General features: G+C 43.3%; 5 protein-coding genes across 10 annotated transcripts; 3 read left to right on the forward strand and 2 right to left on the reverse strand.

Annotated features, from left to right (window-relative positions):
- The first annotated feature begins 5,901 nt into the window (after window positions 1-5,901).
- Window positions 5,902-111,275, forward strand: MYRF (myelin regulatory factor). Of its 5 annotated transcripts, none has more exons than XM_069965698.1 (26): window positions 5,902-6,329; window positions 77,105-77,189; window positions 86,295-86,618; window positions 87,545-87,606; window positions 89,465-89,744; window positions 90,614-90,708; window positions 91,251-91,374; window positions 92,754-92,949; window positions 93,769-93,845; window positions 93,953-94,063; window positions 95,109-95,199; window positions 95,418-95,618; window positions 97,436-97,544; window positions 97,667-97,776; window positions 97,909-98,054; window positions 98,165-98,237; window positions 99,992-100,080; window positions 101,324-101,392; window positions 102,454-102,527; window positions 102,617-102,769; window positions 103,251-103,475; window positions 103,873-103,960; window positions 106,665-106,739; window positions 106,824-106,923; window positions 108,181-108,285; window positions 109,993-111,275. In XM_069965698.1, the coding sequence occupies exons 1-26, from the start codon at window positions 6,284-6,286 to the stop codon at window positions 110,074-110,076; spliced, it is 3,192 nt and encodes a 1,063-aa protein (XP_069821799.1). In that variant the 5' UTR covers window positions 5,902-6,283; the 3' UTR covers window positions 110,077-111,275. The 5 variants fall into 5 exon arrangements, with proteins under 5 accessions (XP_069821799.1, XP_069821800.1, XP_069821802.1 ...); XM_069965699.1 differs by having other exon boundaries at window positions 90,614-90,687; XM_069965701.1 differs by lacking the exon at window positions 86,295-86,618 and having other exon boundaries at window positions 5,903-6,329.
- On the reverse strand, window positions 111,237-119,245 carry TMEM258 (transmembrane protein 258). The gene is made up of 4 exons (XM_069965708.1): window positions 119,140-119,245; window positions 116,531-116,640; window positions 114,687-114,821; window positions 111,237-111,416 (listed from the first exon to the last, which is right to left on the reverse strand). Exons 1-3 carry the CDS (start codon window positions 119,140-119,142, stop codon window positions 114,695-114,697), a joined length of 240 nt encoding a protein of 79 aa, XP_069821809.1. The 5' UTR covers window positions 119,143-119,245; the 3' UTR covers window positions 111,237-111,416; window positions 114,687-114,694.
- Window positions 119,246-119,328: 83 nt separating this feature from the next.
- On the forward strand, window positions 119,329-127,526 carry FEN1 (flap structure-specific endonuclease 1). The gene is made up of 2 exons (XM_069965707.1): window positions 119,329-119,499; window positions 125,961-127,526. The coding sequence occupies exon 2, from the start codon at window positions 126,010-126,012 to the stop codon at window positions 127,156-127,158; it is 1,149 nt and encodes a 382-aa protein (XP_069821808.1). The 5' UTR covers window positions 119,329-119,499; window positions 125,961-126,009; the 3' UTR covers window positions 127,159-127,526.
- Window positions 127,527-132,000: 4,474 nt separating this feature from the next.
- On the reverse strand, window positions 132,001-147,129 carry FADS1 (fatty acid desaturase 1). 2 transcript variants are annotated; one of them, XM_069965706.1, is made up of 13 exons: window positions 147,012-147,129; window positions 146,617-146,861; window positions 141,886-141,996; window positions 141,602-141,799; window positions 139,211-139,312; window positions 138,352-138,480; window positions 137,990-138,050; window positions 137,827-137,903; window positions 136,877-136,974; window positions 134,804-134,900; window positions 133,704-133,783; window positions 133,503-133,628; window positions 132,001-132,317 (listed from the first exon to the last, which is right to left on the reverse strand). In XM_069965706.1, the coding sequence occupies exons 2-13, from the start codon at window positions 146,803-146,805 to the stop codon at window positions 132,266-132,268; spliced, it is 1,320 nt and encodes a 439-aa protein (XP_069821807.1). In that variant the 5' UTR covers window positions 146,806-146,861; window positions 147,012-147,129; the 3' UTR covers window positions 132,001-132,265. The 2 variants fall into 2 exon arrangements, with proteins under 2 accessions (XP_069821807.1, XP_069821806.1); XM_069965705.1 differs by having other exon boundaries at window positions 146,617-147,129.
- A 79,483-nt stretch (window positions 147,130-226,612) lies between these two features.
- On the forward strand, window positions 226,613-244,762 carry LOC138788136 (fatty acid desaturase 2-like). Its single transcript, XM_069965704.1, has 13 exons — window positions 226,613-226,704; window positions 228,053-228,333; window positions 235,038-235,148; window positions 238,390-238,587; window positions 239,050-239,151; window positions 239,712-239,837; window positions 240,032-240,092; window positions 240,490-240,566; window positions 241,852-241,949; window positions 242,735-242,831; window positions 242,921-243,000; window positions 243,296-243,421; window positions 244,632-244,762. Exons 2-13 carry the CDS (start codon window positions 228,121-228,123, stop codon window positions 244,681-244,683), a joined length of 1,341 nt encoding a protein of 446 aa, XP_069821805.1. The 5' UTR covers window positions 226,613-226,704; window positions 228,053-228,120; the 3' UTR covers window positions 244,684-244,762.
- Window positions 244,763-262,475: the final 17,713 nt, after the last annotated feature.

The raw sequence follows: 262,475 nt of genomic DNA on the forward strand, positions 1-262,475 counted from the left end.
TGTCTCAGACTGGCAAGAAGGACATACAATGCATTTTTTTTTTCATAGAAGTACCTTACTAATCTGAAGGGATATGGACAAAAGTGAATGATTCCAGTCCCTGTATTGCCCACAGAGACCAATTCTGCGGTAAATTTGCAGCAGGACTAAAAAAATTACACCAGCATTCTGTGTTTGTGACAATAACACTGCTTTCTAGCACTTTTTTTGTTTGTATATTTCCTTATAGGTTATCGCATGCGGAATGAACAAGCTGCTTGTTTACACAGTGATAAGTTCTTTCTTGGTACTGTATACTTCTATCATAATTCTAAGCATTGCACTAACCTAGAATTAAACAAGAATTTCCTAACTAGTGTTCCACCCACTGTTCATGGTTTCGGACCATCAATTGTGACCAGATCCATATTCCAGGGGGGCATAGCCTTTCCATCACATCAAGGCACAGTGTACATTAGCATATACAAGGGCTTGATGCTACATACCAACAGAATATTGTGTGCTGTGGGGTGTCCTGATGCAGGGCCCAAAAGAGAAGAGAAGCCAGAAAGGTAAGAGAAACAATATAAAGTGACCACCCGATTTGTTTCTCTTAATCTAGGGGTCTGAATTAATATTCAGTTCTAATCTGCTTCTGGATTAATTACATTTTTCTGTCATTGTTTGTACAGTTTCTGTCAATTGTGTTTTTTGCTTACAAATAGGAAATAAAGTACATTATACTTATAAGTAGGGATGGTCTGAACCCGCCGAGGTTCGGGTTCGGCTGAACCCGAACGCTCGGCATTGGATTACCGCTGTCTGCCCGCTCCGTGCAGCGGGCGGATACAGCGGGAGGACCGCCTGGAAAACTGGGATACAGCCTATGGCTATGGCTGTATCCCAGTTTTCCAGGCGTTCCTCCCACTGGATCCGCCCACTGCACGGAGCGGGCAGACAGTGGTAATCATTGCGGATGGTTCGGGTTCGTACGAACTCGGTTCGGACCATCCCTACTTATAAGTATGCACATCTTATTGTTATCCTTTTTTTTTTCTTTTTGAAAAAAATTAACTAGAAGGAATGATGGTCTCCATATATCTCAGACAGATATACTGAATGCAAATTTTCCGCTTAAAGTCGACATCATCCACCCTTGATGCAGTGTCCTACTGCGTGCCCTTCGGGACTGAAGGATCAGATATTCAGCCCTTGTGTCAATGTGAATTTCTGATAATATGCTTTTTTTTAACATTGTATTTTGGAAATCCTGTTGTGTTACACAATGTTGGACTGTTTGCAGATCCTAATTCACTTGTATCGGCCCCAAGCATAGTATTGGAAACATTCTAAATAGTGGGAAGGGCCTGAGTTGGCACAGACTCTCTCCCCAGAGAAAGGTGAGTTTAGTGGGGAGGGGGGCAGTGAGAAATGTGCAATCTTCTTCCTTCCATCAGTTAGGCCTCAGTGCTGGGATCTTTTGGGTTAATCAACTTCTGTGGAACCTACAGAAAGAGACAGAGACTGTGGGGAGAAGTTGCACATAAGCCCTATAACATACTAGCACTCTTCAGGACTTCAGACTGGGCTTAGAGATTTTGTGACTGGCAACCAACAAATTACCCGAAAACCTGCACTACACAGTAGGAATTGCAGCTGAGTTAGTGACTACTTCCTACATAGGGGGATTCTGCTTGGAACCAACCAGTGAGCATATCCTACCCTTTAGGGAGATAACAATGGGACTAGAGTTTTATCAGAGTGCTTGAGTAAAATATAGTGTTACTGAGACCCCAATTTCCTAACTCCTTTCCTTAAGCATTAGTCACTGACTATGTGCTACAGCCACATATTGGACTTTTGTAATTACTGCATCTTCATTTTATTGTAAAAGTTTCCCAAGCTGCAAAGTATAATAGACAATGTTATTTTATCATCCTACTGTATCTGTGTTTGGCGTATGTACTCCAGTAACACCAATGGCACCCCAGATTCCACCTGTTAAGGACCCTAACTGGGTGGTAAATTATCAAATAAACATATACAAAAGACAGCTACTAGGTGATGATGTCATCCCGTGGGTCACAGGAAGTCAGCTGACACATCGCAGACCACTTTCCCTATGACATCAAACACTGTAATTTTCTATGGGTCAGGCTGGTGATTGTATGACCCAGTTACGGTAATAAAATGCAACAGTGCTGGAATAAAACAAATGGTGGTGTAGGGCTAAGGATGGTGAGTTCTGTATATAAAGAGAGACTTTCTAATAATGGACATTATGGTATTTTAATCATTATCTGGACAATGAGGAACTTGACTTGTATAGTATAATTTTGCAATTAATAACACAATTTTTTATTAACCGGTGGCTGAAGAAGTTGGATGTATCCCCAAGGAGTCTTGGAAAACATGGATACAACCACCAGTATTCAAATTCGGAATGAACAGACTCGAGCATCCTTATGTTGCACTCTCTAATGATTACTTTTTGCTACACATGAACTGATGTCAATAGCATCTAACAGGAAATCCTAGTATATAATGCTGGCCAGTACAGAGTATGTGATGCAAGTATTGTTGTATTGGATTTTCACATGCCTGAACAGTTGCTCAGCCAGGAAATAAGCAGGACATAATGCAATCTACCTATTTACATGGTCTGGTGTTTCTGACTACCATGTATCTGTAGCCAAAAACATATCTGCATCATGCACCACTGTTAAAAAAAAAATGTCTACCATAGGGACAGACTTCATCCACCAGAACCAGGGTGCTGGTTGGAATTCCCCTCTGTGGCACCCGTCATGGGCAAATAGGCCATAAGCACAGGGGTTGTCTTTGTAAAACATTCCCCTTTGATATCTGGCATATGTGTCCATTTGAGGACAGATACAACCCAGTACATTTCTAAAGTAGCAAACACCTAATATGGTTGGGTCCCTCTAAAAAAGGTGCCATCAAGTGGCCATTGGACTAAGGGCCCTATTCCATCGGACGATTATCGTTCTGTTTATCGTTAAATCGTTCGAATCTAAACGATAATCGTTCGGTTGAAATGCAGTTAACGAGAAATCGTTGATCACTTTATAAGACCTGGACCTATTTTTATCGTTGCTCGTTCGCATATTGTTCGCATTGAATAAGATGTCATTAGGTCGTTCACAGTAGATACGAACGCAATAGCGAAGAAGAAACGATCGCAAATACGATCAAAAGTAACGATTATCGTTCCATGGAAATGAGTGAACGTTTTCAGGTCTTTCGCAATAGCGGTCGTTTGAGATCGTTAATCGTTAACGATTATGCGAACGATAATCGTCCGGTGGAATAGGGCCCTAATACAGTTTAAGCAAATATATGCTAGGACCCCACATTCATTTCTATAAACTTTGCTTGCCACAAACAGATCAGTGCATACAGTATGAGGCTATGTTCCAACTATGGGATTATACCATGAAATGACTGCATCTATTGATAATGACGGCTGCATATAATGTTCATGAACGTTATTTTCGACCATCGTTATCAATAGACTGACATTATTTTGTGCTAAAATCCTTTTGTGGAAACCTATCCTGTTTGTGTGGTTCTTTTTTTTTTTTTTTTATTATTACTTGCTGCAGGTATGCACTTCGGGTGCAAAGGGTAAAAATGTGAATAGTGACTGCAGCTCTTAAAGGGGAAATTCTTTTATTTTTTATTTAATTATTATTTATATATTTATTTTCAAATCAACTGGTACCAGAAAGTTGTATAGATTTGTAATAAAGTAAGTGGGCACCCTCTGAATGCTAGTCACCTAAGCAATTGCATCACGGGAGCTGAGAAGTATATGTTTTAGCCATGGGCCCAGTTATAGTGGCTGTGACATAAAGATGTATAGTATAATAAGCTATAGATGCCTAATAAGTGCCTCTCAATTCCTTACTAAGGGTTCTGAATTTGAACCCTACCCTTATTCACATTCTGGTCAGTATTCTGCATCAATATTTGTTAGCAAAAACCAGGAGCGGATCAAAAACACAGATGAGTTTCAAATCTTTCCATTATATAATTTTTTTATAGTATTGACAAGAATACTGCCATGTGAATGAGGCCTAAGGAAAACCTCTGCATGGCGTTCATATGTTCTCCTGTGTTTATGGAGGTTTCCTACTAGTATTCTGGTTCTTTCCACACTCTATTAAAACCAAACTGATAGGGTAATTGACTTACTATGAAACTGACTCTTGTTTGTAAAGAGAATTAGACTGTGATGCCCATCGGGAACAAGGATGGTAATCTCTGTGGAATATTATTCCACAATTGGAAGACAAAGGACTGTGATTGGAGACAAAAATGGGTAGAATAGTTTTTTATTACACAAATCAATTATCAGCCGTATTTGACAGATTAACAGCCATTAGGGTGCGTTTACACAGACAGATTTATCTGACAGATTTTGGAAGCCAAAGCCAGGAATGGATTTGAAAAGAGGAGAAATCTCAGTCATTCCTTTATGACCTCTTCTCTGTTTATAGTCTGCTCCTGGCTTTCGCCTCAAAAATCTGTCAGATGAATCTGTCTGTGTAAACGCACCATCAGGGGCGATAATTTGTGTAATAAAAGGCACAATGTCGGCTGATCGTTGTCCTTCAATGTCTTTCAACATGTTAAAAGACAAACCGCTAGGATAGCAACAGTCTGCTGCCGTCACTCTGTGTAATAGGAGCAGCAGCAGCAGACCGCCGCTATCCCCTATGGGTTACCCGGGCAATTTAAAGATCTCCAGGGAGCCCTCTCGCAGCTCCCCACAACCCCCACCCCTGCACTTACGCACTTGCTGTTGGTGCGTTTAATACTGTCGGCAGGGAACGAGGAGCAAGCAAGCGCTGACCTGGTTGGCCCCTGTAAGTAGGGCCTTGAAGTTAGTCAAATAGATACAGAGGATCCCCAGCCATACCCAATGCACGTTTCACCTGCAAATGGCTTCTTCTAGGGTTGGCTCCTTTATGCAGCTTTATGTGTGATGATGTGTAAATAGGAACTAGTGACATGAGGTTTTATACTCACTAGCTCACTGTTTTGGGTTATTACCCTATTCCTCCAGTATGACTCTGCTTATCATTGGATACAAGGCTTTTCCACCCTCTTTTAAGTGTATTTTTTCTGTTGTCACCAGGCTCCACTGCTATTTTACTACTAGATGCTGCCCCATAAGAAGTAGAATAGACATTGCCACTTGATCCTATGATTTTATTCAGGTTAAATATTTTAATACCATGAAGGAAGCTCTTAGATTTCTTTCTTTCTTTTTTTTCTCTTTTATAAATTTTTCAATTTCCCAACAATGGACAGTTAGCAACATGAGACAGTCTCCAAACAATAAGAGAGTAGATGTAGTATTATACGACACACACAATGAAAATTAACATGTCACATCGGTAGTTAAAAACAAGAGGAGGTGGAGTCCCACCATTAACCTCTACTGCTAGATTTAATTTAATTATTTGGTGTTACTGTTTTACTTGTACCACATTTTAGCCTTTTGTGTCTATTTCAAAATGACATGCCCCCCCCCCCAAAAAAAAAAAATTATCGAAGTTCAAACGTATCCAAAAACCTTTTTCTAAAGCCGACATGCAAAAATTCAGGCGAGCATGGTGGAAACATAGCTATTCTCTTTCGCACATCATCTTAATATATGATGAACATGCCTTGTGCCACTTTTTAGGAAGCAGAGTTTAGGCACAGATATTTTTATCTATCCCCCCAAGTGTTTTTGCTCCACATAAAGGACATTGCACAGTGCTTAAAAGATAAATACACATCTGCTTCACTACTATGTGAGGTTTGAGATATATCCCAGAGTATCCAGTAGGGGGAGGCAAAAACATCTTGTTGGAAGCATCCTCCCTGGGGAAGGAGCAGTAGGGAGACAAGTTACTATACTAACCCTGACACTGCCCAAAGAAACAAGAGAAGGAATAGTTCTCAAGGTCCCAGAGAAAGCAGAGTCATGCCGCATGTCTTGCTACTTTAACATAGACATTTACTAGAGTCTGTGTTAAAGACCAAAAGTCTGGAGTAAGGGGAGACGTCCTTCCCTAGAGGCAGAGGGTCCCAGCCCTGGGAGAAGTCACTGGACAGCTGAGGTCCCTGCACTGATCCTTCCCTAGTGAGGAGCAGAGAAGTGTCAGCAGCCTCACACCTTACTGAGAAGACCTGCTGCCTGGGACTGGGCAAGGCGAATAATCTGGAGCTTCATGGCAGCTTGGACTGTACACTCCTAGGACTGTGGGATAACCTCTAGGACAGAGCCATGGAAGTTGTAGATGAGACGGAGGCTTTACAACGCTTCTTTGAAGGTAAGGATGACACAGACCCCTGAAACTGTAGACTTAACCATGGGATGCTTAGTATTAAGGATGCTTACGCAGAATAAGTTTGGTGTCGTAGATATATATTCATAAGTTGTATCTCTTGCCTGACGTCCATCGATAATTGTAAGGAAATAAACAGTTTAATATGAATTCAATATCAGACCATGTGTCTGGTGGCAACATTCATGAACGATTATTGTTCACGTTGGTTTAAGCAAAGAATTGTAAAGGTAATGACCTACCGGAGTCACCAACTATCTTAATATTAAATTCATGAATTTATGAAATGCATCTGTGTTGATCGGAAATGATGGTCAATTCAAAAGCTAAATCACACCTGTGACCCGATTATGTCATTTGTCCTTGAAAATCGTATCTCTATAAGTCACATGGGCAGATATCAGAATTATGACATCCATTATTATGTTCTCAAAGGACAAGCACCACGACTCCCGTAATGACATGTATATCGTACCTAATTCTATTCCGCTTAATAGTCCAGAGGAATGCGAGGAACGACAAAAGTTATATGGCGTTGTTTTCATAGTTAAAAGATTATGATGGAAGTGGTGGCTCCCTTATAGTTATGATAACCTGGTTCAATATACTATTCTTATGTGTTTGTTATTTTAGCATGTAAGTTTTTTTTTACTATAGCTTTCCATTTTTTCTTACCTATGATATATACTTTTATACCGGTTTCATGGTTAGAAATTGCTGAATGTTTTTGTAATGAAACTTGTGAATTAGTAAAGGGTTAATCTAGAAAGAGCCACTTAGTTGACTAAGTTAGAAAAAAAAATGGCCACCGGTTCACAAGCGAAAATATTGTAGGGTCTCAGTCCCACCTTTGTTTTTCCAGTACGTAGATAAGGTCTTCCCTGACCGCCAGGTGGATTTGTGTTCAGTAACATATTGAAAAGTTTAATTTTACCAGTAGAAATAGGTACGAATTTAGTTGCAATGTTATATTTTTTGCTTATTAGAAAATTAATAAGTTTTTTTTAATTTTTTTTGCAAATAAAAAAATATCTTTTTTTTTTTTTTTTATTCAGTCTGTCATAATTAAATATGTTTCATGACAAATATTTGGGTGTAGAATCACTGTAACTTTGTAACGTACTTTACGGTCGGGCTAGTTATCATATTGCACACCGTCAGGAAAACATGGCTAAGTTTTTGTTGTCTTTTTTTTTTTTTTTTTGGACCAATTGAACCAGGAAGATTGAACAGCAGATACATAACATGACATCCAGCCACCTAAACAGATTCCATATCAAGCAATAGAACTGATATTCAGTTACAGAAGTCTGCCATGTGTGACTCTTTCCTTGAGTCAGTGCTAGACAAAAAAATAGTTCCAACATTTTGGGGGGTGGAAGGGGGTTCCCGTAAAAAGAATCAATAATTCCATAGAAAATAAATTATTTTGATTATTAGATAAGTAGTACTTAATCTATCTATCTATTTATTTTAATTTTAATAAACACTGTATGAAATTTTTAAGTGAGGTATAAACAAAGACTGAAAAAAAAAGTATTCCTTTTATTGTATATCACACTTTAAAGGGGATATATATATATATATATATATATATGTAATCTATCCACATAACACGTATTAAGCTCCACTTGCTGTAGTTGCTTCATCTACCTATTAGCGTATTGTAGCGTGCACTGTGCTCTATATATGTCATAGGGCATTCTGCAAGGTACATAATGCGCCATTTTGTACTAGTCACAGTATTGACTCATGGCCTTCATCATACATGGAGAATCTATAGATCTTTCGCAACAGGAAAATACCATTGTCTTCCCTTGAATGGGACTTTTGTTGCAGGATGATGTTTTAAAAGCACTACCTGATGGCTTATAATGGATTTATGTCAGTGCAAATAATTTTGACATATTTTTCTATGATAATAATTCTTTTATTTACAGTACATAGTTCCAACATATTTTCCGCAGCACTGCTCAGAAGTTGTTGCGTTCCAAATCGGCGTGTCTTGGAGTCTTGAGTACCTGGAAGAAACCCACATAAGCATAAGAAGAAGAACATATGTGTAGATGTTGTTCTTGGTGGGATTTGAACCTAGGACCCTAGAGCTATAAGGCACCAGTGCTAGCCATTGAAATAATTTAGAAAGAAAACTCCTTTAATTTCTTTAATCTGGTACTAATGGGACACAGTTTTGTGGATTACCAAATAATTGTAGGCAAATCTATGAAAAATTACTTATTTTGTAGAGAGATTTCCGCAACAGAAAAAGTCTCGGTACTCGGGCTATTGCCATAGAGCATGGATAGTGCATGTGCCGACCTGCCATTCCAGTCATCCAAGAGAGTTAGGTTGTCATACTCAAGATGACAGGATGTCCCAGAGGTTGGTTCCCCAATGATCAGACTCTTAGATTAGGGGAGGAGAACCACAAGAGAGACAGTCCCAAATGTAGTTGACATAAAATATGTAAATATCACTTTAATCTTCATCAATGGAGTGTAATATTGCTTTGTGTTATATGTTTTTTTTTTTAGATTCTGAGTTATCTAGGTTCTGAGAGCATCTAGTCTCAACATATCATCTATCAAAAAAATTAAACACCAATAAAAAATAAACATACTCATCTATCTTGCTAACAGTCCAGTGCTACAGCAACTGCTCTGGACTGCCTGGTTGAATACCCCCAGGCACTGTACTCACTGCAGGATACAAGCTAGATCCATAAGTCTTTCCTGATATGTTTTATGCTTCAGACCGTCCACCATTTTTGTATCTTTGGACTGTTTTATTTTATCAACATTTTGCAGCTGGATGCAGTATTCCAAATGTGGTCTCACTAGAACTCTATACAGCGGGATCACATTCTCCCTCCTACTGGTTATACCTCATTTTGAGGCATTTTAAAGGGGTTATCCAGTGCTACAAAAACATGGCCACTTTTCCCCCTACTGTTGTCTCCAGTTCAGGTGCGGTTTGCAGTTAGGCTCAATTTACTTCAATGGAACTAAGTTTCAAAACCCCACCCAAACTGGAGACAACAGTAGGGGGAAAGTGGCCATATTTTTGTAGCGCTGGATAACCCCTTTAAGACTACCTGTAAACCCTTCTCTTCTGAAGTCTTAGCTAACACAACTATATCCTTAGGCTACGCCGGGTACTAGGACCCCCACCGATCTGGAGAACAGAGGACAATTGTATGCCAGATAAATGGGGTGTACAGCATTGTGCTCATTCTTTATTGGCCTTCTGGGTATTTCTGTGCAATGAGCTCATGGTAGCTGTCAATGGTTATCTGTTCTCCATTTTGGTGTCGACCCCCACTGATCAGCAGATTACCCCCTTTTTGTTTTATAGTTGTAATAGACTCTGTATAAAAGCCTTATTGGAAGCATTATACAGTATATGGATCTGTAACATTGTCACTGTATATATTATTTGACCACTGTCTGGTGGTATTAAAGTGTTAGCCAGGAATGGACTATTAACAAAGAACAGGTAAAAAGGGAAAGACTGACATTTCTCCTCTTTTAAAAACAAATAAAAATAAAATCTGTCAGATAATCGGTTGGTATATTAAGACCCTTACTGTCAGGGTCTGAGTGCTGATAGACATACTGTATATAGACCAGAGAAGCACGTGGCTGTTTGCTTCACTCCCTGTCTCACCTGTCTGTCTGACTCATTTCATTATAAGCCTATGGGGCCCATTGCTGAGAAGAGAAGCATACAACTAGGTGCTTCTCCCTATATATGTAGAGCTTGTCAAGGCTCTCAGTGCCGAGACTCCCTCCAATGTAAACTTTTGATATCAATTTTTTTTAAGAATGTAACGTAAGAAAGACTATAAAGCTGTAGCCTAAGTATAACTATTTTTATATTATATTATAACTGTTTATGCTTTCTGTATGGTATGGTGACATTTACACTATATGACAGCATACCACATGGGAACCACCAAGATTGTAACACTATTCCTTGTATATTTGGGAAAGTGGATGAAAGAGTCACAACATGCCTCCTGTATACTCCACCTTCAGCTGAAAAGAATGGAGCTGGATTACCCAGATTTGCAATGGAACCCTTCCACCCAATTGCATTTGAGACTTGGCATCTGCTCAGGTTTGCCTGGTGCTGGTGCCCATCCTGCATATATAATACACTGTATTTTAGAGCAGTTGGTACGTAATGAGAATGTTCATTATTTGGTTAGTTGTTATCAATTACAGGCATTATTCCTTACGCTATTTGCATTGCTGGTCACTTTTACCATTGACATCAATGAAGCACATTATTATACTTAAAACCTTTATTTTACATTGTGTGAACATAGCCCAAGTCTGCAAACCCTTGCTATGCAGCAGTACCAGCTTTCTATATGAAATGATGCAGGTGCGTGTGTATGTGCAAGTGTGTGTGCGTGTATGCGTGTATGTCGATCAGCAAATTTCATTTGGAATGAAAGTGAAAGAACTTTGACATATTGAGATATTCAGTACAATGGAGTAACTTTGCTCTTTTCATATCTACGAGCTTCATAAAGAGGAAGTAAAGTTTTAAAATAGATAATGAAAATCTAAACTTGCATTTACATGAACCTATTTGCTCCACCATTTTCCACCGTAAGGGCCAGTTCACATTGAGCAAAAATGGCAGAGAGCTCCGCTGTGGAATCCCGCAGTGCTCAGTGTCCTGCATTGTCTGAATGGGAGGGCGCGAGCCTCTGATACCTCCCCTACCCATTTAAAGAATTGACTTGCGCGCACCCTCCCATTCAGACACTGCAGGACACTGAGCATGGCAGAATTCCGCCGTTTTTGCTCAGTGTGAACTGGCCGTAACTGGTGATAACCGGTAATATAGCAAATATATAGCTAATATCTGCATCATGTATAGGGTTGAGTAACGTAAAGAGGTTTTCTAACATTATGATTTATTATTATTAACGTTATTTAAATGTTTCCCACACAGAACCTGATCTACTACGAATCCAGTGTGTAAGCGCTGCCTAGTAACAAACATCTTAGGGTCGTATTGTACAAAACCATTATCGTACGTTACAGCTGATAATCAACATACATGCACAATGTCGGATGATTATTGTCTTTCAGCATGTTCTCAATACACAATGACGAGCGGCAGCAGCAGACCGCCGCTGTCTTCTATTGGCCCCCTGGACGATCTAAAGATCGTCTGGGCAGCCTCCCACCACTCCCCCGCTCAATGTCTGCACATGAATAGCACAGACAGCGAGGAGGAAGCGAGCGCTGAGCTCACAGGTCGGCACTCGCTTCCTCCTTAAGTTCAGTGGCAGTAAGGATCATCTGGCCCTTGGTGAAATTGATGTCAGATGGCCGATATCGTGAAATTGTCCTTCTCTTCCTATTAGGCCTTCCTAATCACAATCTAAGGAAATACATGTACGTCATTGCACAAGCACTTGGGAAGATCTCATGTGTTTCTGGCATTTTAGATGTTATTTGTGCTTGGAAGCTGCAGCTTTACCCTTACTGCTGCACCACTAAGGCACAATGCCATAAGCCTATCCATCAACCCTATTTATAAGATGCCTTCCTAATGGTAAACTAAGAATCTCTTTGCCCCCCAGAATTGCTGTGGGGGTACAAGGTTGAATCAGATGCCATACTTAATATACCAGAAAAAAAAACGTGCATATTCACTCTTTTTAGTGTACCACCATTCTGCCAGACCAGATGTAGGAAGTTTGGTATTGCTATTGGGGTTCATGGTGAAAGAGGACAAAGTTTTGGTTGGTCCTATCCACTTAATCCTTTACAGAACTCAGATAAAACTTTGCATTTATTCAGTTCTTCATAAAAAGTTACAGGCTGCAACGTTTCTGCCTCAAAGGACCTTTCTTAACCCAAACAAACACGTGGGTTCGGGTTTATTTACCCAGAAAGCCCCCATGGGGCCAACAACTTTGCCTCTTGTAACTTTTTCTGAAGAATTACCTAAATATTCCATAAATAAATCTGAAACTCTGGTGTCCCAGATTTCGCTCGGAAATATTCAGCCGTCAGCTAATGAAGGTGTATGGCCACCTTTACTTTACAAGTTTAAGTTTTTGACTAGGTGGAAGGCCACACTGAGATGAGCATGGAGGAATATAAGGTCCACAGGACAAACCTTATTTGATTAAACTCTCCAATCTGGTGGGAAGAAAATCATCAGTTCTAAATGAAAACTTACTGTACCTACTGTAATCCTTGCTGTATATTATATATAAAATAAATAAAAAAAAGATAAATGAAGACTAGTCACAGTTGATCCATGACTAGTAAGTTATGCAAACATTTTACAGTTAGTAGCGAGAGTTCATATGCTTTCTTTTTCACGAAGTAGTTTATGTAAATTCCCATCCTAGGGAGATTTTCCTATAAATGTAGAAGGGCTGTCAGAGTCTGACACAGTTCAGGTGTTCTCTGGGATATGAGGTCGGAGCGGCTGTGTTTGGGAATGCAGGTTGTTTGTGACTGTTTATAGTACCTGACTGGCCGCATCATATTGTTGGAGAGGTGCGAGGTGAGCTGGGATGACCCTTGGCTGGCATTTCAATAGAAACTGGGCCCTCTATAGGGGAAGAGTTACGGCAGTCTGCAAATATGTGGCATCCCCAGCTCTCAGCTAATTTATGAGATAAGAGGTTGTTAAAAAAAAATGGGTATTGGAAAAAATGTTTAGAGAAAAAGAGGAAAGTTGGGGGAGGTGTATGGCGTGGATATTCCAGGAGAGGCCATGTGTACAAAATGTAACCCCTTCATTCCATAGTCCGGCTCTAACACTAAAACTTCTTATCTTTTTCCTGCTATTTAAAAGTTTCCAAGTTTAAACACTATGAAATAACATGGAATCAGCACAGATTAATGAAAATCTCAGTGCCCGTCTGGGTATATAAACCATCTAAATCATAGGTTGTTTATAGAACAAAAGCTAGCGGGTATTTTAAAGGGGATTTGTCAGATTTGATGAAATTCTCTGAAGCCAAGAGATTTAAACTTTGGAGCATAAAAATATCTCCAAATTCCAACAATTCATGAAGGGTTCTGAAGTGATTTGGCCCCAAAAACAATGGCTGGAATTACTAGGGAACTTACAAAGTGGTACCTTCTAAGGAATCCCGGCCGGAGTGTATACGCATAGCAACACTCTGGCCGGGATCCCTAGTGGCATTTCCGCAAAAAAACTGACATGTCAGTTTTCTGCGGCCGCAGAAAACCCTGTCAGGGCACACAATGGAGCGTGCGGCTCCGGCCGCACGCTTCATTGTAAGCAGCGGGGAATTCGAATGCGGCTACACACGGATGCGCCTGCATCCAAATTCAGTGTCAGTAAGGATCATCCGGAACGGCCGATGTGTTACAATGTGGGAACATAGCCATAGGCTGTATCCATGTTTTCCTGGTCTGCCTAAGGCTGCATCCAACTTTTTTAACCAGTGGTAATCAAATGTTGCATGCTCGAGTTGCGCTCATTTCTAGTGTCCATCCATGGGTTAGGTTTATGGGAAACAAGCACATTCCCTTAACAACAACCATAACAAGACCCTGTTGAACCTTCTTTTTCTTATATGACCTGTGCTGCCTGCTGTCCGTAAGAAGTTTATCATGTAAGAAATAAAAAGATGACTTTCCTTTTAAGTTTTTTAATAGCAGCTGGATGACAATATTGGGAATTGGCAACTTACTCCATATGTTCCCACAATCTCGTGGAATCTTAGATAAGAGTAAGCAGTTGCTTTGAAGCCGCAGGTTTTCTCTTTGGCGGTTTTCATTGTACTGCAATCTGCTGCCTTAATGTTTGCTAAATAAGTTATTAAATTATAAGTGACCTGTACACCTTCCCCGCAGCTGCTCACAAATCCTCATCTTCTCGGAACTGGTGGAAAAATGGACATCACAGTCTCTCTTGCTTTGTACTTTCTTTTGTTCTTAGCCCACTTTGCAAGTTCTGTGTTTATAATGCCTGTTTAAAAGGTCATCTATGATTGATTGCCCTTTAAGAATAATGGTCCCTTTACACGGAGCGATTATCGTTCACATTTTGGCAATAATGACTGCATTTGAGCAATAATCGGCTTGTGTATACACTGTGTACGATCAAGCATCGAGCGATAAATCGTTCAGCGTGATCTTTCAACATGTTCTAAAATAGTCGTTGGTCGTTCGAAGAAAATTAGCAGATCGCTTTGTCTAAACAGACTTTCAACAAATCACCCTATGTGTGAGATGGGCTTAAGCAATCTTAAAACGATCGCAATAACACATTTTTCAAACGCTTTATCGTTCCATCTAAACACTGATCGTTATAAAAAACACATTGTTACTTCGAAATCGTTAATCGTTCGATTGCGCAAATTATCGCAACGTGTAAAGGGACTATAAGGGCCCTATTACATGGAGAGATAATTGGCCAATTGGCTCCGTGTATTAGAGACAACAATCAGCCGATGACAACGATCATCGGCTGATGGTCGATTTAGGCTTGGACCTAAAATTGGTGGGCGCCAACTGTGCATCACTATGTGTAATAGCGATTAGCGGCCGATGGTTGACGATTCCCCAAACTCCTGACACCTTACCTCTCACCACTCCCGGTCTTCTCTCCTGTGCTTCGCAGCTTCCCGATCCCGGTGGCAGCAGCATCTGAGCGGCCACCTGACACCACACAGGCTGCAGCAGAGCACCGGAGAGAAAATCGGAAGCGGGGTAATAGGTCCTGTAAATAGGTCCAGATTGGTGCTCGCTTACTAAAATATTACCTTCTTTGTAATAATTCTCAAAGGGTGCTCAGAGGATAGACAGATCATGATACAAGAAATTACTAGGTTCACAAGACTAAAGCTGGCCACACATATTAGATAGCAGTGGTCCAACTACTTGTTCATCTATCCTGCCTGATAACTCAACCAATTGTGCATGTGCTTTCAAAGAAGAGAGTCACTGGTGAAGGAGTATCTCCCCAAGAACAAAAGGATCAGGCAATTGAAATCTGACAGCCCGATCCTTCCTTTTATTGACATCAGAGAAGCTTGTTCAGCCAACACTTATCTTTTATATAGATAAAATGTATAGTAAGCTTGAGTAGGATGTCTGGTCTCATGATGCTGCACTATTCACAAGTTTCCTCTTATATTGAAGAATGTATAGACGTTTTCATTAAGATGCCGATAAGTATCATTTTCTATAAATACCCCTTGAATCAAAACAATGCATATAGATTTTATACTGTTTAAGCGGTTATATTGACTATGTAGTAAAGCATGAAGAAAATATTAACCGTTGTATAACACATAACAAAGACTCATATTTACAGTGTTGCCCCTCATTGTTCTCTACATAAAAGCTTATTGATTAAAGGGAGAAAGTGGCTAGTGCAATATCCCACTATGTATTACTTGTCTTTATTCATTGGTTGTTGGATGTAAAAGCTTTATGTTTTGTGCCTTATGTCATGCGTTTTACATTGTTTGCACTTTATTGTGTCTGTTGTTTTAGGCTATGTTCCCGCTCTGTAAGACATTGGCCGCTCCGTGACTCGACCGGATGATCTCTACTGCTGCTGCACACAATGGAGCGTGCGGCCGGAGCCGCACGCTCCATTGTGTGAACTAACAGGCTCCGGCCATGATTATTACGAAACTTATGCAGTGGGAACATGGCCGTACATGGTGTGCTATTGTTGCATTGTTAATATGTCCTTGTGCATTTTTATTTCAGTTTTGTGCATTTAAAGGCCAAAACTGCAAGCAGAAGGACTATGCACATACTTTGCCAGAAATGAAGGATTGGGAAAGACCTAAAAGGTAGCACCCCGGCTTCTGAGGGAAGAAATCTTGTTTGAACCAGAGAGGGAGAATAGTAAGAAGGCGTGTGGAGCAGCCCAGCTCTAGATTAGGTTTCTTGACTTTTGGGTACATTTTGAGCTATGTAATAGGATCCATTGGGTTTTGGGTTGGGCCTAGTCATCCACATAGCTGGGACAGCCACCCCTCAGATTAAGGATTGTAGAAAACATAAACAGTAAGTATGGCAAGTGCCAGAAACCCTGCCAGAAGCCAGTTGTTGTGAAACCTTTAGTGGAGAATATATTGTGGACTACTATTAGAACAGAAAAGTTGTTAGAGAAGAGAGAGGAACCTTTTTATCCACCACAGCAGGGATAGGGAACCCTCCAGATGTTGCAAAACTGCAATTCCTATTAGGCTGAAATAACCAGAGCTTTAGCTTTTAGATTTTTCCATTTTTTTTTTAGGTTTCCCATCCCTGCACTATGGCCAGGACTGGACTGGGACTGAAATTCTGCCCTAACATTGCAAAATACAGAGGCCCACTTGCTGTCTGGTTTATGTTAAAAGGGTACTCCAGCGAAAAATGTTTTCTTTCAAAGAAAGTGCTAGAGATTTGTAATCATCTTCTGTTTGAAAATATCAAGTCTTCCAGTACTTATCAGCTGCTGTATGTCCTGCAGCAAGTATTGTATTGTTTCCAGTCTGACAAAGGAACTGTCCAGCAGTAGCTTTTCCCCATAAAAACACAATACTGCTTTGAACAGTTCCTGTCCTCCTGCTCTCCACTTCCTGCAGGACATACAGAAACTGAAAGTACTGGAAGAATGGAAAATTTTACATAGAAATAAATAACAAATCTCTGGCACTTTCTAGCCCCAGTTGATTTTGAAAAAAAAAAAAAAAAAGTTTACTGAAGTACCCCTTTAAAGGGAAACTAAAGGATCCTACTTACAAACCTGCTGATATATACCTGTAACTATGGAGCTGGATCTTCTTCTGCCCAGTCCTGTCTGCACTTCACAGCCTTCTATAACCAGTGATTTACCAGGCTGTGAAGTGCAAGGAACATTGTGTAGAGAAAAAGGAGATTGGCCCACTCAGCACAGCAGCCTCTCTGGCATTTGCCCGAACTGCCAGGTGACTAGTCCGGCCCTGACTACAGCATATGTCTGCTTCAGTCACCTTCTTGATTACCACGAAAGATGGTTTAGAAAAACAAATGTAGAAACAAAGCAAAAAACTTTTCGTTTGGTGGGTTTACGTTTATCCGTTGATCTGACAGCATTTCACTCCGACCCATTGACAAAGCACTAAAGGGAAATGAATCTTTAAACTAATCCTATTCAGTGGAACAGTTCAAAGCTTCCGGCGCTTCAACTGGGATGCTAGATCGCTGGACAGGCCAGATAATGTCATCCAGCCTTGATGGGTAATGGAAAAGAGTATAGGAAAACTGATGCATCAGTTGTCATCAAAAGAAGGATGCCAGACCACCTGATATATGTAAACCTACCCTAAAAACACTAAGATCCACAGGGATCAAAATAATGTTGGACACCTCAATTACACAAAAATATATCCGTAATGAACAAAGCACAATAAAAATCATACAGACATTATAAACAATGAGAAGCAATACAAGACACCAGTAGGATGAGGGGACATGTATTGAATAACCAACGTTGCAATTACATATACATATGACACATGGCGGATGGAAGCCGGCAAAAATGAAGTAAATGACCCTTAGAATGAAAAAAATGATGTTATACAGGGAAGGGCAGGGAGCAAAGGAAGGTAATGGCTGAGAGTAATGAGTAACAGTAATCAATGTTATGGGGCTCGAAAGCCAAATACAGCCTCAAATGTATATAGCATCTCCCTTATTGCTCACCCTTCAGTGCTACCTAGCTGCCGGGCATCCCATATACCTATGTAAGAACCATGCTCAGTATACAGTATAAGGTTAAGTCACACAACGTAAATTTTATATTAATCACAGCCATTGTTGCTGATTTGCTGCAGTCAATAGAATCCCGGCTGGAGTGTTAACATATAGGGCGACATGTATCAACACAAAAAGGCGTACTTTTTTGCGGAAAGGGGCGATTTGCGAATTTGCCGAGGAGGGGGTGTGGAGGGGGCGGAACGGGAAGGGCCCCTTTCAGGTGGCGTAAGTTTTCGGCTGTGCGCACCGACGCACACGGGATTTATATAGAGGCAGTCCACCTCTACATAAATCTCCGTAGCGCCGGAGATGCGGGGACATTTATAAGTCCGGCGTAAAAAATGTCGGACTTAATAAATGTCCACAGCGAAAACAGACATGTCAGTTCACAGTATGGAAAGTGCTGCTCCGGCGGCACTTTCCATTGTGTGCTATGGTGAATTGGGATACGGATGCATATGGATGCGCCCGCATCCCAATATAGCACAAATGAAGTTCGTCCGGCCGGATAAGTCTCACTGACACTAGCCGTTCTGTGACACGGCCGGGTCACAGAATGGCTGGTGTCTTACGCTGTGTGAACCCGGCCTAACAATACATGTATTTGTATACCTGAGTCTGCCTAACTGTATCAACCAAAGCATGTGTCACGTAGCTTTATAAAGACATCATATGAACAAACAATACAATCACTTACTATGACATTAGCCATGTTTTTTTCACAATCTAAACCTTTTTTGTTTTTTAGCTAGCGCTCCTTTCTTGAAAATTAAGGGGGTGGTTCAAAAAAAAAATCTTTCAAATCAAGTGGTGCCAGAGACTTGTAGTTCACTTTTATTAAAAAATATTCTGGTACTTACCAGCTGCTGGATGTCCTGCAGGAAGTGGTATATTCTTTTCAGTCTTAGACAGTGCTCTCTGCTGACACCTCTGTCCATGTCAGGAACTGTCCAGGGCAGTAGCATAGAAAACCTCTCCTGCTCTCCAGACTGTAGACAATACACCACTTCCTGCAGGACATACAGCAGCTCAAAAGTACTGGGCTAAGTTGACCATAAAATTGTTGTTTATTGATCGTTGTATGTAGACATTGTTCATTCATCTACTGGGATCAGAAAAAGTAAACGATCGTAGTAGCGACCATAATTACGATTGAAACAATTATTATTCTCTGTGTTATGGTGGACGATTTCAGGTAGTTTCCAGAAGCGTTCCCAGAATCTGCGCAAACGTTGTCTTTGTCTAATAGAACCCTTAGTTGCTTTAGATTGCAGGCTAGACCTGTCTGAACTTCATCCAGCATTGGAGAATGCATTTAGCTCTTCCCAGTTAGACACACATTACACATACAAGACATGGCAGTGTTATGGGATTTATGCTATCTGCCATACGGCTCTATATCTTACTCCGCAGATGGCAGCTGTGATAAGATAACGGACATTTGTGTTTTGTGACTTGAGCCGAGCAAATGTCTTTCTGTTTGTTCATTTTATTGGATTTTCCTTGCTAGAAAAACAGAGCTCTATTTAAGTATATAGTAAAGCCATAATCTAACATTGTGGAATAACAGAGGTTGGGCTTTACAAGGCGTGCATGCTAGTAAAACTGTGATCTGTCGCTGCTGGCAGGTTAAAGGGAAACTAACGGCAGGATAGAAGCATCTCACCTGCTGTTATGTCCCCATAGCATCCTCAGGGCACTGATCCGTCCCTCCTAATAAATATTCATCCGGAGCTTTGCAGTGAGGAGTGCTGGAGTGACATCACCAGTGTCGGACTGGGGTATCTAGGGCCCACCAGAGGAAATAATCCTGGGGGCCCAGCAATGAAGAACAAGTTAGAAACAACATGTCAGTCAGTGTTTGTGCAGGTTCTAAAGCTGGTGGGCCAATCCGACACTGGACATCACTACAGAGGTCCACCACAATATTCATTAGGGAGGAGGGCTGGCCGGGGCGGATTGGTTCACTGAGGGTGAAGCTTACCTTCATCCTGCTGATCATTTCCCTTTAAGTGTTCAATAGGCCCTGAGATTGATGGGGTTGATGGGGCGGGCTGCAGAGATGTCCGCCCTGCTGCGTTTGTCTGCCATAAAAATACAGAGCAGGGATCCGCAGCAGATCTCGCTGCGAATTCGCAGCAAGAAATCTGCTTCGCATCTGTTACGTGTTAACGCACCCTAAGGCTGGGTTCACACTACGTATATTTCAGTCAGTATTGTGGTCCTCATATTGCAACCAAAACCAGGAGTGGATTGAAAACACAGAAAGGATCTGTTCACACAATGGTGAAATTGAGTGGATGGCCGTCATTTAATGGCAAATATTTGCTGTTATTTTAAAACAACGGCTGTTATATTGAAATAATGGCCGTTATTTACCGTTATATGGCGGCCATCCACTCAATTTCAACATTGTGTGAACAGGTCCTTTCTGTGTTTTTAATCCACTCCGTATATGCACACTGAGGAATAGGGGAGGAATTGAAGAGGAATCCGCTCTTAATTTCTGCTTGAAAATTATCCCGTAAAATATAAACAGAGCAATGTCCCATTGTGTTCAGTGTAATTTCTGCTCTGTTCTTCACACTGCAGAATTTCCAAGCAGAATTTTGTGCAGCAGATCCGCTTTCTGACCAAAGAATTGACATGTCAATTCTTTGGGCGGATTCTGCTAGAGGAATCTTATAGGGCCCTTGCACACTATGGAAATCATGTGGATAACTTGACATGGATTCCGTGCGTGCTTTTGCTTGATTCTCCGCCATTCCCATAGGCTCCATTCTATGCTTGGACAGATTGACATGGCACTTTAACACTTTGACATATCACGGAATCCGCGGCAAGTTATTCGCATGATTTCCTTAGGGCCCTTGCATACTAAGGAAATTGGATAACTCGCCACGGATTCTGTGTCTTGCCCACGCTCCCGCTTGAAGTTCTGTCGGTCCCATAGGCTCCATGGTCAGGCGGATTCCGTCGTCCGCCCAAAAGAGTGATATGTCAATTCAAAGTGTCAAAGTGCCATGTCAATCCGCCCAAGCAGAGAATGGAGCCTATGGGACTGGTCGAGAGTCAAGCAGGAGCGTGTGCAGAATCTGCATCAAGTTATCTGCATGATTTCCACAGTGTGCAAGGGCCCTTAGTGTGCAAAGGCTTATAGAAGTCAATGGGGGCTTAAAGGGGTTATCCAGCACTACAAAAACATGGCCACTTTCTTCCAGAAACAGCACCACTCTTGTCTCCAGCTTGGGCAGGGGTTTTGCTGCTTAGTTTCATTGAAGTGAATGGAGCTTAATTGCAAACTGCACCTGAACTAGAGACAAGAGTCTCTAAAAGAAAGTGGCCATGTTTTTGTAGCACTGGATAACCCCTTTAAATTGTCCTTGAATTCCACTCAAATTCTGCTTCAGAGCTAAATAGCCAAGGAATTTCAAGCAGAAACCTTTCCTCTTCAGTTCCTCACCTATTCCTCTGTCTGAACATACCCTAAGCGTGGAGATCCCAGTGGCGTAGTCCATTTTTACAATGTCTCCCGGTTCCCGCAATCAGTGCTGGTTTCTTTCTGGGCACTTTGGCCCGCTGTATGCACTGGAGGTGGCAATTTTATTAAGGTTTTTCTTTTCTTCTTTTTACTCGAGTGCTGGCACGGAGATCACATTGCCCGGTCCATTTTTCAAAATGTCTCCTGGTTCCCAAAATCGATGCCTTCCTTATGTGCACTTTAACCGACTCCATGCACTGGAGGTGGGCCTAGAGCCCCCAGTGTAATGATATCCCCTCCCCTCTGTGACACAGCCAGACTTTATCCTAATGGAGCCGCATTATCGAGGGGAGGGAATACCATTACACTGGGGAGGGGGGGCGAAAAGTGAGTCGAAGTGCACATGAAGACACACCAGCACCTATCGTGGGAACTGGGCATCATTTTGAAAAATGGCGCCACCGGGATCTCTGTGCCAGCACCGACCAGGGAGTATAAAAAAAATAAAAAAAAACACTAAAAAACTAGTACATTTGCTTTAACAAAACTAATGCACTAAGAGAGTGGAGAATGGTCTATATGAACCAGCTGAACCACCAGATTCCAGCTTTTCTTCTCAGAGGCCCTTTGGAAAATGAAATTTACAATCTAACCGGTTACTATAAGCAATTCCTTCACTTTTCCTTTGGCACATTACTTCCTATTTCCATTTCATCCATTCCATTATATTACAGAAAGTGTTTTTCATCTACTAGTCATCATTGCTACAATTGTTTTTTAATTCTTTATTTCCAGTTTCAAAAGAACAACTTATAAACATAGAACAAACTTACCCCCTAAAACATAGGGAATACAAAATCAATACTGTAAAAACAACAATACAAAGGCAATGATGGCCCCACTTTCCGCACTAGATTTTCTACCTAAGATTGTCTGTAACTAACAGGCCCTAGATATCCTATCCAGAGAGTTCTCCAGCTACAAATTGGGATCTCATCCAGTTTTTACATGTTTGGAGAAGGATCCTGTTGCTTAGTGCTCAGATAAGTAATAGCATTGACCTTGTGTAGCTTCTTCTCTACTATAGAAGGGGTGTAGCTATAACGCTTCCTTCACACATACAGTTTTTTGTGCATTGTTTGTTCAGCTTGTAAAAAAAAAAATCAATGATTTTTTTTTTATAACAGTATAGACCTTAAAAAACTGACTTCTTTTTTTTTTTTTTTGGGGGGGGGGGGGGGTCGAAATGTTCCTTCACTCTATTCTTGTGTTATTAAACAAGGTACCTCTAAATGGTAGACAACTCATGTAGCATGAAATCCATAAAGAGTGACTTTACCATGCGCAGTACAGTCATGATGAGTACTGTCTTAGTCACCAGATCATTCTTCTCTCTAACAGGTAAGATTGGTGCCAGTTGTGATACGGTTGCCAGCTGTAAATAGACTGTGCTGAGATTCCATTGCTCTGTAACATACTCCAGGTGTCTTTGTTTGATGTCAATGTCTAAGGAAATAGTGAGTGTATACAGAGCCATGATTGAAGACGCTGCTGACAGACTATTACTTTAAGGGTCTGGATGCCTTGCACATTCCTTTGTGTCATGGATGTCTCCTAGGATGTAAACATTGTTTTACATTATATTCACCGAAAAACTTTCTACAATTCAGAAGACATTTGATTTGTTTTATTTTCATGTTTTATGCAATTTTTTTTTTACCATTTATTAAGGTGCTTGCAGATAGTAAGATACATCCCTCTTTGTCTTTGTATGAAACTGTAAACCTTGCTATAAATTACATTGTGATTCTGCATAGCTTGTAATAAAAACTTTCAGCCCTTGCCAAATGTTCTGGGTTTCTTAAATCTCCTCTTTTCTGACAGCCAAAAACATGAATGTTTTATTGCTAGCCTGATGTCAGATGGGCTTCATGTGCCCTCCATAGGAAAATACTCTATACCCATGTCCACTCTTAAAGGAGAAGTCCAGCATTTTCTAAAAGCCGGCAGCCTGTGGGGAAGGGGTGAAATTGATTTCAGATATGCACCTACCTCTCCCCATGTCCGCAGTGAGCAGCTGGAGCGGCTATGTGACCCCCGCCGGAAGTCATTTTTCCCTGAGTTGTGATGACGTTACAACTTTAGGGAAAAGGCTGAAGGACTGGCCGCTCAGCCAATCATTGACTGGAGCAGCATTCCGCCCCAGTCACTGGCTGGCTGAGTGGCCAGTCCATCAGCCGGGTCATGGCGTGGACACCCTGGAGATCCTGGAGCCTAGCAGGGGTCCCACAGCAAGTTGTTACTTTAAATCAATGTCCCCCCCACCCCTTGAAGGCTGCTGGCTTTCAGAAAACGCCAGACTTCTCCTTTAATTTCTTCTTAAAGGAGATATCCATGTACACATGTAACAGAGTTAACAATTTGGTTTGTAAATGCATGTAGATAATTTGTTACACCTCTGCCTGTATATCTGTATACCTTTCCTCCTGATCTGATATTCGGCAACTGCATCTGTGGAGGCAACCTCCAAACAGCCATTTTGTATTCTGTTATATCATATTGTAACTAATGAGACCTGTGCCTCAAACTCCCTCAGAGTCACAAAAGCTTTCTAAGCGACCTGGATGCCCAATGTGCAGTTGTCTCACTCTGTGCCCAATGTCATAGGGCAGGAATGTTTGCCTGGACAACCCATTTGAACCCTGATCTGACTTTCTTTGCACACACATGACATATCATCAGTCAGGTCTAATAGGTTATCCGGCGGAGCATCCTCCAGCACTCTGATAGACCATTCCAGCCTTCTAACACCAAGGTGGAGATGTGCGGCCATGTGTTTTTAGTTTGACACTATTTTTTTATGGTCTTGTGACCATGTAAGAGGTTATATCCAGACGGTTAAATAATCCTCCTGCTGAATAATGGAAGGTCAAGCAATGATTTTCATATTTGCATTTGCAATGTTTGAGCAGCCAAAAGCAATGACATCAATATGTTTAATGTTCCGATCCAATCATCCTTATAATCCTGAGCTCCAGGGAAACTTTTTTCCTAGTGTAATGACCATGTACAGTACCCAGCCTTAAAGGGGCTGTCCAGACTTATAAAAACATGGCTACTTTATCCAGAAACAGCACCTTTCCTGTCCTCACCTTGGTTATGGTTTTGGAACTCTCTTCCATTGAAGTGAATGAAGCTTAATTGTAATACCCTACACAACCTGGGGCTAGAGGGGGTGCTGTTTTTTGCAAGAAAGTATCTGTGATTTGTCTAATCTGCATAACCCCTTTAGCGTTTGCATTCAGAGGTGCATAACTAGTTCTGCTAAGGAGTGGATAAAATCCAAGCAATGCTCTGTGAGCTTAACTCGCAATCAGACATTGGCGTGTGACTGGCTCATCCTGTTTTTTCCAACTATATACATTAGCTGGAACATGGAGAAATTATGCACTTGCGCCTGGTGTTGTTCCCAGTTGTAGTCTGTAAGCTCCAACGAACAGGTCTCTTATACACTTTGGGGGACATGTATCAACGGGCGTACAGGTTTTTTTTGGCGGAAAGTGCCGATTTGCGCATTATTTTATTCGCAAATGGCCGATTTGCGAATAAAATATTTGCAAATCTGCACTTTCCGCCAAAAGACATGCCGAAAACCTACTCCAGTCCTCAGCTGGCATAGGTTTTCGGCTGTGCCCACCAACGCGCACGGGATTTATGTAGAGGCAGTCCGCCTCTACATAAATCCCTGTAGCGCCGGAGATGCGGGGACATTTTTAAGTCCGGCGTAAAAAACGTCGGACTTAATAAATGTCCCCCTTTGTATTTTTATTTTATTTTTATTTATTCTAATTATTTAACTGTGTATTATGTAACCTCTGTACTGTAATAAATAAATATTATTAATAACAAATACATAGTATACAAATAAATAATATTAAAATACTATTAATAACAAATATTATTATTATTGTTATACAAATAAATAATATTAAACAAAGTGGACTACAGAATGCTACATTTAGACATTTGTTCTGCAGCTCCTCATATTATTATCTTACAGAGCATTGTCTAGACCCTATGACTGATAATTTTAGGTCCAAACCTAAACCAACGATCAGCCGATGATCACTGTCCTCGGCTGATTGTTGTCTCTACTACACGGAGCGATAATTGGCCCAATGCGGCTGAATATCGCTCTGTGTAATAGGGCCCTAGGCCTGATCTCAGTTCCCCACTGGTTCACCAATAGTGAAAAAATCTTTATTGGAGGAATGAGTAATGGACAACAAGTTTCAAGGCATATAGCCCTTCTGTCATATCACTCCTAGACTCCATGAGTAATATGACATATGAGTGATCATTCCTGATTTTGACCTCAGCTTGGTTCCTGGATGTAACTCTGCTTTGGTTTGTATCTTTGGCTGGTACCATTCTGGCCCACGATGCTCTGTCAACATTCTGAGACGTTCAAAAGCTAATAAAAAAATTAAATAAAAGGCATGGTAAAGACTCGAGTCATCTTCTTCAATAATCTATTCATCCATTGCCACATGTTTATCTCGGTTTCTTGCACTGATAGGAAAGTGTAAATTATGGGAAGACTTCAGGTCATTGCTCTGTATTCTTTGGCAGTGAACACAGTTGCTCGGGTCGCAGCTCTTTAGTTGGGCCCTGTTTTCATTTCACACATTCTTCAGCTTCTGGATGTAAAATTCATAGGATGGTGTCATCCGTGAGTATTTATCCAGAAATTACATGGAGCTTACTGCCCCTTGATAAGGCTGACAGTATAGGTCCTAAATATAGTATCATAAAAATATTAATAAAATATATAAAGGCAGCACAAGTTTTTTTCTACTGCTTTTCTTTTTCTTTTTTAAATTTTATATAAACTATATATGTAGAGATTTTCTTATACTTTTGGCCATATAGCCCCCCCAGTTATTTATCTCCCCTTTGAAGAGACCTTAAAGAAGAAGTTCACAAAAAATTATTATTGGCCCCCCGGTAGGCACTGGCTCATATACTCACCGCAGCTGATCGGTGTCCCACGGTGCTGTTCAAATCTGGCACGCGCTCACTTCAGCCTCTGCAGTGACTCGGAAGATTGAACGTCGGAAGTCACGCACTTCCATAGAGAATGCATTAAAGTGCGTGACAGAAGAGTCACAGCAGGGGCTGATGTGAGTGCGCGCCGGATTTGAACGGCGCCGCGGTACACCAATCAGCTGCGGTCAGTATACGTGCCAACACCTACCAGGGGGGGGCCAATAAAAAATTTTGTGAACTGCTTCTTTATTTTAAAATGTATCACATCTAGAATACTGCTGTTTTCCCTTGTTTTATTTTTTTTTTATTTATTCATTTTTTTTCACTTTGAGGCTATAAACAAGAATGTCCCCATTTCCTCAAAGCAAAGAGTGAAATAGTATTAGAAAATTGCATAACCTTTTATTGTACAAATATAACTAAAAACTAAAAGAAAAAAACCTTAAGATGTCCTTAACAAAGATGGTTTGTAGTGTTTATTTAATTTACATTTTGTAAGAAAATGCTATTTTTGGATTGCATTTTTTCCCTTTTTTTTCTGTTGCTAGTCATGTGATTCTTTAGTCATAAGGATTTTTATGAAGAATGTGAGGGAAATGTTACACTTCCCTTCCCAACAAAACACATTTGCCCATGCATTTCAAGGGTACGTTCACACATACCAGATCCGCAGCAGATTTCTTGCTGCATATTCGCAGCAAGACCTGCTGCGGATCCCTGCCCAGTAAACTCTATGGGCAGATAAACTTGCAGCAGGATGTACATCCAGCTGCGAGTTTGTCCGCAGACCGCCCCGTTAACCCTCCCCGGCCGCTGGAGCCTATACTTCACCTGGTCCCCGCTCCGACTTGCTTCAGGGCTCCCTGTGTCTTCACGTCCCGCTTAGCTAATCAGTCCGCTGCGGCGTGCAGTGCACTGATTAGCCGAACGAGACGTGCCAAAAACCCCCGAAGCAAGCCGAAGCGGGGACCAGGTGATGTATAGGCTCCAGCGGCCAGGGGGTTAACGCGGCGGGCTGCATCCTGCTGTCCATCCTGCTGCCAGTTTGTCTGCCCATAGAGTTTACTGGGCAGGGATCCAGAATACGCATCGAGAATTCCTCCGCGGATCCAGTACGTGTGAACGTGCCCTTAAAGGGAATTTGTCATCACAATGACTGTTTGTATAAATAATGTTTTATGTTAAACCCCCTTTTTTATAAGAATTTTTGGTGATTTTTTTTTCCAGTTTTCCATTTTTCTATCTATATTATAATAAAATCCTAAAATCTTGCAGTTTTCATTCTCACCAATTGGGCTAAAACTAAGGGTCCTATTCCACAGGCCGAGCAGGGCCCAATCAACGATGTAAACGAGCGCCGATGGAGGCGAGGGCTGCAGGGACATGCTTACCGATGTCCTTGCAGCCCTTGTTTCATACATTACCTGTCCAGGCGCAGGTCTTCTCTTTCTCCCGCTCCCGCGCGGCAGCATCAGCTTCGGAGCGGCCTGTCTGAACTGACAGACCGCTGAGCCAATCACTGGCCGTGGCGGTCCTGGCCAGTGATTGGCTGAGCGGTCTGACAGCTCAGACAGGCCGCTCCGAAGCTGATGCTGCCGCACGGGACCCAGAGAAGGAGAAGACCCATGATTTTAGGTTTGAACCTAAATGAACGATCAGCCGATGACATGATCATCAGCTGATCGTTCTCTCTCTTCCACAGAGCGATAATCGGCCAAATCGGGCCGATTCATCCGATTATCGCTCCGTAAAATAGGCCCCTAAGCTGTGACTTCTTGTTCTCTCTGTAGTGATAAGAGGAGGGGATTTGCACAGCATTGCAGCGACATGTGACACAAGCTAGAAAAGACAATAGCAGCTCCCTGTGGAATGACTTCTTCACAGGTCACAAAATGCGCTCAGTAATTTCACATTCATCTCAAGGGGACATAGACTATTGTCATCTACTGTATGTCCATGAGCAGCATTATGTCACTAAATACTGCTGTGGATCCTGTACGTGTGAACGCACCCTAAGGCTATGTTCACAATACGTAAAATAACGGTGGTTGTTTTCACCGGCTGGACTTTTGCGACCAAAACTACGGCCGTAGAATTACGATCGTACGGGCTAGTTGTGAAACTACGGCCGTTGTTTAATTTTGATTCCTAGCATGTTTAAAAACGGGATGAAACAGGTCATTTACTTTAAATATAGCGCCCAGCCCAAGAAACCACTCAGAAAATGTCTTACATCAAAATCAAGTTTAATTCGGCAGATATAAGTTTTACGTTCCCGGCCGCATTGAAATCCACGGCCGTTGTTGCAGTATTACCGGCTGGAAATAATTGACGTGTTCATTTTTCACGGGGCTGTATAAACAACGGCCGTTATCTGATACGTAGTGTGAATTAAGCGGCCGTAGTTACATTGCATTGCAGTCATTATAGGGAACCTCAAAACAATGGCCGTAGTTTTGCGGCGTGGACAACGGCCGTTATTTTACGTAGTGTGAACATAGCCTAAAGGTGCATTTACATGTACAGGATCCACAGCAGATCTGCAGCAGATTTGATGGTGCGTTCAGTCATTTAGATCGAATCTACTGTGAAAATCGGCAGCAATACAATGTGTGTGTGAAGCTACCCTAAAACAGCCCATTCAAAATGGCAACCCCCATAACAATGTACAAAAAGTGAAACAAAAAAATTACAGTCGAAAAATAGAAACAGGTTAAAATAAAAGAAGAAGTTTTAGTATCTGGCTCTATTCAGTAAATGAAAATCTAGGTGATACATTTCCTTTAAGCAGAAACCTATAGAGGTGTTTAGGTGAAAAACAAAGGTAAATCATGCTATGAAACAAAAAAGTGTTAGTGTGCCTTGTCTTTTTTGCAGCATTTTTCACATTACAAATCCTGAGATTAAAGGGATTATTTAATAACACAATCTATAAATTACACAATTTGTTATGGGAATAACACAACCAAACTGCAGGTACTAAACCGCTCTACTTTGAACAAGAGCTACAAAAAAAGCAGAAAAACATCAGGAAAAAAAGCTCTGTAAATCAAACCTATTGCCATCTTATCTGACCACTGGAACCCCAACTGATCAATAGAACAGAGGTGAAATGTTCCCAGGAATAAACAGAGCACTGACTGATTTCCTCTCCCTTTTTGGTTGTTGACTAACGAATTATTGAAAAGAATTGTTTCCATCTTTGTTATGTTTCAATGGGAAATATGTTTGCATTCAGGACACTGAAGTGTTAAAAGGAACAGGAGGAAAATGTATTTCCTAAATACATGGATTATATGGAAGAAAGGCACTAAGGGGGGCTACCAGTGCCATAGTTTTCTTCTACTGCAGTTTACTATACTATGGTCACCCAAGGCTTCTTTTTCGTGAAGGTTTTGGTCTGTCCCTAAGAAGCTTGTTTAAGAAGTTGTACTCTCGGTGTGAGCTGGTGACAGAAGGAACCTGGGCGTCCTGGTACAGCTGTAACACATGACTGCCCGTAATGTAATCCCCTCCCAAACCCAAATCCTCTCCCAGGAACAAGTGGCAGCAGCAGTAGCAGCACTACCCTCTGGAGGGGGCCTGCACTGGATGATAGAGCGGAGAGCAGGTGTGGGAGAGAGGTCAGACCCTGATGTGTAGGCCAGGATGCTTTGGATCAGAGCAGGTAACGGGGGTCACTGACCTTGTGGACAGGAATTTTTATAGGATTGTTTGTTTTCATTACTTTCTATGATCGATGTGTGTTGTTTTATAGGGCAGTGCCTCATGAACCGTTGCCCCTCATTGTGTTCATGCATGAGCAGCAGAGCAGACCTTGGATTTTACCAAAGTTTAAACTTTATGGACTTTAGTTTTCCTGCTGACTCCCAAATGACTATTTTTTGCATCCCTGTATCGTAGCATATGAACAAAATGTATTTGGCATAATTTAGAGGCTGCTTTGTTTGTGCGCTATGTCCTGTCCTATGGAAACCTACAGATAAGACGTCAAATTATTCGAGAGAATTGTGCCTAATGACACATTTACAGTAGTTCGACTACATCTATATGTGCAAATGTATGTATGTAACTTCTCCATGCACTATGGTTGTTTTTTTTATATGTTTGCAATATTATTAGGTTTTAGGTTACTGCAGTATGTGGTGTCAGTGAATTTGTCATTCATCTTTATTTTGTGCCTATTAATACTTTTTTTTAATATGCTTTATATCACAAAATGTAATCAATTCTGCTCTTCTACACTGACAACCTCAGCTCTTTCACATCTTCATGTACTGGGTGTTGTTCATATAAATATGCATATACATCTGTATTGTTTGCAATATATATATACATATATAGGATCACAGTGTTATAGCACACATCATACAGTCAATGGTACTAATAATAATAATAATTATTATTATTATTATTTGTACCATTGACTGTATGATGTGTGCTATAACACTGTGATACTGTAGTGTGTATTGAAAGGAATTTATTTTATATTGTTTCTTTGCCTATTGTGGCTTTAAGGTTATGACTTATGAATATTTTGCAGTATAATGTACGCGGTATTTATAACATTGTGATCCTATTAGATGGATTATGGCTTATGATTATTTAAAGGGGTAGTGCATAATGGAGTGAAACATTTAATGATATATCATTCAGACGTATTAAAAAAAAACAAAAAAAAAAAACAAACAAACATATTATCATTGCAACCTATGATTTGGGAAACCTTTCAGAACCAAAAGAATATTGCCCATGAAGAGAAGTAGTTGACCTGAATCAATAAATGAAAGCTTTGGAAATTTCAGTTCTTGGGATGAGTGACTGTTCCAGCTTTCTAATTACCACAGATGGATATGTCATAAAGTAGACTAAAGAAAAAAAATTATCTCTTTCTCTCTCGGATTCAAAAGAAATGGGAATATAAAACAAGGACTTCTCCAGCCTGTTGGCCTCCTCCCACTCCTGATTTATCATGATTTACGCTCCCTCATAGGTGTAAATCCTGATACAAATCTATACCCGCTGGAAGCAGGTGTAGATTTGTTGCGCAGAGCCTGGGTTGCGGGGTCGGCCAGGTTTACTAAGAAGAGTGCACCTCTTAGCAAATTGACCAGCTGGAAAAATGGGACAAGGTTTTATTTAAATCTGGCGTACAAGTATGCCAGTCTTGATAAATGTCCCCCCGTAGTGTGTGTTTCATAGAGGAGTATCTTATTTGGGGTTTGTGTGTAGAACATTTGTGGTCTATGTCTAGTGTAAGTGTTTGTGGGTATGTAGTAGTAATAACTGGGTTTATTAACTGAGAAACGTATGAAGATATTAATGTACACAGGTATTAGTTAAATAAGGATAAGTAGGTAAGTGATGGTATCCAGCACTCCAAAAAATGTGGTGCTCAGGTCTTCTATGTGGAGTTAAAAAATTTTTATATGCTTCTTAATATAAAACATGGCTACCGTTTCTGGAATCTGTGCACCTTCTTGCTTATGCACTCAGGCTACAAGCAAACACAGGGTGAGCTAACTACACACCTTTTTTTGCATATTAGCTAAATACTGCGGGGGAAATTTATCAAATATGGTGTAAAGTTAAAATTGCTTAGTTGCCCCTAGCAACCAATCAGATTCCACTTTTCATTCCTCACAGACTCTTTGGAAAATGAAATATGGAATCTGATTGGTTGCTAGGAACAACTGCGCCAGTTTCACTTTACACCATATTTGATAAATCACCCACTTTGAGTATATTTTAGGTACTCTAGTAGCTAAACATGTACCCCTATCCAATGGGATAAGTGACTCATTGGAAGGGGTCAGGCCTCTGGGACCCTACATGATCTCGAGTCACCCAACCATCCTGGCTGAATGGAGTGGCGGATTAGCTCAGGCACCAATAATCTTCTATTGAGCCACCGCTCTATCTGAGCTGTCTCTGGTAGCTTCATAATAAATAGTGCATGTGCAAACCCACTGCTCCATCTAGCCAGGAGGGTTGGGACCCCCCTCCCCCCATCAGATAGGTATTCCCTATACCATGGATAAAAAAAGAAAGAAGAAAAGGGCGCTTCCTAGTGCAATATTGTGATTCCACTCAATGCACTCACCTTATTTTGTTGTGCAACCAATATAGGCACAACACTATGTCACACATGTAGCGAATACCGCAGCTCAGCACAGGATCGTCCACACCACGTATGGAGTAACGTAAAGAGGGTAAAGCAGGATCCTTAAAGGACTTTAGGAGCCAAATGTGATCCACTAAAGTGCATGGCGCAGGTATAAACAAGGGTAGTCACTGGTAAAAAAAAAAACGCATTTGCGATTGCCAAAAATATAAAACTGCCCAACAGAATAATTGGCAGAAAACAAAAATAAATTTATTAAACGTAGCGACGTGTTTCGGCACTATAATCCATAAGTGCCTGGCTTGAGAAAGACACTTATCGATTTTAGTGCCGAAACGCATCGCTATGTTTAAGAAATTTATTTTTGTTTTCTGCCAATTATTCTGTTGGGCCGTTTTATATTTTTGGCAATCGCAAATGCGTTTTTTTTTTACCAGTGCCTACCCTTGTTTATACCTGCGCCATGCACTTTAGTGGATCCCATTTGGCTCCTAAAGCCCTTTAAGGATCCTGCTTTACCCTGTATACCATGGATAAAGCATAACCGTTTATTTAAGTAAAAGGTGGCAGATTTTAATATTGTGCTGTATTGTGGTCTGCATTGGGGTGTTATTTGGGCACTGTTGGTTGTAATGGCCACATTGCAGTATGATACCTTGCCCATAATCTGCACAGTTTATGACTTTTTGGGTGCCTAACATTTCTTAGATTAGCAGATATTCATCATATGTAGAGAGAAAGAATAAAGTTGTTGCTACTGGGTCACGCTTAACATTCTTCTACCATACCATCTTCAGACAAACAGGTAGGGAACCTGTTGTTAAAAATATGCTTCTGAACCCCTGCATCCCTGCTTCTGAAATCACTTATGTATGGCCAGCTTTAGAATAAAGTGTCTACCTATCTGTTGTGTAAATGTAAATTCTTGGTTGGCCATCTGGTAAATCTTTATAGTTTAAAGTTGACTGTTGTTTTATGTATCTTTTGACCTAATATGCCCTAGACTCTCAGTGGTAGAATATTGTATATATCATTGTGTGTTTTTTTTCCACTTTTTTTAAAATAAAATCTTATCTGTCATCAAAATCTGGTTTATAACATTGAACAAAGTAACAATGAGCCCAATAGTATTGCCATGAATTGCAGATCCTCAGTAGATAACTCTCCACTTTTGCTGATAGCCATCACTGTTTAGGAGATAAAGTAGCATAACAATATACTTTCCTCAAAGTACATGAAAACCTCAGGTTGCTGCATATAACACTTGTAGTGGGACATTGGTTAATGCTCCTTTTTAAATTTTCCAGAAGGGCAAAATGACCATTCTCCCAAGCTAGCGTCGTTCTCTGGGTTGACACCAGCTAGTTAGTTGGGCTTATATCCACATGTATATATCTATATATCCCATGTCCACATAGAAAAACAGACCCCCAAGGCCCCTGACTCAACATACAGTGGTGATACACCTAACACTTGGATGAGGTCACTGCCCGGTTTCTTCACCCAGATGTACCACCACTGTGCGTTATGTGACTTTTTATACACAAGGCTTAGGCTATGTTCACACACTATAAAATATTTTAAAAATACAGACGTAGTTCTGAGGTTAAAAAACGGCTGTATTTTTAATATAATAATGCGTTCTTAAAGTTGATGGGAAATTGGCCTGCGGCGCTCACACCATATAGAATAATGGCTGTAATGGATTTCCACCGTCCAAATAATGAACATGTTCCTTCTTTACCACCTGCTTTAGCAAGATACAGCTTTTATTTTTCATCTGTTCACACATAAGCCACAATTACGCAAGGCCTTTTTTAGGCTGTTTAATGGCCGTTTTTTTGGATGGTCGTTATTTTGCGCCCAAATAATGACCGTTACCTAAAAACCAAAGGGTGTTGTTCCACAAATAACGGCCGTCTTTTGGACACAAAATGGCGGTCAGCCAAAAAAAGGCCATTAAACAGCCAAACAAGACTTTGCGTGGTCTTGGCCATATAGTATAACGTACATGTAACGCGCTGATGAACACGCTGTCTTTTGGAACGGTACAGCCTACTAAACAATTCTAGATTTTATCTGTTGTTAATTCAAATTTTAAGGAAAAGTTTTATAAATACAGGGGTTAGCCTTGGATTTCACTGCATTTTCCCTAACAACAATGTTCTCACGCTGTACATCATAATAATTAATTCTGGCGTAGGTATTGTTAAACAAGACCATTCACGACGGAACGGATGTTGTTTGTACGTGGTGGGAATATGGCCTTTGGGGGTTTATGCTTTTTCTACATTTGCCTTCTAAGAGCAATAATGCTTTTGTTTTTCTATCTACAAAGTCACACGAGGACTCGTTATTTGCGGGGCCAGTTATACTTTGTATTTTACCATTAGATACAGTATGCTGAGAAAAAGAAAAAATGACCTGTGAAGTGGGAAAAAAAGAAGCAATTTTGCAAATGAGGTGGAGGGGTTCTGGTTTCGTAGACAAAGGTTCTCTTGATCGGTCAGGGTGTAAGTGTTGCCTGGGACATGTCCAACATTTATTTTTTTTTCTATTTTTTTTTTTAAGGACAGGCACACTTTATGTTGGACATACACATAGAACTTTGATCGTCTAGAATGTGGTTGGTGAATCATCAAAGGGATTTTTTTTGTATGAACGATCCAACCTTTAACATGCCTGACTAAACTGGCAGATCAAGGAAATGAAAAAAAAAACAGTGAGCATTCACAAAGTGGCAAGTAATTGGAGAATTTGGCAGCTCATGCCATACGTTTCTTTTTTTCAGTCAACCTAGGCCAAGAAAAATGCAACCTTGTGAATAATCTCTTTGCCCAACATGTATATTTTTCAAATCATTGTCAGGTGGAGTGTCCAGAAACACTTTGAGATTTTATCTAGTACGTGACCATTTACCAGGTATTACGTTTTATATACATTTTTTATGTACAAGAATGAGTTGAATTCAGTTTTATTGGGTCAGATTGCTATCCGTACACTACATGTGGTTATCTCCCCAGCCTTTATCTGAGCACAGTGCTATTTAGTGATCATATATCTACTGAAAGAGGAATGTGTCCTTGTAGAGATACTGAGGATAATAGGGGAAACACATGAATAATCAGTTTATGTCACTATTTCTTGAGTTTGATTTTACTCTGTTCTTTGAAGCAAATAGCCCCCCCCCCTTTCTCCCTCCCTGCCATACTTGCTAGAGGCTGCGCTTGATGAATCTCAGCAACGAGAGGCCAATGGACCCACGTTCTGTGCAATTGCATCATCATAATCATCGTGTGTGCACAGGTGCGCTGGGATGGGCCTCAAAAGCAGTGAGAGAGTATAGCCTAGAGGGGGCAGGTTCTGGTGTGTCATGTGAATTTGTATGGGTATAATGTACATTTTTTATTATCAGTGATTGGCTAGGGACACTCCGGGGGAGGGAGTAGGGTGGCTTTGGATGTGGCTGGGAAGGCGGGAGGGGTAGCAAGGTTGGGGGGGATTTTGGTCAGCCAGCGGCTCATAATGCTGTTAATACGGCCCTGAGCCTATATGAATATTTAGAATAATTTCTCGGGTATTCATGTTAATAAGCCTGAGATTATGAAATCAGAAACGTGTGATTCCCTACTTCAAGAAATAGCATCACTTCTTGTCCATGGATGTCATTGGTATTAGAGCTCATCCCCGTTCATTTTAATGGGGTTGAGCAGTAATAACGGATAAAGGCCACAGGCAAGAATGCAGCCCCACTTTTCTAGTCCTATTATACCCCTTTAGGGCTATTGTCCAGTCATTATGGATACCATTAATAGTACACAATGGGGGAGATTTATCAAATATGGTGTAAAGTGAAACTGGCTCAGTTGCCCCTAGCAACCATTTAGATTCCACCTTTCATTTTCTAAAGAGTCTGTGAGGAATGAAAGGTGGAATCTGATTGGTTGCTAGGGGCAACAGAGCCATTTTCACTTTACACCATGTTTGATAAATCTCCCACAATGTGTACATACACTATATTGTCATCTGCAGTGACTTTGTTCTTTAGCTACTGAACATCTGAAGTCTTTTTCTCCACTGCATTGTTAGATATATAGTTTTAGAGACGCAGCGCTGTTACTATATCAAGTTGTTGGCATCTGGGTTTCTTACAGAACTGAATAAAAACTATTTTTCCATTGTCTGTATGGTGGCAGTGGTCTTATCTGGAAAAGCTTTGATGCAATTGTGCTTTTATCACGTCTATGGCCTGACCTTTAATATTTGCTGGATTATTAGTCAATATTGATGCTGTTTCGATACAACTAGCGATTGTATGTATAGGTGACAATAGGAAAAGTCTCTTAGTTGTAACGCCAAGGGCATGATGAAATACGATACTTTCTTCCCTTTTTTTTTGCTATGTTGCGGAAATCATAGTGTATGCAAGGCGCTATCTACTGGGTAATACCTGCCTAGCTACCCGCGCACTTCCAGAACCCGCCTCGCCCTTGGACTTTGCACCCTGTTGATAACAGGAGCCCAGGGAGTATTACACAGTTGGAAAATTATTAACCACACTTGTTTTTACTGCCGTGGAGGGCTGTGCATGAGAACACGGAAAAATTGTGCGTCCCTGCCCCCGCCCCTTTGTAGGCATAGTGTCACAAGGATGTCGAGGATGCTGGGTATTCAACAGCCACATGTTTGACGCCTTTTTAATTCTTTTAAGTCATTAATAGCGCCACCTGCTGTTCAGTTCCATGCTCCTTATCCTATCCTAAGTATTGCGATGTGTAAATGTATTTGCCCCTCATGGGATTTCTTTTATTTGGTCTGATTTGTCACAGTAAAATATTGTAGATTGTTCTACTTATTTTAGTATAAAATAAAGAAAACACAAGAAAACACAAATGCAGCTTGTAAATACTTGTTCCATGTATTGAAGATTTATTCAAAACCTACATCACCTATGTAAATAAGTAATTGCCCTCTAAACCTGATAACTGGCTGTGCCAACCTTGACAGTGACAACTAAAAGTGGAATCAACATAGAGGAACTTTGATTGACTTTGCTGAATTGTTTTAGTTCGGCTACTATGGAGGCCACACTGCTATTTAAAGCAACTCTGTACCCATAAAATCCCCCCGCCCCCAAACCGTATAGCTGCCTTTAATGGGGTTATCCTGCAGTATAAAAACATGGCCACTTTCCCCCTACTCTTGTCTCCAGATTGGGTGGGGTTTGAAACTCAGTTCCATTAAAGTAAATGGAACTTAATTGCAAACCACACCTGACCTGGAGACAAGAGGGGGGCAAAAGTGGCCATGTTTTTGTACCACTGGATAACCCCTTTAATCCAAGATCTGTCCTGGGGTCCATTCGGCAGGTGATGCAATTATTGTCCTAAAAAACAACTTTTAAACTTGCAGCCCTGTGTCAAATTGGCATAGCCTCCCTTCTCCCTGCCCTTTTCACCATTAGGAATGCCACTGTGTCGGATTTCTCCTATTCATAACTTTTCTAAACACTGTGTCACTGTTACAACTTTCAAAATCTAAATCAACAGTAGATGTGAAATGAATCAAGTTTGCAATATACATTCATTTTTTTTGTTATCATGCTGTAAAACGAAGCTGAACTTACCAGAAATCCAGGTCCAGTCTCCTGAAGGCAGATTTTCTGACTTGTTCTGGTTAAAAATAAAAGACTAAACTCAGGAATTTTAAACAGTGCAGAGAGTTACGGCTCAATATGTTTGTCAATCACATGACTGCCTTCTCTCTGTGAGCGCTCAGATGGCCTTGCAAACACAGGACTTCCTGTTTTATGACTGTTTCCTGTTTTTTGAGAAAAAAAAAGTCAGAAAACTGGAAGTGCCGTGCTTTCCACGATAACTTGAAAATAAATAATGAATGTAAATTGCAAACTTGCTTTATATCACATCTACTGTTGATTTAGATTTTGAAAGTTATAACAACAGTGACACTTTAGGGCATATGTGCAGTGTTCAGACAACTAATAATTGGAGAAATCCTGCCTGGGGTGTTCCTAAAGATGAAGAGTGCGTGGAGGAGGAATAGAGAGTGGCGTTGCAGGCCTTGGGCACGCCAATTTGACACAGGGCTGCAAGTTTAAAAGTTGTTTTTAGGACAATAACTGCATCACCTGCCAAACTGACCTCGGGACAGATTTTGGATTAAAAGCAGCTATCCGACAGTACAAGCGCTTTGTGGATACAGAGTCGCTTTAAGGTCTCACCATAGCATCTGAATAGGATTCAAGTCAGGAATTTAACTTGGCCAGGACCAGCTTGGCTTGGGTGCTTTGAATCATTGTCCTGCTACATCAGGAGAACTTTTAGCTGTGGCTGTCCAGGTATGATGGAAATTGTAGTTTTGTAACAGTTGGAGGGCCCAAGGTTCCCTACATGAACTGTCATGAACTGTGACAAGTAGAAATTCTCCTTTAGAAGTTTCTCAAGGAGAGCTGAATGCATCGTTCTATGAATGACATGTCCTACAGAAGCAAAGCAGCTCCTTGCCATCACAATACCACTTAGGGACATCTGGATCTTTTTTTGGCAAGTGCAAGACAATTCTTCACATTGTTTTAGGTGAGCAATTTGCACCATGCAACTCCCTCAATAATGGCATTTTTGCCGAGCGTCTTTCTTATTGTGAAATCATGTATGTTGACCATAACTTAGGGTGTGTTTAGACAAAGAAATTTTTCTGTCAGATTTTTGAAGCCAAAGCCAGGAACAGACTATGAACAGAGAACAGGTCATAAAGAAAAGACTGAGATTTCTCCTCTTTTCAAATCCATTCCTGGCTTTGGCTTCAAAAATCTATAGATGCATTTCTTTAGATGTTTACCTTGGTTTTCATCAATGAGATCTAGAGGCCCTCATACAAACCTGCCATTTTTAGAGGGACCAGGTGATGTCAAGGAACAGAAGGGTTTAGGGAACATTTTGGAGGTGTCTAGTAGCAACTTGCTTCTCCTCTCCCCATTTGGAACACTTGCCCATACATTTATGAGTATGAGGATGTTGGGAGGGGTAGCTACTGTATTTAGCCAACAGCTATTAAAAATGTGTATGAGCACCTTATTTAAGACTTTGGCAGGCCAGTCACTCCTGGGAAGGTTCACCGCTGGCTCATGATTTCATTTGGAGATAATTGCTCTCACCATGGTTTGCTGGAGTCTCAGAGCCTTGGCTATGACTTTGTATCTCTGTATCTGAATCTCTTTAGAATATAGCATGATGATGATGAAACCTAGTATGGCTGATGGTGAACATGAACAGAATTTTCAATCAAATTAGGTTAACTTGTTTGTTAAAGGGAACCTGTCACCAAGAAATTACCATCTAATCTACAATATAGACATCATGTTATAGAATGAGAAGAACTGAGCAGAATGATATATATCTTGTACCTTGTAAATTGTTTATATCTTGTACCTTGTAAAGGAGTCCACTGAACAGTGTCACTCAATGATAGGGTCATTCAATGGACTCCTTAGTTATACTGAATCTTTTTCCATTAAGATTTATATCACTCTTTTCCAATCCTTCTGCTCTATAACACGATGCTGAGAGCTTAGGTAGCATTTCCATGGTGCCAGGCTCCCCTTTAAGTAGTTAAAGGGGTTATCCAGTGCTACAAAAACATGGCCACTTTTCCCCCTACTGTTGTCTCTAGTTCAGGTGCGGTTTGCAATTAAGCTCCATTTACTTCAATGGAACTGAGTTTCAAAACCCCACCCAAACTGGAGACAACAGTAGGGGGAAAGTGGCCATGTTTTTGTAGCGCTGGATAACCCCTTTAAGGGGGTAATTACTTTTTTCCATATGGCTAATTAGAGCTGAACAGTATTTTTCCTTGCATGATTTATGTCTAATATAGTATGATAATATATACAATAATCCAATAACACATTGTATCGTGACAACTATGCAAACATAGAGGAAACTGGGAAGGCGCTAAAATATTTTTTTCACAACACTACTTACATTTAAAAATGTTAGACGCTAATAAGCAGCAACACAGCTACCCATAGTTACCTTACTCCTTTTATAATACTGGTGTTTTCCTATGTAGTAAAGAGGCCTTGGGACCCCCTAGGGACACTGGAAGTTCTGCATCTTTATAGCTACACCGCTAACTAGAACCTAAGTAAATTGTAGGTAAAATTGGTAAATGGTGATACACTAATGGGAAATACATTGAGGAAATCTAACCTGCAGACTAATGATGTATATAGATTAAGGAATTCCCCAAAAGTACTGTAGTCTACTCCTCTGGTCTATTTTGTGGCATACCAATGAGAGTATGATTAGTTACATTCTCCAAGCCCTGGAGAATTAGAAGTCATTGATCAAACATCATTCTGGAAATTGTGCCAGTTAGGTTTATGGTGTGGGTATTCTTATATGACCCAGTATGAAAGAATTTGGGTGATATTGAACAAAAACTCTAAGCACACCAGCAAATCAGCAACAGGATGGTTGAAGTGAAAAACATTTCACATTAGTTGACTTAGCTCAATTGAATGTTGTGGCATTGTTTGAAGCAAGCCATTAATGCAAGTATAGGGAGAAGTCCAGCGATTTTTTTTTAATTTTTTTTATTAAAGTGTTGTATTGCCCCCCAAAAGTTATACAAATGACCAATATACACTTATTACGGGAAATGCACATAAAGTGCTTTTTTTTCCCTGCACTTACTACTGCATCAAGGCTTCACTTCCTGGATAAAATGGTGATGTCACGACCCGACTTCCAGAGCTGTGCGGGCAGTGGCTGCTGAGAGGATGATGGCAGGGGGACACTGAGGGACACAGGGCACTGGAGGGACACTGAGCATCCCTCTGCCATCATCCTCTCCAGCAGCCACAGCCCGCACAGCTCTGGGAGTCGGGTCGTGACATCACCATTTTATCCAGGAAGTGAAGCTGTCACGGCCGCGGCTGCGTCCCGTGTTCCGGGCCACCGCCGCGACCTCCTCCTGCCCCATGTCCCCGCCTCCTAGGGCGCGCGCGCGCGCCGGCTGTCTCAGATTTAAAGGGCCAGTCCGCCCTTAATTGGTTAATTGCATCTATCACTCCCTATAAATCCCAGCATGCCCTGTCCCTTGTGTTGGAGCCTCTACATGCTTCCCATAGCGTTTGGCCCAGCCCCCTGTTGTTCCTGTTTCCTATCCGCTACCTGGTCCCAAGTCCTTGTTCCTGATTGCTATCCGCTACCTGGTCCCAAGTCCTTGTTCCTGGTTCCTGCTCCCCTGTCACACCATTGCTCCTGTGTTCAGCCTGTCACCTGCGGTTACGCCTGCAGACCTCTGCCAGCACCATCTCCTGCCTACTGCTCCTGCCACGCCTCGCCTGCCGTCACTAGCAACCAAGCCAGGGGTAGCGACCTGGGGGTCGCCTGCCGCAGCAAGTCCATCCCGCCTTGCGGCAGGCTCTGGTGAAAACCAGCGGCCCCTTAGACTCCACTCCCTGGTGAGGTTAGTGCCATCGCTGGTGACGGTCCAGTGGATCCACTACTCCAGGCGTTACAGTAGGCTCCAACCCTGGATCCCGGCGAGGTGCCTGATATCCGTGACATAGCCCGAATGGTCGCCCAACAGGCGCAACAAATCCAGCAACAGTCGCAGCAGATCCAGCAACTCACTGCCGCCTTACAGCACTACAGCCCAGCGCACACCACCTCCTGCTGCTTTTTCTACACTTCGACTGGCTCTCCCAAGCAAATACGTTGTTGACTCCAAGTTGTGCAGAGGATTCCTGACTCAGTGCACCATGCATATTGAACTTTTAAGTAGTCAGTTTGCCACCGAGCGCTCTAAAGTGGCTTTCATCATCAGCCTATTGGAAGGAAGAGCTCTGGCCTGGGCCACACCACTGTGGGACCGTGATGATCCTGTGGCTGCTAATCTCCAAATTTTTCTGGCCGAGTTCCTGCCCGTGCCTCTTCAGCTGAAACTGCTCTCCTCAACCTCTCTCAAGGGAGCTCCTCTGTTGGTGACTACGCCATCCAGTTCCGCACCCTGGCGGCAGAATTAGACTGGAATGAGGCCGCTCTAATAGCCACCTTCAAGAGGGGTCTGTCCAGTCAGGTGAGAGACGTGCTTTCCGCCCGAGACCTACCTACCTCCCTGAACGAACTCATCCTACTGGCCACCAGGGTCGATACTCGTTTTTCTGAGAGGGAGGAGGAGGTCTGGCATGAACGGCGACTAGGCCTGTCCCGTCGCCATCACCAGCTGGCGCCGGTCTTCCAGTATCCTGACGTTCCGGAGTCCCAGTCGACTCCTGAGATTCCTATGCAGGTGGAACGGGCTCACCTGACGCCTGATGAAAGACTTCGTCGTCTGGAGCTGAATCTCTGCCTCTACTGCGGTGGTTCGGATCAATTTCGGCTGAGATGTCCCCAACGTCCTCAAGCGTCCGGGAAACTCCAGCACCTAGGTCCGGTGGGAGAGGTCTCCCTGAGTGTGAATGCCACCTCTCCAAGTTTGTCTGTGCCAGTTTCCATCCAGACACCCTCAGGACAAACTCACCAAACTACTGCCTTTCTCGATTCTGGGTCAGCAGGCAATTTTATTGCAGCTAGATTGGTCCAGAGATGGCGGCTACCCGTGACCCCACTAGCCAGACCCCTGACTATCTCCTCGGTCACGGGCGAGATTCTTACCGACCATGTGCACTACCAGACCGCACCTCTAGTCCTCCAGGTGGGCACTTCACATCAGGAAAAGATCTTCTACGTCCTGCCCCATTCTTCTTCCACCATCCTCCTGGGACTCCCTTGGCTGCAATTACATGCCCCTAAACTGGACTGGAGAACCGGGAAGATTCTCAGTTGGGGTCAGGACTGTTCCAACCAGTGTCTGAGGTCACCTCAGCCTAAGCGTTCTATGTTGTCACCCGAGCCCGCCAAGCCTTTGTCCGGCCTACCGGCAGAATACCAAGTTTTGCCTGATGCCGCCTTCTGCAGGCAAGAAAGAGGGGGAGGCCAAGGGGGGGGGGGTACTGTCACGGCCGCGGCGGCGTCCCGTGTTCCGGGCCACCGCCGCGACCTCCTCCTGCCCCATGCAGCCGCCGGCGTCCCTGTGCAGGGACCCGGCGCTGCTGCTAGTTCGGCCCCTGGGGGCGCCTCACCTCTCCTCCGCTCCTGTCTCCGTCTGTGCCGGCCGGCGCGCGCGTCCCCGCCTCCTAGGGCGCGCGCGCCGGCTGTCTCAGATTTAAAGGGCCAGTCCGCCCTTAATTGGTTAATTGCACCTATCACTCCCTATAAATCCCAGCATGCCCTGTCCCTTGTGTTGGAGCCTCTACATGCTTCCCATAGCGTTTGGCCCAGCCCCCTGTTGTTCCTGTTTCCTATCCGCTACCTGGTCCCAAGTCCTTGTTCCTGATTGCTATCCGCTACCTGGTCCCAAGTCCTTGTTCCTGGTTCCTGCTCCCCTGTCACACCATTGCTCCTGTGTTCAGCCTGTCACCTGCGGTTACGCCTGCAGACCTCTGCCAGCACCATCTCCTGCCTACTGCTCCTGCCACGCCTCGCCTGCCGTCACTAGCAACCAAGCCAGGGGTAGCGACCTGGGGGTCGCCTGCCGCAGCAAGTCCATCCCGCCTTGCGGCGGGCTCTGGTGAAAACCAGCGGCCCCTTAGACTCCGCTCCCTGGTGAGGTTAGTGCCATCGCTGGTGACGGTCCAGTGGATCCACTACTCCAGGCGTTACAGAAGCCTTGATGCAGTAGTAAGTGCAGGGGCAAAAAAGCACTTTATAAGCATTTCCCATAATAAGTGTATATTGGCGATTTGTATAACTTTTGCGGGGCAATACAATACTTTAATAAAAAATTTGGCCGGACTTCTCCTTTAACCAAAAATAAAGGATACATTTTGAGGGTACAGCAATTTTTTTTGGGTGTGTGTGCCCTCTAAATGTTTGGCTGAAAGGGATCATAAGGTCTCTGTACATGGAAAGAAAGACATTAAAACACAAAATCGATTTGTGTACCATGTATATTATTGGAGGATGTGTACTGTATATGAATACATTACAATTAGAGATGAACGACACGAGAATTGTGCTGGTGTATCGCTATGTGAAACGAATTCCACGCAATTATCAAATTTGATAACATGGCAACTGCGATGGTGGATGCACATGTTTAGGTACAGTACTGTCACTTGATGGGAGAACGGGATTATCCATAATCCCTTGCGGACGTCTAATCCCTGTAAGCCCCACTGTAATGTCAGCACCTTCCCCTCTATATAGTGTGGGCTACTTCCTGGAGGTGGCCAGTCGGCTGTGTGTGCAGAGGAGAGAAGGATCACAGCAAGCATTTAGGGCAAGGCAGGGAGAGAAATTGAGAGAGGAAGAGAAAGCAGCAGAGTCCATTGTTGGTGGTTGTCTGTGAGTGGGAGAGGTGGTAAGTGTGCATTTAAACCAGTCTGTGGTGCTGTTAAACCAGAGTGCATTCGAACCAGTCTGTGGGTGCTGTTAAGCCAGGGTCCATTCAAACCAGTCTGTGAGTGGAAGAGGTGTTCAGTGTCTACTCAAACCAGTCTATGAGTCCTGTTAGGCCAGTGTCCATTCAAAACAAGGCCGTGGGTGCTGTTAAGCCAGTGTCCATTCATAAATCGATGGGTGCTGTTAAGCCAGTGTGCATTCAAACCAGGCTGTGGGTGGAAGAGGTGGTCAATGTGCATTCAAACCAGTCTGTGGTTGCTGTTAAAGGTGAAGTTAAAGGGAGGAGGTGGCTGAACATAACTACATGCAACTACCTCCCTGACTCCAGTGCTAGGGTCCGCTGTCAGCCCCTCTGGTTCCCTGTCCCCCCGCCACTTCCTGCAATAAACCGGAACCCCGGTTGTGATGTGTCTTACCTGCTCAGCCAGTCAGTGGCCATAACAGGGTCCTGACAGTGTCCATTCAAACCAGTCTGTGGGTGCTGTGAAGCCAGTATCCATTCAAATCCAGTCTTTGGTTGTTGTGAAGTCAGAGTCCCTCTTAATTTATTTGGCTTCCTCTACCATCCAAGTGTGAATTCACACAAAAATAAGCAAGGTAACCTGCCTTTCAGCAAAGCATAGCTTCTGGTAGTAGCTTTAAAAGTTTGTTATATCACAGCTAGAGGACATCATCCTCCATGCTATATACCCTTCCTATAGCCTTATACCACTCAAGAAAATCTCACATAAGTACCATTTCACAAACCATTATGAGACATCTAACTACCATTGTGTTTTGTAAGAACCCCAAGAAAATTTATCAGCCAGTCACCGTGCGTGTCTGTAAAAAAAGGGCAGGAATGCTACTATTTCTTGTCACAAGTGCCTGTGAATAAAAAGCCCACGGCTTTGGTAAAAGGCACAGAAAGTGGACTGCTGAGAACTGGGGTAAAATCATTTTCTCTGATGAATCCCCTTTCCAATTGTTTGGGACATCTGGAAAACAGTTTATAAGGAGAAGACGAGGTCTTGTCTCATGCCAACTGTAAAGCATCCTGAAACCATTCATGTGTGGGGTTGCTTCTCAGCCAAGAGAATCGGCTCTCTCACAGTCTTGCCTAAAACACAGCCATGAATAAAGAATGGTACCAGAATGTCCTTCAAGAGCAACTTCTCCCAACCGTCCAAGAACAGTTTGGCGATCAACAATGCCTTTTCCAGCATGATGGAGCACCTTGCCATAAAGCAAAGGTGATAACTAGATGGCTCAGGGAACAAAACATAGAGATTTTGGGTCCATGGCCTGGAAACTCCCTAGATCTTAATCCCATTGAGCACTTGTGGTCAATCATCAAGAGACGGGTGGACAAACAAAAACCAAATTCTGACAAAATGCAAGCATTGATTGTGCAAGAATGGACTGCTATCAGTCAGGATTTGATCCAGAAGTTGATTGAGAGCATGCCAGGGAGAATTGCAGAGGTCCTGAAGAAGAAGGGTCAACATTGCAAATATTGACTTGCAGCATTAACTCATTCTAATTAGCTTTTTGTTACTAACAATATGATTGCAATTACATTTCTGTATGTGATAAAAACATCTGACAAACACACATAAAAACCAAGGCAGCAGATGAAAATATAATATTTGTGTAATTCTCAAAACTTTTGGCCATGACTGTAGTATCCATGAAGAGAAGCAGGGGGGTGAAGTCATTTAGACCGCAATCATTGCGGCTGACCAACATAGTACTTTTCTCAAATGGTACCAGAAATCGGTATGACATCATGCATCATCTTTCCATGGGTGACCTGAAAATTGCAGTGTGAACCTGCCAGAATGCGTCAAGAGGGGTTAGTAGACCGCTGGTCTCTGTTCGGCCGGTTTAATGTGTGGAGAGCCAAGTTCCACCTTGTTGCCACATTGCAGATGAGTCGATGTTCCTGAAGTTCACAATGGCGTTGGATGTGGCGAAGGCTGCGATGTGCCACATAGGAGTGGCTGAAGTGTGTGCAACTTTTCAGCAACATCTTCAGAAGTTCCTTGAGCCCTGGGAAGGATCCTTTGTATCAGCAAGTTCAGCATGTGAACCATGCAAGGAAAATGTGTTATCCCTCCCTGCTGCAGTACTGACACGTATTCCTCCTGTTATGTCACTACAGTGCCCACAGATGTTTTGTCCTTCGTCCTCATCCTTATTGGAGCAAAGCAGTTTCTGCCCAGTGTGGCTGCGTTCACCCAGGCTGCGCAAGTGCAGGACAGCCTGACAGCAGTGGGCTTGGCAGTACGCACTACTTGCCAGTAAATTAATATTAAATGTAATTAATTTAAATTGAATCTTATATTGGTGCCACTGAAATTAGGAGGGGATATAAAGCATTCCACACAAGGGGAGGTGAAAGGGTACTTGAAGAGAGATTGGAACGTGTTAAATGATTTATGGCTTCAGATCCACCAAAAATACACTTCTGTCTAGGGTGAAAACTGAATGATTGACTGACTGACATTTTTAAAATTTGACATTTTACAATTTTTGACACTGTCATAATAGCTGTTGAACAAAACATTAATCTGTAATAGTGCCACTATTGTAGCTACTGTACAATGGATTGGCTGTTTTATTAAGATTTGTTTGCATGCGATTCATGAATATTCGAGAATACAACTGAATATTTGCAAACCTGGTGAATCAAATTTTTTGTTCTGAAGGGAGTTACCACCAGTAACTAACTCTCATCTCTCCATTCAGGACACATGAACACTTGCTCACGCTAAGTGTGCAAAAATATGCAGGCATCGTGAGAGATAGATGTCTGCCAAACAGGGTTCTATGACCGGCCTTAGTGTTGGTAATCCATCCACCTCCCCCACCTTATTTACCTGTGATGCATTGTAGATATCACAAGGGTTTTCCTTGTCAGCAAAGTCAATGGGGCCTATTTGGTTTTCGAGAAGAAACTCCCTTATTGTGACATTTCTGGCTATTTATAGCAGGGATTTATAGATTCTCTTTTTTTCTTCATGTTGGAAGTTCCCAAAACATTAAAAAAAGTGAGGTCATGGCCCTGATCACACCACACTGTGAACCTTCTAGAACGCAGGATCAATGATCTTGGATATTTATTAGACTAATGATGAAACCATCAGCAGGCTCTAATAAATAAACTGTTTAAGAGTCAAAGCTGCCCAGCAAAACAGACAGACACAATATAAATAGCACATAAGAAATTGACTAAATCCAAGATACAATGCTTAAACAGTTTATGTAAAATTATGGAAAAATCTTTTAAAATTTATATGTCAACTAGAGAAAAGGCTGTTTTTTTTCCCAGTGTTCCACAGTATAAACGACCGTAGTTTTGTTTGTTTGTTTCTTCTTTATAACCACCTTTTTTCTCCCAGAAACGATACCACTTTTGTTAAATAAGCACTCCAGTCTTATGGAGGGCCATCTGCAGGGCCATCTGTTTCATCCCAGCTCTGCGGAATCCATACATTTTTTTTACTAGAGCTTCAGGTGACTTCTGATCACCACCAGATTTTAATAGCCGTCCTGTGCCTTTCAGATCTGCTATAAATGCCATGATGCACTAGCACAGTATCACATGGGTAGCTAAAGCAAGTACCATTGCTGCCTGTAATAGTCCATACCACTATATATCTCAGAAAAAGCTGAGAGACTGTATGTATACAGCCAATGAGGCTGAACTGTCATCAAGACCATTATAACGGTGTGACAGAAGCTCTAAATTCATATTTAGTCCATGTAGCTCTGCTGCCTGAGATGGTGACAACACTGAGAGCACAGAAACACATGTAATTTCCAAGGAGTCACCATAAGATGACATGACCCAACTAAAGGAAAGGTTTCCTGGAATTTGCAGATAGAAATTGAATTATGTTGGCTGACTAGCTACATAATAAATAAATCCAGGAGAGCTTCTTTTTTGGGATGTGTCTAGTATTCCAACTCATCCCTATTTAAATAAATGTGGCTAAGTGGACCAATTATTGCTGCATGTTAAAGGCATAGCTATTGGCTAATGAACAAACAAACATTTGATCAACGGCCGATCGCTGGGATCATGGTGCTTTAAAAGTCATTATTAGAGATGAGCTACTATTCGAACGAGTATTCGATCCCATTATAGTCTATGGGAAAAAAATTTGCGGCCACTTGGAAATCCAAATTCGACCACTTGGAGGTCACCAAGTCCCCCATGAAACCTCCCTAAACGATGCAAACACCTCCGGAATGACACTGGGACATTAGGGGGAGCATGCCTGGGTGCACCCAACACCCCAAAATCGCAGTATAATGCCACTCTCTGCAGTTGCGAGGGAAAAATATTTGCGAAGCTTTACGAACATTTATGGCAATGTTCACACATTTCGTTCATATTTCTTGCGCAGTGTTGCATACATGATTCCAATGTGCATCCGCAGAGCGTCATGTTATTCGCGCGTATCACGAGTAATGCTGTACGAACGTTACTGGAACAGTATGTATCACGTGCCTTTTTCTGGGCTTCTGAAACAGTATATATCAGGTGCCCTTACTGGTCTACTGAAACAGTATATATCAGGTGCCCTTAGTGGGCTACTGGAACAATATGTATAACGTACCCTTAGTGGTGTTAAACAGGGACACTATAAGTCACTTGTACACACAGGGTACTGGAATGAATACACCTGCTGATGCTGATGCTGCTGTTATATCATCTATTTCTTAGCACTGAGAAGTGCTTTGGATTCAGAGATGACTTTTTCGCTTGATCTTAGCCCTGAAAAGGACTTTTGGGTTCAGTAGTAATCCTGCCTAGCCAAAACCCTATTAAAACCTATCTCTCCCTGCTGCAAGATCTTTCCCTGGCTAGGTTGAAAGCTCATCTGCGGTCGAGAGGCGGGAGCAAAGTATTTGAGATTCGAGGTCATGTGGTTCAGCCATCCAATGAGGGTAGACGGCGTTTTCGAGCTGCGTGGGTGCTCCCAGGGTCCCTCACGGCCTCCCTGCTTGGTCATTGGATTAAAAAAAGCGCCAACTGCGATGGGAGGGCTTTCAAATGTATTAGCGTATTCGCCTCACTACTCGATTTAATTTGAATCTTTTGAATACTGCAATACTCGATCAAATACCTACTCGATCGAATCGTATTCGCTCATTTCTAGTCATTATATGTGGGCAGCAAATCTGCCTGTGTAAACGGGGATGCTGACAATGGAAGTGAACAGCCAACCAAATGATCCTGTAATGAGGCGACTGTTCGCTGCCTATAACAGGGTCATCTAAAGTGCCCTTTCTACATTTACATCTACATAGTTGTATCAGGCAGCTATTTGACCATGTGAAAGACTTTTTTTTATCATCTTGCCTAACCCCTTTAAATGAAATGCTGATGACACCTAATCAGTGTATATACTATTAATGTGTTTGTAGACTGGGAAGTCAAAAATTTTTTAATCAATTAGTGCCAGAAAGTTATACAGATTTGTAAATGACTTCTATTTAAACATCTCAAGCCTTCTAGTATTTATCAGCTGCTGTATGTTCGGCAGGAAGTGGTGTATTCTTTCCAGTGTGACATAGTGCTCTCTGCTGCTACCTCTCTACGTGATAGGAACTGTCCAAAGTAGTAAAAGTTTTTTTTATAGGGATTTGCTACTGCTCTGGACAGTTCCTCACACAGACAGTGGGGATAGCAAAGAGCACTGTATCAGACTGGAAAGAAAACACCACTTCCTGCAGGACATATAGAAGCTAATAAGTACTGGAAGACTTGAGATTTTTAAAATAGAAGTAATTTACAAATCTATATAACTTTCTGGCACCAGTTTATTTGAAAAAAATAAATATAAAAAAAAAATGCCAGAGGCCCCCTTTAATAGATTGGTCTCCACAGAAAGAAGGCGCCATAGTTCTTTCTTCTTTCTGTCCCTATTATATATTTTTACAAAAAAGCTTGTTCTATGAGTGATGTCTATTCACCTGAAGTCTACTTCCATTATAACCATTAATGGCAGTGAATAAGTTAAACATTTCTGTAGACATAAACATGAGCTGGGCTCCCATATATCTACATATGTTTATCCTTAGGGAGGATTAAGTCCCAGGTGAAATTCTTGTACATGCATTCACCTCATAGCACAATTCCCGTCAGAGGTTAAGAATATTTGTCATGTAACCCAACCTCCTGCTGTTGTAATACTGGAATGTTTTAGAAATGGTATGTTGTCTGTGGTTGTGAAAATGTTCTGCCACTACAAGTACCAGCATAAAGTTAGTTGAAGTATAATCGACAACTTAATGGGGTATTTCAGCTTCCCATTTTTTTAAATAATTGTTTTGGGGTGATAAACATAGAAAAGTAACCATACTCACCTGCCCCAATTCCTGCTGCAATTCCAACAGCTCCGTCCCTGATGCTCTCTGCTTTAGTTCTTGTGATAGGTTGTCCCCTCAGAAAATTATTTAACAGCTAAACAGTGACCACAGCAGTGACCCTCCTCAGCCTGTGAATGGATGACTGGGCAGTTCCTGTGGGTATAACCGTGAGACACTGGAAACCAACAGAACAACAGTGGTGGGGGATCAGGAGAAAGGTGAGTATTGTGGCTTTTTTTTTATTTCTTAAAGGAGAAGTCTGGCGTGGGGCAAAAAATAATTCTGGGCTGGGGGAATAAAAAAAAAAGAAGTTATATTCACTGTTGCCCACACATTGATGCGTTCTGCTCTTGGACCCCTGCAAGCTGTCTTCTTAGCTGCCCTCCAACTACGTCACAACCTGGCTGACAGAATCCCCCTAAGCCATTTAGTCACTGGGGTGGGACACTGCTGCAGTCACTGATTGACTGAGTGGGCTAAATCCCACCCGCTTGTGACGTAAATCTGGGTCCTGATGTACACGGAAACCGGGAGAAGAGGACACCCGGTGGGATACAGGAGCCGGTGATGTGTCTCAGCCCAGTCACGGGGTGAGGTTGGCATATTGTCTTTTTTAATTCCCCCCCCCCCCACCGGACTTCTCCTTTTAGTTTGTAGGGAGTGTGTCAAGGCCAGCAATTTTTTTCCCCACTGATTGCTGTAATTTAAGGAGAGTCAGCAGGACAAAAAACACATGAGTTGGTTGGTGGGTCCCACAGAAATCAATGGGTTTGACCAATACATATTTAATTTGTGTGGCCAGCTTAAAGGTGAGTTCACACATTCAGTTCAGATTTGTAGCAGTTTTTTCCTGGATGCCATGGATACACTTTTTTCAGAAACACATTTGCAATGTGTGTTATATTGGATGAAACCAAGTCAACGCAGTTGCCATTAATAATTCTGTGAACATATACAATGTTTCCATACAAAAGGTTCTATGAGAAGGTACAGTTACCGCCAGAACATATACTTTGTACCTTTAATAGACAATACAAATAAAGCCTATCACAGACATGGCCCTTATGTTCAAAAGTCAGGAGACTCTGGATTAGTGTGGAGGGATAGGATTTGGTTTATTGTATATAATTCCATAACCCTAATAATCCTAACCAGCCGTGGGAAGCAATGTTTAGTAGAAAAAATATAGATAAAACACTCCTGCCCACAGAAGCAAATTGATAAACTTTATCTTTGTAGTTGCTAACAAAAGCTACAGTGCGGACATTCTCCCTCGCTAGACTCCTACGAAGAAAAACAAATAGCATTTCATAGTTTATGAATATACTTTTGCAAATTTTACAGTGCTCCTAACTGGAACATATGGACCCCCTCGGACCTCAAGAACAGGGACACAATCTTTCTACAATAAGTAGGGCGCTCAATCGGCCTGCACGGCCACCGTTCCATTCATTCTCTGTGAGCCCACTCCATTCATTCTCTGTGTGACCACTCCATTCATTCTCTATGGGGCCCCCAAACAATTCTGAGTTCATCTTGACCTTGCCAGACGTATACAGGACTCTGTTGTTACCTGTTATCAGCCATAGTCACAGGATTGTATCCAGAGGATATATAAATATACGCTGTTCTTCTCTGTTGTTAACCATTTTTAGAACTTCCCAGGGTACTTTTAGGGGCATGACGAAATTTCAGACTATACACTGACTAGAAGAACTTCTAGTCACAGGAGGTTTATATGGACTGACTGTGGGTTGAATGACCAAAGCTACTGTGATCTGAATGTTCTTTGATGCTGTTAGTTCAGGTGATCAGGCCACAGGATTTGTGGCCATCATACGGGCACAGAATTGTCTGTATTATTATTGTGGTATCAGCTTCTGTCTGGAATTGGATCAGGTGAAAATCAGGTAACAATAAAACTGCCAATATTATTTATCATCAGGCTCTGCCACAGACTTTTATTACTCCATTCCCTATCAGTTTAGCTATTACATGTACAGTCAAATAAAATAAACAGTGTATAACTGCCGGAGTATATAGGGCGACTAGCATTTTTCTATAAACACAAAAAGCAGGGAATGGATTGGCCTCCTGGGAACAAATCCAATGAACACACAAAAAGACAGACTGACCCTTCATACTTGGGCAACGGTAGGTCATTTTTCTAATCTTATTCATATATTCACTAATTCACTCCAAACTTTTTTTAACATTTTCATGAGAGCATATGCTTTGGAACTTGCCAACCTTTCTATTGAAGGTTTTCACCTAATTCCCTCTTGATCTTGTCCTAAGTTGAACCTAAGCTTGAATATTATATCTTATGATTATTTTGCCGTCTACTTTTGAATAGGCCTCACTTTTCAGCAGTACCGCACTTGTCAGAGATTTTAGTGATGTTTGTCAACAGGGTCCCCAGCTCGAACCTCTGCCTACAGTGCCTTCTTTCATGGCCCACTAAATAGACGCTGTCATTTTTTTGAAAACCGATGATAATGGCACATTATGGTCCCATACTAAGAGGCTTCTCATTGGCTTGGGCACATTTCACAAACAAGCCTCAGTGTTGTCTCTTCTGCTGAACACACTGCGGACTGACCAAGCAATTCACTGTTACAGGTCTGTGCCAACCCACACAGCTGGATTGGGATGTGGGGCCAGGTGGTAGTACAGCAGATGCAGAGCAGTTTAAAGATCCCAATGTGCACAGTGTTAGAAGGAAGATAACCCATGCAATAGGTTTTAGCTCCAGTCTTCAACAAAAGTAGCAGTGTGTAAACTACAGGTATATTTTAGTAGTACATGTATAATTGAATGCTATAGGAGTTTTTAAATTTTTTTTACATTACCCAATCACAGGGATCACGGTGGCGCGGTCCTTTTTTCAAAACACCGCCCAGTTCCTGCACTTTGTGCCGTTCTTTTCCCTCGCAAACCTGGCTCTTATAACTCGGGGTGGGCCCAGTACCCCTCAAAGTGACGACATCCCCTTTCCTCTGTGACGCCACTCCATCAGAATCAATCAAGGAGTGTCACAGAAGGGAGAGAATATCGTCACACTGGGGGTGCCAGGCCCATCCCCAGTTCATAAAACCAGGTCAGTGCATCAGAAAACAACAGCACCAAGCACTGGAAATGGGAGGCGTTTTGAAAAAGGTCCGAGCCACCATGATCTCTGCACCGGTGTCGATCGGGTAATGTAAAAAAAAAAAAAAGTGACATCCCTGATGGTACATCTGCTTTAAGTTAAAACTGGTCATCCACATATCTAATGTATATTATAGGCTTAGGTCCAAAATTTTGATCATTAGGTCATGGCTACATGGCAATAAAGTGCCATTTCACCAATATACTGCGTCATGGTACCCCAGATGCGCTGTTGGACTTGAGTAACTTGGACCTAATTTGCATATACTATAGGTGATTACATGTTCACTGGATCAGGTGGCATATAAGGCTAGGGCTACCAACTCCAACATTTGCAGCAGTATTGCATACTGGGCTACATTCTGAAAATTTGTCAGTAACCTAGAAAAATGGTACCTGTTATCTGTAATTAATGTTATCTTGTTATCTGTAACTAAACTAAATGTAGGACCTGATACAAAACATTCTACGTACCATGCAAAAGGGAAGTGGCATAATGCTGTTATCTGTGGAAAGAAAATAGTAACTATTACTATAACCAGTGTGTAATTCAAATATTCATACTTACAGGACAAAGCTTCACATCTGGGATGTAGGATATGAGAACTTCTTCATAGTTATCGGCACATTACACAAGCTGTCCCCATTCTGCTGGGGCTATGGGGAACATAACAAACATATATACTTACTAGAGATGAGCGAACCTGGAGCATGCTCGAGTCCATCCGAACCTGAACGTTCGGCATTTGATTAGCGGTGGCTGCTGAAGTTGGATAAAGCCCTAAGGCTATGTGGAAAACATGGATATAGTAATTGGCTGTATCCATGTTTTCCAGACAACCTTAGAGCTTTATCCAAGTTCAGCAGCCCCAGCTAATCAAATACCGATTGTTCAGGTTCGGATGGACCCGGTTCGCTCATCTCTAATACTTACCTATCCCGCTATGCTGCCTTTTCCAGTGCGCCCGTTGTCTCCTCTTCCAAACTTCTGCTGATGTGCCATGCGGACAGGGAAGGACCGCTCGGCATATTTATTCATAGTATACTAAACATAATTATACAAATACAAATAATTGTTACTTAAAATAATTAAAAAATTGAAATGAATCCATCCGTATGTTATAACTTGTATAGTGGGAGGCAGGGTCTCCATCTTCCATGGGTACTGTTGATTGTTCAGTAGTGGATCATAATTTAGAATACATTTTTCTTGAGTAAGGGTTTGTAAGATGTTGTGCTTTATGTTTACACCTTTGGAGGAGAAGCCTTTTTGCCAGATGATGTGTCATCATTCACCAGTATGTGCAGGGAAACAATCAGTGAGGCACATAGCATACAATGTCAGCAGAAACTCTCTTAGACATGTTAATGGGAAGAAAAGATGAGGTGTTTATAAGATGGAGCGATATGTAGTGTCTGTTTACAGAAGACGTCTGTTCCAGCTGTAACTCCACATTCCAAGATGGTATGCCGCTAGAGAAAATGTACCCTGGTGGTACCCTATATAACATGACATCACCAAAGTGTCTAATCGGACTCACATTACTGCCCACGCACAGCAATACCGTGGGACAGACTGCTAAATTTACTTTTTTAGATGGCTGAGCTAATTGTTTTGCTTCTGCTTTCGCCCATACGAAGTACAATAGAAAAAGGCTGATATCATGCTATCAGTTATAATTGGACCAGCTTTTTTCCACCCTGTAATGGTAACTAGATGCCAACCTCTCCGTCAGATGTAAATCTGGCCTGCACCCAAATTAAGGTTCTTTAAGAGGAAGCGATTTGTAACGACTAACGATAAACAATTGCAAACAAGATTGTTTATCGTTAACCTGAAATTGCTCACCATATTTCACAGAACGATAGTCGTTAGTTACGATAATTACTATGATCGTTACTACGATCATTTATTTAATCTAATCCCAGCAAAACAATGAACAATGTGCAATTACACTGAACGGTTAGTGAACAAATGCGGAACTTGAGTGAAAGAATGTGGAATTACAGCAAACGATTAGCAAACAATTAACAATGAAATTAGGTTCAGATCTAAATCAATGATCAATGACATCCGAATGATTTTTCAATCGTTGCCTGCAATGACACAGAACGATTTAAATTCAAATGATATAACGATTTTTCGCACGAAAATCGTCCCGTGTAATAGGGCCCTTACCCTTGGTTTGAAAACAGAAAGGGATCATGTGGGGGGAGATGTAACAACACTATATTAACAGAAACCTCTCAGCTTTTTTCTTAAACGGATGTAACATAAGGTACATTGCTTTAAGATTTTTACATGGACAGGCGCCGGCATGGGGATGTGCCACAGTCCTTTTTTTGAACCGCAGCCTGGTAACCACACACGTAGCTGGTCTATTCCTGGGAACCAGCCTGACCTGAAGCACTGGCAGCCGCCCGCCCCCAGTGTGACGATCTCCCCTCCCTCTGTGACGCTGTTCCATTAGAATCAATGGGGCCACGTCACAGAAGGAGGGGTTTCGTCACTCTGGGATCAGCAGGCCCGCCTCCAGTGCTTCAGGCCAGGCCAGTGCCCGGGAATAGACCGGTGCTGTGTGAGGTAACCGGGCTGCAGTTCAAAAAACAGACGGCGGCACCAGCATCCCCACGCCAGTGCCTGTCTGTTCATGTAAAATACTTAAAGCAATGTACCTGATGGTACATTCGCTTTAAAGATGTACTAATTTACAAAGGATGATAAATAGAAGAAACAGAAAGGTATAGGAACCCCAGAAAGCATTGTATTAAAGAGGTTGGCCATGATAAATTTCCAATCCTGCCAGAGCTGAGGGGGACCATAATGTATACTTACTGTACCTGTCCCGATTCCCACAGCCAGATCTTGGACCGCTCGTTCTCCACCAGTGTCAGTGTTTTGGAAACATCAAATTACGTCCTGGCTCCTCCAGAAATGGCCGGCCAGCATAGACAGTATATAATCTATGCTGACTGGCCATTTCCAGAGGGAGCGAAACATCACAGGATGTTTCCAAAATGGGCAGTCTGAGATCCGGCAGCGGCGGGGAAGCAGAACAGGTAAATATACATTACTAACATATCCACCGCAGCCCTGGCAGGATCCGCAATTATCAAATTATCCCGGACAACCCCTTTTAAGAACCACCATGAAGGCTGAGTTTCACGGTAGAATAAACTATGGTTGTATGCCCAGTCTCTCTGGTTAAAATATGTTCAATCTCAATTATAATGGAACCAGAAAAATGTAAACATGTACTGTATACCTGTTTTTTCTATAATAAAACTTGTAGAGAAGCAGTCAAACCATGTGCATTTTCTTATCTAATAGGCAATGTGCAGCCAACCACTGGAAAGGGCCACACAAATCTTTCAGTGATCATTCATCTGGCCAAGCCGCATGACTAGTAAAGGCTCTGAAAACAAGTGCTGGATGGGGTCATCTAATACAGCCCTTAGAATATCTTGGGGGTAACAGAAAAATTGCCCTAGATCTTTGGCTTCTTGTATGGTGTTCTACCCTTGATGTTGCTGATGTATACACCCTTTGCAAAAGCCTGTGCTCTAAGTAAAAGTGGTGATGAAGTTATAGTTTTGCCACTAGATGTCGTTAGTATGTATATTGAATGCTTAAGTATTGCACAGCTGTAGTACTCAAGGGGTTATTGTTGTTAGTGATTTGTGCACCAATGAAAGCTCTTTCCTCTTATCTACCTATCTCTTTTCTCCTTCCTTCTCTGCACTCTCTTCTCACCCACTCACAGCAGGTATTACATACCCTGTAGAAGGTAGTCACATGGGGAGAGGAAGTGTAGTGACACACGTAGTGTAGTCTGAGGTGTGGTAATGAACAGATGCACATGGGAAGTATGGACACTCTTTTCTTGAAAGCAGCACTTCCACACACTATGCAGTGCTAGACACTCTCAGGGAGGTCAGGTCAGGGATCATCCTAGCCCACGCCGTGAACAAGTCTAAAGGTGCAGGACAGTATCCTGAAGAAAGAGGAGCTGATCCGGATAGAGCAAAGTTGCTAGAAGCGTACGTACTCTATATCGCAACGCGGGTGTAACCAGGAAACCTTGGCCACTCTGCTCAACCCAGGTTACAAGGTCTGGGGCTTGTGTCACCCTCTAGGACAGGTCACCCGACACTGGGGGAAAAGGTCGAAACACGGGCACAAGTATTCTCTCTACTTTCAAGTATTCTACTTCTACTTCTAAAGTTCCGACAGAGCACCGCACTACATTGGGTTGGGGCTCTCTAGACATCCTCCTCTCAACTCCTCTGCACTTACTCTACTTCTCAGCACGCAACCAAGCCAGCAAGGCTGTTCTACCTCTACTCGCTGTTCTACCTAAGTCTTGTCAGTCAAGTCCAAAGTATATTGTAAAGTCAGAAGTCCATTGTATATAACTATATCAAGTATTTCTAAAGTAAAAGAGAGTTTATTTATGGTAACTGGATTCAGTGATTATTGCCTAAGCAACTACACAGTAATAGCACCTTCCTTGGGTCATCTCCGCTTTCTGTGGGTGGCGGTACCGATAGTCCGGGTGGGTCACAACTCCACTCCGGACCACCATGATAAGCTCCCAAGGGACCCGCTCACAGCCTGGCAGCTCACCAACCACAGGGGAAAGGGTATAACCAGTCTCCCTAAAATGAAAGCAGGGGTGCCACCATACCTGTGTGCCCAACCGGCACTGGAGTCTCGACAACCTAACATCTGGCTATATCCCGACCAACCACTACTGCAGTGGAGTCACAGCTCACCATCTAGCAAGTGACCGGTTGAGCCAGTCACACTGCGGCTACATCACACTTGCAGTAAACACTGGGAAGCACAGCTTATTATTTGGATATTACCTTGTTCTTTGTAAAGGACAACCTATATTGCATAAACCTGTTTTCCTTCCAATTAACCTTCCTGAATGACGTGCTGCGAGAGGGGAGTTATCCCTCGGGGTTTCTCTGTGTGCTGGGGTCTTAGAGGACTGGTGCGGGGGTTATGTGCTTGGTGGCGGCCTGAGGTATGTATATCTCTTGTCTGTGAGCAACTGGTCTTTGTTAGCAGCAGATAATAAAGAGGCTAATTACGCTGGAATGCTAAGTGTGTGTGAGCGGGTACATGTGCCCTTGACTCCAAGAAATATATGTATATCGGTGGCCGAAAAGGATATAATCCTGAAAACTGAAAAATGGGTCAAAGAGTTTTTTAGGAGAACTGAGAAGTATTGAGCCCATAATATTTGTTAAGAGTTGTTGGTACTATTGGAAGTCCTGTGGGGAACTCGCTGTGGTATGGGACAGCAGTACTGACACATTGTACTTAATATGGGCTATACCTGGGTGCCCCATTCTTACTGCCTTCTGCATGGTAATATAAATCTGGGGGAACCAACTGGAAATGTGAAAATCTCATCAAAATACAGTGGTACCTCAGTTCTCAAGCTGCTCAGTTTTTACAAGGAAAGTTTGTTTTGGTTTTCAAACTCTTGCTTAGTTCTCACTGTGGTATTCGAACGAAAATTTACCTGGAATAGGGATGGTCCGAACCTGCCGAGGTTCGGGTTCATATAACCTGAACCCTCGGTAACGATTCCCGCTGTCTGCCCGCTCCGTGGAGCGGGCGGATACAGCGGGAGGAACGCCTGGAAAACTGGGATACAGCCTAATGCTATGGCTGTATCCCAGTTTTCCAGGCGGTCTTCCCGCTGGATCCGCCCGCTCCACGGAGTGGGCAGACAGCGGGAATCATTACCGAGGGCTCAGGTTCGTATGAACCCGAACCGAACTCGGTTCGGACCATCCCTAACCTGGAAGTAACGTTCAGAATTAAAACTTTGCTTGATGTTTGAACGTTTTTGCAAGCGTGGATGGTGGGTTGTACTGGGTGAGTTTAGTACTGGTGAGGCTTCACAGTACAGTACTGTATAAGACTGCTGGAGAGCATATACATTACAGTAGTAGTACAGTCAGTGCACCATCATCTCCCATCCTGTACTGTATAAGACTGCTGGATTGCATATATGTGGTATCCTACCTCGGGTGTTACTGTCATATACACCGTTCGTAAAAGTCTGTACTTATTGTACTTAAGTGGTGATGAAGGTAGTACTAAAGTTTTTCCACTAGATGCCGCTGTGTTAGATATGTGTATTTGGAAGCTCTGTTCACTCACTCACAGCACATGTTAGTTACGCTGAGGAAGGACGTCACATGGGTGGAGGAAATGAAAAGGTCTTTCGTGTTGGACATTGTAGAGGAAGGACGCAAGCTAGACAGCTCTCTACAGTGGTCCTCTCTGGGCCCTGGCCCTCTGCCAGGTCCCCTACTTAAGTCAGTCTTAGCTAGAACTTCGTATGGGTAGGAAGCAAGACAGGACGCAGCTAACAGTTTTTTTTGTCAGCAACTTTATGCAGTGTTAAACCCCTCTTAGGAGAGTACATGTCAGAGACAACCTAAACCCATGCCGTGGATGGTTCGGCCAAATTAAGTGGGCATAAGGTGGTGTGAAGACTATCAGTTCAATACACGGACACAAGTATTCTTCTTCTTCTTCTAAGTATTCTTCTATCTCGTCCACCAACATCCCGGCAGAGCACAGTACTACTTGGGTTGAGAATCTTGCAATATCCTCCTCTCTGCTACTCTGTATCACTCAGTACACCACTTAGTCGGCACGACTGTATCCTACACTACATCCCTACTGCATATTCGGTTGCTGTATTGCTAAGTATTTGTCTGGAACTATTGTCAAGTGTAATATCAAGTGCTTTATCAAGAGAAACATCGTAATCGTGTAACCTTGCCTCAAACACGTATTTTCTTAGTAAAACAAGCTTATTTAAGTTAAAGAGACTCTGCGATCTTTCACTTTCCACCGACACAGTGTATAACACAACCTTGGGACACTTGCCCTTTCTGTGGGTGGCAGTTCCAATAGTCCGGGAGGGTTACTACACCGCTCTGGCCATCTGTGATCACACTATCCCAAGGGACCCCGTAGCAACCTGGCAGGACACTGACCACAGGTAAAAAAGATACAACCGGCCTTGTAAAATAAAAACAGGAGTGCCATCACACCTGTGTGCCTACTCAGCACTGGCCTCACGAAGTAACACCTCAAGGTTCGGCTGTATCTCGACCATCCACCACCGGAATGGAGTCACACTTCACCACTTAGCAAGTGACCGGCACTGCTCAGTTCTCAAACTGCCTTCCTGAACCAATTAAGTTCGAGAACCGAGGTACCAATATATTTTTTAATAATAATTCTTGATTTATATAGCGACAACTGATTCCACAGCATTTTACATAGGTGAATTTAGTTTGGGAGCCATAAAGCTATATGTAGACATACATATACATACAAACTCCTTGCAGATGTTGTCCTTGGTGGAATTTGAGCCCAGGACCCCCAGTGCTGCAACAGTGCCAACCACTGAGCCATCATGCTGCCCAATTTACTTATGTTTTTTTTTTTTCTTTTTATGCTCCTCCAAATGAGAGTAACTATTTTAACCTGCATGGGGTAGAAATGTATAGGAGGCTCTAAATGTCTAAGAAAAAAAATCCATTTAGCTCCGTAGATGTAAAATACTTACCTTTTCATTCTACTCTAGTTTTGCGATGCCGTTGTCTGGGCCCCTGCCGCATATTCTTTACTAAGGCTGCATACTGACATGCCCAACAGTACTTGTAACCATAGGTAGCCAATAAGTGACCAAGGCGATGACATGTTATTCATACTAAAATTACCACTTTGGCCAGTGTGTGGTAGTTTCATTAATACTGACCTCCCCACTATTGGGCACCGTTTGTGTACATACAAAATAACATAATAAAATGATTGTGTGCATTCTGTGAAAATGTGATTTTGTGAGAAAACAAGTGATTCTGTGATGACAAATGTAAATTATGTGGCCACTAAAAGAATTCTGTGATAACAAAATGATTTCTGTCATGACTCAATGTATTTGATCACCGAACACAACACTGCTATGCTATGAGAACAGAAAGGCTAAAGGTCATGATACTGACTTGTGGGAAGAAATAGTAACCACATTTGATAACTACATATCTAATAGACTTATTATGCCAAAATGGGAATCTCTAGCAATATCTTATGATATGGATCCATTTGGCGTGTGCATAAGCTGGGTTTAGGGTGACAGCAGGACATGTGCTGCTCTTCTTCTAAAGGACATTACTGCAGAGTCTGGGGAAAATCGACATCAGGGAATCTTTGCCTTCCTGGCTCGGATACCTCCCCCCTCGAGGCTAGGGGCTTACTTAGTGTTTGGATAAAAATCTCTCTGTACCTCCTTAAAATTTCTGGTCTCAAGTGTCTGAACCAATGGGCACAAAGAGCAACATAAACATATTAAGTGAAGGGGGAGTAAGGGATGAGATTAGAGAAGGGGTTGGGGGTGGGTTTGGGGGACAGGGCGACGCTGGAATGTGCAGATGTGGCATTTTTAGGCAGAATGTCATAATGTGCTGAACATATCCATGGGAACACTGTGCCAGCCAGCAACACTCAGACAGCACACTGGCCAATATAAGATGTGCTGTATCATGGCTGGAGACATTGCACAAAGATGCTGATTAAAGATGGGCAAACCTTGTGCACGCTCCGGTTCCTTCATTTATCCTCTATAGGACTCACAGTGATAGTTGAGTACAGCACCAGTGACCACTGCTCACTTCAAACAGAGGACATATGACAGGCTTTATTAATAATAATAATAATAATAATAATAATAATTAATAATTTTTATTTATATAGCGCCAACAGATTCTGCAGCACTTTACAATTCTGGGCGTACATACATAGACAAATATCAGACATTCCAGAGATATACATATAGTTATCCGTACACAAGGAATGAGGGCCCTGCTCGCATGCATGAGCTTACATACTATTAGGCTATGTTCACACTACCCAACACAAAACCCAAAAAAACTATTACGGATGCAAGACCAGTATATATAAATTTACTTTATTGTTTACATATCAGAAAGTGAAATTATTTAAAAAAAGATACATCACATGGGGGCTAGAGCTAATACAAATCCCCATAAAAACGGTGGATTGACAAGGTTCTTACATATAGAATATAACATCACAGAGCAAATGGCAATAGAAAATGATGAACCTATATATGTACTGGGCACTGGGCTGGTACAGCATGCAATAAATAAATATAACTCACAGTGAGTATACAGAAATAAATAAATACCATCCTCCTATAATAAAACATTACCCATACGTGTCCTTAGTTCATATATCCACCTCACCGTACACCCGACGCACGTTTCGCTTGTTGCTTTATCGAGGGTGATGACCCTGGTAATGTTTTATTATAGGAGGATGGTATTTATTTATTTCTGTATACTCACTGTGAGTTATATTTATTTATTGCATGCTGTACCAGCCCAGTGCCCAGTACATATATAGGTTCATCATTTTCTATTGCCATTTGCTCTGTGATGTTATATTCTATATGTAAGAACCTTGTCAATCCACCGTTTTTATGGGGATTTGTATTAGCTCTAGCCCCCATGTGATGTATCTTTTTTTAAATAATTTCACTTTCTGATATGTAAACAATAAAGTAAATTTATATATACTGGTCTTGCATCCGTAATTGTTTTTTTGGGTTTTGTGTTGGACAGTGTTGGGTGCGCATAGACCGCACTATTTGAGCCTTATGTAGGATTATATGTTCACACTACGTATATGTCCGGCCGCATATTTTCACGGCTGGACATATACATGTTAAACTCCGGCCAGGGATTTGCGCAAGTTGCGGCCGGCTACGTACAGACCGCGAACTTACGCCCGTAGTCTACTTACGATTCCCGAGCGCCCTACGTAGCGATCTGACAGCGGTCTTTTACTTGGAAATCTTCGCCTAGCCCCGGACACCCCACAGAACCTTTTGGATCGGCAAAGAAAAGTGGGAAAATGAAGAAATCACCACTATGTACGGGACCGCATGTTACGCTACGGGCGTAAGTTACAGCATGGTCTGGTTAATTTTTTTCGGCACCGCGTATGATCCTGGTTTAAGTTCGTACGTAGTGTAAACTGTGCAGCCGTACATCGTATACTTTCCATTGTACGCAAACTACGTAAATCTCCGGCCGCTTATTCACGGAACGCGCTACGGCCGGAAACTTACGTAGTGTGAACAAAGCCTTAGGCTGTATAAGCTGACCAGTCATGGCTGCCACTGGGCCCTTCAGAAAGCTTTGGGCTGCCGGGACAATGGACTGTCTCCCCACAATCTCATCGCAGGGAGACGATCCAACCCCTCTACCACCAATGAAGTGCGGTACTACTCTTTAAATGTTAGTCTTAACAGGGTCCTGCGACCAATTTTGCTTTGGGGCTCGGGAGGTTTAAATGGGCACTGTCAGAAAAAATTACTTTTGTCACTGCTGACACCCGCTCTGATCAAAAGATATAGCTGGGGAAAAATCACAGCATTGTGATCCACTCCCCAGCTCAAAATGTCAAACTTTCCAATAGACTTCCATTTAGAATATGGATGGACTGCGCTGTTGGCTACTGCAACAATCTTTCCCTGGCTACATCTTCTCATCACAGTGGGTTTCAGCAGGGAGATTTGCTCTGATCAATAACTTTTGACATGTCTGATGACATGTCAAAAGTTATTTTTAGTGACAGGTATGCTTTAAGTTCGGATTTCTCTCAAACAAGTAACATTTTCCTCTGTCAGATTGTTACAGCTGGTCGGCTGTATCATTGTTTTCTGGGAAGCAAGAACATGTGGCCATCGTTTAATTTTATTGTGCATTTAGACTGGACATCTATTGCTATGATTGTTTTGGCAGTTGATACATAACTATTATAACTATGATACAAAATTGTAATTGGGCCATCATTGCAATATACCGTTATTACAAAGCGCAATAAATCAGGATAGCCATTGTCTTATTTAGGTCATGTCTCTACAACAAGGAAAAACCGTTGTAAATCCATGACAATTCTGACCATAATAATCAACCCTAGTGATACATTGATGTAGTCATGATGCAAGTTGTGATAATGCTGAGATTATACCATGATGCCATGGAGTCATATCTTTACAATACGGATGGGGAACCTTCGGCCCTCCAGCTGTTGCAAAACTACAATTTCCATTATGCCTGGACAGCCAAATGCTGAGATTATACCATGATGCCATGGAGTCATACCTTTAGAATATGGCTGTTGCAAAACTACAATTCCCATTAGCTTTGGCTGTCCAGGCATGATGGGAATTGTAGTTTTGCAACAGCTGGAGGGCTGAAGGTTTCCCATCCCTGCTTTAGAAGGTTATGACATTTGGATCAGACCTTATCTGCGACAAGTAAAGGACCATTTATCATCCCTCAGATTTTATTTCATAAAAAGTTAACCCCATCAGATGGACACTATGTGGTGGTTTCAGCTTCTGGAAACGTACGTTCTAGAACATTTGATTCAATGTTATCTTGAATTGTAAATCTCATTCCTATAGAATGTTTCATTTTTGTTAGAAGTCTACTTCTTGTCTGATGTATCACTCCTTGGGAACAAAAGAATCCTAAAAATCCTTGTCAGGAGAGGCTGGAGCCTCCTTCTCACCACTACTCCTCAGCTCATTAAAATGCTTGACCCTGCTCCCCTCTCGCATTCACACATCTGCTTCTTGTTAGGGGGTTCCAGGGTGGGATGAATTGCGTCTAAGGGGTGACTGCATGGGGATTACTCATGATGAGGAGATATGGGAATGCTGTAGCTTGGAGGGCACAGGTGACCGTCTGCTTGGTACTCTCTGGTCTGCATGGTGTTATATACTGTAGAAAGGGAGGCTGGACAGAGGACACAGAAAGGGTCACCATGGACAGTTAATAAAGAATAATGGAGTATTGCAATTGGGGGATATATATGATGACCAGGTCTGCACATCTGGCATGTCTGTAAGGTTGGTGAAAAGGACCAGATGCCATGCCTCATTGCAATAATATGCTGGGTGGGTTAATAAAATCGCTTTGTTTTTCCTAGCCCTGTAAATAGCTGGCAGCCCATAAAGAGCTCTGAAAGATTGTGTACATGGAGTGGAAGGCTGACAGTAAAGAGAACCAGACCTGCCCGATCGGGGAAACAGATGATGAGCGGAGAGCTGGCAGACAGGCCCTACTAACTCACGGACAGCCCTTCCCTGGCAGACAGTGTGGACAACCTTACCTCATTTCAATGCACAAGGGATAGGAGCAGTGTTGTTTTTCTCTTGCTAGAGGGAACCTGTTATGTTGGAGTCTGCAGGTAATATCTTATAGAGCAGGAGGAGCTGAGCAGAGTGATATATAGTTTTCTGGGAAACCTTCCAGGATAACTTATCATTTCTTCATGTAAATCTCTGCTTTTCTAGGCCAAGTATTCAAGTGGGCAGTCTTACTCAGTGATTGACAGCTCTCTATATCAGACCTGGACTATGTACGGACCACGGGCCACATACGGCCCGCTAACCATTTCTTCCCGGCTCTTGTCCCCTTTCAGGATCCCTAGAAGCTGTGGCCGCGCAGCCACTGTTATGTTTGGCGCGCTCACTGCAGGATGACCGGGCTGAACATAAGGAGGAGACTAGAGCAGTGTATACAGCAGGGGGCAGTGTATACAGCAGGGGGAAATATTACTGTGGGTGGAGACTGTATACAGCAGGGGCCATTATTATTGTGAGTGGGGGCTGTATACAGCAGTGGGCATTATTACTGTGGGTGGGGGGCTGTATACAGCAAGAGGCATTATTACTGTGGGTGGGGGCTGTATACAACAGGGGGCATTATTACTGTGGGTGGGGGGCTGTATACAGCAGTGGGCATTATTACTGTGGGTGGGGGCTGTATACAGCAGTGGGCATTATTACTGTGGGTGGGGGGCTGTATACAGCATGGGGCAATATTACTGTGGGTGGGGGGCTGTATATAGCATGGGGCAATATTACTGTTGGGGCTGTACAAAACAGGGAGCATTATTGCTGTGGGTGGGGGACTGTACACAACAGGGGATCATCATTACTATGGGTGGGGGGGTGCATAACAGGGGGCATTATTACTATATGGGGGCAAAGCAGGGGACATTATTACTATATGGGGGTCATAAAAGGGGATATTATTACTATATGGGGGGTCCTACATCCTACGAGGGCAACCCACATACTTATTCATTTTACTGTGCATGACACCAAACAGCAGAATTACTACTGTATGGGACTCTATAGGTAGGAAAAAGGGAAGGAAGTTAAAGGAAAAGTGCAAAGCCAGATGGAGAGGAAAAAGGAAAGTGATGCCTCAGCTCAAAGGAGACGTCACCTGTGAGTCTGCTCCATACTCTGACCATACATGTTAGATTAAAGTTGGCCAAATCTGCTAATTCCAGCAGGATCGGCTGACCATGAAGTGTCTATGGCAGCCTCCCAACATTGCCCATATGGCAGATGTCAGAGCAGAGAGTGGTTGAGCATTTTGGATTTCATCAGCCTTATTCTTTTGTTCTTGGAGAGATAAGTGACAGCCAACCTCTCCCTATTTAGGAAAAATGAACCAATGAAGTCAAGTGCTCCCGTGTATAAAGAGAATATATATCGGGAATATATCGGGAATAATAGCTGTCAGCCAATGTTCAGCCATCAGCTATTTAAAAATGTATGACCTGATTTTTTACCCTTTTTGGAATGTAAAGGGTTATTCCGTGTTTCAGCAGGTAATGGTTAATCACTGCATAATGAATAGTAAGGACATTTTATACTCCATATATTAGTTCTTCACAGTTTCCAAGATCTCGGGTGGTAGCTAATGCAAAGAGACCTTCATTTTTTACTTTTAATGTGTCCTGACCATGTGATTGACACACGCACAAATGAACTTGCGTGGCCCAGATGAACGGCTGTGTCACACAACGGCCGCTGTTTGTGCCATGGCCTAAATCTGCAAAATTTCAGAAATCAGATTTCCCTGTGGTTATATTATATGTGGTTATTGTACAAAATTTAAAATTTCCCTCTGCCTCCATCTTGCTTGTGAGACGAGACCTTGACCTTCTTGCTGATTCTATGCTACTTGGTTTGCTAGTGTTGCAGCAATAAACAAAGAGGGGACCCTGAGGGCTCCCATAACTCATATTAAGGGAATAGGGGTAGCCTGAGATGGGACTGCTACTATTAGACTTCATTTGAGCTACATGGGATGCCTCTGTCATGTCTATACCTATACATCTGTAATAACCTAGTTATCAATTTTAGTATAAAATAAAAAATAAAAAAAAAAACTTGCTCTGTAGCCATGCAGGGCAGTTTGGGGCCAGTCTGGGCCAGTCTTGGTGGTCCTACTAAGTCAAGTTATCTTGTTAGTCCTGCTGTGCGACCTGATCTTGGTTGTCCCCCAATGTGACCTAATCCTGGTGGTCCTGTAATATGACTCTCTCTGTCTGTGGCTTCTATAGCTTGCTCTAAAGTTTTTGTTTTTCTCCTAATCCCCTGGCTGAGTCCCGTGACCATCAAGCGATGTATTAGCCTCTAATCATGTAAAGCTGGCTTTAGGTGAGAGGGAAGGCTGCGTCTGGTGATGTGCATAGTCCCCACATTCCTCACAAACAAATCTCCGAACAAGTATCACGGACGGGAATTTGCAGACAACTTCCACCTGCCATGTATAAGGCACAGCATAGTCTGATATGGGGAACAACTGGGGAACATATTGCAGAAGGCCCTACAAGTAAAGCTTTTAGTTATCTTTTCTTGGTCCACTGTGTGGACTGCGGCATTTTTTTTTTATAATCCTGGGGTAAGGGAACCTCTTTAAAGAGGGTTTCTATTACTTCCCATTTTTTGTCATAATCTTAAAGGGGTTAGGCTGGGTTCACATTGCGTTTTTGCAATCCGTGTTTTTATTTTTATTTTTTTAATAAAAAAACGGATGCATTTGTGTGCATCCTTTTTGATCCGTTTTTCCATTGTAAAAAAGACGGATCAAAACAGATCAGTTTTTTTAACGGACACAGAAAAAATGAGATTGACTAGGTTTTTGTGTATGTTTAAAAACTGATTCGTTTTGATCCTTTTTTTATTAGAAATCAGTGGAAAAACAGTTCAAAACAGATGCACACAAATGTGTAAGCTGATGCATGCGAGCTGGGACCTCACTCCTCATGTATGGATAATTATATGTATCTCTGTAATGTCTATTTTTTTGTCTATGTATGTACCCCAGCATTGTAAAGTGCTGTGGAATCTATTGGCGCTATATAAATAAAAATTATTAAGTGCATCTGTATTTGAAAAAAAAAAAAAAAAAATAGCAAAAATGCAGTGGGAATCCAGCCTTATCCAGCAAAAAATCTTTTTCTTTCAAATCAACTGATTTCAGAAAGTTAGGTTTGTAATTTACTTCTATTTAAAAAATGTCTTATTTTCCCATACCTATCAGCTGCTGTATGTCATGCAAGAAATGTTTTCTTTTTAGTGTGACAGTGTTCTCTGCTGCCACCTCTATTTGAGACAGGAAAGGTTTTCTATGGAAATTTGCTGCTGCTCTAGACAGTTCCTGTCTCGGACGAGAGCTCCACTTCATTACAATGGGTTCATGCTACTCCAGTAAAGGATAATATGCTGAAGTTTTCCAGCATTATAAGAAAATATAGCTTTCAGAAACAGTGCCACCTCTGTCCATGGGTTGTGTCTGGTATTGTTAGTCAACTCTATTAGAGTGAGTATCAATAGACATAAGATAGTTGACTGACTAAAAGTACAATTCTTCAGATTGATAACCATTTCTATTAAAGGGAACCTGTCACCCCCCGTACCGGGGTGACAGGCTCCCGACCCCCCGTTAGAGACCCCTATACTTACCTCATCCCGCCGGGTCCCGCTTCTGGATTCGGTCGGGTCCCGGAGATCTCAGCCGCTGCAGCCCGGCGCGCGCGCTGAGAGATGAGTCCAACGCTCATAGAGAATGACAGGAGAGTCCAGCGCTCCGTCATTCTCTATGAGCGTTGGACTCATCTGTCAGCACGCGCGCCGGGCTGCAGCGGCTGAGATCTCCGGGACCCGACCGAATCCAGAAGCGGGACCCGGCGGGATGAGGTAAGTATAGGGGTCTCTAACGGGGGGTCGGGAGCCTGTCACCCCGGTACGGGGGGTGACAGGTTCCCTTTAAAAGACTGATTTTTGGGTATAATGTTAATTTTTTTAGGCTGCGTGTGAATGCAGCCTTAGGCTTGGTTCACACACAGTATATTTCAGGCAGTATTTGGTCCTCATGTCAGGTCCTCATAGCAACCAAAACCAGGAGTGGATTAAAAACACAGAAATACTCTGTCCACATAATGTTGAAATTGAGTGGATGGCCATCATATAACGGTAAATAACTGCCATTATTTCAATACAACGGCCGTTGTTTTAAGATAACAGCTAATATTTGCCAATAAATGACGGCCATCCACTCAATTACAACACTATGTGAACAGAGTATTTCTGTGTTGTCAATCAACTCCTGGTTTTGGTTGCTATGAGGACCTGACATGAGGACCAAATACTGCCTGAAATATACTGTGTGTGAACCCAGCCTTAGATTGAAAGGGCCTTAAAGGACCAGAATTACTCCTGAATTGATACTCCACCATTATTCTAACACTCTAAGGCTATGTTCACACAACGTCAAAAAAAGAGAAAAGGCGGACCCTTTTTCTATTTAAAAAGAAGTCCGTTTTTGCTGTGACTTAACTGAATTCAGTGCAATGCATTGAAGCCAATGGGATGACGGACGTTATCTGCGCGAATGTCAAAATAACGATCATGTCAATTATTTTCGGACGTCTTTTGCAAACAGCGGACGTTTTCTTTTACGTTCACATACAGCTTTTCTTTTTTCATCATCCTTTCACCGTTTTTACTATTAAATTCAATGGACTTTTCAATTAAAGACACAGCCAAAGGCCAATTAGTAAACCCAAACTAGAATAATGTGCCAGCAGCTGTGATTGCACTGATGGGCGGCTAGACAGCTAAATGGCGTCCATCATTTTGGACTCAAAATGATGGACGTCATTTTAAACGTGGATTCTGCGGTGGATTTACTGTAGTTTCATTCTTCCTGACCCATATGGAAATGACACCCATGAACAACTGTAGGGGTTGAATACATATTGGAGCAACTTTGTTATTACTGTCTTACTAGCATTTGCAGAACTATACCTCTCACAGGTAAGGGCTGTCAGGGCATAATGGGAGTTGTAGTACTGTCACAGCTGGACAGACACTGGTTGGGGTACAATGCTTTAGAGCTATGTTTTGCGCCACACTCCATTTTCTAGACACTTTTTCTAAACTTTCTAGTTATTAGTAAAAAAGCACATGGCGTGTACTCTAACGTTTTGGTGCAAATTTACAAAGGCGTCTGGTGCATTTAGTGTGGTAAATCTCTCCCATTACTCTCTGTCAGACATCAGGGTCCTTATCATGGACTTATCACAGAAGGTGACTTTATATACATGAGCGATAACATGAACTTTGCCATAAACCTGTTAAACCTGTCGCAGTAATATTTATATGTGATAGGTACAGTATGTTATCATCACTTGTAGTCTACATAGCATGTGTTGCCGATCCATCATGCAATGCCCGGCAGGATGTCACAATGCATGTAGCTACATGGTGAAGCTGATCACCCCCTTTTGAAAGAAATCAAACTTCTCTCCAATGTAGTGGTTAATTTTTTAGAAAACCATATGTAGTAGTAAAGACGTGTGGTGTCCTACCACGGGTGTTACAGATATATACCCCCTTTTCAAAAGTCTGTACTTGTTGTACTGTTGTGGTGATGAAAAGTAGTACTAAAGTTTGCCACTAGATGTCACTATATTATATTATATTATATATGTATATGGAAGCTGCACAGCTGAAGGATTGTAAAGGGTTATTGTTTTCTGTGTGTCAAGGAGTCTAGCTTTCTACTTTCCTATCATCTCTCTACTTTATTCTTCTGTTGTACTCTTCACCCACTCACAGCGCATCTTACACGCTAAGGAGGAAGTAAGTCACACAGGAGACAGAAAGAGTGAGTCAGTCTTAGTCAGTACCCCGCAGGGGAAGGACGCAAGACAGCATGCCTCTCACAACTTCTTCACTAGTAACACTACATAGCACTATGCACTGTTAAACTCCTCTTAAGGGTGCCTTCACACCTACCGTATCGCAGCAGAAAATCCGCTGCGGATCCGCAGCAGATCCGCAGCAGATTTAACTAAATGAATGAACACAGCATCAAATCCGCACTTACAAATCTGCTGCGGATCCGCAGCGTATTTGACAGTGCGTATTTAATGTGTTCATTCATTCAGTTAAATCTGCTGCGGATCTGCTGCGGATCTGCTGCGGATCCGCAGCGGATTTTCTGCTGCGATACGGTAGGTGTGAAGGCACCCTAAGAGAGGATTAGCCAGAGACAACCTCAAGCCACGCTGTAGACAAGGAGAAATCACAGAGCAGGAGAGTATCCACAAAAGAGCCAAAGAGCAGCGCGGGTGTCAGCAGGGAACCCTCAGCATTCCACTCATTCTAGGTAACAAGGTCTGAGGCCTGTGTCACCCATTAGGAAGGTTCAGCCGAGTCTAGTGGGCATAAGGTGGTGTGAAGACTAATTCAAGAGTCAATACACAGGCACAGGTGTTCTTCTTCTTCTAAGTATTCTAACTCATCCTCCAACATCCCGGCAGAGCACAGTACTACATGTATTGAGACTCTCACAGCATACTCCTCTCTGCTATTCTGCTTCTTGTATCAGCACAACTCAACCAACGCAACTATATCCTACACTCCATTTCTACTACAGATCAGGTTGTTGTATTGTCAAGTATTTATTGGGAACTTTTGCCAAGTGTGCGCTCAAGTGCTTTATCCAGAAAAACCTTATATCTTTGACTCTGTATTACCTGCTGCACATTTGCAAATAGTAAACCGGCTTAACTCTACACAAAAGACTCTGTGATTATTTGCAACCCACCGACACAGCACACACCTGCACACACATATATGGATAACCCCGAGGATAGGCACCTATCTATAAATACATCAATGGAGGTCCCTGAAAACCCCTTTATGATGCGTTCACACCTACAGGATCTGCAGCTGATTTTCTGCAGCAGATTTCAGTTAAATAACTGAACACAGCATCAGATTTGATGCTGTGTTCAGTTATTTAACTGAAATTTGCTGCAGAAAATCAGCTGCAGATCCTGTAGGTGTGAACGCACCCTTAAGCAGCACTTCCTGCAGTGCTAGTTCCATTCAGTGTAAATTAAAATGAAAGGTGTATTCTGGATATCAGAGCTAGACCGGCGCTCTTTCTGGAATAAGAAGAATATTCTCTTTCGTCCTAGTGTACATATACCTCTATATTCACACCTCCTTGGCTATTAGCTCCTTCTTTGTCTTAAGGAGCTGGGACACTTTCCATTGCGCTTGTGTGGGAGGCAAACCATGTTCTCTGGAAATGGAGAGGTATCCAGGGTTGGCACACGCCCTGCAAGGATGTTAACATCCCACACACGGGAGGCAGATAAAACAGAGCACATTATATCAACAACCGAGAGAAAACACTAGAGAAGAGACTTGTTCATGAACAGCAATGGCATGTACCTAGGAGAAAAAAGCGTTAAGGGTTAAACATGATTATATGGGTTCTGTAAGTGCTTTGGTTCTTTGCCTGTGTGGTCTTTCGTTTGTGAGCAATCCCTGCACTATTGGGCAAGCATGACATATTAGATACGAGCCAAAAACATGAAGTGAGCAATAGTGTGTAAAAGGGAGTTTTCGTCTTTGCAGCTATTTTTGTATTGCTTTACTGCATTTAAAATGAAGCAGCTTTAAAAATAGTCTTGATTAAAAAGTATCCTACTGTGTTATGTCTACAGCCCCCATGTTAACTTACGTGTCTTCATGGTAATAGATACCAATAGTCTGGACACACATTTTACGTTTTTAGTCGCTTGCCATACTGTCATTTGTTTAAACTTTTGACTTGCTGTCTAGACATGCTTAAAGTTTAGATTGCACCAGGTCCAGAGATCAGCAGTGATTGTGAGTTATAAATGAAGAGCGCGGTAGTGTGCTTCACTCTTCATCTGGTCGCCCCATCCGACCCATTTGCTTCCTTATAGTCTCCGAGTCAGATTTTGCCACTGCCTGCTTATAACTAGCGATCAAATCAGGACTGAGACTGGGTGTGATCTAAACCTATGACAGTCCCTTTTCTCATCACTGGGTGCTCTGGAAGACTAGCCAGGGATAGAAGTGCTACCCAAATAGAAGATCTTGCTGTCACATATACTGTTATACCATCCATACTATTATACCATGTGCCCTAGTATGCTGACCACTTATACACCAATCACTATAACATTCAAACTACCTAATATTGTGCATGTTTCCCCTGTGATGTCAAAAGGTTCGGACCCACCAAGACATTGACCTCCGATGGTGTTTCATAGAATCAGGCACCAAGACGCTCAATCAGATTCAGATTTTGAATTCTTTGTCTTGTTCTTTAGACCAGTGCTTCTCAATTCCAGTCCTCAGGCCTCACCAACAGGTCATGTTTTGAAGATATCCCATACAAATGGGACAAATACGGATACCGTGAGAAAGCGCCAGACAGGCGTGAAACGTCGGTGGGGAGGGAGCGTCCTCTCTAGGTCCTGTGTAGCATGTGTTGGAATCAATAAAGGTGAAATTTTATGGTGAAGTGCCGCTGAACATTCTCTTCCTTTTCATCATATCCCATACAAAGATCACCTGTGCTAATACCTGATGCACTGAGTATAATTATATCACCTGTGAAATACTAAGGACATCCTCAGCACATGACCTGTTGTTGAGGCCGAGGACTGGAATTGAGAAGCACTGCTTTAGGCCATTCTGCTTTTTTAAATAAATGCCACTGCCGTTAGAGAGCGCTGATGCCATGAAGGGACACACTTCTGTACAGTCTTCTGTGGAATCAGACCAGACGGGGTAGCCATTGTTCCCCACTCATATCAGTCATTCTTGACTATTACCAATTTGCTGGTTTACTTACCTTCCTCCTCAGCGCTGTTCCAGTGCAGTTAGCCGTGCGCTCCACGATCCAGTAAGACCGTTAAGAGCACTGGGGCACCCAATAGGAGCACTGCCCGCCCCCGTAGCACTGACCCAGCCCACCTCTGGCTGGCCCAATCCATTTATTATCATTAGAAAGAGCTGGCCCAGCCAGGGGCAGGCAGTACTCCTAATGGTGCTCCAATGCCCCTAGCAGTGGTGATTATAATTTGTCTTAGGGTCCTATTCCACTAAGCGATTTTTCGACGATTAACAATAAACGATCTCAAACGACCTGAAATCGCTCACTCATTTACACGGAACGATGATCGTTACTTATTTTCGTTCTTGCGGTGGTCATGTCATCACTGCTGCATTCGTCCCTACTGTGAACGACCGAACAATTACACCGAAATTCTATCAAACGACCAACAATTTCTCGCTGGCCATTTAATCGCTGTCTGCTTTTACATGAAACGATTATCGTTCAATTACGGACCGTCTTACGATTTTTCGAACAATAATCGTCCCATGGAATAGGACCCGTACAATTAAGTTAACAGTCAGATAGGTGTGTACTGAATTGTAATATTGGGATTGAATATCAGGTGATGAGAGTGACTATAAAGTCAGGGGGTGTGAATGTTTTACAATGAGGTGTGTGTATGCCTAGTACATACCCCTGACTGTATCAAGCCCATCACCTAATATTCACCGCGGTTATAAAAAAGTTCATGCCTATCCAACTACTAACTGCTAGAAAAACTCCAAACCCACATATTTCGGGAACAGAAAGTGCATAGAAAGAAACTAAAAAGATGTGTAATAAGAGTGCACTCAGCTATTTAATGATAGTAACATCTTATTTTGTGGGGTTGACTACAGGTCCTCTTTTAAAGGGGTTATCCAGCGCTACAAAAACATGGCCACTTTCCCCCTACTGTTGTCTCCAGTTTGGGTCGGGTTTTGAAGCTCAGTTCCATTGAAGTAAATGGAGCTTGATTGCAAACCACACCTGACCTGGAGACAACAGTAGGGGGAAATGTGGCCATGTTTTTGTAGCGCTGGATAACCCCTTTAAGGGACACCTGAAAACATCTTAGAATGCCTCTAAGTGTCTTATTTTATTTTATTTTTTTTCATTTTTTTTTACCTAGTTGGATAGATGGACCTAAACACACAAGTCTAATTTGAGCCTAAGTGTATATTTCTTTCATATATTTTTGTTCTGTATTTCAGGACATGATATCAGTGGCGCTCTGGAACCATCAATTGACACAAGTATCCTAGAGGAATATATCAGTAAAGAGGATTCTTCAGAAATGTGAGTCTTAAATTTTTGCATAGTGATAAGTGCATGCTGCTTAATGTATAAAAAGAGCGGAAACCACTAACATACAAATAAATGAGTGCTAGCCCACAATGTGCAGCGCATGCTGCTTTATAGACAGACTGCCATAGGCTGCCATAAAGAGCACTTAGGTTCTATTGAAGCATTTATTGAGCAGAGTTCAATGTCCTGCCACGAATGAGCTAAAAAACCATATTGTAGGTTGTCGCCATTTTTAAAGGTCACTTGAGGACATCTATTTTTATCTTGTAGATGTGTTTAGTAATATCATAAAGTAATAAAGAGGCCTGTTAGCTGCACTAATAGACACTGGACACACGGCTGTGAGGCATTTCTTGGCATCTCTAGAACAATTGGCCGCCATAATAGTATCAAAATGTCCTATGGTAACCTTTATTAGTGCAGCGGTATACAAGGAGAATCGTCACCTTTGGAGCCACTAAAAAACTACATTGGGGAATTGGATGACTAGCAATACCTTAAATTGTCATTGTGAAATTCTTCCATTTAGAATTATAAATCATAGAGCAGCTGTTACAAAACTAAAACTCCCATCATGGCAGCCTTCATCTGTCAGGGCAGGACAATAATGTCATTGATAATAAAGTACTTTTGCAGCAGATGAAGAGTCACAGGTTGGGGAGCACTGTCAAAGAGCTATGCGGCTGATTCATTCCCAAGATTGGTAACATTGTTTATTGTTGGCAGAAAAAAAAAAAGAAAAAACTCATGGTCCATCTACTCTGCCCTTTTAGTATTTGTAGAGTAATATTTGGTTAGACTGGGTTCACACTATGTTTTTGCCATCCATTCTTTCAAAAAACTGATGGAAAGGCTGGGTTCACACTACATTTTTACAATCAGTTTTTTTTATTCTTTTTTTTGCAAAAAAGCGGATGAAAAACTGATGGGGAAAAAACGGATACATGTGTGTGCATAAAAAAAACTGATCCGTTTTGATCCTTTTTTTATAATGAAATTCAATGGAAAAACGGATCAGTTTTTTTTACGTACAGAAAGACATAGTCGACCTTATTTTTGTGTCCGTTTATGTTTCATAATGGAATTCAATGGAAAAACGGATCAAAACGGATGCACACACATGCCTGCGTTTTTTCCATCCATTTTTCATCAGGTTTTTTTGCAAAAAAACGGATTGCAAAAACATAGTGTGAACCCAGCCAAAAACTAATAAAAAAATATGGGTGCACTTGTCTGCATCCGTTTTTCTATTGACTTCCATTATTTAAAAAAGGGATCAAAACTCATCCGTTTTTTTAACATACACAAAAATAAGGTCAGGTAAATTTTTTGTGTATGTTAAAAAAACATACGGCTTTTTTTTTTTTTTTTAAATGGAAGTCAAAGGAAAAACTAATCAAAAAGGGTGCAGACAAATGCATCCGTTTTTCCATCCATTTTTTTCAAAAACGGATGAAAAAAACGGATTGCAAAAACATAGTGTGAACATCATTAGTAAATCTGAGAACTTAGAGGGAGATTTATCAAACATGGTGTAAAGTGAAACTGGCTCAGTTGCCCCAATCAGATTCTAGTTTTCATTCCTCACTGATTCTGATTGGTTGCTAGGGGCAACTGAGCCAGTTTGACTTTACACCATGTGTGATAAATCTCCCCCTTAGTTTCAAAAAGTTTGAATCTTCGGGCAGGTCCACCAGATATGTCTTTTGCGTCCCACCGCACATCCCTGGGAGAAGGTATTAAAAACTGTAGGATATGGAATAGAGCTGGGAATGTAGGACTTTTTGGAGAACAAGGTGATATTAAGATGGGATTCCCCCGATGTAATGTATGACTGTACCAAATCAGTGGGAGGAGAATTAAGTCACTATAGAAGGGAGATAAGGCCCTTCTATGCAGGTATTTTGCGGTGCTAAACAGGGCTGTGAAATCGGTAAGCCGCAGCTCCGACTCCAACTCCGACTCCTGAATTTTATCAGGCCCGACTCCGACTCCTGCTCCTTCATAAATGGCCAGTCATATACCAGGGGAGTTATTTATCAGACTGGCTCAGCAGCTTCTCCCTAATGTCCTACATGATGCTGGGGCGACTTCTGAGTGAATAAAGGAATACTGTATATAAAGCAGCTTCTCCTGTGTGTGCAGTGGATGCCGCTAGTCTCCAGCCTCCATGTCCTGAACTACTCACAACTAGACTAGATGGAGCAGGTGATCTTTTCCTGCTGACAATCTTCTATGTTTCTAACTAAATATTCACCATACACACAGAAACACTGCTAACAATGCCAGATACCTGTAATATAGAGGTCAGCCATAGTGATATACAGGGGGTCACACACAGTGATATAGAGAAGTCACACATAGTGATATAGAGAGGGGTCACACATAGTGATATAGAGAGAGGTCACACATAGTGATATACAGGGGGTCACACATAGTGATATACAGGGGGTCACACACAGTGATATAGAGAGGGGTCACACATAGTGATATAGAGAGGGGTCACACATAGTGATATAGAGAGGGGTCACACATAGTGATATAGGGGTCACATATAGTGATATAGATAGGGATCACACATAGTGATATAGGGGTCACACATAGTGATATAGAGAGGAGTCACACAGTGATATAGAAGGTCACTGTGGGGGCACGCAATAGCACACATGCACACACACACACACACACACACAGCCTGCTGCAGCAATAGCATACACACGCAGCCTGCTGCAGCCACAGCACACACACACAGCTTGCTGCAGCCATAGCACACACCACACACACACACACACACACAGCTTGCTGCGGCCATAGCACACACCACACACACACAGCCTGCTGCAGCCATAGTGCACACACACACACACAGCTTGCTGCAGCCATAACACACATACACACAGCTTGCTGCAGCCATAGCACAAACACACACACACACACAGCCTGCTGCAGCCATAGCATACACACACACACACACACAGCCTGCTGCAGTCATAGCACACACACACAGCCTGCTGCAGTCATAGCACACACACAGCCTGCTGCAGTCATAGTACACACACACACAGCCTGCTGCAGCCATAGCACACACACACACATGCACACAGCCTGCTGCAGCTATAGCATACACACACAGCCTACTGCAGTCATTGCACACACATAGCCTGCTGCAGCCATAGCACACACACACACAGCCTGCTGCAGCCATAGCACACACACACACACAGCCTGCTGCAGCCATAGCACACACACACATGCACACAGCCTGCTGCAGCTATAGCATACACACACAGCCTACTGCAGTCATTGCACACACACAGCCTGCTGCAGCCATAGCACACACACACAGCCTGCTGCAGCCATAGCACACACACACACAGCCTGCTGCAGCCATAGCACACACACACACACACAGCCTGCTGCAGCCATAGCACACACACAACCTACTGCAGCCATATAACACTGAAGAAAAACACACAATCTTCTCCCAGAGACAAAACACCACACTGAGGACAGAGGTTACTGCTACACTACTGTGTTTTCTTCTCCTCCTCTATATTACACAGGATATCTTCATATTACACTGCTGCTCATGTACAGTCATCCAGCATTCAGGAAGACAGCAGCACAGATCTCCCCCCACACAATGGACTCTTCCAGCTGAGAAACAAACTGCCAAATAGTGACCGACAACTTTCCCCCGACCACCCTTATGTAATAGGGCCAGTGTCCTATTATTGATATATCCTCAGACCACCCTTATGTAATAGGGCCAGTGTCCTATTATTGATATATCCTCAGACCACCCTTATGTAATAGGGCCAGTGTCCTATTAGAATGTTGCTCATAATATATATCTTCATGAGAAAAACTTGTACAATTTATATCAAAATTCAATTCTACATTTTTTAAAGATTTTTTTAAAGTCGGAGTCGGTACATTTTTTTCCGACTCCGACTCCAGCCAAAACTAGCTCCGACTCCGACTCTAGCCAAAACTAGCTCTGACTCCGACTCCACAGCCCTGGTGCTAAATTTATTAAAGGAATAGCTCGGCAAAAAAACAAAGTTTTAATAAGTGAGGTCTTATTCATCTAAATAATGAACAATAGAGGAATTTACTAGCTGCATGTCCTTTAGTATATTTGTTGTTTCTACCAAGAACAGGCAATACTACAAACCTGGCTATTTTTTACACCAATGTCCCTTTACAGGGGTAGTTCAGCAAAACAAAAATAATCTTTCAAATCAACTGGTGCCAGAAAAATCCAGAGATTTGTAATTTACTTCTATTAAAACAACCTCAAGACTTTCCAGTACTTATCAGCTGATGTATGCTCTGCAGGAAGCGGTATTCTTTCCAGTCTGAAGAACAGGAGAGTTTTTCTATGGTTAATACAGTCTTTGGCATCTTCTGGCAACAGTTGACTTAAAAGATTTTTTTGTTTTGCTGAACCACCCCTGTAAAGGGACATTGGTCTAAAAATCCCCTCATTGTTAATTGATCAGATGCATAAGACCTCACTCATGATAACTGTAGAAAACCCCTTGTTGTTGCCTCACAGCTTTCATTTCATATTGCAAAATGTAAAGAAGAGTTTATAATCTAATAGCAGCAGTACAGATTCATTGTTGTATACTGTACTATGGCCCTCTAGTGGTCAAAGTGGGTTGTACATGTTAGCAAACGTACAAAACCCATAGCCTATGGCCAAATGTGAACCACTGAGTTATAAATGACTCCCACAGAGCACCCAGATGCACTGTTTGTAGTTACATCCGCTGCATTACTTTTATCATACAATCTTCATAGGAAAGCATTGCTCCTTATTTTCATAGTAAAATCGGGTAGTTAATATAAGATATGTCCACCCATGTAATCAAAATGCAGATTTTATTTTTCTATTTCTATAGTCTTATCCTGTGCTTTGGGAGACATTTTGTAAGTCCGGAGTACTTGTGCGCCAGTCTTAAATAAGGCCCCGCCCCTAATTACCCAGCGGGACATTTGTGACATGCTTTATGCCTGATGTAAGCCATGATAAATTATGCGCAGAAGGCAACGCCTGCACCCCACCTTGCCGCACCCTCTGCCTTCCCATCAGGAGGGCGGGGCTTAGGGCTGGGGTAAGCCACTAAAAAGGCCTTCTCTGGGGCACATTTTTGACAAATATGTCTCTTTGTGTTTACAGCAACAACGATTTAACTAATAGTCTATGGAGACCAATAAAAGTTATTATAAAACTTAAAGGGGTAGTTCATCAAAAGGAAAATTCTTTCAAATCAACTGATCCCATCAATTCCATGTAATTTACTTCTATAAAAAAAAAATCTCACGTCTTCCAAAACTTATCAGCTGCTGTATGTCCTGCAGGAAGTGGTGTTCTCTTTTCAGTCTCTCTGCTGCCACCTCTGTCCATGACAGGAACTATCCAGAGCAGAAGCAAATCCCCATAGAAAACCTCTCCTGCTCTTCAGGCTGGAATGAATACAGCACTTCCTGCAGGACATACAGCTGATAAGTACTCAAAGACCTGAGATTTTTTGATAGAAGTAAATTACAAATCTCTGGCACTTTCTGGTACCAGTTGATTTAAATGATTTTTTTTTTTTTTAATGAACTAGCTGCTTAACTTTTATTCTTTATAACTTAGAAGGTGCATGAATACATTAAAACTTACAGTAAACATAGGGACTAGATTCTATTTTTGTAATGTGTATTACTCCATTCACAAGAGTAGAGGGATCACAGTTATTTTATTTGTAGCTCTCTAGATTTACAGTCTGTTTTTATCACAACAATGTTTCCAATTTTATTTAGCAACAGCGCTGATACCTCATAGAGTTAGGACCTTTGTGTTTACAGCTGCTATGCACACCTATGTGTCTCCATGGTAGCAGACTACAAATAAGTAGTCTGACTCTGAAGTCATACTCTTATGCTTTTGTCCTTTTGCAATTACTATTTCAGTAAGTGACTATGTGTAGAGAGAGATAGAAAGGGGCATAACGGCAAGGCCAGGCTAATCTAGTTGGACTGCAGTTATGAAAATGCTGTCTTATTTGATAGGGACAACTGCCATTTTGAGGACGGGTCGTTGTTGTTTTGGTCTTAATCATCTTGTTCTTGTGAAAATAAATCTTACAAATAAAATAAGTCTTGCTCTAATAGTTCTAGAGCAATGTTCTTCAACTCCTGTCACATGATGGAAGTTGTAGGTTTGCTAAAGCCATTAAAATGACTCAAGTCGCCTCAGTGAATCCAAGCAGCCATTATGCAAGATGTGGAAAGTTCACAAACTTGGGGCAGTCGATACAACAGCTGTGATTCATACTATGTTACCCTATTACACAGGACGATGATCGTTACTTGCGGACGTTCTTGCGCTCATCCTTTCCTGGCTGATAGACCAAGGAACGACCAAACAACATGTTATTACATCGAACAATTTTCGAATGATCAACGATGAAAATAGGTCTAGATTCTATCAAATAATCAAACGATTCTCGTTGGTCGTTTAATCATTGCCAGCTATTACACAAAAGTATTATTGTTATCGTTTAAATCTGAACGATCTAGCGATTTTTTAAACAGTTATCGTCCCGTGTAATACGGCCCTTTGTCCTGTGTGTCTTTGCAAGTTTGTATTGGCTTTGCACTGTATCATAGGATATCTCGCGCGCCTCCGCTCTCCACTTATCTCTGCTCAAAGAATTGACATGTCAGTTGTTTCAGCAGAGAGCGGAGGCGTGCGAGGCATCCCATTGAAACTGATAACAGGTGGGATTCAGAGCGGAGTCCGCAGGTGGGAGTTCCGCACAGAATTTCTGCCTGTTTTTTGCCTAACAAGGCCTCAACCTGCGAAAAATTCAATGTATCCTGGTGTTCTATTCTAGTCCATACAAGAACACTAAGACCTTTTAAGACTTTAGGTCAGACCTCATGCTGGGTCCTGAGTCTCCCATTGGAACCTAAAAGTGTTGCCAGCTATCTCCAGCATTAGAGAGTCATGACCCTGTTCTTCAGATTGCAGTAGGCCCCAGCGGTTGAACCGCCTCCCCCTATGATCAGACACTTATCCATGTTATAGGCTGGAATACCCCTTTAATAAAGCTTTTCAATTTAATTGATCTGCACTGCAGTAACCCAGCTCTACTACCACACAATGTATGGAGCTAGCTGCTGATTGGTGGAGTGTTGGGTATTGACATCCCACCGAAGAAAAAGTCCTGAAAAAAAAACCTTTAATTCCCTGAGAAGGTTCTCATGCCTCAGTGGATTCACTATTGAATTGATAGGCTGAGTGACTCATGAGGGTTTATAATCATTCCTCATAAAGCCTGTCTCCATTGTGCACAGTCATCTAGTGGTTTTTATTGAAAAATTTCTCCATGTACATAACTTATTGTTTGAAGTCAAGATATGAAACTATCCATCATGTTCATCAAGGCAGCTGTGAATGTGTAATATTATTTATGTCTTTTTCACTTTTGTATTGAATAAGTACATTTTACTATTGTTAACTCCTTAAGGAGGAATTTCTTTTGGTTCTTAAAGGGGTTGTCCACAATTTCTTTTCTTTTCTTTTTTTTCAGATCATCTGATCCCAGCAAGTGCCAGAGAATTGTAATTTACTTCTATTAAAAAAATCTCTTTCTTTCCAGTCTGACACAATGCTCTCTGCTGCCACCTCTGTCCATGTCAGGGACTGTACAGAGCAGTAGCAAATCTTCAATAGAAAACCTCTCCTGCCCTCCAGGCTGGAAAGAATACCTGCAGAATTTCCTGCAGGACATACAGCAGCTGATAAGTGCTGGAAGACTTGAGATTTTTTTAATAGAAGTAAATTACAAATCTTTCTGGCACCAATTGATTTAAAAGAAAAAAAATATGTGACCTACCCCTTTAAAGGGACTAAAGGAACACTGACAGTTGTTTTATGCTGCCCGAACCTCAGGCAGCATGAAACAGAGATAGGGTGCATTAACAAGACAAACTATGATTAACTCTGCTATTCCATCTGATATACAAAGAATACAAAAAATGAATGGAAAAATGAATACACTGTTAAGCTATGTTCACACAACGTAAAAACAGCGGCCGTAATTCATAACAATGGCCGTTGTTATGAAATACGGTCTTTGTTTTTACATTATGTGAACACAGCCATAGGGTTAGTTCACCAAAAAACTTTCTTTTTCTAATCCAATGGTGCCAGAAAGTGTCAGAGATTTGTAATTTACCTCCAGTAAATAATCTTGTCTTCCAATACTTATCAGCTGCTGGATGTCCTGCAGGAAGTGATGTATTCTTTCCAGTCTGGAGAGCAAGAGAGGTTTTCTATGGGCATTTACTATTGCTCTGGACAGTTCCTGTCACAGACAGAGGTATCAGCAGAGAGCACTGTGCCAGACTGTAGAGAATACACCACTTCCTACAGGACATACAGCAACTGATAAGTACTGAAAGACTTGAGGTTTTTTAATAGAAGTAAATTACAAATCTCTGCCAGGAGTTTATTTGAAAGAAAGATTTTTTGGTGAACTACCCCTTTAAGCATAAATAGGGGTGTCATCCATGGGCTGCGGTTCTTCAAATGTTAGGAGGTATAAAGATGTCATTGTCTACACGCAAGACCAACTGTGAATAAGAGAATTTATGTTGACCTCTATTAGTATATCTGTATTGTACCCATGCAGTAATAGGCTTTAAATGGGTACTCCAGCGGGGGGGGGGGCACTTTTTTGCGGGGAGGTGAGTGGACGTCTTTTCCCTCAGCCACTTCCTCCCCAGTTCCAGTGACGGGTCCCGCATCGCGGCGCTCAGGTGCCTGGTTCCCGGCCGTGACGTGACTTCTCAGGTCCGCTGAGACGTATCGTCTCGGGGCCGCATCAGACACCCAGAAGCGGCCGGAACACAGGCACCGGAGTGCCGCGATGCGGGACCCACCACAGCAAAAAAGTGCCCCCCCCCCCCCACTGGATTACCCCTTTACTACACTACATGTTATGTTCAGCCTATTCTGTTCTTCTGCTGATCACTAAGCGACATATATTGGTGCATGCATTTTCTGTATACTAAGACATATTTTCCTTGTAGTTGTTTCCCAGACATCCCCCCTTCCTCCAGCTATGCAAACCCTGGTCAGCCTTGCCCCTCCAGTGGAGTCCATGGACCTGGGGTAATTTCAAATATAGGCCATGGTGGACCAACCAACTCAGGTGGGGTCCTCCACATGGGTCAGCAAATGCCAGTGCGGCCTGGTATGAGTGGCACATGTGGGGGGCCTCCTTTCCAATCACACCTCAACTGCAATAACAGCAATGCCATGGTCAATTCCAAAGGATACCAAGGTCCTCCTATGTGCATGAGTGGACCAGAGCTACCCATCAAAGCAGAACCTAAAACCAGCTATGCAGCCGGGTGAGTAGTAACATGTACGAAGAGAAAGTGGAGGAATTATTGATACTGTGAATGAGCTGAGACCAACAAACATAGTATTTTGTGTAAAGATTAAGGAACTTGATTTTCATGTTTTTTTTTATATATATATATATATCTGGCTAGCTTTGGTGAAGAGGAGGAGGAGTAAAATTAACCTCTACTGTTTTTATTTTTTTTTTATGACTATTGTGCAGCAATATGCATAATAATTTTTTTTTCAAAATCACTTTGAGTCACAAAGTCATTTTGAGTTCAGTGCCGAAATAGGCTTCCAAGTGTCAATTATCCCCACGCCATAGAATTACATGGCGCTGGAGATGGAAACTATGGAGCTGGAAGCTCCGTCTCCTAATGCATAGTTATATTTTGCTGGGGGCGGGGAGAACAGGCATTCGAGAACCTATTGGCAGGGCTGGCTCCAGGTTGGCCACTGGTTTACTTTGGGAACCAGTCATGTTGAACATGTAGTCCGATCTATAGTATGTTATACAGTAGGAGAAGCTGAAAAGAATGATATATAATTTTGTAGGGAAAGAATCAACTAACTTGTCATTTGTTTATTTTGTTACCTGTTTATTCTGGGCTTAGGAGTCCAGTGGGCAGTGCTACTCAGTGATTGACAGCTGACTTAATATGCATCCTTATACATAGCATCCTGTTTAGTGCTAATAAGCCCGCCCACTAGACTCCTAGGGGCATCAAAATAATAATCACCAACCAAAATATTAACATTTTCTATAAATTTTCCATATTACCTTATAATATTATCTCAGACCCTGATAGCAGGATATAGAATAGTTTCCTTCTATTCAAAGCAGCCGTAAGGCTACATATTGTGATGTAGGAACATCTGAACAATTCATGAGATAACTGTAAAATATTTTCTTCATCTTCCTCCTCGTCAGCACTTTACCTGACTCTCCCCCAGACTCCGGATCAGAGGCGTACTCCCCCCAGCAGCTGAATGGTAAGTGCCTGTGCAGGATTTTCCCCTCCTTCATTATTGCTTTTATCCAGTTCGTGTTATCGGTCAAGGAAGAGAGAAGGTAAGAAAGTGTGTAAATATACCGGCTATACCACTGCGTGTGCAAATAGGGAAGGACTGAGAGTGTGGAGACTGTCCAGAGAAGGACGCTCTGATGAAGATCATGTGGAAAGTGATGTTTTCCGAGTGATGTCGAAGAGGAGAGAGAGAAAACTCCAAGATAGAGTTTGTGGAAAGTTAGTGCAAGGAGGTGTAAAGAGGTGAGCTGTGCAGGGGGAGGGGTGACTGTGAAAGTGATGACTGGGCTCTTAGGTGTGCAAATAAGAGAAATGCAAAGCTTACCAAGAAAGGCTAAAGGACACTCTAAGGAGAGGTTCACCTTGATTTACTTTTTGGGATTTTCCGTAACACCCTCATAGCCAAAAGGGGAGATACTTATATAGGGGTGGGCACGTGACTGATGAAGGTCAAGTGGTCTAAGTGGATTGGTGATAGGGAAACGAGAAGAGATGTCGTGCGACTGTCATAAGCTCTCTGTCCGTTCCATAACTGTGACAGGTGGGAGTGTTTCAGTGCAGGTGTCTCAAGGTGTAGAGCGCTGGACTTTAGCCTACAGAGTGACAGGTGACATTGTTTGGGTTGGTGTCTCTGCAGAGCTAGTCCACTGTGTGCAAACTTGGATCTTTGTTTATCAGAGCAAAGAAATGTCTGGAATTCCTTTCCTGCCCCTCCCTAATTTTATCAGGAGAAATGGACTGGCCCCACACACATTCCCTCTGTTTCCTAACTACCGCCGTAGTAATGTGCATTACTGTTACAGGCGATGGGGGTGTTTTCTGTTACGATCCTGTTACCAGGCTCAGGAGTCTTTGCCTTATGTCTTTCTTACATTTTGATTGGAACGTTAAAGTCTATAACTTACCCTGGATGGACTGTATGGCAGGAAGCCTCCATGGGAGACCTGGTGGGCATCACTGATTTCCTTTACTAGCAAGATATTGGATCTATTAAGACGCAGAAGAGGGCAGAGCTGCAGACTTACTAAGGGAAATAAAGTTATTGGTGACCACCAGCTCTCCGCTTTACTAACTAGCTCTCATAGGTGCAGACATTTATATGGGAAATCCACAGCCACTGACGGCACCAGAAAACTAGATATGATTTTTAAGTCCATTTATGTTGTTGACCTGTCATGGATTGGATTCATGTGTAACAGTTACCAAAAGCCAGATTGCTGAATATTGTTATTAAGTGTACTGAATTGTTATCAAGTATAACTTTTCTGTTGTTAAACATGTGTTGTCTATAGAAAAGTAAAATAATTATAATATTAAAATAAAAAAAAAATCAGAAGTGGACTTCTGGACTGTGATCAGGTAGATTGACCTTATAGTATTGCCTCTTTGTACTTTACCATATGCCATTATAGGACAGATGAAGTGGTGGAGAGACTTTTTCCTGTAGAAAGTGCTTGTGCCTCATTGCCAATTCAGTTTTTTTACTGCATCTACAATGCTATGTGCCTGTTACTTATAGTTCTCTCCCAGCACACTAAGGGGGAGATTTATCAAAGTGTGTAAAATTTAGACTGGTGCAAACTACCCACAGCAACCAATCACAGCTCAGCTTTCCTTTCAGCACTGCCTAAAGCTGAGCTGTGATTGGTTGCTTTGGGCAGTTTGCACCAGTCTAAATTTTACACCCTTTGATAAATCTCCCCCTAAGTGTTCTTCTACTAGCCACAATTAAACACATGCACCTCTTTTAGGCAAAGTGTTAATCCATTAGAATGAATATGTGCTGCGTTTTCTTGTTACTGATCTATCTCTGTATTATTTAGATCCTCACCTGCTTCGCACTATGACCCCAGAAAATATCTGTCACATCACCCCATCTTCTCGCCTGGAACACCCTCCACCTTCTCACCTTCAGGGCCCACCTCCTCCACATCCTGCACACCAACAGCACTATCCTAACATGCAACGAGATTTGTACCTGAAAGTGGAGTCCTTGATGCCCCAGTACCCCCCACTTGGACCTGGTATTCCTCCCACAGTCCTTCATCACACACAGCAATCTCAGATGCTTCAGCAACTTCTCCAGCAGCAGCATGGATCTGAGTATGTACCAATGGAGTCACTATGCCAGAAACAACATATGACCCCTTTTTATTTCCACATAATGACAATTTCCTTTAAGTACTTAAAGGTGAAATCCGTGGTGAGTGGCAGGACTGGCCCCATGATCAGTGATCTCTAGCGCTGACACGTCACAACCTGGCTGATGGATTGACTGCTCAGCCAGTCAATGACTGGGGCAGGACACCGCTCCAGTCACTGATTGGCTCAGTGACCAGTTCATTAGCCGGAACAGGCCTTTTCCCCCAAGTCTTGATGTCATGACAACTCCGGCGGGGAAAAATGCCTTCCACCACTCACTGCGCGCATGGGGAGAGCTAAATTAGTACTTGTAATCAATTTCCCCCCTGCCGGCTGCTGGATTTTATAAATTGATGGACCTCTCCTTTAAGTACTTTTACACTCCCTAAACTCCCTATTTTTTCAAACTGATAGCAAAGCATCTACCTCCAAATGTCTAATGACAATCTTTTCCTCTTGTGTCATCACATGAGGGTTTTAGAGACGACCAGACTCCCTATACAGAAGGCAAAGATGGTTTATTCTTGGAATTGTTGTTCTGATTTCAAAATACTATTTATAATACAGTAAACTCTAATACTGCTGACTGTATTACTTCCGGTGATCACACAACCCCGACTTATACAGTACCTCCCAATTTCCTGTATAAAGTGCATATACAAATATCATAATATGAACAGAGTCATCTCTGCTATGGCTCTGTTAACAGTAGAAGCCATGCTATTGTAAATGGAGTAAATCATAAAAATTGGTTTGGCGGTAGAGTCCCATGAAATATTTTAGGTTTTCTAATGGCCCTACTGAGTAACACACATTTTTCTTTATTTCAGGCTTCCCGTGCACCCTGCAAAGAAGAGGAAACACTCAGATTCTCCTAATCTGAGGGATCAAGTACCCAGTGGAGGCATGGTGAAACAGGAGCCGGGTACTGACACACTGACGTAGACTGCACACATATGTGTAGAGCAGACACATATAAGACAAGTCCTCTGATAATACACATTCGCATAGATGGCAGAGTAGTTGTATACACAAAGCCATAAAGTCTTATGCACATGCCAAGACCTGGGCATTGAATAGTGGCATAAACAAAGCATTATACATCAGAATAGCTGTGGGTCGATGTCCTCATGTATACCAGCGACCCTGCCCCAAAAACATGATGTGATACTATACTATGTATCTCTTGTGACCCACATTATTATATTGACTGAACACTGAATTTAAAAACTGAAAATAAATTTTTGCCCATTACATACTGTAGTAGTTGCATACAGTACCCATATTTCTTTGCCTAAACTTACTAATGCTTAGACACCTAACACAGATAACACCCACTAAGGATGTACATGTAACTACCATAGTAATGACATAACATTCAATAACAAGGGTGGCCACTTGGGGTTGGATTGGGGGTACGGCGCTACTCCTCATAGTAGAATTGACCATTTCTGTTTTTGGCTCTAGGTCTTATGCAAGATAATGACAGTCTGAATGGCTCCTACCTGGACCCTAACTATCAGTCTATAAAATGGCAGCCTCACCTACAGAATAAGTGGGTCACTTTGTACGACAGCAGCTACAAGGAACTGTAAGTATAACTGTACAGTCATGGCCAAAAGTTTTGAGAATGATACAAATATTAATTTTTACAAAGTCTACTGCTTCAGTTTTTAAAATGGCAATTTGCATATACTCCAGAATGTTATAAAAAGTGATCAGCCTAACAGCAATTACTTGCAAAGTCAAAATTTGCCTAGAAAATGAACTTTACCCCCCAAAAAACATTTCAACATCATTGTAGCCCTGCCTTAAAAGGACCAGCTAACATCGTTTTAGTGATTGCTCCATCAACACAGGTGTGGGTGTTGATGAGGACAGGGCTGGAGATCAAGAACTTCAAGGAGAGAGGTTCCATTGTTGCCAAAAAGGCTTCAGGGCGCCCAAGAAAGACCAGCAAGCACCAGGAATGTCTCTTAAAAGTGTTTCAGCTGCGGGATTGGGCTACCAGCAGTGCAGAGCTTGCTCAGGAATGGCAGCAGGCAGGTGTGAGTGCATCTGCACACACTGTGAGGCAGAGACTCTTGGAGCAAGGCCTGGTCTCAAGGAGGGCAGCAAAGAAGCCACTTCTCTCCAGAAAAAACATCAGGGACAGACTGATACTCTGCAAAAGTTATAGGGAGTAGAATGCTAAGAATTGGGGTAAAGTAATTTTCTCTGATGAATCCCATTTCCGATTGTTTGGGACATCTGGAAAACAGCTTATTCGGAGAAGACGAGGTGAGCGCTACCACCAGTCTTGTCTCATGCCAACTGTAAAGCATCCTGAAACCATGTATGGGGTTGCTTATCAGCCAAGGGAATCAGCTCCCTCACAATCTTGCCTAAAAACACAGCCATGAATAAAGAATGGTACCAGAATGTCCTCCAAGAGCAACTTCTCCCAACCGTCCAGGAGCAGTTTGGCGATCAACAATGCCTTTTCCAGCATGATGGAGCACCTTGCCATAAAGCAAAGGTAATAACTAAATGGCTCAGGTATCAAAACAAAACCAACAAATTCTGACAAAATGCAAGCTTTGATTGTGCAAGAATGGACTGCTATCAGTCAGGATTTGGTCCAGAAGCTGATTGAGAGCATGCCAGGGAGAATTGCAGAGGTCCTGAAGAAGAAGGGTCAACATTGCAAATATTGACCTGCTGCATTAACTCATTCTAACTGTCAATATAAGCTTTTGTTACTCATAATATGATTGCACTTATATTTCTGTATGTGATAAAAACATCTGACAAACACATAAAAACCAGAGGGCAGCAGATCATGTGAAAATATAATATTTGTGTCAAAACTTTTGGCCATGACTGTGCTGTATAATCATATATGTGTATACTTATATACAGTTCAGTATCTGTATGACAGCTATGTGCTGAGTGGGATAACTGTGTGGGTCATGGTCTTCTTTATTGCAGCCCAATGCCCACGTACAAGGTGGATGCAGACAAAGGGTTTAACTTTTCAGTGGGAGATGATGCTTTTGTGTGTCAAAAGAAAAACCATTTTCAAGTGACCGTATACATCGGCATGATCGGAGAGCCTAAATATGTGAAAACCCCAGAAGGCATCCTACCTATCGAGTGCTTCTACTTAAAACTAAATGGTGTGAAGGTGAGAACTATATGAAAAGGAAGTTATTACTTGAATTACGAATATTTTATTACAATGTTGGGGTAACTTCAACTCTTTTTATGGCCTTGGATATACATTCAGCTATGCCTTATAGGGCCAGTTACTATTTTTCACAGTGGCCTACCCTGATGAAGTGATCTGTGTGAAACATGTTGGGAGTGGGTGACTCTTTTTGTGGGACCTAATTGGTTCCCTTATAATATATATTATATATCCCTTATATTTTTTTTCTAAATATTTTCACTTCTCTTGCATAATTTACTTGTGTCCTATATGTGCTATCTTTATGATAAAATTATGTATACACTTTACATTCCAAAAGTGGGGTATTTTAGATATGCGTTTAATAAAGAAGGGCCCCTGATGGTGGAAACCCCTTCTATGATGTTCAAAACAAGGGTATAGATAGAGATGAGGGAATCTCGAGCATGCTTTGGTTCGTCCGAACCCGAATACTCTGCATTCGATCACTTATGACTCGTGACTTGGATGCATCCAACTTCTTCAGTCACCGATAATCAAATGCTGAGCCTTCTGCATCCCTAGCCTGCTCAACATTGGCTCACCTCTATAGACAAGATATATCTATCCATGTGACAAACTTATAAACAGCTGTGTAATGCCACATATTACTGTATTCTGTTTAGCCATGGCCTAACAGAGGCCACAGACGTAAGATAACACATTTATCAGCTGCAATTCTTCAATGTGGACTGAGGAAGGTGTCTGAAATGTATTCCTAATAGCCATATTAGTTTGTATAGCTCACACATGTATCTGTATCATTGCATCTTTTAGCTGGAGGCCATCAATCAAAGCATCAGTATTGAGCAATCGCAGTCTGATCGCAGTAAGCGCCCCTTTCATCCAGTCACGTAAGTAAAGAACAGGTTTATGATAAAGATGCAGAAATTAGAGGTGCAGAATGCGTAACCTGGACAATTCTAATAATGTGCATGTCCTCTGTCTCTGATCTTCTCAGGTTGTCTCTTCCTCCGGACCAGGTCACTAAAGTCACAGTTGGGAGACTCCATTTCAGCGAAACTACTGCAAACAACATGAGAAAAAAAGGAAAACCTAATCCAGACCAGAGGTTAGTCCAGATACACAGGCTTCAGTAACTTTATACACTCCTCAACATTGGAATTGCAAGACCAAGAAGGAGAAGTCAAGGAGTTATGGCCTGGATGGATAGACATGTTTATATATTTTGGAACATGAATAAAACATGTCCTTATATAATATATGGCAGCACATCCCTCTGCTTCTTTACTACTTTAGCTGCTGTGTGTGCCACCATATTGTGCCTCCATTGAACACCGTATCAGGGAGGAATTCTCCAAAGAAATGCTTGGAAAGAAGAATACTTTGATAATACAGTGGTGCCTTGGATTACGAGCATAATTCGTTCCGGGGCCGTGCTTGTAATCCAAATCCACTCTTAAACCAAAGCAAATTTTCCCATAAGAAATCACTGATATGCAGACAATTGGTTCCACACCCCCAAAATAATGATTTATTATTCTGAATAACATGTAAAACAGATGAAACAAACATTCAAAAACAGCTGAATATGTGATATTATAAGTTACTGTACAGTATTGGAGAGGATGGGAAACACAAGGGCGGACATAGACTGCAGGGAGCATGAAAGAATGAGCAGAGCAGATGTGGGCACTGTATAGCAGCACTCTCTGTCCGGGGAGAGAAGGGTTACAGCTATGGAGAAATTACCTCCACAGTCCTGTCCCCTGATGTAAGCCCCAGCCTGAAGTGGATCTACCATGATTTGGAAGGTGAAGTAAGACTTCCTGGGTCAGAGTACAGAGCTGTAGACCCCGCTATGCAGACCATGCCCCTCCTCCACTCGCGCTCCAACCCAGTACAGGGAGCTCTTAAACCAAAGCAATGCTCTTAAACCAAGTCACAATTTTGAAAAACTGTGAGCTCTTAAACCAAAACGCTCTTAAACCAAGTTACTCTTAAACCAAGGTACGACTGCACTTCACCCAGTGTAGCTAATCTCTGTATGTCTTTACATTAAACAAGAAAAAATAATTATAATTTTGTTATGATTGTTCCTCAATGTCACCATCCATCTTGTCCCATTCTGGATCTCAGTTCTGTGCTTTTTGCAGGTATTTCCTCTTAGTGGTGGCTCTGACAGTCCAGGCACAGAATCAAACATATTTTGTAGCAGCACATGGATCTGAACGCATCATTGTCCGTGTAAGTACACTAGGATAAGATACCATAAAACTACTTCAGTCTGACACCCAGTATTGTGGTGGTAGTGATAGCCCTGTTTAATATTGAATTATAATCCACATCTGGAAAGATTTAAACCAAATGTTTTAGAAAACATAACCTAGTAAAAAGTTCTTATAAATGTCCTATAGAATCCTGTTACATGGTTAGACTTCTGTTCTCATTGATCTCTTTTATAGGCCTCAAATCCTGGCCAGTTTGAGAGTGACAGTGAAGTGCTCTGGCAACGTGGTCAACTTCCAGATACTGTCTTTCATCATGGGCGAATTGGCATCAATACAGAACGGCCTGATGAAGCTTTGGTGGTTCATGGAAATGTCAAGATCATGGGTTCACTTTTGCATCCTTCTGACATAAGAGCCAAGGAGGACATTGAGGAGGTAAGATATAAAGAAATGATTTAGATCAGGGTTGAGAATACTGTGCTGCAGTGCATATGTATTAAAGTGCAGTCAGATTATAAGCGGAGGATATATTAAGGGGGTTTCTGGTTTAGAAACCCCATTTAGATAGCTTATTAGTCAGCTGAGTGAATTTCTCATTTCCCTGATCTGATAGCCAGAGCAAAGGGAACCTACAAAGAGCATGGGTGTAACAGTAAGGGGTGCACCAGGGCCTGGTAGTTGAGGAGGCCCTAACACACTTCTGAAAACACCAGTATTATAAATGGCACATGGTAGACCTTACAGATTTTGCATTGGAGCTCTCAATCTTTGGCTGTGGAGGACTCAGCATGTTTGTGCATGACATGGTAAATAGTCCATTGAGTACCATGTCATGTCCAAGTTCCCTTATCGTAGCCTAATGGAAATACCGCTATGTTCACTTACAAATTTAAAAATGTCTCCTATTATCTGTTATATCACAGACTGTCAAACTGCCTGTGGAAGTGACATGAGCCCAAGACCTGAACTTCATAAAATGGGCTTCTGTGGTCGAACAGCTGACAAATCTAAGAGCTTAACCCAAGATTTTAATTATTTTCTTATTCACAAAGAGAGTCTAGCTGAATAGTGGGGGAGCCCAAAAATAGCGCTCAATTTTTTTTGTCCATGTGAAGTGACCACCAGTGTGCATGCAGAGCCACCACCCCATTCATTTAGTAACGGGCTAAGCGGTGAACTCAGCAATGTTCATACGCACCATGGAGACTAAATAGAGCAGCAGCCAAGCCACTTAACTCACTCAGGCAACAATTAACCTGTGTTCTTGTCATTGTTATCCCTTGTTCAGTGGATAGGGGACAACTGGTAATCTTGGGACAACCCCTTTAAGACTAGTTCAGTATGGAGGAACTCAAAGTGACATGTGCGCATCCTTGACTGCAACTTTGTGAGCCGTACCTTCTCATTCACTCATCAGTCTGAGTCTGACCTCACAAATCTTTATTTTGGCTACATGGGCTCAAATTCCCAAGGCTGTTATAACCTCAAAAGGAGGCCCAACTCAGTATTGACCCCCCCATCGTTTCTGAATGGAATGGTTGTCCTCATACATTTGACCATATAGTAAACTTGTATACAGTATAAGACTATGTGCACACTGCGTATGTTTCCGGCCGTAGTGCGAACTGCGAATATACGCACGTAGTTTTGAGGTTGATGCGTTCCCTTGAAAGTATACGATATACGCCCGCACAATGCACACTACGTATGAGCTTACGCCCGAATCGTATACGGCGCCGTGAAAAATGAACAAGACCATTGTTTGAGGATGGAAATGTTGAAACTCACGGCCGTGGATTTCCATGCGGTCCCGTACGAAGTACTTATTTCAGCCAAATTGAACTTGATTTTTCGATCCAAAAGGTTCTGTGAGTTTTATTGGGCTGGGTGAAGATTTCCAAGTAAATGACCTGCCTCATGTCGATTTTTCCCACGCCCGTAGTTTCAGCCGCACATGTACGGTAGTATACAAAATGCGGCCGAACTCATACGCAGTGTGAACATAGCCTAATAGTATAATAATTTTTAATTAAAGTGGGTACGATTGAAACTCCATTGGCGCTGCCAGCACATAGAGTATATGGGCATGGGCAGCTATCTTAGTTAAGTATCTTAGTGAAGGACAAAAAATGATTACCCATTTGAATAGATGCATTGCTATGAAATTATCCTATATACTTGCAGATTAGTATGTGACTTATGTATAGACGTTCACACGTTTCCTGGCTGATAAATTGTGTCTCTAATCCCAGGTTGATACAACAGAGCAGTTAAAGCGGATTTCTCAGATGCGTCTTGTTCAGTATCATTATAAGCCTGAATTTGCCAGCACTGTAGGCCTGGACGACACCTCAGAAACAGGTATATTGAATAGATAAATACAGATAATCAAGTATTCAAAGAGTAAATTAGTCTCTCTGTATTGTCGTATGATTACTAGGCTGCCATGGATGGTATTTTGGTGTAATATATCTTTTCTTTAGGAGTCATTGCTCAAGAAGTTCAGGAGATTCTTCCCGAAGCAGTAAAAGAGACGGGGGATGTTGTGTGTGCCAATGGAGAAACTATAGAGAACTTCTTAGTCGTAAACAAGGTATTGTCCTTAATGTATGAATGCGCTAAATACTAATGTGGAGCAATAGGGCAACCAAAGCCAAGCCTAGCACGTCCCATCATCACTTTCACATGGAGGTTCAGTGATAGACTTCATTTATGCTCCCAACAGGAAAGGATATTTATGGAGAATGTTGGTGCCGTAAAAGAGCTCTGCAAACTGACAGACAACTTAGAGACCCGCATTGATGAACTGGAGCGGTGGAGTCGTAAGCTGGCCAAACTACGGAGACTTGACAGCATGAAAAGCACCAACAGGTTAACATTCAATCTTTTATTTTTATTTACAGTATTCTTTATGGCTTCTACAAATTGTATACTACTCTGTTTCCTTTGTTTTACCATCATTTTGTGTTTTCACCCCTTAGTCACACCGGCAGTCAGTTCAGTCGTGCAGGGAGTATCCCTTATAAGCAACGTCCTTCCAAAGTTGTGGGCAAGGTATGTTCTCGTATAGTGATCTATCTGTACAGGAGCTAAATGAGAGTGTTTAAACATTTTCCTGACAATCTATGAAATCCAATGGAATTTTTTAAACATAGCTTAGAAAGCTATGATACAGCTGCAATATATTGAAGAGTGTCAAGCAGTAACAAAATCACATTAGCTTTTTAAAAACTTCTACAAAAAGTGTAGGCTATTTCCCATTTTGCCATGGATGTTATATGAAAGATTTTTGAACTTGATACACTGTAGGGCTATGTTAGCACAACTTAATTTTTTTTAGTAAAAAACGGACGCTGATTGCAATGAAATCAATGCAATGCCGCCTGCTGTGTTCACACAGCGTTATGTTAATGCCTGTTCTTTAGAACAGGCATTAAATAATGTACCTGCCTATTATTTCAGGGGGCTGTTCAATAAACAGCATCTGGAAATAATAGCTGTTCACACAATGTAACGTGCGGCGGCGGACGCACATTGCATTGAAGTGAATGACTAATTGATTTGCGGGCACACCCGACGGTGCCCGCAAATGAAAGTGGTAGTGCGGCGGTAAAAAATTATTCCTAGAATAACACATATTACAAAGTTATACAACTTTGTAATGTATGTTATGTCTGTAAATGGCCCCCTTCCCCGTGTCCCACCACCCCCACCCGTGTACCCGGAAGTGTAGTGCATTATACATACCTGATCCGTGCCGACACGCGTCCGCCATCTTGTGCCAAACGTCATCTTCGGCCGGCCGGCCCGAACATCTTCGATCTTCCCGAGTGCCGGCCGCGTCATCAGCTGCTGATCGCGGACGCGTGTCGGCACGGATCAGGTATGTATAATGCACTACACTTTTGGGTACACGGGTGGGGGTGGTGGGACACGGGGAAGGGGGCCATTCACAGACATAACATACATTACAAAGTTGTATAACTTTGTAATGTGTGTTATTCTGTGAATAATTTTTTACCGCCGCACTACCCCTTTAATGTTAAAAAAAGAACGTTTCTTCAGCCGATACAGGGGTATTGGCCACAGGAATGTCCGGAATGCAGCCTGGAGGCCAGCGTTGCTATGAAACGGACGCTGTTAAACGCAGTGTGAACATAGTCTAAAAGCTTCCACAACACTTGGTATGCCCTTAACAGAGAGAGAAGCACCATCTACCATTGTTTGAAGAGGTTATCCAGGCTTAGAAAAATATGGCCACTTTCTTACAGCCATGGCCCCTCCCCTGTCCTTAAAGGGGTTATCCAGCGCTACAAAAACATGGCCACTTTCCCCCTACTGTTGTGTCCAGTTTGGGTGGGGTTTTGAAACTCAGTTCCATTGAAATAAATGGAGCTTAATTGCAAACTGCACCTGAACTGGAGACAACAGTAGGGGGAAAAGTGACCATGTTTTTGTAGCACTGGATAACCCCTTTAATTTGGTTGGGGATTTGCAGCTCAGTTCCATTGATGTGAATGGAGCTGAATTGTAATACCATACACAACCTGGGGTGGTGGTGCTGTTTTTGCAAGAAAATAGCCAAACTTTTAATAATTCTGGGTAACCCCTTTCATTAGAAATTCTGTGCATCTTTGTGTCAAATTTCTGGGAAACATAGTCTAAGGAGTTGGTTCACTGGATATACCAGATTTCTACTACATGCATAGTGATTTACATCTTACAAAGTTGCTAAGTATAAGTTTGTTGACTTTGTGTTAATCTTTGAATTATAATTCATATATATGTTATAATTTACTTTTTTGAAGACGGTTCCAGCCCCTTCTGACCAGAGCTGTGTCAGTCAACGTTTTCTTCAAGCCACCATCATTGCCCTAGTAATTATAATGGCTTTCAGGTATGTTGTCCAGAAAACGTACTGGATTCAGGTCTAACCTACATCATGTTACCAGTTATGTCCAAAAATAAACTTTCTTTGCCGGGAAGACATTTTAGCTTTGCACTATTTACCACTAAGTAATACATACAATGTCTGTCCTGCGGTTTAATCCTTAGTTCACGCTGCCAAGGAGCCATTTCTGCTGGTTGGGACCATTTTTCGCCCACCAAGTCTGCAGCCAAAATAGTTTAAAGGGGTTATCCAGCACTACAAAAACATGGCCACTTTCCCCCTACTGTTGTCTCCAATGGAACTGAGTTTCAAAACCCCACCCAAACTGAAGTAAATGGAGCTTAATTGCAAACTGCACCTGAACTGGAGACAACAGTAGGGGGAAAAGGGGCCATGTTTTTGTAGCGCTGGATAACCCCTTTAATCTCCATTTATATAAAAATGTTATTATTTACACGTGCATGGTGGTGTTAGGGTTTAGAGATACCAACCAAACAACTGTTAGTCTATCATATTAAAAATACAGTGCTATCTGCAGGCAACATGTTATAGTGGATGAAATGCTGAACAGATTGATATATTAGTCAGTTATTCAGGTAAGCTGCTTATTCCTGTCTAGAACTGTGTAGAACTGTGCATACTACTCAGACAATTACACTGTAGGACCACCCACTAATAGTACTATAAGCAGAGATTTACATGAATAATAGAGAACCCCCCCTTCTCTATAACACGAGGCCTGCTGATGCTGAACAGGTTGACAGGTTCCCTCTAAATCAGGGATGGGGAACCTTTGGCCCTCCAACTGTGGGAAAAAAAGACAATTCCTATCATGTCTGCATGATGGGAACTGTCGTATGGAAAAGCTAGAGGGCCTAAGGATTCCCATCCCTGTTAGGCCAATAAATTAATCCTGTAATGAACTCACTTACAGGTCAAGTAAAGGAAAATATCAGCCCCACTTCACAGAACATTTAGATACATTTCATAAATCAGTTCTTCAACTTCCATTGGAATAAGTTGCAATCTTTTTTTTTTTTTTTTTTACATGAACCTTCAGTGGTTTTCTGCCTAGTTGTAAGCCCTCTAGTGGTGACAATTGGAAAATCCTAGTACTATCTGACTACTCCAAGTCCCTTAGGATGTACAGAAGCAATAAATATACTAGACTAGATGCTAAAAATATTTGTATCATTGCAATCTTATTAGTACATTTGTATTAAGCAACCACATTTTTCTACTGTTGCAGTGTTATCTCCATGACAACTCTTTACGTGTTGAATTTGCGCAGTGAAGATGATATTCTAGACATGGATGGGTAAATATAATATTACTATCACTTTAAGAGTTGGCACTGTGAATTAGGCCAATTAGTAGAGTTTTTGAATGTTTTAGTTGCTTCTCTCCAGGCCCCCGTAAACATTACAGAAAGTCAGCTGAACCTACAAATTTAAGGAGGACCACCGACTATCCTATGTGTGTGGGATTTTGCAGTTCGTCCCCACGTGCTTCCGCCCGTCCCATAGACTCCATTCTATGGGTAGCGGATTCCACTACCCGCCAAAAGAATTGACATATCAATTCTTTGGGCGGACGATGGAACCTGCCTGAACATAGAATGGAGTCTATGGGACGGGCGGAACTTCAAGTGGGAGCGTGGTGACCAGCGGCAGAATCCCCAGAGTTATCCTCCACATTTACTGTGTGTGCATATACCCTAACTCTCATCTGACAGATCCAATAAGTGGCCTCCTGAGGTGTCTGGCTTCAGTTTGGGCTAGGTTCACACTGTGCTTTTGCTGATCGCTTAACGTATCCATTTTCTAGAAGAAAAAAAACCAAACGGTTCCAAAAACGCATGTGTATGCCATCCATAAGGATCTGTTTCCATTGACTTACATTATAAAAAAAAAAAAAGATTTTTTTTTTAATTTAGTGTACACAAAAAATGTGTATGTTAAAAGTAAACATTTAAAAAAGGAACCGTTAGACGAACAGCAAAGATGCAGTCCGCTGAAAAAATGGCACTATCACCATGGCGGTGGAGGAAAAGCTCTCGGCTGAAACCTATTGACCTTTCCATGGGACTGACTTTTCTACTTACTTTGCAGCTGCACTGTTGTATCCTGTGTAGCTCTGACTTCTTGTCTCTTCTCTTCTTGTCTTCTCTTGCTGTCTCCTATGCTTGCTCTCTGCTACTGGCAGTCCTCTCATCTCCTCTGGTACCTGCACTCTGACTTTACTCAGACAGATTCGGCTTACTCTCCCTTTTGCTCTCTGCACACGGTACGTCTCTTGCCTGCAAACCATCCCATTTGCTGGAATCAGGCTCCATTCATCCCTTTTTACATCTCTCATCTGTGTTTTTTGCTTTTATAGATCAAGTCAGAACTTTGACACCACACAGCTGAGGAGCTCTACCCTGCCTCCACTACAGGCTACAGAGAGCACAGGTGACCCAACGCACTCAAATATCTGGATTTGGTGCCGCCATTCCTTCTGTATTTGTCTGACAAACATCTGTGCATTTCCTCTTCTGCAGATTGGCTGCATAACCAGAATCCTTCCATTGTGATAGACCTCTGCTTGAATCCTCCATGCAAAGCCGCCTGTTGCTCTAGTCCTCATAGCTCCCCCACTTCTCCAGCGGTTACAATAGAGAAAACAGCTACTCGCATGGAAACTTCAATAACAGGTGGGATTAAACATGCTAAAAACATCCATATTACTACTGCTTGTATGCAGGGGTATATGTACCATACAGACAGACCTGTGTCCCTCCCTATGGGCACTGTGAATATTTATGCTGTACTTCTGTAGCTGTGGGGTGTAACATGCAGGCCCTATGGCACAATAGGAATATTCAAGAGAAACTTTTGACAAAGTGCAAGAATAAAGTACATTATACAGATAATACCTATGATAACATCACAGGAAATTAGTTATTCACCTTATAAAGTTACATCACATTTTACATTCTTGTCTAAATGATTGATTTTAGGGTGTATAGGACTAAAAAATAGTGCCACACTTGTCCTCAGGTTGTGTGTGGTATTACAACTTGGCTTAATTTACTTCAGTGGAACTCAGATGCAATACCACACACAAACTGAGGACAAGAGTGGCGCTGTTTCTTTTCCTGCTTAACCCCTTTAATATATAAACCTCCACCACAGACAACGCTTCAGCTACAACTATAAGAAAGGGTAAATCCAGGGTCCTGGACAAGAGTCGGAACCATCTCCAAACAGCAGCACGTCCTGTAAGTCCTCCACCTCCGTATACCCAGGGAAAAAACAAACACAGTCCTAACAGCCTACCAGGGCAGGACATCCGTGAGAGGCGCGGCGTGGAAGAAGAAACCATATCAACCACTGTCTCTGATGTTACCTATGGGAATGGTAAGTGATAGCAGAAGATTTACCATAAACGGAGCAGAAAAACATGTAAAAAAAAATATCCATACTGCCTTGTGTAAATTAGCTCACTGGTGTCAAACTTAGGCCCTACAGTTGTTATAAAACCACAATTCCCATCATGCCTGGACAGCCAAAGCTTGGAGGGAATTGTGGTTTTTCAACTCCTGTATAGATTTTAGCTTTGCTATTTTTGCTGTACACAACTTTGTTGGTTTTCCATAAAGAGCGCCACATCTGTCCAGCATCTGGTATTGCAACACATTCCTATTAGTTTCCAATTTAATGTTCTTGGTGATTAAAGTTCTTCAAACACATGCATGTATACATAGAATTTCTCCAGTTTTCTTAGGTGACTGAGATTATGTCATGTCTTTTGCAGGATCTCGTGCTTCTGTCTCTTCTGTTCGGCTCCTTGAGACTGATACACTAATCACAGATCGGCTATGTGCTTCCCAAGACACCTGCAGGTGATTCATGTGCTCTTGCATTTCAGGGTTCAATAAAGTTTTTGTAAGGCCAGATTCATACGTACTGGATCGCAGCAGATTTTACGCTGCGAATTTGCAACGAAATCTGCTGCGGATCCCTTGCCAGTTAGTTTCTATGAAAATACATACTCGCAGCAGGATTGACATTCCGCTGCGAGTACGTAAGTGACAACCCCCTGGCCGGAGCATACTGTACCTGCTCCACGATCTGGCTTGCTTCGGGGGTTTCCGGCTGGACGTCCCACTCAGCCAATCAGTTCACTGCCCCGTCGTAACGCACTGATTGGCTAAGCAGGTTGTCCAGACCCTGTGAGCCCCCGAAGCAAGCTGGAGCACCAAGCAGGTAATGTATGTAACAGGCTGCAGGGGTTAAGGGGGCTGTCACTTACATTGCAGCGAGATGTCAATCCTGCTGCGAGCATGTATTCTCATAGAAACAAACAGGCAAGGGATCCGCATCGGATTTCGCTGCAAATTTGCAGTGTGAAAGCCTGCCACCCCTGAAGATGGATCAAGGACGTTTTTCTTTGTCGGGCAAACGTCTGGCTCTATGACACTATATGTGAAGGACCCCCAACTCCCAAGCAACTCCCAACCAAAGAACACAGAATGAAGACACAACACATTGTAATCAGGTGTCAAATAGTTCAAATTTTATTTAAAATCACATGGCACTGTAAAAAACATCAGACCCCCGACTCACGAAGAGTCACCCTCCAGAACTCAGGCGAGGAAAAAACCCCTGTGGAGGAAACCTCTAGGTAGCCATGTTTGGAGAGTTGCCCCTCCCTTGGGCTTACAGGGTAATATGAGAGAAAGATCTGGCAGCCATGACTGTCACCTTATTAATTGCTGAGTGGAAGTATCTTTTCTCCCTTACAGATCCAGGTCTATCTTTTAAGAAGGTGGAGAGTTGATGAAGGGGTAGTCTAAAGAAGACAACCCCTTTTCCCCTGATAGAACCTCCAAATTACATCAAGGGTAGGGGAGAGTAAAGTAGTCAAAGCTCAAGGTCCTCTGGCGCATCCAAGATGGCACCGATCCAGGCAGCGCGGCTTTCTTTTATGGAACCTTCTTTATGACATAAGCGATTGTTCATAGTTCACGGTTGCTATGGTTACTATAGGTACCCACAGTGTAACCCTTTAGTGACTGGTGATGCACATTACAGAGGTCATTAAACACACCTGTGACCCAGCAGCTTATGGTTTGGGCACGAAGAACACAAAATAAAAAGCTCAGAGATTACACAGGTAGATGTGATATGCCTTAGACCTGCCCTGTAACCAGCACATACCTCCAACTTTTTTAATGGCCAAAGGGGGATACTTATGGTCACTACACTAACACAACCTGCACACGTCCCACAACAGTTCTGTAACTGTCAGTGACTGCACTACATACAGCATCTGTGGTTGTCATGGTGATGCTGCCACTATTAAATATGGCCACTTTGGCCTTTTGCAGGACCTTGTGCTGTTTAGATAGATAGATAGATAGATAGATAGATAGATAGATAGATAGATAGATAGATAGATAGATAAACAGCAGAAACTACTAACATCTAATGTAATTCCCGGGTACCTGCTGTAATTGCATCAGGTATCCTGGTGTTGTCAACTTAAATTAGTGGGTGAAACCTACAAGAGTAGCAGTCATGCTGACATTTAACCTGCAGCACATGTCATCTTGCACTGTGGGATTTGGTTGGTTTGCAGCACTATTCTGCTACTATGGATTACAGTGGGTTAGTTGCTGGCAAATCCAGTGTACCCAGACCAGTATTACCAATACAGCCACACAAAGACCACTGTGAATACCACCATTCTGTTACTGAGTAAAACCCTATACTATGCCAAGACTGGTATCCCCCTATTGTGATCATATATTGACAAATAGTAGCTCTGCAGGCCACACCATTGATGTGCGCTTATATCCAGTCACTCACAGGAGACATCTCATTTGATCACAGTCTTTCACTTTTCTTTTCCATCCAGTCCAGGCCAAGACTCTTCTCTGCAGAATCTGGCAAAAAACATATTACGTTCCTTGCTCCAGCACCCGCTATGGCATGAGGCCTCCTCTGTGCCCCTATATAGTAATTAGGTCTCCTCAGTGCATTCATGTAGTAGTAAAGACCTCACTGTGCCCCCACATGGAAGTTAGGCCCCCTGTGCATCCATATAGTAGATATGTCCCCCTGGGCCCTGGTTTTAAGCCCCACCAGTAAATAGCATAACCTAAGTTGGTTATCCTTGCCATGTAGACATCCACCCCGAATATAAAACAAATAAAGCATCCATACTCACCTGACCAGCATCTCCTCTACCTGTCTTTAAGCAGCCCTAGAGTAACCTCACTCAAGCTCCTAGTATATGCATAAATTCATAGAGCTCTATTCACCTGACAGAGGCAAAAAGGACTTTTTCTCTTGTGAAGAGAAAAGCAAAGAAAGCACTTCTTATACAGCTGGCAGGGAAAGGCATACACCGTGCAGTTTATGTTATCTTACAATGGCCATCAGAACCTTCAGTCATAGGTGTATGCTGATAAATCTTTATAATGTGCACTTCTGAAGGAAGCCTTAAGTGTTATGTGCACAGAGCCTAATAGTTATTTATGGTGCAGTTGTTTCATTAGAATTATGTGAAGTCCTATATAATATATCTTTTTGTCTTCACAGTGCAGGGAATTACACATATTTACTCCCACTGAAAAAGGACAGCTCCTTATCAGGCCATTTTACATTGGAGTTCAAGTGAGTGTCCTCAGCTCAGTCTCACAATGGTCGCCTTTTGTAGCTAATGATTGTATGAAGCTAATCCAACGTCTCTCTGTCTAGCTCCTCGTCTCCTGTGTCAGTAAATCTGTGTGAAACAAGACCTGGAAAAACCTGCGAGACATCTGTAACCAGTGGCTCTGAAAACCAGAGCTGCTCTAAGGTACAGGCCATCGATATCATGGTGCAATCCCCCCAGTGGATGCAGCACCTATACAAGTCATATGAAAACATGAACCCTGAAGCATCAAGCTAGGAATGGTATTCTGTGCAGTCTATGGCACCACTAGTGAAATACACAGGCAGATGAGGATGGAGGCAGGGGATTTGTTAGGTTAGGTCCATGTGATATGAAATGTACTCGACTGTTTAGCAATATATGGGTATAATATGTTTATTGAACACTTCTTCCCCATCTGTAGATATGTAGGACTCTGCGAAAATGAGCATATATGTTCAGATCCACAGGCATCTAAAGGGAGTCTTTCAGCACCTGGGCTGGCCTTGAGGTGCTGGCTGTGTAGTATTGGTAAGTGTCCCCTGTTGTGTCTGTTACCTTTGTTTTGGCCATTACTGCTGTAGATTTGTCACAATCTTGCCCAACACATTGTATCCAAGTTTCAAAGAGTAGTGGAGAGGTGTTTGTGCCGCACTTTGGCACGCCTCACCACTACTTCTTCCTCCGTTTGCATGCATACTTCTTTTGGCTCGGCCACCTTCTGGCGCGCATGCTGCCAAGGGCCACACACGGCAATTTCACAGTTTGTGCATGCGCCCTGGATCAGTTGGGTCCACATACTCCTGTGGCCGGAATTGTGCTTGCGCCATGTTGCGGAGGAGCGGTGCAGTCGGCATGCGCTCCCCTTGGCAGCAACAGCACATGCGTGCCAGAAGATGACATCAGAAGGAAGCAGGAGACCGGGCTGTAGGCAAACAAGAAGGAGGAAGTAGTGGTGAGGTGTGCCGAAGTACCACACAAACGCTTCTCTACTACTCCTTTTTGACACTTGGATCCAATGTGTTGGGCAAGATTGTGACGAATCTACAGCACCGATGGCCTAAACAAAGGTAACAGACACAACAGGAGACACTCACCAACACTACACCGCCAGCAACTCAGGGCCAGCCCAAGTGCTGACAGATTCTCTTTAAGGAATCCGCAGCAGATTTGATGCCGTGTTCAGTTATTTATATCAAATCTGCTGCAGATGCGCAGCAGAAAATCCGCTGCGATACAGTGTGTGTGAAGCTACCCTAAAGCAGAACCCAGTTAATAGATACGAGAGTCTACTTCTTCATAAGATGTAATTAAGCACACTGAAAGGAGATGGAGTAAGCCTCAAGCTTAGCGTCTATTACATGTCACTTCTAGTGTGCGGTTCTCCCATATGGTAACAGTGCAATCTTCTCTCTATACCAGGTGGCAGGAGTCTGTGCTACACCAGCCCCATCTACACATCACCTGTGGTCTCTACAATTGTTTCCCTCCCAGGATTTCTCATTCCACCTGCGGGTGTCTCCTCCAGTGAGTAATCCTCCGTCAGCATCCTTACCTCCTACAGCACATTCTGAAATTTTTGTGACCCTTTCACTTTGGTGTACTAAAAAAAAAAAAAAAAATCAAGGTTTTCCCTATCATTTTGCAATTAATACTAAATAAAAGACAAAGCTTTAGCTGTCCAGGCATGATGGGAATTGTATTGTGCAATAGGCTAAGGAACATTGCATTGCATAGACATACATTTGAATGTCCACCATATAATGCAGTTATAAAATGAAAAATGTCTGGCTATGACTTCCAGCAGCAACATCAGCTGTTGGTTGGGGCTTAGGAGAACAAGTTCTGAAGCAATCAGATGATCACTGCGGTTTCTTCTTTCCGATTACAGACCCCTGTAACACATTTTTGCAGCCTAGGCTTTTAGCAAAACCCATATTTTTAAGAGGTCTTTATATGCATATTCTTTCTCTTTAATATTATAATGAAAGGGCTTAAATGAGGTTATCCAGGCTTATAAAAAAAACATGGCTGCTTACTTACAGGAAAAGCAGCAATGTCCTCAGTTTGTGTGCGGCTTTGCAGCTTAGTTCTATTGAAGTAAATAGATTGCTATTGTAATACACATAACCGAAGTACAGGGGTGGTGCTGTTTGTGCTAAAAAGTAGCTGTAGTTTTCAAATTCTGGATAACCCTTTTAAAAAGATGTTTCACAAAACACAAATGACACTTTCCCCAGCTCTAACATCTGACACTAAGACACTGACCTTTTTAAATGGAACCTGTCATCCCCCATGCTGGGGCAGAGCCTGGCTGGCCCCCCCGCTAGAGACCCTTATACTAACCCCGGAGAACGAAGTCGCACTCCTGGAAACGCTGCCGAGATATCACTGTCGGAAGCCCAGCGCGCATGCATCAGAGATGAGTCCGATGCCCATAGCGAATGAATGGAGCCGTCATTCTCTATGGGCGTCAGACTCATCTCTGATGTGCGCGCGCCGGGCTTCCAGCGGTGATATCTCGGCAGTGGGAGCGGCTCCAGGAGCGGGACTTCGTTCTCCGGGGTTGGTAAAAGGGTCTCTAGCGGGGGGTCAGCCGTCTCTGCCCCGGCCGGGGGATGGCAGGCTCCCTTTAAATTAGTGTCCATTTAACCAGACCTTTCCCTCTTTATTGCAAGGTGAGATTCGTTTAAATTCCCTTTAAGGCCAGGTTCACACAACGTAAAAATAAGGGCAAAATACGGCTATATTGGGATAAATACAGCCTGAAATAATGATCATAATCTTTATTTCAGGCCGTATTTTGCCCTTATTTTTACGTTGTGTGAACAAGGCCTAAAGGAGTTTTCCCGCTTTGTAAATCTCTTAGTATAAGGGTTGCTTGACAATAATCTATCAAAGTATCACCCTTGCTAAAACCCCTAGCGATCACCTATATTCTGTAGGGACACCTGGTAGTAAATGTTCGGCTTTCCCACAGTGCCACAACAGGAGAAATAGCCCACTACACCATGTCTAATCAAATTATTGGGACTTCTGTGTAATGCCGGACAGGACAGGACCCAGAGTGACATATGCTGTTTTTAGCTCCTCTGCACGCTTTTCAAAAGTATCCTGAACACAGGATGCCCTCTATTAACTCAGAATTCCCTAACAGGGCACATGAGAGTTCATGTTTGAAACTAGACAACCCCTTTAAAAGGAGTATTAATTGACCATCTCTTTCTCCGATAGGCTGCATCAGGATGTTATGACATTAATGTGGACGCTTCAGAAGTTACAGACTATTATTTTAATTTTTACCGACTCTGCAATTGATATTCATCGATCAGCTGGAAAAACGCAAATTTTCTCCTTTTAATAGGACACTTTACGTGTCCTCCCTTGCCCCATCCTTCCCCAGACTGCAGGCAGCCACGGGGTAATCCCACCTGTCACTGGATGTGCAACACTGGACCAAACCAAGCAGCACTGGATCCTACTGGGACCAACTGGATATCAGATGGCACTCACACTGGAGACACAGGGAATTATCCCTAAGAAAGAAACATGGGATTTCTCTTGGTCAATGAAGAGGAACTAAATGGCTGAAGATGGGTACAGATTCTTCTCCATCCTAATGATATTCTGTATGTTTGATATAATGATTCTGTTACAACCCTTCCACCTATTCTTGACCATCCCAATACATAATCCAAGTTCCCTGGACAGCGTCAGTCCTGCAGTCCTGGTACCGTAGCATTCTGGACTGTTAGATGCTGCCACCAAGCTCAGGGCTGCAGAAGCCACTACAAGTTACTGAATACTGGAACAGGTTTTATGTTTTATTGTATTTTATGTGAATCTTTTTTTTTCCTTGTTTGTGTTTTGTATTTAATTCCCTAACCACAGAAGTGCACTTAATCTTAACATGGCAGTCTAGGACCAAAATCTCGCCCTTCAAAAGGGGCAGCAAGAACGCCTGATGGTGAGGAAGCACACCAAAGACTTTACAAGCACCCAGCGTGCCTCTGCTGTCCAAAGAGATGGAGCTGTGTCTTATAAGGACCCAAGAACTGGACACCCCACCCCAAAAAGAATTTTTTTTTTTTGCTCTTAATATTAAAATCCTGTAAATACTTTTTTTTCTTACAGTAATTAAGAAACAAATCACATGATAACATTTTAACCCTTTCATTACGCAGCATGTATTGCACCTGAAGTAGTGGAAGGGGTAAAATGAGATCTCTTGACCTATGAGCTCAAAGCATTTTTAATATTTTTTGGTTTTAAATGTCTGATTTGTATTTATATTTCCTTCCTACGACAGCACTGTTCTCCCCTTCCTCCACCCTATTCTATGGGTCTGAAAACGATAAAAAAAAAAATATCCTGTCTACGTATAAATACCACAATATAAATATAAGAATAATGCTTTGTACTCTGTCTAGTGGTGTATCACTGCAAAAACAATGAAAGAATGGGCAGACGCGTTAATGTATGTAATAATAAAGTGTTTTATTGTAACTGGCGAACAAGTCGCCATGAGAAGAATCTTCATTGCAGAAATGACAGTGCAACGACTGAGTGGACGCCGCCATCCACGGCCGATACTGGTCCCCAGACAGAGTGAAGTAAAAAGAAAAAAAAACACAAAACATGTATACTTCAGCTAGAATCTGTAAAGCAGAGAAAGAAAAAAAAATTTGTAGTAGCATAGGCATTGTTTACATTTTATACATATAGCATTCTGGTGTGGATCTATGTTTCTTAACACATTTTAGGAAAAGTTGTCTATAATGACAAATAGGTTGCAGCTTTCATTCAGTAACAGATAGAAGTCAATTTACTGCTACAATCATAATTACGTCGGCTTTATACCAGGAAAATTTATTCACTACACCTCCATAATGAAGTGGTTAGAGAGCCGTGCAGGGAGCTCACCCGAGGAAACCAGGGAGTAAACCAATGTCCAAAAGCAAAAAAAGGAGAAGTCCGGCCTTTCTAAAAATCTGGCTGGCAGAGGGGAATCTGATAACACGTACAACATTACCTCCCCCTGTGCCTGCGGTGTGTTGCAGGACCGGCTTCAAGACTCCCGACGCTGGCACGTCACAACCCATCTGTTGGGCTGTCTGCTCAGCTACTCAGTGACTGGGGTGGGATGCCGCTCCATCAGCCGGGACAGGCCTTTTCTCCCATAGTTGTGGCATCATCACAACTCGGAGGAAAAATGCCTTCCGGCAGGGGTCCTATGGCCGGTTGTGCCACTCACCGCAGGCATGGGGAGAGATAAATTCGTACATGTTATCACACTTCCCCTGCCCCTGATTTTCGAAACGACCAGACTTTAAATCTTCAAAATGTTCATAAATAAAGAATAGGATTTGTTGATTCAAGTGCTCGAACCCGCTTTGCTTTTAGAGATCATGTTTCATTTACTGGGTCTCTAAAGTGAGAGCTTGAGTTGTGGAAAATACATTTTATGTACCCTATTACATTTTAACAGGAGGCGGGGATGGGATGTAGGAATAAGCCCTTAGAGTGAGGGGTAAGCATTAGGAGTAATGTAACAAATATGTAAAATATTCTCATGTGAAGATGTTATGCCCAATCCATAGGATAGAGTACAAATGTGATCGGTAGGGCCCCGATAGCAGGGTTCCCCACTGTTTCCCATTCCTAGCAGTCAGGCCTTAAAGGAAATCAGTCTGATCCCTACCAGGTACACAGCTGCAGACAGGTGTGGCACTTCAGCTTTCAAGGAAAAATGCAACTTTATAACTCTGCAAATGGCCATCAGCAAAGACCAAGACAAACAAAAAAACAGAGAGTGTCTTATATAACATTTTGTTTCCAAAGATGCGCTATGTCCTATTTTCAGGGGATTATTTTTCTATGAGGAATGAAAAATTTTTTCATGAAGAATTTACAAAAAAAAAAAAAACCCCAAAACAACATTTATGATATACTGTACTTGTCATCATACACCAGACAACATCCTGGTGGCGGTGGGGGTCTTACTTTCGGCGGATGCCTTATCTTAAGCTATCCTATAAATCCTTCACTATGCCTTATTTTCGAAGGATGTCTTATTTTCAGGGAAACAGGGTAGCGTAGTGGCCAATTTCTGGTGGAAACTTTTTAACAGTTTATGCCAGGGCCATGGAGTCAGAAAAAAATGTACAAACACTCCATCTTTAAAAAAAAAAAGTCTTTCAAAATTTCATTATTGAACTTTTAGGAATTTTTTTGAAATGTTCTTCATTAATATAGTTTATGTTCTATCAATCTTAGGACATTATTTATAACAACCAGAAATATATACACACTTTCTCACATAGATTTAGTTTCCTCCATATATTAGTAATAAAGCATTGGCCCTATTAGATAAGGGTGGGGGGGGGGGGGGGGGGGGGGAGTTGGCAGTCTCGATTTGGCAATTTGTTGCTGAATTGGAAGAGTCCATTGTGTGTGGGGAGATCTGTGCTGATCTCTTCCTGCATGCTGGATGATTGTATATGAGCAGCAGTGTATGGTGAATAGTTAGTTAGTAGTGAGTTGTTCAGGACATGGAGGCTGGAGACTAGCTGCATCCACTGCACAAACACAGCAGAATCTACTTTATATCTTTACTTAATCACTCAGAAGTCGCCCCAGGATCATGCAGGACATTAGGAAGAAACTTCTGAGCCAGATCTACTTCAGGGCCAGTTCACATGGAGTAAAAAGTGCAGAATTCCACGATGGAATTTTCCGCTGTGGAATCCCACCAGCCTCAGTGTCATACAGGCTGTCTATGGAAGGGATTGTGTGCCTCTTCTCTCAGCGCCGCTCCGCTTACAGAATTGACATGGCGCACAAGCCCTTTCCATAGATAGCCTGTATGACACTGAGGCTGGCGGGATTTCATCTCTTTTGTTCCATGTGAACTGGCCCTTACACCAGTGTGATAAATAACTCCCCTGGTGTCAGGGTCGGAGCCTGATACAATTCAGGAGTCAGTGCTGCAACTTACTGACTCCAGAGCTCTGGTTTATGCCACAATCACCTCAGCACCACATAACTTTCTCCTGTGGTGCTATTACCTTTCTCGCCGGCATCCACGGTGTCTGGGTCGTCCAACCCCGCTAGACGTCCATTAGTCTAAATCCTTTTTAATTGTCGACACACTAGCCCGGCGCCCATCCTGTGTCAAGGCGTCATGCTGTGACAATTTGGGGGCTGACTGAGTGTCCGTTCCCTGTGACGTGGGTTTGGCAGTCACATGATCTGCAGATTGCGCCAATAGAAGCTGGGCAAGCTGTAGAATATGTGACCGCCAACACCCAGGTCACAGACAGGTGCAGAGCTGGGGTCTGACATAACAGGGGACAGAAGCTTGGCCAGCCCCCAAATCGTTACAGCTTGACACGTTGGCCCAAGATGGCTGCCAGGCCAAAAAGATTTGGACTAATGGACTTCCGTCAGGGGGCCGGATGACCTGGACACCATAAATGCCAACAAGAAAGGTAATAAAACCACATGACAAAATAATATAACCTTGTCATGTGACGCTAGATTTTTTTTAAAAAAAATCAGCGCTGCACCACTTTAAATGAAATTAGTACCATTAAAGTGAATGGAAGCTGAGCTCCAGTAACCTGGTGCCACTAGTACACAATCACACAGTACAATGTAGCACAGATTTTAGTTATAAGCAGCTAACAGAACAAGCCAGTTAACTGGTAGGCAATTGGTGTACTGGCACTTACATTAGATGTATGGAGCATGTTATCTATCAGCTACATGGCTAAAATATAAGTTGGGGATTGGGGAGAAAACTGGAAGATTAGAGAGAGCCTGATCCAAACTAACAAAGTTATGAACACATCATCAAACAGAAGTAATGTCACCACGACAAAAGTGAAAGTAATAATTGATGCAATGGGCAATACTCTTCTACTTACCATCAAGGTCACACATAGATCCCGACCCACAAGAGAAGAAACAAAACTCCAAATCCCATGAAGAGGGAGGCTACCAGTGATATAAGGAGCTCCTTGTATACGTCTCTTGTGTATTTTGTGGATGTCACCTCATAGCTTTAGCAAGCCATTAAGGAAAAATAGACATGGGAAACAATTATGAATACACTATCATGTGTATATGAAGAAAGATTATGCAAAATAGCTCTCACACCTCTTAGGCAAACAGGTGTCCCTTCAAGTCAAGTCTCACTCTATCTAGGAGTCTAGAACACTAAGGGCCACATGTATCATCCTGCGAACGGATGATTTTCGGCGGAAAGTGCAGATTTGCGTATTTTTTTATACGCAAATGGCCGATTTGCGAATCAAATATTCGCAAATCGGCACTTTCCGCCGAGTACGCCAGGGGGGCGGAACGGGGGCGTGTAGTGGGCGGAACGGAGGGCGCGGACTCAGAGTCCGCGCGATTTACCATCCGTTCCGCCCAAATATATGCCGAAAACCTACTCCAGTCCTCAGCTGGCGAAGGTTTTCGGCGGTGCGCACCGGCGCACGTGATTTATGTAGAGGCAGTCTGCCTCTACATAAATCTCCGTAGCACCGAAGCTGCGGGGGCATTTTTAAGTCCGGCGTAAAAAACGCCGGACTTAATAAATGCCCCCCTAACTGTGGATCTAAGCCAAGCCAAACAATCTCTCCAAAGGAAAGACTTCCCATCTGCAGACAGAGCAGGGTGTTGGCTGGCTAATCAGAGACCTATCAACACGGGTCCAAGGGATACCAATTCTACCAGGAGAGTCTATCACAAAGACATGAGGAGACTTTAGGCCGCACGGAACACGGACATGGAAGGCCATTAATTGACTCTCCCCCGCCCGGGAAGCATCGGTGATAAGATGCTGGGAGAGGGGGAACTGTACATATATGCCCCGTGCTGTAATGAATCAGTCACACTGCGCTGTCATTACAGCGTGGCGCATATTTGTACTGTTCCCCGCTCCCAGCATCTTATCACAGATGCTGCCCGGGTGGTGGAGAGTCAGTTACAGGCCTTCCACGTCCTTGTTCCGTGTGGAACACGGAATGTGTGAATGTGGCCTTACGGGCCATTGCTGCACACTGCAAATTATGAGGAACTCAAGTACTTCTGATTATCCTGTAGTTTGTTGGATGGCAGCTTTTGCTTTCACCTATATCCATGCAAGGTTATTGGGAGTGATAAACAACATGGCACACCTATAGGTGACTGCATAGGGGTATGGGTTTGGCTGTATGTGCTTCCCAATGCATATGTATGCAGCACTAACTTGATGTGAAAAGGGCCTTACAGTACACTACTATAGATGACATGCTGCTCTAATGGTTATATCTGCTCAATACCTAAGCTGCCCATAACCAACGTCTATAGCTGTACTATAGGTACACTATAATAAAATAAACAGGCGTGCAAGGTTTCCCACTTTCATAAAATGTATTGTACATTCACAGTAGAAGGGTTTACCCCTAATAGGAAGACAACATTCTCTCAATAGGAGATATGCAATCAGTGTCTGAAGCATGGTTATCATACCACTGGCAGGCAACAACTGTCCCTCTATATACCCTTTGTGTATGAACAGCTTTCTAAGCATCTCCCTGAACCAGTACCTCTGTTTTAGGGTATGTTCACACGGAGTAAAACAGGCGGTTTTCAGTGTTCCATAGCCTGTCTATGGGAGAGACCCACCACGGAATTCCACCATTTTAGCTTAGTGTGAATTGAATTTTAGCATTAGCGACCATTATTATCTTTCCTGCAGTATATGTTCTCATTTGAAGGATACACAAAGAACCAAGCTGTAAAAAACATGCCGATTGCCAGGAGCACAACGGTGAGGTGTGGAAACACTGCCGGATTGACCGGGCTGGTATATCTGCTCATTGCTTCCAGCTCCTGTGGATAAAAAAAAAAAAAGAGAGAGGCTTGTGAGGAGATCAAGAAAACAAGACTGCACCTAGAGCAAAAGTCATCAAAACCCACTGTTACTCACAGAGGTATAACAAGTGCTACCGACAAGCAGGCATGAAATACCATAGGCAAAATTACTGTTACATCTTTTGTTCCTGAAAAGTTTCCAGCGAGCAGGGGAGGGGTAGGATAAACATATAGGAGGAGATTTATCAAACATGGTGTAAAGTAAAACTGTGAGGAACTGTGAGAAATGAGAGGTGGAATCTGATTGGTTGCTAGGGGCAACTGGGCCAGTTTCACTTTATACCATGTTTGATAAATCTCCCCCACAGTCTCTAATAAATCCTTTCAGATACAATTATCTCCTAATTTACTTTGTTATTTTCGCTGACTGAATAGGAAATTTTGAAATATAACTTTTTTTTATGTTTTAATAAAAAACTGTGTTTCACACACACAAAAATAAAATAATAATAATAATAAATGACAAAAAGAAAACCAACCTATATCACTATATGAAGTTTAGTTACACGTAATATAATGATATAGGTTGGTTTTCTTTTTGTCATTTATTTATTTTTTTGTATGTGGAACACAATTTTTATTAAAAAATAAAATAAAAAAGTTATTTTTTTAAAATTTCCTGTTTAGTCAGTGAAAATAGACATATAGGGGTAGATTTATAAAAGGGTGTAAATATACACCTGGTGTAAACTGCCGACAGCAACCAATCACAGCTCCTCTTGTATTTTACCAGAGCTGAAAGCTGAGCTGTGATTGGTTGCTGTGGGCAGTTTACACCAGGTGTATATTTACCCCTTTTTTAAATCTCCCCCATTGTCTTCCAGAAGTCGAAAAGGAATAAAGCAGCTTCTCTAAAAGAATGCAATTGGGGAGGAGGTATCCTTAATCCCAGTATAATATTGGCAGTTCTGTGCTAGCAAAGACTTCAGAAGAGAAGTACTTAGGGATAGTAATTTTTTTTTTTTTTTGACATTTTAACCCCCAAGGGGTTATCCAGCGCTACGACTCCATGGCCACCTTCTTTTAGAGACAGCACCGCTCTTGTTTACACTTTGGATATGATTTTATAACTCATTTTTTTGTAGTCACCAGCGCATCCAGACAGTAGTGAAAAAAACTAATCATATGCTGGGCTGTATAGCTAGAGGTATAATCAGTAGGAAGAGGGAGATTGTGATCCCGCTGTATAGAGCTCTGGTGAGACCACATCTGGAATACTGTGTCCAGTTCTGGAGACCTCACCTACAAAAGGACATTGATAAAAGAGGGTGTGAGGCATAAAACTATCAGGAAAGACTTAAAGGGGTTATCCAGAGCAGAAGAGACCCTACCTGTACTGCTAACCGCCGCTCTACTTCCTCCCCCGAAACTGTTCAATGTTATTGATATAACAGCAATATCGGGCAGCTACTGTACATCATGTGAGGGCATGGTTTCACACACACACACACACAACACCCACAACACACTCCCAACCCCTTCTTAAAGGGGTTCTTCAGCACTACAAAAACTTTCCCCCTACTGTTGTCTCCAGTTCAGGAGTGGTTTGCAATTAAGCTCCATTTACTTCAATGGAACTGAGTTTCAAACCCCACCCAACCTGGAGACAAGAGTGGTGCCAATGTGGCCATGTTTTTATAGCGCTGGATAACCCCTTTAACTGCAGAAGTTATCAGCAGAGATGGTCAGAGGGAATGCCGGAGAAAATATTACTCTACTGAAAGAGTAGTAGATGCTTGGAACAAACTTCCAGCAGATGTGGTTGGTAAATTTTCAATAATAGAATGTAAACCTGCCTGGGATAAACTAAAACTAATAGGGCAGACTAGATGGACCAAGTGGTCTTTTTCTGACCACCTTCTATGTTTCTATTTCAGATATTTGCCAAGAATAGAGAGGGTACCCCAAACCCCCAAACACAATAACTGCACGGGCCATAATCCCTTGTATCCCTTGCCCAGTAACTTTGCCGCACTGACCGCACTTTGGCGCTCATTTTCTAGGTGACAGATTCAATGTAAGTGATCAGCAGCGGTTGCCAATTGTTGGACACCACTAATAATCTGATGCCCCTTAGTAGCGGGCGATGTGAGGGGAGAGATGACTGCACAATTCTACACAATGATAAATCCCTGATCTGCGGGGGTTTAACCACTGGGACCCCCACCAACCCTCAGCATTAGCTGCTGTGCTCCAATGCTAAAGGTAGAGAGTCAAATAGCTGCTAAACACATCATTGTGCAGCGATCTCACTAGAAGAAACCGCACAGTGTGAACATAGCTTAAGGCAGCAGCATCCCTGTAGAATGAATACAAGGTCTGCGACATTGTACATTAGAATTGCGCAGTCACATAGTCACCCAGAGCTTATATAGTACATAAGCATATACTATTCTTAGATAACAGCCCAACCTAATACAACAACAGCCGGGAATCCCGCGACACACTTATTCTCACCATCTTATCGGTGACAGCGCTCCCGGTTCCGCCACGTCTCTTACAATCAAAACGGGGTCAAAGGACACCGCTAGGAACTCTGGGAGCGGAAACAAGTCACCTCAAGAACACGTGATACCATAAGCCAATAGAGGAAGCCTATGCGTCGAACTGCATGTCATTTTGCCAACCACAATATGGCCACTGAGACGCTCAGCCGTCTGTACTGTGACGTTGCATTCTACCTTCCAATCAGAACGCGGCTTTGCTCGGGTCGTCCAATCAGAACAGCCGTTGTCCCCAGGTGCTGGAAGGTTTGGTACGCGTCAGAACGGCGGGAATTTGATGTCACAGTAGCCCGCGAAAACCTGGAGGAGGCTGGTAAGTGTGAGCGCCGTGAGGGGAGTGATGATAACGGTGTATTACGGCTGCACAGGCTCTGAGACATGTATTGTGTAGGTGTAGAAGACTGTGCTGTGATCAGTCATGGCTGCTGCTGCTGTGTATAAAGGTGCAGGGGCTATGGACTATTCATAAGGGGCCATAGAGCTGCTGCAGACCGCATAGAGGCGCCCACCATCTCTTACAAAACAATACAATACTGCTGAAGGCGGCACAATAGGCTGACGTCATCACAGCGTCATATTTTGTGATTATTATAACACTAATTTTGGTGCTACTCAATTTTTGCTCAAACACCCGAATTTGTGAAGCCCCTTGGACGCCATCTTCAGGATAGGCCGCCTTCTGTCAGGTGCAGCAGATGGAGACAAACCTGCGAGGGGGCACCATTTACTGTAGGCGCAAACTTCTAAATAGACTCTAGTAAATAAAGCAGATTCACATACCCTGTTTCCACGAAAACAAGACAGCGTCTTATACTAATTTATGCTCCCAAATATGCACTGTGGGGGAGATTTATTAAACATGGTGTAAAGTGAAACTGGCTCAATTACCCCTAGCAACCAATCAGATTCCACCTTTCATTTTCCAAAGAGTCTGTGAGGAATGAAAAGTGGAATCTGATTGGTTGCTAGGGGAAACTGAGCCAGGTTCACTTAAGGCCCCGTTCCCACTGAGCAAAGCTAGCGGAATTCCGCGACGGAATTGTCCGCCGCGGAATGCCGTTAGCCTCCCGCTCATAATGGGACTCTATGGGAGGCGCGCGCTCCTGCCCTGTCCGCGCTGAAGAATGAACATGTTCATTCTTCAGCGCGTATAGAGCAGCAGCGCGCGCCTCCCATAGAGTCCCATTATGAGCGGGAGGCTAACGGCATTCCGCGGCGGACAATTCCGTCGCGGAATTCCGCTAGCTTTGCTCAGTGGGAACGGGGCCTTACACCATGTTGGATAAATATCCCCTATGTCTTATTTTCAGGGGATGTCTTATTTTTCCATGAGGAAGAATCAACACTTATTGTTGAACAAGAATTGAGAACCAACCAACCACCTCCCCCATACCTCCCCCCCACTCCCCTTATCGGCAGGGGTCTTTCGGGGGATGCCTTGTTTTCCATTATCCTGTAAACCATGCATTATGCCTCATTTTCTGGAAAACAGGGTTGCCCGTCTGCTGTCAGCCTCTGCCATTATGCCAGGCTTGTGTCGATGCTTCTGATGTATCAATGTCTGTGACAATTTAGTAAATCCAGGAGCGTGGTGTAAGAATACACTGGGGAACTCCTACAGGTGGAGCAGATGTCATAAGCGCTGCCAATGATACATTGTCCTATGAGGGAATCGAGACAAGCCGCCTTCCCTTATAGGCCATCAGCCACAATGTAACTGCTTAAGGCCCTATTCCACGGAACAATTATCGTCCGTATTTGGCCGATAATCGTCCTGTGGAACAGAAGGCAACAATCAGCTGACATCGTTCATGTCAGCTGATCGTTGCGTTGTTTGTCTTTCAAACATGTTGAAATACTAACGACTGTAATAGCAGCCGTCGCTCTGTAGAATAGGAGCCGCGGCAGCAGACCCCCTCTATCCTCCCCCCCTACATAAAGGTCCATTTACACAGAAAGATTATCTGACAGATTATCTGCCAAAGATTTGAAGCCAAAGCCAGAAACAGACTATAAACAGACATCAGGTCATAAAGGAAAGCCTGAGATTTCTCCTCTTTTCTCTCCTCTTCAAATCCATTCCTGGCTTTGGCTTCGGCTTCAAATCTTTGGCAGATAATCTGTCAGATAATCTTTCTGTGTAAATTGACCCGACTTACACAACAGGTATCATTGTGTTTGTGACCATCCATAATATACAAATATATAGTATAAAGTACAATATATACATAGCAGCCTACATATATATATATATATATATATATATATATATATATATATATATATATATATATATATACACCTTTTGCAGCATGGTGAACACTAAATAACAGCTGACCTTGTTGCTAAAAAGAGAAAAAAAAAAGTGGCAATAAAATTTATCAAACGGTGGCTTCTGCCAGATGAATGGTACCAATAAAAATTTACAGCTCATTCAGCAAAAAAACAAAACAAATCTTGATCTGAAGTTAATTGTGGGGTGTAGGAGACACTTATGGGTATACCTTTTAGGAGATTATTCACATTTGCAGAAAAGGAAAATCAAAAAACCTGAGGAATATTACCTACTTATTTAAGTAACCAGGGAGGAGACCACCAGGTTCCCACCTAGCTTCATAGTGTAGCAGCACGTATCTAAACCATATACATATAGAAGAAGATAGTATAGGCCGCTCTTGTATGCTTGAAATCACTTGTTGATTTTAAAGGAGAATTCCAGGGTCTGTTCAAAAAAAAACAATTACCAAATAAACAAGGGATCCTGTCTACCTTTTGTATAGTAACAGTTTGAGCCCATAATCGCCACTCTCTGACCCCCACATCACCTGTTCTGATTATCACCTGGTCTCTCCTAACTTCCTGTCTAAGCTCCCACCTCCTCTTCCTTGTTGCTGTTCCTCTGTCACACCTACTGTACACTCCCCTCTCCTCTTTATCCCACCCATATTCTTCCTCTTAGCCTATATCCCTGCCCCCTGCATCCCCTGTCCAGTGTCTGCTGGGCTGCCAGGCTATCTCCCCCTGCACCACCCCCTCCTTACTTTATCATCAGTGAACAGACAGAGGTGTCTCAGTGCCTGCATAAGCCGGTCACACTTTATCCTCCTCACCTCCCACCCCTGTTCTTACACCTCAATGCAAATCTCTGTTTTTGAATGTACTGGGCATTGCCAAACTCAAAGAGGAGCTGTTGCTAGCACTGGTGTATATACATATATACTTCTACTTGTACTAGCAACAGCTCCTCTTTGAGTTTGGCAATGCCCAGTACATTCAAAAACAGAGATTTGCATTGAGGTGTAAGGCTGGCACACTGACAGCAGCAGCAGCAGCAGGGAGATCAGTGCTGGGGTCTGTTGTCAGTGTTCTCCTCAGCTATATACACGGAATAGAACCCCAGGATCAGTGTACACTGACAGCAGCAGCAGGGAGATCAGTGCTGGGGTCTGTTCTCAGTGTTCTCCTCAGCTATATACACTGAATAGAACCCCAGGATCAGTGTACACTGACAGCAGCAGCAGGGAGATCAGTGCTGGGGTCTGTACTCAGTATCATCCTCAGCTATATACACTGAATAGAACCCCAGGATCAGTGTACACTGACAGCAGCAGCAGGGAGATCAGTGCTGGGGTCTGTACTCAGTATCATCCTCAGCTATATACACTGAATAGAACCCCAGGATCAGTGTACACTGACAGCAGCAGCAGGGAGATCAGTGCTGGGGTCTGTACTCAGTATCATCCTCAGCTATATACACTGAATAGAACCCCAGGATCAGTGTACACTGACAGCAGCAGCAGGGAGATCAGTGCTGGGGTCTGTACTCAGTATCATCCTCAGCTATATACACTGAATAGAACCCCAGGATCAGTGTACACTGACAGCAGCAGCAGGGAGATCAGTGCTGGGGTCTGTACTCAGTATCATCCTCAGCTATATACACTGAATAGAACCCCAGGATCAGTGTACACTGACAGCAGCAGCAGGACACCTCCCAGCTTCAGTATTTATTATCAGTCCACACTGCTGCAGGTTGTTCTATTCAGTGTATATAGCTGAGGATGATACTGAGTACAGACCCCAGCACTGATCTCCCTGCTGCTGCTGTCAGTGTACACTGATCCTGGGGTTCTATTCAGTGTATATAGCTGAGGATGATACTGAGTACAGACCCCAGCACTGATCTCCCTGCTGCTGCTGCTGTCAGTGTACACTGATCCTGAGGTTCTATTCCGTGTATATAGCTGAGGATGATACTGAGTACAGACCCCAGCACTGATCTCCCTGCTGCTGCTGTCAGTGTACACTGATCCTGGGGTTCTATTCCGTGTATATAGCTGAGGAGAACACTGAGAACAGACCCCAGCACTGATCTCCCTGCTGCTGCTGTCAGTGTACACTGTTGTAGGTTCCTGTAGGGGGGGGGATGGGAAGAGCATTGCCGACCTCAGCTCACTCTAGCCCACCATAATAAAAACGCTGCTCCTGGCTGGGTACAGAGCGGTCACATGGTTTCCAGAGCTGTTTTCTCTGCCCTGAGAACCATGTCACCAGAAATGGGAGGTCCAGGAAGGAGGAAGTGCTGATTGGCTGGCCAGCATAAGCATGAGGCTGGGGGGCGTGCTGATTGGCTGGCCTGCATGTGTATGAGCTGGGAGGCGTGCTGATTGGCTGGCCTGCATGTGTATGAGCTGGGAGGCGTGCCAAGGCTCAGAGGCGTGCTGACTGCTCAGAGGAACGCCTCAGGAACGTCACGACCCAGCAGGGGACCAGGGACTCGTCGTGACGTAGGCAAGAAAAGAGGAAGAATGCAACTTCCGGTGGCTGGAGGCAGCAGGAAAAATCTGGTAAGGGGATATAATCAGTAATGAGTGTACATTGAGAAGTTATATAACTTCTTATGTGGGGAGGGGATAGGGAAAAAAGTTTTTCGCCGGACTTCTCCTTTAATACGCCAAAGGAGGCAAAAACATAGACAGGAGAGAAGATAGAATAACAAACTAATAACTATTTTGCATCTTACGGCACCTTCTCTATCTTTCTGTGTAAAAGGTTGACAGAATCGCTAATGGCTTGTTGTATATAGCTGTCCATACCTTAAATGAATTACGTTTGTGCATGGCACGTGCACAGCCAACATCCTGCCACAAAAGTTGGTGTTTCTGTGTAGATAGATCAGTTTCTTTGTCTCCTATCAGTTCCCTTCAGGCAGCTCCCGCACGACTCGCCTCCCTACCAAGCTCTGCCTTTTCTGCTTAAATCTATGTTTCTCTGTACAGGGTACTGCTAAATATATAATTTCTACCAGTGCAGTAAGTCCATACAATAATTACCTTCAGAGTTCTACAACTACCCTGACAGGCACATCAGAATCCTGTCTGTGTCCTATGACATAAAACCAAAAGGCTTTCTATCTATGTGTCAAGCTATAAGAGCTGACAGGGAGAAACATATAGCAAGGAGACAGGCTGAAGTTGCATCACATAGGATTACATAGAGAGACTAGTTTTATTGAGAGAGCAATGACATTCATTTTACTTTGCCTCCTCTGCCAATGCAAAAACTGAAGCATTCTGGGAAATGTAGGTGCTACTCAGTGAGCCATATTAGAGGGGAAGAAGGAGTCATGAAAGCAGACAACACATGCATGCCACATCAGCTAAAATTACTATACACAAGGCATACTAAACAGGCTGTGCCGCACTATATGAGCAGAAAAAATGAATGCTTATATGTACCCTAAAGGTTTCCATTAAAAAATGACTTGTTCTGTAAAAAGAAATATTATTGCTCATTGAATACAGTGATATGTAAAAAAAAAAATAAGTTATACGCAAAATACACCTATTGTGCTGGTGAAAAGAAGCACCGATTTTTTTTTTTTTTTTTTTTTGGCTGCCTGCAATGTGAATTAAAAAAAACAGGGGGCGCTATCACAATTATGTAAGTGCAATATCTACTGTAGACGAGCATTGTACTTAGTTGTCTGGGAAAACCCTTAAATTTTGCATATTGCCCCCGTGGCATGAAGCAACAAATCAAACAAGGGATATTTTTAATAAGACCAATTTAAAGGACAACTCCGGCGAATTTTTTTTAGCTTATTTAACACACATTACAAAGTTATATAACTTTGTAATGTGGTTAAATGCCCGGTCTAGCCCCCTTCCCCCACTTTTGGACCCCCGACCCCCCCGGAAGTTAAAGAATGTATACATTACCTATGACGGTAGTCACGGTCCTCTTCTTCTGGGCGGCATCTGGTGACAACGACGTCAGAGCCGGGGGGCGGTCCGGGTCTTCTTCCTCCTCGGCGTCTTCATGGAGAGTGAATGGGACGGAAAAGGCTGCTGGTGCACATGCGCACCAGCAGCCTTTTCATTGGCTGGAGCGCATCACATGGCTTCCAGCTTGCTCAGCCCTGATTGGCTGAGGTTGCTGGAAGCCATGTGATGCGCTCCAGCCAATGAAAAGGCTGCCGGTGCGCAAGCGCACTGGCAGCCTTTTCCATCCCCAGGACCCGGAAGTCAGAAACATCGCTGGACGGCGGTGACGGTGAGGCGGACGGCGGGCGAATGGAGTGGCGATCATCACCGGAGGGATGGTGAGTATGGTGTCTGTGTGTGTCTGTGTTTTTTTTTTTTTGGGGGGGGGGGGGGTCCCGCCGGAGTTGTCCTTTAAAGGATAATGTAATTTATATGATGAAATAAATATTGTATAAATTATGCATACTCTAGGTCCACTTTTAATAAACATTCTCTTCCTGTATTTTAGGTTGACATATTACAAAGTTTATAGACATTCATTGCATAACAACTCTGCAATGGGAATTCAAGGACTAGCCAAGCTGATCGCTGATGTGGCACCCGGAGCCATAAAAGAGAATGACATAAAGAGTTACTTTGGGCGTAAAGTGGCAGTGGACGCTTCTATGTGTATCTACCAGTTTCTTATAGCTGTGCGTCAGGATGGTAACATGCTTCAGAATGAGGAAGGTGAAACCACCAGTCACTTAATGGGCATGTTCTATCGTACAATCCGTATGGTGGAGCATGGCATCAAGCCTGTGTATGTTTTTGATGGGAAGCCACCACAGCTGAAGTCGGGTGAACTGGCGAAGCGCAGTGAAAGGAGGGCAGAAGCAGAGAAGTTGCTAGAGGCAGCACAGGAAGCAGGTGAAGTTGAGAACATTGAGAAATTCAATAAAAGGCTTGTGAAGGTGACAAAACAACACAATGAAGAGTGCAAAAAACTGCTCACATTGATGGGTATCCCCTACGTTGATGCACCTTGTGAGGCCGAGGCCACATGTGCTGCTTTGGTTAAAGCTGGGAAAGTGTATGCTGCCGCCACTGAAGATATGGATGCGTTGACTTTTGGCACTCCTCTACTGCTGCGTCACCTCACTGCTAGTGAGGCCAAAAAGCTGCCAATCCAGGAGTTTCATCTTAGCCGAGCTCTACAGGATATAGGAATCACACAAGAACAGTTTATTGACCTCTGTATACTGCTGGGCAGTGACTACTGTGAGACCATTCGTGGTATTGGTCCAAAGAGGGCTATTGAACTCATTCGACAGCATAAAACGATAGAAGAGATAATGGATAACATCGACCTTAAGAAATACCCTGTGCCTGAGAACTGGCTGCACAAAGAAGCTCGCCAGCTCTTCATAGAGCCTGAAGTGATTGATGCGAATAACACAGAACTGAAGTGGGTCGACCCAGATGAGGAGGGTCTGGTTGCCTTTATGTGTGGGGAAAAGCAATTCAGTGAAGACCGTATACGTAATGGAGCCAAGAAGCTGGCTAAGAACCGTCATGGCAGTACGCAGGGCCGACTAGATGACTTTTTCAAGGTCACTGGATCCGTCAGCTCCACCAAGAGGAAGGAGGTTGATGTTAAAGGATCGGCCAAGAAAAAGGCAAAAACAGCAGGCACCCCATCTGGGAAGTTTAAGAGGGGCAAGTAAAGAGAGTTATAGGACGGTACAGATATGGGGATGGGCTGTTTCTGTAGTATGTGTGTAAAAGACTTTTATATGTTCTGTCTATTCAAATAAAGAGGAAAATATTATGTAAGCTTGTGAATGTTTTCTGTTACCAGAGAGGTTTGTAAGAGTATTCTATGTAACAGGATTATGGGCTGCCCTCCTTTAGTGAAGACATTTGAAATTATTTCTTACAGCGCTTGTTTCGTTTTCTGTTCCAGGGTAGTTCAGAGATAGCAGTGTTTTAGTTATGAATGCTACTATGTTTATTAACACACTCCACTTATAAACATCTTAAGGTGTGCAGGGTGTACATTTAAGCTTTTAATAAACTATGAAAAATGACTGCCTTTACGAGTTTGATAGTTTCATTTACTTGCGGCCTGTATTCTCCATTTACATCAGTATGAAGTAGAGTAGGAGGGGAATAGAATTGTGGCAGCCCTTTACTTCCTCCATGCTGGTGTCTGCTTCAAAAGCAGATAAATACAAAGCTAAAATAACTTATGTCTTAAGCAAACCAGAGAATTGCAAGCTGTATGTCTGTTGAGAAAACTTGATGATAAAATACAGCAGCATCAGCAACATTTAACTGCAGCTCCACTGTAACATGGAAAACAATATATGATGACAAGAATGAATGTCCTCCAGAATAAATAGAGCACACTTGCATGTTCAGGCAGTGCATAGTTCCATCCTTTTCAAAAATTATCAAGTGCAGAACTGGACACAGTATAGCGCATAATGGTAGATATATATTTTTCATATAAAGTATTGTAAGGATTTGTTTTATTAGAGAAACCTTTCAGAGTGGGTTTATGAAATGAGGTGGAAAGGGGCTGTTGTATCTGGTAGCCCCCCCCCCATCTATGGAGGAGGTGCCAAATGTAAATCTTCTCTGCCCCTGCTCACAGTGACCTGGAGTCTACACACTGCCTGTCACCATGGCCTGCCCCCACATAGAGCATTCTGCAGCCATTGCTGTTTTATTTCCTGAACACAGCTCCAATTCTGGACAATTGTCTTCTGACCATAAATAGTTTTATACAGTGTCCACATTGTTTTTTCAATCTTTTTTCATTTTATTTATTTTTTATTAAAACCAAGAATGAATGTAAAAAGTCTTATGTCTTTCATACATGTGCTTCATTTATCAGTTGGCTTTAAAACTACATTTTAAAAAAAATTGGGAACTGGAACATGCCCTTAAAGGGAACCTGTCATCACTTCATGCAGCCTGAACCACGAGTAATTGGGGTGGTGATAGATTTCAGCCTGTTTGGGTAGAGAGAGAACTATCAAACAAAAGCAGGCTAATGCCATTGGGAATGAACCTGATTATCCACGATTCAGACAGCATGAAAGTTATAAAAGATTCCCTTTAAAGGGGTAGTGCGACGTTTAACATTTATTCACTAAATAAACACATTACAAAGTTATACAACTTTGTAATGTGTGTTTATTTAAGTAAATGGCCCCCTTCCCCGTGTTCCCTCCACCCCGGAAGTGTGGTGCATTATACTCAAGCAATCTCTGTTGACCCCGACAGCCATCTTGGGTCGAACACGTCGTCTTCAGGAGGCCAGACGGACCACTCCAGCTGTCCCTCATGCGGGCCCCCCTCTGCCGCGATTGGCTGAGTATAATGCACCACACATCCGGGGTGGGGGGAACATGGGGAAGGGGGACATTTACTTAAATAACACACTTAAATAACACATTACAAAGTTGTATAACTTTGTAATGTGTGTTATTTAGTGAATAAATGTTAAACGCGGCACTACCCCTTTAATATGGGATAAATTTGGGGTGTAGTTTCTTTTCTTGGCACATGATGGTTGGAGGTGTTCTTGTACAGATATTCCACTTTGATCCACATGTATGAATCCTTACATCACTGACTGCCATGGTCCAGGATGAAAACAACTAAATCTCAAGACCGAAATGCGCTGCATGCAACAATGTTAAATAATCTAGCAGCCTTTATTACATCAATGTAGAAGTGAAAATACATCTAAGAATACAATCTTTAGAATCAACCAACAATTTATATTAAATTAATAAATTCTGTGCACAAAGTTGTCACTTCCAACCCCCATAAAACCCCAATAAAATCTGGAAAAATACCAACAATATACTTTGGATCAATTTTCATAACAGAAACAGCATTACAGTGTAAAACCTTGTTGGTATAAAACTGGAAATACTAGTAAAATAAGAGATGATTAGCGGCATCAAGTTTGTACCAGAAGGCATTTGGTGAAAGTGTTTGTTGCGGCAAATTCTAGACGATTATATATTGTAACAATGAACAATCATGGCTGTCACTATATTACAAAAAAATCCCACGTGATGAATTTTGGAGTCTGTTACCATCTGATCACCATTATAGCCTGATATGGTGTCAATAGCAAGGAGCTGAGCTGCAATACCAGATACAGACTCTGGATGAGACAGTGGTACTGTTACCAAGGAGGGAAATATATATCTTTATTTTAAATCTTGGACAATCCTTTTTACAGTGTCACTGCCGTTTAAATTTTTTTTTATTTGCAGAAATCAATAGTCCAGGCGATTTTAAGAAACTTTGTAATTGGGTTTATTAGCCGAAAAATGCATTTTTATCACGAAAAAGCAGTTTGAAACCCCCCCGTATTCATAGTTGTCTATGGGGAGGGGAGGGGTGGAGGGAGATGGGACAGCAAAACAGGACAACAAAGAGTTAATTTACAGCTACATCACCGGCTAACTCCTCTGAAGTCAGCACTGACCTCTCTGACCACTGATGTAAAAGAGTCAAGATTTCCTGATAATGAGCAGTGAATGAGAGAGAGGAGGGGGGGTGGACCTGGGGAATGTCTTTTTGAATGCAGATAATGGCATATTTGCCTAATAAACCCAATTACAAAGTTTCTTAAAATCGCCTGTACTATTGATTTCTGCAACAACAAAAAATACGACAGTGACACTTTAAGTTGAACAGGCTGGTTGTTACCGAACAACTATTTTCTGTGGCTTCCTTTAGCCATGGTCCTAGTATTACTGGTGTAGTCAACAGAAACCAGCAACTTCAGTGGACCTTAGGGCAGATTGCTACTAAACATGATGCCTAGTTCAGGATTTTTTTTTTTACAGATTTTGTATTAGAGCCTTGGGGCTGTGTTCCCCTTCAAACAAGTCATTGACCAGGTTTGTTTTCTAGAATGATGTAAAATGGCATTCCACGTGGTGGCAGTACAAATTCCTGCAGCTTATTGTACGTGTATGACTTATAATAATTCATTTCCTTAAGCTTCTGTGGCATTTTTATCCAGGTTGGTTTAGGATGCAATACTACACTACACCACCAGGTGTCAGGATCATCACTGCAGGAAAAAAAAAAATTAAAATCAACTTCTTAAAGCGACTCTGTACCTGCAATCTGACACCCCAAACCATTTGTACCTTCGGATAGCTGCTTTTAATCCAAGATCTGTCCTGGGGTCCGTTCGGCAGGTGATGCAGTTATTGTCATAAAAACAACTTTTAATCCTGCAGCGCTGTGTCTAACGGCCGGGGCTTACATTTGTATATGCATTAGGCTGGCACACCCTCTCTGTCCTTCCTCCCCACCCTCCTTATCATTAGGAATGATCCAGGCAGATTGCTTCCTATTCCCCACTTGTGTGTATAATGAACATGGGCTGGATCGTTAATACACCTGTGCAAAGCTCAAACAGCAGAAAATGTTCCTGGATCATTCCTAATGATGAGGAGGGTGGGGAGGAAAGACAGAGAGGTGGTGCCAGCCTAATGCATATACAAATGTAAGCCCCGGCCGTTAGACACAGCGCTGCCGGATTGAAAGATGTTTTTATGACAATAACTGCATCCCCTGCTAAACGGACCCCAGGACAGATCTTGGATTAAAAGCAGCTATCTGAAGGTACAAGTGATTTGGGTACAGAGTCGCTTTAAGGTGCTTACTGGTAGGTTCCATCTCCACATGCATGTGCTTGGACACGCAGTGTTGCTGAAACTCCTGGAAACATGGTGCGGCCATTGGAGAATGCAAGAGGACGTGGCTTGAAATGCATGTACAGTATGTGGAAGTACGGCGTTATAATTGCACACTGTTTCCTTGCTGTAACTATAAAGGTTTTATCTGTTTATACTCGGCTATAAATCGTCCAGCCAGTGGTCAAGGAAATATTTGCAACTAATCCACCATGTGACCATCAGGTGCAGTTTTGCTGGAGTTGAGGAAGCTGTTGGCCATCCGTAAGCAGTGGCAGTTCCAGCAAGTAGGCCACACTGCCTGGTTCACATAAGCTTACCAAGTAAGAAAGCAATATAGGATCCCTGAAAATACCAATATAAAGGAGACACCCAGATATGTAAAATCCTTATCATACTGGTCTGTTGCTATAAGTCTCACTACTTCCAGTACTCAGGGGCCACATAGGGTAGGCTCTGAGTGTGCAGAAGCTAGGTGGCCGCAAATTTATTAATTGATGGTCAAGACATTTTACAAGCTATTTTTTTTTATCCCAAGAGGACAATTTAGTTCTTGATCACCAAAAGCTGAAACTCTCAAGACAGCGTGCGTTAATATTCATGTACACACAAGATCTGGTGTATAATGCCTCCATATGGCACAGTCTGCTTCTCAGGAAGAATACCTCCATAACACAGTCTGTGAAGAAGCATTCATGAACGTACAGAACAGGACCACGGATTTCTACACACACAGCTATGTGAATGAAGCCTTCCTAAGCTTTAGGGGATTTATAGTAGGAATGTGTTAGCTCCACTATAATCACCACACACCATTATAAAACACACTGCTTTCATTGTTACTTTTATAGCCAAAGTGAAACAAATGCAGGATACAAAATAGTTAGTATCTGGGGTAAAATGCATTCAGTTGTCTTTGCTTTGATGAACTGAAATTTCAGCATCAGTCCTGAAGGGTTTACAAAGAGCCGCTCCATCACACTGAGGAGCCGACACTGGAGGAATGTTCACAAAATATCCAGTCTCAATTCTACTTTTATCTCCTGTAGATTGACCGAGTAAATCCGGCAGTATTCAACAGGGGGCGCTCTCCTTACTTGTGTAGATACGCATCCAGCCAGAGTTCACCGGACTCTTGTAGAGAGCTGCAGAGAACAGAATGACCATAAATACTACAGAGAGATCCTTGACAATAAGATGATAACAAGGTGTCCATAGTCTGGTATCCCCCGGGTTTAGCTATAACCTGACAAAGTGTTCAAATTCCCTGCAGCGCCACCACAGGAGAAATATAGCATTACACAGTGTCCATTTAAGCTAATGTATGGTCTGTGTTAAGCAGGACAGGTCAGGTCCTCTAGAGCAAGAGACACTCTTGGTGCCTTCTCTCTACTTCTCTTATCTCAGAATTCCCTAATAGGATGTATGAAAGTAGGTTTTATAAACTGGAATAACCCTTTAGGCCATGTTCACATGGGGTATTAACATCGGCTATTGTTAAACTACAAGATACAGTGTGTGAACCTGGCCCTAGAGGAGATTTCCCACCAAAAACACTCTTCACCAATCCCACATGAATGGGGTCTTATGTCGCCCAACAAAGTAGGGTATCCCTAGGTTGAACCTTATTAACTATGTTACTATGATTGAATAAAGCTAAGGATGGACACGCACTACACCGTTCAACATTATGGGCCTGATCCAGATAAACAAGCACAGCCCCCTTGCTGTCATTGTCAGGCTCATAAAGGTACATGTCCAACAGCCACCCCCAGGGCGACATAGGACATGATCAGTGGGCGATCTCAGTGGTGTGACCCCCACCAATCAGACACTTATCACTGAGATGAGTGAATCACTTTGTTCCATCCCCTTCCTGCCGCTCCACCCTAGGTGCTGGGGAAAAGCTGGATCTAATCCTGGGAAACTGGGAGAAGCTTCCCAGAATTAGATCCAGCTTTTCCCCGGCATCCTAGGAGGAGCAGAGCAACGCTGACAGGCAGGCGGCTTGATGAGCGGAGCGCAGATCAAACAAAGTGATTCGCTTTGTTTACATCTGCGATTAGCTCATCTCTACTCATCACCTATCCATGTCCTGTGGAAGACGAGTGAGAGTTGTATGTTAGTAATATAATAGTAATTTTAGGACAAAGAATTGTCTAGTTCACAGGTGTCAAACTCAGGCCCTCCAGCTGTTACAAAACTACAATTCCCATCAAGCCCGGACAGCCAAAGCTAAAGCTGATGGGAGTTGTAGTTTTGCAACAGCTTGAGGGCCTAAGTTTGACACCCCTGGTCTAGTTAGTAGAAACCCCCACAAAGCCACTTACTGGACTATGTCAGCAAAGGCGGTAAACAGTGGTTTGGACTGGTATTCAATGCCATACTTCTTGCAGAGGGATCGGACTATAGGAGCAATCTTTGCGTAGTTATGCCTGGGCATTGTGGGAAATAAACTGGAGAAAGAAAATGATTGTGAAATATTAGGGTGACCATAGCCTTTTCTTTTTATTAGCTTTTTATTTACTCACTGATGCTCGATCTGGAAATTGAGATGTCCGCTAAACCAGTCATTGAAAAAAGACTTGTCCACGTTACAAGTGGCCTGCAGCTATGAGAGACAGAAAAACGGAGATGTGTGAATGCACAATAATAGATAGGATAGGATAGGATACAGTTCAGGATATAGTCCAAAGACTATGGGGGATATTTATCAAACATGGTGCAGTGGCGTAGCTACCATAGAGGCAGGGTAGGCAGTTGCAATGGGGCCCGTGCAGGAGGGGGGCCCAGGGGAGAAGGTAAAAGCATGCCCTTCTGCTTAACCCTTTGTGTACTGCAGTGTGTAAGTGACCCAGTGTTTACTTACATGCTGTAACACAAAAAATGTGCAGTGCTTTGTGTTGTACGTAGGGGAGGGGGGGGCCCTTAAAATTTTTTGCTATGGGGCCCCTATGAATCTTAGCTACGCCCCTGACATGGTGTAAAGTGAAACTGGCTCTGTTGCCCCTAGCAACCAATCAGATTCCACCTTTCATTTTCCAAAGAGTCTGTGAGGAATGAAAACTTGAATCTGATAGGTTGCTAGGGGCAACTGAGAGTTTTACTTTACATGTTTGATGAATCTACCCCCATGTACGCCATGCTTCTTCCATAGAAAGAAAGCAGTTCTCAAACCACATTTTTCAAGTTAGCTTCACCTTGAGTCAGTGTCACCGTCAATATAAAAAACTTTGGTCATGTCAGAGAGATGTCAAAAATTTTGATCGGGCCTGGACTGTTCAAAACTTTTGTTTTCTGTGACACTTTAAAACATGACTGGGAGTGTATGCCAAGCCAGAGAGCTTTCCAGAACCTTTGGTACCATAGGTGATGCTGTAATCCTGTGGTTTACGGGATGTCAGCGACACAGGACAGATTGACATCCTATTTACACAGGGAAGCATGTTATTTGTAAATATTTATATTTTTTATTTGCTAATATGTATTTTAATATGTATCGATGAAAGTAAGCTGGGATGATACTGTATAAGTATTGATGGTAAGTTAGCATTATATGCAGGAGGTCAAATAAAAATATAAAATATTGGAATTGGTTTAAAGTGGTAGTAAATTACATAGAAATGATTACCTGCGTAGACAGCCAATCTTTGTTGTCATCATAGTCTATATGCATTGGTATATGGTTCATTTGTGTCACCCAAACAAACCAGTTACTCTCAATGAATCTAAAACAAAGCAAGATCGAGGGTCATATAAACATCACTCATAAACTAATACTCTTTAACGTTTCATCCTCCAACCACAGAAACTGAAAGCTTTAGGCAAGGAGCACACACAGTAAAATAAAAGGGAAATGCAACTCATTTGAGTGAACATAAAACAATGTGTGAAAAGATTAAAAAAAATTTTGTAGTTTGCAAAAGCAGGTGGTAAATAATAAGCATGTTCATTATTTGGACAGTCGTGATCAATTACGGCTGTTATTTCAGATGGTGTGTGAATTGCTGTCCATTTTCCCATTGACTTCAATGCAACTCATTATTATATTGAAAATACAGCCTTATTATTGCTATTATTTTACCTCTATCTTACAGTGTGGGAACATAGTGTGATAAGTAACATGAGAGCATGTTATAAAAGTGGGTAAATTCTTTGGAATGCACAAAGGTTCTTTACACATTTTTTTAGACCTATCACTGGGCCCTGTCTGATCTCTAGAACTGGAAGGAGAGTCTCCTGTCAGAACAGAGCAGCGGGACATGCGTGCATTTATTCTCTATAGCAGTGATTTTCAACCTTTTTTGAGCCGCGGCACACTTTTTATACTTAAAAATCCCGGGGCACACCACCAACCAAAATGGCACAAAATAACACTAAAACAGTACATATTATACATATAGTTGATAATATAGATTCTAAATGTATTTATACTCACTCTGGGCCTGTTTTCTTCTCCCACCTGTGCTTCTCTCCTGTGCTTCTCTCCACCATACTTCTACCCCCTGCTTCTCTCCTGTGCTTCTCTCCACCATACTTCTCTCCCCCCTGCTTTTGTCCACAATACTTCTCCCCCCTACTTCTCTCCTGTGCTTCTCTCCACCATACTTCTCCCCCCTTCTTCTCTCCTGTGCTTCTCTCCCCCATGCTTCTCTCCTGTGCTTCTCTCCACCATACTTCTCTCCCCCCTGCTTCTGTCCACCATACTTCTCCCCCCTACTTCTCTCCTGTGCTTCTCTCCACCATACTTCTCCCCCCTGCTTCTCTCCTGTGCTTCCCTCCCCCATGCTTCTCTCTGTGCTTCTCTCCACCATACTTCTTTCCCCCCTGCTTCTCTCCACCAAACTTCTCTCCCCCCTGCTTCTCTCCGCTGTTTCTCTCCCCCATCCCCATGTTTTCTCCCCCCTGTTTCTCCCCCATCCCCATGTTTCTCTCCCTGTCTCTCCCCCCGTTTCTCCCCCATGCTTCTCTCCCCCATCTCCATGTTTCTCTCCCCCATCCCCAGGTTTCTCTCCCCCATTGTTTTCTCCTGTTTCTCTTCCCCATCCCCAGGTTTCTCTCCCCCCCTTCCTCCTCACCTCCTCCAAGATGGTCGCCGCTACTGTTCGCCTCACCTACTGGCCGCCCGTAGGGCCTGGACGTGCTCCTTCAATCAGCGGGGGCCGTAGCGCACACGTTGATTGGATGCGTGCATCACGGCCCGCCGCAGCGCACCACACTCCCGGTCTCTGCTAATTGGATAGGAGGAGCACGTCCGGGCGCTACAGGCGGCCAGTAGGTGAGGTGGACAGCAGCAGCAGGGCGATCTGCAGGGGCACCATAGTTTGGGGAACTTTCCCCGCGGCACACCCGACCATGTGTTGCGGCACACTGGTTGAAAATCACTGCTCTATAGGGACTGGGGACATGGTGGGGTGACAAACATGTGTCAAGAGATTCAGGTCCTCGTTCTCAGGATTGGTCGGGGTCCCAGGAGATAAACCTCCACAATTAGCTTGTTATTCCCCTATCCTATAGTTTGGGTATAACAAGTTAAAATGGGAATACCCCTATATATCTGATATTGGTGATCATAGATTTCTAGAATCTCAAGTATTAGTTCAATGCTGAATATGGCAGAAATGTAAAGATGTAGCAAATCTTGAACCGTATATAGATTTAATAAACAGGAACCTAAGAACCAAGTCTTCCAGTGAACACTTACCTGACTAACATGAAGAGACTGATGGTGCCACCAATTCCAATCAGAGGAATGTATGTCATGCCAAATCTTATATAGAATGAGATCATCCAGGCCAGATCCTGAGGAAGAAATGGAAACAGAGAAATTCTCTAGTTGCTTTTTGGGAAGTAATTAACTTTGTTTCTCCCTAAAACATTTTCCATGATGGCAAGGCAAGATGGCCACCTATTAACAGGACACCTTAGAAACCTCCAGTGATGTCACTGCCCAGGAAACACCTGATGAAGAAATGGCAGGATCTCCTCTTCTCCTCCCCCTCCTTCCTACCGAGCAATGATACTGCAGACAACCACAGGAAGACTAGTTTCCCTGGAGAAACTCTTACGATGTAATTGTCCATATATGAACAGTTACATCATTGGAATTTCCCCAAGATTCTGCCAGGGAGTGGGCATTTATGCCACTGTATACTTATACAGTGGGATCAGGGCCGGCCCACAGCACCTCTTGGGGCCCAGAGAGGAAGAGGGGCCCGGTATTCTAATGTTCAGCCCTCTCACTGTAGTGCTGGATGAGTGCTAAACATCAGAAGAAACAGTAGACGGAGCAGGACCTGCAGAGAGAGAGAGAGAAAAGGGTGAAGGACCTGATCACATGACCTGAAGGTCCTCTACCCTACATTGTGGAAAGCAGCCTGACAGAGAGCTGTAAGTGCTGTGTGAGTGTGTCAGTGTCAATAATGTGTGTGTGTTTGTGTATGTAAGTGGGGTGTCAAGTGATTGTGTACAGTGTGTGGATGAGGGGCCCACTAAGGCTCTGCTCCCCGAGGGCTCACAAAAACCTAGAGCCAGCCCTGAGTGGGATACGCTAGAAGTCCTCCTAACATATATATCTACAGTGGAATACATGGCTGTAACCAGCTGATGGCAAACTCAGTCACAAAACATCTACTAACTACAATTAAAACCTACCGCCCACTGCTTGCGTTGTACCACAAAGTAGAAGATATACCACTGGAAATAAAGTGGAATAAGTGCTGGAGGACCAACTAAAGAAGAAACAAATGATAGTGTAACAAATCAGGGTCTGGACTGTAACGTCCACATCTTCAGGTCCAAAGAATCAGATACTCACTCAGGAAGAAATACTTGTGCTGGTGGTTGTATGGCATGTATTTCTTCTTTTTAACTCCAAGCTGTAAAAAATTGACAGAGAGGATTGTTATGTGTTAATAAAAGACCAAGATAATCTGGATTACTGTCACAGTACTGCGACATCTGGCATACAATTCAGGGCTGGAACAGGAATAGTGGTAACAATCCCTTTGTCTGCTGAGTGAATGGAGCGCCTTATCAGATACTTATCAAATATCCGTGGATAGGGGAAAAGTATAAAAATTATTAGGATAACCCCTTTAAGAAACGGATAGGCAAGTTCTGAACAGTGATCCTATTATTTTCAGTAAATATGGAGGGGACCATAAAATGTGTACTCACTTCTACCGATAGCTTCTTGCCCAGTGCAAATAAAAGAGGGTGCATGTTAATATCAGGGTCTTTACGGAAGCAGTTGGGTTTGGCATGATGCTGGAAGTGTAAGTGATTCCACCAGCTGGCAGGAGCGCCCTAAGTGTAAAAGGATGGGACATAAAAGTTATAAAACACCACCTTCATCTTAAAAAAAATGGTTGTAATAAAGTCAAATCTTAATAAACTTGTACGCAGGATTCAGTGGGACTGAGCATCCAGTCAAAGAGGGATGCCAGTATATACTGTAGTGTGCTGTCAGTTCAGTTCAAGGTTATTCTTGCATATTCATGTTTATTCTGCAGGACTCACAGTGGTCTACTGCACATATACATGCAGAACATAGGCCAAAATGAATCACTAGTTGACTACATACAGGCCACTATACTCAATGAACCCTCTAGATCAGTGCTTCTCAAACTGTGAGGTGGGCCTAACCAGTGAGGTGCCCCCTAGTTGTTGATGAGGCCCAGCTAAGGAGCCCGTTTTTTACAAAACTAACTATGGTCTGCACAGTCCTCTAAAATCTCCATTTTAGCAACATTATTAATTGATTTTGTATTGCTTTATTAGTATATAGAGCTTGGGAGATGGATGAAAGGCAGCCCTAGCAGTATTTTCAGCTTTTAAATGGACTTTCACCACAGATGGTGAGGCCCGGCATCCTCTTAGTCAGTCTAGTGAGGCCCAGGCTTTGCCTTGGTCTGTTGGGTGAGGCTCCAGTAGAAATAGTTTGAGAAGCACTGCTCTACAGTACGCTGTAACATTTCTTTTTGACAAGATTTCAAGTTGTATCAAGTCACAATATGAACAGCCTCTTAGTTCTTACCTTTAGTTGTCCAATCACAAATTTATGCACCAGGTGATTCCATTTTGATTTACTGAAAACTGATAGGTGGCCAAAGTCATGCTGCAACCACCCAGCCTGTGCCTGCGACAAATGAAAAATAAAGGGCTATGAAGACTTGATTGGGTTGTGTTATGCTGGGTTCTCACATAGTGGGAAATTTATTAAGGGTTTCGCGCCTATTTTTAGGTGAATAATTGGGTTTTTCACCCATTTTTGGCCTTAGTTCTATTAATAAACCAGTATTCGACAGGCGAATATTTTTTAGATGCAACTTTTTTTTAATCTGCCTGTTTTGAGTATTTACCCAAAAGTTCACATAATCCGGTATTAGCGCCCAATTTATCATTTGCAACTTTTTAAAAAGTCGCACAAACAGGTTCAAGCCTATGTCTGGTCAGTACCAGGTAAATATAATTGCACAATTTTTGCGACTTTTTTTTTTAGACTTTTTATTTAGATGCATTCACTATGGCAGTGCTACATTTTAATAAATCAGTCACAAGATATTGGAACAAAATACACACCAATCACCATTAGAATAGTCACACACATTAGACTCCTTAATAAATGTGAGTTTTTAAATAATAGCAATTTACAAATCTGTATAATTTTCTGACACCAGTTGATTTAAAAAAAAGTTTTTTCTCTGGAGTACCCCTTTAACGACATGTGAGCGTACACTCCCTGCATTGATTGTTGTGCATGGCTCATTGCTGTAAGACAAGCCATGTGTCTCAGTCAATCAAAAACTGGGGAGGGGAGCAAGAGTGGGGCATCCTGTGACTACACACAGCCATTTTGATACCTGAGCTTGAATTATGATCTCAAAGCGACTCTGTACCCACAATCTGCCCCCCCCCTAAACTACTTGTACCTTTGGATATTTTTTTTCAATCCAAGATCTGTCCTGGGGTCTGTTCAGCAGGTGATGCAGTTATTGTCCTAAAAAACAACTTTTAAACTTGCAGCCCTGTGTCAAATTGGCGTGGCCTACAGTGTTTGTGCCCTAGACCTGCACCGCCTCTTCGTCCCTCCTCCCAACCCTCTTCACCATTAGACAAAAAAGAAGGAGACAGCGCTCCATGGCGAGGATCAACCAGATAAAACGAAGGAGAGGAAAAACAAGGTAACCCTCACCTGGTAAGGTTGTGCTAGCTAGGAGGCACAACACTCAGAAGCACATGTGAGACAGACCGCAGCCACTCCCGATATCCTCCAGGGATCAATAGATCAACGATTCCTCCAACCACAAACACACGGGTGTGAGGGCGCAGGTCCAACAAAAAAAATAAAAATAAATAAAACTAGAAAATATATATATAAAATTTATTAAAAGACTCAACGCGTTTTGGAACCGCTCCGGGTCCTTTCTCAAGAGTCATGGAGATAGAACTAACAAACAATCAATTTAACAAATGGACTATTTTTCTGTATAAATTGATTGTCTGTTAGTTTTATCTCCATGACTCTCGAGAAAGGAGCGGTTCCGAAACGCATTGAGTCTTTTAATAAATTTTATATTTTCTAATTTTATTTATTTTTATTTTTTTTGTTGGACCTGCGCCCTCACACCCATGTGTTTGTGGTTGGAGGAATCGTTGCTCTTCACCATTAGGAACGCCCCAGGCAGGATTTCTCCTAGTCATCACTTGTCTGAACACTGCACATGTGCTGGATAGTTAAGGCATCTGTGCAGTGTTTAGACAAGTGATGAGTAGAAGAAATTCCTAATGGTGATGAAGGCGGGGAGGAGGGACGGAAAGGCGGTGCAGGCCTAAGTCATAGACACTCTAGAACACACCAATTTGACACAGGGCTGCATGTTTTTTTTAGGACAATAACTGCATCACCTGCCAAATGGACCCCAGGAAAAATCTTGGATTAAAAGCAGCTATCCGAAGGTACAAGTGGTTTGGGGTGGGCAGATTGTGGGTACGCTTTAAAGGGGTTATCTAGGATTAGAAAAAAATCACAGCTACTTGGAGACACAACGCCACCCCTGTCCCAGGTTGTGTGTGGTATTGCAATTTAGCTCCATTCACTTCAATGGAACTGAGCATAAAATCACATCCAAACTCCTGAAAGGGGCTGTTTCTAGAAGAAAGCAGCCATGTTTTTTTAGGCCTGGACAATGCCTTTAAGCTGACAGATCCTCATTAAAAGGAGTTGCACATCTGCTCTGAGTTGCAGAAAATCAGCAGCAGATCCATAGTGTGTAAAGGTACACTTAATCTCTTAGGGACAAGGAATATCCTGTTTTTCTAATCTAATAAAACTGATTATATTAGATTACAGTAGGTCTACAGGGATATTCCCATCACAGACAAATCTTAGCTTACTGTGGGATGTATACTTGGTCTCAGCACCTACCTGGACTGTGCCAAGCAGCATAGCTGTGATAAGGAATGGAATAAGAGACGGCCCAAAATAACTAAGATTCAGCCAGGCGAGGGCATCTATTAGCAGGATGTGCAGGAGCACGCCAAAGAAAAATAATTTATTGGGTTTTAGGAGACCCATCTGCTCCACAGTGGAGCGCAGGGTGCGGAATTCATCCACTAGAGCAGCCTATAAGAGAGAGAAGAAATACAGCAATTATGGGTAAAGACGGACAAATTACAGGGCACGCACACTTTATCATGTGGTAGACTTACATTCTTGCTGGGCTCCACACAAGGCTGCCCGGGCGCCAGCTCCCCGATCAGAAGACACTTCATATGCTTCTGTACCAGCTCCTTATCAATGTGGAATGCAGTGAAGGGATCCTGGGTAGGAGACAGTCACTCAGATAAACAGAATACACAGATAAAACTCATCCACACTGTCTATTTTATTACCCATGTGGCATTTATTGCATTATTAAAGGGACAACGAACCTAAACTATATCTTACTTCCATTTGGATTCAATCTGTTGTTCACAGTTATCAGCCATTTCCGGCCCGACACATGGTGAATTTACTAATAGAAAGTATGGTGTAATGTCTGCCTCTATTAATGCTAATAAAAATAATAATAATTGTTTGTATAGCGCCAGCAGACTCAACATACTACTACTGTAGTCTATACTATACCACACTTATAACATTCATGCCTACTAGGGTATATTGTATATGGACATTATAGAGACCCCTCTATAAGACAGACGGGAGATCTGCTAACAGAGGGCTTATATGGCCCCCAACTATTATGTGTCATTCATAATACTAATACTGTATATGCTTATATAGGCACAAAGGTCTGTTGGACTGTTCCATTGCACTCCCTATAGCTATACTCCTGCCAGTGACAGTGGCACAGGAAGTCGCTACACTCCATATGTTTCCATATGTTCCCTTCACAAGCAATTCAATGTACCATGCAATACCGGTTTCTATTGCCAAGCTTAGTATAAAACATATATTCTTTATTCTGCCCTCAACGCGGTAAGACGTTTCCTCCCTAGTGGCATTCTTAGCCAGCACAGAAGAGGTTAACCTGTGCTGGATGTGTATGCTTGGTCACAGTAAGCAGGCCCCACCTCTGGGGATACAGAGGAGATGCTAGTGGCGGGAGGGAGTGGGCTGAGCAGACAGTGGAGCCACAGCGCTGCACCAATCCTGAGGCCGGATACTACAGCCACCTGACACTGTGCACAATGTAGCAGCCAGGCTCAGTAAGGACAGCAGGAAGAGGTTAATAGCAACTGCAGCCCGCAGTCACTGTACTCTGTGAACCCCCTACTACTTACTATTATTATTATAGGAAATACTGCATGTATGGCAAATGTGTGGAGAGATAGCTACACAGAATGACGCACAATACAGAGAATCATAAAAAAAAGTACTAATTTATATCTAAAAAGATTTAGGAAAACAACCGTGATGATCTAAAGCAGGGATAGGGAACCCTGGCTCTCCAGCTGTTGCAAAACTACAACTCCCATCATGCCTGGGCAGCCTAAGCTTTTCATGGGTGTCAAACTCAGGCCCTCCAGCTGTTACAAAACTATAAAGCTTTAGCTGCCCAGGCATGATGGGAGTTGTAGTTTTGTAACAGCTGGAGAGTCAAGGTTCCCTACCCCTGATCTAAAGTAAACATGATGTTAAATGACTGAAATCTCCACAGGTACATAGTCACATAGCACAGGACCACAGCACTGAGGTCATCACTGGATGAGTGGCCAGGAGCTACCAATCAGTTTTATTTCATTTTGTAAGTGCTGGTACTTAATCACAGCAGTGAGCTAGGTAGAAACTACAATTCCCATCATGCCTGGACAATCAAAGCTTTGCTTTGGCTGTCTAGGCATGATGGGAATTGTAGTTTTGCAACAGCTGGAGGGCCAAAGGTTCCCCATCCTATCTATCTATCTATCTATCCATCAGTTCTATGGAGCCTTTCTCAAGCATAAAGTAAGTGGGCATTGTCACAGCAAATTTGCATATACTTAAGTATAATACACATTACCTAATGATATGTAAATCTGCTGTGCCGTCACTATGCTATAAATGCACACGTGTATGCTCACTTACTTTATGCTTCAGAAGGTTCCACACTGGAGCAGAAACGTTTTACCTTGTAACGCTTATTAATGGAATAAACATTGTTTGATTCCACAAACTTCAGGAGGACTACAGGACGTTGTCTCCTCTAAATACTGAGAAGCTTGGTCTCCTCTCCAAACCTGTATACACCAAGTTTTTGTTATTCTCTGAGCGGTGCACTATCTATCTATCTATCTATCTATCTATCTATCTATCTATCTATCTATCTATCTATCTATCTATTATCTATCTCCTATCTATTATCTATCTATCTATCTGTTATCTATCTATTATCTATCTCCTATCTATTATCTATCTCCTATCTATCTATCTATCTATTTCCTATCTATCTATCTATCTATCTATCTATCTATCTTCTATCTATTTATCTATCTCCTATCTATCTATCTATCTATCTATCTATCTATCTATCTATCTATCTTCTATCTATTTATCTATCTCCTATCTATCTATCTATCTATCTATCTATCTAATCTATTTATCTATCTCCTATCTATCTATCTATCTATCTATCATCTATTTATCTATCTATCTATTATCTATCACCTACCTATCTATCTATCTATCTATCTATCTATCTATCTATCTATCTATCTTCTATCTATCTATTATCTTTCATCTATCTATCCATCTATCATCTATCTATCTATCTATCTATCTATCTATCTCCTATCTATCTATCTATCTATCTTCTATCTATCTATTATCTTTCATCTATCTATCCATCTATTATCTATCTATCTCTCTCCTATCTATCTATCTATCTATCTATCTATCTATCTATCTATCTATCCATCTATTATCTATCTATCTCTCTCCTATCTATCTATCTATCTATCTATCTATCTATCTATCTATCTATCTATCTATCTATCTATCTATCTTCTATCTATCTATTATCTTTCATCTATCTATCTATCTATCTATCTATCTATCTATCTATCTATCTATCTATCTCCTATCTATCTATCTATCTATCTATCACTATCATTCACCTATTAAAATATTATCTATTTCTCTCTCTATTATAGCTATTGCTATATTGTTTATTATTTATCTGTTTATCACTATATCATTTTGGATACAGAATTTCTTCTACCGTGTTTCCAAGAAAATAAGACAGTGTTTTATATTAATTTATGCTCCCAAAGATGCGCTATGTCTTATTTTCAGGGGATGTCTTATTTTCCCATGAAGAATTCACAAAAAAAGAACATTTATTATCACAAACCAGCATAACCAGACATGACCCGGTTGGCGGCGGGGGTCTTAGATTTGGGGGTGCCTTATTTTCAGGGGGTTGCCTTATTTTAAGCTCTCCTGTAAATCCTCTACTATGTCTTATTTTTGGGGAAGCAGGGTATGTGCTGTGTCTATTTATCTATCTCTTGCTCTCTACACATATTTCAACGCATCAATGCAAAAATTACAAAAAAAAAACAAACTCTAAGCAGGTAATTCAATAGCATTCTTTCCTCTAATGTAGCACAGGGGCCTTGAGCCTTGGGTGTGACTTCTGTAGCCCCTGCGGGTACATGACTACAAATACTGCATATCTACCAGAAAACAAGAAGAACGCTAATGTTGCCACCAGGCAGTTGTCTCTATGGTGACTCCTGTCAGGTCCATTATCTGGTGTGTCATATAAGCACATTGTTTCAGTTGGCCTCAGCTTCCTGACCTCATCGCACCATATTGTTCTAATCTACTGCATTATTTTTTTCAAGGTGACATAATCAGTCAGGAGATTTCAATAATACATGGTAAATATGCAGGTCCTCTGCTTAGAGTGCGCTTGCTGATCTAATAGCAGACACGTCGGGGACATATAAAGCTACAGATCTATTCATAGATGAGTGTGAATCACTCTATTAGATGCACTCTCCCCAATCCCCATTCTTGTCATTGGTGGGGGTCCCATCAGTTAAACTCCCACCATCAGATACTAACTACCTAACCTGTGGATAGGTGATAAATTATAATCCTGGGATAATTTCTTTAAGTTGGATGATACTGTTAGAATCCAACAATGGCCTAATGTGTATGGGCACAGCCTGATAGTCCCCTGCTATTAGAGACAACAATGTTAGATCCTCGGGGGTGTGACTTACCACTCATAGGCTCAAATGCTAATTCTGCAACAGGTCCCCTATCTTTTATTTGTCATCAATAATACTGGTGTCTTCTTATATGGCAGAGGGGCCTATGCCCTCCCTCAGGGCCAAGGTGCGACCACTACCTCTGCACCCTCTATAGCAGGGATGGGGAACCTTCCGCCCTCCAGCTGTGGCAAAACTTCAATTCCCATCATGCCTGGACAGATAAAGCTTTAGCTGTTCAGTCATGATGGGAATTGTAGTTTTGCAACAGCTGGAGGGAAGAATGTTTCCCATCCCTGCCCTATAGCTACAGCCCTGTCAATCCTATATTGGGTTTAGCAGCATGAGACATGTCTGACAGCCACCTACCCTCCTCTCCCTATGGCAAGGCAAATTCACCATAAACCAAGAAAGGGACATCAGAGCTGAGTGCATAGTGTGAATGAGGCCTTAAGACTGAAAAGTAGAAAGTCGTTTGATTTACATTGGAAATCGGGGACTTGATAAATGTAGGGCCCCCCGGACAGTTTCTATGGCACTGTTTCTTAACTTGTGGCTCTTTGGCTTGTATGCCCCGGCAGCAGAATCTGAGACCTTTGGCTGTCAAAGCATGATGGGAGTTGTAGTGTTCGCACCAGCTGGAGATTTGCATTGACATTGATCTACGGACATGTATAACATTTGAGAAAATGAATGTGTCAATCAGCTGAAGAATGGATAGGAGACTATGACAACACTTACGGTAGCATCTTGGCCGGCATAGTGGCTGATGACTCTGGATCCGCCAGGGTGTCTATAGCAGAACCTTGTGATGTCGTAGACTTTGCGGTTGATGACCAGCCATCGCTCCTCACGTGTGCTGCGCTTCTGGACGTCTTCCCAGGTATAGTAGTGGGGTTCCCCTCCAGGAGCCGGAGCTGTGTCAGCCATGACAGTCTCTAGGCACCTTTCCTACAATCTCTATGCACCTCTCCTATAATGGGACACTGTATAATAATCAGACTAAGCTACAGCTCATTCATAGTCTGTACACACATATACAGGTCACATGACAAGCTCCCTGACCCCCCCGTACACGTCACTGCATCCCCACAGCCTCTGAGCATCCGCCCCCACGCTCTAGGAGTCCCCCATACCGTATACAGCGCCGTATGCACGCCTCCACCTGCCGCTATAGCCCTCAGTGTCCGCCGCTCTCCCGTCCCACCGCCCGGCTAGAAAGCTCTGAGCTTCAGCACCAGCTGTTCTTGGACTGCGGACACATGACACGCCCATCCTGCCATCTATTGGTTCTGGCACTAGCCTATCAAACTCCCACTTTCCATTATGCCCTCCCCCTCTCTATGATTGGCTGGACCGTAGTGACTGTATCACCGCTTCCACCTATCCCCATACAAGTCATTCACTTTGAAGGACCCGCTTATTCATGAAAACCCGTTATATCAAATCTGTATAAATCAAACTTTATTAAAACGGGCAATTACAAGATATTACGTAATTGCGGCGACCAGCAGGTGGCAGTGTTACTTACTTAGCTGATGTTTAGAATAACGTGCTGTGGTGCAGCCGGTTCCAATGCAGGCTACACCTTATATCGGACGTCGAGGGGCGCTCCTGCCATGCCTCAGGCGGCGCCCCCTGCTGCTGGAAGGAGGGCTGCAGGGCCGGAGCCTACTTGGGGGGCTGACCGGGCTGCCGACTGGGGGATCTCCTGTAGGGGGAAGCAAGCTTATGGGGGGAGCAACTTGCAGGAGGGAAGCTTACGTGGGAGGGGAGAAGCTGCCCACTGGGGACATACCTACAGGTTGGATGCCTATATAAAGGGGGACTGCCTGCTGGGAGATTAACTACAGGGGAATTACCTGCTTGATGAGTATTACCATAAGGACTACCTACCTACAAGGGGTCACCTACAGGGGGTACTAACTACCAGGGGTTGCCTAACTACTATATGGAGGCTTAGGTGTGGTATAACTAATACCTGGAAGCAGGGCCGTTTCTTGCACCGGGCGGGCCGGGCAACGGCACGGGGCGCCGAGAGTTAGGGGGCGCTGGGGGCTCCCCCTGGACCTCACACAGCCTGGGTTGGATAGCGCACCACGCGCCCCCAGACCGTCGCCCGGCATCTCGCCCCCCCCGATCTGTCAGATGAGCGGCACGGGACGCTCATGTGAGCGACAATCCCGTCCGCAGCTGCCGCGACCGCGCTCATGTGACTTGTCCCGGCCTTCCCTGCGCCTCACCTACTGCCCGCACTCCTCCAATCAGCGCAGAGCGGGAGCGTGGGGCCGCTGCGGCCGGCCGTGGTGCACGCAGCCAATCAACGTGTTCGCCACGGCCAGCTGCAGCGGCCCCACGCTCCCGCTCTGCGCTGAGCGCGGTCGCGGCAGCTGCGGACGGGATCTGACAGACCGGGGGGGGGGGGGGGTGTCAGGGGTATAGTGTGTGGAGGGGAAGGGGCAGGGGTATAGTGTGCGGAGGGGGGGAGGGGTCAGGGGTATAGTGTGTGGAGGGGGGTCAGGGGGATTGTGTGTGGAGGAGGGGGGGTTAGGGGGTATAGTGTGTGGAGAAGGGGGGTCAGGGGGGATAGTGTGTGGGTCAGGGGGGATAGTGTGTGAAGGAGGGGGGTCAGGGGAGATAGTGTGTGGAAGAGGGGGGTCAGGGGGAATAGTGTGTGGAGGAGGGGGGGTCAGGGGGGATAGTGTGTGGAGGAGGGGGGTCAGGGGGGATAGTGTGTGGAAGAGGGGGGTCAGGGGGAATAGTGTGTGGAGGAGGGGGGGTCAGGGGGGATAGTGTGTGGAGGAGGGGGGTCAGGGGGGATAGTGTGTGGAGGAGGGGGGGTCAGGGGGGATAGTGTGTGGAGGAGGGGGGTCAGGGGAGATAGTGTGTGGAAGAGGGGGGTCAGGGGGAATAGTGTGTGGAGGAGGGGGGGTCAGGGGGGATAGTGTGTGGAGGAGGGGGGTCAGGGGGGATAGTGTGTGGAGGAGGGGGGGTCAGGGGGGATAGTGTGTGGAGGAGGGGGGTCAGGGGGCATAGTGTGTGGAGGAGGGGGGATAGTGTGTGGAGGAGGGGGGGTCAAGGGGGATAGTGTGTGGAGGAGGGGGGTCAGGGGGCATAGTGTGTGTGTGGGGGGGTTAGGTGTGTGTTGATAGTGTGTGTGTTGGGGGGGGGGGCGAATGGCGTAGTGTGTATGTGTGTGTGTGTGGGGGGGGGCGCTTTTATCAAGATTCGCCCTGTAGTCAAAATTACCTAGAAACTGCCCTGCCTGGAAGCTCAGAATGGGTCTAACTACTCAATGGGAGCACTGAGGGAGCCTAAATACTATGTGGGGGCACACAGGGGACCTGCTTACTATATGCACCCGAGCAGGGAACCTAAAATGTCTCTGGTAGATTCAGAAGAGAGAGTCAGGGCTTGGGCTGGATGGAAAAAAGAAAGGAAAGTGAGCGATAAGAGAACATGTTAGCTGTGAGGCACTGGTTATAATTCACTGTTTCAAATACCAGTCTGTAGGAGCATCTGTGTATACACAAACACACAACAACAACAAAACTATCACAGTTGCCAACAGTCCTGGTTTTGTTGGGACTTTCCCCATTTTGAGGAGACAGTTCTGGCGAAATAATGTCCCAGGAAGCCCTATATAGCACTATATATAGCTCATGAGCAGCCCCCTGAAAGAAAAAGATTTTCACTGGATAACCCCTTTAAAGGGAACCAATCAGCATGATCCCGTGCAGGAGACACAGCAGCCATGTCTGCAGCGGTACCTTCTATCCGTCTGTGACTAGTCACAGCTCTCGGCCTGTCAGTGCGCTGTGTGGGAAAGACTGAAAGGCAGAGAGACATGTTAGTCACCTTGCGTTTTTCATGGATATAAATATAATGCTGCAAACCCAGCTGGTATGGTAGGGGAGCTGTGCAGGAGGTGTTTTTGGTGCAGCTGGGAACTTTAAAGTGAATGTATTACTAGTACATCGCTTTTTAGTGTATAACATAAATAGACTGGTGGCGCAGGGATGCCTTTTTTTGAGGCAGGCCCTCTGGCCCCCAGTGTGATAGTCTCCCCTCTGTGATGCAATTCCATTAGAATCAATGGAGCTGCGTCTGGGGGGTGTATCATCACTGGCCGGTACTTGGTTATAGACCCGCGTCGTGCACAGGAACCGGCCAGCGGGTCAAAAAAGGACTTTGGCACCGGCATCCCCGCAACGGTGCCGATTTGGTCATGTAAAAAACAAAGATACTGTGTACTAGAGGTACATTCGCTTTAACTATAAGCACTCCTATTCAGCTCTTATAGTTACATTTTAACCATAAGCGCTCATTAGGAGTGCTTGTAGTTAAAAGGGATATTCTGCTCAGAATTAACTTTTAACATCTCCCCGGTGAACGATCCCACCTCCACTTTAGAGACAGTCTGTCTGGAAGTGGAGGCAGGATTGTTTTACTGGGGACTGGAGATGACGTTGGAGGACACTTGGGAAGTGCAGAGACGTAAGAATAGGCAGTTTGTTATGTTCTCTGCCTGGGCAGCAACAAATTAAAAGTTAATTCTGAGTAGAATACACCTTAAAGGGGTTGTCCGGCGATAAAAAATTATTCACAGAATAACACACATTACAAAGTTATACAACTTTGTAATGTATGTTATGTCTGTGAATGGCCCCCTTCCCCGTGTCCCACCACCCCCACCCGTGTACCCGGAAGTGTGGTGCGCTATACATTACCTGTCACGTGCCGACCACGGTCTCCGATCCTCAGCAGTGACGTCTTCTTCGGGAGGCCGGCGGATCTTCCCGAGTGCCAGCCGCCCTCTGCAGCGTCATCCGAAGCTCAGCCGCGATTGGCTAAGCATAACTGTGCTCAGCCAATCGCGGCTGAGCGGCTGATGACGCGGCCACGTCATCAGCTGCTCAGCCGCGATTGGCTGAGCACAGTTATGCTCAGCCAATCGCGGCTGAGCTTCGGATGACGCTGCAGAGGGTGGCCGGCACTCGGGAAGATCCGCCGGCCTCCCGAAGAAGACGTCACTGCTGAGGATCGGAGACCGTGGACGACACGAGATGCGGTGAGTATAATGCACCACACTTCCGGGTCTAGCGTGGGTGGGGGGAAACACGGGGAAGGGGGCCATTCACAGACATAACATACATTACAAAGTTGTATAACTTTGTAATGTGTGTTATTCTGTGAATAATTTTTTATCGCCGGACAACCCCTTTAAGGCTATGTTCACACTATGTATATGTCCGGCTGTAGTTCGTACGTGGCCAGACATGTGCGGCTGAAACTACGGCCGTGTTAAAAATAGACATGCGGGCGAATTGCGAACATACGCCCGTAGTATAGCTATGCTTCCTAGCTTGTTTCAAAGCGGTCTGAAGCAGGTCATTTACTTGGAAATCTTCGCCCAGCCCAGTAAACCTCACAGAACCTTTTAATATAAAAATCAAGTTTGATTTGGCTGAAATAAGTACTCCGTACGGGGCCGCGTTGAAATCCACGGCCGTGAGTTGGAACATTTCCGGCCTCAAACAATGGTCTGGTTCTTTTTTCACTGCGCCATATACGATCCGGCCGTAGGCTCATACATAGTGTGCATTGCGCGGCCGTATATCGTATACTTTCAAGCGCACGAATCAACCTCATAACTACGGTCATATATTCGCGGTTCGCACTACGGCCGGAAATATACGTAGTGTGAACATAGCCTAAAGCAGAGGACTGACAGAGCAAGTGACCATTGACTCCCAGCTCAGTCTACACAAATTGAGATAGAGTGCCTATGTACTTACAGCTAGTCAGAGGTCTCCCATTTCCCCCCTAGCCTGCACTTTAACGTGACGTGAATTGAATTAGTAGAGGGGTCCCAGTGATCAGACATGTATCCCCTATCCTGTGTATCCCATGCATAGGTAAAAGGTTTTGTTTCTGGAACCTACCTCTAATTTCCTTCCTGGAACAGATTGTTGACACATAATTCGGTTTTTGATTTAAAAAAAAAAAAGTTTTCCAGAAAGTTCCCTTTTCTGTGTAATTCACGTCTGATGTGTAGCGTCCTGTGTGCAGTTCTGTAACTGTAGGAGAAATGGTTTCTGAGTGATGCAAGGCCGGTGTTATTGGGTTTAACCCCTTAAGGACAGAGCCTGAAATGGCCTTAATGACAGAGACAAATTTTATGAATATGACCAGTGTCACTTTAGTCATTAATAACTTCGGGATGCTTTTACCTATCCGGCTGATTCTGAGATTGTTTTCTCGTGACATATTGTACTTTACATTTCTGGTAAATTGGAGTCGATACTCATAACAAATCTTTATGAAAAAAAACCAAATAAGGTGAAAAAATGCATTTTTCCAACTTTGAAACTTCTTTGCGTATACAGAAAGTGGTTATACCACATAAATTATATATTAAATAGCATTAGCAACATGTCTACTTTATGTTGGCGGCATTTATTAAACTATCTTTCATTTTTTTTAGACGATAGGAAGCTTAAAACATTAGCAGCAAATTTCCAAATTTTCAGTAAAATTTCAAAATCAGATATTTTTAGGGACCTGTTCAGGTTTAAAGTGTATTTGAGGGGCCTGTATGTTAGAAAGCCCCACAAAGCACCCCATTTCAGAAACTGCACCCCCCAAACTCTGCAAAAGCACATCCAGAAAGTGTTTAGACCCTTTAGGGGAGTCACAGAAATAAAAGCCAAGTGTGTAAGGAATTTGAAAATTTTAATTTTCTGTGCAGAGATTTTATTGTAATCCAATATTTTTCATAATTATAAACCTATTACCAGAGAAATGCACCCCAATAATTATTGCCCCGTTTCTGCAGTTTATAGAAATACCCCATATGTGGCCCTATTGCGCTAATTGACGCAACCACAAGCCTCAGATATAAGGGAGCGCCTAGTGAATTTCAACGCCTCCGTTATATTTGGTCATTTTTGACTGTACCACTTCAGGTTGGCAGAGGCTCTGGGGTGTCAAAACCTAAAAAACACCCCTAAAGGGACACCATTTAGAAAACTACACCCCTCAAGGAATGTAACAAGGGGTGCGGTGAGCATCTGGACCCCACAGGTGCTTCACAGATTTTCCGAACAATATGGCGTGAAAAAAGAAAAATTTATTTTTTACACTAAAACGTTGTTCTAGCCTTCAATTTTTCATTTTCTTAAAGGGATAAGAGGCAAAAAAAGACAAAAAATGTGTAGCGCAGTTTCTCCCGAGTACAGAAATACCCCACATGTGGCGATAGAGTGCCAAGGGGGCGCAGGACGAGCCTCCAAAGGGAAGGAGCGCCAATTGGCTTTTGGAAGCTGAATTTCACTGAAAAGGATTTCAAGGGCCATGTCGCATTTACAGAGCCCTCGTGCTGCCAAAACACTGGAAACCCCCCACAAGTGATTCCATTCTGGAAACTACACCCCTCAAGGAATCTAACAAGGGGTGCAGTGAGCATATGGACCCCACTGGTGACGGGCACAAATGTGGAACAATGTGACGTGAAAGGGAAAAATTTCATTTTTTCACTTTCATGGCACAAATGTGCCCGTCATCAAGGGGTCCATATCCTCACTGCACCCCTTGTTAGATTCCTTGAGGGGTGCAGTTTCCAGAATGGGGTCACTTGTGGGGGGTTTCCAGTGTTTTGGCAGCAGGAGGGCTCTGTAAATGTGACATGGCGTTCATCATCCATTCTAGCCAAATCCAACCTCCAAAATCCAAATGGCGCTCCTTCCCTTCGGAGGCTTGCCCTGCGCCCACATGGCGCTTTATGTCCACATGTGGGGTATTTACGGACTCGGGGGAAATTGCTCTACACATATTGTGTGTTTTTTTCTCTTTTAACCCCTTGTGAAAATGATAAATTCAAGGCTAAACCAACATTATAGTGTAAAAAATGTAATATTTCATTTTCACGCCACATTGTTCCACATTTGTGCCCGTCACCAGTGGGGTCAATATGCTCACTACACCCCTTGTTACATTCCCTGAGGGGTGTAGTTTCCATAATGGGGTCACTTGTGGGGGGTTTCAACTGTCTTGGCAACACAGAGGCCTTTTGAATGCAACATGGCCCCTCAAAATCCATTCCATCCAAATCCAGCCTTCAAAAACGAAATGGTGCTCGTTCCCTTCGGAGGCTTGCCCTGCACCCGCATGGCGCTTTATGTCCACATGTGGGGTATTTACGGACTCGGGGGAAATTGCGCTACACATTTAGTTTTTTTTCTCCTCTTTTAACCCCTTGTGAAAATGATATATTCAATGCTAAACCAACATTATAGTGTAAAAAATGTAATACTTCATTTTCACGCCACATTGTTCCACATTTGTGTCCGTCACCCGTGGGGTCCATATGCTCACTACACCCCTTGTTACATTCCTTGAGGGGTGCAGTTTCCATAATGGGGTCACTTGTGGGGGGTTTCAACTGTCTTGGCAACACAGGGGCCTTTTGAATGCAACATGGCCCCTCGAAATCCATTCCATCCAAATCCAGCCTTCAAAAACCAAATGGCGCTCCGTCCCTTCGGAGGCTTACCCTGCACCCGCATGGCGCTTTATGTCCACATGTGGGGTATTTCCAAACTCAGGGGAAATTGCTCTACACATTAAATGTTTTTTTTATCTTTTAACCCCTTGTGAAAATGAAAAAACATGACAAGATTAATGATTTAGAGTAAAAATTTTACAAAAATTACACTAAATGTTGGTCTAGCCTTGATTTTTTCCCATTTCCACAAGGGGTTAAAAAAGAAAATGAACACAAAACGTGTAGGGTAATTTCCCCTGAGTACGAAAATACCCCACATGTGGACATAATGTGCCATATGGGCACAGGGCAAGTCACCAAAGGGACAGAGCGCCATTTAGAGGCTGGAATGGAGGATGGAGGCCATGTCGCAATTACAAAGCTCCTGTGCTGCCAGGACAGTAGAAACCCCCGACAAGTGACCACATTCTGGGAACTACACCCCATAAGGAATCCAACAAGGGGTGCAGTGAGCATATGGACCCCACTGGTGACGGGCACTTACGTAGAACATGTGCCGAGAAAATAAAAAATACAATTTTTTTCATTTTCACGTCCCAAATGTGGCCGTCACCAGGGGGCCATATCCCCGCTGCCCCCCTTCTTAGATTCCTTATGGGGTGTAGTTTCCAGAATGGGGTCACTTGTGGGGGGTTTCTACTGTCCTGGCCGCACAGAGGCTTTGTCATTGCATCATGGCATCCTCTAATGGGAATGGCGGCCATACCTACTTAGCTGGGGAAAAGGGACAATTCTAATTTATTTGGGGGTATTAGGCCAATTATTAGTTTATAAGGTTGAAAATGACAGGTGTCCATCAAACTCAACCTGTGTTGATCCAGAGGAAGGCAAAAAAAAACCCTCGTAAGGCAGACGACAGTAGCCTCATCACAGGGGAAAAATTCCTTCCCGACTCCATAATGGCGATCAGAATAATCCCTGGATCAACGTGACCCCTGAAATAGGAATAAGGGACAGAATTTAGATAATGTAGAACCCCAATGACGTGTGGTGCACCTTGAAGCGATCCAGTATGCAGAGGCCGGGGTGATCAGGACAGGCGTCACACTGGAAAATGTTGTCCTTCCTGATCCCCCTGTTACACCACACTCTGCACTTCTTCTGGGGTCTCCCTTTCTCCAGTGTGGGGGACGTCACCTGGAAAATGTTGCCCGGGGGTGATACGGGGTCCTTCATATCCAGAAGCGCTGGGTCCGCTCCATGGCTGCTAAATATTAGGGCGCTATTACTACTTCTGATATGTTCGGATCGTGCCGCAAGCTACAGGGCAGCGAGAGACCAGAGGAGGGGGGTGCTGGTATAAACGTTATCCCCGTACAGGTGGTGACCTTTATCCAGCAGTGGGAAGATCAGTTCCCGGACGATCTTCCCACTAACTCCGAGGATGGGGGGGCATCTGGGGGCTGGATTCGGGTGTCCCTTCCTACATACACTCTAAGGGTACATGCACACTGCGGAATCGCGACAGATAACCCTTCGTGCATTCCACAGCTGGCACCCACCGGCGGACTGATGCAGGCGCGCGTCTCCACACGTGTCATAGACTCCATTCTATGCACGGGCGGATTCCGCTCTCCGTCCAACGTGTTCATTCTTTGGATGGACGATGGAATCCGCCCGTGCATAGAATGGAGTCTATGACACGGGTGGAAACACGCGCCCGCATCAGTCTGCCGGTGGGTGCCAGCTGTGGAATGCACAAAGGGTTATCCTCCTCCATTCCGCAGTGTGCACGTACCCGAAATCTGTAAGTGTACCCTAAGGTACGCTCACAGAGTTTGTAGAATTTCACTCCATACCGTCATCTCTTATTGGGACGGTACTGGCGGAAAAGATGTGTCTGGGGGGCAGCGTACGCTACACTACCCCCAGACACGTCACTGGAGGATGAGGATGATGAGGATGAATGGAGGAACGAAGGACCCCCCATTCATCCTCACTGGCTGTTTCTGTGTCGGAGGTAATAATAACGTATCCCTCTGACGCCGAAAACACCCAGGGGGCCATCTTTATACGGGGATTAGTATATGGGGTATGTAGTGGTGTAGTGTCAAACTTTATTCAATGTAGTGTGGTGTAATGTAGTGTTTTTTACGTGTTTTTTTACAGTAAGTATAAAAAAAAAACCTACGCCAACAAAGGAGTTGCTGATAAATGCCGCACTTATGTGCGGCACTTATAAGCAGACCGTGGCAGTAGAATATAGAAAAAAAACACCCTACGCCAAAAAGGAGGAGTTGCTGATTAGCAGCGCACTTTCGTGCGATGCTGATCAACACTCAGCGGCGATAGGGTGCGGAAAATAGAAAAAAAAAAATTTGAAAAAAAAAAAAAAAAAAATTCTGAACATCCCTGTAGCTGCTGATAAGTGTATTACACATATCAGCCGCTAGAGGGCAGCAGAGCGCAAAATACGGAAAGAGCCGACGCTGGAGCCGAAAATAGCCGAGAGAAGCCGAACGTGACGTCACGGAAGAAGCCGAAGACCCGAACGAAGACGAGGATGCCGCGAACCCGGAAGACGCCGATCAGGAGCCCGGGACAGGTGAGTAATGTACAAATACCTGCTCTGGACCCCTCGGCTGCCTAGCTGAGGGGTCCAGGGCAGGTATTTACTATATTGTGGGACTCTGATCGCCGTGCCACCGGCGATCGGGCCGGTGGCACGGCGATCACCATTACTTTTTACAGTAATGGCGGTCGGTGCCGTCCTCGGACAGCACCGACCGCCATTTTTTTTCCGGGTCATCGGGTCGCCGATGACCCGGAAAGGTTCCGATCGCCGCTATTGGCTGATCTGAATTGATCAGCCTATAGCGGCGATCGTAAGCACGGGGGGTGTTAACCACCCCCCGTGCCGTGAAGCTAAGATGGCCTGCTATGATTTATAGCAGGCCATCTTCCCCGACCGCTGTGTGTGAACACGCAGCGATCGGGGAAACATCGGGCGTAAATTTACGCCCTGATGCGCCAAGTACCAGGGCGCGAGGGCGTAAGTTTACGCCCGATGTCGTTAAGGGGTTAATAGTATGAGCTGGATATTAGATACATAGAATATAGCTACTCCTATATATAAGTATATAAGCCCATTTTCACACTCCTAAACTATAGTGGCATTTCAACAATCCCAGGAACAAAGCAATAGGCCAGGATGCTGTAATCAGAGTAATATTAAACTATGTCCTAGTCATTTCTTGTTTCCAGTGATAGGATGGTAAACTGCTTCTGATTATTCTGTAACCAAAATCTACTGAGGAAGTGGCCTTTAAGGCCTCGTTCACACAGTGTATTTTTTCATTAAACAACGTCCATTATTTAATCACTACGCAGCACTTTATTAGACTGCATGAAACGACGGCCGGAGTGTAAACACACTTTATACACTACAGCCATGGTTCTCTGCGGCCACACAAAATAATTGACAGGTCTATTTTGTGCGGCTGCTATTCAGTGAACAGCAGCCGCACAACACAGCCTGTGCACTATGGCTAATCAGAGTGCGGGCACACCCAAGTGTGCCCACATTCCAATTCAAGTAAAGTGATGTTCATCTGGGTTAACATCACACACATCGGCCGTTGTTTGATCCAGCCGGGTCAAACAATGGCTGATGTTCAGAGTGTGAATATGGCCTTAAAATGAAAACCCTGCTATTTTAACATAACAAAATAATACCACCATGCCCTGACCACATATTACCACCACCTAATGAGTAATACCATCATACTGTATATAAAACCCCATATGCACACCATTTAAACCTCCATACATTGAGAATATTACAGCACAGATACAGTACATCCAGTGACTTACAAGGGATGTCTTCTCTGATGGGAGTCTCCTGCTTTCGTTGTCTTTTCTTCCCATTTGGCCCAGATTGTCATGGTGTCAAGAATGGAATCTCACAGAGATGCAGCATGAACAAAGTGGGGGATCTAGTGATGGAGTAGTCAGTAAATTTGCAGGTCAGGCGCTACCAAAAAGCTTGTCCAAAAATCTGTTAAAAGACCTGCAACAGTGTCCCTGTCTCTATGTCACAACGTCAGCAAAGGAGCGAAAATGAAGGGGATAAGGGAGTGAAGCCTAGTGAAGTGATGTGTGTATTGAAGATAATAAAGGTTTACTTACTTCTCACGCTCCCTGGTGTCATCCCACCTGTTTCCGGCTCTCTGCAGCTGCCACTGGCACGTCTGAAAACATTTCTGAAGTGACAGGCCGATCAGCCAATCACCGGCCAAGATGGGACAGTGCCACGGCTAGTGATTGGCTGAGCAGCCTGTCACTTGAGAGATGTCTTCAGATGTGCCAGTGGCAGCTGTGGTGAGCAGGTAACAGGCAGGAGGACACCAGGAAGTGTGGAGAGGTAAGTATATAACTTCAGTATTTTCTTAACGCTTTCATTACCTGCCAACCATGCACCTACGGCTCTTAGTATTGGCCTCAGTGGTGAAAATTAAAACGGCAAGATTTTAGGATTATTTTATAAAAAATGAAAAATTTGCAAAAACATCGTCAAAAATTCTCTAAAAATATGTTTACCTAAAAACTTGATTTAAATTGTTCCTTTAAAAAATTTTCATTCTGCATAAACTGTTAAAATGTTCTTATTCATTTAAGAAATGTAGAAGACACCAGAATGTGTACTTACATGATTCGTATACTCTTCCCAATGAATCACCAGTATTTCTGTTATTCACTTTCTTTGGTATTTCATGAACTTGCTAACAAAGTAGATACCTCCCGGAGTGCTGGCATCATATTTTGTTTATGTAACTTTTAAGTTGTTTTGATTCTGTGTATCTTTTAAATTGTTTCCATTTTATACACAAGCGCACTACAGCGATGTATTCATACACAGGAGCAGATCTCTTTATAAATAAACCTTGTAGGCTGGGTTTCCCCTAAATTTGCTGGTACCGCCATACATGTGTGCCTGTATAATTCACACGTCTTAAAGGAGAAGTCTGGCAAAATTTTTTATTAAAGTATTGTATTGCTCCCCCAAAAGTTATACAAATCCCCAATATACACTTATTACAGGAAATGTACATAAAGTGCTTTTTTCCCTGTACTTACTACTGCATCAAGGCTTCACTTCCTGGATAAAATGTTGATGTCACAACTAGGCAGTGAATGGTGTTCTAGGAGGGCTGACCAAATCTGTCTTTTTTTCTGTGTTCCAGATGGGGGAGTGGCTGCCTCTACTTGGTCGTGCCATCCACCTGTCCCACCCAGGTGGTGTAATTACTTGTGCCGGTATAAGACAGATCTTGCATGCCCAGAGAATAGGCGTATTTCATGCCATGGAGAGGCCATAGTACAGTGTAGGGTCTGCCCCGGTATGAGGCCAGCTTATCATGGTGGGGTGGTTTACACTGTTTGCAAATGGTAACCAAGAGCCTCATTATTTTTGTGGGAATTTTTTTTAGCAGTTGGGGGGGCTGCTTTTAACTATTTTCTGTAGTGGGTCTGTATCTTGCAATTGCGGTGAGCTGTTGCATTTTTCTGTGTTTTTGTCTGTTTGCAACTTCAGCCATAGCAACATGCTACTGCTTAGTGTGAATGGTGTTCTAGAAGAGCTGACCAAATTTGTCTTTTTATTATATTTATTACGCCTCATTGTGCAGTCATTCAACTGAATATGACCACAGACCAGAGCCAACGAACCTCTGTTATCATTCATCTTTGTTTATCTTTACCCTATAATATTGTATGTTATATACTGTTATCGCTATTCATTAGGAAAATGTGCAAGTTTATTGTTAGCAATTACAAGTTGGCTGTAGTTCCCACGTAAAGCGTAACTATCATTTCAAAAAACCTCTGACGTGTCATAGTGGCATTCAGAAGTTTGTCTCAGCACCTGGACCCCCACCGATCGCTAGCACCCGGACCCCCACCAATACAAACTTCTGACATGCCACTATAACAGAAGTTTTTATAAATGATAGCTAAACTTTAGTAGCACAATGAGCCAGAGAGGGAAGATACCATGATCAAAGTAATATAGAACTATGGATAATGAACCCTTAAAACAGGGATGGGGAATTTTCGGCCCTCCAGCTGTTGTAAAACTACAATTCCCATCATGCCTGAGTGCCCAAAGCTTTGGCAGCTCAAGAATGATTGGAAATGTAGTTTTACAACAGCTAGAGGGCCGAAGGTTCCCCATCCCTGCCTTAAAAGGACAAATAGCATCTGCAGATTATATCATATTGTAATTAAAGGGGTATTCCAAGAAAAAATTAACTTGTCCCCTATCCAAAGTATAGTGCAAAAGTAAGAGAGCACAGAGTGTCCGACCTCAGTACCCCCCGGCGATCTCTGTATTGGCCCCTGGCTTCTGTGTTATGTATAGAGCCGCAGGTACGGCACGTGACCCGTGGCTCTATTCATTCCTATGAAGGTGCCGGAAAGGGCAAAGTAAGCAGTAAGAGCGCTGTACTGAGCTCTCTCTGGCACCTCCATAAGAATGAAAAGAGGTCTCGTACAGTACCCACAGCTCTATTCATAACACAGAAGCTGGGGGCCGAAACAGAGATTGTTAGGGGGTTCGGAGGTCAGACCCCATAATCTCTTCCTGTGGATAGGGGACAAGTTAATTTTTCTTGGAATACCCCTTTAATCTCCCAAAGGAAATCAGATCCTGTCCTGGTCCTTGGTTGTTTCCAGTGATAGAATGGTAAATTGCTGTAAATGCAGGTAAGAAGCTGCAAAATATTCCAGCCCCCTGCCCTAACCCATACTTGTTAACATTTCTAGATTTCGCCTGACTCTTTTGACTTTCCAGAACCCCTCTTGAACCTGAATCTGTTTGATATGACTTGTTAGTTACTGTTCCCACTGAAGGAAATTGATAAAGACCAACTCAAGTAATGCTTGAGGGGCCACTTATCAGCTGGTCGCAGGTAACTTCCAGAGATCCTGGAGTAAAAAGTGCTGTTTTTGTATATTTTATTCAGTCCTCTTATCAAAGGGTTCTCCACTTTGGTTAATCCCTACTTGACAATAAGCAGATCATAAAGTGTCTCTCACTGGTACCCCAGCAGTAAATTGTAATCTATAAGGTTGCTTGGTAGTAGGTGGCCAATTTCCTGAAGAAATGCAAACCTACTAAAAATACTAAATATTGTTGACTTCGGAATTTCGAGCCAATAGACTGGATCTTATCATTTTCCAAAACCTAAAAATGTATCTGTGACTGTAGTTAACAAATATCTCCAAACATCTGAAACAAAAATTGTAGGACACGATGACCACTTTAAAAAAAGTTCCTTCCTGTCAGAAGATATCTCTCCTCGGACCCCACAGGGACCCCCAGTGATCAGCTGTAATCTGTAGGGAAATCTGGTAGTATTACATTTTCTTGCAGCTCCCGCAGAGGAGAAATGAAGCATTACACAATGCAGAATCATATCAATGAGTTGTTTGTGTAATACTGGACAGGTTCTTCAGGGTGGCTGACACATGTTGTAGCCATTCTCCAATCTGACCAAGAAATGAGGATTTTGAAGAGGTCCAGCTATTGGGGTTCATAAATATGAGGTTTCTAAACTGAATAAGCCCTTTTAATTGGAGTATTAATTGCTCAAACTACTGAATCCACATCTGTGTCTGGGGCTCCTTTTGGCGACTCTTTCACAGAGTCCGTTCATTCTAAAAAAAGGGGCCAGATGATCTGTTGCACACCAAGGAATCCTGATAGATCCAATTGACTTTAATAAGGTCCATTGGGTTGCCATTTGATGTCCATTTGTTTAGAAGGATTTGAGCTGAAAAAAATAATTCTGCTTCTAGGTTGTTGTTTTTTTTGCTGTGGCCCAATAAAAAAACTCTGCAATGGAGCTCCCATGTAGATGGGATCTTTCTTATAAGTGAGCACTCCAATAAATGATGATACCACTATGCAAGCCATACAATACAGTATATCTTTCTATTGTGCCCATAATCTATCTATTGCAAAGGGTAGTACAAGCTATCATATCAGTCTCTTACACTTTAGTCATTGTGCCGTCATTCAGCTTAATATGACCATGGAGCAGAGCCAATGAACATGGAATGGACTCTGTTATCATACGTCTTTGTTTATCTTTACCATATAATATTGTATGCCATATACCTATATAGGCCTTTAATTACAAAAATACACAAGTTCTTGATAACAATAGTCTGATAAGCATCACATAGAACTAGGTATAGACTATTTCTCCACACTCATTTACCTCAGTAGTGTATGGTATTGATCAATTATATTGAGCGGGAGTGTAAGGAGAGAAGCGGCTGCAAGGCAGAATGTAGATGCAAGTCCAGTTGTCATGTTAGTATGTAGCTTTATGCTGCATCACACAACGCTGGGGGAATACCATAAGAAGGCAGCATGATGCCTCAGGGACCTGACAGTCCCTCTCGAATATTAAATATTTAAACAAAATATTTTTTTGTGGATTTTAACTGGTCTTCTGTTTTATTTATTTATTTTTTATCACATTTCTTTTTTTATATCACGTTCTAGAAGGCTGACAACAGGGTGCCCATCTAGTCTTACCTTAAAAAAAAAAAAAAAATATATATATATATATATATATATAATTTACATTTGTTCTAAGTATCTACTACTCATCTTGATCAAGGTTCCACTTTTCCTTCTTTTGCTATAGAGAATTAGTTCTTGAAGTCTCTCATGATTTTATGTTTCTATTTTTGTAGCCCACCTTTGGGCCTGTTCTATTTTATCACTATCCTTTTTAGGTGAGGTCTCTAGAACTGGATACAGTATTCCAGATGTGGTCCCACTAGAGCTGTATACAGCGTAATCGCAATCTCCCTTCTCCTACTAGTTATGCCTCTCAAAATACAGCCTAGCAATCCTTTAGCTTTCCCTACTGCCTAGTAACAACGTTCACTGCCTTTATCAGAAATCACTACCCCTAAGTCCTTCTCCTAAGAAGTCTTTGCTAACATAGAACTGGCAGTTGATGCTTGCGGGAATGCTGAGAGTTGTAATCACCTAGTTGTCACAGTCTGGGTCACAGTGGTCAAGTTGGCTGAGTGCTTTTAAGTGGACTCCCATACTCCTTGAACTAGTGCACTGGTGAGAGGTTTGCACTTAAAGGGACATGCTCATCTTAACTAATATAGTTATACGTGTAGGGTTTGTCAAGTTGTATATATTTATGCAAATACCTTCTCCTGATATGCCACTTGTTCCTTCCCATTATTGACAGATCATTCTCTAGGTTACCAACCACCGCTCTGCTCTAAAATCAGTGGTCTGGCTGGTATATATAGAAATGAATGGGTCCACATTCTGTCTGCATTTGCAGATCCACATATAGAATAAAGAGATATGTAAAAGAGGCCTTGGACAGGTGCAGGGAATAAAAACCTGCAAAGTAATAATGTTTTTAAACGTAGAAATGTTATTAGATTCCACTGAAATCAGCAGGTTCAGATGAAACGTTAAACTGAAAAAATGTCTCCAAAAACTTAATTGTGGAATCTGTTTCCTTGACTATAAGGCTATGTTCACACAACGTCAAAAAAAGAGAAAAGGCGCCTGCTTTTTCTATTTAAAAAGACGTCTGTTATTGCCGTGATTTAACTGACTGCAATACGCTGAAGTCGATGGAATGATGGACGTCCAATGCACACAGTGTATAAAATGACGGACGTAATCTGCGCGGACGTCAAAATAATGATCATTACAGTTATTTTCGGACGTCTTTTGCAAACAGCCGACGTTATCTTTTAGTTGTTCACATACAGTTTTTCTTTTTTCACCATCCTTTCTCTGTTTTTACTATTAAATTCAATGGGCTTTTCAGTTAAAGACACAGCCAAAGGGCGATCAGCCCACCTAAACTAGAATAATGTACCAGCAGCTGTTATTGCACTGAGGAGCGGCCAATCCTCAAAATAACGGACGTCATTGTGGACTCAAAATGACGGATGTCATTTTAAAAGTTATAAACGGACAAGAAAAAACGTTGTGGGAACCTAGCCGATTTGTTCAAAGTAAGGCTACTTTGTAATATTTGTATGCTGGGCAAACAAAGCTAACATACAGGTCTGTTATCTTCTGTCAGTAGGTATATAATGATAGTAGACGCCAGATAATGTCCTTTATCTAATCTGGAGGGGTGTTCGCCGCTCACACATCTTACAGTTGTCTGATTAACTCAGAAGGACACCTTGATAAGAATAGGGCAGGTACATAGAGAGAGGATCAGGTGAGGGGCGCCCTCTTAATCAGCCTACGTGTCAAAACAGACCCCATGTTATTGACCTACACGTTACAATCTGGCAATGACTTTTGAACTGTGTGATCTGTAAACATGCATAGTGTACAACAATGGCTACTGAATTCCATTCGTGCACAGCCCAAAGCCTGCTGCCAAAATGGAAAAACAACACCCGATCCAACAAATGGGGTAATTATCTGGCTCTGCCCCGGAGATCCCATCCCTGCAGCAAGAGAGCAGAGAGTGCCAGAGAAGAGGAGAGTAAGCTGTGTGGGAACAATGTGTCAGGTGAGGTGTTTTTTTTTTTTTTTTTGTGGGTTCAGAAATTTCGAATCAGGAAATACAGACGGACGGTTATAATATAAGTGACATAGATTTGGGAGCAGACCACTCAGCAGCACGGTCCTCTCCTGACTTGTTCTCACGATCAGTACAGATCAGAACACTCAGATCAGACCAATGAAAACTTTTCACACGTCTCTTTGACATGTCAAAAAAAATTTTTAAATGACAGTGACACTATAAATGACATCTTTTGCACTGGGGCCCAAGAACTGCCTTGTTCTGCCCGGTTTTACAACAGTCTGTGAATTATTTTAGTGAATTGGTGAACATCTTGATTATTCCAAGGATGGGCAGCCACGTATATATTCATGGGACATTTATCTCTGTTAGAGAATATAATGCATTTGCTATTTAGTATTCATAAAAAATGGTCTTGGGTCTGAATTTATTTTGGGGTCTGGTTTGAGGTCTAACAATATTTAGGTGTCTAAAGTCTGAAATAAATTCAGTTTTTAAAAAAAAATTGGAATCTTCACCCACTGTAATTGACTTCTGGCTATGAGATAACTAACAAGGCTACCATTTTCTTTAATAAAAAATTCTGGCGAGTCTCCACCACATGCCTCCACTAACTGTAATCTAATCCTATCTGTGAGGCACTGCCTCTTCTCTTTCTCAATACAATGGCACCTGTATTCTGCTAAGGGGTCTGTGGGCAAAATTCTTTATTAAAACTTTGAATTTTTACATTTTTTTATTCACTTTTTTATTTTCTATTTTATATTCTAAATGATAAAATAATCCTGAAATATTGCAGTTTTCATTTTGACCACTAAGCCTAAAACAAAGCTGACACTTCCTATTCTGTACAGATCCATTTCCAGCAGTGTCCTCCTTTCAGTCAAGTTTGCAGTGAAAAGTGACACCAGTATATAGATGAGACACCATTCACCATTTATATACAAAGCTCAGAACTCACCCTTCCCCTTTAGCCTTTGCCCCCCTCATCCCAGACTGTCACCCTGCACCCCTCCTCCCCCCCCCCCCCCACCTCATAATTGTCACCTGCACCGAACTGCAGTAGGAAGGCCATACAGCACAGAAAGTATACACCGTGTCTGTTTTGGGCAGTCATGAGCCCCCAGGAGCTAAGGACCTCGGACAACTGACCAAAATTGACATATTTTAATCTGCCACTGATTCTAGTGAATAGGGTCTGGTCCTGTCTGTCATGCCTATGTCCATAGGACTTGCTATAAAGCATATATCTAAATACTGTTAAAACACGCTCAGCCAAGATGGTCACCTTCATAATAATGAACAAAAATTAAATAAAAAAAAATCTTAAAATAGAAACTCATTAGAAAAAGAGAATATTTCTGTATCTGGCTCTAAAAAAGAGTAAAAATTATAGGTATATTTTCACTTTAAATTGTAAGTTCCCTGTAGCTCTCAATGTTACATAAGATATAAGACTATAAAATCGTAGAAACTGTACTTCAAGCCAACAGTGTCCTTATTGCATAATGGGACCGGATATCTAACCCTCATACAACCCTCTTCACACAATACATTTGTTGTGTTGTGTCTTCAGATCCATGGAAACAGCTTGCTATTCTGATGTCTGACTGCTCATTTTTTTATGCCAAAATAAGTCCAAATATTTAGAATTTTTTACAAACAGCTGCGAATGAGGAAGGAAAACCTGGAAGCAGCTTTGTAACTCTTTCCCATCCCTGAACTGTACTGAGAAGGCCTACTTGGAATTCCAGGGCAGGTTTGGGGAGTCAACATGAAGAAGGCTGTGGGGTGGCCCCTCTGCCATAAGGAAGTTGGGAGAGGTGACCCCGCTAGAAAGGTAGACGAACTTTTTAACTTCTGCCCGAGCACCTTTTTAAAATGCTGGCACATCTTCATAGGGCATACTTGGTTAGCACTTTTGGTTCACTTTATTTTTAAATTTTTTACAGTTTTTTTTTGTGTGGAGACTGGCTTTGTACAAGAATCAATTGAGCCGCATCACAGAGGGGTAAGGGTTTCCTCCCACTGGGGGTGGGCCGGCCCGCCTCTAGTGCTTCAGCCCCATGGACCACTGCAGCGGCTTCCCCGCACTGGCGCTGTTCTATTCATGTCAAAAACTTAAAGCAAATGTACTGCTGGTACATTCACTCTAAGGAGACAGGTACTAGGAATACTGCTTATGGGGGTTGGCTAAATGGATATTCTATCTACAGGGAGGTACCTGGCTACTGGGTGTATTACCTGTAAGGGTTGATCTCAGTGGTGGGAAATCAAGCTATAGGGGGTACCTTGCTACTGGGGAAACTGCCTACCTGGCTACTGGGGAAACTGGCTACCTGGCTACTGGGGATACTATCTACAGAAGGGGACCCGGGTAGTTGTAAAACTATCTATAGGAGGAATCTGGCTAATTTGAAAAATTACCTACAGGGTACCTTTCTAATTTAGTACACTACCTACAGAGGATCTTGCTAATGGATAAAATTATCTACAGGGCAACCTGGCTACTAGGACAAATAACATGTAGGAGACTTGACTAATGGGGAAAATTACATTTGAGGGTGACCTAATTCATTGTAGATAGGTGGGGGTTTGACTGCTGGGACCCCACCATGCTGAACATACTCTTTATTCATGGCCACCGTCAGCACCCGTTTAGCAAGTGCCTCAGCGCCTCAAGGGCCCCCCACCTCGGCACTTGCTTCCCCCGGAATGCAGTGCCACCGGACACCCATGCAGTGATGCCTGGGGTATGTTGCGATAAGCCCCATCCCTATACCGACATGCCCCGCCCCTGGCACCTACTGCGGGTGGAGGATTAGCCTGAGTACACAGTGCCTGAGGAGGAGAGAGGGGCTGTACAGCAGGAAGGATGGTAACTCATCACTGTCAGAAAAAATTAGTGAGGATAAATAATTATAACAAAAGTACCTGAGTATGATAGGATAGTGATCCTCTAGTTGAGCGGGATACCCGTGTGGAAAAGAGTCCATACACTGGTGCTGCAATCCAATCTGCTGTTTATTTTTAACAATACACTCGGTACACTTCAGCTCACAGGCTGATCCACACACCCAAGCGTCCACCTGGTGTCCTGCGGGACACCAGGTGGACGCTTGGGTGTGTGGATCAGCCTGTGAGCTGAAGTGTACCGAGTGTATTGTTAAAAATAAACAGCAGATTGGATTGCAGCACCAGTGTATGGACTCTTTTCCACACGGGTATCCCGCTCAACTAGAGGATCACTATCCTATCATACTCAGGTACTTTTGTTATAATTATTTATCCTCACTAATTTTTTCTGACAGTTGCATTGGAGGGTCAGTGGAGACCCATTAGTGAGTTATTTAGCCTGGAGGCTTTCTGTGCTATAATTTTCTATCTCGTATGGTAACTCATCACTGCCAGTTGGAGGTCACCCAGCTTCCCCAGCATCTTGTATAGTTGTCAGTATAATGGGGTCACGTAACTTCCCCAGCATCCTGTATAGTAAGTATAATGGTGTCACCCAGCTTTCCTAGCATCTTGTGTAGTGAGTATAATGGAGGTCACCCAGCTTTCCTAGCATCTTGTATAATGAAAGTCACTCAGCTTTCCTAGCATCTTGCATAGTAATCAGTAAAATGGGGTCACCCAGCTTTCCTTGTATCTTGTTTAGTAGTCATCATAATGGGGTCCCCCAGCTTTCCTAGCATCTTGTATAATTAAGGTCACCCAGCTTTCCTAGCATCTTGTTTAGTAGTAGGGGTCTGCTGAGAACCTCTAATAATGATGCCACATGATTTACTGTACAAAGGGGCTGGCTGAGGCTCTGTCACCCAAGGGCCCACAAAAGCCTGGAGCCGGCCCAGTGTCTTTATTTCACCAGGATTATCTACCAATAATTCTGTATCCGTAATGCATGAAGATGAAGCAGGAACAGTTTTCTGTCACTAGGTATGTCAGGTCATGTGGGTGGCTCTGTGAGTCACTGCAGAAGTGAAATGCTCCTACACATAATGAGAAGGATCCGGTTTATAAGTATATGTATATAACTTTTGGAAAAGAACAAGTTTTAATAGTTGCCAAATGCTCATGGAAAAACCAGACAGCTCAGGTCTTGCATAGCATTATTGTTTTTTTCCGGATCAGTAAAGGCTGCCTTGGAAATCCAAGCACTAGATAAGAAATTATTAGCATTTAGAGGGGGCGCTGCACGCCACTACAGCCTCTTATGTTACTTGTAATTCCTTATTCTGATAAGTCATAAAAGTAAATTAGGAGAAGGTCTGACCTCTGGGTTCCTCACTATGGTTGGGAATGAGGGGCCCGTAGTTCCCTTTTCAGCTGAATGACAGGACGGGCGTGCTCTGCTCTTCTTCCTAGACTCAAATGCAGATTGCTGGAAATAGCTAAGTGCATGAGTGAAAACATTTTTTTATATTTTTACTACATGCAGCTTATACTCCTTTACATTTATAAGAAAATTATATCTAAATAAAGCTATCTCTCTAAGATATATGACTTACTAATATAGTGTAATCATTATTAGCACTGGCTTCAACAGCTTTTGTGTGATTCTTGTCTGAAATAGAATATAGCAGAACTACAAAATGTGTATTTTCTACTCCTCCCTGGGCCCTCTATCTCTTTGTAGACAAAGCACCATCTTCTGAAGTCCAAGGCTGCATTGCTTTCCCTCAGCTGTTCACAGTCCTCCCACCCTGCCTACTCCCTTCCCCGAGCACTCTTGCCAGTTCTCCACCCAAAGCTGTTGCACCTCACAATAAAGTGAGGTTGCAGCACCTGCTGCATTATTAAGCACAACAAGGCAGCATGTTGTAATCACATATCACTCTCTCTAATGCTGCGTTTACACAAAGTGATAATTTGGCCAATAGGTCGTTTAACGATTTTGAAGCAACGATTTGGTTTTTATAAAGATCACCGTTTAGATGAATAAATCGTTCGAAAATTTGTAAGAAAAATCGTTATTGCGATTGTTTTTAACGTCGCTTAAGCCCATCTTTCACATAGGGTGAATCTTTGAAAGACTGTTTACACAAAGCGATCTGCGAATTTTTAGCGAACGGCGATTTGAGAACATGTTAAAAGATCAAAATGAACGATTTCTTGCTCATCGTTTGCTGTGTTTACACGGAATGATTGAAATATTGATTGAAAGTTATTGTGAGAATTTGAACAATAATCGTTCCATGTAAACGCAGCATTATACTGTGTTCACACATGGCGTTTTTTTTACATTTTTGGTGTGTTCTTACCATGATATTCCTGCTATTTACCCATGAAGTTAGGCAAAATTGCACCACAACATGCTGCCTTCTTGTTCTTGATGATGAAGCAGGTGCAGCAACCTCACTGATTGTGCAAAAGTCATTGACTTGTAGTACTAAGCGACTGCTCAACTAAAAAGTACAAACATGATACACAAAGAACGAAACACCCCACAAAAAATGGATGCTTGTTAGTTTTAGTACGGGGACAAACATTCTTGTGCAGCATGTTTATTTTTTTTATTTTTTTTTACCCAATGTACTCCTTTAAGTGTCTTGAGTGTGCTAAAGACATTTTAAAGGTGGTTGAGAAATTACCAGCAATTATGTGTCTCTCTTCTTAACTTATAACAGGGTTAAATCTGCTGTATCATGTTTTCTTTGGCCTAATACCACCACAGTTCACCCTCCATTGTTTTTTCTAGGGTCTTTGTTTAATGAAATTCTGGTCTTTGTTTTGTATAAAAAAAGAACCTGTTTTTTGCTCTGTATTAGTCTGGGGTTCTGGGTGCTTAGCATTCTGCTTTCTGTACTTATTAAGGCAGTCTGGTCTGGGGGCCTATATTTACAGAGACCAGGATTTGTATTTCTTCTAAGGTTTGGGGTCTGTATTTTTGGCATCTCTATTCTTTTAGCAGGGCTGGTATGTGGTCTGTAATTTGAGGGGTGTATTAATCTAGGCGCTCCGTATTTATTTTGAGGTATGATGCAGAGGGTCAAATACTATTGAACAAGGGATTGTCCTATATACATAGGCAGTGCATATTTTATATTAACAGAATCTCACTGATGTTCCTTTTCCAAAATAATGCATGAAGAACACAAAGGTGGGGATTTATGAAGACCAGCGTACTCGTACGCTAGTCTTAAATTAGGCCACGCCCCTTTTTATGGTCAAATACACTAAGAGGGGCAGGCCTCTTAGTGAATCCGGCTAGCCGTGCGCCCAAACCTGCACTCGGCATACCATATCCTGCTGTAGATGTAGATTTGGATCATAATTTACACCTTGCTGCGCCCCCCCCCCCCCCCTCCAGCCCCCCTGCCAGCCCATTGGGTGAGCAGGGAATACGGTAGGCGTACACCAGGGAGAAGGGGCAAATCTGTGCCTTTTCCCTGGCATACGCCTTGGGTGGAATTTTTAGAAATATCCCCCAAAGAGTATACACTACTAAGGCTGGGTTTAGATTCGTTCCATTTTTTTTTTAAATAATGGAAGTCAATAGAAAAACGGATCCAAGTGGATGACATACAATTGCATCCGTTTTTTGCATCCATTTTTTCCATAAAACGTATACAATAAATGTATTGCAAATACGCAGTGTGAACCCAGCCTGAGTGGTGTCTTTGGGTGCAACTGAAAAATAGTATATAAGTAGGGATGATTGAATTTACAGTAAGAATGAAGAAAAGCACGAGTGCCACGGACTTAAAACCTAGCAGCCTGACAGGCTCTTTGCTTCATTCCTACGGTACGAATTTGCTCATCCCTACACATAAGCACTCCACATTTCAGTGTGATAAGTTACATAAATGAACTCAGTGGTCTGTTCATTTGTTTCACTTGTCATACTTTAACATGGAGAGCTCATATTCCAGATACCTATCTTGGTTGGACTAATACGCACGCCCACCACACACCTTCTGCTATTTTATGCCCAGGTAGATCCACATAGCTTTGTCCTATTAACCAGGAGCAGAAATATGTATACTGTATACAGCTCAGGCTGTTTATATCTGGCTATTTACTTCTGGCCCAGACAAATCACAAGTACTTAACAGGAAATATTATTGCTCCAAGACCTTGGCTATAATCTCACTGTTAACAACCGAAGACCGAACAACCGAAGAGAAGTAAGTTCATCAATCCAAATTAAAATGACAGATGTAAACCCAGGGATGTAACTTGAGACTAGTGCAAAACCCATTCTATGTAGATGGGATGGGAACTATTGTTATACATGAATCTGGGATACCATTTACTAAAACGTCTGAGCTAAACATTACTCTATAACAGGCCTTAAGGTTATCCCCTTAAATAGTGCACTATGAGCCATCTAGTAGCCTCTGATGACCCAGACTTCCTTTTTGGGTTTCAGTAGACAGCTATAGTAATAATATATAAAAGACTGAAATAACTCTGCGGTCACTTTCCCCTCCTACAGTCTGTAGCAGCATGAGAACTGTAAAAAGGAAACTACTCATGGATGGGGTGTTATATGACTGCTCTATTCACATTCAGGCTTCACCTGCACTAATGAAAAAGCCTAAATGATATACAAACAAACATTTTGGAGTAAAAAAAATAAAATAAAATAAATGAGAAACAGCAGAATATGTGATATTATAAGTAACTGTATAGTAATGGAGAGGATGGGAAACACAAGGGCTGACAGAGACTGCAGGGAGCATAAAGCAATAAGAAGGGTATATGTGAGCACAGTATAGCAGCACTCTGTCCGAGAGAGGGGTTACAGCTATGGAGAGATTACCTCCACAGTCCTGTCCCCTGATAGAAGCCCCAGCCTGAAGTGGATCTGCTCTGATTTGGAAGGTGAGGGAGACCTTCTGGGTCAGAGTACAGTGCTGTACACCACACTATGCAGACCATGCCCCTCCACTCGCGCTCCTACCCAGTACAAGGAGCTCTTACACCAAAGTAACGCTCTTAAACCAAGTCACAATAATATATATATTTTTATATATATATATATATATATATATATATATATATATATATATATGTGTGTGTGTGTAATGTGTGTGTGTATGAGTATGTGTAAGAAAATGGTAAATAAAAAAACTAAATTTTTTGTTCCTTGATGGTGCGTTTACACAGGCAGATTTATCTGACAGATTTTTTAAGCCAAAGCTAAGATCAGACCAGAAACAGGGAACGGGTCATAAAGGAAAGACTGAGATTTCTCCTTTTTTCAAATCCATTCCTCGCTTTGGCTTCCAAAATCTGTCAGATAAATCTGCCTGTGTAAACGCACCATAAGTGAACATTGCTTGCTTTTCCAAAACATGGCTCTTCTTTAAGTGGTCTGTTATTTTCCTAATTTGTTTGTGTTTGTCATTTTTTTTTTTTTTTTTTTTTTTATGGGGGCAGCTATCTTTCCTGAACTGCTTTTCAGCAAGCCCCAAGGCATGCCCCTATCCAGAGGTCATTACAGGCTGAGCTGTAAACATCATTTATTCTCCTATAATGTTGTTATCTTTCACTGTAGGTCTCAGTCTAGCTTCAGGCCTAGTGGCTAGAGTTAAAACATAAACATAACATAAAATAACAACATAAAATTTGATCCAAACCAGAGGTGGACCTATCACTTGTGCAGCCTGTTCAGCTGCACAGGGGCCCAGGCCAATAGAGGGGCCCTCCAGGCTCAGACTCTAAAGTGTCAGCTCAGCATGGCACATCTATAGTGGGCCTCCCAGACGGTATCAGCACTCGGGAAGTCACTGGGTTCTGTGCCCGGCTAGGGCTGGTTCTTTTCTCTCCTCCTGCACGCTGCTGCTGACAGCCCCTCCCCCTCCTATACTCCACTGTCCAGCATACCTTGTGTGAGGAGGAGAGGAGAGAGAGCATGTGATGACCCATTTGTTCTATCCCCTATTAGCACTGATCTGGGATCTCTTCCTTACTCTGAGCTGTATATACTCCAATTCCCCACACAGCATTCAGTGTATAATGCACCCAGGACCCTCCAAGTACACCAGCTGCAAACACTACAACTCCCAGCATTTACTGCAGTCTGCAGCCCTCAGAATGTGCTGGGATTTGAAGTACAAATGAGTCGACAACTTAAGGGGTTGTTCCCTCAGAAACGACGACTCCCAGCATTCTCTGAGAGCTTCATAAGTGTAAGGCATTCTGAGAGTTGTAGTTATTGTTATTCCAGGAGCTGTGGTCACAGATACATCAGTCCAAGATGGGACCAGGTCAGCATGTCGCTTCTGATGGGTTCTTTATTTGGGTGCCCCCCATGATCAGTTCTATTGGTGGCCACAGGTACCCCAGTCCCACAATGGGGCCTGCACAGACTACAGTGGGCCCTGGCATCTGTGCTGTGCTTTTTTGCACAGGCGCCCTTTGCAGTCTGTGTCCGCCCCTGATCCAAACAATTAGTTCTTTTTCATGACACATTCCCTTTTGTTAGTCTTTTTTCTTTTAAGACTATATGACTTTGCTCAGTCCATTATAGTAAGTAAAGTACTGGGGACCAGGAAGATAAGGGGCCTGAACTGTCCAGTGGGCTACCAGTTTCTGCATAAGAGCCATGAAATTTTACTCCAAATTAAAAAGTCAAACCTTTACTTTACTTTACATATGTTGTAAATAGAAAGGCCCCAGGCAGTATTCTGTTGCCTTTCGCAGGAGTCACTGTGCTTGTGAAGAATTAACAGCCCTCCCCAGTTGCCCACTAAATGTATGCAATAGGGTACCATATGGAAGTTGATAGGTTTATTAGGGAATTCAGGGGTCCTAACAATTTGCCTGTATGCTTACATACAATATATCCTAGATTTTGCTGATGGTGGAAGACCATATATATATATATATATATATATATATATATATGTATGTGTATATATATATATATATGTATATATATGAGAGAGAGAGAGAGCAGTTCTGATCATTGTAAACTATGTCCCTATGCACCATAGATATATATTTTTAGTTTTTTTTACTGTTGTGTGTTTGTTATACAGCATCACTAAGTATTCATAAGAGTTAATACTGGATTTCATCTGCCAAAGCAGCTGCCTTATCTGGATTATGTTAGACGTGGATGAGACAACAGGCACAACCTGACACAGTGATTCACTGGTGATTACATGATATTCCACATAAAGTATTCAGGATTTTTGGACTAGTCTATGCTCTTGATTAAGAAATTTAAAGGGATTATCCAGCAAAAATATTTTTCTTTTAAATCAACTGATATCAGAAAGTTATATAGATTTGTAATTTACTTCTATTAAAAAATCCTAAGTCTTCCCATACTTATTAGCTTCTGTATGTCCTGCAGGAAATGTTTTATTTTCAATCTGTCACGGTGCTCTCTGCTGACATCTCTGGCCGAGACAGGAACTCGTACGCTTGACAAAGGAGGAGTGGTTCCTCTGAAATGTAGCGTGACTACACCAGCTACAGGCCTCTCCTTTACCACGGAGGTCTCAGCCTAAGAGACACTGGAAGACCAGGAGCGCCGATGCAAGGCGTGAAGACGGGACTCCCTTAAAAGTGTACGCACTCGGGGTGGTGTGAGTTTTTTGCACTGAAAAAGTTTTTGCTATATTTTTTGTTAAATCTGTGAATCATTAAGGAAAAGTAAAATGCAAAAGAAAACTAATGGACAGTGCTTGACCGTGTCTGATTTGTATATTTGTGTGATTGGTTAGGGAGTAAAGCGACTCCCAAGAAAGACACGTTACATCCCCTGTGCTAATTAGTCGGTGTTCATACTTGATACGAGACAGGAACTCTCCTGCAGTGCTGTACAGAGATTGTAGTCACTTATCTTGGTCTCTGTCCCCAGTGAAGCTTACAATGTTATGGAGAGTGTGATTAAATCAATGCAGACATTGGGGGACATATAAGCAGCTGTTATCCCAAGACTACAGCACTATAAAGCAACATAACTAACCTCTGTGCCCTCCATAGCATGGCTAAACTTTGTGCCCCCAACAACATGGCTAACCTCTGTGCCATCCACAACATGGCTAATCTCTGTGCCCTCCACAATATGGCTAATCTCTGTGCCCTCCACAATATGGCTAATCTCTGTGCCCTCCACAATATGGCTAACCTCTGTGCCCTCCACAACATGGCTAATCTCTGTGCCCTCCACAATATGGCTAACCTCTGTGCCCTTCGCAACATGGCTAACCTCTGTGCCCTTCACAACATGGCTAACCTCTGTGCCCTTCACAACATCAACATGGCTAATCTCTGTGCCCTCCACAATATGGCTAACCTCTGTGCCCTTCGCAACATGGCTAACCTCTGTGCCCTTCACAACATGGCTAACCTCTGTGCCCTTCACAACATGGCTAATCTCTGTGCCCCCCAGAACATATCAGCTCCTGCTCTCCTCCATGTCATGCTGCCCTTACTGCTGCAGTTTCTACTGGGCTCACATGTTAGTTAGATGTTAGGGGTGGGGCTAAAGAAATGTGCATACATAACCCCGCTCACCTAATGACTCCCTGTTCCCTCACTGGCAGGAACAGGAAATGGAAAGAGAACGTGACATCACAGGAAGTAGAGAAAACACAGTTCAGAGTGGTCATGTGACTGAGCCTGAGAACACAATAAGCATCTAATTAAAAAATAGAAGTGTATGTAGAATATACAGCACCCACGAAAGTCAATGCAATGTTGTTAGAGGGTGCGTGCACACTACGGAGTTCCCGTGTATAACCCGCGGCGGATCACGTCACTCGTACCCGCACACGGCGGCGCACATCTCCGCCCGTGACATAGACACTATTCTATGCACAGGCTGATTCCGCATTCCGCTGAAAGAAGTGACATGTCAATTCTTTCGGCGGAATGCCGAATCCGCCCGTGCATAAAATAGTGTCTATGGCACGGGCGGAGATGCGCGCCACCGCGTGTGGGTATGAGTGACGGAATCCGCTGCGAGTCATACAAGGGAACTTCGTAGTGTGCACGCACACTTATTGAAAAAAATCACGGACAACTTCATTAAACACAGAAGATCCTTTAGCCCATGTTATATTGAAGAATGCTATTGTGGAATCCAGTGATTGTCACCAGTACTGTACACCTGTCACTTCACAGGACTAACACGCAGAGTTTGTGCACATGCGGAGCTCATGTGGGTGACCAAAGCTGGGGCTCATACATGTCCAGTCCTTTTATACTGACAACTCAAAGCTGAGGGATCATATGGCAAACCATTGATCAGTGTTGTAGAGTCAAATAGAAGTGATGCCAGGAGAACTATGAATTATGTTATTAAATGTCTGCTCTGTTCATTGATTTTTACATCCCCAACAAAGACCGGTTTCACAACTTTACTTTGTTACTCTGATCATATTTCTCTTTCCTTTATGTAATTGTACGTTTATTTGACTATAATGCAAATTCATTATACAAGCATCTCATAGATCTGAATTCACGTGAAGTGGACTTTGATCATTAAAGGGGTAGTGCGGCATTTAACATTTATTCACTAAATAACACACATTACATAGTTATACACCCACCCCGGAAGTGTGGTGCATTATACTTACTCCATTGCTGTTGACCCCTGCCGCCATCTTGGGTCGACAACGTCATCTTCGGGAGGCCAGCCGTCTCTCATGCCGGCCCCCCTCTGCCGCATCATCAGCTGCTCAGCCATGATTGGTTGAGCACAGTTATGCTTCCCCCCTGTGCATACATTACCTGGTCTGCACTCCGGATTGTTCTCACAGTGTTTAGACGTCCCGATCTGCCAATCAGTGCCCTGCGCCAGGATGGCGCACTGATTGGCTGATTGCTGCTTACATACTTGCAGCAGGTTAACAATTGTAAACCCGCTGCAAATAGGTAATCCTATTGAAACTGACAGGAGTGGAATTGCAGTTTGCAGTCACTGCAAACTCGCAGCGTGATAGCCGATGCGATTCCGTTACGCGCCAAGCTACTCTTAAAAAATTGTAGCTTTGACCCCTGAATTACCCCCTTCACTGATAGCTGCTCCAGGCAGCCAGCACTAGTAAAAGCAGGTTTGCAGCCAACTGGGGAGTTGTGTGTGGAGGGAGAGTTAACTGATTAACCCCTTCTTTACTAATAGAGTGTTTTTTATTGATACAAAACACCTTACAAATTTGCTTTGATATGGATTCCAGGCAAGTTCCCGGAACGAATTATGTTTGTAATCCAAGGTTTCACTGTACTCCATTTCTCTTGCTGTGGCTACAACATTGAATATGTATAGTCCAAAAAAGCTTTCCATGGCAATCAGAGAAGAACGAGTTTCAGCAGCTCTATATTTTAATGGAATGGAGTACAGAGATCTTTGTGGTGATCTTTTTACTTCTAGGTCTGTAACCATGACAAGGGGGCATCCTCTACGTCAAGAAGAAAGAAGGTTTCACCACCAGCACAGACATGGATTTTTTACTGTATGAGCGGTAAGACTGTGGAACTCTCTGCCACATGATGTTGTCATGGCCGATTAATTTAATATGTTCAAGGGAGGCCTGGATGCTTTTCTAGAAAAATATAATATTATATTAGTTATGGGCATTAGATTTCCGGAGATACTTTGATCCAGGGATTATTCTGATTGCCATTGGAGTCGGGAAGGAATTTTCTCCCTGTGATGGGGCAATTGTTATCTGTCTCCTAAGGGTTTTTGCCTTCCCCTGTATTGAACCTGATGGACTCTTGTCTTCTTTTAACCTTATTAATGCAATTCTGTTAATAAGGTCTGCCTCTCCTATACGAGTAGATAAGTAGAACCTAGAAATGACAGGTAATAGTTGAGCAATCAGGAGCCTAGAAAGTCCCTGAGATTTTGCGAGGTTAGGAGAAAGGATCAAGCTTTTTATGCGACTACTTACTAAACAACAGATACCTAGAATTAACCTTCAATAAAGAAGACACTTAGTGGTGATATAAAGACTAGGACACTGATTCTTTATTAACTATAACATCCTAAAATAACCAAATTGCTCTATGTAAAACCATAAAAAGTATAACAATATAACCATAGTCTCCAGTTAAATATACATGCAATGACAATAAATGTGTCCAACATAACAATAACTGGCACAGTAAAAGGGAAGGGTGTGCTGGGCAGCCTCTTCTTCTCTTCTCCAGGGTTGCTCCAACAAACAGACAAAGATCGCTGGGTGCTCTTGAATTTTTGCCCCAACTCAAAGGTCACGTGACCTGGCAGAATACACCAAAAAACTGCCACCCCTATGAAGTCCTATATCCAAAAAAAGATTGTAATCCCATGTAGACCCATCCTAATGGACCCAGAGTTTTATCTATTTAAATTAAATTTAATTAAACAAATATGAACATGATATTTATAGAAGACCCACTACAGCACTGTGCAAATAGCAAATAAGGCAATTCAGACAGACCTCAATTATATATATATATTTCTAGTGAATAATGTACAGTGCCTGCCTAAGCTCATGTTACAAAACTTCTAAACATTAGAAATATTGTTACTTAGTGACATTGTAAGACTGAAAATCCAGTCCATCCAGTTCATATTATAATCATACAACATCGATCTGAAGAAATGCACAAGTGCCCTATGAGGCACAAGCCAGTTTTCTACTCCAGGCCCTTCTGTAAATTCCCCATAACAACTTTTTCTGGTAGAGAGTTCCATAATCTCACTGCAATTACAGTAAAGAATCCCCTTCTATAATAATGTAGAAATCTTTTCCTTTGGAGACAGTGGATGCTTTGGAGACAGTGGAGACAGTTCTGGCAAATGCCAGATGGGCCTGTACCTGTGGGCCACTCTTCTCTCAGTGAATCAAGTATTGTTCTTCTATTTTGTGCAATTCATGGCAAAAACTACACAGACTTATAAGCTGCTAGAAGCTGTAATGATGATATTAAAACTTCTTGAGCACTAGCTAGAGCTCAGCAGAGCCAATCAGCAACTAAAAGCATAAGGACCTTTGTATGAGAAAGAGGATGAGGTAATAAAGAGTTTGTATGGAAGCTTTGCAAATGGGAAACACCCAGTAGACCCACTACAGACATGAAAATAGTTAAAAGCAGCCCCCCCCCCAACTGCCAAAAAAACTTCCACGAAACTAATGAGGCTCTTGGTTACCATTTGAAAATGGTGTAAACCAACCCACCACGTGGCCTCATAAACGGGGCAGTCCTACACTGTACTATGCCCTCTCCATGGCATGAAATACGCCTATGCTCTGGGCATGCAAGATCTGTCTTATACCGGCACAAGTAATTACACCACCTGGGTGGAATAAGTGGAGTGCACGACCAAGTAGAGGCAGCCACTCCCCCATCTGGAACGCAGAAAAAAAAAGACAAATTTGGTCAGCTCTCCTAGAACACCATTCACACTAGGCAGGAGCACGTTGCTATGGCTGAAGTTGGGGTGGCTGCTTTTAACTATTTTCATGTCTGTACTGGGTCTGTATCTTGCCATTGCTGTGAGCTGTTGCATTTTTTTGTGTTTTTGTGTGTTTGCAACTTCAGCCATAGCAACGTGCTCCTGCCTAGTGTGAATGGTGTTCTAGGAGAGCTGACCAAATTTGTCTTTTTTTTTCTGCGTTCCAGATGGGGGAGTGGCTGCCTCTACTTGGAAGTGCACTCCACCTGTCCCACCCAGGTGGTGTAATTACTTGTGCCTGTATAAGACAGATCTTGCATGCCCAGAGCTTAGGCGTATTTCATGCCACGGAGAGGCCATAGTACGGTGTAGGACTGCCCCGTTTATGAGGCCACCGTAACGTGGTGGGGTAGTTTACACCATTTTCAAATGGTAACCAAGAGCCTCATTATTTTCGTGGAAGTTGTTTTGGCAGTTGGGGGGGGGGCTGCTTTTAACTATTTTAATGTCTGTAGTGGGTCTGTATCTTGCCATTGCGGTGAGCTGTTGCATTTTTTTGTGTTTTTGTGTGATTCTAAGTCAACATTTTAAGCCTCCATTCTATAAAAAATTAACAAATTCTATTGCAACATTCTATGTCAGAATGTAGGCTGCGTATGTTTACAGCCGTAGTGCGAACTGCGAATATACGCACGTAGTTTTGAGGTTGATGCGTTCACTTGAAAGTACGATATAGGCCCGCACAGTGCACACTACGTATGAGCTTACGGCCGGATCGTATACGGCACCGTGAAAAAAGAACAAGACCATTGTTTGAGGACGGAAATGTTGAAACTCACGGCCGTGGATTTCCTTGCGGTCCCGTACGAAGTACTTATTTCAGCCAAATTGAACTTGATTTTTCGATCCAAAAGGTTCTGTGTGGTTTACGGGGCTGGGCAAAGATTTCCAAGTAAATGACCTGCCTCAGATCGCTTCGAAACAAGCTAGGGAAGCATAACTGTACTACGGGCGTATGTTCGCGGTTTGTACGCATCCGGCCGCATGTCTATTTTTCCCACGCCCGTAGTTTCAGCCGCACATGTACGGCGGCGTACGAAATGCGGCCGGACTCGTACGCTGTGTGAACATAGCCTTAGAATGTTGACATACATTACCTGCTCGGCGTCGCGGCTGTGTGTGAGGCTCCTGGCTCCCCTCGCTCCCCATCAGCCAATCAGTGCTGCCGTGCACGGCTGATGAGGAGCGAGCAGAGCCTACTTAAAATGTTGACATTGAATGCTGGCTTACAATGTTGACATAACATTCAGATCCTACATTCTATGTCTACATTCTAAGCCTACATTCTATGTCAACATTCTTGTTTACATCAGCCGTCTCGGAAGGAAGGGGAGAGGAGGTAGAGAAGGAGCGAACAGCTCACACACTTTTTTTGTGTCTTTAGCAGAAAAGAGCAACTGTAAGGGTGCCTTCACACCTACCGGATCCACAGCGGATCTCACTTCTGCGGATTCAAAGCGAGAACCGCTGCGGATCTGGTACCATTCACCCCTATGATAGCACATATTATGTGCTTTAACCCCTCGCTGTCCGCAGCCCCGCCGCCGCATCCCCCAACCCCCACCGCATCCAGCAGCCCGCATCCCCTATCCCCGGCCACATCCTGCAGCCCACCACCGAGAGCATAAAGTACCTGCTCGGCGGCGTGGCTGCAGTGAGGCTCCCATCTCCGGTCCCGCTAATGAGCGGGACCGGAGCCGGGAGCCTCACTGCAGCCGCCCCGCCGAGCAGGTGTACGTTATGCTCTCGGCGGCGGGCTGCAGGATGCGGCCGGGGATGTGGGCTGCTGGATGCGGCGGGGGATGGGGGGATGCGGCCGGAGATGGGGGGATGCGGCCAGGATGCGGCCGAGGATGGGCTAATGCGGCGGCGGGGCTGCGGATATCGAGGGGTTAAAGCACATATTCACAGCGGGATGTTAATCCCGCTGCGAATATGTGCTATCATAGGGTTCAATGGTATCGGATCCGCAGCGGTTCTCGCTTCAAATCCGCAGAAGTGAGATCCGCTATGGATCCGGTAGGTGTGAAGGCACCCTTAAGGCGGGAAGGAGAATGAATAGATAATAACAAGTATGGAATGAATTTAGTCTCACCATGGGCAGCAACATTTGAAAATTTATGTTTGTTATAGTTATACTATTTAGTGTCATCTGCAAACATTTATATTTTACTATACAAGATCAATAATAAATGTATTAAAGAAAATAGGGCTAACAACTGACCCCTGCGGTACCCCACTAGTGACACTGACACCTCAAATACTGAAACCTATGTTACTCCACTAGTAATAATGGCCCATTAATAACTACCCCCAGAATGTACATTCTGTTGATTTTATAATACAATATTTTTAAAGAAATAAAGTTTAAGCGTGTATATTCCTTATTTTGTTACAAATAATTGATGTGTCACTGACACCAAAGCCATTAGTTTTACTGGAATAAAATGCACATTGGATAATCACTGGATAATCACTGGATAAAATACATTATTTAATACAGTGACGCTCATTTGTGCCCTTTTAAAACACCAGCTGCCCTTTCCGTACAGGATGACATGTGTGTAAGTAAGGCTGTATACAAGAAGTAAGATTTTATCCTTGTGCAAGACTTAATACCACCCCCAATACCAACATGTTTTTGACCTGTGAGTAGCAACTAGTAATAAACACAATAAAATCACTTTGTAAAGGAAATTATGAGTATTACATTCATGTTAGCTCACATTCTCATTCTTGTTTGCAGCAGGCTGTCTCCAACCGGGGAGGGGTTGGGTTTGTAGACTTAAGAAATACAATACCTATGGCAAGGTGCAGTAATGCCAAGATTTCTAATTGGATCTCTAGCACCAGAAATCTGGTGGCTCTGGGCAAAAGACCCATGGGGCTAGAAACACCACTATCTGCAAGAATGACTACTAGGCCACCATATTGTGGATAGACATGGTTCATGGGTACAGAGCTGAGCTTAAAGGGGTACTCCAGTGAAAAGCTTTTTCCCAGAAATTGAAATGTGGTGTCCCACCACAGGTGTTGCTATTGGTTACACCCTTCGTAAAAGCCTGTACTTTTAAGTGTAAGTGGTGATGTAGTAGTACCAAAGTTTCGCCACAAGATGTCGTTATTGCAAGTGTGTATACTCAGTTGTTGCACAGCTGTAGTACTTAAGGGGTTATTGCTTGTTTGTGTGTCACATGGATCTGTACGCCAATGAGAGTTCTTTCTTCTTCTCACCTATCATCTCTTTCTTTACTTCTCACATGCACGCTCCTCGCCCACTCACAGCGCACCTTACAGGGGCTGTAAGAAGGAAGTCATATGGGTAGAGGAAGTATATGGTCTTTTGTCATTTGACTCTGTAGAGGAAGGACACAAGCCAGAACGCTCTCTACAGCAGTCCAGTTGGGTCCTGGCTCCTGCCGGGTCCCCAGTCTAAGTTGTGCAGTCTAGACGTAGACCAGAGCTCATGCAGCTGAACACAGTTTCTTCTCAAGTAACCTCACTGAACACTATGCAGTGTTAAGCCTTCACAAGAGAGGACAAGTCAGGGATCATCTCAACCCACGCTGTGCACAAGGAGAGACACAGTGCAGGACAGTATCCATAGAAAGTAAAAGAACTGATCCGGATAGAGCAAAGTTGCTAGAAGCCTATGAACTCTATCTCGCAGTGCAGGTGTAAGCAGAAAACCCTCAGCATTCCGCTCATCCCAGGTAACAAGGTCTGGGGCTTGTGTCACCCTCCAGGATGGGTCTCTCGACACTGATGGGCAATAGGTGGTGCAAAGACCAAAGAGTCAAAACATAGGCACAAGTATTCTCTGTACTCTCAAGTATTCTTTTATTTCTACCTCCGAAGTTCCAGCAGAGCACAGTACTACATTGGATTGGGACTCTCTCGACATCCTCCTCTCTACTCCTCTGATCTTCTCTTCTACTTCTCATCACGCAACCCAGTCAGCACGACTGTACCACTCTCTCTACTCTCAGTACAGATCTTGATCCTAAAGGCAAAGCTGTGATATCTACTGCCTACCTCAAGTATCTTCAGAGTAAACCAGATTATATCTATGCTAAAGAGACTCTGTAAATTCCCCATTAAGCACCGACACAGTACACACACTCCTTGGGTCATCTCCCCTTTCTCTGGGTAGCAGGGCCAATAGTCCGGGTGGGTCACTACTCCACTCCGGACCACAGTGATAAGTACTTAATGGACCCCACAACAGGTATAGCCGGCCCCTAAAATAAAAGCTGGCGTGCCACAATACCTGTTTGCCCAATGGCCCAACATAACATCACTGGGCACGGCTATATCTCGGCCAACCACCACAGAAGTGGCGTCACACCTAACCATCTGGTAAGTGACCGGGCATACCTCCTCCTCACCGGGGGAGGTCACCCCAAAAACACATTACAAAGTTATATAACTTTGTAATATGCCTCAATCACCTATCTGCCCCCCTTCCCTATCCCCCCCCCCCCTCATATCCCCACCAGGAAGTGAAATAAACTCATTCTTATCTAATGGCTTTTCTGTGGGAGCCATTTTGTGACCATGACATCATCAACAGGGAGGCAGGTCTAAGCCCTGTTAGGCTAGCCTCTCTTTGTCAAATGTCTCTGGTTGCTCAGTTCTGATTGGTCGAGCAAGCTGTAAGCCATCTAACAGTTCTATAGAGTCAGTTAGACATCACAGGAGACAAAGTGCATCATGGGAAAGCCCAAACCAAGAAGTGAAGAAAAAATGAAGAAAACAACTGGAGCTTCAGGGACCTGCAAACAGCGGGAAATTCAAACGGAGATAGACTCAGGAGGGATGGTAAGTGGGAAAACTATGTTTATAATTGATTGATTGTTTTTTTATCTGTGCCGGAGTTGTCCTTAAAGCGACTCTGTAGCCACTGTGGAACCCCCCCAAACTACTTATACCTTGTTGTAGCTTAGGCGAAGTCCTTTCTGGTGGTATGTTTTGTGAAGCAGGTTAGGCTTTGATGAGGCAGAAAATCCAACTTTAGTAGCGGGGCTGCCGTGTCTAAGAGGCGGGGTCAAAGCGTTCGTGCCCTAGTGCAGCATCGCCTTTGTGGTGTTGCTGGTCGTCTCCCCCTGCCTCCCGTGCCGCTCCATGCCCGCCTTCACAGGGTTCCATGTAAATGCGCATGCAGTGTTTTTTTGAGCTCCGGCGCCGCTGTAGTGACATGGCCGGGTCCGCACCGCCTCCTTTGGCCGTCTTCCACGTCCTGTTTAGTGACGCTCTTGGCCCAGCCCCAGCTCGCATGCCTGTCAGCGGCCACCCAGCCCCATCGCATAACATGTTGGCGCACACTGCCTACATCATCTTGTAGATTTTTTGGGATCGGATCCTGCGCAGGCACACTGACGCGACCGGCTAGACTAGTTTGATAAAGCCGATCGCGTCAGTGCGCCTGCGCGGGATCCGATCGCAACAACTCTACAAGATGACGTAGGCAGTGTGCGCCAACATGTTATGCGATGGGGCAGGGTGGCCGCTGACAGGCATGCGAGCCGGGGCTGGGCCAAGAGCGTCACTAAACAAGGCGTGGAAGACGGCCAAAGGAGGTGGTGCGGACCCGGCCATGTCACCACAGCGGCGCCGGAGCTCAAAAAACGGCGCATGCGGATTTACATGGAACCCTGTGAAGGCGGGCAGGGGGGGCACGGGAGACAGGGGGAGACGACCAGCAACACCACAAAGGCGGCGCTGCACTAGGGCACGAACGCTTCGGCCCCGCCTCTTAGACACGGCAGCCCTGCTACTAAAGTTGGATTTTCTGCCTCATCAAAGCCTAACCTGCTTCACAAAACATACCACCAGAAAGGACTTCGCCTAAGCTACAACAAGGTATGTAGTTGGGATCATGCAAGGAGGCAGACAACGGTTTGCAGTGTCTTCAGAGGGCACAACCAGTCGCGCTGCCGTCGTTAATGCGGCCATGTAAATATATTGTTGTCGACCGCATATCCCCTGTTTACACAGGGAGATGTATGGACAATAGCGATATATTTTAGCAAGGCACAAAAGATGTGATCAGCTGCGGATTGGGTGTTTTCTAGCTCCTCGGCTGATCACTAGTTTCCCCTGTGGAGCCCTGCAGGTAAATCTAACACTTACATACTGCGGGGTCTGTTCACAGATAACAGCTGGTATCCCAACCAGAAGACACTTTGATTCCGGCAGTCTAATCTGATTTTGGCTACAAGTTCTGCAGACAACTATATTTTGCTCATTGTTATATTGGCCGTTTTAGGTAGCTCTGCATTACTTCCTGATACAACTTCAGTAAATGGACGCCGAGCATCCTGTTTTTTGATCAGGAAGTTTGTGGCTACAAAATATTTCCCAAAAGGGAATAACCATCCTTATTGATGTTGCCAAAAGTTTTTGATACAGTTAGTGAAGGAAACTCAACATTTACATCATGACGTTACCTCTTGTTACATAATGACTGCTAATAATCTGTTATAAAGCACCTAATATATATACAGTATTATGTCAAGTCAGTGGTTGTAATGTGCAATCTTCCCCAAAATCTCATTATTCTGGAAGGTTACTCCCTTTTCTTTAGATTGTCACATACTCACCTGTGTGGTTGGCACGGTACCTAAAGAGACTCCCCCTGCTGGTCATTACAGGATCTAGCAGAGATTTACAATATGTGTAATTAAGTTGCCATCAACCAATAAAATTAGCTTGAAATTTTCTGTTAAGCTATTAATTAACCTTTTAATGACTTGGTGGTATTTTGGTACCAAAGGCGTTAATAACATATTCACTTAATGACCTTTTAGTAAAATCCTGAATTCCTTCAGCGCACAGGATTTCTACAAGTCTTTTTAATTCCTCTTTTTGGCCTCCTATGTTCCCCAAATGAAGAGACCCTATTGTTTGAGTCCTGAAGCTCTGGCTTTGGTTATTAGGCAGCTTGCAAGCACTAAGGACATGGGGTCAGAGTCTGAACTGCTTGCTTATTTCTCATGCAAATAGACTTGGCATAGAAACAAAGTGTTACACAGCATGGAGTACGCAATGTTCCGCTTCTAGATCATGGTATTCAGGATACAATGCTATATACCAGGTCCAGAATATACTGCATCAGACCACAATACAGCATCTCGGAAGTTTTGCAGAAGAGAAATTCCTATTTGGCTGACCATACATATTCTATCACAGACAATGCTTCCCCAATCATAAAAGAGCTCCTATATTTCCCCTTATTGAAACAATTACAAATAGGACCCAAAAGAGTGAGGTTTGTCCAATTTTGGAGGCATTCTCTAATGTCCGATGATTTTAGACTTTCTTGATGGTAGGTGTGCTTCTATGGCTAGCTGACAGGTCAGGTCTAGCACTGACACCCGCCCCGCTGTCCCTGCCTAATTGTCTTGACTGCCCTAGGCGGCAGTGGACAACAGGCGACAGTCCCTAGCCTATGCAGGTGTGTGACACAAAACACCAACACAATTAAACACAAATAAACGTGATCAGAGGTCTGGCTCGGCAACTAGCGGTTTTTCTGGTCAAAATGCAATCCAACTGGAAGTCACAAGTCAAAGTCTGACTGGCGGTGCCAGCCGCCAGTCAGTTATACTAGATGCAGGGCAGCTGAGCCACTCAGGCGGGACGGCCCCAGACGCGGCAAGATCTAAGAACGCTGCCATGCGCCTAGCTACCAGCCTGGAAACTAGGGGTGCTGTCGGGGCATCTAAAGGGCAGGCCGCGCACTCTGGTGGTGACGGGAGCCTACCGTGCATCCTGCACCGTGACACTAGCTTAATAATAATAATAATGCTTTTATTTGTATAGCCCACACAGATTCCACAGCACTTTACATAGTGGGCTCACAATCTAAATTCACCTGTCTGTATGTTTTGGGTGTGGGAGGAAACCCACACAAACACAGAAAACATACAAACTCTTTGCAGATGTTGCCCTTGGTGGGATCTGAACCCAGGACCCCAGCACTGCAAGGCTACAGTGCTAACCACTGAGCCAAGTTGCAGGAAAACAAAGGTAACAGTTCAAAGATTTTTTTTTATCATTTCAGCCTGTGTCTCAGCCTGTAACAATCCAGCAATATTTCTATTTCTAAGAATGTGCAAGTCTCATTATAATTGAATAGCTGTTTTCTGCCAGACTGTATCACCCATTAATATCCCCTAAACCTCTGACATTTCCTGTTTTCTGCAGCTTGAGCTTTATCGCTGCTTTGCAGAGTCATTTTTTTTTATAACCAGATATTGAATGATTTGATGATTGTTCCACCAAAACCACTCAGGCTTACAGTCACTCTCCGGAGCAGAATCTTAATAATGTGTAGGTTTTCAACCTTTATCCCGCTCAAGGATGCTGTAGCTGGACGTCTGCTACTAGGCTGTACCACTTTACTTTCCAAGCAAGGTGCTGATGTAAGAAGAAGCTGCCCAAAAGACCAAAAAGGTTTGTTGGAGGATACAGAGGGGTCAGCCAAGTCTGAGACCAGGATTTATTCCTTTAACCCTTTTTTGGCCAATAAAAGCTATGGTCACTTTAAATATTTCTTTGTTTTTATTTTAAGTAGTATAAAAACATTTTTCCTATAGGTTTAATTAAAATCCCCCCTTATGATGCATTACCTACCAGACTATGTCAAAGCCAGGTGAATATAGGTGTTGTTTTTTTATATACTACAGAAGGAGGATGCCTACTGGGAGGGTAATTACCTAGGGAGGACTACCTACAGGAAAATGCCTGCATGGGGATATTACCTTCTGGAGGGCTAACTACAGGGAGGACTATCTATAGGGGGATATTACCTACTGGGAAGTCTACCTGCAAAGAAAGGCCAAACTACTACATGAAGGCAAAAATAAGATTAAAGTATATGTACCATTTCTCAAAAGGAAAAAAAATCACCAGGTAAGGGCCAGAGCGACTGGCGATACTGCCCATTTTTAAGCCGCTGCCTGGTTACCTCCATTGCTTTCTTGATCTGCAATTAGGCCCTCTGGGTGCACTGCTGGGGGGCCCAATACACCAATATTGGTGAACTGGAGGTGCTGGGTCTGCCTCCAGTGCACTGAGCGGACCTGATTGCAGATAGAGAAACTGATGGTGGGAACGGAACGCCGCCATGATCTATGTGCCAGCATTGACCCGGTGGTATAAAAAAAATTTCCTTTGGAGAACTGGTACATTAAATCTTTGTGGGGAGCTGCGCAGAGGTGGTTAACTACTTTTTGGTGGTCACAGAGGGGGATTATACATTATAGGGTAACAGATAGGGCCAAATATATGGGGCACAGGGGGGCTTTACTGATTGGTTCCCAAGAGGGGCCATAATACTATATGGGGGACCAATGGAATGTGCAGAGAAGAGTCATGGCTAGACCAGTTGGGAAAAAAAAAGGAAGTGAGCTATTTTGATCAGGGCAGATGTCACCTGTGAGTCACTAGATATAAGTCACTATCACCACATGTACGGTCTGCCACAAGTGCATGAAAAGTGCATAAGATATTAACCCATATGGATCAAGGAAAAGAAATTAACATAATAAAATAAGCAAGGGGAATAAACCTCATGTGGTTCAAGTAAAGATTTAAAGTGACGTGTATAAAGCTGGGTTCACACTGCGCTGCTCCATTGGAAGTTCCAGTTGTTTTCTGAGTTTTTGGATCTGAGTGCACAAAAATATATACTTTAAAAAAATATATACTTTATAATATATACTTTAGTAGTTGTTGTGCACTGAAACCCTGATAAAAAAGCAGACAAGAGAAAGAAACCTGACAGGTCTTACGGTATCCGTCTGCATCAGTTATAGTGTGTATTTTTCAAAGGACCATCTGCAGCTCGAACTCCAAACACCTTGTTACACTACTTATCCAACAATGCAGGAAGGATGTTTGTATATGGTTTTTAAAACAAAAAAAAAAATACTTATACAAGCTATAAAATGAAAAATGTTTATTTATTACCTAGAGACATACAACTATTTAATATAACTAAAATACATGAAAAAATCCCTTTAAATATTTTAAAGAAAATAGGAAATTATATTTTTGACTTGCAAACAGACCTGCAAAAGGTTGCACAGAGTTCAAACACTACCAAACAGGATGTGGGTGTTGTAATATTATGCATGAAGAAGAAAATTAGAGGCTTTTATATCAAAGGAAATGGTCTTAGTTCCAGCAGATTTAACTGCATATAAATAATATTTCAAGAGAACATAATATCAGATCCAGTACTGGAAAGTTACATGTGGCCTAAGGGCCATCAGCTAGAGGACAGCAAGTAGGAGAAACCACAACAGCTCAACACAGACTGGAAATTGTGTTTTTATTCCTTTATAATTTATTATTCTCTCAATTTCTCAGTTAGCTGACCCTATTAGTCACAACATTTTCCACATTACATTGCTTACAGTACTTGAGCCTTGACTTTTCAAGGGCGCTTGATGATGCCAACGTTAAGCGGAAGGATAAAAAAGAAGGCTATGTAATAGATTCTGATTCAGTACTGTAAGGGTGGATGTATGTATGGCGGTCAGCCGTAGGTTCTTTAGTGTAGTTGCACCCAATCAGTGAGGTGTCCCTAGATCTGGAGCCATGATCCATTTCAGCCTATGGAGTGATAAAGGCCGCAGATACAAAACAGCCAGCAACGTCCAGCGTTTCTATCTGGGTTGGCTCCCAAGAAAACCTAAGAGAAAATTTTTAAAAGTTTTAGAAACAAGTACACAATGCAGAAAAATCTGTTAACAGGTATTTTAACATATATTTATATCCCTGTGTAGAATGTTCCCTTCAGCCTCCACGTCTTGCCTACATCAAATACCCCCAGAGCTTTATGTAGGATGACGTCCTCGGCAGTTCATTATGTACAGGACAGTACCAGGTAAGAAGCAGCAGCATGGTCTAAACAGGTGGAGGGTCAGGGCAGGTGGCACAGATGCAGGTCAAACAGTCTGGGTTGGAAACAGGAAAGGCAATCGGTACAGAAAGAGTCAAAAAGTTAAGTGAAGCAGGCACAGGTATACATGGAAAAACAGATACAGGAACAACACCCTCAGGGAAGTCGGTAAAGCAGCTGTAAATAAGTGTTGGGGAATCAGTATAGGCAAGCAGGGGCGTAACTAGAAATGACAGGGCCCTTATAGCTAAATTTTGATTGTTATGTAGGGAAGCTCTGGGGTATTTAGTCACTCCTCTTCCCCTGCAGCAGCAGCTGTCAGTGTGCACCTCTCCACCCCTCCTCCTCTGTTCCGACATTGGAGGGGAGCAGCAAGAAGCTTGAGTTGGAGATGAGCATAGTGAGGAGATGAGGGAGGCAGGGGAGGGGGCTCTGCTTCACTACACAATTCTGCCATGTCTCTATATAGTAAGCTTGTGGTTATCCAGCTTACTGTATAGAACCAGTGACTGGGATCACAGGCAGGAGTATATAAAGTGGCTGGGCTCAGGGAACTTCTAAACTAGGAGACCAGCCCTACTGGGCCCCCTGACGCCATGGGCACCATAGCAGCCGCTATTGTTGCTACGGTGGTAGCTGGCAATGCAACGCATGCACACTGACACATTAAATCCAAGAAGGCAGACACATGAAGAAAAAATGATGAGGTGGCCAAAAGCATGGAGCACACGCTGGGAGGAGAGAAGATGCCGGCAGGTACCTGCCTGCATGAACTGGATGGAGAGCGCAACAGAAGAGGTGAGGAACAGGCAGGTAGCCAGCATCTGGAATGCGTTCTTTTGTAATTAAAATAAAGGTATAAGAGATTTGCATATCATTGCAATGTGCTTTTATATACAAAGGTAGGTAGAATGATATAGAACATATGTTTCCTATGGGAAATTTATCAAATAGCCTATAGGTTTTACCAATGGCCAAGCAATCCTGCCTTCACATGGCTGTTTGTCACCGCATGGGGGGGTATGTGCTTTCATCTGCAAATGTTGGAAGATAGCCTTATTTCTACACTTAGAAATTGTGATCATTTTGTAACCAAGATCAGTGGAGCCAGTTTCCCAATAATGCCACTAGTTCTGATTTTGGCAGTACAATCACAAGACCAAGGCCACAAAGCAAAAGTGGGTGTTTTATTGCTGGTAGCAATATTCTAGGGGCATTCCCTGGAGGGGGAGGGGGCTTTATTTTCCATTTTTTGACTTTTCAAAGGTTGGCAAATTTTGTTTCCATCGATCTGAAACAATCCAATCAACATAAAAGCAAATACTGTATGTTTTCTCCAAGCTATACATTAAAGCTTTAAAAAGCGAAACTTAAAGCACAACCTTATCTTCACTATTCCCAGTACCGACTGAAGATGCTACACGAGAGAGCAGTCGCAGTCGGCTGGCTGGTGAATCTCAGAGGCTCAGAGCACACAGCCATCGAGCCCCCCTGAGACCGTAACTAGAAGTAATTAGCAGCTCAAGGATAAACATGAGGGCAATGCTATTAGCAGGAGATGTAAAGTGTCTGCACTATAGCACTTTGTATGTATTAAATGAAAGGATCGTGGCACTGCAGCTAATATGGTGTAAATGCATAGTAAAGTTTGCTACCAGCACCCCTACCTCCCACAGTTCTCTTTTGAAACTCACCCCAAAAAAGCAACTGACCACCTTAAAAGGCTCATTTGCCAAATTTGAGAACATTTTGGGAACCCTCACGTAAAATATTTACATTGCTGTACCAAGGGTCCTAAGAACTAGCAGTTCCATGTTTGTGATTATATAAAACCAAAGTGTTTTGGAGTGTTGTGCCTCTTTTAGCACAAGTACCCCAGGTGAGTAAACACATTAGAGGGAGGTGTTTGTAGAGGAAGCATAGGTCTACATTGGTGTTAGATTACTTTATGTATTGGGCTGTTATTTAGTCACTATAAATTGGTATGAACACAGGTCAGTTTTATTGAGTTCTGTATATTATATTATAATATTGTATTTATATGGTGTTATTTAGACACCATACTGTACTGAGGCAGATCGACACTATAGTAAACCTTATGGGAGAATATTGAGAAGATACCAGTGATAACACAGGGAACCGGGCATGTTTGGTCAGTAACTTTTAATAAGCCAGCTGGGAGATGTTCATTATGTATTGTGTATACTTGTGGTACAAATAGCTGTAGTTCATGTCTAATGCAGTTTTTGTTATCTTATGGTTGTCTATGAGGAGCAGAAGGAGGGGAGCTTCAGTTGAGAGGAAATATCCTTTATATACTGGTTCGGCACTCCCACAGCCGTCACATGGGGCATAATACTGTATGAGAGCTGCATGTAGGGGTGTACTATTATATGACAGTTCACAGAGAGGCCTCATACAACATGGGGTGTAAAGGGGGCCATATATGATTTAGGGGCACAGAGTCGGGCCTACCCACTATATGAGGACACAGATGGACCAATACATATGTGCTGTTTGTAAAGAGATGAGCATGGTGCAAGAGTGAGAGATTTATAATACTAGATAGATTATATCTCCTTTCACAATACAAATCTCTACGGTCCTTGGTCAGTGCGTTTGCACACTGGGGGGTGCCAGGCCCAGGGTACATTTAATCCTCCCCTGATTGCGTGGCATGACAGATGTATAGCTAATATTGAATGCATGTATAACAAATACTATCCTAAGCAAAGTGGAGCCCACAAGATTCCAAAAATATACCTGATAAATATGTGTATATATATATATACATACATATATAATTTAAAAAAGATGCCCCTATGAACATTGGGAACCTACAAGCTATGATCTCAGATTATTTTGCTGTAAGAATCATGTATGTATAATAAATAACCTCATTTTAGAACGGAAATGATAGAAGTTATGATTGCACTAGGAAGAAATATTAGCTGCTTCTGTTAGATAAACTCAATTATGTCCGACATGGAAGGATGTATAAGATTTCAGAGCCAAACATTTTCTACAACTATTATCAAGATGTAATAATTTTCTGTAACAAATTTGTGAGCAAAGTCCCTATAAATACTCTGGTTACGATCCTCCAAATCAAACAGAATGCAAAAGATTGCAGCAACATTGTATCAACTATTGCCAAAGTTTTATCCCTAGAGAGATTCGGATACTCTTCTGAATGTATGAACGCTCCACATTATGTAAAGTTACTGTCCATCTATATTTAGGGCCTGGGCTATGTGGTAGACGTGCATGGAAATTCAAAAATATTGCTCAGTCCACCTTTCATTTGTTTTCTAAACTCAGTATGACAAAAAGTAAGAACTAAAGGAGTCAATAAGGTTGGTAAACCAGAGCTTGTTGCAGGGAAAGAACTGCAAAGCTTATTGTCAACTTTTGTGAAAACTGCCCTCCCTCTACTTGTGAGACCCACCTCACAGTAAGAGAAGCAATGCTCTACAACAACTGTATGAATATTTACTATTAAAAGAATTTTACCCCAATGAGGTATAATGCATTGTGCCCCTCTCTTTAATGAGGTATAATTTACTGTGCCAACAAAACACAGCAATCACTGAGCTCAGGGAGATCAGTGAAATAAATCCAATGAAGTACTCACTCAAGAGTCTCCGCTGATACATTGCCCTCAATAAATTTTAATATGCAAAAAAGGGGTTCATGGAGCCTCAGTTGCAAGTCTCAAAAGAGGGGAATAGCCAGATATCCCTACAGGAAAGGAAAACCTGTTGCCAAGGGGTGCTCCCCAGTGGGGAGATCACCAAACCACCTTGATACGTAGCCCCTTAAGTTCCAATTGGTTGGAACATAAATAGGGAAATACCAGGGTAACCCCTTGCATCAAAGTCTAACTCAGTTGCGAGTATTGCAACATGACAGGGGTTTACCAAAGCCAGGCATCCATCCACAGACAGTTGTTTCTGGGAGTTGCCCCTCATCAGTGTGGAGCAGGATTCTGTACACTGTAGAGCAGGAGTCTCCATTGATACACTGCCCCCTATAAATTTAAATATGCAAAAAAGGGGTCCACGGAGACTCATTTGTGTTTTGTTGGTCTACTTTTCACTGCCCCCGTTAACCAGAATCCTGCTTCACACTGATGAGGAGCAACACCCTGAAACAGCTGTCAGTGGATGGATGCCTGGCTTTGGTAAACCCTTGTCATATTGCAATACTCGCAATTGAGTTAGACTTTGACGCCACCCTAGTATTTCCCTTTTTATGTTCCAATAATCGCAACCGAGTGAGACTTAAGGGGCTACGTATCAGGGTGATCTCTCCACTCCCCTCTATATGTTCCTTAACCCTGGGTGTTTGGAATACTTTAGAATATACTGGAGAATATATGGTTTACTTTATAGCTTCCCACTGGCGGAATGTAGACTTTCAAGATCACAGCTTCTTGCTGGCAAAGCATTGATCAGCAGCATCAGTGTTTTGCACATAGAGTCTGCCTAAGGGAGTATCAGTATTCCTCCTCCATCTTTCAGGGAAAGTGATCTGGACCTCTGCAGCTTGACCCCATCAGTCAGTGACAGGTACTTATCCTGTCAATTACTTTCTTAAACGTAGAAATCACTACAGATTAAGGGGTTAATGACAGGAAGCTGTGTGATTGTGGTTATCTGTCATTATGCTCAGCTCCAGGGACAGTAATGTGTTCAGGGCTGCTCACATTGAAGCAGCCCTGCACACATTAAAACCACTTCACATCAGAAACGTATACTGTATATACATTTCTACTGCACAAGGCAACAGCAATAGGAATGTATATATAGATTGCTGAGTGCCCCCCTTAATAAGTTATAATCCACTGTGTCCCCTAATTACACTGTGCCCCCCATTGTGGTATAATGCACAGTGCCCCCTCTTTAGTTAGGCATAATGCAGGGTGCCCCCTTAACACCTTGTTCCCCCTGAGGAGGGGTGCGTACATCTGTAGGTATGTGAATTTATAATATTCTGCCACACACTATACCCTGTTAATATATAACATGCACTTCCCTGTGAATATATTACAGCTACATGTAAATTAATTATAATACACACTATACCTCCCTTAATAAAATATGATGCACAGTGCCCCATTTATACCCAGTGTCCTCCTTGATGAGGTATAATGCATTGTGCCCCCCCAATGAGATAAAAGGCACTATGCCACCTTAATACACTGTACCTCCTTTAATAAGGTATAATGCACTGTGTCCCTTTTGTTCTTGGAGGGATAAACCAGGGCTAGAGTAGCCTGACTGCAGCTTACCTGTCTATAGAGTGGTGCTTCTTATGCTGCGTTTATACGAAAACGATAATTGGCCCGATCGTACGATTAACAATGTCAGATTAACGATTTTTTTTTTTATAACGGTCAGCGTTTAGACAGTACGATATATTGTATGGAAATTCTTTTGCGATCGTTTTGCGATCGCTTAAGCCTATCTCACACATTGGTTAAATCGGCAAACCACTGTTTACACGGAACGATCTGTGAATTTTTTGTGAACGCTGAATGACGATTTTAGAACATGTTGCAAGATCAAAATGAACGATTTCTCATTCGTCGTTTGATCGTTTGCAGCGTTTACACGTACGATTATTGTTCGAATTCGATTGTTATCGTGCAAATTCGCACGATAATTGTCCTTGTAAATGCAGCATTAATTCCAGTCCTTAGGCCTCACCAACAGGTCATGTCTTGAGGATTTCCTTAGTATTTCACAGGTGATACAATTATACTCAGGTGCATCAGGTATTATCACAGGTGTTCTTTTATAGGGGATATCCTCAAAACATGACCTGTTGGTGGCCATGAGGACTGTAACAAGTCCTCTGAAACAAGTGAGAGACAGCTGAGGCCTTTGGGCTCCTGGAAAAGAAGACGGACAAGTACCATCAATGATATTAACAGCACCTGAGTAGTGGAAGTGTGGCAGCCCAGAGATTGAGAAGACTTGTACATTCAAACGACGAACAAGAAATCGTTCATTTTGATCTTTCAACTTGTTCCCAAATCGTCGTTCGTCGTTCACAAAAAATTCGCAGATTGTTCCGTGTAAACAGTCATTCGCCGATTTAATCAATGTGTGAGATAGGCTTAAGCGATCGCAAAACGATTTTCCGTACGATATAATGTACCGACTAAACGCTGATCGTTATGAAAAAAAATCGTTACTCCGACATCGTTAATCGTAGGATTGGGCCAATTATCGTTTCGTGTAAACGCACCTTAAGACAAATGAGAGACTTTGAGAATGTTCTTCTGGTGCTATAATCTGGCAGTGCACAGTAACATTACATCTCTGGCTCAAGGGTTAAAGCTGATATTGTGTGGTGCCTTAACCCCTGACAGACGCTAAGACTGTGATTAGAGACTTAACCACACAGAACCCCAAGCTTTCTGTTACCACTGGAGCTGTAATTCTACATATGCATTTAAGTAAGGACCTCCAAGAATGAGCTCATACACATGTATTGCAATTGACAAACTCAAAGTGCCTCTTGCAAGTAAAACACTTAAAGGGGTTGTCCGGCGATAAAAAATTATTCACAGAATAACACACATTACAAAGTTATACAACTTTGTAATGTATGTTATGTCTGTGAATGGCCCCCTTCCCCGTGTTTCCCCCCACCCACGCTAGACCCGGAAGTGTGGTGCATTATACTCACCGCATCTCGTGTTGTCCACGGTCTCCGATCCTCAGCAGTGACGTCTTCTTCGGGAGACCGGCGGATCTTCCCGAGTGCCGGCCGCCCTCTGTAGCGTCATCCGAAGCTCAGCCGCGATTGGCTGAGCATAACTGTGCTCAGCCAATCACGGCTGAGCAGCTGATGACGTGGCCGCGTCATCAGCCGCTCAGCCGCGATTGGCTGAGCACAGTTATGCTCAGCCAATCGCGGCTGAGCTTCGGATGACGCTGCAGAGGGCGGCCGGCACTCGGGAAGATCCGCCGGCCTCCCGAAGAAGACGTCACTGCTGAGGATCGGAGACCGTGGTTGGCACGTGACAGGTAATGTATAGCGCACCACACTTCCGGGTACACGGGTGGGGGTGGTGGGACACGGGGAAGGGGGCCATTCACAGACATAACATACATTACAAAGTTGTATAACTTTGTAATGTGTGTTATTCTGTGAATAATTTTTTATCGCCGGACAACCCCTTTAAGTTCTGCATTATAGCTGTGTCATTACACTAGTGAGGGCCTATTGCTACATACCAATAGCAATCTGAGTTCAGGGATGAAACTAGATAGCACATCCTCTTCTCCCTTCCAGAGGAATAATATTGGCAATCTTGTGGAACAGGGTGCTTATAATATACTATACATATAATTAACCCTGTCTGGTTTAGCTTTTTGTATGTTGCAATTAGATTTCCAGGAAAAACACTGGGATTTGCTATTTCATATGCATTGTTTCTTTATGTACATAGTAGTACTAGTGGTAAAAATATCATCAAGCTGAGCTTGAAATATTCTGAAGTAGATCTCAGTAACTAGAGCTGTCACATTTGCATAGTTGTACCACCGTGTGCGGGCAGCTCAATCCATTGTACACCTGTAGCTTTGTTAATATGCAGCACTGCTCCTGGCTACAGCTCTTATCCCCTTTCACCCAGTTGGCTCTGGTACTGTGCTTGTCAGAAGCTAGAGGGCGACGTGGCTAGCGGAGAAACAAAGAGTCGCTGATATAATGACCATGGGAAGTTAACCCACAGTTCTATGTAGCTGCACTGAGACTTTTTAAGGGATTTACACTGAATTCTTTGTCTTGTAGAACTCTGAGAAGAAAAATGAAGAATTGGCAATATCTATCCATCTATCTATCTTTTTAAAAATAGAATAAAACAGTAATAAAAGGGAAGTGGAAAACATTTCGGAACAATTTATTTAACCATTTCAGTTCACAATCCATTAGCTTATATATGTGCTAAAGGTCTCATAGGATGTCCCAATATCTCCTTTGAATTACCAGTGAATTAGAGTTTGGTATTTAGTATACACAACGAGAGTTCCATCACTGTAAATGCATTACATAGAAGAATAGGGAATGCATAGATAACAATTTTAATGCACTGGTGTTAAAGCAATTTGCTCGCCATAGATATTAACAGGCATATTACTAAGAAATAGAACCAATTTCTAATGTTTAATGCAATTTCATCTTTTGTTGGCTCCATTCACATTTCAGATGGCCTCAGCTATCATGTCTATCAATGAAGATAGCCATAAAAAGCTGAGAGGCGAAATGCTATGGCAGGGTCACAGTGGTTCTAGCAACATGCCCACAATGTCTGCGAGATGCCAACCAAGTCACACTGTGCCCAATTACAGGGCCAGAACATTGGAAATTAGTCCAAGTGGTTTCTGTTTGCAGCCTATAGATTTCTCTTAGGACAATGTACAGTCTCATAGACAGAATGGAAAGTTGCTGATAGACAGTTCTCCCTGCTGGACTTCTCTCTCTCTCTCTCTCTGACGTGCTGCCAAATTACATAATACAATGTTGTCATTGGACCTGTTCCCACTGGCAGCGGGAGCTTTGTGAAAGCTTTATCCATATACCCTGTAGTTGCCTGAAAGGACCTCAGCATACTAGAGGCTGGACTTTACAGCAGCCTGTATTCTGTAAATGGGTCATATTAGTATAAATCTGAAAAATCTGCAGGATGGCTATAAATAATCTGATTTCATTCCCCGTCATACATTTTATCATCAGAAATGCTCCAACAGCTAAAGGTCCTGTCGATATTTGCTGATTTTACATTAACAGAGTGCGGAGCTGCAGGGTTTCACATGAAGTCCATGCACTGGAGAGGATTTCTTCTACTTATCACTTTGAGAAGGGAGACGGGTGTCTGCAATGATCGGACTCTGCAGTTTCTATATAAAGTAAATCAATATCTCTAGATTAGTTTTATTGTTAATATAAACACCTTATCTTGCAGTTAAAGTTTCCTTTCAGCAAATCTAAAGCCAATGGTCAATAAACCAAGGCTAGCTCCATTTACACGTATTACCTGTGAGCTGATATGATACTCTGACCCCTCGCATGTTCTTAGAAAGTTTTATGGGTCAAACCCTTAAAGTGACAGTACACCTCTGCTTGGGACAACCTCCTCTTTTCAGCTTTCTACACTTTCCTGAGCACTGTTCCAGATCAAAGACGTATGTGTGCAATTCCTTATCCAAGTCACATAATGACGTGGCATGAAAACCATGGTGAACGCAGACTGTTTCCTCCTTTTGGTATGCTTAAGGGTGCCTTCACACGTACCGTATCGCTGCGTTTTTATCGCTGCGTTTTTTACATGCGCGTTTTGATTTTCACATGATTTTCATGTGAAAATCAAAACTCGCATGTAAAAATCGCACCAAAAACGCAGCAATAAAAACGCAGTGATACGGAACATGTGAAGCTACCCTTACTCTGCCCAGAATAGAGTTTGGAGCTGCTTTCAAATCATTCTTGGTGCACATTTTGGATGAACCTGTACCAGACTGCTGTTTATAGCCGATAAGTGGGTCACTGCATTCAGCTCGGACACTGAAGCTGCAGAATCCTTGTATTGTCTTATATTGTACCAGGAGAGGCCCAGCAGAAGGGCAAAGGAGGGGCCATAGCTCATTCAGACACTATTGATAGTATCGCACTATTAAGTTGCCAGGGGCTTACTAGCTAAATGGAATGATTCTCTTTGGAATTATGTGACTTCTGTGGTCATTCTTGCACTAAAAACATAAAAGATTTATTGCAGTTGCATCTGTTTTTCATAGCACATTTACATTGACTTTTACTGTTAACTGCTCTGAAATGCATATATCATGCAACCAGCTGCAGGTTTATGCTACATTATGACATGGGATTTATTTCTGCCAAGTAACTATGGGGGAGATACATAAAACTGAGCATGCAAAAGGCCTGGTGCAATTTGCACCAAAAACTGGTGTACATGACTTTTTCCACATTTCTGATCTGTGTAAGTTACCCTTATGTGGCATATGTTTGATCATAAATCATTACTGTCAGTTAGAAAAACTTTTGGCATGTCACAGAAGGGGGCACTTGGTCTGCACAATGTTTAGGTAGATGACAAACATCCATGTAAATTTCCCCGCATTGTCCAGAGCAATAAATTTTGCATGCATTGTTCCCATAGACCACTCTGTGACTTCTCCTCCACAGATAAGTGACATACACATGTTGGGCCTTCCACATAGACTAAGAGGAAATGAGATTCATCAGACCAGGCCACCTTCTTCCATTACCCCATGGTCTAGTTCACGCCCATTGTAGGTGCTTCAAGTGGAATCAGCATTGGTACCCTGAGTGGTGGGCACTACACAGCTTTATACACAGCAAGCTCCATTGCACTGTGTGACTGACACCTTTCTATTACAGCTTTATAGTTTTTGTGCGCAAGTAACATTCCTGTGAAATGTGACCAGATGAGCCAGCTTTCCTTAAGGCCCTATTACACAAAGCGATTATCCGTCACGACCGATAATTGCTTAGTGTTATAGAAGATAACAATCAGCCGACATGCATGATGTCGGCTGATCATTGTCTTTAAAAATGTTGAAACAATGAAGAGGATAGCAGCGATCTGCTGACGTCGCCCCGTGTAACAGGAGCGGCGGCAGCAGACCGCCGCTATCTTCTATGGGCTGCCCAGACAATCTAGCGATCACCTGGGCAGCTTCCTGCGGCCCCCCTAGCTTTTACCCGCTCGCTGCCGACGCCTGTAATAGCGCCGGTAGCAAGCGGGGAATAAGGAGCAAGCGAGCGCTCAACTGAATCGCCCCGTGTAATAGGGGCTTTACACATGCATAATTTAGCCCATGACCCTACTGATGGTTCACTGGTTGTCCTTTGGACATCCTCACCTCCATTGCATGTGATTCTTGTATAAGTCTTAGTTCGTTAAACTTGCTTATTATTCTTATTTCTTACAACACATCTAGTTCAAGAACTGGCTGTTCAGTTGCTGCCTATTGAGTCCCACCCATTGACAGGCATTATTTTCACAGAATAATCAATGTTTCTCAGCTTCCGTACCTGTGGTTTTAATGTTATGGCTACTTGGTGGATATGGCAGATAGTATTTATCAAAGTCATTTACACTCACTTTGTGTATTTGGAATCACTACCGAGCATCCGTCAGCAATAACGGCACAGTCTTTGGCTGTTTGCGCTCACCTGCCGTGGCAGGTGTTGAATAATTCACCCTTTGTTTCAGGAAGCACGTCTGCCAGCTAGCGATCATGCCAGTCCAAGGAATGACACCAGAAGAGTTGCACGGGTGAACTGCAATGAAGGCCAGCTGTCTGTACATCCAATTTCAAGTTCCAATCTGTGCCAAAAACTAAGAGGTGTGTCACCCCGTTCAGGGTTTTTTTTATGCAGCCTTTGAAGGCAAAGCCAGGTATGATTGTAGGAGAAGAAAGCAGCACTACTATTGTTCTCAGAAGCAAGGGCTCCGAAAGCATTGCTGACATCACATCCCTAAGTTTAGTGTGCTTATCAGAATAGCCATTGTCAGAAAAAAAGGGGGGGGGGAGTGTCTAGCTGGTTCGGAAAGGATACTTTAAAAGATCCTTTCCATTAACGGGGTTGGCCACTTTATAGTAAAATAGTTCAGTATACAGTATTTTGGTGTACTCACAGTATATAGTGACAGCAGCTCCCTGTGTACCTCATAGAGCTAATATCAGACTCTCCTCCCCCAGGCTGGGCTGTCCTGCTTTGTGGTGAGACTGCCTATAAGATAAGGCGACATGGAGGAGTATGTGACCATGCCCCACCCCCAGTGTCCTCCATGGGAACATACAGGATCAGTGGTGGACATTAAGGGGCGGGGCATGGTCACATGCTCCTCCATGTCGGCCATCTTATGGACAGACTCACCACAAAGCAGGACAGCACAGCCTGGAGGAGGGGAGTCTGATTTTAGCCCAATGAGGTATATATATACTGAACAATTTTACTATAAAGTGGCCAACCCTTATTAATGGACACCATATTAGCCTTTGCCAGCATTCACACCAATCTTATTGTCTTTGTCATGGATATAAATAGGGTATTGAAACATATACCACAGCATGCCCATGGCATAGCTATAGGCTTTAATATACCTCATGGACACTTCTTGTGACTAGGTCTGTATACTTTATTTCAGTGTATGTTTAACCTAAAGACGAGAAACAGGCTTTTTTATTACTTAAATAAAATTATGGCGAATAGTACAACAAAGATAGTCATAAGTCTATTTGGTCTAGTGAAGCCTATGACTACGCTGTGGGAACTTGCAAAATTGGTTTGGGTTTGACTACTGTTCCAGTGTACACACCTGAAGCATCTTCTCGTATATTCATTAATAGGAGTGAAAAAAAACAACAACGCTTGAGGCATAAGTATAAAGAGTATGGGGGAGATTAGATTAGATCAGATTCCACCTTTCATTTTCCACAGAGTCTGTGAGGAATAAAAAGTGGAATCTGATTGGTTGCTAGGGGCAACTGAGCCAGTCTCACTTTACACCATGTTTGATAAATCTCCCCAATAAGTATAAAATACTGTATGTCAATGCAGCCCAAGCCTAGGTTCAGCAGTACATCAAATGATTTTGACGCATACTGTGCACTGTGGCGTACTGCAGCGGTTGCCTAACATTTTAATAGCCCATATAAGCTAACTTAATGAGACTCAGTAGCACAGCAGACCATAGTTAAAGAGTCATTAAAAATAACTTTTGACATGTCATCAGGCATGTCAAAAGTTGTTGATTGCAACAGGTCTTACTGGTGAGACCCGCTGTGATCAGGAGATATAACCAGTGAGAGAGCACATCGGCCATGCCATCCACTTCCCGACAATGTAAGTCTAAGAAGCTATGTTGTTGGAATCAACTAGTGGCTGGGGAGTGGATCGCTCCGCTGCTACACCTCGGCTATATCTCCTGATCACAGCAGGTCTCAGCAGTAAGATCAACTGCGATCAGTAACTCTTTAGATGATCAACGACACGTCAAAAGTTACTTTAAGGACTTCCGGTTCCGGCGCTGACATGGGAGGACGTGCATAGGTGCTCTCCTGCGCCCATCGGCCCTCACCCGACCGACTGAGCTGCCAGAACCAGCAATTCGAGGTGCAAACTAGCAGGACACGGCGCCCTATATCTCCCGGGGGTTCCGTATGGATCGCTACGTCCTCCGCAGCAGCACTACAGCCCGACCCCAGGACACCGACGCAGACCTGCGGCCTGCAGCGTGGCCGACCCAGACCCCATCCCTGTCACAGCGTGTACCTACACCGGGACCTGGAGCCATGGCGGAGGAGATCTCTTCTCAGCGAGATCTGTTTGGGGGTGAGTCGCTGGAGCAGCAATGCCAGTCACTACCATCTGACTATTCTAGACTGGCCGCGGAGGTCTCCCTCAAGCTCGTGCCCGACATACGGCAGGCTGTTGAGACTGCCTTGCAGGCTGCACTTACAAAAATGCAGGCAGATATAATGGCCACTAATAGCAAGGTGGAGGCTGTGGAGAAAAAAGTGGGGAATGTAGTGGAGACACAAGGGAAAGTGGAGGACACTGTTAATGCACTGCGCAATGAAAATGTCCGCCTGTGGCAGAAGCTCGAAGACATCGAGAATCGCACGCGCCGCAATAACTTGCGCATTGTGGGCCTGGCAGATTCAGTCAAATCCTCGGAACTACAGTATATTTGTGAGAGGGAGCTCCCAGAAGCACTGGGATTGACGCACTGCTGCAGAGTGGAGCGGGCGCATCGGGTCGGTCCTGTGATGCAGCGCGATGGTAACCGAAGCCCACGGGGGGAGAACCCAGGGTCCCGCCAAGTAATATTTAAACTGCTGGATTATAACGATAAGCAGGAGATGTTGCGGGCATTCCGTAGGCGAAACACACAAATACGCATAAGAGGCTGCAGGATTTTGCTATTCGAGGACTACTCGGCGGATGTGGCCAGGCGCAGGCGCGCCTTTAGCAAATTATGCTCGGACCTCTACAGGCGCAAGATCCGATTTCAATTGCAGTACCCCGCGATACTCAAGATACAACTTGATGATGGCTCCACTGTCACGTGTCAGACGCCGGAGGAGGCGGAGCTGCTAGTCGCGGAGAGGCTTACGGATGATCGCAGACCGGCTTTGCATGATCGTGGTGGTCCCAGCTCTTCTGGAGTGCGAGACCAACGGGCCCGTTCCCCTCGTGACCGCGACCTGAATGAGAGAAAATGAGGAACTACATTGTTGCTTGCTCCCCCATCGGGTGCTTTACTGCCTCAGGGGTTGCTGCCGGGGGGGCTTGGGGAGGCATACCTACTGAAGCTGTCTCCACTGAGGGGGCTCTCCTCCTTATCGAGACTTTCGGCATTTCTCCGTGCTGTCGGGCAGTCAGCTGGACACGGGGTCATGGGGCGCCCTAAAGAGCATATTGGGTGGTTTATTTGGGACTGACCTGTTATCTCATGTTATGTTTTATTGCCCATAGTATGACTGGGTATCTGAGGGTTATACTGTATTGAGTTAGCATTGTAGTTGGGGGCCGATGGGTCCTCCCATGTTAGAAAAAAGGAGGTCAAGACCTTGGCGCTGAGGGCGTAGTTTGTGATCCTTCACCCCTCTACGCGCACTGGGGGTTGTTTTCAAGCTTGCATATTCTCGCTTGTTTCTTCTTCCTCCACTCCTTTCTCCTTCTTTATTTTCCTATTTTCATTTTTTTGATCCCTTCCCCTCCCCCCCTTTTCTTTCTCTTTTCCCCCCTCCCTCCTCCTTTTGTCCTTTCCCTTGTCGTGTTTCATTGTTTGCTGAGTGCTCGTCCTAGTCCAGAGCTCTTCCTACTCATTGTCTAATCTTATCATCTTTTGTCTCTGGTCCATAGTGTCATCAACCATGAAAGTAATTTCATGGAATGTGAAGGGACTCCGTTCACCTAATAAACGTATTCAGGTATTGAGACATTTGCGACGTCTACGTGCAGATATCGCTATGTTACAGGAGACACATCTGACGGGCGAAGATATGCTGCGTATGAGAAAATTGTGGGTGGGGAAAGTCTACGGATCTTCGGCGGTAAATGGTAAGGCAGGGGTACTTATTCTGCTTAGCAAACACTTTAGTGGTACCGTGACCTCTACCTCCCACGACGAGGAGGGTAGGTGGGTACAACTAACTGTGACGGTGGAGGGTATTGACTACAGTATCTTTAACCTCTATGGCCCTAATGGGGAGAATAAGTCCTTCTTCCGGAATATTCAAGCTGTAATTTGTGCTGATCCGGTGGCCAATAAAATTGTAGGGGGCGACTTGAACTCTGTACTAAATGTGAGGGAAGACAGGAAACACTCGACTGGTTCCCCGAGGGTAGCCCGCTCCACTGATCGTGTGCTGGAACCCTTTTTAGAGGCCCTAGATCTTCAGGATCCGTGGAGACTGCTACACCCGGCGGATCGGGAATTTTCGCATTACTCCCATGCCCATAAGGCATGGTCGAGGATTGACTACTTGTGTGTCTCTGGTACTATGGTAGATAAAGTAGAAGGGACAGAGATACATGATTTGGTGATCTCTGATCACTCTCCGATCTCCCTTGTAGTCCCCAGTACTTACAGACGGCACCAAGAATTTGTGTGGCGCTTTCCAAGCTACATGATTCGGGATGAAAAGTTTGTAGTGGCTCTAAAAGGCTGGTGGGCAGAGTTTCTGTCCAGTAATTCTGCACACTCTAGCGATGCGCCCCTGTACTGGGAGACTGCAAAGGCGGTTCTGAGGGGGCGTCTGATTGCATATATGTCTGTCATGAAAAAGCGTACCCTAGCGGAGTTCAAATCGGCCAGTGCTAAGCTCCGGGAGGCTTACTCGGCCTATCTCAGCGCACCTTCCCAGGCCCGCTGCGATGACTGGAAAATAGCGAGGTCTGCCTTTGATGTGTGGGCAGAACGCAAGGTAAAGGCTTCTGCCGACAGACTAAGGGCGGAGTATTTTCGCTTTGGTAATAAATCAGGCCGACTCAGTTTATCGCGGCGATGCGGGACACGTCGGGTCATATACAGAATGATCCTGATAAAATCATGAAAATATTGGAAAATTACTATACTGATCTGTACAAGGCACCCCAGGTGGTTTATGATGAGGGACGACAATTTCTTGATACTGTGACTTTGCCTTCCATCACCTCTGATCAGCGGGATGCCCTCAATGCAGATTTTTCAGAGGCAGAGGTGCAGTCAGCAATCAAGGCCCTGGCCAATAATAAGGCCCCGGGTCCAGACGGTTATACGGGGGAGTTTTATAAGACTCTCATAGAGGAGATAGTCCCTTCGCTGACGTCCTCCTTTAATCATATTCTCCATACGGGCTCTACCCCCATCCATGCCAACACTGCTCATATCAAGCTTCTCTTAAAACCTAGTAAAGACCCGTTACTGCCCTCATCCTACCGACCTATCTCTCTCATAAATCTTGACCTAAAGATTCCCTCTAAGATCATGGCTGACAGGCTCAGTGCTTTACTTCCTGATTTAATTACTAAGGCTCAGGTGGGCTTTGTGAAAGGGAGATCTGCGGTGTATAACATTAGAAAAGTGCTGACGATACTTGATAGGACACGGCACCATCCTCAGCCGGGAGAGACTCCAATTTTATTGGGGCTAGATGCAGAAAAAGCATTTGATAATGTACGGTGGGACTGGCTGGGGATGGTGCTAGATCATATCGGCATCACTGGGGATTTCCGCACCTTTCTGGGGGGCTTATATAGTGGCCCAAAAGCACGAATTGCACTGCCAGCTCATCTATCGCCCAGTTTCCCCTTGTGCAGGGGGACACGACAAGGCTGCCCCTTGTCGCCGCTGCTTTTTAATATAGCCTTGGAACCCCTTGCCAGACACCTCCTCCAATCTTCGCTCTACGAGGGTATCCGGGTGGGGAACTCCGTTACCAAACTTGCTTTATTCGCAGATGATGCTTTGTTGTTCATAGCTAAACCTCAGCTACATCTGCAGGGAGTTCTGGACTCTATTTCTCATTTTGGCACATTTTCTGGTTATAAGATTAACCCCTCGAAGAGCGAAGTGTTGGAGCTAGGGAGGAAATTGCCTGCTCGCTTCTGGTCCTCTGTGGGTCTATCGGGAAGTGTAAAGTGCCAGATTACTTATTTGGGCATCAAGATAGGGGCGGACCCACATTCCCTTTATCAGCTTAATTACCCACCGCTCTTTGACAAAATCTGCAATGAGTTGAAACGATGGTTCCACCTCCCCATCTCCTTTTTGGGGCGGTGTCACTTGATAAAAATGTTGAGTTTCTCCAAATTACTCTACCCTCTACAGACTATCCCTGTTCTTCTCAAACACAAAGATATTAAGAAACTCAACTCAGCGTTTACACACTATATCTGGGGAGGTAAACGTCCGCGTATTTCCCTCCAAAAACTAATGCTCTCTAAATTTGATGGGGGTATTGGTTTCCCGAACATACGGGGATACAATCTTGCATGTCTACTGCGACATGTCATGGACTGGTTCCATGACACCAGCTACCACACCATATTGCAGTTGGAAGCGGAGCTAGCGGCCCCGTGGGCATTGCAAGCCTGTTTACATACTAAGGTCTCCTCCCTACCGCCTCTACTCCGGCATTCCCTCATCATTAGAGGCACTGTGTTGGCATGGAGGGAGGTACGTAAGCTCTTTGGCCTACCCTTCTTGCTGTCCAGAAGAATGCAGCTCTGGAACCATCCTGAGTTCCCACAGGGGCAGGACAATGCTGTCTTCAGAGTATGGAAGGAAAAGGGCATTTTCACGGCTAGTCATCTGATGCATGACGGGGAGAAAAGGTGGCTTACAGCGTCTGAGCTTAAAGACAAGTTTGGCCTGGATGACCGTCATTTTCTGGCCATACATCAGGTGACTTCTTTTTGCAAAAAACGACTAGCTAACCTGAGGAATGAGCTTACCTCCAACGTTTTTGAGACTTTCTTGGGGGCTACCCCACGGCGGGTGACTCTCTCGGACACCTATAGGGCGCTTAATGATAGTTTTTTGACTGTCCGCAAACATGACATTTTTAATAAATGGACGGACAGACTAGGGGTGGAGAACCCTGGGGATAAAATTCTGGAGGGGTGGAACAAAGTTAGGAAACATGTGGTCAGCGAAATATGGCGGGAGACCTTCTTTAAAGTAATGCACCATGCCTACTTCGGCTTTAACTTACCAGCTAATCCTCTATATCCTGACAGGATCCTGAGTTGTCCTAAGTGTAACGTTCCGGCCACGGACTTTTGGCACAGCATGTGGTCCTGTTCATGTACGCAGATTTTCTGGCGAGAGGTGGTGACTTACATTTCCTCTCACTGGAAACTTAAACTTCCCCTTGACCCGACCGTCCTAATTTTCCAGTGTATTGACTCCGCTGTGGTGGAAGCCTGTGGTCTACAATCGGTGCCAGCACTAGTTCATGTTGTCCTACTGATCGCCAAACGTGTTTTACTGCGGGAATGGTTGAAGCCGGAGGCACCTACGGTGCCAATGCTTGTCGACGACCTGAAACTTTTTCTGGCATCAGATAGGTTAGAGGCAGAACGTAATACCGACAAGCACGCCAAAAAATTTTTTCACAAATGGAAGACTTTCATATTGACCCATTTCTCACAGCAGCAAATCTATTCGTTTGTTTACCCGTACAGATTCTCTACTTGGTATCTGAAGGCGGATATTAGTGGTACCCTGGGGAAGCTTAAACTGCCCTCGAGACGTGCAATTGTGGCGGAGGCTCCGGCCAGTTAGCTTGGCCGTCTGGTGGTGTCACTGTGTTCGGGGGAGATTGGCTCTGATGGGTTGGAGAATTAGTACTTCTGTGTTGTCCTCCCTATCCTTCCCTGTACCTTCTTCCTCTCCCCTTTTCATTCCCCCTATCCCCCCCCCCCCCCCCCCCCCCCTTCTCCTTTTTTTTTTTTTTCTCTTCTTTCTTCTTCTTTCTTTTCTCTTTGGAGCTGATATGATTGACGCTATGACGACTATAGTATCGGCCTGTTAACTTGTTGAGTTTTGTTTTTTCATTATAATCTTTCCGGGGCATCTCTACTAAAAAGAGAGCAGATGCCTGCCGGCTCTAAACCGCCGTTTACATTGGAATGGCGATTGTAAGATTCTATGCTATTGACCAACTACAAAACTAAAATTGAGCGCTGCGACGCTTAGATGGCTTTTGTAAACTGCTTGTCTGAGCTCTAATAAAAAGATATTTAAAAAAAAAAAAAAGTTACTTTAAATGAATGTATAGAGTACTAGGTGAATCTGCCACTGAAATAGTGACCACTGTAGTATACCATAGTGGGCACAGTCCTTGCCGCATGAGGACAGATACCTGTGGTATATTGGTATAGCACAGTGTGAACCTAGCTTATGCCGTTAATGCAAAATGACATACGCCATCAAAAGCAGCAAGCTCCTGCATCACATCATACGCCATAATGCTATGAAGGGGTGCTGTGAAGCGAGCTCAGGAGCTCCTGTCACTGTCCAATCAAAACCCTTTTCCTTGACTGCCAGAGGACTTTTACTTACCTCCGTGCAGTCTAATCTCCTTACCAGACAGTATAGTATCATATGTGTAGAAGGGAATCTTTATTTATTTATATAATATTTTTTTCTGATAACGTGAAAAAAAAATCTTCAGTCCTTGCATTTTTTTCTTCTTTTCATTTGCGCCGTTTCCCTTTAAGGGGTTAGCATTACCGATACAACAGTTTTTAGTAAAATAACTCATAACTTTTGTATTATTGTAACTGATAACAGGAAACTGGCAAGTAGTAAGATCTGTGAACTGAATAACTTAAGACTTTGCCAATATCACCATGACCTGAAGGTATACATAAAAGGGAAAAAAATGCTTAAATCTGAAGAGGAGCCTGGCAGCAGGTAGAATCCCAGCCACAAACACTGGATGGATAATAAATGTTAGATTGGTGTGGGTCTGACCACTGACACCCACAACAGTGGATAGAATGTGGGACCATCACTGGCTGTTTCTCTTGTTCCCATAGAGTGTGACTATAGTGAGGGCTCCCTTCAAACTCCTCCTTACTAGAGTTTGAGCTAATCATTTGCTATCCAGTGGTGATAAATGCCTGTGGCTTAAATACCCCTTTAAGCCACTTCAAGGGTTATAAAATATGGCCAAGTTCTCACTGAAATCAATGGGCTTTCTGTGTCATGTACAGACACCCCCTGTCTTTGCTGCTTTCAGCTCTTGCCAATAGACCAGAGGTAGTGAACTTTGGCTCCTCAGCTGTTGTGAAACTACAACTCCCACCATGCCTGGACAGCCAAAGTGTTAGCTTTGGCTGTCCAGGCATGATGGGAGTTGTAGTTTTACAACAGCTGGAGAGCCCAGGTTCTCTACCCCTGCAATAGACGATGGTCCTCAATGCTTGATCCCTTCTATTAACCCTATATGGAGCATTCCAGAATATAGAATACAGTGTACATCTGTATTCTGCTGATCTATATAGTAGCAGTGTGATATTTGCTCTATATTGGAAAGATATTGCTGTTCAGGCAGAGTGCCAGCAGTGAGTGATAAGAGAGCACAGAGTATCGTCAGTGAGTGATAAGAGACCACAGAGTGCGCAGAATGCCGGCAGTGAGTGATAAGAGTGTGCAGAGTGCCGGCAGTGAGTTATAAGAGAACACAGAGAGAGCAGAGTGCCGGCAGTGAGTGATAAGAGAGCACAGAGTGCGCAGAGTGTTGGCAGTGAGTGATAAGAGAGCGCAGAGTGCCGGCAGTGAGTGATAAGAGTGCGCAGAGTGTCGGCAGTGAGTGATAAGAGAGAGCAGACTGCCAGCAGTGAGTGATAAGAGAGCACAGAGTGCCGGCAGTGAATGATAAGACAGCACAGAGTGCTGACAGTGAGTGATAAGAGAGCACAGAGAACTGGCAGTGAGCGATTAGTGAGCATGGAGTGCGCAGAGTGCCGGCAGTGAGTGATAGGAGAGCACAAAGTACTGTCAGTGAATGATAAGAGAGCACAGAGTGCCGGCAGTGAGAGATAAGAGAGCACAGAGTGCTGTCAGTGAGTGATAAGAGAGCACAGAGTGCACAGAGTGCTGACAGTGAGTGATAAGAGAGCACAGAGAACATGCAGTGAGTGATAAGTGAGCATGAAGTGCGCAGAGTGTCGGCAGTGAGTGATAAGAGAGCACAGAGTACTGTCAGTGAGTGATAAGAGAGCACAGAGTGTCGGCAGTGAGAGATAAGAGAGCACAGAGTGTGCAGAGTGCCGGCAGTGAGTGATAAGAGAGCACAGAGTACTGTCAGTGAGTGATAAGAGAGCACAGAGTGTGCAGAGTGCTGACAGTGAGTGATAAGAGAGCACAGAGTGCGCAGACTGCCGTCAGTGAGTGATAAGAGAACACAGAGTACTGTCAGTGAGTGATAAGAGAACACAGAGTACTGTCAGTGAGTGATATAAAAGCACAGAGTGTGCAGAGTGTCGGCAGTGAGTGACAAGAGAGCACAGAGTGCGCAGAGTGCTGACAGTGAGTGATAAGAGAGCACAAAGAACTGGTAGTGAGCGATTAGTGAGCATGGAGTGCGCAGAGTGCCGGCAGTGAATGATAAGAGAGCACAGAGTACTGTCAGTGAGTGATAAGAGAGCACAGAGTGTCGGCAGTGAGAGATAAGAGAGCACAGAGTGTGCAGAGTGCCGGCAGTGAGTAATATGAGAGCACAGAGTACTGTCAGTGAGTGATAAGAGAGCACAGAGTGCTGACAGTGAGTGATAAGAGAGCACAGAGTGCTCAGAGTGCTGTCAGTGAGTGATAAAAGAGCACAAAGAACTGGCAGTGAGTGATTAGTGTGCATGGAGTGCGCAGAGTGGCGGCAGTGAGTGATAAGAGAGCACAGAGTACTGTCAGTGAGAGATAAGAGAGCAGAGAGTGTGCAGAGTGCCGGTAGTGAGTGATAAGAGAGCACAGAGTACTGTCAGTGAGTGATTAATGAGCATGGAGTGCGCAGAGTGCTGGCAGTAAGTGATAAGAGAGCACAGAGTGTGCAGAGTGCTGACAGTGAGTGATAAGAGAGCACAGAGAACTGGCAGTGAGTGATTAGTGAGCACGGAGTGCGCAGAGTGCTGACAGTGAGAGAAAGGAGAGCACAAAGAACTGGTAGTGAGCGATTAGTTAGCATGGAGTGCACAGAGTGCCGGCAGTGAGTGATAAGAGAGCACAGAGTACTGTCAGTGAGTGATAAGAGAGCACAGAGTGTCCTCAGTGAGAGATAAGAGAGCACAGAGTGTGCAGAGTGGCGGCAGTGAGTAATAAGAGAGCACAGAGTACTGTCAAGGAGTGATAAGAGAGCACAGAGTGCGCAGAGTACTGACAGAAAAGTGATAAGAGAGCACAGAGTGTGCAGAGTGCTGACAGTGAGTAATAAGAGAGCACAGAGTGCGAAGAGTGACGGCAGTGAGTGATAAGAGAGCACAGAGTACTGTCAGTGAGTGATAAGAGAGCACAGAGTGTCGGCAGTGAGAGATAAGAGAGCACAGAGTGTGCAGAGTGGCGGCAGTGAGTGAAAAGAGAGCACAGAGTACTGTCAGTGAGTGATAAGAGAGCACAGAGTGCGCAGAGTACTGACAGAAAAGTGATAAGAGAGCACAGAGTGAGCAGAGTGCTGACAGTGAGTGATAAGAGAGCACAGAGTGTGCAGAGTAACGGCAGTGAGTGATAAGAGAGCACAGAGTGTGCAGAGTGCTGACAGTGAGTGAAAAGAGAGCACAAAGAACTGGTAGTGAGCGATTAGTGAGCATGGAGTGCGCAGAGTGTCGGCAGTGAGTGATAAGAGAGCACAGAGTACTGTCAGTGAGTGATAAGAGAGCACAGAGTGTCGGCAGTGAGAGATAAGAGCACAGAGTACTGTCAGTGAGAAGAGAGCACAGAGTGCGCAGAGTACTGACAGAAAAGTGATAAGAGAGCACAGAGTGTGCAGAGTGCTGACCGTGAGTGATAAGAGAGCACAGAGTGCGCAGAGTGCTGACAGTGAGTGATAAGAGAGCACAGAGTGCTCAAAGTGCTGTCAGTGAGTGATAAGAGAGCACAGAGAACTGTCATTGAGTGATTAGTGTGCATGGAGTGCGCAGAGTGCCGGCAGTGAGTGATAAGAGAGCACAGAGTACTGTCAGTGAGAGATAAGAGAGCACAGAGTGTGCAGAGTGCCGGTAGTGAGTGATAAGAGAGCACAGAGTACTGTCAGTGAGTGATTAGTGAGCATGGAGTGCGCAGAGTGCTGGCAGTGAGTGATAAGAGAGCACAGAGTGTGCAGAGTGCCAGCAGTGAGTGATAAGAGAGCACAGAGAACTAGCAGTGAGTGATTAGTGAGCATGGAGTGATAAGAGAGCACAGATAGCGCAGAGTGTCGGCAGTGAGTGATAAGAGAGCACAGAGTGCGAAGAGTGGTGACAGTGAGTGATAAGAGAGCACAGAGTGCGAAGAGTGCTGACAGTGAGTGATTAGAGAGCACAGAGAACTGGCAGTGAGTGATTAGTGAGCATGGAGTGCGCAGGGTGCTGACAGTGAGTGACAGGAGAGCACAAAGAACTGGTAGTGAGCGATTAGTTAGCATGGAGTGCAAAGAGTGCCGGCAGTAAGTGATAAGAGAGCACAGAGTACTGTCAGTGAGTGATAAGAGAGCACAGAGTGCTGACAGTGAGTGATAAGAGAGCACAGAGTGCTCAGAGTGCTGACAGTGAGTGATAAGAGAGCACAGAGTGCTGTCAGTGAGTGATAAGAGAGCACAGAGAACTGGCAGTGAGTGATTAGTGAGCATGGAGTGCGCAGAGTGCTGACAGTGAGTGATAAGAGAGCACAGAGAGCGCAGAGTGCCGGCAGTGAGTGACAAGAGAGCACAGAGAGCGCAGAGTGCCGGCAGTGAGTGATAAGAGAGCACAGAGTACTGTCAGTGAGTGATAAGAGAGCACAGAGTGCCGGCAGTGAGAGATAAGAGAGCACAGAGTGTGCAGAGTGCCGACAGTGAGTGATAAGAGAGCACAGAGTGCTGGCAGTGAGTGATAAGAGAACACGGTGTGCGCAGAGTGCCAGCAGTGAGTGATAAGAGAGCACAGAGTGCCGGCAGTGAGTGATAAGAGAGCACAGAGTGCGCGGAGTGCTGACAGTGAGTAATAAGAGAGCACAGAGAACTGGCAGTGAGCGATTAGTGAGCATGGAGTGCGCAGAGTGCCGGCAGTGAGTGATAAGAGAGCACAGAGTACTGTCAGTGAGTGATAAGAGAGCACAGAATGCCGGCAGTGAGAGATAAGAGAGCACATAGTGTGCAGAGTGCCGGCAGTGAGTGATAAGAGAGCACAGAGTAGTCAGTGACTGATAAGAGAGCATAGAGTGCGCAGAGTTCTGACAGTGAGTGATAAGAGAGCACAGAGAACTGGCAGTGAGTGATTAGTGAGCATGGAGTGCGCAGAGTGCCGGCAGTGAGTGATAAGAGAGCACAGAGTACTGTCAGTGAGTGATAAGAGAGCACAGAGCGTACAGAGTGCCGGCAGTGAGTGATAAGAGAGCACAGAGTACTGTCAGTGAGTGATAAGAGAGCACAGAGTGTGCAGAGTGCTGACAGTGAGTGATAAGAGAGCACAGAGAACTGGCAGTGAGTGATTAGTGAGCATGGAGTGCGCAGAGTGCTGACAGTGAGTGACAGGAGAGCACAAAGAACTGGAAGTGAGCGATTAGTTAGCATGGAGTGCACAGAGTGCCGGCAGTGAGTGATAAGAGAGCACAGAGTACTGTCAGTGAGTGATAAGAGAGCACAGAGTGTCGGCAGTGAGAGATAAGAGAGCACAGAGTGTGCAGAGTGCCGGCAGTGAGTGATAAGAGAGCACAGAGTACTGTCAGTGAGAAGAGAGCACAGAGTGCGCAGAGTACTGACAGAAAAGTATTAAGAGAGCACAGAGTGTGCAGAGTGCTGACAGTGAGTGATAAGAGAGCACAGAGTGCGCAGAGTGCGGTCAGTGAGTGATAAGACAACACAGAGTACTGTCAGTGAGTGATATAAGAGCACAGAGTGTGCAGAGTAACGGCAGTGAGTGATAAGAGAGCACAGAGTGCGCAGAGTGCCGGCAGTGAGTGATAAGAGAGCACAGAGTACTGTCAGTGAGTGATAAGAAAGCACAGAGTGTCGGCAGTGAGAGATAAGAGAGCACAGAGTGCGCAGAGTGCCGGCAGTGAGTGATAAGACAACACAGAGTACTGTCAGTGAGTGATATAAGAGCACAGAGTGTGCAGAGTAACGGCAGTGAGTGATAAGAGAGCACAGAGTGTGCAGAGTGGCGGCAGTGAGTGAAAAGAGAGCACAGAGTACTGTCAGTGAGTGATAAGAGAGCACAGAGTGCGCAGAGTACTGACAGAAAAGTGATAAGAGAGCACAGAGTGAGCAGAGTGCTGACAGTGAGTGATAAGAGAGCACAGAGTGTGCAGAGTAACGGCAGTGAGTGATAAGAGAGCACAGAGTGTGCAGAGTGCTGACAGTGAGTGAAAAGAGAGCACAAAGAACTGGTAGTGAGCGATTAGTGAGCATGGAGTGCGCAGAGTGTCGGCAGTGAGTGATAAGAGAGCACAGAGTACTGTCAGTGAGTGATAAGAGAGCACAGAGTGTCGGCAGTGAGAGATAAGAGCACAGAGTACTGTCAGTGAGAAGAGAGCACAGAGTGCGCAGAGTAGTGACAGAAAAGTGATAAGAGAGCACAGAGTGTGCAGAGTGCTGACCGTGAGTGATAAGAGAGCACAGAGTGCGCAGAGTGCTGACAGTGAGTGATAAGAGAGCACAGAGTGCTCAAAGTGCTGTCAGTGAGTGATAAGAGAGCACAGAGAACTGTCATTGAGTGATTAGTGTGCATGGAGTGCGCAGAGTGCCGGCAGTGAGTGATAAGAGAGCACAGAGTACTGTCAGTGAGAGATAAGAGAGCACAGAGTGTGCAGAGTGCCGGTAGTGAGTGATAAGAGAGCACAGAGTACTGTCAGTGAGTGATTAGTGAGCATGGAGTGCGCAGAGTGCTGGCAGTGAGTGATAAGAGAGCACAGAGTGTGCAGAGTGCCAGCAGTGAGTGATAAGAGAGCACAGAGAACTAGCAGTGAGTGATTAGTGAGCATGGAGTGATAAGAGAGCACAGATAGCGCAGAGTGTCGGCAGTGAGTGATAAGAGAGCACAGAGTGCGAAGAGTGGTGACAGTGAGTGATAAGAGAGCACAGAGTGCGAAGAGTGCTGACAGTGAGTGATTAGAGAGCACAGAGAACTGGCAGTGAGTGATTAGTGAGCATGGAGTGCGCAGGGTGCTGACAGTGAGTGACAGGAGAGCACAAAGAACTGGTAGTGAGCGATTAGTTAGCATGGAGTGCAAAGAGTGCCGGCAGTAAGTGATAAGAGAGCACAGAGTACTGTCAGTGAGTGATAAGAGAGCACAGAGTGCTGACAGTGAGTGATAAGAGAGCACAGAGTGCTCAGAGTGCTGACAGTGAGTGATAAGAGAGCACAGAGTGCTGTCAGTGAGTGATAAGAGAGCACAGAGAACTGGCAGTGAGTGATTAGTGAGCATGGAGTGCGCAGAGTGCTGACAGTGAGTGATAAGAGAGCACAGAGAGCGCAGAGTGTCGGCAGTGAGTGACAAGAGAGCACAGAGAGCGCAGAGTGCCGGCAGTGAGTGATAAGAGAGCACAGAGTACTGTCAGTGAGTGATAAGAGAGCACAGAGTGCCGGCAGTGAGAGATAAGAGAGCACAGAGTGTGCAGAGTGCCGACAGTGAGTGATAAGAGAGCACAGAGTGCTGGCAGTGAGTGATAAGAGAACACGGTGTGCGCAGAGTGCCAGCAGTGAGTGATAAGAGAGCACAGAGTGCCGGCAGTGAGTGATAAGAGAGCACAGAGTGCGCGGAGTGCTGACAGTGAGTAATAAGAGAGCACAGAGAACTGGCAGTGAGCGATTAGTGAGCATGGAGTGCGCAGAGTGCCGGCAGTGAGTGATAAGAGAGCACAGAGTACTGTCAGTGAGTGATAAGAGAGCACAGAATGCCGGCAGTGAGAGATAAGAGAGCACATAGTGTGCAGAGTGCCGGCAGTGAGTGATAAGAGAGCACAGAGTAGTCAGTGACTGATAAGAGAGCATAGAGTGCTCAGAGTTCTGACAGTGAGTGATAAGAGAGCACAGAGAACTGGCAGTGAGTGATTAGTGAGCATGGAGTGCGCAGAGTGCCGGCAGTGAGTGATAAGAGAGCACAGAGTACTGTCAGTGAGTGATAAGAGAGCACAGAGCGTACAGAGTGTCGGCAGTGAGTGATAAGAGAGCACAGAGTACTGTCAGTGAGTGATAAGAGAGCACAGAGTGTGCAGAGTGCCGGCAGTGAGTGATAAGAGAGCACAGAGTACTGTCAGTGAGTGATAAGAGAGCACAGAGTGTGCAGAGTGCTGACAGTGAGTGATAAGAGAGCACAGAGTGCGAAGAGTGCTGACAGTGAGAGATAAGAGAGCACAGAGAACTGGCAGTGAGTGATTAGTGAGCATGGAGTGCGCAGAGTGCTGACAGTGAGTGACAGGAGAGCACAAAGAACTGGAAGTGAGCGATTAGTTAGCATGGAGTGCACAGAGTGCCGGCAGTGAGTGATAAGAGAGCACAGAGTACTGTCAGTGAGTGATAAGAGAGCACAGAGTGTCGGCAGTGAGAGATAAGAGAGCACAGAGTGTGCAGAGTGCCGGCAGTGAGTGATAAGAGAGCACAGAGTACTGTCAGTGAGAAGAGAGCACAGAGTGCGCAGAGTACTGACAGAAAAGTATTAAGAGAGCACAGAGTGTGCAGAGTGCTGACAGTGAGTGATAAGAGAGCACAGAGTGCGCAGAGTGCGGTCAGTGAGTGATAAGACAACACAGAGTACTGTCAGTGAGTGATATAAGAGCACAGAGTGTGCAGAGTAACGGCAGTGAGTGATAAGAGAGCACAGAGTGCGCAGAGTGCCGGCAGTGAGTGATAAGAGAGCACAGAGTACTGTCAGTGAGTGATAAGAAAGCACAGAGTGTCGGCAGTGAGAGATAAGAGAGCACAGAGTGCGCAGAGTGCCGGCAGTGAGTGATAAGACAACACAGAGTACTGTCAGTGAGTGATATAAGAGCACAGAGTGTGCAGAGTAACGGCAGTGAGTGATAAGAGAGCACAGAGTGTGCAGAGTGCCGGCAGTGAGTGATATGAGAGCACAGAGTACTGTCAGTGAGTGATAAGAGAGCGCAGAGTGCCGGCAGTGAGTGATAAGAGAGCACAGAGTGCTCAGAGTGCTGTCAGTGAGTGATAACAGAGCACAGAGAACTGGCAGTGGGTGATTAGTGTGCATGGAGTGCGCAGAGTGCCGGCAGTGAGTGATAAGAGAGCACAGAGTGTGCAGAGTGCCGGTAGTGAGTGATAAGAGAGCACAGAGTACTGTCAGTGAGTGATTAGTGAGCATGGAGTGCGCAGAGTGCTGGCAGTGAGTGATAAGAGAGCCCAGAGTGTGCAGAGTGCCAGCAGTGAGTGATATGAGAGCACAGAGTGTGCAGAGTGCCAGCAGTGAGTGATAAGAGAGCACAGAGAACTAGCAGTGAGTGATTAGTGAGCATGGAGTGATAAGAGAGCACAGAGTACTGTCAGTGAGTGATAAGAAAGCACAGAGTGTCGGCAGTGAGAGATAAGAGAGCACAGAGTGCGCAGAGTGCCGGCAGTGAGTGATAAGACAACACAGAGTACTGTCAGTGAGTGATATAAGAGCACAGAGTGTGCAGAGTAACGGCAGTGAGTGATAAGAGAGCACAGAGTGCGCAGAGTGCTGGCAGTGAGTGATAAGAGAGCCCAGAGTGTGCAGAGTGCCAGCAGTGAGTGATATGAGAGCACAGAGTGTGCAGAGTGCCAGCAGTGAGTGATAAGAGAGCACAGAGAACTAGCAGTGAGTGATTAGTGAGCATGGAGTGATAAGAGAGCACAGAGTACTGTCAGTGAGTGATAAGAAAGCACAGAGTGTCGGCAGTGAGAGATAAGAGAGCACAGAGTGCGCAGAGTGCCGGCAGTGAGTGATAAGACAACACAGAGTACTGTCAGTGAGTGATATAAGAGCACAGAGTGTGCAGAGTAACGGCAGTGAGTGATAAGAGAGCACAGAGTGTGCAGAGTGCCGGCAGTGAGTGATATGAGAGCACAGAGTACTGTCAGTGAGTGATAAGAGAGCGCAGAGTGCTGACAGTGAGTGATAAGAGAGCACAGAGTGCTCAGAGTGCTGTCAGTGAGTGATAACAGAGCACAGAGAACTGGCAGTGGGTGATTAGTGTGCATGGAGTGCGCAGAGTGCCGGCAGTGAGTGATAAGAGAGCACAGAGTGTGCAGAGTGCCGGTAGTGAGTGATAAGAGAGCACAGAGTACTGTCAGTGAGTGATTAGTGAGCATGGAGTGCGCAGAGTGCTGGCAGTGAGTGATAAGAGAGCCCAGAGTGTGCAGAGTGCCAGCAGTGAGTGATATGAGAGCACAGAGTGTGCAGAGTGCCAGCAGTGAGTGATAAGAGAGCACAGAGAACTAGCAGTGAGTGATTAGTGAGCATGGAGTGATAAGAGAGCACAGATAGCGCAGAGTGTCGGCAGTGAGTGATAAGAGAGCACAGAGTGTGAAGAGTGGTGACAGTGAGTGATAAGAGAGCACAGAGTGCGAAGAGTGCTGACAGTGAGTGATTAGAGAGCACAGAGAACTGGCAGTGAGTGATTAGTGAGCACGGAGTGCGCAGAGTGCTGACAGTGAGTGACAGGAGAGCACAAAGAACTGGTAGTGAGCGATTAGTTAGCATGGAGTGCACAGAGTGCCGGCAGTGAGTGATAAGAGAGCACAGAGTACTGTCAGTGAGTGATAAGAGAGCACAGAATGTCGGCAGTGAGTGATAAGAGAGAACAGAGTGCGCAGAGTGCTGACAGTGAGTGATAAGAGAGCACAGAGTACTGTCAGTGAGTGATAAGAGAGCACAGAGTGTGCAGAGTGCTGACAGTGAGTGATAAGAGAGCACAGAGTGCTCAGAGTGCTGACAGTGAGTGATAAGAGAGCACAGAGTGCTCAGAGTGCTGACAGTGAGTGATAAGAGAGCACACACAACTGGCAGTGAGTGATAAGTGAGCATGAAGTGCGCAGAGTGCCGGCAGTGAGTGATAAGAGAGCACAGAGTACTGTCAGTGAGAGATAAGAGAGCACAGAGTGCGCAGAGTGCTGACAGTGAGTGATAAGAGAGCACAGAGAACATGCAGTGAGTGATAAGTGAGCACAGAGTGCTGTCAGTGAGTGATAAGAGAGCACAGAGTGTGCAGAGTGCCGGCAGTGAGTGATAAGAGAGCACAGAGTACTGTCAGTGAGTGATTAGTGAGCATGGAGTGCGCAGAGTGCTGGCAGTAAGTGATAAGAGAGCACAGAGTGTGCAGAGTGTTGGCAGTGAGTGATAAGAGAGCACAGAGAACTGGCAGTGAGTGATTAGTGAGCATGGAGTGCGCAGAGTGCTGGCAGTGAGTGATAAGAGAGCACAGAGAGCGCAGAGTGCCGGCAGTGAGTGATAAGAGAGCACAGAGTGCCGGCAGTGAGTGATAAGAGAGCACAGAATACTGTCAGTGAGTGATAAGAGAGCACAGAGTGCCAGCAGTGAGAGATAAGAGAGCACAGAGTGTGCAGAGTGCCGGCAGTGAGTGATAAGAGTGCACAGAGTGCTGGCAGTGAGTGATAAGAGAGCACAGAGAACATGCAGTGAGTGATAAGTGAGCACAGAGTGCTGTCAGTGAGTGATAAGGGAGCACAGAGTGTGCAGAGTGCCGGCAGTGAGTGATAAGAGAGCACAGAGTACTGTCAGTGAGTGATTAGTGAGCATGGAGTGCGCAGAGTGCTGGCAGTAAGTGATAAGAGAGCACAAAGTGTGCAGAGTGTTGGCAGTGAGTGATAAGAGAGCACAGAGAACTGGCAGTGAGTGATTAGTGAGCATGGAGTGCGCAGAGTGCTGGCAGTGAGTGATAAGAGAGCACAGAGAGCGCAGAGTGCCGGCAGTGAGTGATAAGAGAGCACAGAGTACTGTCAGTGAGTGATAAGAGAGCACAGAGTACCGGCAATGAGAGATAAGAGAGCACAGAGTGTGCAGAGTGCCGGCAGTGAGTGATAAGAGTGCACAGAGTGCTGGCAGTGAGTGATAAGAGAACACGGTGTGCGCAGAGTTCCAGCAGTGAGTGATAAGAGAGCACAGAGTGACGGCAGTGAGTGATAAGAGAGCACAGAGTGCGCAGAGTGCTGACAGTGAGTGATAAGAGAGCACAGAGAACTGGCAGTGAGCGATTAGTGAGCATGGAGTGCGCAGAGTGCCGGCAGTGAGTGATAAGAGAGCACAGAGTACTGTCAGTGAGTGATAAGAGAGCACAGAGTGTGCAGAGTGCCGGCAGTGAGTGATAAGAGAGCACAGAGTACTGTCAGTGAGAGATAAGAGAGCACAGAGTGCACAGAGTGCTGACAGTGAGTGATAAGAGAGCACAGAGAACATGCAGTGAGTGATAAGTGAGCACAGAGTGCTGTCAGTGAGTGATAAGAGAGCACAGAGTGTGCAGAAGGCTGACAGCGAGTGATAAGAGAGCACAGAGTACTGTCAGTGAGTGATTAGTGAGCATGGAGTGCGCAGAGTGCTGGCAGTAAGTGATAAGAGAGCACAGAGTGTGCAGAGTGTTGGCAGTGAGTGATAAGAGAGCACAGAGAACTGGCAGTGAGTGATTAGTGAGCATGGAGTGCGCAGAGTGCTGGCAGTGAGTGATAAGAGAGCACAGAGAGCGCAGAGTGCCAGCAGTGAGTGATAAGAGAGCACAGAGTGCGCAGAGTGCCGGCAGTGAGTGATAAGAGAGCGCAGAGTACTGTCAGTGAGTGATAACAGAGCACAGAGTGCCGGCAGTGAGAGATAAGAGAGCACAGAGTGTGCAGAGTGCCGGCAGTGAGTGATAAGAGTGCACAGAGTGCTGGCAGTGAGTGATAAGAGAGCACAGAGAACATGCAGTGAGTGATAAGTGAGCACAGAGTGCTGTCAGTGAGTGATAAGAGAGCACAGAGTGTGCAGAGTGCCGGCAGTGAGTGATGAGAGCACAGAGTACTGTCAGTGAGTGATTAGTGAGCATGGAGTGCGCAGAGTGCTGGCAGTAAGTGATAAGAGAGCACAGAGTGTGCAGAGTGTTGGCAGTGAGTGATAAGAGAGCACAGAGAACTGGCAGTGAGTGATTAGTGAGCATGGAGTGCGCAGAGTGCTGGCAGTGAGTGATAAGAGAGCACAGAGAGCGCAGAGTGCCGGCAGTGAGTGATAAGAGAGCACAGAGTGCGCAGAGTGCCGGCAGTGAGTGATAAGAGAGCGCAGAGTACTGTCAGTGAGTGATAACAGAGCACAGAGTGCCGGCAGTGAGAGATAAGAGAGCACAGAGTGTGCAGAGTGCCGGCAGTGAGTGATAAGAGTGCACAGAGTGCTGGCAGTGAGTGATAAGAGAGCACAGAGAACATGCAGTGAGTGATAAGTGAGCACAGAGTGCTGTCAGTGAGTGATAAGAGAGCACAGAGTGTGCAGAGTGCCGGCAGTGAGTGATGAGAGCACAGAGTACTGTCAGTGAGTGATTAGTGAGCATGGAGTGCGCAGAGTGCTGGCAGTAAGTGATAAGAGAGCACAGAGTGTGCAGAGTGTTGGCAGTGAGTGATAAGAGAGTACAGAGAACTGGCAGTGAGTGATTAGTGAGCATGGAGTGCGCAAAGTGCTGGCAGTGAGTGATAAGAGAGCACAGAGAGCGCAGAGTGCCGGCAGTGAGTGATAAGAGAGCACAGAGTACTGTCAGTGAGTGATAAGAGAGCACAGAGTGCCGGCAGTGAGAGATAAGAGAGCACAGAGTGTGCAGAGTGCCGGCAGTGAGTGATAAGAGTGCACAGAGTGCTGGCAGTGAGTGATAAGAGAACACGGTGTGCGCAGAGTGCCAGCAGTGAGTGATAAGAGAGCACAGAGTGCCGGCAGTGAGTGATAAGAGAGCACAGAGTGCGCAGAGTGCTGATAGTGAGTGATAAGAGAGCACAGAGAACTGGCAGTGAGCGATTAGTGAGCATGGAGTGCGCAGAGTGCCGGCAGTGAGTGATAAGAGAGCACAGAATGCCGGCAGTGAGAGATAAGAGAGCACATAGTGTGCAGAGTGCCGGCAGTGAGTGATAAGAGAGCACAGAGTAGTCAGTGACTGATAAGAGAGCATAGAGTGCGCAGAGTGCTGACAGTGAGTGATAAGAGAGCACAGAGAACTGGCAGTGAGTGATTAGTGAGCATGGAGTGCGCAGAGTGCCGGCAGTGAGTGATAAGAGCGCACAGAGTACTGTCAGTGAGTGATAAGAGAGCACAGAGTGTGCAGAGTGCCAGCATTGAGTGATAAGAGAGCACAGAGTACTGTCAGTGAGTGATAAGAGAGCACAGAGTGTGCAGAGTGCCGGCAGTGAGTGATAAGAGAGCACAGAGTACTGTCAGTGAGTGATAAGAGAGCACAGAGTGCGCAGAGTGCTGGCAGTGAGTGATAAGAGAGCACAGAGTGTGCAGAGTGCCGGCAGTGAGTGATAAGAGAGCACAGAGTACTGCCAGTGAGTGATAAGAGAGCACAGAGTGTGCAGAGTGTCGGCAGTGAATGATAAGAGAGCACAGAGTACTGTCAGTGAGTGATAAGAGAGCACAGAGTGTGCAGAGTGCCGGCAGTGAGTGATAAGAGAGCACAGAGTGTGCAGAGTGCCGGCAGTGAGTGATAAGAGAGCACAGAGTACTGTCAGTAAGTGATAAGAGAGTACAGAGTGTGCAGAGTGCCGGCAGTGAGTGATAAGAGAGCACAGAGTACTGTCAGTGAGTGATAAGAGAGCACAGAGTGTGCAGAGTGCCGGCAGTGATTGATAAGAGAGCACAGAGTGTGCAGAGTGCCGGCAGTGAGTGATAAGAGAGCACAGAGTACTGTCAGTGAGTGATAAGAGAGCACAGAATGTGCAGAGTGCCGGCAGTGAGTGATAAGAGAGCACAGAGCGTGCAGAGTGCCGGCAGTGAGTGATAAGAGAGCACAGAGTGTGCAGAGTGCCGGCAGTGAGTGATAAGAGAGCACAGAGTACTGTCAGTGAGTGATAAGAGAGCACAGAGTGTGCAGAGTGTCGGCAGTGAGTGATAAGAGAGCACAGAGTACTGTCAGTGAGTGATAAGAGAGCACAGAGTACTGTCAGTGAGTGATAAGAGAGCACAGAGTGCGCAGAGTGCGGGCAGTGAGTGATAAGAGAGCACAGAGTGTGCAGAGTGCTGGCCGTGAGTGATAAGAGTGCACAGAGTACTGTCAGTGAGTGATAAGAGAGCACAGAGTGTGCAGAGTGCGGGCAGTGAGTGATAAGAGAGCACAGAGTGTGCAGAGTGCGGGCAGTGAGTGATAAGAGAGCACAGAGTGTGCAGAGTGCCGGCAGTGAGTGATAAGAGAGCACAGAGCGCGCCGAGTGCCGGCAGTGAGTGATAAGAGAGCACAGAGTGTGCAGAGTGCCGGCAGTGAGTGATAAGAGAGCACAGAGTGTGCAGAGTGCCGGCAGTGAGTGATAAGAGAGCACAGAGTACTGTCAGTGAGTGATAAGAGAGCACAGAGTGCGCCGAGTGCCAGCAGTGAGTGATAAGAGAGCACAGAGTGTGCAGAGTGCCGGCTGCGCCCTCCATTTGGACCGTTACAAAGTCACCGCATTCTATTGATACAAAATATTTGAATAAAGTTTCCAGTAAGAGTAAATAGAGTGGACGGTGCTCACGTGACTGACAGATCTCCAGCTCTCCTGACATAACCTGACAGCTCTGCCATCCCTGCAGCGCCCTCTGTCTGTCATATTACATTCCGCTTCTCCTTGCATCTCCATATGAAGCCATTATATTCCTAGAATAGTGCCCCCCCTCACCCCAATATCTCCTGAGCCTCTGTGACTAAGCCGCCCTCGCCGCTCTCCCCCCGCTCTCATGGTGCCGGGGGTGTTATCTGGCTCCCTCCCAGCTAGAAGGATAATTCCCTCACGTCCTCCAGCTTCGAAAGATCCAGCAGGGCCAATGACGAGGAGGCTGCCCCCGGTCCCCGTCCGCTGATTGGTCCTCTCTCTCTGCTGATTGCCCTGGAAACCCTAAACAGGGGAGAGGAGGGAGAGGAGGATGAGGAGGGAGAGGAGGATGCTTGGTGAGGAGGAGGAGGAGGGAGAGGTGGGGACTGCCTGCAGCCGGCTACATGTGGAGCTGCCGGCACTGAGAGAGCAGCAAGGAAGCCTCTGGGTGAGTGAGTAGTAGCAGCAGGTGGAGGGCAGGAGGGGGGGCAGAGGTGAGGGGTAATTAGCAGGGAGGGGAGTACATATGGGGGCCAGGGGCAAGGGAGATAATAATATACCCTCTATAATATATTGCTTACAAAGTCTGTAGACTATAACAGATATAAAGGATGGGAGGTATAGGTCCAGAACAGAGGTATACTGTAATATATAACTAATGCTGAGAATATAATAGAAAAGTATACTACTGTAATGTAATTCTGTACAGGACATAGGTGTATACAACATACTGCTGTAATACAGAGACTGTGATGTCACTGCACAATAGATAGTATAGGTGAAGTACCTGTAATGGAATACTATAGAGGGTATAGGTGTAATAGACATAGAAGGGATATGATGTCACTGTAATATGGATGATACACTGTATATGTAAGACATAGGATGGTATACAGTATATAAAGAGGATAGCCATCTGTAGCATAGTATACAGAGGATATGGCTGTAATATAGCGGGGATAGCTGCAGTACTGTGTGTGGGTGCTGGTGTAGGGTAATAGCCGGCAGTGCTGGGATATACAGGATATAGGTACAATATAGAGACTAAAGTTGTAATAGAGTGTAATAACTGCTGTAATACAGGCGCTGTGCACCATGGTGATAGAGATGTATGATATCGATGTATGATGCAGATGTATGATATAGATGTATCATATAGTTATAGATGTATGATGTAGATGTATGATATGATGTATGATGTAGATGTATGATATAGTTATAGATGTATGATGTAGATGTATAATATAGATGTATGATGCAGATGTATGATATAGATATATGTTATAGATGTATGATGTAGGTGTATGATGTAGATGTATGATATGATATATGATATAGATGAATGATGTAGATGTATGATATAGATATATGTTATAGATGTATGATGTAGGTGTATGATGTAGATGTATGATATGATATATGATATAGATGAATGATGTAGATGTATGATATGATATATGATATAGATGTATGATATGGTATATGATATAGATGTATGATGTAGATGTATGATATGGTATATGATGTAGATGTATGATGTAGATATAGATGTATGATGTAGATGTATGATGCAGATGTATGATATGATATATGATATGATATATGATATAGATGTATGATGTAGATGTATGATATGGTATATGATGTAGATGTATGATGTAGATATAGATGTATGATGTAGATGTATGATGTATAATATAGGTAGCCGATCTAGCAGGGGCAGGAGACACAATGAGTGGGCTAGCGACGTATGAGCCGCACTAGGAGGATCTCTGCTAATACTTCTCATCCGACAGAGAGAAGAGGAGGCGGAGGAGGAGGAGAGGGCAGGCTGGCACCCAGTGCCCCCCAGTAAGGATCTACCATGGGTAAGGGGGGACAGAATGGAGGAGAGGGCTGCAGCAATGGCTGTGTCAAGTCGGAGCCGCGCTACACCTGGGAGGAAGTGCAGAAACACAACACCAAGACGGACAAGTGGCTGGTGATAGACCGCAAGGTGTACAACATCACCAGCTGGGTGAGGCGGCACCCGGGGGGCATGCGGGTCATCGGGCACTACGCGGGAGAGGACGCCTCGGTGAGTGCCCAGCTGCCGGCAGCATGGGATGGGGGCATACCCACCGAGCTGCCAGTCTCATCTGTTATCTCTCTATATAACTGACTGTCGGTATTGCTATATTATATGTCCTCTATTATCTACCTTCTTATTCTTATTCTATATGGTATGTAATCTGTTTATATATCACATCCCTCTCCTTTCTATCTACTTATCTATTCATATGTATCTACCTTTTTATATCTATCTATCTATCTCCTATCTATCTATCTATCAATCTATCTATCTCCTATCTATCTATCTATCTATCTATCTATCTATCTATCTATCTATCTATCTCCTATCTATCTATCTATCTATCTATCTATCTACTATCTATCTATCTATCTATCTATCTATCTATCTTTCTATCTATTCTATCTGTCTATCTATCTATCTATCTATCTATCTATCTATCTATCTATTCTATCTATCTATCTATCTATCTCCTATCTATCTATCTATCTATCTATCTATCTATTCTATCTATCTATCTATCTCCTATCTATCTATCTATCTATCTATCTATCTATCTATCTATCTATCTCCTATCTATCTATCTATCTCCTATCTATCTATCTATCTATCTATCTATCTATCTATCTATCTATTATATCTGTCTATCTATCTATCTCTTATCTATCTATCTATATATCTATCTATCTATCTATCTATCTATCTCCTATCTATCTATCTATCTATCTATCTATCTATCTATCTATCTCCTATCTATCTATCTATCTATCTATCTATCTATCTATCTATCTATCTATCTCCTATCTATCTATCTATTATCTATCTATCTATCTTCTATCTATCTATCTATCTATCTATCTATCTATCTATCTCTTATCTATCTATCTATCTCCTATCTATCTATCTCCTATCTATCTATCTCCTATCTATCTCCTATCTATCTATCTCCTATCTATCTCCTATCTATCTATCTATCTATCTATCTATCTATCTATCTATCTATCTATCTCCTATCTATCTATCTATCTATCTATCTATCTATCTCCTATCTATCTCCCATCTATCTATCTATCTATCTATCTATCTATCTATCTATCTATCTCTTATTCTATTATCTATCACAATAAAGGTGTCCATGATACATACCCTGTGTTGCATGTCACCTATAGTACAGTTGTCCTGACACTGATGCATCAGCTCTGTGTAACCAGACCAAACACTTTGCTAGGCAGATATGCTAGGAGTGTCCATTGGGATGTGTAGTGTTTGATCCCTGACTAAGCAGAGTCTTCCAGTCCATGTCAGCACTGAGGATGTCCATTCCCTGTAGCCTCAGAGAGACATTTCTTACAACCATGCCATGATATCACCAGCATGCCCTCTCTCTTTTCTCCTGCCATGTCTATTGTCTGGTTTGCACTGCATTGAGTCTGGTCTTGCACTATAATTTGGCTTTCTCTTTTGGCTTTTTGTAGTCATTGTGATGTATTCGCTGGAGGAATTCTAACATTGATGTAAGATGCAGAATAAATCCTAGCCCTCATTTGGTTTTGACTTTTGCAACTGTGTCTAAGGGCCCTATTCCACGGGACGATTATCATTCGCATAATCGTTAACGTTAAACGATTCAAACGACCGCTATTGCGAAAGACCTGAAATCGTTTGCCCATTTACATGGAACGATAATTGTTTCTTATGATCATTCTTGCAGCGTCTTGTCGTCGCTATTGCGTTCGTCACTACTGCAAACGACCGAATGACGTCTTATTCAATGCAAACGAGCAACGACAAAAATAGGTCCAGGTCTTATTAAACGATCAACGATTTCTCGTTCGGTCGTTAATCGTTAACTGCTGATCAACCGAACGATTATCGCTTAGATTCAAACGACTTAACGATAATCTGAACGATAATTGTCCCGTGGAATAAGGCCCTATGTCCGCACTGATGACAATGCGCACACTGAATTTGTAGGCCCAGCCCAATGCTCTTTTTGGGCTTTTCTGGCATTTTTTTCCAAACTGTGGGAAAGTTACTTTAGATATTAAATACATGACTTTATGGTATAAAGGGGAGGAAAAAACTTTATACAGCATTAAATTGGGGTGCTTGAGTTTAGTAAGAGGTCTTTTTTTTTTTTTTACAGAAAGAGCGCCACCCTTGTCTAAAGGTTTTCTGTGGTATTGCAGTTCAGACCTATTTAAGTGAATGGGAGTGAAAAGCCAATCTAATGATATTAGAGAATATCCTACACAACAGTTCCCAAAGTCTAGCCCAGTCATGTAGCATTTTCCCTAAGGTTATGGTTACACATGGGTCCAGGCTACTGTTCCCATCCCGACAATTTGGCATCAGCGTTAGTAGACGTTGTCATGCACCAACACTTACTAGAAGAAACTCATGCAACCCAATAAATTGCAGTTTTAGAGTGGTTGAAAAAACACAACACAATGGTGTAGGTAGGGAAATTACTGTTTAGTTTTGTTTGGTTTATTGGCTAAAAATGTTATGAGTTTGGAATCGATGGGGAAATATGAAATGCCATACCACATAGTATTTTTTCAGCATTTTTTGGCTTATTTTAGTTAACTGGCAGTTTTTCAAAACCATGCTCAGGGTATGGTGTTTTTTTTTTTTCTTTAAATAAATAGTTTTTTTCATATGATAGACCTTTATAAATGGGAACAAACCCCATAAAAAACACCATGGGCGAGACTTATCAAACTGGTGTAAAGTAGAATTGGCTCAGTTGCCCCTAGCAACCAATCAGATTCCACTTTTCATTCCTCACAGATTCTTTGGAAAATGAAAGGTGGAATCTGATTGGTTGCTAGGGACAACTGAGCCAGTTTCACTTTACACCATGTTTGATAAATCTCCCCCAATATGTGTTTGCATGTTGGCTTTTTTTCTGGCATTTTTGGTTTCCTCATAGCTTTCAAGAGAAATCCTTGACACATCAAGAAATTTTAAATGATCTGTAATGAAAAATTTGCAGAGGGGTTAAAACACCAAATAAGAAAACCCCTATACTAAAATACTCTAATTAAAAAACACCAGATCTGTGTACTATGAAGAAAGCCTTAAACAGGTTTCTCAGGGAAGTTGTTTTTGTGACTTCCATAGACTCCGAAGAGAGACCCATTAGATGAGGGAACCTTAAGGTGGTAGCCCTACTTGCCATACATATGCCTCTGCTCAAGCCGATCGCTCCATAGTGTGCACCGACACGGTTTTATGCGGCCGCTATTCACTGAATAGTGGCTGCAGAAAACTGACATGTCAGTTTTCTACAGCGCTGCGAGAGATCCCGCCCGGAGCGTACACTATGTGTATAAGCTCCGGCCGGGATCCCATAGAAAGCAAGGCAACGTATGTTTCCGTACAAAGTACGGCCGTTGTTGTCAATTGCGAAAATATACATAGATGACAACGATCATCGGCTGATCGTTGATATAGGTTGGAACCTATTGTTGTCGGGCGCCGACCGCGTGTAAAAGGCGGTCCCGGCCTGGGATTGGCTGAGCGGCCTATCAGCTGACAGGTCGCTGTGAAGCTAGAGCGCGCAAGACCCGGGGAGAAGCGAACGGCAGGAGCAGCCCTGAAACGTGGATAGGTAATGTATGCCAGTTTAGCAAGGGCTGCAGGGACATCGGTAACGATGTCCTTGCAGCTCTTGTTAAACGATTATCGGGCTGTGTAATAGGCCCAGTAAACGAGCGACGATCTAGCAGATCGGCCCGTGTAATAACACCCTAAGACTGGGTTCCTGCTATGTTTCAAAGGTACAGCGAAAGTATACATAGGCAGTTTGTTGAAAAGTATATAGCGGCATACTCCTGGAGGGCCCATTGAGATCAAGTGACTGTATATAGTCAAATATTGACTACATTCAATACCTTCAAAATAGAACTCAGAAGAGCAACAGACTTAGCCCCTTTCCTTTAAACAAATACTACGTATTGATTGTAAATAGTCTAAAATTGTACATGGCCCCTGTATGATTCATGGCTTGGTTGTACATCAGAAGCAACTTTATATAACTTTACATATGAAGGCTGGATGAGTCTGTTGTGTCTGTTTTAAATGATACCCCCTAGCTGTGTGATCTGAAGTCAGAGCCACGCTGTGTAATTAGTCATGACTGCCGGTTATTGTGCCGGGTTACTGTAAAACATTCATGAGCTCAGCAGCATTGGTGAGGTAGTCTGCCGTCTGAAATTTCCCTCCCTGGGGAATTGCATTGAACCTAGATCCAGGTCTTAAGATATTAGGGGCAGTGAAGTACAATGCAAAGTACATGTATCATTGATATGATAAGATTCGCAGAATGGTATGAATGGCAGGCTAATTGGGGGGGGGGGGGGTTGAAACACAGGTACATAACCTTAGAAGGTGTGAATCAGGCTCGGGGGCTATGAATATAATTCTGAAGGCAGGGTATATAAATCAGGCTCAGGGGCCTGTAAATATGTGGCTGAGAGGGCGTGAATGAAGTTTCATTCTTATATTTTTTATTATATTAGTATATAATAATGGCTAGTATGTGGATCTTGTATGTTCTGCGCGTAGGAACAATGCCACGAGAGGGGTTTGTAAGCCTTCTAGTCTGATCTGGACAGCTGGTGTTCCCAGCTTGTGGGCATGGCCTATCTGGAGGACGCCTCTGACTGTGGCTCATTGAGGACAAGGGCTGCAGAGAGCTGCAGGAAGGAGGTTACTGTAGTTCATACTGTTGCAGGCAACTAGAGGTCACTATCTGGCAGGGAAGCCGTTGAGGACTGGAAGTAAGATTATGAAATCGATAAAACATCAGTGTGTAGAATAATGTTACGTGATGCAGTACTATGGCAATTAACATCAGAACAATGAAACAGAATTTGAATACACAGCCTTAGCTGTATCCTGAGCAGTGAAGCATCAGTCATCCTCATTTCACGCACTTAATATTATATATATTTTTTGCTACATAATGTGTCACACCAAAAAATTCTGTAAACTGGACTCCTGTACATCAATCCAAATAGGTTAAAGTTCACTTGTGAGCAGATTTAGAGGTGTATAAATGAAGGACTGTATTATGTGGCTCAATGTGTGAGGTAAGCGAGCGCCAATTTGCTAGATCTGCACTTGCTTACACCTGTTAGGGTCCATTTACGCAGAAAGATTATCTACCAAAGATTTGAAGCCAAAGCCAGGAATGGATTTGAAAAGAGGAGAAATATCAGGCTTTCCTTTGTGCCTGATCCCGGTTTATAGTCTTTTTCTGGCTTTGGCTTCAAATCTTCTGCAGATAATCTGTCAGATAATCTTTCTGTGTAAATGGACCTTTAGACGGCTCAATGTCCTAGCAACCCTTGCTTTAAAGGGGTGCACAGCATCAGTATATAGAAAATAATAAAGAAGCTATGCTTTCTGTACCTCGCCACACTCCCCCAGTATACTTCTGCCTTGTCTCTGGGCCCCACTGACTGCAGCCACAGCTGACACCTCTGAATTTCTGTCTCTGCAGTGACGGCCTGCTCAGCCAATTACTGGCTATGGCGTTGTCCCGTCTAGGTCAGTGATTGGCTGAGCGGGCTGTCACTGCAGAGGAGGGTTCGGAAGTGTCAGCAGTAGCTGCAATCAGCGAAGGACTAAGAGACGCGGCAGGAGGACACCATGGGAGTGTGGAGAGGTAGGCATAGCCTTTATAAATTATTTTCTATATGCCGAATACCCCTTTAGTCGGCATCTATTACGCGGAGTAATGCACAGCCGACGGTCAATGGATTTTGAACTAGTTGAATGACACACCAGCAGATGAGCAAATGATTGTTTGCTCCTCAGCTTATCATTGTCAGAGATATCTGTCCAATTCGGCCTGGTTCAGCAGATGATCACTCTTAGTAAAGTCTAGTAAGTTGTTCAGTAATAGTTTGAGGAACACAACAAAGAGTTCATGGTCTTGACTTTGTTTCAAAATCCCCTAGATCTCCAATCAAGCATCTGTAAGATGTGCTGGAAAAACAAGTCCAATCCATAGATCAGATGCTTGATCAAGACCATGAACTCTTTGTCATCTGCTTGAACTCTTAAACCATGAACTCTTTGTCAAGTATTACTGAACAATTTTTACATTTTGGAAGGGCACATTATTCTGCGAAGGAGGCTACTGCCATTAGGCAGGGCCTAATTCCGATGCGTCCATGCCCATTGTACAAGTGGTTTACAAAGGACAAGGACACATGACCAGGCTTCAGCTATGTATCCCTTACAATTATATTTTCAAACAACCAACTTCGCACTGCATCGGATAACAATCTTTCTTCTTTGGTTATGGACTCCCTTACAATTATATATAGCCTGCTTTCACTTTTCTGTCTGCTGAATGTAGCTATCTTCCCACTTCGGAAACATATCAGGCAAAGACGGCCATCTTGTTAAATAGGCAGCCAATAAAAAAGATCATGATAGTTATTAGCGGCCCTCTATGTTACAAGATGACTGCCTTCCCCGATATGTTTCAGAAATGGGAACATAGCCATAGAACATAGTGTCTCCATCTCTTTACTGTCTTGCCTGCTGCAATCTTCCACCAGTTCTAATCCTACACCTAGACATGCTCCATTATTCACTGTATCTGTATTAATAAAAAAAAACTATGAATGAAGATAAATACTTACCAATGTTAGCTACTTTAATGTCTGTCCTGTTTATTTCTTATTTAGGAAGCTTTTCACGCTTTTCATCCGGATCTTAATTTTGTAAGAAAATTTCTTAAGCCGCTGTATGTTGGTGAACTGGCAGAGAATGAGCCTAGTCAGGACCGAGGGAAAAATGTGAGTATGTAACAGATATGTCAATTGATTCATTTTATCATTATTTAACAAATCTATTATCACATTCATCTAAAGCGGGTGCCTAAAAGCTTGTGGCCTCACACATAGCATGAGCAAATGGAAGAGAACATGTCTGCAGGGTCTGACTACAAAGTGTTTGTAGTCTGTTGCCATGGAGTACACAGCCTATAGTAGTTTACTTTATAAGGAAAGGGAGACTAGCAAGGTAATGGTTGGGGGTGATTCTGCCTATTAAAGGAGTACTTTGGAGAAAAATAAACTGTTCTCAAAATGGCTGGTCCTGAAAAGTGTACAGGTTTGTAAAGTACAAAGAAAAAAAAAACTCAAGTCTTCAAGGTGGCATTTATTTATGTGTGCCCCTAGCAGGTGTAGATTTGTTGCGCCAGGTGCAGGGCTGGCTGGCTTTACTAAGAGGCATGCGCCTCTTAAAGTAAATCTGGCTGGGAAAAGGGGGAGTGGCTCTATTTAAGACTGTTGTATGAGTGTCCCCCCAAGTGCTTATCAGCTGCTGTATGCCCCAGGGGAAGTCATGTGGTTCTTTTCAGTGTGACACAGTGCTCTTTGCTGCCACCTTTGTACATGTCAGGAACTGCCCAAAGCAGTAGCAAATCCCCTTAGCAAACCTCTCCTGCTCTGTACATTTCCTGGGATGAACACAGATGGTAGCAGGGAGCACTGGAAAGAACCACATGACTTCCTCCAGGGCATATAGCAGCTGATAAATATTGGAAGAAATTAATAACTCTGTATAACTTTCTTGCACCAGTTAATTTGCCAACAATATTTTTTCTCCGCAATAGGCTATGTTCGCACAACGTCAAAAAAAAGAGAAAAGGCTTCCACCGTTTCTATTTAAAAAGACATCTGTTTTTGCCGCGATTTAATAGACTTCAGTGCAATGCGTTGAAGTCTATGGAATGATGGATGTCCAATGCACACAGGGTTTTATCACTTTTATCACCACTTTTCATTCCTCACAGACTCTTTGAAAATAAAAGGTGGAATCTGATTGGTTGCTAGGGGCAACTGAGCCAGTTTCATTTTACACCATGTTTGATAAATTTCCCCAATACTGTATAAAATGGCCAAACAGAGAAATCACTGACATCATTTTGAACTCAAATTCAAAAATGGAGAGAAAAAATGTTGTGTGAACATAGCCCTAAGATGTTGGCCTATGATTACAGTCCTGTTAGAAGAGGGACCCCAGTACTGTGAAGAACAACTGTTTTTACCAAGATTAATGCATAGAAAGGGGAAAGGAGGTTAGAAATTCAGAGTAAAAAATATAAGTATATGTGTAGGAACTCAAATAAAGAAGGTTTGGGTATCTGTACATGAGATGAGAGCAGAACCTAAGACATTTCTGCAGTGTCAGTCTGTAAAGAAGTGATGTAAATATCACTACCTAGAGAAAATGGTACAAGCACCAGCTATATCTTTATGACGGCATATCGCATTTATCTGGTTCATGGAACCAACAGGCACTAGGAATAAAGGTCTTGTACAGTTCCCACTGACATGAGATTTATATTAAATCCCCGATTTAGTGAGTGTGATCGGTCACAGTCTCTAATATTCCTGGTATTTGTAAAGCTCATACTGTATAGACCAAGTTTGGTATAAAAAGTGTGTCTAACAACAACCTGGAACAGAGAATACATATTACTTACATACTGTATACTCTCATGAAGTTAGTGAACACTAGGCCAAATCCATGCAATGCATTGGTAGCATAGCTCTGCCCACTGGAGTAGAATAGTTTTTCATGTAAACTCCAGGGGCATAGTTTTATACACATTATTGAGTATGTACAAGACCCAATCCACAATGTCCAAAGAAACATATAGTAACCATTTATAATGTGATACAGTGACCTATGTGACATAGAAACATAGAAACATAGAAGATTGTCGGCAGAAAAAGACCACTGGGTCCATCTAGTCTGCCCTTTTAGTATTTTCTTTCTTATTATCTTAGAATAGATGTATGTTTATCCCAGGCATGTTTACATTCTGTTATTGTGGATTTACCAACCACCTCTGCTGGAAGTTTGTTCCAGGTATCTACTACTCTTTCAGTAAAATAATATTTTCTCACATTGCTTCTGATCTTTCCCCCATCTAACCTCTCACTGTGTCCTCTTGTTCTTGAGCTTAGTTTTTTACTAAAAACACTCCCCTCTTAAACCTTATTTAGTCCCTTAACATACTTAAAGGTTTCAATCATGTCCCCCCTTTCCTGTCTTTCCTCCAGACTATACAGACATGCGTTACATACATTGTTTATCAGAAAGGAACGTATTTTTCTTTGGCTGTCCATTGCCATTTTTACGTCCTAGCCTAACCTGGTTATACTACTAGCTGAACCCCACAGTCCTGCAGAGCAGTTATGTATTCTAGCCCTTTGTATGCTGTTCTTGATCCTGGATCCTAGAGAATGTTGTATAGATACATGGTTATGATATTTTTGGTTGAAGTTGGTAATTTTTTTTAAACATTGTTAATTTGTGGTGAACACAATCTATAATAGGTTCAGAGATGTATCTAGAAATAAAGATGTTAATAAACATTAAGACCGCAAAGGGAGGTTGAATAGCATATCAAGGATAACAAAGGGTAAATGGAAAAGCTTGCGCAGTCGGGTAATGCAATCTCATTTCTCCATTATTGATGGACTGATATTGTTATAGGACAAATAAACAGCACTCAGGACTCCTCTATTATTAATAATATTCTTAGGCTGCTTTCTTCTCCGACCACCGTGGTAATACAATGCTTTGCTGCCAAGCCGTGATAATTGTTTAGCTTATTCTTGTCAGTGGGTAGCAATGTCTTCAGGAGTATTGTAATTATTCCATATCATCTAGGCTATTGTACTTTTTCATTTTTAGTAATTGTTACTAAGCTATAAAGGGTCTATAGCAGCTATTATGATTTTATTCTTGCCCAGGCAAACATTACGGTTCTTAGTGGTCAAAGGAGGCAGTGGTGTTCATAGAAGGACTCATAGCAAAGATGAGAAGGGACCAAACCAATTTGTTGCAGGGTTTTTGTCGCCCACGACTTGGAGCCTGTTTCCTGTCCATCCACTTTTCATGATCCTGGTCAAATTTTCAATTTTATTATTTGCAAACACTGTAGTTTCTGTAGAAGAGTGCTTACAGATGCTGTGGTGGTCATTATTAGTCAATGCTCTATCATCATTTCCCTTGGTACAGGCTCAGCAAGTGGAAGACTTCCATAAACTGCGTAAGACAGCAGAAGAAATGAACCTCTTTGAAGGCAGTTGGGTATTTTTCGGCCTATACCTTGCACACATCCTGGCCTTGGAGCTTCTTGCTTGGGCTACTCTTTCCTACCTTGGTACAGGGTGGATACCAACTTTTATCACCATTGCACTGCTTACAATTTCTCAGGTGAGTTTGTAAAATTACTAGAGATGAGCGAACCTCGAGCATGCACGAGTCGATCCGAACCCGAACTTTCGGCATTTGATTAGCGGTGGCTGCTGAAGTTGGATAAAGCCCTAAGGCTATGTGGAAAACATGGATATAGTCATTGGCTGTATCCATGTTTTCCAGACAACCTTAGAGTTTTATCCAAGTTCAGCAGCCCCAGCTAACCAAATGCCGATGGACTCGAACCCGAACCCGGTTCGCTCATTTCTAAAAATTACCCTTCTCATTCAGTAACATAGTAGACATATAACAAACTTCTTTCAAAATACAGTATATCAATCATAAAGAAATACATATGACATGTCACATGGGCATCTTAAAAGTTCTCGAGGAGCCCTGACTGATCAAAACCTTTGACATATCCTTGTATTAGTAATGGAACATATTGCTTTATACTATAACATATATGATTCCTCATAGGCCCAGGCTGGATGGCTGCAGCATGATTTTGGACACCTATCTGTCTTTAGAAAGTCAAAATGGAACCACATTGGCCACAAGTTTGTCATTGGTCATCTGAAGGTGATGTCATTTTGGGGATAATAATTTTTTAGTATGGGAACTGGGGGGTTCAATCATTCAAAAAGCCAAAGTGAGTATGTATAGAAACTCTTAAAATGGCCATACACAAGGGTTTGTCTGGTTTAGAAAAGCTAATTTTGTATAAAAATACCCTATTGTGGCATTTTATTAGGAAGCAATATTAGGGGTCTTCTCTATAGGCACCTAATGTTTTGAACAGAGAAAACTGTGATTACAAAGAACCTCTCTGATTCTAGAGGACCCATTTGGTCCTGTATTATAAGAGAAGTCCGGCCAGACCCATTGTTTTTTTTAGCAACTTCTGCTTTTTTAGGACTTCTCCTTTAACCAGACAACCCATTCATTCGAATAGACACAGAGTAATGCTTCATTTGCCCAGGGGTGGTCTTGCTGGGAAATTGAACACTTAGGGAAGAATTTATGAATCCAGCAGGTGTAAATCATAATACATGAGGCCTCCTCTCCTTGCCACCGCCTTGGCAGCTATGGACTGAGACGTAATCTTGCTTCGCAGCTCACATGGTTCAATCTACCTGCAGGGAGCATCAGCCAACTGGTGGAACCATCGCCATTTTCAGCATCACGCCAAACCTAACATCTTCACCAAGGATCCAGATGTTAACATGGTACACATTTTTGTGCTTGGGGACACACAGCCCGTGGAGGTATGAGCCTTCTATACCTATAATATTGGTTTTATTCTAGTATGATTTTCAGTGGTTCATATGATATACTATTCTACGATGGCTAAGTGACCTATTGCATAGAAGTGATTCATGCAGCAGTAATTCATCTACTGTAAATGGATGCTTCCACTCTCTGCAGGTATTTGGTGTAAATCTTTTCCTCTATTTTACAGTACGGCAAGAAGAAGATAAAGTATCTGCCCTATAATCACCAACATCAATACTTCTTTCTAAGTAAGTAATTGGATTTCTAATGGGATTACTGGTTTATGTCAGAGTACAGGTAAAAATACACAAGTCTTACACAGGCAGCAATATATCCTTATTGTATGTGCTGCCTTACACATTTTTTACGCCTCACCTGGAAAATGTGGAAAATGACCCATGGAATCTGCACGTCTGGCAAAGACAATTCAATTCTTCACATTGTCTTGTATTTCTATGCACAACTTCAGCTGTAAGAATGTGTAAGATGGATTCATCTGTATGATATGTATTAACATATAAGGGGCTAATACATAATCAACTGTAAATATCAATACCTTTATGATATAATACAATAGCGCATAAAGTACTGAATTTAAAAAAGTGAACATGACATCAGCAGTGATGCCTCTTTTTTCTCTTGTAGTTGGCCCCCCACTTCTGATACCATTGTACTTTACAGTTCAGATTATGAAGACAATGATAACTCGCAGGGATTGGGTAGTAAGTATTCTTTTGTTTGAGTTCCTCTACACCATAGAACTATTTTTTTCAATTTGTGTTCCTGTTGTTGCATGGATGCCTTACGTACAACATAAAATACAAAGAGATACTGTCAGCTCTGTATCATGCTCATAGCTGCAGACATGGACAAATAGCTGATAAGAAGATAGATACCTGTCTCTTAAGCCCCTATTGCCAGCGCTCGTTTGCTCCTCATTCCCCGCTCGCTGCGGCCGCTATTACAAGCACCAGCAGCGAGCGTGTGAAAGCCGAAGGAGGGGGGGGGCGCGGGGAGCTGCGAGAGGGCTGCCCGGGTGATCGCTTGATCGGCAGCAGATCGCCGCTGCTATATGAGTCGTTTTTCTTTCAACATGTTAAAAGACAAACGACTACAACGATCAGCCGACATTGTTTATTGTTGTGTTCTATTCCACAGGACAATTATCAGCCGTAACGGCTGATATAGGTCGAATACGTCTGATAATCGTTCTGTGTAATAGGGCCTTTAGCTAATGGCTATTTGCAAAGTTATAAAATCATGTTTTCCTTCAAAGCTTGTGTCATAGATGTGTTTCTGAGCTGCAGTCTGCTTGCCCTCTCCATGCCCTGCATGAATGTTTGGCTTCCAGCACTGATCGCAAATACGATCATAAGTAACGATCACGTTCCATGGAAATGAGTGAAGGTTTCAGGTCTTTCGCAATAGCTGTTGTTTGAGATCGTTAATCGTTAACGATTATGCGAATGATAATCGTCCGGTGGAATAGGGCCCTAAGAAAGAAGGCTTGGATGCTGCAGCTCAACACAGCCTCTACTCTTCAGCTTATAAGAAAAACATGATTGTATAACTTAGCAAGAAACCGTCAGCAGGTATCATTTGTTTTAGCCCCCAATCAGCTATCTGCCCATGTCTGCAGATCTGAGCACATGGGGTGACAGATTTTCATAACTTTCTTCCATGCTGGCTTCTATACAGAGCCGAAGCCTGCAAGTCCAGTTGTGATTACTCATCCGTGAATATGGACGAGATGCAGATTTGCAAGATGTGCATTTTGTGCAACAGTTGTCCACCAGGATGTTATGTGCATTTTATGGGTTTGGTGAGGAGGAGTTTATTAGTTTCATAACTATCTGTTTGAAAAGGGTGATTTCACTGTCCTGCCCTATTTCTTATTTTAAAAGTCATATTTCTGGGAGGTCAAGCAAGGTTCACACAAGCCTGTAGATATGTGTAAAAGTTAATGTACGTCATTCATAATCTTCACTTATTTGATCTGTCTTACAGGATTTGGCTTGGTCATTTTCTTACTACATTCGTTTTTTGATTACATTTGTCCCTTTCTTTGGATTCTTTGGATCCCTCGCTCTGCTCAATGCTGTCAGGTAGGCAAAATACATGACTCTGTAAAAGATCACTGGTCTATATAATCTGCTTTTATAATATGCCCTATTTATTTTTATGTAAGGATAGATGTGTTCATCCACAGGATAGTTCATCAATATCTGATTGTGGGGTGCAAGCGCTTGAAACATATGCCAACCAGTTGAGTGGCACAGCAGCGGCACCTCAGCTCCATACATTGTTTTTAGCGCCCATGCTGTATTACTGCGGCACAGCTCCCATTCACTTCAGTAATGTGTCATCAGTCATGTTTTTACTTAAAGATTCTATTCATAGGACCTGCACCATTTTTGGAGCCTGTCTTTGAACTGGCTGAGTTTTAGCAATGTTCTCATGTAGATGTGGCCTACAGAATTAGACACAGTCATTTTTAAGTTGAACAATGTTATGTCATGTACAAACTCACCTACAAGGGTAATGCCTGAAACGTCTTTTGGTAATGATTAGTGATAAACACAACTCAAGCATTCTCAATTCTGATCATTCAGCATTAGAATACTGATGGCTGAAGACGTCGGATGCAGCCCTAGTTAGTCCAAGAAAACATGGATAAAGCCATAGGACTCTCTAGGGCTGCATCCAACTTCATCAGCCACCGGTATTTAAATGCCGAACAACCATGCTCGAGTTGCGCTCATCTCTAGTAAGGATATCTTATCAGTCTTGACAGGCATGACAGAGATTCCAACACAATTCATATTGCACATGTCTATTGCCCTTTATGTATAAAATTATAATCATGTATGTTGCTCTTGACTATTTGTAGGTTTTTTGAATCCCATTGGTTTGTCTGGGTCACACAGATGAATCACATTCCTATGGAGATCGACCATGAAAAATACAGAGATTGGCTGGGGAGTCAGGTGAGGAGAAAGCTCATTCCAATGAATTCATTTCCTAGACTGTATGTATATTCTAATACACAACCTTATACATTTGTCTATAACTACAGCTGGCAGCAACATGCAACATTGAGCAATCCTTCTTCAATGACTGGTTCAGTGGACACCTCAACTTTCAGATTGAACATCAGTGAGTAGACCAAGTCATATAAGACTATGGTTATGTGTATGTTATCATGACATCTCTACTACACAGTGTAGCAAATCCTGTTCGCTACTGATAATGGGGCTGGCATCTTTTTGACTGCAATAAATGATGGCTTCATATAGTGATAAGGCCATGTTATTATAAGGCCATATCGTCCTCAAAATTCCAATTAACCTTTGTTCTTCAGAAATGTAAAGAAATTTCTCTGGAATATTGTTGTATACTTTGTAGCTGTAGTTTGCAATTTGCCCATCATGCATTTTTTCCCCTGTAATAGCCTGTTCCCCACCATGCCTCGACACAACTATTGCAAGATCGCTCCACTTGTTCGTTCTTTGTGTAAGAAATATAATGTCAACTATGAGGAGAAGACACTATACAACGCAATGTGTGATGTCGTTGGGTAAGAGTCATTCTGGGTTATACATTTGTCGGCCATACACATTAGATGAATTCTAGCCACAGAAGTCAGTGTGAGTTGCGGGGAGGCCCCAGCCCTGTGCTGCCCGTGATTCAACAAAAGATGCATGACCCTACGTGGGTGCGTCTCGTGCCCTTGTAAAAGTCCCCTTTTACCATAGCTGTGTTATCTTTGTTAGGACACTTCAAGGAATTCCCCAGGGTTGTATAATCAAGGTTAAAAGAGACAACCTTTCATTTAATAACATATCAGGAGTTTTTCTTAAATACCATTGTGATTTACACGTAATGCTTGAAGAAAGGATTGGGTTGTATGCAGGGGCTTAGCTAGGATTCATGGGGCCCCATTCAAAAAAACTATACAAGGGTATATATAGGCTTGGTGATGTGGCCAAAAAATTAAATCTCTTGTGGCCAGAGGCAGAATCCTGCCTGCAGCCACAAGAGTGTCTGTCAGAGCAGAGACCAATGGCTGCTTGCTCTGTCATTCCACTGTATTTAACTATAAGGGCCCATTAGGAGCCCTTATTCTTAAATACATAGGTGCAGTAGCAGACTATCTTCTGCTCATGCCCAAAGTTCACTTACATGCTGCAACACAAAAAAGGGTTAAAAAGCAGAAGACAAGGAGCTCTCTGCCTCACTGCTCATGCACTGATAGCCCTGACCGTAAAGTTTACAGTCAGAACAGAGGTCAGGGGTTATCAGAGGAGTGAAGCAGAGATCTTCTTGTTGTCAGCTTTTTAACCCTTTTTTGTGTTGCAGCATGTAAGTGAACTTTGCAGCACTGGGCCCTATAGCAGCTGCCTGGCTTGCCTGTGTGGTAGCTACGGCACTCTTTGTATAAATATATAATATTATATATGTGCAATGTTTTGTATCGATAAAACATGAACTGAACATGAATTTCTTTTTTGGGGACAAGAAAAGTTTCCTTTATGCCATGGTCATTCAGACCAGCATATATTGATAAATTATAAAAGAAAAATCCACTCCCAAGTCACATCATTGATTTGTAAGCTCAGATCCCATTGAGTCACTAGAGCACCAATGTATTTCGATACATCTAGCATAATACATTTCTTTGAAGATTTTCAGCATTGAGAATATCCAAACATTATCCACTGTATAGCGGTATATGTTTCATTTCTTACCATCAATTTCCATAACGCTTCCTTTTTCCTTTCCTCTAGCTCTCTGAGAAAGTCAGGCGAGCTGTGGTTAGATGCCTACCTCCACAAGTGACTCTTCGCTGGATTACAATAACACAATTCACACCTATATTTGTTATATTTAGGTTTGTAATAAACTGCCTCAAATTTAAGGGGAGGGAGCTTTCTGTGTGTTTTTACCGTCTTCACTGCCAGAATGATATAGTCCATTGGAGAATGATGCCTTGCGGATCTCCCTGGCACTGATGAGGTTAATGATTGACTTTGTCTACATTTCAGGACTCTTTCATGATACACTAAAAAACTTCCTAAAGTATTATGGCACCTTTAGCAATTCTTCTTTTTCCCCAACATGCCTAATGCATTGATGCTTTTGTAAATAGATGCCTATTGTTGTTCCCTGTAGAGATGCTTAAGTCCCACCATGTAGCACAAAGAGGAGCTTGATGTTATTTTTTATATGAATATATATAGATCAAAACTCCATCAAGAATCTAAGAGAAAAAAATCGAGTAGAGAATTCTGAAAAATGTAAGGCTGTAGGAAAGTGTCATGGGGGAAAGAAGAGGAAGGAGTAGACAGAGTGGGCTGGAGACTGAAGATTGATCAGATTGTGAATGTTAAATGAGACAGCAAGTAGATATGAGTAATGATGAGATGTCGTACGTGGATTTCAAGAACAATGGAGGAAACGGATGGATGTTTAAAGAGATGAAATATAATGGATAGAGATGTCCGCTACTTGAGCACCATTCAGCATTTGATTACCGAAGGCTGACAAAATTGTATGCAGCCCTAGAGAGTCCGGGAAAAACATGGATACAGCCATACGCTGCTAGAGTAGTGATCATCTCTAATAACAGATGAATGCCAAGTAGGCAAACCTCAACCCATAGAGATGTTCATAATTTACAAGTTTCATTTGAGAAATCTTTTATAGGAAATACATTGTATCACTTAATTTAGCTCTTTATTTTCCTTTTGCATCTCATATTACCTGTAGCCACAAAAGACTGTTGTGTCCTTGACAATGGTATGATAGGGAGGACTCGTTTCCTTTTACTATGTGAACCTTGCTGGGTAGGTAGTGTCTATTACATGGAAACATAGATAGACCGAGAAGTCATTCCCCTTGTCTAACCTTTTGTGCTTCTTAATCGAGAAACTAGGTTAAGTTTAATCATTACAGCAGTATAATGGGCCACCTCCTACTGTATAATGAGAAATAACACATTTTATATAGCATCCGTGGTGGGGATTGTGCTCAGGAATAGTTTGAATTAACACAGGAAGCCATCATATATTTTATTATATTTTCTAAAAAAAATCTCCAGATCAGCTTTAATACCAAAGTCACAATTTACCAAATTATTAAAAATTCTAACTTTTCTTTGACAATGGTTTCTTGCCATTATACCCAACTAATGGAGGAGACACAGAGGAGGAGACAGAATTTTTCAATATTTTCATTCAGGAAGCAAAAAAAAAAAAAAAAGATTTTTCCTTGTTTGCTGGCAGCTTAGTCCCTACTTTGTCCTATCCAGCATCTACAACATTGTGCAGCCAATGGCACATGGGTTTGACCACATGCGATGATGCAACATGGTGCCTGCCTCAATGTTAAAGTGGGGATAAAGTTAGATGGGATAAAGCTGGAATTAGCAGGAATACCTTTTCTGATCCCCCAGAGAACCCCTAACTCTCAGGCTATAATGTAATCGTCACCTATGTATTAGTTCTACTACCAGCAGTAGTATGAGTTGTAGTAATCAGTAGTGGATTATAATAGGGGCGTTTTGGGCGGCAGCCCGGGGCCCTGAGTTCCTGGGGGCCCATGACCACCCAAAAAGACTTATACTTTCAGTGGTTTACTGTCTCCTGGTTACACTTCCGCCATGATTTGCAAAAAATCAGTTTTTTTTTAAGGCAATTTTGCACAAATCAGGATATCATGACATTATCTATACTGTACTATGAACGCCAGGCTAGTGCTGCCATAGTTACAGTGGGGTGGCGGGGCACAGGCTTGGTGAACAGCCCGGGGCCTATGGTAAAGTTAATCCGCCCCTGGTAGTAATAGTCTATTGCCTATATCTTTGGTAACTATAAACAATAAAAAAAATTACAATAATCCTACCTAATACATTCACATGAAGACATATCCTAATGGAGACATGCTTCATAAGTGGGGCCCATATCATTCCTACCCTGCAGAGACTGCTCATTCTTTATCCTTGGTAGTCATGTAACTCTTATATTGACGTTACCATAAAAGCTACAGCTTTAACTTGGTATTCTGGAAAAATATTTTTAGGCTTATACCTGCTCAGGGTGTCAGGAAAAAAGAAAAATAAACGTACACACCTGGTGCAGGGGGTGTCATTCTGATGGGGTCAGTCCCTGCTGACAATGTTTCCTGTTCTTCATCCTGACACATAGGAAATGTCCTGTTAAGTCAATTAATGACTGAGACATTTGAGTGCTAAGCCAAGGTATTGGCTATGTGGGCACCACCGTAACAACACCAGCAGGAAAGCTGCTCCAGGTAAGTACAGCGTTTTTTTCTAACACCCTGAGGAGAGATGAGCGAACCTTGACACCACTTGGGTTAGTTTAAATCTGAGCATGCAGCTTTGGTTACCGTTGGATGCAGCCCTAAAGCTGCCTGGAAAACATGGATACAGCCATAGGCTACATGCAAGTTTTTCAGAACTCCTTAGGGCTTCATCCAACTTCTTCAGCCATCGGGAATCAAATGCTACTCACAGGTTTTGGATTAACTCAAGTGTGCTCGAAGTTTGCTCATCTCTTGAGCATAACCCTGAGTTGTTTTAGACCTTTAGCAACCCCCTTATGGTCTTTTGTCTAGTTACAATAAGCAATGTATTAACATAGGCTGCAATCTCATGACCTTAGGAATGACTACATGGCTCCATGGTCTGCTATGTAGTATTAGGCTTGCTACTTTTGACTTATCTGCATATAAACTTTTTAAAAAAGGTTACTGCCTATAGGTAGAAAATTGACATGATGATGTTTTGTATATGGTGGGACCATTCTGTCATTATTGAAATGTTCTTGACGTGCTGCAGGATTTTTTTTCTGTAGGGTTGTCTAGTCTGACCCTGTGGCATATTACTTTTTTGAGACTTTTGACCAGACTGACTTCAAGTAGTTTAAGTACTTAGCAACTTGTCATCTTAAGAATAGAGATAATCGAACAGGGCCGAGGTTCAGGTTCATATGAACTCGAAATATCAGCATTTGACTCCCGCTGCCTTCCAATTTTGTGGGGAAGGTGGAGACAGCCTGAGTACCGCCTGGTACCTATTACCTAGGCTGTATCTCTATTTTCGAGGCGATACTCGGGCTGTCTCCACCTTCTCCACAGAACGGAAAGGCAGCAGGAGTCAAATGCCGATGGTTCGGGTTCATAAGAACCTGAACCTTGGCCCTGTTCAATCATCTGTACTTAAGAAACATTTTGGTTAGAGATGAATGAATCTTGAGCATGCTCAGGTTCATCCGAACTCGAGCATGTGGCATTAGATTACCGGTGGCCTATAGAAGTTGGATACAACCATAGACTCTCTAGGACTGCATCCAACTTCTTCAGCCACCGGTAATCAAAGGCCACATGCTCGAGTTCGGACGAACCCCAGCATTCTTGAGATTTGCTTGTCTCTAGATATAGTGTGGGTCCAAATTTTGTTTTGTTTGGGACAAGTGTCTACTAATTTGCACTTGATGGACTCCTCCTACATGGAGGTATTTGCCTTTTTTCATATGGTGCTCTTAGACGGTTCCTAATAAGCTGGATATACATTTTGTATTATGTACATCTGTTAAGATAGAATAGAGCACTGGTGTCAAACCTGCAGGCCTCCTGCTGTTGCAAAACTACAATTTCCATGATGGAAATTGTAGTTTTGCAACAGCTTAAGGACTGCGGGTTTGACACCTGTGGAATAGACACACCTACCTATTATACTTTTATGTTGCATCAGAGTGGTAACTTAGTTATTTTTTCACCTATACAATGATTTAGCTTGCTGCCCTAGCTCTGTATCCAATATACCCTAACCAAGAGATGCTTGTTGTTTGTGCCCACGCAGAACATTCCCTGCCAACCCCCTCCATAGCTGTCCCTCTGTGCTTTGGTAGGAGAAATGGAGATTTATAATCCGCTGCAGAGGCATTGACCTTTATATGTAGGTATCAGACATGCTCGGATTATAAGCACTTTTTTTTTATGAGTGATGGAATATGCTTTAGGAAATCAAAGCAAACACAATTTTGGATACAAGTTATCTAAGTAGACTATGTACAGCAATATAATAACTCTGGTAAATGAATGTTTTACAATAACATATGGTCTGATTTTGTGTTATTTTTTCTGATTTCTTTAATTTCATTTTTTTTGTCATTTAGTTCTAAACCTCTGCTGTTCTCTTTGCGGACTGACATTTCTAATTCTTTTTGAAACTCTAGAAAAAAAAAAGTTGAATGTAAATTATTCAGTTTCTTCAGGAAATTTCAATACATTCTCTAGTGTGCTGAAGATAAGGATGTACAGTAGTCCTTTGTATAGCTATTCTATAGTGAAATAATATATTTGCTGATTCATGAGTGCATAAAAGGCGTAGAGGCTGTGTTTCTGGAATTGGTAGAAAAATACATTTTCAGACAAAAATCAGTTCGTCTCAGTGTCATTTTTTTTGTCTATAAGTTATAATTACGGATGTAAAGTGTGGAAAGAAACATATTGAACTGAGCATTTGGGTAATCAGACATGGCATGAGCCCCTGCCAATTGCAATTACCCCCAGTCCTATCCCATCCAGATGACCGAGTGGTGGGAGCACATGGTGTTCAGTGCAGTCAAAGTTCACTTTAAGCCAAAGGTAGATGGTACTGCTGTACACCATGAGCTCACAATTTGGAGTTGTGCTTTACCTTACAAAATGACAAGCAAGCACATATGCAAATAAGGCATAGAAAAAAAAATTACTTCCAAAAATAGTGGAGCCTTATCCAGAGAGTTCCACTTAAGATTCCTATATCTTCTCCAAGGAGCATTCTAGCACTTATGTTTTCTATTTGCTGTCTGGATTTAATAAATGTTTACTGTCTTTTAAGTCATAAAATTTCCCTGGGGACTCATCTAATAAAACGGATGACTCATAATCACTCATGTCTTCTTCAAGTTAATCAAATCTTATGAATATTTGAATAACCCCATTATCTAGTTTCTGTATCAGTCTATACTTGTACAACTGTGTTCTTAGCTTTAAAGTGTCACTGTCGTGAATTTTTTTTTTGCAGAAATCAATAGTCCAGGCGATTTTAAGAAACTTTGTAATTGGGTTTATTATCCGAAAAATGCATTTTTATCATGAAAAAGCAGTTTGAAGCTCTCCCCCCTGTCTTCATTGTTCTCCTATGGAGAGAGCTAAAGAAAAGACCAAAACAGGACAACAAAGAGTTAATCTACAAATCCCTCACGGGATATCTCCTGTGACAGTCACCAGTGACCTGTCTGAGCTCGGATTACAGCTGTCACCCAGCTCCGTGCCTGTAATCCTCTGTTATCTGCTTTCTGCTGCCGGCTAACTCCCTCCTTCCTCCTCCCCCCCTCCCCTCTCCCTAGAACAGACAGGGTACGTCTCCTGCAACAAGTCACAATTTTCAGATTTTTCAGAGTGGATGAAAAAGAGGAAGGAGGGGGGGACCTGGGAAAAGGCTTTTTACATGCAGATAATGGCAGATTTGGCTAATAAACCCAATTACAAAGTTTCTTAAAATCGCCTGGACTATTGATTTCTGCAAAAAAAAAAAAAAAACGACAGTGACTCTTTAAAGTAATAAAACTCGACATGCCCTATATAGTTTGTCAAATAAAAAAAGCACACATTTATCCACTTCATCATATTATCGGGCCATGTTTATCCAGAGGAAAGCACAATAAAAATCTAAATTCTAATTTCAAGTATGGCAGTCATGACAACTCTTCTCCAGAATCTAGTAACCATAGCTTTTAGTATTGGGGCACCTAAAGGAATCATTCAGGCCCCTTTTGAACTTTTTTAGTAAGTTCAACATGGCGACATTCTCAGGCAGAATAATTTGTAATCTCACTGCTCTTACAGTAAAGAATTCACTTCTATTTGGGCATAGACGCCTTCTTTTCTGTATTGGTTACAGAGAGTGGGGTCTCTGTATTGACTCTATATTTAGAACACCCATTAGTCATCTACTTGTACATTAAACAGCCCCAATTTTGTTAAATATTCTTACGTTGTAAAAAATAAAATTGATAAAAATGCATTTCAAATCCCCGGACATTTGTTCTATATAATATAGATAAGTATAGAGCCGACTTATGCTGCAGCACTGTACAGTTCCTTCCCCTAATAAAGAATTGTATTAAAGTGACTGTACCACCAGGCCCAGGCTGAAGCACTGGAGGTGGGCCGACTCACCCTTAGTGGGAGGAAACCTCCGCCCCTCTATGATAGGGTTCCGTTGATCCTAATGGAGTCACGTCATGGAGGGGCTGGGGTTTCTTCCCACTGGGGGGTGGGTCGGCCTGCCTCCAGTGCTTCAGCCACATCACAAAATACCTGCCCAGCCAGTTTGTGACTGCAAAGATGTCCCTGACTGGCTGAGCAGGCATTTCTAAGCCGGATCGAGTTCATCTTTAAAGAGGATGTACCACCAGGTACATCCTCTTTACCTGAAGCCACGGATTGAACAGCGCCGACACGGGGAAGCCGATGTCACGGTCCGTTTTCCGGACTGAGGCCCGCTTCCCGTGCACGGCGTCGTTCTATGCACCGGAACCGCCGGTGCTCAAGCACTGGAGGTAGTCCGGGCTGTCCCCAGTGGGAGGGAATTCCCTCCCCTCCATGACGCGGCTCCCTTAGAATGAATGGAGCCGCGTCATACAGGGGAGGGAATTTCCTCCCACTGGGGGCGGCCCTGTCTACCTCCAGTGCTTGAGCACTGGCCGGTTCCAGTGCATAGAACGGCACCATGCACGGGAACCGGGCCTCGGTCCGGAAAACGGACCGCGGCACCGGCTTTCCCGTGCCGGCGCCGTTCGATCCGTGGCTTCAGGTTAAAGACGATGTACCTGGTGGTACATCCTCTTTAAATCCTACACTGGGGGAAATGTCAAAAGAAGAGACTGTGGTGCTCGTACCCTAAGTAAAATAGTGATATATAATAGTGAAGTCTAAATCACAGATAAATGTTTGCTTTATAATGTCAGCTGAACCACAGAATAGTCATTACCATTGCATATTATCTCAGCAACTAAAATACTGCCTGAATGTAGGGATATCCTTCTTCATGTTTCAGAGTGTCCTGCCTAAGATGGGCTATAATGAAATTAAATCTGTCTAAGGGTCCATTTACACAGATTATCTGTCAAAGATTTGAAGCCAAAGCCAGAAACAGACTATAAATAGTGAACAGGTCATAAAGGAAAGCCTGAGATTTCTCCTCTTTTCAAATCCATTCCTGGCTTTGTCTTCAAATCTTTGGCAGATAACCTGTCAGATAATCTTTCTGTGTAAATGTAGTTATTTTTGTAGCCAGCACTAAATTTGTGTGGTCTTATGCACTGAATTCAAGTGACTAACTAAAAAAAACTTGAAGATATTAGATTCAAGAGTTGAGCCAAAGAAAGATGGATGAACCAGATGTTCTGCTGCCCAGGCCAGCAACAATCAGCTATAATCTGCAGTGAAACTAACCTGGAAGTGTACAGTCTTGCTGCAGTGCCACCACAGGTTAAATGGGGAATTACACTCTCCCTATTCTTATCAATGGCCAGTATTTAAACGATAGACATGCCAAGTCCTCCAGAGAATGAGACACTTTGTAGACAGAGCTGCTCTCTACTCTGGGTAATTGATTTAGTTCCCAAACTAGGGACCACCCCAACTTATATTTGCTTGGAACTAAACAAACCTTTAAAGGTGTTACCTTGAGATGAAAAGCTATTCCCTATCCACAGGGTGAGTTAATCGGTGTGTCCTAGCAGGGGTTGGATCCGCATCAGTCAGCAAGTAATTTCTAGCCTGTGGATAGGGGATAACTTTGCATCTTGAAATAACTGTTCTTAAATTTTTGTTCATGCCTAGTAGGCAAAATTGTACATTTCTATCCATGTCTGGAAATTTTTATTTTTATACAATATTGTGGGTCTGAATGATAATTGTATTGTATGAATTTATGGTAATTCTGGCCAAGTGTGTGGGAAATGTAATAAAGAATGTATACTTACCAGTCTCTGTGCCGCCACATAGCCACTTCACCAGTTGCCTAATCGCCACTAAAACTCATTTTCCCCCAGCTTTTGCTACGTCATGACTCAGGGGAAAGTACCCAAGTCGGCTGATGGATTGCCCACTCAGCCAGTCAGCAAGTGCAGCGGTTTCCCACCCATGTTACTGACTGGCTGAGCAATCTATCAGTCAGGTTGTGACTTTGCAGGAGGGAGATCTGGAGGAGGCCGGTGGTAATGCAGCACTGCAGGGGGCACGGGGAAGGGTAAGTATAGATGCTTTTTTATGCTTCTGCACACCCCTGCCTGCACTGCAGTTTTTATTTTCACCAGCCTTCTCCTTTAACTGAGATCAGTGCAGAACAAAGTCAATCACTTTCTCCTCTATATATAAAATCAATATCGTGTAACCTCATCCTTCATTTTTGCCAGCACTCCCACCCCCACAGTCCCAGCAAGCTATTCTCTGTGTGGAAGTCTCCAAGGAGCGCAGCCAGCCTCAGCAGCCCACACTCGCTTGTCAGATCTGTCTGTGGGAGCACATGGAGCGCTCTCCCTCGTCAGCAACCGTTGTCATGGAAACAGGATGCAGCGCAAAACCCAGGAGTGATGAGGAAGCTAAATCAGGAGCCCGCGCTCTGTGTGATTACTACATTAGCATGTAGGCCAGACGCCTCACTATATTTATAGCTCTAATAGTCGTGAGGAGAGGAAGACGGATATAAAGAACTCACACATTTTCATTCACATTACTCAAAACTGACATGAGCCTAATTTCTTTAGGCAAATATTCATGATCAAGTTTTGCAATGACAAAAACTAATAGATGCAATATCGACCTGCTCCTAATCTTCTGCGTGTCATAGTCGTGTCTAGAACAAAAATGATCTTAGCTAAATTTCAACCTGGTCATGAGGTCACCACCTGTAATAGGCGGCAGTAATCCAGATAAGGTCAGGAGAAGAACAGATGTTGCCAATAAACACAATGGCCAAGTACAACAGTGCCTGTTAACTCCTATGTCTCCTATTATTCCATTAAGCCGCTGTATCAGGCAATGGCTTAATCACCAGAGTGTATACAGTAGCGGTCTTTGGCACCAAGCACCCCAAGCCCAGATGGCCCCCACAACCCGCTCTTGTGCTCAACACCGCTGGACAGGGCCGCTGCCCCGCTCGCTGCTGCCATCTGAACTGTAACTATGAGCACTCGTAAGGAGCGCTTATAGTTACATGCAGCAGCAGAACTGACAGGGCGGGAGCCATTGGCTCCCTTCCTGTCAGTCACTCTTGTGGCCGCAGAAAGTGTTTTCCCTGCGGTCACAAGTGGCCGCTTTGTCCTTGTGGTGCCGGCGCTCCAGTGACATCACTGGAGAATCGGCGCCAGGACAAGGGGAGTGCGGCCTCTTGTGATTGCAGGGGAAACCCTTCCTGCAGCCACAAGAGTGAAGAGAAGAGGAGACGCCCAGACCCAGGTGAGTATAAGTGTTTGTTTTATTGTGTTATATACTATATGGGAGGGGGAGCACACAGAGGTCTGTTTAACTAGGGGAGCGCACAGCGGGGGAATATATAAACGGAGGGAACACACAGGGGGGGTTATATAAATGGGGGGAGCACACAGGGGGGCTATATAACAGGGGGAGCACACAGGGGAGCTATATATAACTGGGGGAGCACACAGGGGCACTATAGACTACTGGGGCTTCACAGAGGGGTCTATATACTACTGGGGGCAGCACACAGGGGGTCTATATACTACTTGGGGCAGCAGAATGGGGTCTATGTACAACTGGGGGAGCACACAGGAGGTCTATAAACAACTAGGGCAGCACTAAGGAGGTCTATATACTTCTGGGGGAGCACACGAGGGGCTATATATAACTGGGGGAACACACAGGGGTCTATACACTACTGGGGGAAGCACACAAGGGGTATATACTACTGGGGGCAGGACACAAGGGGTATATACTATTGGGGGAAGCACACAAGGGGTATTTATTACTGGCGGTAGTGCACAAGGGGTATATACTATTGGGGGCAGCACACAGCGGTCTATTGTTGTGGAGCGCATGTAGAGGGGGGACCCCAGACATAACTTCGCTTGGGGCCCCAGAAATGCCAAGACCGCCCCTGAGCGTATATAGCGATGTCAGTATTATGGTCAGAAGATGTACTGACATATTTTTATCCACACAGAGCTCCGTACACAGGTCCATATTTTATCTGCAAATATTCTTAGATATGGTCCAAAATAAATCTTCTTTGTGGTAACCCACTGAATACATATATGTACCCAATGTTGAGCGAATCTGTCAAACTGCTCAGTTTAGGCAACATTCTTAGAACCTGAACGCCTGGCATTTGATTCCCCATAGCTGCAAAAGTTGGATGCCACCCTAGGGAGTCCTGGAAAACATGAATACAGCCATAGGCCATGTTCACACACTATATTTGGTAATAAAACAATGGCTGTTGCTTATTATTACTGAATACACTGCGGCCGAAGAAAATAATTGACAGGTCTATTTTCTACTACTGCAGTTCAGTGAACAGCAGCCATAGAAAGTAGCCTGTACTCACAGTGTAAAGTACGGCTGCCTATAGTAAATTGGAGTGTGGGCATACCCGAATGTGCCTGCATTCCAATTAAAATCAAATGATGTTCATCCTGCCAATATTGCAGTATTGGCTAGGTGAACATCTAAGACAGCAGCCGTTGTTTGACCATGTCAGTATAAACAACGGCCACTATTCTTACCCAGCGTGAATACATAGGCTGTATTCATGTTTTCTGACAGCCCTAAGTCAGCATCTAACTTCTGCAGCTGCGGAGAATCAAATGTCTTGCATTCGGGTTTGGAGAACGTTGCAGAATCCGAGGAGTGATGAAAAACTTAAATTAGGAGTCCGCGTTCTGTGTGATTTCTACATTAGCATGTGGGCCAGATGGCTTACTATATTTATAGCTCCAATAGTCGTGAGGAAAGGAAGACGGATGTTAAGAAATCCCACATTTCCATTCACATTACTCAAAAAATGGCATGAGCCTAACTTCAACACAGTGTAGGGGGCTTTTAGGCAAATATTTAAGTCCTGGAAAACATGGATACAGCCATAGGCTGACAGCCCTATGGCGGCATCCAACTTCTGCAGCCGCGTGGAATCAAATGCGGAGTATTCTGAACAGTCTGACAGGTCCGCTCAACACTAGTCAGAAGTTTTTATTGTCGGGGTCTAAGTGCTGAGACCTTGCTGATCACTAATATCAGTAGACAGCTCCTGCAAATACGAGCCAGTGAGGAAAAACATTGCTCAGTTGTACGTTTTTCACCGCAACCCTACCTATGAAAACTATTGACATGTCTCTATGATAAAAATTGTTGTGAGCTGCATCTCTCCATGCCAAATTCTGGAGAGCATTATAGTTAGGGTCACTGTCCAACTGGAAGGTTAACTATGCCATCCATCTTTCATTCAGCCTTGACCAGTTTTCCCGTTCCTTTCAATGAAAAGCATCCCTGCAGCATGACACTGCCTAAACCATGTTTCACAGTGGGAATGGTGTTTTCAGGTGATGGGAAGTGTAGGGTTTACACCACACATAGCGTGTTACCATGAAGACCAAACAATACATTTTGGTCCATGTGTTTTAGGAGTCTGCTACGTGGTGTTTGGTAAATCCCAATAGAGGAATTTATTCCTGCACCTGGCATTGTTTGGGGGGGGGGGGGGATCACAAATTTTTGCACAACCAGGCATGTTTGTGCAAAATTGGCCACTTTTTTGCTGATCTACACACTGCTTGCCTGCTGGGCAGGCAGCTGGTGAATATCTACACCAGCTCAGAGCTGGCATAGATTCTGAGGCTGCTGTGCAATATGCAGAATTGTATGGATACGTTAAAAGTATCACAGAGCTATAATTGCATAAAATGAGACAGGTCAGATTTTAAAAGTTAGCTCTGGTCCTTAAAGGGATTATCAAGTTAGGTTAAATGTGTGTTGAATCTACCCCGCACCTGGAGACTAAAAATTCATTCTATACATGTCTTTACCTTTTTCAGTCTCCTTCCCCCATTCTGAGCCTTCTGCTTCATGCTGAAGACATAGAAAACTGTATATGAGCTGTTTAGTCCGTCTCCGCTGTTAACCTCCTCCTCCCCCCTTCCTTCCGAGACAGCTCATGTAAACAAAATCCCTGGCCGGCAGTTTATACACTGTGTGAAGCCAGGAGGGTAATCTGAGGTCAAGTTACTTGTGACCTTACTGTGATTAACTGTGCTGGCCTTACAGAGAGTAGAAACCTTGCAGAATCAGTCGGCCAAGAAGCTGTTTAGATGAGCTGTCTCAGAAGGAAGGGGGAAGGAGGGGGTTGAAAGCAGAGATAGACTGAACAACTCAGATACAGTTTTCTATGTCTTCAGCAGAAAGAAACAGGCTCAGAACTGAATAAAAGAGACAAAGAAGGTAATTAGAATTATGAAAGGAATTTGTAGTCTCCAGGAGGGGGGATGATTCAACATATATTTTAAATAACCGGATAACCCCTTTAAGGCCAAAATTTGCCCAGTCCTGAACGGGATAAAATGTGTTAATGTAATTTTTAATAAGTTGCTATACTACACATATTATTATTATGCAGGTGTATATTATATTATACTGAGGCTAGAAACACTGTCTTATCACATTCATAAAATTTTTATCTCAGGAGCATTCGTGCTGAGGCCTCGTAGTGTTTTTCCCAGGGACATTCTGCCCTTTATATTTAGGGACACATGGCAGTCAATGTAACCATGAGACTTTGATCCTAGTTGTCAGGCAGCAGTGAGATGAGGACAGACTCACGGTCGAGCTGTGGTGTGATGTGTATTAAAGTCCAACATCCAACTAACATCCAACTAATGAATTAGGGTAGAGTCACAGTTATCAGGAGAATCTTTTCCTCTCTATCACTGTGTCAGGGGGAACTGTATGTACACACTATGTATATGTAATGAATGATCATGTCTCACACTGACAAACATACAGTGGACATACACAGATAAACCACAATGCCACCCCCCCTTGCTCTTTGTATATAGTGTACTTTATATGTCCTTGTACAGCTATGCAATACTCAGATTCAGATTCAGACATTACTGATTTCATTTTAAGGATATTTGGCGGATTATTATCAGCTATAAAATATATACGGTTTACATATTTAACCCCTATTAGAAAGTGCCATGGCCCATCCTATCCCCTGCTTTACATCATATTATTATCATGTGTCAGTGTGGTTTAGTTAGTAGGCTCAGGTGAAAATATTACTTATTCTGTAACATAGAATAATGGCAGATAAGAGCCAAAGGTTAGGCCTCATTGCCATGTTCCGTGCGCAGTCCGCATATATAGACAGTGTACCACAGAACAATTATCAGGGCTCTGAAACTTATTATAGAAACCACTAAAAGGTTGAGGTGCTGTCAATTAATTGTGTCTACTTTTCTTAAAGCAAATGTTGCTGTTTTTTTTTTTACCTGAATAGTTTGACACTGGCGCCACCCGCCACCCGGTTCCCACACACGGCGCCGGTCTATTCCTGAGCACTGGCCTGGCATAAAGCACTTTAGAATCAATGGAGCCATGTCACAGGGGGGAGATGGAGGGGAGACAAGCACATAGGAAGGGTGCTAACTACTAAGGGAGATGCCTACATGGGAGGCATGGGGGCTAATTACCAGGGAAGGTAACTACATAGGAGAGATAACTACATATGGAGGGAGGAGATTGCAAGGGAGAGATGCCTATGGGCTAACTATGAGATGACTACATGGTGGGGTAACTACCAGGGGTGATTACCTATAGTGGAGTGCCTACATTATGAATGAATGTCTGTTTGTCTGTCTGTCCTCTATAGACTTCCAAATGCCTGAACTGTTTGGGTGCCTAGGAAGGTTAGAGCGAAGGTCCGGTCCTTGCCAGATCTACAGGAGGGGAGGGGGATGGGGAAGAGCGCCCATAGAAATGACTGGAAGAATATACACACTGCACACACAGGTGACATACAGTAATTAGTGCTGCAGCTCCCCAGCAGTAATGGCAGTTGGAAGCCTTAGCAACCAATTCATTTTCATTTTCAAGGTGAGCTGGAATATGATTGGTTGCTAGGGCCAGCTACTTCACAACAGATCCAACAGTACAGTGCAGATATACAGGACTTCCAACTATACACTACAGGTATACAGGACCCTAAAACTCTACACCACAGGTATACAGGACTCCCCACCCCAACTATACAGTACAAGTATGCAAGATCCCCCCCCCTAACTATACAGTACAGGTATACAGGACCCCACCATACTATACTCTACAGGTATACATGACCTCCACCAACTATACACTACAGGTATGCAGGACCCAAAACTCTACAATACTGTATACAGGACCCCCCCATACAATACACTACAGGCATACAGGACCTTCACCAACTATATACTACAGGTATACAGGACCCCCAAACTAATCAGTACAGGTATGAAGTACCCCCTAAATTCTACACTACAGGTATACAGGATCTCCACCAACTGTACAGTACAGGTATACAGGACCCCGAAATCTACACAACAGGTATACAGGACCCCATATCTATATACTACAGGTATACAGGACCCTCAACTATACAGTACAGGTATACAGGACCTCCACCAACTATACACTACAGATATTCAGGACCCCATAACTATACAGTACAGGTATACAGGACCCCTGAGCTCTACACTACGGTATACAGGAGACCACCAACTCTACAGTCCAGGTATACAGGAGCCCCCCCCAGAACTATACAGTACAGGTATACAGGACCCCCCAACTATGCAGCACAGGTATACAGGACCCTCTGAAATATACACTACAGATATCCAGCCCACCCCCAACTATACACTACAGGTATAAAGGAACCCCCCCCCAACAACTATACATTACAGGTATTCAGGATCACCCAACTATACACTAGACGTATACAGGACCCCTCCGACTATAAACTACAGGTGTACACAAATTTCACTGATTAACTATTACAGTTCCCTGTTAAGCATCATTTGCAATGACAATAAACAAGGCCCAAGGCCGATCACTGCAGGGGGCAGCATAAATCTGGATTATGTATTTTTTTCTTATGGACAATTATAGGCTGCTCCATAGTTGAATCAGGTAAAAATCTTTATGTCTATGCACCTGGCAATAACACTGCAAATGTAGTATATAACCAGGCTGTATATAACACTGCCAATGTTGTATATAACCAGGCTGTGTATAACACTGCCAATGTTCTATATAACCAGCCTCTGTATAAAGTTTTATCACATGACATCTGTTTGCCTTTGGCTATTAGGTATTTAGGATGTTAAACATTTTTAGTTTATTTCTAATGTGTATAAGTTACAATTTACATAAACAGTGCAGAACTGTCAGGGTATATAGTGTATATAAGGATATATAGGGCTCCTAATGATTTCCCTTAAACAAAAAACACACCGACACTTTATACCCGGGCAGCGCCGGGTACATTTTCTAGTAATACAAACTAGTGGGCTTACTTCTGGGTGGGAGGGGTTACTTACAGGGGGATGTCTACCTTCCAAGAACACTACCTATGGGGGAAATAGCAACATGGATGATACTACCTAGGGTGGCTACCTGCACAGGGAGGCCTAACTACTATACAGATGCAGACAATGTGGTCTGACTACTATATAAGGGCACAAAGGGGCCTAATGGGGGGCACAGAAGGGTCTAAATACTAAATGGATACAGAGGGGGCTGTTTGAGGACACAGATGGGACAGTGTAGATGTGGAGGATGATGGTGCATGTGTGAGGAGCTTAAAATGTTTGTCTGGCGGATCTTACGGGGACGACTCTTGACTGAGAGAAGTCCTTATGATGGCCCAGGCCGGATGGAGAAGAGGAAAAGTGATCAGAGAAGAAGCCCCCTGTGATTCACTCCAAGAAGACGACTCCTGTGAGTTATTGGCTGTAACTGCATTGTAATAACTTATGGTCTGCAGGGCCTGTGTAGAGCTGGTATCTGCTGGTATCTCTTTTGGAGGGACAGTCCCTACTTTTGACCCTCATCCCTCTGTCCCTCTTTGCCCCTTACAAGTCCCTTTTTTAACCTAGAAATAAGATTGCCATTAATAAACTTTCTTTGTTGCTCTAGAAAGTGTCTGGTTTCTTACTGTATAATAGACCCAAGTGTGCACATTATTCTATCATGTGGCGCAAGTTGGATCCTAAAAATTGTTATGTTCAGATGAATCATGTGACAATATGGCCCCTTTCACACATCATTTCACACATGCAGATTGATTTCTATGGCCCCATACACACACCTGTAGGTGTAACGGATCTGTTTTGGGGACATGATCCAAAAAAATTATTAAGCCATCTGAATGAGTGGGTCCTTGCAAATGCAGACAGTTACTGAAACACATTCATAATCCTATCCATGGTTCCACAATTACAAACAGGGTTACTGATGTGTGAATGGAACCCAAGGATGCATCACACATACAGGATCTGCTGCAGATTTCCGGATATCAATGTAACTAAATGCATCAATCTGCAGCAGATCCTGGATGTGTGATGCATCCTTGAATGAAAAAGTATAGAAATGTCTGTAAATTTTTCCTAGACTATGCCGCACACTCAGTAGTCAAGCAAACCAGACCCCCCCCCCCCCAACCCCCAGGTTAGAGCGCACTTTTTAAAAAAATCAAATGTACGATTTTCAAAGAAATGCTAATCGATTCTGAAATTCTGGGCCAATTATTCAAATAATTCAAGTAATACCATAAAAGACACATAATAAAATTGTTAATATGAATTCCTATTATATAACCTCTAATATTAATTGCAACATAAATTATTTATTGGGGAGCTTCTGTACAATTTACTGATGTACTAGTAGTGCACACAAAATACATGGCACATCTGAGGGTAGCCTTGGCTTTCTGTAGACTATTTTGACCACTAACACACTGCATGTGTTTTTGATGCACTGCATATACAGCTACCAAAAATTACCTTACCCTAAGCAGGTAAAAGGATAATGATGTAAGACAGCTGGGGTGTAAATATACTAATTCCTCTGTTGCCATCTAGTGTGCAAATAATGTATTACAGCACATTTAATAACGTATCCATCAATGGCCATCTATAAAACATCACAAGGTAAGAGTATCAGAACTGGAAAGCACATGGATGATGACTAAAAATGTCATTATAATTTACTACTCAACTCACATGCCCATAGCCTGTATACTCTAAAATATATTAGGATATTCATTTTAGAAACTTATTATTACACTGAGGACCTTTTCTTGGTGTTCGATTGCATGAAATAAATTGCATGGTGACAGATATTCAGATTAAACGTAAACACGCAGATATCTTTTAGTCCGCTGCGCCAGCCGCTAGCGACACTGGGACCACTCTTGGAAAGCAATCTGGTATCCTCCAGCAGCTAGGTCCAGCTTCCATATCATACAATGAGATAAAAGGTGAATCCCCAGAGGGTACTTAGTCTCCGCT

The sequence above is a fragment of the Dendropsophus ebraccatus genome, chromosome 4 (genome assembly GCF_027789765.1).
Source record: "Dendropsophus ebraccatus isolate aDenEbr1 chromosome 4, aDenEbr1.pat, whole genome shotgun sequence".
Classification (NCBI taxonomy): domain Eukaryota; kingdom Metazoa; phylum Chordata; class Amphibia; order Anura; family Hylidae; genus Dendropsophus; species Dendropsophus ebraccatus.

Coding starts and splice junctions, on each gene's coding strand:
- MYRF (XM_069965698.1), top strand. CDS start 6,284: ATGGAAGTTGTAGATGAGACGGAGGCTTTACAACGCTTCTTTGAAG. Junction 87,607..89,464: donor CTCCCCCCAGCAGCTGAATG/GTAAGTGCCTGT, acceptor TGTATTATTTAG/ATCCTCACCTGCTTCGCACT. Junction 94,064..95,108: donor AAACCTAATCCAGACCAGAG/GTTAGTCCAGAT, acceptor TGCTTTTTGCAG/GTATTTCCTCTTAGTGGTGG.
- TMEM258 (XM_069965708.1), bottom strand. Junction 114,822..116,530: donor TTTACAGCTTGGTTCTTTGT/GTATCCTTCAAA, acceptor GGCTTGCTAAAG/CTATGAGGTGACATCCACAA.
- FEN1 (XM_069965707.1), top strand. CDS start 126,010: ATGGGAATTCAAGGACTAGCCAAGCTGATCGCTGATGTGGCACCCGGA.
- FADS1 (XM_069965706.1), bottom strand. CDS start 146,805: ATGGCTGACACAGCTCCGGCTCCTGGAGGGGAACCCCACTACTATACC. Junction 141,800..141,885: donor GTGTGGAGCCCAGCAAGAAT/GTAAGTCTACCA, acceptor TCTCTCTTATAG/GCTGCTCTAGTGGATGAATT. Junction 134,901..136,876: donor AGTCTCTTCATGTTAGTCAG/GTAAGTGTTCAC, acceptor GCTTTGTTTTAG/ATTCATTGAGAGTAACTGGT.
- LOC138788136 (XM_069965704.1), top strand. CDS start 228,121: ATGGGTAAGGGGGGACAGAATGGAGGAGAGGGCTGCAGCAATGGCTGT. Junction 235,149..238,389: donor GTCAGGACCGAGGGAAAAAT/GTGAGTATGTAA, acceptor CCCTTGGTACAG/GCTCAGCAAGTGGAAGACTT. Junction 238,588..239,049: donor CACTGCTTACAATTTCTCAG/GTGAGTTTGTAA, acceptor GATTCCTCATAG/GCCCAGGCTGGATGGCTGCA.